This window comes from Rhinolophus sinicus, linkage group LG13, assembly GCF_036562045.2.
Source record: "Rhinolophus sinicus isolate RSC01 linkage group LG13, ASM3656204v1, whole genome shotgun sequence".
NCBI lineage: Eukaryota > Metazoa > Chordata > Mammalia > Chiroptera > Rhinolophidae > Rhinolophus > Rhinolophus sinicus.
In genome coordinates this window covers 8,356,683-8,643,532 of record NC_133762.1, presented here as the reverse complement: position 1 = coordinate 8,643,532, position 286,850 = coordinate 8,356,683, and the positions used below count along the sequence as shown (strand labels likewise).

The 286,850-nt window shown below is 47.0% G+C and overlaps 2 protein-coding genes and 1 long non-coding RNA gene across 12 annotated transcripts in view; 2 read left to right on the top strand and 1 right to left on the bottom strand.

The window, feature by feature from the left end:
* Positions 1 to 65,000, top strand: part of CHD2 (chromodomain helicase DNA binding protein 2) — a 94,796-nt gene extending 29,796 nt beyond the window's left edge. For 5 of the 10 annotated variants that reach the window (XM_074317485.1, XM_019726690.2, XM_074317489.1 and 2 more), the window contains 33 exons: positions 808 to 948; positions 2,238 to 2,371; positions 3,303 to 3,528; positions 4,271 to 4,371; positions 5,386 to 5,430; positions 5,601 to 5,779; positions 7,474 to 7,598; positions 10,624 to 10,840; positions 12,762 to 12,851; positions 13,721 to 13,911; positions 19,040 to 19,228; positions 21,190 to 21,352; positions 21,692 to 21,844; positions 24,055 to 24,126; positions 26,999 to 27,148; positions 27,854 to 28,002; positions 29,000 to 29,096; positions 29,551 to 29,643; positions 32,435 to 32,605; positions 33,488 to 33,663; positions 34,868 to 34,909; positions 35,563 to 35,702; positions 39,935 to 40,073; positions 40,271 to 40,421; positions 41,547 to 41,669; positions 42,932 to 43,060; positions 43,949 to 44,089; positions 45,742 to 45,876; positions 48,843 to 49,021; positions 50,997 to 51,096; positions 53,106 to 53,319; positions 57,666 to 57,915; positions 61,647 to 65,000. In XM_074317485.1, coding sequence (XP_074173586.1) covers positions 808 to 948; positions 2,238 to 2,371; positions 3,303 to 3,528; positions 4,271 to 4,371; positions 5,386 to 5,430; positions 5,601 to 5,779; positions 7,474 to 7,598; positions 10,624 to 10,840; positions 12,762 to 12,851; positions 13,721 to 13,911; positions 19,040 to 19,228; positions 21,190 to 21,352; positions 21,692 to 21,844; positions 24,055 to 24,126; positions 26,999 to 27,148; positions 27,854 to 28,002; positions 29,000 to 29,096; positions 29,551 to 29,643; positions 32,435 to 32,605; positions 33,488 to 33,663; positions 34,868 to 34,909; positions 35,563 to 35,702; positions 39,935 to 40,073; positions 40,271 to 40,421; positions 41,547 to 41,669; positions 42,932 to 43,060; positions 43,949 to 44,089; positions 45,742 to 45,876; positions 48,843 to 49,021; positions 50,997 to 51,096; positions 53,106 to 53,319; positions 57,666 to 57,915; positions 61,647 to 61,980 — 4,939 coding nt within the window. In that variant the 3' untranslated portion in view covers positions 61,981 to 65,000. The remainder of the gene's footprint in view (positions 1 to 807; positions 949 to 2,237; positions 2,372 to 3,302; positions 3,529 to 4,270; positions 4,372 to 5,385; positions 5,431 to 5,600; positions 5,780 to 7,473; positions 7,599 to 10,623; positions 10,841 to 12,761; positions 12,852 to 13,720; positions 13,912 to 19,039; positions 19,229 to 21,189; positions 21,353 to 21,691; positions 21,845 to 24,054; positions 24,127 to 26,998; positions 27,149 to 27,853; positions 28,003 to 28,999; positions 29,097 to 29,550; positions 29,644 to 32,434; positions 32,606 to 33,487; positions 33,664 to 34,867; positions 34,910 to 35,562; positions 35,703 to 39,934; positions 40,074 to 40,270; positions 40,422 to 41,546; positions 41,670 to 42,931; positions 43,061 to 43,948; positions 44,090 to 45,741; positions 45,877 to 48,842; positions 49,022 to 50,996; positions 51,097 to 53,105; positions 53,320 to 57,665; positions 57,916 to 61,646) is intronic. The other 5 variants (XM_074317487.1, XM_074317486.1, XM_074317484.1 and 2 more) reach the window with 3 other exon arrangements.
* Positions 65,001 to 70,285: 5,285 nt separating this feature from the next.
* On the bottom strand, positions 70,286 to 99,590 carry RGMA (repulsive guidance molecule BMP co-receptor a). Its single transcript, XM_019726688.2, has 4 exons — positions 99,279 to 99,590; positions 89,580 to 89,695; positions 78,376 to 78,890; positions 70,286 to 72,579 (listed from the first exon to the last, which is right to left on the bottom strand). The coding sequence occupies exons 1-4, from the start codon at positions 99,290 to 99,292 to the stop codon at positions 71,884 to 71,886; spliced, it is 1,341 nt and encodes a 446-aa protein (XP_019582247.2). The 5' UTR covers positions 99,293 to 99,590; the 3' UTR covers positions 70,286 to 71,883.
* A 27,889-nt stretch (positions 99,591 to 127,479) lies between these two features.
* On the top strand, positions 127,480 to 285,625 carry LOC141568302 (uncharacterized). The gene is made up of 4 exons (XR_012491427.1): positions 127,480 to 127,634; positions 129,618 to 129,757; positions 165,813 to 165,911; positions 285,266 to 285,625. It is a non-coding gene; the product is annotated as an uncharacterized LOC141568302 (long non-coding RNA).
* The last annotated feature ends 1,225 nt before the right edge of the window (positions 285,626 to 286,850 follow it).

Sequence of the window (286,850 nt, the reverse complement as noted above, 5' to 3'; positions counted from 1 at the left end):
TGGAGTGTTTGGGGATTTCCCTGTGAGAGCTAGTTTGTGGCGCTCCGTCCTGCTGGTGCGTGGCAGTCACCAGAAAGGACCTGTCCTCAGGGTGTCCCATGGGTCTGTGGCAGGGCAGTGTCGCTCAGGTATAGTCTATGCACATATAAGAAAAATGTATGTGTAGTTATTTCTTGTCCTTTCTCCCTTTGTACAGGTGGTAACATTCCATGCATCTTGTTACGCATTTTTCTTTCATTATCTTGGAAATCTTTCTACATCAGTACACACAAAACTCCCTTTTTTAAAATAGTTCTGTGGTAATCTGTTTACTGAACTAGTTCCCAATCGATGAACGAGTAAGAGTTTTTCTGATCTTTTGTTACTGCAAATAATACAGGGAATATCTTAATTATGCCTGTACTGGTACATATCTGTAAGATCAATTCCCAGAAGTAAAGCTGTTATATTTGTAAGTTGGGTAGTTATTTCCAGCTTCCCCGCCCAGGAGATGCCAGCAGCAGCATTACTGCGTGCGTAGTTTTGAACAGTTGAGAGCCGTTGCCCCAGAACCCACTGTGCCTCCTATAAATGCCTGAGGATTATCAGCATTAGAACCACTTTCATGTTGGAAATGCAGATTTCTAGTGCATTAGAATCTCGGGGAATGGGACCCAGGAATGTACATTTCTAACAGCTCCCCACCCCACCACCCTGGTTAATTCTACGTGTGTATGTATCCCTACTCCGGGAAATACAATTACATAGATTTGAAGTAGACACCGAATGATAGAGTAAAAACTGCCATTTTTTGTCTTCTCATTTTAGAACAGTGCCCAAACCTCGTGTTAAAAAGCAGCCTAAAACTCAGCGTGGAAAGAAGAAAAAGCCAGAGTCTTCCGATGATGATGATGATGACGATGAAACTCCCAAAAGGCAGACTCGTCGCAGAGCCGCCAAGAATGTTAGGTGGGGCATGAGGTTGTTCTTATAACCTCCTAGGAGATTTTTGTGAGTGTGAGGGTGATCGTGTAGTTGGGTAGGACTTGGTTCCTAGTCCAGGGTCATGCATCGGATAGGCAAAATAATGACACGTATCCTGAGGTGGCATTTGAAAATCTGATCCATGTTCTTGCAAAAAGAACATTGGCAGCCAATGGGACTGTGGGAAGAGTAGCAATAGTTCATTTCAAGCCTTCATTCCTATTAAGAGAACTGCTTCAAGTTCACGTCGTGTCCTGTCGAGGTAGCTTCGTGACGTTTTCCTCATGAACATCCTTTTTGAGGAACGATGTTTGGGTTGTCGTCTTGCTTCTTAATTGCTCTTTGAATCAGCCAAATTCTTAAGAAGTTCAGACATGAAATTCTTATGTACTGATGTTTGGGTATAATAATTTCATCAAGCTTACTAATAACATGAGCTTTAATAGAAAATGAAATAAAGGAGTAGGTACATATAAACATTAATATTTTACTTTATATGCATCAAAGGGCATTTAATTTTCTCTTAAGAGCATGCGCAGGTTTCTTTTGCTCTACTTAGAGATGGTGAAGCCGAATACTGGAGATAATAATAACAATCCCAGTGTATCCGGTTAATAATTCCAAAGCTGGAACTAGGCTGTAAGAAGCTAACGTAGAGCTTAGCACTTTTGCCTCCTACAACTGTACTGCATCCAGGAGTGTGTGTTTCTCTTGTTGTGACTCCCAAACCATTTGTTGTCACTCTATGGTGGAAGGTGACATTTGAATATTTTATTACCAGGAAGAATGTTGAGGTTCTCAACAGTTTGAAACTACTTAAATTTCATATTCTTGTTATTGGGAGACAAAATACAGGGTTGAAACATGTAAATCTTAGAAATAATTGCTTTGGTTATGCCTTATAGTAGCACTTTTTTCTATTTGTTATGCATTTTTTTGGTACCATATGTAGTTTCCTCATTTGCATAGTAAGGATGTCACTAAAAAATGGAAACACAGGGATGTTCTGGTAGCTTTCTGTATCTTGCTTGCACAAATCACTATAAATATAGCTTCAAATATGAGTTAGCTTTCCTACAGTTTTCTGTGAACATGTATTAATACATTGAGTAGCAAAAAATGAACTTGGAGCCCACCTTATATATATGACTGATCTGTAAAACAGCCTGTTGGAGCCCCAAAGGTGTGGTTCCTTACTCTGATGATGCTGTGTATTGCAGTGTTCCATTCTGGAAAGATAGTTTCTTGTTTATTCAGCGCTGTTTCTCCTGCAGTTACAAAGAAGATGATGACTTTGAGACGGACTCCGATGACCTCATCGAAATGACTGGGGAAGGGGTTGATGAGCAGCAGGATAACAGTGAGACTATTGAGAAGGTCTTAGATTCCAGGCTGGGCAAGAAAGGAGGTACGGGTCTCGGGGAAGCCAGTTTTTCTACCTGCACGGGAAGGCCCAAATTTTATGTATTTTAACTTGGAAATGATGAATTGCAGTCTGTGCCCGTATTTGTTGTGAAATGTGGAAGCTTTTCTGACCCAGTCTTCATGTTTCAGAGCTGAGACTGAGAATATAGAGATGTGTTGAATATGTCTTTGAGATTTTAAACTGAAGCTGGTAACGCTGTGTACGTATCTTTTCTAAAAAGCAGTGATAGGGCAGAGATTCTTGATCATTACATTAAGCAAATATACCTTTAGTTGTTCCTGAATCTCCTTGTGAGAAATATGAAACTGGTTCAATTCATATTTGGATGACAGTGAAGATTTTTTTTTTTCCTTAACAATAGCCCACACCCTTCTGACCAACTAAGATTTTTTTTTTTAATATTGAAATTGAGATACCTCATAACTCAGTTTCTTTATAAAGTAATCTTTCCATATAGGAGATATCAAAATAATACCTAATTCCTTTTTTTTTTTCATCTGGCCTTACTTGAAGTTAAGAGAGTTAACAGAGAACTTTGGGTGGATAGGTCATTGGTGGGGAGATTATTATCTTCTTACTTTATTCTTAATCTGCTTGTAGAGACGGTTTTGTTTTCTGTGTTAGGGATTCAAAGGACATTAGTTCCATTTTTATTGTATTTGGACACAAGGATATCTTTTGATTTCACCAACAAATTTTGGAACACATTTTACAGTGTTTGCGTTTTGAAAATATTTGAAATTACTGATTTGATTTATCCTGTATTGTTGTGAATTTCTGCTTTTTCAAGCCAAAGGATTTTGATGCTTTAACCAAAAAGAGACTCTTTAGACAATTGCATACTTGAGAAACTTTTCAATATCTGGTTTCATGTACTTTTTAAAGTCCATTAAAGACTGAATCGTTTTTGCAGCCACTGGAGCTTCTACTACTGTATACGCGATTGAAGCGAATGGAGACCCCAGTGGTGACTTTGACCCTGAAAAGGATGAAGGTGAAGTCCAGTACCTCATCAAGTGGAAGGGTTGGTCTTACATCCATAGCACGTGGGAGAGTGAAGAATCCTTGCAGCAACAGAAAGTGAAGGGCCTAAAAAAACTCGAGAACTTCAAGAAGAAAGAGGATGAGATCAAGCAATGGTACATTTTCCATTGTGGATTGAAAAACTATGTTTGCAGCCTGAGGGAAGGGAAGGTTCAACCCTGCGCACACAGCTGTGGGTCAGCGTAATGTAATCAGGTTATTTTGTGTGAGAATAGGGACAGAGGGGTTCTACTTCCTGTTTTATGACTGTGCAAAATATGCTGCTTCACTAAATCACATTTTTCCTTTCGAGTCAAAAATAAAAATATGTAGCCCTAGGATAGGGGTAGGTTGTAAAGCATAGAAATTGAAAATTCCCGGTGGTATAGTAATATCTAACTTCAAGTTGCTGTTGTCCTTTTATAGAGCTATGATGCTAAGAATAACTAGTTCTCAAAAAACGCCACGCTTAATCACTCCTAAAGCATGTATGTATGTATACGTATATATATGTATGTGTGTATATATATAAAGGCATGTTCTCTTGTAAGTCTGGACAGTTTTATTGTCCGGGTCTGTTTAGAAACATGAAGTTATCACACAAAATAGTTAGGTTTCTTTATAAATAAGCCACATCAGAGAGGAGAGCGACTGGTGTTTCTTATGAGTGAGGTTTTTAGTATTTTCTAAAAGTGTTTGTTTTTTGTAAATTCTCTGGTCTAATTACTAATAAAGGATTACTAAAAGGACAGGTAGAAGTAAAGATAAGATTCCTTTCCTATCTCTGACTTTGCTTTGATAGATGTGTATAGATCTCCCAAATGTAATGAGTATGCACTTTTTCTGTCTTCTGTACAGGTTAGGGAAAGTTACTCCTGAAGATGTGGAATATTTCAACTGCCAACAAGAGCTAGCCTCAGAGTTGAACAAACAGTATCAGATAGTAGAAAGAGTGATAGGTAAGTACATGGAAACTTATTTTAGCAGTGTTTGAGCTCCAGGAATAATGGCTTTTGCTTTTGGGAGTTATGCAAATTAAACAATGCATCTTACAGGTTCACTTTCTGAGAATAGATAGATGCCTAGATTTACTTTAAAGGAAAAGGTAACAAGATCTGGTAAAATTTGGATGTGGGGAAATGAGAAAAAGAGGTGTTAAGGATGATGCCAAGATTTTTGACCTGAGCAAATAGGAGAATAGAGGTACCATTTACAAAAGTGGAAAGATGCAGGGAAGAGTTGATTTGCAGAGTGGAACACGAGCTCAGTTTGATACACTTTGTAGTCATGTAAATGGAGACTGTTGAGAAGCATGTAGCACATGTGAGGCTGGAACCTAGAACTTTTAGTCTGGGCTGGAGATTTACATTTGGGAATTTATCAGTATGTAGATTTAATAAATCATCGGAAATAGTATGCATGGTAAGAACAGGAAGTCTGAGAGCATTCCAGCTTCTGGAAGTCAGAAAGAAACCAGTGAAGGAGACTGAGAGAGGAGAGTCGGTGAGATAGGAGAGGAGGGGAGGGGAGGGGATGGGAGGGGGGGGGGAGAGAGAGAGAGAGAGAGAGAGAGAGAGAGAGAGAGCAGGCGATTGATTTACATGGCTCAGGAAGGAGAAGGTACTGCTGGTCAAATACAGGGAGGACTGGACTTGAGACTTGACCCTTGAAAGCTGGCAGTAGGTATGGTGCTGCTGGTGCAGTGTATTCATGCAGTGGTGGGGGAGCAGGCCTGAGTGGGGTGGCTTCAGGAGAGAAGGAGGAGGGCAGTGAGTAAAAACAACTCTCCAGGGGAGTTTTGTAACTGGGGAACAGAGAAATGGGGAAATAGCTGGGCAGGGCTGTGAGAACCAGACCTGTTCTTCTTTTTAAGATGTAAAATAGAGTTTATTTGTATATTTTTATGTATAGGACCTAAAATGTCACTCTTGACTTGAGGATAGTGGTAACTTTTCTATCTTCCATTTGTTTAGCTATGAAGACAAGCAAATCTACATTGGGCCAAACAGATTTTCCAGGTAAGCAAGAGACCGTGTTTACAAATGCTTAGCATTTAAGAGCAGTTCGTGTTTTGCAGAGTATTTACAGTTTTGACACATGGTATTTCATTAGGTAGAGGTAAAACCGAATGTCGCCTCTATCCTTTAATTGACTATTGTTGATGTGAGCATTTTTATGTCTGAAATAGCACATAGTCGGAAGCCGGCACCTTCGAATGAACCTGAATATTTATGCAAATGGATGGGACTGCCCTACTCAGAGTGCAGCTGGGAAGACGAAGCCTTGATTGGAAAGAAATTCCAGAGCTGCATCGACAGCTTCCAGAGTCGGAACAACTCAAAAACCATCCCGACTAGAGAGTGCAAGGTATGGTGATGGCTGGCTTTGGTTTTTAATTTTTTGTGTAAATGCAAAGGGCTGGTCACACAGAGATGGGAAAATATTACAAAAGGAAATGGTAATTTCCATCTTGGAAGAGAAAGAAGATGATTTAATCTTGACACCAAAGACGAATAAATAAGAGGAGAGGATGAGTTGTATAATGGCTTTGCTGACTTCTTTACTCTTATGATTTATAAAATGAGATACAGCTAGTTGGGGATATTGTTGAGAATACTTGAAAGAATTTAAATACTTTAAAGAAAAGGGACAGCCAAGGGGAGTGTCTCTGGATTAGAAACCAAATATATTGGCTTTGTTATTTGCCAGATTGTACAGATACTTTTCTTTCATTGTACGTGTAAAGTGGTGTCCTTGGGTCCCCACTAATAAAAGTGTATGTAAGACATGGGCTCTGTGTCTGAGAAGTTGACATTTGAGTTCCTGGCACCAAACCCCTCTGAAAAGCAGTTTGTAATTGAGGGTCAGTGAGTGTGATTAGGACTCTGGTCAGAGAAGTACAGACAGGGGTAGAAGTTACTGAGCTCCAGTAATCGTGGTAGGTTTTAAAGATGAACTTGTACTTGAGCTGCCCGGTCCTTGGAGAATGGATCGATGCTGGACAGACAGACAGCAGGGTCCAGGTTGTTGCCCTCCCATGAACTATATCAAAAGAAAGACATGTCTGTAGTGCAGCACGACGACTTACAGACTCAGGGTTGGGAGAGATGGCGGTGAGTGCATTCGGGCCACAGTGTGTGTCTGGAATACCTTGAAGAATATTTTGACTTTCTTCTATGGGTGTTGCTACGCCGACCCTGCTGAGTGAAGCAGCAGGATGGAAACAGTGTTTTATGTGGAAAGCTTCCTCTAAGGCCGGTATGCAAGAGACTCCAGAGCAAGCAGTTCTTAGCGCCAGAGGCTCCAGCTGGGAAGATGTCACAAGTGCATGAGGGAGGAATAGTGTGAGGACCAGGGAAGTATCAGTGGGGACTCCTGTGGCCAAGTGAATTTGGGAAGCATTCCGGAATGGATTTCTCCCGTAAATTCACAATATCCGCAAGCATGTTAACTTTGAAAAAGTCACGAGTCATGGAATTTATGTATCTTTTTAATCCATTGTTTCACAAACTGATTTGGCCACAAAATCCACATTCTGTGCAAACCTTAGAGACTTGACCTTACTCTAGCCCCCTGTTCTTCGCACCTTTGGAGGTGAAAACTGCGTCCTTTCCTGCAGAAAATCACACTCACACAGTTGGGGTTTCAAGGTAGGTGGGCTGCATTTCAGACTTTACAAATGTCATTATGGTGAAGTTCTGCATGTTGGGTATACGGATTTTCCCAGAGGTATTGTTTCGTACTGTTGTTCAGAGTAAGGTAACACCCACCTGGAAATAGGCGACTCACTGCCATAGAGTGGAGATGATGTGAAATAAGTGCCATTTAATGATGTTCACAGACTTAGGAGAAGAGCAAGTTTATAGTCTGGGATACAGTCTGGTTTTGGGAATATGGACCACGATGAAGGGAGTTGTGGGGTGCTTGGGTTGGTGATTCAGATGTGAAATTTGGATTTTTATGCTTTGATGCCAAACATATAAATTGTGGCTAGCATTTTAACATAGAAACAGGAAGAAAGTTTTCTTCAGACCCAGGCTTTGTTAATTTTTGTTTTTCAGGCCCTGAAACAGAGACCACGATTTGTGGCTTTAAAGAAACAGCCGGCATATTTAGGAGGGGAGAATCTAGAACTCCGCGATTATCAGCTAGAAGGTCTCAACTGGCTTGCTCATTCCTGGTGCAAGTAAGTAGAAAATACGTTTGGAATTCTCTTTACTGTTTATGGTTTCTTTATTGTTAGATGCAAAGAATTCTTCCTACTGTGTATTACAGAAAAAAAAAAAAAAATTATGTGATTGGGAGAAGTCCCATCATAGAGTTTTTATGTATGTGTAATACCATTTTAATCTGAAGTCTAGAGTAGTCGGCCCTCTGTATCCATGGGTTCTGTATCCACGGATTCAACCACTTGTGGATCGAAAATAGTTGGGGGAGAAAAGTTACGGTGTTGCTGGCATGTACTATGGTTGCATCTGTACTAAACATGTACAGCCTTTTTTTCCTTGTCAGTATTCCCTGGACAATACAGTATAACAACTATTTACATAGCATTTATGTTGTGTTAGGTGTTACATGTAATCTAGAGAAGATTTAAAGTACACGGGAGGATGTGTGTAGGTTACACGCACATACTACCCGTTTCATATAAGGGGCTTGAGCAACGTTAGATTTTGGTACCCACAGGGGCCCTGGACCTGCTGATCCCCCACGGATGCCAAGGGACAGCTATACTTTGTTATTTAGTTATTTGGGGGGAATTTGTCATAGTCGGAGAACGTGTCAGAATATGTTGTTCAGCAGTTTAAATGTCTAGTGTGTGCTCAAATCTTTGGTGCGGAAGGACTTATTCTCAGAAGAAAAGAAAATGTCTTTTTCTCATTCATTTTCTTCCTAGGCCAGGGAAAGCCTTAACTTAATTCTTACAGTGATGCTGAAGGATAGTGTGATTCTGAGCCCCCACCTGCCTCCCTCCCCCCCACACACACACCTGAGATTGCGCTCCCATTTAGAGGAAGGTCTAAACAGTTGAACCCGAGAAATTATCCTTACTGTTTTTAACAAAGCCACCTGTATTTTAGGAGAAAGAAGAGATGAGACATTGATAACGCTTGAGGTTTAAAGATACTCTGAGACAGTACTCAGAAATTTTATTCACCAAATTCAATTGCAAATTCAAGTACTCCTTAATTACTGGGTATTAGGGCCCCATCTAGGCCTTGAGGATGTAACAGTGAATGAAGACACACATGATTTCCATGTCCTCACGGAGCATACAGTGTGAGAAGTACCTTTAATGCTTACCTGTTTGCTAATTCTCCCACGTGCAAACTCTTAATTCTTCAGTGTTTAGAGTAAAGCAGAAATTCTTATTTCAGTGGTAGATGACAGCCTGAAGCTAAAAGCACGTGAACTGTTTTTGTCTAGTTATATAGGGATATGTATACAATGACTATTTCCCAATTGAACCGCCTACTACTCTTGGTCCTGTAAATCTGATGCAATATTTAAAGTTCCATTGTGCAAATTAGAGAGCCTGAGATCTACTTTATATGACTGAGAATGTGGGCCTGCTAGAACTATTCTAAATTGCTTGAAAACTCTGTTTGTTTCAGAGAACAGTGAGCCCTAATCTTCCTAAAGGACATTGAAAAGCTCAGTGGGACCTTACGAAGTTTTACAGTCAGGGCTCTTAGTAGCACAGATGTCATGTCCTTTGTCCAGAGTCCCACCATGTTTCACGTCGAGTCCTTGCCCAGCATGTTTTACTTTAAACTGACCAATTCAGAATCAGCTGAGGACCCACGCAGCTCTGAGAGCCTGGTCACAGGAACCGTTCACATTTATTTAAGCAGTGTGCTGTTTAGGTCTAGTTTCAGAAAGAGGAGCAAATTCACTCAAATCGACTTTATTGTGTGTATATATATATGGACAGTGGCAGTTTGTTTGGGAGAGGAAATGTTGGATAAAGTTCCCCCCTGTTTCCTCCCCATTGATGAAGAAAGGTGAGCGGGACATGAGAGAAATTACTCAGAGGAAAACGCTGTATCTGAACAGTACGTACAATTAGGGGTGCCTGAGATTTATAGGGATACAGCCTCCTTTTTCTCTCTTCCCTGAGTATGTTCTGCTTTGTTCTCTTCTGCACCTTTTCTCTAAAACTAGCCATTCTGTGGAACACAGAATGTATTTAAAAAAATTAATTTCTTCTTGGCGAATTAAATGTCTTGTTTTTCTAATCAGTTAAGCTGCTTTTAACTTGTACGAGTATATTATTGCCAGTTCTGTCTGGTTCACTGATTAATAAGCATGTGTTTAATGTGTAAACCTCCAGTGGCCTGATTTTCAAGAATCTTTTAATGTTTGCAACATGGATTCTTCCCTTTCTGCCACACGGGCTATTTTCTATTTCCTGAAAACACTTTCCAACTATGGCCACCATTTCTTAAAAAATGTTTTTCTTGTCTGCATAAGACCTTTCCCTGTTAGTATCCTGCTAAAATCCAGCCCATCTGCTAAAGCATTGTTTCTCGAAATGTGGTCCAAGGAGGAATACACCTGCATCAAAATATCCAGAAGGGCTTGTTAAAAATGCCCATTTCTGAGCCCTTTCCCAGCTGCTCTGATTCAGTGGTCTACGATGGGATCCAGAAGCCTGCAGCCTCCCCCTGCTGCAGCCTGGAGTCCATTTCAGCAGCAGCATGCAGGCCTAGGGAGCCGAGTACGTAGCCTTGAACACCCCAGGGGCATGCAGTGGAGTGGGTGGGTAGTTGGAGCAAAGGCGCGGGACTGTCAGGCTCTAGGCGCCGGTCACCAGCAGTGGGAGTAGCCAGTCTGCCCCTGCTTTTTCGATATTGATACAACCCAAGGTCATGTGCGTGTGTACACCAGTGTAACAAAACCCGCCTTCTCTGCTCAGAGGGATAGAGGTACAAGACCAAAATGCAAGGTCAGAAACAGTTGGATCAGGCTCTTGCAGTAATCCAAATTTTGATGATGCTCAGATCACTTGTTATTCTGCTGTGTGTAGCTTTTACTTCTTTCTTACGTAGGAGACTTAATTTAACATGTGAGGAAATACAGTTGAGGCTCACCACCGATGTCCTGCTTGGTGACGGGGCGTCCGTGTCACTGCTCTTTGTGTGCATACTTTTGTGTGTGTGTGAACTAATGTTTTGGTTTTGTTGTTTTTCTTTTTTTTCTTTCTGCAGAAGTAACAGTGTAATCCTTGCTGATGAAATGGGCCTAGGAAAGACCATCCAGACCATATCGTTCCTCTCCTACCTGTTCCACCAACACCAGCTGTATGGCCCCTTTCTTATAGTCGTCCCTTTATCCACCCTCACCTCATGGCAGAGGGAGTTTGAAATCTGGGCACCAGAGATTAACGTAGTGGTTTACATAGGTGACCTGATGAGCAGAAATACGGTGTGTAAACAAAAAGAACTGGGATAGAATCTGTGTTATAAATGTATTTTGGAAATTGACCTAAAATCATTAGAGTTTTGTTAGTTAAAATTATGATTGTGACACTGCTGTACCCTTAATGTTGGGAGATTTATGTATCACAAAAATGCAACTCAGGTATTTTTTAGAACGTGCTTATTATTTAAAGAAAAGCAATAGCAGTGCATGAATGGAAATCTGTCTTCGGATTGCAGCATTAAGTGTTTCTACTCTCTGTCCTCTGTTTCTCCAAGACCACTTTCAAAAGGATTATAAGATGGAATTAATGCCTTACAGAATGTTAATACTATTTCTGCTATTTCAGCAGAGAGGTATTACTGAAAACAATCGAGTTTGTTTCCCAACCTTTTAATATGGTGACTTTGCAAAACTTAGAAGAAAGGAATAAGGGAAAGGGCCATGAACCATTCCAGGGCTGCAGAAATGAAAATTATTTGTTATCAGACTTAACTTGAGAGTCAGGAACTTAGAACACAGGGACTTAAGTTTATCTTTGTTTAGCAACTCATTTCTGGATAATAATTAAGTTTTAAAAAAACACCAGTTATAAGCCAGACCCTGTGCTGAGTGCTTTATGTATATTAACTGTCTTCAAAGTCGATGGTATTCTTTCTAACCCACTGATGAAGACACTCAGAGTTTTAACATTTGTCCCTAGGCCAGCGATACTAGAATGTGGGGCGGTTGGGACACAGCTGTCTCTGGTCTCAGACTTTTGCTCTTTCGCCCCTGTATGTTAGCATAAACTCTTTCTGGGTGACTGCTTACAATAAGAGCAGGCCCTCAGGAATCCTTAAATCTCTGAGAACTACTTTATAATTATATTAACATGCTAATTCAAGTTTGTTTTTAGTAAATATTTTTCTTGTCTACTCAACCTAAACACGGGTAGATGTCATTGCCCTAAATTTGAGTTTCTAAGCATATAGTAGTTCTTAGCTTTGTTAATCCATTGTTTTAACCATTAAAAAAGAAAATAAAAACTTCCTAGATTATGCAGAATGGCTTTAAGCAATGCATTCAGTGGTGAAGACAAAGAGGGTGAATCTGAAAAATTGTGGAGTCAGAGAAGCTTTCTTTGTGGTTTCCAATGCTCCCTTTCTTTGTTCTCTCTTCCCACTTGGTGGTGGTTACCTGCATGTACGCCTGGTCCTGTTCTCCGGTTCCTATGACGACAAACTACAGGAGCTTGATCATGGGCCATTGTGCTGGCTGGGTGCCCACTTACACCTCAGTATGAATGTGTTGGTTTTGTGTTCTTCACACTGACATTTTCACTCATGTTAAATTATATCTTCATTCTACAAGCCTCCCTTTCCTTTTTCTTGGGGGCCACATCTTTCTGCTGTATGATTAATGAAATTTCTGACCAAGCTAGAGGTTGGAATTTGTTTTACCTGTTAAGAAAAGTATTGCCCTATCTAAAGAATAATTAAATTATAGTTCCTTAAGAAAAATCTCATTCTGGGAGATCCCTAGATAAGTTTGATTCACCAGAGTTAAATTGCTGGTGAAATGCATTTTTTTGGGGTCAAATGCATCTCGTTTGAGGTGGAGAGGACGACTACATATTTGAATACTGGCACTGAAGTTTTTGCTGCTCAGTGATAAGATCTTTTAATTCTAACACTTACTGCTCGATATTGTGGTTGCTCTGGAAATTGACCTAAAGCCATTAGAGTTTTGTTAGTTAAAATTATGATTGTGACACTGCTGTACCCCTAATGTTGGGTAAATTTAGAATGTCTAAGATATTCATTAAATTCTAATCGATTTATTTTTTATTTGGCATGTTTCTTGTGTTGCATCTGTCACAAGACTTGCTGGTGATATAGAAAAGTAAAAGTAGAAATTGTATCTTAATTACTGTTTTCTCTTACAGATACGGGAATATGAATGGATTCATTCTCAGACCAAAAGGCTGAAGTTCAATGCACTCATAACAACATACGAGATCCTATTAAAAGATAAGGTGTGTAATTGGTAGCTAAAAGGCTAAATTTGGTAGTGTGACTTGTCCAAATGGTGGGGTCTGTACTTCCTACTTGCCATGTTATTTTTCTTTATTTCTTTAAAACAAGCAAATGAGCAATCAAAAAGATCCACAAAGAACATCAAAGTTATAGGTTACAAAAACAGAACCTTACAGTTGCAGGAGACCTTAGGTAGCTTACACCAGTTGAATTAAACAGGATGAGAGGGTACTGAGGCGAGCATCTTCCCTGAGATTGTAGTCAGTCATTGGAAACGAGGCTCGAGCCCCATTGCAGGCGTTTCCCATCATACCGTCGTTAACGGCATTTCTCCAGAGCAGATGATGTGGATGATCTCTGAGAAAACGAGAAAAATGATGCTTTTTAAATGACCTCCTTTCGAAAGTTACTGAGAAATATATGTGGCGGTGATCCCATTGGTGATCATAAGAGTGAACATGTTCAATTTGGTGGCTCTTGGTGTTTCTGTGCTTCAGGGTTGGGGTGGAGAACAGACAGAGAAGAACCTTCATTAAGGAGAGACTGCAGAATTATGTGTTTTTTGTTTTTGTGTCGTTTTTGCCCAGCATGCCAATTTTTGTGTCCTTACTTTGGGGCACGCAGTAATACCTGCATAAGAGGACCCCCCCCCAATACCTTTTAGATAAGGACATGCTCTTTTGAGTAGACCCCAATCTGGCAACCAACAGAATAAACAGAAGAGTCCTAATATACTTTAAGTCAGTGAAGAATCAATGTTTCTGTGTATACCTTTGTGATGGTATTTGTACAGAGATAATTAACACTTGACGGTACTTTTGGGTTCCCTTCTGACCTGGTGGCTCGTTGTGTTTTGTTTTTACTTTAGACTGTGCTGGGCAGTATTAACTGGGCCTTTCTGGGAGTGGATGAAGCCCATCGGTTGAAGAATGATGACTCTTTATTATATAAAACTCTGATTGATTTCAAGTCCAACCATAGGCTCCTGATTACGGGGACCCCTCTTCAGAATTCCCTCAAAGAGCTCTGGTCCTTGCTGCACTTTATTATGCCGGAGAAGTAAGCTCCTTCCTGTGTATTTCAAAACATGCTAGAATTTCTGAAATGCCAATGCTTTTTAACTTTTTTTTTAATAGACCTTAGAGCAAAGGGATGGTATGATTGGCGGAAAGCAAAGCTTTAACTGAGGCAGGAAGAAAAGTAGTAAAATGCTCCATAATAAAGAAGAGAAGGCACAGAAATCAGCTTGTTAAAGAGGAAAGCATATTGTCTACCAAACATTTGAATCAGTTACTGCTTTGGGGAAATAATTAGTAAGTAGGAAACATCAGACCTTCTCACTGTTGTTCTAAGATAGTCAGTATAATTGAAATGAAGTGTACAAGGTACACAATCTGACAAGTATTAAAATGATCTTAAACCCAAACCTTTGCTATCAGAAGCATCAGCTTTTAGGTCTTATCCAAATCTTTAACTCATTCAAGAATTTGTGGAATGTCTTTATTGAAAAGATTTTTATGGGAGAGATGATATGCACATTTCATAAAACTTAAAATTACCCAGTGGTGTTTGATGATACTTGAAATGAAATCTAAATCCGTTAACCCTAATGTGGAAGACCGTCCTTGGTCTGGCCCCTTCACAATCCTCTGACTTATCTTGTGCCCCTTTCTCCATCCCTCGTGAGGCTTCAGCCACCCTGGCCATCATTTTGTTCCTTTTGCATGCGGTGATACTCCTTTTGTCTGGAGTATTTTTTCCCCTCTGTATCTTCACATGGCCAGTCACTTCTTAATACTTTTGCCTCAGTTTATATGACCACCTCCTTTGAGAGGTCTTCTCAAACCACTTATCATCCCTACCCTTTTTATTTCCTATATGGCACCACTTTTCCCCCAATTTATTTCCTCATTCATCTCGTCATTTAATTATGTGTTCAAATGTGGCAGGGGTCTTCTTTATTTATCGCTGGTCCACATTGCCTGACCTGACATGCAGTAAACAAGTCAATTAAGAGCTGTCAAATTGACAGGTAAATGCCCCACAATTATTTTTTAAATTCAGAAAATATTTGAGTGCCTATTATGTGCTATAAACCGATCAAGGCATTTTGGATAGCTTATGATGAACAAAGAAATGGTCCCTCCCCCCATGTGTTGTCAAAGTTTTTTTCTTTTAAACAATCTATTGAGATATAATTTACATACCGTAAAATACACCATTGTAAGTATACAATATTTTCCTCACTCAAAATGTTTCCTTTTACCTGTTTGTAGTTAATGTCTGCTTCTACCTCTAGCTTTATGCAATCACTAAACAGCTTTCATCACTAGAGATTTACCTTTTCTAGAAATTCCATGTAAATGGAATCCTAATAGTCTTCCGTTTTTGGCTTCTTTCACTTAGCATAATATATTTGAGCTTCACCTGTGTCATAGTTTATCAGGAGCTATTCTCTTATTATGGAGTAATATTCCATTGGATGCCTATCCAGTCACCGGTTAGTGGACATTGGATTGTTTTTGTTTTTTTTGTTTGGGGCTACTGCGTCTTTGCGTGGACATACATTTTATTTATCTTGGTTACATGTTTAGGAGTGGATTTGCTGCGTTGTTTGGAAAGTATATAGTTACCTTGTTAAGAAAATACCAGGCTGTTTTCCAAAGAGACTGTACCATTTTACATTCATACCAGAAATGTTTGAATTTGCTAATTTTTCTATATCATATAGATGTGTTGTCAATCTTTTGGATTCTAGCCATTTTGGTAGGTGTGTAGTAGTGTCTCATTGTGGTTTTGACTTGGATTTCTATAATGTTGAACATCTTTTTATATATAAATTAGCTTTTTGTATATCTTTGGTAAAATGTCTGTTCAAATCTTTTGCCCATTTTAAAATTGAATTATTTTTCGATCCCCACATGGGCCACTGTGAGCTGCACCCTCCTTTAAAAATAAGTAAAATAAAATAAAATAAAATTGGATTGTTTATCTTACAAGTTGAAGAGGTTTTTAATTTTTTTAAGTATTCTAGGTTCAAATGCTTTATTAGTATATGATTTGCAAATATTTCGCCCCCATCCAAAGCAGATACCTTTTCATTTTCTTAATGTTGTCTTTTGAAGAGAAGGTTTTTTTAATTTGATGAAGTATAATTTATCATTTTTTTAATGGGTTATGCTTTAGTGTCTTATAAAATAATACATATTTGCCTAACGTAAGGTCACAAAAACTTTTTTCTTTATTTTCTTCTGGAAGTTTTAGTCCTTACATGTCGCTCTGTGTTCCATTTTGACTTTTTGTTTATAGTGTGAAGTGTGTGGGCCTAAGTTCATCTTGGGTGGGAGAGGGCAGAGGGATTTTGTAAGTCGTCTCCCCCAGTGTCATTTGTTGAATAGCATATCCGTTTTTTATTCCGTTGTCTTGGTACCTTGGTTGAAAATCAGTTTAGACCATAAATGTAAGGGTCTATTTCCGGATTCTCAGTTGTCTGCCATTGATACATGTTTCTGTCCTTATGCTAGTGCCCCACTTCATTACTGCAGCTTTATAGTACTATTTAAAACGGGGAAGTATACATTCCAATTTTGTCCTTTTTCAAAATTCTTTTGGCTATTCTGCATCCTATGTATTTCCATATACGTTTTAGGATCAGCTTATTCTGAAAACAAAACAAAAAAATCTGGAATTTTGATAGACATTGTAGTGAATTTACATATCAATTTAGGGAGAATTAATAATACTGAGCTTTCTAAGCCATAATCATGAAAAGTTTTTTCCTGTTATTTAGATCTTCTGTAATTTTTCTCAGTGTTAAGTAGTTTTTGTGTAAAGTCTTACATTTCCTTCTGTTAAATTTATTCTTTATTTTAATTTTGAGTGAAGTTGTTTTTTAATCTAAATTTTAGATTATACTAGAGTAATTCAGTTTTTTGTGTTGATCTTGTATCCTGTGTACTTGGAGAAAGTATTTCCACTGTTTTTTTTTTTTTTTTTTTTTTTTTTTTGGTGTGTGTGTGTTTTTTTTCTCTCAGTATTTTGTAGATACATCTGCTCCAAGTAAAGGCAGTTAAACGTCTTTTCTTCAGTTTGGATGCCTTTTATTTCTTGCCTTATACTGGCCAGCACCTCCATGGGAAATAGAATTGGTAGGAGTGTAGAATGTTAACTATACAATTTTCGTAGGCAACTATGTATCAGGCTGAGGAAATTTTCTTCTATTTCTAGTTTTTAAGAGTTTTTATAATGAATGAGTGTTGGATTTTGTTACATGCTATTTTTCTGTGTCTGTTGAGACAGATGACCATGTGGTTTTTGTTCTTTATCCTCCCAGTGAGATATATTACATTAGTTATGTTTTAGATGTTATGCCAACCTTTCATTCCTGGGATAAATCTGACTTGGTTGTGATGTTTAATCCTTTTTTATGTGTTGCTGGATTCCGTTTGCTTAGTATTTTGTTAAAGATTTTTACGTCTGTGTTCTTGAGAGGATATTAGTTTCTGTTGGGGGTGGGTGTGTGTGTGTGTGGGGGGGAGAGAGAGAGAGACAGACAGACAGACAGAGAGACAGAGAGACAGAGAGTGAGAGAGAGCAATCTCAAGATCTGCCTGGCTTTGATATTGGGATCATAGAATGAGTTGGAAAGTGTTCCCCTGTCCTCTATTTTCCGAAAGAATTTAAGATTGGTGTCATATTTTCTTTGAAGATTTGATAGGGTTCACCAGTATTGCCATGTGGGCCCTAACTTTCCTTTGTGGGAAATTTTTTAATGACTAATTCAGTTTCTAGTTATGGTTCTATTCAGGTTTTTCTGTTTCTTCTTGACTCAGTTTTGTTAATTTGTGTCTTTCTAAGAATCTGTCCATTTTATATAATTTGTCTAATTTGTTGGCATAACGTTGCAGTGTTTCCTCATATTCCTTTTAATTTTTGAAGGGTCAATAGTGATCTAAGTAATTTTTTGATTATGGAAATTCGTGTCTTGTCGCTCTCTTGGTCACGGTGGGTCAGGGTTTAGCAATTTGAGGATGTCACTAAGGCTGATGTTTACCCCCTGAGCAGTACCTGATGAAGTGCTTCGCCATGGATGAGTTCAAAAATGGCAGCAGACTCTATTGATGCCATTCTGCCTGGTGGCAGTGCTGGCATTTGCTGTCTCCTGACTTGCTATCTTATCAGAGAGCATGTACTTCGAGTCACTCGAGTTTGTTATTCTGGGACTTGAATGGCCTTAGCAGAGCGGAGCTACCTGGTGTCAGAGAGCAGATCATGCCCACAAGGCAGGGACTGAGCTTCCATTTCTGGCCTCAGTTAATGACATGCTCTCACCTACTGAGCTTCAGTCTGCGCACAAAACTAGGCTAGTTCTTCCAAGTGCTTCATGGGCGTTTTGGTAGTACGACAATGCACATTTTTCTAATCCTCATGAACTAAATTGCCTTCATTTTTGAAAGAAACTTGATCATAATGTCCTATTCTGTCTGCATTTCTGCCACAAATCCTTTAGTGAACCAAAGATGGCTGAGTTAAGATTTAAACATGATAAACTTTCATCTGTAGAGTTCATGACAGGTTTTTATAGTCTTTAATAAAATGGGTGTCCCCAAGTTCTTTTAGTATTAAATTTGTATCACTTTCATTGCTCTTCTTCTCTGGGGGCTATGTAATCTTGTTTGTTGTCATTATAATCCATTAACTTTTTAATCTGTGAACAGTGAAGATTATTGATGGGAATTATCTAATTTTTACCTTTGAGCTCTAATACTGCCACTAATTTTTCTTATAGCTCTGATTTTTATTTTCCCAAGAAATTGCAGCTTATTATAAGATAGCTTATGATTAATTTTTCTGCATAATACTTCATCATAACTTACTGTGTTTATGTATGTACAAATGCATTATATACTGAAATATTTTGTGAACGCTAGATCCAGTCTCAGAATTGGAAGCCTGCTGTTATCCATTGTAACTGGTGGAATTAATTCAATTGGTTTTCCCTTTCCTTTTGTTTTCCCCTGTCTAATAATCAGGAGTTAGTGACTGTTTAAATTTATCTTACTGGGAAGATTCTTTTTTTTTTACAGATTTTTTCCCCCCATTTAGTTTCTTTTGAAATAAATTTTTTGTTGGAAAAATACTTTAATCTTCTGTGTGACTAAGTAACACTGTACTGTTTCTTCTCTAGGTTTGAGTTCTGGGAAGATTTCGAAGAAGACCATGGGAAAGGGAGAGAGAATGGCTACCAGAGTCTTCATAAGGTGCTAGAGCCTTTCCTTCTACGGAGAGTCAAAAAGGACGTGGAGAAATCCCTTCCTGCCAAAGTGGAGCAGATTCTCAGGGTAGAGATGTCGGCCCTTCAGAAACAGTATTACAAGTAAGTTATTGGCTGGGTTAGGCCTGAATGGGATTAAGACCAGTACCATGAAGCCATGAGATAGATAACTGACAAATAAAAGGCTTTTTTCAGTGAAGCCTCAACCCAGGTTTAAGTGGCAGTTTAGTAAATCTATGGTTAGAGGAAGATTTTTTATTCGTTTTTATTTGAGTGAGAAAGTGCATGATACTTTTCATCATGTAAGGGTCTGAAGTACGGGAATTTTTCAGAGTATACGAATTCTTAGTGCTACACCCCCCCCCCCCCCCCCAATAAGTAGACAGCTTTCACGTATTCATATATTTCATCTCTGCCAGTAATACATTTTTTAAGGATCTGCGATGTACTGGTAGATACTGGGGATATGTAGACAAATAGAACGTGTTCCTGCCAGCACCTTGTGGTTTAGTCGGGAAGACAGACTAGAGACAAATAATTAAAACAGTGTGTTGCTGAATGACTGAGGCCCTTCTGGGGGCCGTGAAAGTTCAGAAGGAAAAGCACTCACCTCTGTACTGAAGGGAAAAGACGCTCCTTTCTGGCCTTCCAGGTGGCACAGGCCGGGTATTACTGGTTTAGGTTATTATACAGAGGGTGCCAAAAATTGTACACACATTTTAAGAAAGGAACACTGTGTTAAAGTTGTAATACTCAATATATACCGATAACAAAAGATGAATCAAGTCACGTGTGACTTCTGCAATCATAAGAGGTACTCAGAGTGGTTACCATCAGCGTCCAGACATTTCTGATGACCGCAAACTACTGCTTGAACAACACTGACCAAAGTGTTAACATATCTTAAAATGTGTATACATATTTTTGGCACCCCCAGTATACTGAAGGCAAATGATAGGTTTGGGACAGCGGGTGGTGTATAACGTGCTTGTCACAGGCTTTAGTTTCGATGATTTAAATTTAGATCTGGAATAATGGAAACTAAATGTATTGCCATAAAAATTACAGTCTTTTATTAAAGTCAGAGGTCTGGTGATCTTATTCCTTGCTCATTCTTAATTAATATGCAACAAAATAAAAAGATTGCAGTCTTAAAAAATTACTATCTGACCCTTTTGCCAAGAACTACCTTGATCTTTAAAAATCTTTTTATTATGGGAACTCCCAAATACATACAAAAATAGAATAGTGATGTAGTCATGTACCATAATCTAACTTCAACAGTTGTCAAATCAGTTCATCCAAATCTTTTGTATCCCCATTCCCACCCCCATATCATTTGGCAGGGGGAGGAGGGAGGGTGAGAGAGATCTGTGAAGTGTGTGAAACTTATAGTTATGAAATACATAAGTCCTGGGGATGTAATGTACAGTAGCATGATGACTGTAGTTAATAAAATCATATTGCGTATTTGAAAATTACTAAGAGTAGATTTTAAAAGCCCTCATCACAAGGAAAAAAAAAAAAGTAACTGTATGGTGAGGGCTGTTAACCAGACTTTCTGTGGCGATCATTTCACAATATACACAAATACTGAATACTTACATTGTACACCTGAAACTAATATAATGTCATGTGTCAGTTATACTTCAGTTAAAAAAGTTAAGAATGATATCAATTCTGTTAACATATCCAAAAAAATAATTCCTTAACATTTTTATGAGTGTTTCTCGGTTGTTACAGACACATCCTTTGCTTGTTTGCATAGGGATCCAAGTAAGCTCCCTATATTGCAATGGCTGGGTATGTCTCTCCCGTGTCCTTTTTAATTTCCTGAGTGGAGAAAGTGAGTGTGTGTTGTGTAGATTTCCCTCACAGCCTGGAGTTCACGGATTCCAGCTCTGTGGCATCAGACTCTTTGACCAAGACCGCTTTGTTCCTGTGCGTTCCCAGAGGGGTGTAGCGGGCCGATTAAACTCAGAGCTAGTGTGAGCACTTCATAGAAGACCCCCAACTCGCTGTCTCTTTGAATCGGGTAATACCATCGTCACCTTCATTTGCAGGTGGATTCTGACCAGGAATTACAAGGCTCTTGCCAAAGGAACGAGGGGCAGCACATCCGGCTTCCTTAATATTGTGATGGAACTGAAAAAATGCTGCAACCACTGCTATCTGATTAAAGCCCCTGAGGAGAACGAGAGGGAAAATGGGCAGGAGATTCTTCTGGTGCGTGCTTGCCTCATTTGTAATCATCACAGACACTTTAGCTTCTGTAGATGCTTTTCATCGAAATCCTCCTTTTTCTCCTTGGTGACTCTTCAAGGAGTACCAAAAAGAGGCTTTAAAATCAGGTGAGAGGAAAGTCACTCAGCTAGGAAGGCTCTGGCAAGTGGAGTGTCACCAGTAACAGGAAAAGAGCATTTCAGGAATTGCTTGTCAGCCAGATTTTGTAGACGGCTTCAAAACTCTTCAAGACGTTTTAAGAAAATAGGAATTCGCCGAGATTAAGGGCAAACTGAAGTTTGCTTGTGAACATGATGATCTGAATTTCTTTTCCGTCTTTAGTCCCTGATCAGGAGCAGTGGGAAGCTGATTCTTTTAGATAAGCTGTTGACAAGACTTCGCGAAAGGGGGAACAGAGTCCTTATCTTCTCTCAGATGGTGAGAATGTTGGATATCCTGGCCGAGTACTTGACTATTAAACACTATCCTTTCCAGGTAAGGATGCTCAATTATTGGGGTCTTTCCCTCCCCCTAGGTTGCCTGCTTTGCTTGCTAAATTATCCTAACATGCAAAACAAGAGTTTTCTTGCTTGAAACAAATCAATATTAAGGTTCCAGCAAGGTCTTAATTTTCACTTCCACGCCTTTAGGCTATCTTGTAATGAAAATGTCATGGGAAGATATTCTTTTTTGGGGGGGGGTGGATGGGTGGGGATTAGAGAAAGGAAAATCAGGCAAGAGAAAAGTATGTTTGATGGTGTCTTACATCTCCAAGTCCATGGTAGAAGTAGAGAGGAAGGAAGTGCAAACCTGATTCCAGAAGTTGACATCCTCGAAAGAACGAAAAAAAAAAAAAGTCTGCAGTGTTTCCATTCACCCCAAAAGAAGCTGACCCTGACTGAGGTTGGGAATGCAGCAAAACTTGTATTTGAAAGCTACTGGTCCCTGAAGCGAGTGGTGACAGCCCCCTTCTCCTCTGAGGCATTGTTTGCAAATTTTTGTCATTCAAATCATTGCCTATGAGATAAGGAAAAAAACAGGGGAAAAAGAGGTTCTTCAGCATAATATTTTTCTGGGTGTTAGACTGTGGGAAACTTATCTCTGATCTATTTATAAACACGTATGCAATTTACCTTGACTTTTGGCATAGTATTTTTATAGTGCTTTGATTTTTGAGATTTATTTAAAATTTTTTTCTTCTTTAACTTTGAATGGATGGACTCTTCTACCAGCAGATACAATTAGTTGGTATCGAAGAAACTTGGAGTCAATGATTCTCTTCTAAGAAGGCCAACAAGCTTTACAATTCACTAACAGATGGTCTTCAAAATATCCTGAAGGGCATTGTTATATCCATAATACTTTGTGTAGTCTTTCAGCAGCTGCCTTAGAATATAGCTTGCTACTGTGGTTATTATAAAAAAATAGCACAGGACAAAAAGACAGTTATCTCAGTGCATATGATCCCTGTGAGCTTTCAAGTCTAGCTAATCATTTGATATCAAGTCAAATAAGAATGCATTCCTTTTCTTTCTGGGGAATAAGTAGGCTGGAATCCATTCAGGTTTATCATGCGTGATGTCTTCTATTAATTGGAGTATTAAATGTCGGCGCTTGGGTTTTCTGATTTCAAATATAGGCTATGAACCTGCCTTTTAAACTTATCTTCGGGTTAAGGCTCTGAGTAGATTTGGTAGTCAGAGAGAAGAGAGGGGTGCGCACGTGTGATTCTGCTTGTGTTCAGGTGGCTCGGGGTGTGGTGGGCAGAGCTGTGAGTTGGGGAGATGGAAGTCCTTCTGTAGACAGTCCCCATCCTGTCATCGATCACTGGCCAGCTGAAATCATCTCTTGGGTCAGATTTGCCTTCTGTAAGATGAGGTATTTTGTTCATCTTAAGTGGTGATTATGAGAAGAAATACGAAAATGATTTTAAAGAGTGAGAAATGCTTTATATGTACAGCATATGGGTAATTAATCTTAGCTATTTATTTTACATATATAATTTCACTAAGGTGACTTTTTCGTTTGACCTAGAACGGACATGCACTCTAATAAAAGAGTTGTACGTATTAGTAAATACCAGAGGCTCCCTTGAAGACACATTTTGGTCGCTTGAATACTTCAGTCCAATTTTAGAGTGCAGTTTTTAGAAAAGCTGGGATGGAATATATGATCAACTTAATTTGAACCTTTTCATTGTCATGGCAAAATGTTTTCCAAACAAAATGATGAAAGCAATGTTTTATTTTGTGTGGCACTTAATCACCGGCCCAACGTTCAGCCCCATTAGCTAAGAAGCGTAATTTTTCTGCAGGAGCTAATTATTAGGTGACCAGGGGGAGTATTTCCTTATTTCTTCAGTCCCCACAGATGTGGAAGCAAACAAAGCCTCTAAGCACCGCTTGGCTTGCCTTCTTTCTCCTTCCAGGCCCCAGCAACCATGCTGATCCTTGCCTAAACCCAGGCAGCCCTTTGAAGCAGAAGCTCCTGACCTTGAGTTTGTAACTGGAGAGCTTGGGGCAGGCAGACTGTGCCGCTTAAGTACAGCCCCCTGGCAGCTTGTTGCCGATGCATTCTGGTTATTTTTACCCAGTGGGTGTCAGACTGGTAAAGGTTGCAAGTCTGGTGTTCTATTCTGAGTGTAGCTGATCTTCCTGCCCTATGATTTATTTTTGATCTTTCTACCTTGTGGTTTATTTTTACAGCGTCTGGATGGTTCCATCAAGGGAGAAATCCGAAAACAGGCGCTGGACCACTTCAATGCAGATGGGTCTGAGGTACACCACGCATGACTTTTTTACTGGGGCAGTTTGGGCTCTGTATCAAGGGCAAAGCCTTCGAGCTTAATGTATTCTGTTTCAGAAATAATTCACAGGGCAGTTCTCCTGTGTTGAGAAGGGAATGCAAAAGCGCGAATGTAAAAGATGTCTCTTAAGTTTCTTGTCCCTCCGAAAAAGCACATGCATGTTTGTTTATCTCCTTTGGTGTGGATTCATGACAGAGTCGTTCTGGTAGCAACTGCGTGTTTTCTGGTGACTCCTAGATGCCAAGTTTCTAAGCCATGGAGAGCAGCAAGGGAGGGGGAGGGCTGGCCAGTAGGATTGATTTTGACATGTATGTTACATCCAAAGGTTCTGACCTGTAATTTTGGGGTGACGTTGAGTCTTGAAATGTATGTTGGCCATGTTGCAAATTTGTTGGACCCCGCTATGATGTGGCTTAATGTTCTTGCTTTGGCTAACGGCAGCATTTCTAAGTGTCCAGCTTGAATGTGGCATGATAGAGTACTTCATTTTTAAGACACACAGTGGACAGCTACTCTGGGCAAGTTAGGAGCCAGGGTACGTTTGTGCATATCCAACTATTAAGGTCCATAGGATTTGGGAGAAGTGGGGAGAAGGGGTTTGCAGTAGGGAATGCTGTAGCAGTGTGTAGAGGGAAGGGAAGCAGCTGAGAGATCCAGACATCAGCGTAGAAGAGTTCTGGAGAGACCGTTAGAACTTCTGAGGTCTGGGCCACTGTTTCATACAGAAAGAAAGGATTGGACTTTCTGCTTTCTGAAGAGCTTTACACCCTCTTAATGTCTGTCTGAATGGTGTGCCTTCTGCCTCCAGAATTGCACACGGTGCTGCTTACATTCTAGTGTTCTGGCTGCTTCTTGAGCCGAAAATTTTTGTTCTCCTTGAGGAACTTTGGGTTCTAAGCAGAAACAAGGCTCTGAATAGTTAAGAAGAGGAAGTGAATTACTACAAACGTTGATAATCATCTAATTCCCATTCCTCCTTTCTCTCCTCCCTGTTTCCTCAACTGTAAAATCTTGATAATTCTAATACCTACTCATCACACTGCTGTGAGGGTTAAATGAGGGAATCAGCATACAGCTCTGAGCATATTGCCTGCCACCTAGTAAGCTCTCGATAATGTTAGCTATTTTTCTTACTTACTGTTTGTTGAAATTGGTTTTGGGTTCTCTACTCTTGGTTTAAAAAAATAGTATTAAGTCAAATGTTTCAGATTGCCCTTTCTCAGAAAACAGCTGAAGTTGCTTTTTAACAGTTCTCAATTGATCCCCCTGCCTTGTGGCTATGTATACAATATAAGCTCTCTACCATTTTCTGCAAATCTGAGTCTTTTAAAATTAGTTTTAAAAATTAAATGCTTTGCCTGCATGGGCCATTGTAAGCTGCACCCTCCTCAAAAAAAAAAACAAAAAAATAAAAGTTTGAAAAATTAGATACTTTCTTATTGAAGGAAAATATTACATGCACATTTCAGAAAATTTAGGAGATGGTGAATAATACCAAAAAAAATTTTTTTTTGTACAGAACACCCATCCCAGACACAACTTGCTACTCACTCATATCATTTGGATGTTTTTCAATTCATACTGGATGAAACTGTTTATTTCTTATAATGTTTACCTTATTGGGACCATGCTGTACATGGTTCTGTTGTCACCTTTCATTCAAAATTACACTTTGAGCCTTTTATCATGTCATTAAATATTTTTTAAAAATTTAATTTCTAATATTTTATTATGCCCGTACCATTGTTTATTTAACCATTTTGTAGGTAAGAGGATATGAGCATCTGTTAAAAGATTTTTTGATACATTTTGCTAAATTACATTCCCTAATTTACATTCATACTGTTTCAAGTATGAATATTTCCTTTTTACCTCACCCTGAGCAGCACTGAGTTTCATAATTTTTAACCTTTGTCAACATGATAATAGACACAAGTAAACATCTTATGATAATTTGTATTATCTTTGATAAGAGTGATATTGTAAATGGCTAAAATGACCATTCAGACCCCAGGTTAACGTAACTCAGGGCTACCAGTTTTTGAGTGTCACTTCTGTGCCATAAAGGGGTCAGCCCTTGACATACATGATCAAACCCCCTGAAAATAGGAATCTGGCTTCTTTCCTCCTGTGGCTCGGCTATAGCTTCTTGCCTGCCTCCTGCGCATATTTTTCTGAGCACTCAGGTGCAGGCAGGTGTATTGTGCCTGCCTGTCTCTGTGGTCGTTGCTGTGGAAACTGGAATGTGTCAGTGCCTGGGTCTTTCCTACATGTGGCTCCTCAGCTCTCCCTGCTCTGGTTGTCTCTGTGCCTGTTCTGCGCTGACCGAGGCCCCTTTGCTTGCCTCTCAGCAGTTCCCTCATGGGGTTGTGAGTGCACTGTTTGTTTTTCCTCACTAGCCTATCCAAAGGATGGACAGTTACATAAAATACAGTTACCTTGTTTATCCTGACTTCCTTACATGGCCTAACCCACCTTCCCCAGAAAATCAGTATCTAGGCAGCTTGTTGGGACGATCCCTCTGATAAATACGTTTGTCTGGTTTTTGTTAATGCTTGTTAGTAGTCGTTTTAGCCAGGCGAGGACACTAATTCTCTTGCTTTTGTTGCCTTATCAGAGCCTACTTGACTGCTTAGTTCGTTGCACTGACTCTTCCCTCTTAATCAAATGAAAATTCCCTCTGCCATCAAGCCCCTGACATTCTTTTAGCCTCCATAAAGTTTGTCCATCATATCTCACTTTTCTTCACACCTGCAGGGGTTTCCAGGTGTAAGGGCTTATTGGACTGTGAGACTGTTTCTGAGAAGGCCACTGCATAAAGTAGTATATTGCATTGTGTACAGGACTTCTGTTTCCTGCTCTCGACAAGGGCTGGTGGCCTGGGAATCAATTTGGCTTCAGCGGACACAGTTGTCATCTTTGACTCTGACTGGAACCCCCAGAACGACTTGCAGGCACAAGCCCGAGCCCACAGAATCGGCCAGAAGAAGCAGGTCAGTGGGGACAGGCCTCTGGATATGGCTCGGGGGATGGGGTGGGGGTGGGGAGAGAGGGGTCATTCAGGCCTTTCAGGAGGTTTGCACAGTGCTCTCCTTCCTGTTTTGCTTTCATTTCCCCAAGATGTCTGTGTAACTAGTACAGAGACGCTGTCTTTGGGGCTAAGAGGAGCCTATTACGGAGCTCGTCTCTTTCACTGTTTGAAAAGTACATCATGTGCAGATACAGGATGAATAATAGACTCAGGACTGGAATTTCCCCTCTTATTTTAATATGGAAAAGTTAAGTATTCGAACATTGTTCAAGACGGTCTGTTTTTATTATACACGACCAACCAGTCTTAGCTCTGAGGTATGTTGGAAAAGTACACACTTGTTTCCTTCGTCTATGAACCTCCACGTCTGCTCAAGTATTGGGTGACTCACTAGTGTCTTACTCGGCCACAGATTCAGTTTTGGTGAAATAGATGATTCTTTAGCAAGAATTTTATTGGTGGAATGAGGCTACAATAACAATTCTGTCATTCAAAATTTTATTTAAGAATGTGATCTGCTGCAGATAGTGAAAATATTGCATGTACTTAAGCTGTCTGCTTGGGTGGACAGCGCGTAGTCACTTAATGGTAGTAGAGGAACAGATCTTTTTTTATGTCCCTTGGTTTTAGACATCAGGCATAAGCGTAACATTTCCTTTTCCTACAGGTAAATATTTATCGCTTGGTTACAAAGGGGACCGTGGAGGAAGAGATCATAGAAAGGGCCAAAAAGAAGATGGTATTGGACCATCTGGTGATTCAGCGTATGGATACCACTGGCCGGACGGTCCTTGAAAACAACTCTGGAAGGTCCAAGTAAGTGCCAGAAGGGTAGGGGAGGTAGCAGAGTCCAACTGACTTTACATTAAATTCGGTAGAATTCATTCTAATTGGATTTTGTACAACAGACATTAGTCATTTAGTTACCTGGAAAAGGCCAAGCCAACACTGCAAGCAAGATGGCATATGCCTTTTATTTTGTTTTCCCTATTTTTTTTTTCTTTCATGCCCTTCTCTTACCTTTTGCTTTTGGCTCTACATGTGACATATAACACAGCAGCAGCAGCAGTGGCAGCTCTGTGCTCTGCATTAAGCTTTCATCCTGGCAGAGTGTTGCCTTGAACTTTTCAGCGGTGAGAAAATTGAATTGGCAGCTAGCTGTTTTCTTACAATCGGTAAAAATGCTTGTGTGGAGATTATTATTTTTTCCATTGAAGCAGAAGGCTGTATAGAAGGAGAGTAGTTAGATTTCAATTGGCTTTATTTGGAAGCACAGTTAATTTTATTACAGAGTTTACATTTTGACCAAATTGCTGAGTGTCTTCTGTGGCAGTCCTGTAGCTTGTGTTACAGGTGAAATCCAAGGAGTCTTCCTAAATAGCATCTTTCCAGATAATTTTCTGTTGAAGAGGCACTTAAGTGGGAGGAGCTTGGTTCTTTTAACTGTGGACCCGAGGTGAGGAGGTTGAAAGTTCTTGGAGAATGGTAACTGTCTGAGCTAAAGAACTCTAGAGAACTATCTTCTTTCCTGTTGCTGATTACATTTCTTGCTTAACCATGTAATAGATGAGCCAACAGGAAAATAATTGATTTCCTAGTCTTCTGCGAGGTGAGGTTTACCACCACAAACTCAGTCTGTAGATTTTAAAAATGAAATAATTTGAGTGATTATATTTTCTTGTAGCAAAATTTGTATTTTCACCAGTAATTTGATCCCTTTACAAAGGATCGATATGTAGTTAGAGATGCAGCAGAACCACATAGAGGTTACTTGACATTCCTAACACATTACGACTACATTTTGCTTTTACAGTTCAAATCCTTTTAATAAAGAAGAGCTGACAGCTATTTTGAAATTTGGGGCAGAGGATCTCTTCAAAGAACTTGAAGGGGAGGAGTCAGAGCCTCAGGTAATTAACAATGAAGAAAACAATTTTTCTTGACGAGTATCTGTGAAAGTCTAAATTTTTCCGGAAGCAGATTCTGAGTCTGTGTTAGAGGCTTTTATAAAGAAACAGGAATTACTTGAACATAGGTTTTGTTTTTGTTTGTTTTTTTCTCAAGAGATCAAAGCTTTTACTACATTGAGTAGGAAAGAATGAGAAAAGCATTTGAGGATTCTGTCCTTGGTCTTTTTTATTCCAGTTTTATTTCTTGTAATTTCTAAATTTTCTCCCTATCATTTGTATAAACAATAGTTTGAAACGTTAGATACATGTAAAAGATACAAAGCTAAGACTGTAAGAGAAAATAAAAAATGGAATGTCAGAAAAAACAGTCGGTTTATTTACATCAAAAATTTTCAGGAAGTGCTGTGGCCACTGTTGCCTTTTTACCACGTCTGTGGTGATGTTCTTCTTTCAGGAAATGGATATTGATGAAATTTTGCGCTTGGCGGAAACCAGAGAGAACGAAGTGTCAACAAGTGCGACAGACGAGCTTCTGTCACAATTTAAGGTATGGAAAACCTTGGAGGAGAAAGTCCTTTGGAGGTTGATTACTGGGTGGTCAGTGGTATGTGATACGACAGAAAATTAAATGAGATTAGGAATAAATGCGGAAGCTAGGCACCAGATGAGTAGGAGGTGACAGCATTGAGTATAGACATTAAAAAGCTAGTGATGAGTAGAGTGAAGATAATGTATGTGATAAAAGGGTCAAGCAAAGCAAGGGTGTTTTTTAAAGATGTGACCATGTTTCTAGGTTGAACTTCTGAGAATTTGATAATAGGGAGATATTGAAGTTTCTAAGGAACGAAGGAAAATATGGTGGCACATTTCCCCAGAGGAGACTGGAAAGGGTGTCATCAAATCACAGATGGAGAACTTGGCCTTTGGAAGAAAAAGGAAAGAAAGTACACTTTAGGGAGTAGGAGGGGAGAGAAGATGTGGGAGTTGCAGTCGGTGACCTTAATTACCTCCCAAAGGAAGGGAAGTGTTTGCTGAGAAGTGGGAAGGATTGGGGAGGGCTCGGGGTGGGGCTGGGAGTTGTAGGGAGTAACTTGATAGGGGGTAGAGCTGAATTTAGAAGACAGGCTTCACGCTGGAGCCAGTCAGCAGGTCGTATGACCTACCCAGCAATCCTTGAGGTCAGAAATTGGATCCGTTGGTGATCCCAACGTGGGAGATGGGCTCGGTAGGCACAGGAGAGTCCAAGTGGCAAAAGTATCCCAGGATCAAGTGAGGACGTGGTTGAAAGGATTGACCACGGGTTGGCTCCATGCAGGTTAGAGAAGCAGGGGAGACCCGGAGGTTACAGTGATGGTGAAATGTGAGAGACCCATTAGGAGTGAGGGAGATGTGGGCGAAGTGTTTGGAAGGAAACACTAGCCTGTGATGAGGACCAGGGTTGGCCACAGGTAGACGATGTCTCGGTGGAAAACCAAGGAAGGAGCTGAGTGACCCAGAGAGCTCTTGGGTCAGTTAATGTGTCTGAAGATGAAGGTGAGCATTAGTGTTTCAACTGGATTCCACTTCTGTGACTGCTGCTCTCCTCTTAACCAGAAGTGCTCTTCGTGGCCATGTCTTGGTCAGAATATTAGATGAGAGTTTAGGTGTAAAAGTTTCTGCATGCTACAGACTGATGGATCAGAAGTCACAGTATTGGTGACTCCGGCCTTTGTAAAGCCCTCGTGGCCATTTATGTTTCAGCACCTGGTCAAGTGATTTGAATAAAGTAGGATCTGCTTACCGTAGGGGCTCTTTTCCTGGAGCTCTTCACTGAATTGACTTCATTTTTTCCAATAATCCTTTTTTTTTTTTTTAATGACCCTATTTTAAGATGTTGAAAACACGGCAAACATTTTTTGAGATAATGTAAGATTTGCATTTTTTAAATAATAACCAACACTTATATAACTCTTAGTACGCTTCAAACACTGTTTATAATGCTTTATATACATTAACTCTTAAAGTCATTACCACAGTAGATGTTATCTTCATTTACAGATGAGGAAACTGAGGCACAGAGAGGCAGAGTAGGTGTCCTAGGGTCACACATACATGGAATCGTGATTACCTCCTACGCAGGTGGTCTGGCCTGCAGTCTGGCCCTTAACCACTATGCCATCCTTGGAAAAGTTACATTTCTAACTGCGTGAACTACTGACGTGTATGCAATATTGATATTTATATCAATATCATTATCATCTGTCTTTCTTCTTAAGATTGAGACCTGCAAGTAATTACTAACAGTATTAATTTAAGAGATTGGTCAAATGATTCATTTCATAATACAGAAATGTTACATTTTCGGTCTCAGGAATTACATCTCTTGTTTTGTCGTGGAATTTTTAAAACTCTGATTATGAGGGTCACAATATCCATGGAAGTTAGAGTTAATTTTGGCCAAAAGACATAAAGTTCTGACTTCACTGTCAGCTCCAAGTGATTTTGAGGAATGGAACCTCCAAAAGCCCTTCTGTTCTTCATGATACTCGTCAAGTCTAGGTGGGTAGGAAGAGAAAGAATGTGGAGCCGGGCCTGGGGCCTGCCCAGCGCTGCTCAGAGGCTGGCCGGAGCCGGCCCGTGTTTCTGTGCAGCCACAGTCTGAGTCTGAAATGCATCCACACAGATGGTTTTCTTTCTGGGACACACACTGTTTCAGTACCGATAGATATCGGGTACTAAATGTTTGATATACAGTAAATGGAAGATTTGCCCCGGTTTGTTTGCTGTTTTTTGCATTTTATGTTCTCATTTTCATTCCTAAGACTGCAGTGCATTTTGAGCAATGAAATTCTTACGTACCTTTCGCTTCTATACTTCTGATGAAAAGAAATAAAGAAACGTTGGGTAGATGATAGCTAGTGCTTTGCGTTAGGCAGTTTCACATGAGCTCTATTTAGTAGCCATTTATATTTTATAGAACTACAAGTTCATAATGATTAGTATTAGGTATTCAGCATTTTGTAATCTAAGTAAATCTAAAATTTCTAATTAGTATCATTTATTAGAAAATGTGTGATTTAGTAACAAGTCTTTCATTAAAACTGAAAAGAATTTATATCTTTCTTTATATCTGTTTCCCTACTTTCAGTACGATTTCTGATGAACTTGAGGGTTTGGCAAGTTGATTTAGGGGGATACAGGAGAGATTTGTAGGAAATTGATTCTTTGATGATGTGACATCATAGGAGTCCTCGTATAATTCATAGCACCCTACTTAGGTGAAAAACCCTGTGTGGGCTCCTGTGTCACTAGACCGTGTTTGGGAAATAGGGAAATGTCAGTTGCCTATTTGTTTTCAGGTTGCCAACTTCGCAACAATGGAAGATGAAGAGGAGCTGGAAGAGCGTCCTCATAAGGACTGGGATGAGATCATTCCGGAGGAGCAAAGGAAGAGAGTAGAGGAGGAAGAGCGGCAGAAGGAGCTGGAAGAAATTTACATGTTGCCTCGAATTCGGAGTTCCACGAAAAAGGTGACCGAGTGAGACGAGACAACGCGTGTCCTTCGGACTTACTCCTTGAAGGCCGCAGAAGTGCTGGTTGTGCAAGGAAGAGGCCCTGACCTGGAGGGTTTGTGGGGAGCCTAGCAGGGGAACATGGGAAAATGCTCGAGGGCTCAGGAGGCATTTCATGCGTTGGCTCTTTGGGAGATGGCCAAACAGGACTTGAGTTGGACAGAAGGTTGCGTTTAGTCATTGACATTAGAACCAGCAGTCCTAACGATTTGTTCCTAATCGGGAAACCTCTTCTGGCCTCGAAGTGTTTGTTCATAGCACTCGGTGTACATACTTGGAAGCGATTATAGAAGTGTACGTCACAGCTTGCAAAGCGCCAGCACAGGCGCTGTCAAATTTGATTTTTGCAACGACATTGACGTAGGTAGTTACTACCCAGTTTGTTGACGATAACAGACTTGGGTTTGTACAAGATCGTGGAAAATCATTGGTAGCTAATAGGAGCTATTATTGACTGAGTACTCACTATGTGCCAGGCATGCGTTAGTGGACTTACACTTACTGACTCGTGTAATCCTTAGGAAAACCCTAATTATAGGTGCTATTCTTCTCATTTTACAAATGGAAAACACAGGCAAATCACTTGCCTAAGGAAGTCAACGTGAACCTACAATCCAAATACTTTTATTCCTATTTACTTACTACATTGCGATATGTCTTTGGAAGTGTGACTGTCCCAAGCAGACGTCCTTTCATTGCGTGACCGCTGCTTCCTCCTCCACAAATTGACTTGTCTGATGTGTCAGGAAGTTCTGAGTACCAAAGAATTAGGGTGCACTGGTCTTTGTCCTCAGACTTCTTGCGCCCGGCACTTGCTACAATGTGACTTTGCCTTTTCAGGCTCAGACAAATGACAGTGACTCTGACGCCGAGTCGAAGAGGCAGGCCCAGAGATCCTCTGCTTCTGAGAGCGAGACGGATGACTCTGACGATGAGAAGAAGCCCAAGCGTCGAGGGCGCCCCCGGAGCGTGCGGAAGGACCTCGTAGAGGGATTCACGGACGCGGAGATCCGCAGGTGGGTGCAGGCTCCGCTCTCCCTCGGGCTTGCTCAGAAGGGCACGCCATTGGCCTTGGGCTGATTGGACCCCTGACACTTCGACAGGGAGGACAGAGGCCAGTACCCACCAGAAAGGCACGAGAGACCGAGTCATACGTCATCCCAGAGATGCTTCTCTGCCTCCGTATTAGTTTGAAGTAAATTGCAAATGGCATATTATTTTAGGCATAGAATAGTTCAGTCTATAACTGGGAGAAATGCAGCATTGAAGAATAATCCTCAGGTTCCCTTTCACACATAACACTGCTCCCTGATCCTTTTACCCACGCTGTTCTTTTCATATCGTTTCTTAGCTCTTGTCACATTCAGCCCCATTTTCTTCAGTCATCATGCCCTCTCGTTCCATTTTCCCCCCATAGTATCTCTCCTTACACTCTGACCTGATCAGATTATTTTAGTGATTTGGCCATGGCTTGTCACAGTGAGGCCCTGGATGTATTGTGACATCTTGCTTTTTATTGACAGTGCTAGTGGTTAGCTGTAGGGAGCGGCGCCCGTGACACGCGGCTTGGCATACAGCGTGGTTTGCCCAGAGACTTGTAGAAGGGTAGGTTGGATTTTGGTTGGAGATAAAGTTGGGCAGGAATCAGCAGAGTTTCAAAAACAGTTTTCCCTGAGAAACTTTAAATCACATATTTCTTGTACTTTGCCTCGTTCCCCAAAAATATTTGAGGCAGTCTTAAAAATCATATAGTTGTGTTACTGACTAGAAAATAATGAAAAGTATCGCAGTATGGAATTGAAACTAACAGTAGTGCACTGAATAGACCAGTTAACTATCTTCGGGTTTTATCACAAGACTTGTGATTGAATCATCTATTTAAAAACTTGTACCTTCTAAAAAAGATAATGTTAGAGTTAAGTCACTGTTCTCAATTACGCCCCTAAGTGGTTTCATGATCAGTCACTGAGAATAAAGTTGATCTTTAGTTTGAATAGATGTTCAGCACTCATTATTTTGAATTGGCCATTTTCAAAGGCTTTTAACATTCATTCATTTAGTGTCTATTGTAAGGATTGGGCCTAGTCTATTTTTGACAGTTCACATGAGCCATATCTTTTCACAGGATATATTTACAATAATATAGCGAACGTCTATTTTTCATTTTTTTTATTTTTTTACGTCTATTTTTTTAATGTGTTTTTTCGATCATCTTCCTAGGTTCATCAAAGCATATAAGAAGTTTGGCCTCCCTCTTGAACGGTAAGTTGGTAATCATTCCTTGTCTGCCTTTCTCACTGTTAGGCTGCAATTTCTTCCTTTGGTACTATTTCCGCTTACGGTCTGGCACCTTTTGGTGGCCTGATGTTTATTAGACATTAATGTATTCACACACTCCATGTGACTTAGACATCCACAAAACATATACTAGAAGTAACTGTACTTTGCCTCTAAGAGAACACTGCCATGAATGAAAGCAGGCTGGAAAAGAAGGAAGTGGGTCCCAGGGAAGCAGACAAGTTTAAAACGGTCTTCTGGCACTTCCCTGCTACCACTAGCAGAGAGCTCACATAGTTAACAAGGGAAGCCGAGCCCTTTCCCTTCTGTCTTGTGACGTTATGGACTATTCCAAGGCACAGTTCTTTATGATGGACAATGAGATGTTGAACCCTCAGTCACTGGGCGGGGTTCTTGTCAGAATAATCGACTAAGGAATGTAGAGAAAAGGGTCTTTGCAGGAGTAAGCTTCTGTGAGACCAGGTGGTATCTCATGTGACCTTAGTAGAAACAGGGTCTGGAAGTGTCCCCACATTCCTTTATAGGAGCAAATTTATCAGAGACCAAGTGGTATTGCACGTGACATTAGGAAAGTGGGGACAGGGCCTTGAAGTGTCCCCGTCCTTGTCTGTCCTCAGGCTGGAGTGCATAGCACGCGATGCTGAGCTGGTTGATAAGTCTGTCGCAGATCTGAAGCGCCTGGGGGAGCTGATTCACAACAGCTGTGTGTCAGCCATGCAGGAGTATGAAGAACAGCTCAAAGAAAATGCCAGCGAGGGTAAGTCACCAAGGCGACCTCAGGGATTCTCCCAAACACGGCACTTGGGGACTGGAGTTTCTGCTGCGAAAGGGCTTTTCTTAGAAGAGCAGACTGTAGCCCACGCTGCCCTGCTCCTCTCAGGTGGGGCTTCTGACCTGCCTGTATGTGAGCTCAGGATTGTAAGATCCCAAAGATTGACTTGCAAATGAAGTGAATTTGCAGAAAGTGCAGAGTGATGAACAAGATGAATGCGCCCCCCACCCCTTTTTTTAAAATGTTGCTATAGAAAGTTTAAATTGGTTTGAATGATGTAAAGACCTGAATGGGCAAAGCTAAGCGGACGCATCTGGCTGTACATGAGGACAGAATAGACCACAAGCACCAGTAATTATCTTGGATTTACTGTCCATATTGTTGTGTTGTGACGAACTTAAAAGAGTTTAGAGAATTAATTGGAATGAAATAATTGTAAACATTTCCATTACAGTGAGATTTCCATGGCACTAGAATATGTTATAATTGGATTTGATCTATAGTATTTTCTGTTACACACCAGAAAATGCTTCTGCCTGTCCTCTAAAAGCAGGTGTGGGAGGCTAGTGAGGAGAGAGCTTGACATCCTTATGGTTATAGGACACCCTCGTAGCTGAATGTCAAAGACCAGGAGGGTACTGTCATTCTGGCTCACTGCGCTGTGGGCTTTCTGTGCCATTTCCCCCATTCTTTTGTCGCCCTTCACTCCACTAGAAGCAGCTCACAGTTTTACCTGCAATCTCAGTTCTTTCATTTCTTAGCTGTAAGACCTGAGAGAAGGTAGCCTCTCCATGGTCTCATTTGGAAAATGGAGTAATAGTGCGGACCTCCAAGGTTTGGATGATTACGTGAATAATTCCATACATGTAACGTGCTTAGCAGACTGCCTGACTTGCAGGGTTAGCTGTTACCATTAGGTAAAAAAGGATTTGTGCTTTGGGATTGTCTTTTGAAGGATGTTACTGAAGTAATAGAATTTAAAAATATCTTAAATATGGGGGGAAATTTTTTTTTAGATATATTTTCTTTTTTTTTTTGTAAAAAAAATAAATAACTTGAATGTTTTGGACAATGATCCAAGTGTGTGCTTTTATAGCACCCGGAATACATCCAGAAGTAAAACCTTAAATTTACACAGTGTTTTTCTTTTTTCATTGTGATTGTTTTATGTAAGTATTATATCCACTTGGCTCATTCCCTATTTCTTGTCTCTTTCTAGAAATTTAAAAATATTTATGTACCACAAATGAGTAGTAATGTTTTTTCTTTCCCCTTTTAACAAACAGTTAGTGCAGTGAGCACACTGTTTGTTCTGCCTTGCTCTGTCCATCTCACAGCGTACTTTGCAGAGATTTCCTTATAAAAATCTGCTCCCTCCTGTACCTCTTTTTCTGTGTAGATTCACAGTCAGGATCTGGCTGATCGTTTCCTCCTGGCATTGCTTATTTAGCTTGTCTCCCTATACCTGTATTTCCTGTAGACTGGTATTTAGCATATTCTGAGTCCAGACTGACAGTTCCAACTCAGGCGTAAGATTATTGCTATCTCTTTTTCTTAAGTTGGAAATTTTTGTTCCTAAAAATGTTAACATAATTATGCTTTTGTCTTATCCTACATTATCCTTGTTTCTAAATACCAGTGCCAATCTACTGTTACCAGTAAGACTTCTCAATGCAAATTTTGATTTCTTTGCAGTGCTCTTTGTGCTTAGAAGATAGCCCACTAGCAATGTGCAGTCAAAATACTGTGTTTCAAAATTATTTGAAGTTTTTTTTTTTTTCTGTGTGGTTATGCCACCAACTTAATATACAGTTTAGCCTCTTTCATTTATTTTCAATTTTTAGGGATTACTTTTCTCATTTTGATTTAACTTTGGGGTTTTTTTTGTTTGTTTGTTTTTAATTATATAAAACATTGGCCTGCTCCAAAGTCAAAACTATAAAAGAAGGGCCATTGGGAAATTTTGCTTTCATCTCAGTTCCCCAGTCCTGTTTTATTCCTCCCCTCTAGGTAACCATTTCTATATTGGGTTTATCTTTTCCCATTGTTTCTATTTAAAAATTTAAGTGTGTGTGTGTGTGTGTGTGTGTGTGTGTATGTGTGTTATACAGAAGATAACGTGTACTGTTCTGTACCTACTTATTTTCACACATGGAGAGCACTCCATATTGTTATGTAGAAATCATCCCTTCTTCCTTTTACAATTGCACAATATTCCACCGTATAAATAGATGTGAATTCATACTTTATTGTCCCTGGTAGTGAACATTTGGGTTGTTTTCAGGCTTTTGCCATTCTAAATAAAGCCACAATGAATAAGTAGACTAATGAATGTGCTATATCATATCTCTGCCAGCGAATCTTTGGGAACGATTTCTAGAAGTGGGATAGCTATTGCCAAATTCTCCTCCATAAGTTTGACATTTACACTGCCACCAGCAGTGCATAATGGTACTGTTTTACAAGCCTCACAAACGAAATGTACTGTCAAACACTTGGGTTTTTGCAACCTGGTAGGTGAGAAATGGTATCTCATCTTTCTCTGAATGGGCAAGGTTGTGCATCTCTTCTAAGGGCCATTTGTGAACTGTCCATATATAATGCCTGTTTTCTATTGAGCTGTTGGTTTTAATTTTGAGGATCTCTTTTTTGAGTTGCCAGTTTTCTCTAGTTTGTGATTTGCCTTCTTACTTTGCTTATGTGGTATTTTATGCAGAAAAGTTAAAAATATTTGTCCTATAGTCAAATTTATCAATTTACCCTATCGTATTTAGATTTTGAGTCAGTTAAAAACATTTTCTTTACTCCCAGGACATAAAGTAATTCACTGTGATTCTCCCCGCGCCCACCCCCCACCCCCCAATGTGATTTCATTTACTTTTATATCTCTGATCTACTTAGAGGTTTTCCTGATGTATCCAGTTTTCTTTTTTCTATATGGCTATTATATGTCTTAACATCATTCATTAAAAATAGTTCATCTTTTCTCCACTGCCTGATTTTCTTTTTGTTTTAAGAACTTCATAATATGTTACCGATACACAATATTAGTGTGCTGTTAATGAGCATTTAGCTTTCCAATCTTTTGCTTTCCAGCGCTGTGGTAAATAATTCTGTATGTATGCCATTTTGCACTATCCTGTCTCACCAGAAAACAGAAAGTGTCTGTTTTCTCTTTAATTTTATCAGCATAATATTTTCAAGTTTTTTATTTTTTCCAGCCTGAGAGGTTAAAAATGGCACGTGCATATATTTAATTTTCATTTCTCATGAGTGAGGTTGAGTATTTTTTGTATGTTTAGGAAACACTTGGATTTTCTTTTCTGCAAGTTGCGTCTTTATTCTTTGCCCATTTTTCTATTGCAGTCCAGGAAACTGAGACCCAGAGAGATTAACAACTAGCAGGAGAGAGGAGAAGGGAGAAGAGGGTGTAGTTTTGGCAGATTTGGGAATAAATCCCAGATTTCTGATTTTCAGAGCAGGGCCTTTCCCACTTTACCACATTCTATTCCAGCTGTCTTCAGTGTTGTTGGAATAGCATTTACAAGTGAAATTCTGGTGGATTACATAAAAATCCCTAAATAATTGTGTGTAATATGAATGCCATTTCATCGACTTGCATGTTTAAAAAACGTGAAATCTTTTCTCAGACTCTGAGCCGAATCCTCTTACAGACAAGTTTATTCTCTCACGGATTTCAGCTTGGACTCTGACTAGAGTTGGCTGGGTTTCATTTTTACTTCTGGGATTTTAATTTGAAACTAGGGCTAGGATAACCTTTCCATGACATCTTTTGTTCATCATTTCAAATGTGTTAGGTATGAACTTGACCTCATACTTATTTAATAGAGAAGATCATCTTTAAAACGCTTTCTTTTAAAAACTGCTAATGGGATAGTTAAAAAAACACAAGAAAAAACTTCACTAATACTATGCCTTTAGCATCTTCTTTTGTTAATTTTATTAAAACAAACAGGAAATAATAGAATTTAAAACACTAACTGATTAAAAATCTCTAAATTGAAAAAAAAACAATTATTAAGAGGTTATTTTACAAACAATAATTGAGAAAATTTTTTGGCCTTATAGGTTATGTCTTTGAATTAAAATAAGGATGTATTTTGAAGGGAGTAAGCATCCAGGGTTTGCTGATATCTGTTATCTGTGGAACTTCACAAATCCTTCTTTAACTAATGTGAAATTGGTATTTTTTTTAGGGAAAGGCCCAGGGAAAAAGAGAGGCCCAACAATCAAGATATCTGGGGTTCAGGTTAATGTGAAATCCATTATACAGCATGAAGAAGAGTTTGAGATGCTGCATAAATCTATTCCTGTGGACCCTGAAGAAAAAAAAAAGTGAGTGCGCCATGTGCCGGTACCTGGGTGGTTGTGCCACAGGAAAATAGACTGGCAGTTAGTTCCGTGTAGTTCCGTGGTGTTTTCATTGTCTTTGCTGCCACACACCGTCATACTTTGTCCATGGTCATTTGTGTTCCTTTCCATGTCAGAAAGGCCCCTCCTCCAATGTCTTCCTGTGTTTGACATCCTTTCAGGTACTGCCTGACGTGTCGTGTCAAAGCTGCACATTTCGACGTAGAGTGGGGAGTGGAGGATGATTCTCGCCTCCTGCTGGGAATTTATGAACACGGTTATGGGAACTGGGAGTTAATTAAAACGGATCCAGAGCTTAAGTTAACTGACAAAGTAAGTAACTCTGTGATGCTGGACACTCCTAAATTTGTTCATCTTTTTATATTGATTGCTTATTTTTAACTATTTTACGGGTGGGGTGGGCATCAAATTGGAAATTAGTACAATAGTAAATTCCTGGGATTTCATATCCTTGGAAATGTTACAGCATCTTTAGGGGACTGTGGCACTGTTGCATAGATGAAAAGAATAGCCAGGTAAAATTTCGGGGAAATTGTAGGAGAAATCTTGAAGTTCTGATTTTTGCTAGAGGTCAGTTTCATTGCAACAAATACCAGGGTACAATTCTTAATAATAAAAGCATTTCTTGGCCTGAGTTGTTGGCCCTTTGTTTAAAACTATTTGAAGCAACCGTATTTCAGCTCTGCATACAGAGAAGCAATGAGCCACACCTTGGTGTTTTTTGTAATGGAATTAAACCTTGGCTGTACTTCTCCCACCAAATGTAGCCTCCCACCCTCTCCGTGTGGCAAATCGGGCTACCAGGTAGTAAGGCCGTGCTCAGAAGTGTAAGCAGGGAAAGCTGACTGGCTCCAGTTTTAGTGGCTGTGCTCCTGGCAAGGCTTTTCCTGGCACGTCAAACAATGCTCATGCCATGTGCAGTGTTGTGAGAGGGTGACAGCACCCTGCAGTAAGCACTGAGGCCGAATCCAGTGTGGCCTGAGAGGCCCATCTGTGGCGGCAGGATGGACGCTGTCCTGACATGGCTCAGTGCTCTCCAGCAATGCTCTAAGAAGCATTTTCAATCTAAAACGAAGCTTTAACCTAGCTCCAGGGATTCCCTGCTCCTGGAAGGAGGAAATCCACGACGGCTGGGATGGTCTAGCAGATGAAGCCAACAAGCCCCTCCTACCTGAGTTGTTCTACCCTGTTAACAGCACAGGTAGGAGCCAGTGGGAGAGCTGGACTTCTCCATCCCATTTTGTAAAACGAGAACGGCTCATGAGGGATTTTCAGTGACTGGGAGCCATGGACATGAGATAGGATCTGAGGCTGTGTCTATATTTTGGGTGGCTGGGGAGGGAAAGGACTGCTCAGTTCTTTGTCGTCTCTGTTTATCCTGATCCACTAACCGGGACGTGGGTGGTGGCGGGTGCTTCTCTTCCTTTCCTGTTGAAGATTCTGCCTGTGGAGACAGATAAAAAGCCTCAGGGGAAGCAGCTGCAGACCCGAGCAGACTACTTGCTGAAGCTGCTCAGGAAGAGTCTGGAGAAGAAGGGGGCCGTGTCGGGCGGGGAAGAGGTGAGTGGGGCTGGCAGCTGGGCATCCTTCATGGGTCTGAGACTCCGAGCCTGCACACTTAGGAAAGAGAAGAGATGCCTTCTCGGGGCGTTGCTCAGAATAGTACCTTCTCGTAGTCAGGTGGTGATGGCTGGTTGGTAACAATAGAAACATTCATTTAACTACTGACCTAAACATGTGGGCAACTTTCTTACAAACCCGTTCTCTTCAAATATTGCCTCAAAATAGTCACATCTCTCCCAGTGCCACTGGTCCAGACATATTGTTGCTGTTTCTTTATGCTGCTTCCTACGTTTTGGAAGATACTCATAGTTCTGGTAACAGTATGACTGCCACCAGGTTTGCCTGTTGCTACAGCTGACTCTGGGCTACTTGTAATCAGGGGTCCAGGGAACAAACAGGAATTGGAATCCACAGCTAATTCAGAAGTGGGGCTTCAGTCATGACTGCCTTACTTCCTCGGTGAAAAATACCAACCTGGTTGCTAATGAACTCACCTGAGCTTTACCTCCTTTAATTTCCCCAACTTTTCATTTCACTTCATACCTGGAAAGCTGGGAATCACAGTTAGCAGATACGATAAGTTCCATGTGGTGCCAGCAGTCTGTGTGTGTTTCCTTAAGTGCTCTTGGCACTATGCCATTTGTATGAATTTCCCTGTATTACAAACCAAAGAAATTTTAGAAACAAAAATCTCACTAACCCCATACCTCGTCCTCGTGCACAGAATAGGATCGTAAGTTGTGTCATTCTCCAGATAATATGTTAAGTATAGACTGTAAATTAGGCTCTGGAGAGACAGACGAGACCAGGTTTATCCTTGGCGTTAGATTACTGTCGTATCTGATTAATAGGTCGACACCTTTTCCTTATTTTTAGATATAGTATGCTTCTTGGTTATTTTTTTGGTTTTGTTTTACTGTTTCTATTGTCGTCTTTTATATATTATCTTTATTTATATCTTCGTACATAAGATGTTTTTCCTTCTTTTGAGTTACATCTTTCGAATGAATTCCAAACACTGGAATCACTCGTTTCAAGCATATGGATGTTTTTATGTGGTGTAGGTTATGTCTGAGGCCTGCAGTCACGTGTCCTCACCCCCTACCCGCCCTGTAGAATTGGTTGCACTTCTTTGCCTTTCCTCTGAATTTTCTTGTTTGAATTACGTGGCTGCTACTGTTTCAGATCACTGTGCTGTTAGGCCTTGCTTTTGAGGGACTTGATGTGTAGTGTTGTCATCATTTTCTCTCCCATTCGAGGCCAAATTAAAAAAGCGGAAGCCTCGAGTAAAGAAGGAAAACAAAGCGCCCAGGCTGAAAGATGAGCATGGGATTGACTTCTCATCTCCCAGACACTCGGACAATCCGTCAGAGGAGGGAGAAGTGAAGGTAGGAGGCTCGATTTCAGTTGAGGGTTATGTTTTCAGCTATATTAATTGTGTCGATTTGTATGAAACCGTTCAGAATGTGTTTGGTTTACCTGCAGAGTAGATCAAATGAAATAGAATGCGCATGTCTTTGCTTAGCCTGTGAGAGAAAATGTAGTTGTTCCTTTAAGTCGGCAATTGCAAATTCACAAGGAAATGAAGGGAACTGCGAGTTGAAGGATAGATGGCAGTTGACACTCAGCCTCCTCGTGGGGAGCGATAGGAAGTAGTGGGGACTGGGGTTAAACAGGGAGCTCATGTTTGTTGTTGAGCCAAATAAAACTTCACCTGTGGATCAGCTTTGGCCCAAGGAATGCCAGTTTGCAACCTCTGGTGTAAGCAAAGGGGAAAGTAAACTGGTACCCTTCAGTGTGTTGTTTCAGTGAGTGTCAGCTTAATGGATTTTGTTTTGTTACTGTTCGAGTGTAACTGTGCTTTGAGATTAGTTCCAAGAAAATTAGCAGTGGGTATAGGAACTAGCATGGACTCGGGTCATGTGTACCTGAATTCATAGTCATATGCTAGCAACCTCACCAGTTAGCTGACAGATACATAATCTCTTTGGTCCTCAGTTTTTCCAGTCTGTGAAATGGGAGCAATAATGCCTGTGTTGAAGGGTTGTTATGAGAATTAGAGAAGATATAAGTGAAGAACATCTGCCTCTACAAGCTTAACTGGTTATTGCCAGAGAGGTTAGACTTGTGTAAGTGCTTTAAGGCTACATGCTTGAAAACAAGCTTCTAGGTGTAGACGAAGTGATGAACCACTGGGGCAGTGCTTCTTTCTCCAGAAAGTTAATGAATAAATATGAAGTTTGTGGCCATAGCTCATAGCCCTGTTTGTCTTCTAGGATGATGGCTTAGAAAAAAGTCCAATGAAAAAGAAACAGAAGAAGAAAGAGAACAAGGAGAACAAGGAGAAACAAATGAGTTCTAGGAAAGAAAAAGATGGGGACAAGGAAAGGAAGAAGTCAAAAGATAAGAAAGAGAAGGTATCGGTGTCATTCTACTTACTGAATTCAGAAACAGAATGGGGCTGGAGGGCCCTGAAGTAATCCTCTCTTTTTATGGGTGCGTCCAAGAAGGAAGGGTGGGGCTGTCAGGGTGAGGCCTGCACCTCTCCCTGCAGAGAGAAGGGAACAAGCAAGTTCGGGGTATTCTTGCACTCTTTTACCTATTTCAGGGGGGATGTTTGAATGAGAGAAGGCAGGTGAGAGACTCACCTGCATTTACAGGTAACTACCTAAAACACATTCTCAGGTTCATGGTACAAGAGCACAATCCACAGATGGATTCGAATATTCGAAAGATTTAGGCTTCAAACCAAATACTATCAAAAGTTGAGCTTGTGGAATAGAAATGGGTGAAAAACCCCGTTATTATATATAATCTTCACTTTCGGAATTTGATGAGTTCATTCCAAACCAGAGAATTCTGGTGCAGTGTTACATGTAGGCTTGCTGACTTGTGATGAAATCATGTGGCAATTAAGCTTTAATCGTGGTGAAAACATACAAAGATAACTGCCACCATTTCACCATCCAGTCATAACTCGGGTAGATTTTTTGCTGACTACCTTTGGAACTTTTGTCTTATGTAAAAACAAATATAAAAACCAGACCAGATTGCTTGCATAGCCTCTCTCCCCACTTAGCACCACATCACAACTTTGCAAATGAAGAAATAACGTGTTACAATTCTGATAGATGAGGAAGATTCTGTTTGGAAGCAGTTTATGTCATTCCTATTGAAATTGCTTTCAAATTCCTAATGTGATAAACCATCCTATGACAGATACTCTGCATTTCTGCTTCCACAGAAACGTACTTTTCTTAAAGTGAAACATTTTTTAAAATAAAAGTACGAAGAACGATTCCACAGACATCCATGTATTCACTACCCAGATACAGCTTTTGTTAATATTTTTCGATGTTTACTTCAAGTGGCTTATTTTGGCTACTGTATTTTGAGTTTCCTGCACACGTGACTGATGCTGTTGAAACTCCTTTTCTCCTGCACAGCACTGCTCTGTAATTGGTTTGAAATGCTCCTATCTGTGTGTTTATACTTCTGCTACACATTCTACAATCATAAACAAAGTGTAGTGTTTTATGTTTTGGAATGTTCATACGTGAAGTCATTTTTTTACAAAAAATCTCTCTATATTTATATCTCCATCCTTCTACAGCCTTTCCTGGAGAAATGAGATTTGTCCATGGGGATTCATGTAGATTTCAATCATTTACAGTATTTTCGTTAGCCCAAATTCCTAGATCAAAGTGTATTAATTTGTAAGCGCTTAATAAAAGGTGCTGCATGACACTGTACACGATCTCTGCCAGTTGACGCTCTTGATGATTTCTTTGTGCATTTCCTGGATGGAGGGGGTAGAAGCCAAAGTACTAACAGTGAAGAAGCTGAACTTATCATTGAGTGCGTTTAGAGACAGTTGTGGGCATGATGGGTGAGGAAGCTTTAATCACATAGTTTTTGGCTTCCTTATGTCCCAGAGGATTTTAGTTTACTGTTTATGTAAAGTGAGGCCTTCTTACTCACCCTCTGTAGTGATGTGACGTAGATAAGTCCAGATAGCAAGGCAGGACTGCACAAATGACAATGACTCCCTGTAACTCTTTTTTAAAAGCCTAAAGGTGGCGATGCCAAATCTTCAAGTAAATCAAAGCGATCTCAGGGTCCTGTCCATATTACAGCAGGAAGTGAACCTGTCCCCATTGGCGAGGACGAGGAGGATGATCTGGACCAGGAGACGTTCAGCATAGTAAGTCCTGAAGCGGAGGGACGCCAGCCGGCGTCTGCAGCCCCGGGGCGGGCTGCCTGCAGCTCTGCCCCCCGTAGTTCCAGCCACACAACCCCATTTGGTCTGAGCCTCAGCACATTGCTTTGGACACACATGCTTCTGATACCTAAGATCTTGTGCTCTGGAGCAGGCTGGAAGGAAGCGACGTTCTTACTCTACTTCTAGTGAGAAGGAATCTGAGGGAGTGGATTTCATGTCTTGTGCTCCCAGCCAGAAAGACGGCAGGGGCCCTTTTGGCGTTTGGGAGACGGAAGTGTTCCCTGAGCTAACGTGTATTGAATACTTTCTGTGTGCAGCCCCTGGAGTTACCATGTTGTGTAGCAGACTGTTTCTGTCATCGTAGAGGTTACGTCTGCGTAGGGGAGCTAGTCAGGTAACTGCACAAATCGTGTTTGTGCTGCTGCATCAGTGCCATGGAGGAGACAGGCCAGATACTACACAGATCCTGTGAAAGGGGACGTGACCCAATCGGGATATCAGGGAGGCGTGTTTAAAGAAGTGATGTTTGAACTGGCTTCTGAAGGAAGAGGGAAAGGTAACAGGAAAAGGGGCGGGAAGAACACGGGGGGCAGGGACTAGCAGCATGCATGAAGGTTGTGTAGCAAAACCAAATATGGTGCACAGAGGAGGTCTCAGAGGCCACTGTGGCTGGAGTGGTGAGAGCAGGGGGCAGCGTGACCCGAGACGAGACTGGGGTCTCGGCTCAAGTTGCCAGAATAGTGGTGAACGTGGCATATCCTGCGTGCTTCCTTGTGGTGGTGGCTGAAGCTAAGATACGGCCCAGGATGTGGTCTGTCTCCCCAAGTGAGACAGGAAAGGTGATTGGGGGATGTGCAAGGACCAGGCTTTAGAAACAGGCACGGGTGCTCTCAGGGCCCTGATTGCTTTCCTGGAGCTGCAGGTGTGTATTGCATCTGTCGCGCCAACATTTCCCTTCCCCACCTCTCTTGTGGTCCCTTTCTCTCCCCAAATTTCCATACATCAGTTCACTTGAACAGTTAATTGATTCTCAGAGAAAGTGGTCTTCCATACCTCAAAATACTCCTGCAGTCCATTCATATTTATTGGGCACGTGTGTTTTTAATGAATTGCCTGTTTATACCCTTTGCCTATTTTGGGTGATTTGTCTTATCTTACCTGATGTTCATCTGTCAGTCATTACAAGTATCTTCCAGTTGGTGCTACATCTTTTTTATTTTATGTCCTTTTTTTAGATTGAAGTAGAACACTGAAAAATAAACATTGTAAGTGTAATGGCTACGGGCATTACCAAAAAGAGATGGAAGTTGATAGGATTTTCATTGTTCTGAAGTTCATTATGTCAGGTACTTAGTGGCTGACCACCCTGTGTCTTACAGGCCTGAGAAATTTTCTCAAATTATTTTGTGATAATTTCCTCTTAAGTTCTTAGTTTTATCTTCACAGAACTCCTTGTTTTTGGATATTAGACTCTGGGAAAGGTCCCTAATGTTGCCGTTTTTTTTTTTTTTCGTTTTCCACTTCTGCTTTTTAGACTGCTTTCTAGGGGAGCCCCTCAACTTGATCTCCCATTATTTCTTTTGAGGCTTTCATTTCTCTTGTCATGTTTTATTTCCAAGATCCTTTACCACGGCCCCCCTGCCTCACTTTTTCCCCCATAGTTCTCTGAATGTTTACATATTTCTCTCTATTTTCCATCATTCACGTTAGATATTACCAGATGGCTTGGTAATCCTCAGTTGTCTCTTTCATTTATAGTCTATTGTTTATGCCAGACACTTCCTTAAATGGCTCGGTAGTCTTGGTTGTCTGTCATACTTAAGTGTGGGGGACTGCTGAGCCTCTGATTGGAAGCTCTGCGCATGTGGGTGGGGCTTGATGGACGCTGAGAGTGTTTACTGGGTGATCTGGCTGTGCTGCTGCATTGGGAAACTTCCAGGGAATCACCAGCATCTTTTGGTTCTTCCTCTTGGGTGGTCAGATTTTATGGAGAAAAATCCCCCAACCTCCTGACTGGAGGGTGAAGGCCTGGCTTTCTTCATTCTGGAATCAGAGAAGCAGAAGACAGGGTGGTGGCTCATCTACTATGCAGATGTGCATATAGTCCTGTTTTCCGGGCGTTGACCTTGCCTCTCAGCCATGCTTGTGTAGCCCAGGTCAGAGACCTTTCTTTTATCCTCTCCAGAGAATAAACTTCCGTCTTTTGCTGGGCCGTGTTGGAGATCTGGGTGTCAGCTATGAATCTGAGTATCTGTTTACTCTTCAGCAGTGTTTAAAAAACCAATCACTAGCTCTCATCCCTATGTCCAGAGACACTTAGCTAGCCTTTGGGGGAATTTTGTGATATAAGTCCGGTGGATCTCAGCATTCTCCACTGCTGGCTTTAGTGTTCTCAGGTCTGATAAGTCATTTCCTTTGCTAGCAATATTTTTGTTGCTGTTGTTTTCGCTCTCATTTTTTCTGTGTTTGTGGGCTTATGTCTTTTTAAGGCAACCCCTTTCCTGTGCTTCAGCAGGAGTGGGAGAGGGGAGAAAGATTCTTGTGTTCAGTTCCCAGTCTTTATCTGGAAGCCCCTGTCTTGGTTTCTTACAAGCTGAAAGGACTTGTAAATATTTGATCTTGCGATTTTAGCTGGTTTGAGTGAGAGGTTTTGAGGCTAGGTCTGTAATTGTGCTTCTCATTTGATCTTCATAACAGCCTCGGTAGATTGTCAGGCCCCTCTTGAAGATGAGAAAACATAGCATCATTTTCAAAGGCCATGTAATCTGTACGAGGCCATTGCTGTGGCATTATGCTTGTCCCACTGGCTTTACCCATGTCTCCTGGAGCGATGACAGGGCATGAGGGTGGGCGGTATGTTCCCGAGGGGTTCAGGGCACAGCAAGCTGAGGAGGAGAGACGTCTTTCCCACAGATGTCTTATGTCTCTTCTGTCTTGGCCTGTTCCAGTGTAAGGAGAGGATGAGGCCCGTGAAAAAGGCACTGAAACAGCTGGACAAACCCGATAAGGGGCTCAACGTGCAAGAACAGCTGGAGCACACCCGGAACTGCCTGCTGAAAATCGGAGACCGCATAGCCGAGTGCCTTAAAGCTTACTCAGACCAGGAGCACGTCAAACTGTGGAGGAGGTAAGCGCCTCGGCCTCCAGTGGCCCGACTTGATTGGCAGAGTGTGTGTGTGTGTGGGAGGGCGGGGTGGGGCGGGGTTCTGTTTTTGTCGTATAAAAGGTGACATGTATAAAAGGTGACACGTATAAAAGGTGACACGGCCACCCAAATTGTTTCCCCCACAGAAGCCATCTTTTGGCAGCATACCTGCAGGCTCCCATTTTACTTTCCTGAAATAGGCCATTCCACCGACACCAGTCTTTTGAGTACACTGGATGATGTCATTATTTTTTAAAAGAGAGACAGTGATTCTGGATACGCTGACCTGTTCTGAGAAAAAAGTCAGTCTTTAAACCTGGAAGGGATAGAAGTCATGTAGTTTCACTATACCCATCTCCAGGTGATATGCAGATGTAATGCAGTAACTGATTGGGTAGTTCTCTGCTAACACAGAAGGGAAACAGGTTAAAACCATCCCAACTATGAGTTCTCTGTGCCCTGTAATAATTGAGTGAATAGCAGTGATTTGGATGAATGCAGTTAATCCAGAGCTTCAGTTTGTCAGCTGTTGCGACTTGCATCCACTCAGTTGATATTTTATCACTTGATAAATATCAATCACTTGATATTTTAAGAAAACATGAATTTCTCTGAGACAGTTACAGCGTTAATCTCTTTCCATGATCCACGGTTATTTGAACCACATGGACTCTATGGTTCATGTAAATTATCTTTGTGTAACATGCCCAATATCAGTGAATTGGCTTTAGAGTGAAAAATGGTCTAAGGAAACTTTCTGTCACGATGTTCTCCATAGCACACTTCACACCCATAAAACAAAATTTAGAAAAACATAATGTTTTAACATGTCACTCATCCCCTTGGCACTGTTACCTACTCCCTCCCGTCCCTGGCCATGTGGCTTTCCTTTTCCTGGGCTTACGCCTCGTTGGCAGATGACACAGCTCACCCTAGTACGTAGGACCCCAGCTCCGCTTCCTGCTGTGCTCAGGGGCAGGTCTGGGTTTCAGTGCACTGGCGCCGTGACCCACCTTGGTGGAGGTGGTTCACAGGAGGTCCTTACCCACTCCCGAGAAACCGTCCGCAGTTGCAATACAGTAGGAGTTTCTAGAAGGAGGAAGTGTGTGTGGAAGAGTAGTCAGGAGGGTGTGCTGAGAGGCAGGCGGGCAGGTGCCCCTGAGCTGGGCGTACAAGAGCGGAGTGGACGTAAATGCAGGCTGTTCCCAGGCGTCAGCAAAGGCTTGGAAGCGGGACTGGTTGGTTTTTAAGGTTTAAAGGCAGTTTGTTAAGATGACTGGAGCCCTGATGGAAAACAAAGAGAAGGCCTGAGGAAGGCAAGTCAGTGGCTTTCCACACACTGAGTTGGGGGGCCAGTGCAGTGTCCTGTAGGTGGCTTGACACGGTGACACTGCTCTCTAGAAAGCGTGCGATGCCTTTTCCAGCTCACTGAGAGTGATGCCCCTTCCATCAGTCCTTCCCCTATTGACAGTGATGCTATGGTAGGGTGAGTGCGCTGTGATTGGCGGGGACGAGTCCCTCCGAATTTTAAGGAAGAAACAATGGGCATTGGTGGTGACTACTGGGAGGAAAGAAGCAGCAGCAACACAGAGGTTCCGGACTGTATGTGGGTCCCCACCTGGGAGGTGGTGGCGATGGTGGACTGCACTGTAGAGTCCAGGAGATGTGGGCGGTGAAGGAAGACTTTAGAACTGGAGTCCTGGGAGCCGGTGAGATGAGAGGTGTTTTTTGCTGAGACAGAGCCCTGGGCTTGAGACCCCTCTATCAAACGATTGATCGTAGCATCGAAAGTTGTGTTATTGATGCAAAGACCTGAAAGAACATTTCTGTGACTCAGTTTCTACACCTGGAGAGTTTTCCACAGCCAAATTCAATCGCTTGCCATCAACCAGGAGAGAATTAAAGGTCTTTTTAAAATTCTGTCATTTACCAGAACTGTTTTTTTTTCTTATTTTAGGAACCTATGGATTTTTGTCTCCAAGTTTACAGAATTTGATGCTCGAAAATTACATAAGTTATACAAGATGGCTCATAAGAAAAGATCTCAAGAAGAGGAGGTAAAAATACAAATTTAATTCTAATTTGTACACACAGAACTAAAAAAACAAACAAAACGGTTCCATAGAAAAGTTCCTTATTAATGTTTTTTTCCCTGGGGTGGTGCTTCTAGACTCATCCGTGGGTGGTACTGGAAGGATCCCTGGGTGTCTTACTTTGCAGGTGGAAGTACAGGTCTGCGGGGGTGCAGGAGCCCCCCACGCCCATCCTGTCTTGTCCAGTGTGTTCCTTCTGTGTGTGAGCTGTGCGGTTTCTCAGCATGCTCCATTAGCAGCTCAGCAATAAGACCCGATGGGAAAAACAGCCAATGCATCGGGACCAAACACTGTAGAAATTCTGACAAGGGGCTGTTAGCCTGTGTTCTTCTGGAAGCACTTACGCACCAGGCCTCTTTTTCTTCCATAGACATGTGTCTCAGTAGAGCACATAAATGTGACTCCTTCCTGTGGGCAGAAAATACTTTCTTCTGCTCTTTTCTGGGCCATGTGAACTTGGTGTCCTTCTAGTGTTTGTACGTGGGGTTCTAACTGCTCACAGGAAGGAGCACACTTGAGAAGGTGCCCGGAAATGGCCTCCCCTTCTGTGGTGTCCCTTGCTGTGGGGGGTGGGCGTGGCAGGGACTGTGGTTCTTGTGCAGCCTGTCCATTTGCAGATCTGCTGACTTGCCACGTGGGTCCTACCTAAAGTAGCCACTTAGGGCCTGTCTGGTGGCGTTGGACACCTCCCCTGCTAACATGTCAGCTCCCTGGAGGCAGAGGTTTTATGGCTCGGTCTCTGCGTTCTTCTCATCCCCCCGGGCAGGTGCTCACAGGTACTTGGTGCATGACGTAAGCTATGCCCAGCTCTGCGCTGACCTGTGGGGCTTCCCCTCTAGTAGCTTATGATTAAATTTACATGGAAGAATGGGCTGTATGAGAGAGCCATGATACACAGGAATAACACACCGCTGTTGCTGAATTGCTAGTGTAATTTTCAGCATTCTAAGAAGTCGTTGAAAGAATAGTCAGAAAATGCGCCGGGAGGAAATGGAGTAGTTGGGAAAGAGTAAAAGGTAGGATAAGCCTTTGAAGCTGAGCGCGTGATGTAAAAACCTTCATTACTATAGGTATCAGGAGTTAGTGTGAGTGGAACGACACAAGCAGTGACCCCACTAGTGGGAGTGTACATGTCACAGCCTTTCTGGAGGACAGTTCAGTAAGTTTCATCAAAGAGTAAAACATAATTCTCCTTCTGAGAGTTTAAGGAGATAATTAGGGATTTGAACATGTTTAATAGTGGAAATTAGTTGAACACCCAACTGTAAGAAATTGATTAAATAAATCATGATATCTTCCTATTGGTGTATTATTCGACCAGAAATATAAGATTGTGGAACTAAGTATTCACATGAGGTTTTCACAATATGTTAAGTGAAAAAAGAATACCAAGTAATATTTTTGTTTAAAAAATGTATCTGTAAAAACACATGAAATGGCTTTGAAAGACATGGGCCAAATTATGAACAGTAATCCCTTGTTGGTGAGATTTTTAGGTCACTTTCCGTTTCTAATTTTTTCTTCCTTCCTTTGCTGATGTTTTTATACTGAATATTTTGCTTGTGTGGTAAAGAAGTCGTGTTACTCATTTAGATGCTCGGCTTGATGACTGACATAGGAACTGGTTCCCCCGGGACTAGTCAGGGGCGGTGCGTGCTCGTTACCCTAAGGAAGTTGGTGGCCCTGGTTTTCCACGGCCCATGGGGAATCCCGTGCGATGGCACCTTCCAGTCCGCACACGTGCTCGGACAGGTACCTGTCAGTGGCCTAGTAGGTCAGAGCGGCAGACGGAGCTCTGTGGGGCTGCTGATGGTGTAGGACTCAGAGGAACGGGGGACCTTTGTTTTGGAAAGAAGGTCGTAAGCAGTAGGTCAGAGACCAAGAGGGAACTGGTGGGAGGTGACGATCCTCACACTGTTTTTGGGAATTGGGCCTGGGATCGTCAGAGTCTCAGGTTTCCTCTTCCTCTGCAGGAGCAGAAGAAGAAGGATGATGTGATTGGTGGTAAGAAGCCATTCCGACCGGAGGCCTCGGGCTCAAGCCGGGATTCCCTGATGTCTCAGCCCCACACCCCACACAGCCTTCACCCTCAGAAGTCTCATCTGCCTGCCTCCCATGGCCCACAGATGCATGGACACCCAAGAGATAACTATAATCACCCCAACAAGAGACACTTCAGCAATGCAGGTAGGTCATGAAGTGGAGTTGTTACAAGAGGTGACCTAGGAAAAGTCTCCCCCCTTCAGCCCCCAAAGATGGGACCTGTGTGCTTTATTCTTTGCCATCCCTTTATTGTCCTCTTTTTTCTCTCAAGTGAGATAAAGCATGACATAAAGATCCAAAAGGATGTTCTTTCAACTTTCAGAAGGACATAGTCCCCAGAAACAAACAAAAGGCAAGTGACAGACTGAGGGAAACAGTGTACGTGATATATGACAGTTAAATGGTTAAAACTGTTGATATTGAAAGAGCCCCTGTAAATTGATAAAAGGATAACCAAATAGAAAAATGAGCAAAGGTTAGGAATAAGGAATTCATATAGAAGAGGAAATTCAAACAGTTGATACAAGATGACCAGCACTGCTACTAAGGAAGTGTAAATTAAAGCAACAGTAAGCTGGCTAATTTCTTTTTATCCGTTCAGATCAGCAAAAATTAAAATGTGAACTACGCACATATTGCTGAGTGTGAATTGCTGCAATCTTCCCAGAAAATAATCTGAAATATCTAAATACATGGTAGGATCTGTTTCTGGGAGTCTGTCCTGTAGAACTAAAAACATACATGTTTGAGGACGCGATTCCAGCCTTATAGTGGCCAAAAGCTGGAAATAACTTGAGTCTGTAAATAAGAGAATGGTTAGATGAATAAGATGACACTTGGACTCTGGATTATTATCGGTTAAAAAGGATGGATTGGCTTTATAGATTAAAAAAAAAATTGGAGGAAAAAAAGTAGCAACAACAAAATCCGTGTTTAAATTTATTGAGGTGAGAGTTCACATAACTTAACCATTTTAAACGACCAATTGAGTGGCATTTAGTGCATTCACGATGTCCAACCACCACTTTTATCTGGTTGCACAACATTTCTCTTACCCCAAATGGAAATCCCGTACCTGTGAAGCAGTTCCTCCCATGTCCCCCTGCCGTCAGCCCCTGCACCCAGCAGCTGTGCTCTGCCGCCTGGATTTACGTATTCTAGACACATCATATGAATGGAATCATACAATATGTGCCTGACTTCTTTCCCTTAGCATAATATTTTCAAGGTTCCTCCATGCTGTGACATGTGTCAGTACTTCCTTCATTCCTCTTTGTGGCTGAATAACATTCCATTGTATGGACAGACTCTAATTTGTTTATCCATTTATCAGTTGATGGATATTTGGGTTGTTTCTGCTTTTTGGCTGGTGTGACTAATACTGCTGTGAAAATTTGTGTGCAAGTATTTGAGCGCCTAGTTTCAATCCTTTTAGGTGTATACTTAGGGGTGGGATTGCTGGGTCATAGGGTGAGTCTGTGTTTCACTTTGTGAGGAACCACCAAACTGGTTTGCATCGTATATGTTTGAATAATATACTTGTATAAGCACAGAGAAAGGTGTCAAAATATAGCAAAATATAGCATGACAGCAAATAGTTTAGGGTGGTAGGACTGGAGGGGAGATGGGAGGAAGTTAATAATTTCTCCACCTGCTGCTTCACTGATCACAATGAATATGAGTTACTTTTAAAGATAAAAGTGATAAGAAAGGGGGAAAAAGCTTCTAGAATGAAGCCTAAAAATTACATAGTATTTATAGAAGCACAGTATAAGATTTTATAGAGTCAAATATTCCCTAATAATCTGAATGAAGTATGTACTCCTTTCTAAACTTCAGTTCTAGAATTTCCATTTGGTCCCCCAGAGAGGATGCAGCTTTTTGTCCCCTGGGCACGAGTGGGAGGTGCTCATCTTAATCTAGTCTGCCTCTGCTCAACGGAGGGCCTGTGGCATTGTCCGCCCCTCCCCTGGGCAGCTCTTCCCCGGGAAACTCGGTTTTCTCGGCACCGTGATTCTGCCCCAAACTGCTCTGCTTTGTCAGAGGATTTCAGCTTGGCTTTTGCAAAGTCTCTGCTCTCTGCAGATCAGGAAATGTCCTGTGGGGAGACAGGCGTGCGTCTGAAGTCCCTCTGGCCTACCATGACCACCCGGGGCTCTGCTGGGGTCTGTCTGTCCAGCAGTGGTCCTCAGCCTCTTGTCCGTGCTCAGAATCCCAGAGCTGCCCAGTGGCTGCAGAAGTCGGCCGTTCCCTCTCCGAGCTTTGCTGTTTTCTGGAATCTTACTCCTTGTCCTGGTTGCTCTGACTGCTCTCTGATGTCTCCAGACAGGTTCCGTTTTGTTTATCTGGCCTTTTTCCTTCTTGGCAGAGTGGGATTTCTGCTGCAAGCTACTCTGAACTCCTTAGAAGCACATGTTCCACGTCTCCTATTCTTAAAAGTCTAAATAGTTCAAAATTGTTGATCGTCGTTTTATCGAGGGGAAGAATAATGGCTGTACACGTTGGTTGGGACCTGTTTCCATGTCCTTAGATCTGGTCATATTCGTTGTACTGACTTTTTCCTGGGATTAGACTGGTTTTGTGTTCATGTGATGTCACTGATTTTCTGTTCGGGTCGTTTGAAAGAACTCTTCTTATTAAGCTAACTGTAGTCTTTTATTTAAATCCTGGATTCCTCGCCCATCTCCTTAATAGCTCGGTACTTCTAACCAGTGACCTACCTCATGGAGGGTCCAAGAAGAAAGAGAAGCACTGTTTGCTTTCTCTGGAAATAAATGACTTGGCTTGAGTTTCAAGCATCTGGGCTGTGCCACAGACATTGCCACCCTGTTTGAAATCTTACTTTCCATTTGGTTTGAAGCCACCTTCAAGTGACCCTTTCACATTGTGAAGGTGTCTCTTTTTGTTGCTGTTTGTGAATTCTTAGGTTGAAGAGTCGAAAGTTTTTTTTACTTCTTGGTCCTTTGGCCTGATCCACCCTGTGTCGGCAATGAATTGAGGCCACTGGCTGACTACGTTATGAGTTTATTGGTATAAATTTCTGAGCTGCATAGTTTCCTTGATAGTGCTTTTCTTTGGGTCTGTAGAAAAATGCTAGAAGGCCAGCGAAACGAGGAGAGAAACATTTATTTGGTGGCACATCCGTGATCTGGACATAATTGTGGATAGGAGGTCAGGTTTCCCACGAGGACACATAGTTCCTTCTGGTTAATTTAAGCCTCTGCTGCTTTCCTCAGGCTGCGTGGGACAAAGTCCTGCACACCAGGTGGCTTAAAACTGTAGAAACGTGTATCCTCTCACCGTTCTGCAGGCCAAAAGTCTGAAATCCAGGTGTGGGCCGGGTTGCTTCCTTAGGAGGATCTGAGGGAGAATCTGTTTCAGTTTCTGGTAGCTGCTGCTGGCAAGGCAAGCCTCTGCTTCCTGTCTCGTGGCTGTTTCACGCCACTCTGTCTCTTCTCTACGTGGCTCTCCTCCGCGGTCTGTGTCGGACCTCCCTCCGCCTTTCTTTCAGAAGGGTATCTGTCACTGGCGTTAGGGCCTGACCTAAATTCGGGAGGATCTCCTCTCGAAATCCTTAGTAACATCTGCAAAGACTCTTTCCAAGTACAGTCACAACCCCAGATCCCGGGTGGACGTACATTTTAGGGACCAATTCAACCTGCGATCATGGGTTGGACTTAACTTGTTTGCATTCCTGGACGCTTGTGTTTCCACTCTTGGATTTATGTATTTTCACTACCTTTTTTGGTTCAGGTAAGTGTGATTCTTCTTGGCAGGGGAAAATGGAGGCTACAGAAGCTAAAACAAATTTCACTTGGGCCCTATCCTTGAGAGTTAGGGTGCTGGCCCAAATGCAGAGTTACCATGTCTCCCTGAAAATAAGACGGGGTCTTATATTAAGTTTTGTTCTAAAAGGTACATTAGGGTTTATGTTCAGGGGATGTCCTCCTGAAAAATCATGCTAGGGCTTATTTTCTGCTTAGGTCTTATTTTCGGGGAAACACGGTAGAGGAGTCACTTTACAGGAGGAGGCCCTTTGTTTTTGGTGCGGGCAGGGGCAGAATAGCAGCATTGGGAAGTGTGTGAGGAACGACTTTCGGAGACCGGGCGTAGCACATGGTACCAGTAGGTAAGTTAACTGTAAACGGAGGCGATTACCTTGCAGCCGGAAGGTTCAGCGGTGCTGGTCTCCGAATTAATGTTTGGTGTGTTTGAGTGAAACCTCATTTTAATGGTCTGCCCCCGACTGGAAAGTCAGCAGGGGAAAGTGACAGCAGAAGCTCTCACGGTTTCACAAGGAGACAGGCGGTGCATTTTCCTTCTCTGTAACGTGTGGGGAGAAGAACGCGAGGCCTCATCACTGGTGTCACCCAGCAGCAGAGGGGCCAAGAGGAGGCCTGAGGGCCTGTTTATAACGCGCGCCAGCCTTTGCGTGTAGCCCTGAGTGGCGGTGACCTGCAGCCATGAGAGCGCTCCTCCTTTTCCCGCAGATCGAGGGGACTGGCAGAGGGAGAGGAAGTTCAGCTACGGCGGCGGCGGCGGCGGCAACGCGCCGTGGGGCAGTGACAGGCACCACCAGTGCGAGCAGCACTGGTACAAGGAGCACCACTACGGGGACCGGCGACACGCGGGCAGCCACCGCTCCGGGAGCTACCGGCCCAACAGCCTGCCCCGAAAGAGGCCCTACGACCAGTACAGCAGCGACCGGGACCACCGGGGACACAGAGATTATTACGACAGGTGTGGCCTCGGCCAGGCGCTGTGACCTTCGGGGAGGCGAGCGGGGGGAGACGAGCGGCGTACCAGACGCACTGAACGCCTCGCATGTGCCCGGGCACAGCCCCAAGTCTGACCCAGCGTCTGTGCCACGGGGTGTCTGTGGGGCGTTGGGGAGGGATCGTGATGGAGGCAGCTGCCGCGGTGCTGATGGCTGGCTCCAGGCAGGGATGTTGCAGTTTTTCCTGAGGGCTGAGGCAGAGGGGAGGCTGCTGATTCTTGATTTGGGCTCTGAAGAGTCAGCTGGGCAGAGAAGAAGGGGGGATAGGCATTGCAGGCCCAAGCCCAGACTGGGCCCCCAGGAAGGGACGCCCGGAAGGATAGCCGATCGGATAGTTGGAAGGCCTTGGGTGCTGGTTACCGGTTTTAAGGTTTCTTCTCTGGGTCATAGGGAGCCCTTGGCAGTTCGCTTCTGCCTTCCTCTGAAGAAATCTAGAGACGAGGTAGCCATAAAACATCAGTGCCAGCAACCGGAAGTATTAAGCTCTGTGTGCTGGGCTCTCAGCCACACCAGGTAGCAGGGATGCTGAGATGGGTACCAGCCTGTGGGCCTTGCCAGGATCCTGAGATGGGTACCAGCCTGTGGGCATTGCCTGCCAGGAGCCACAATTTAAGGGCCAAAGACTTTGGAAGCTGTACCCTGTCTGCAGCTCTATCATATTACGTGAGCCCAGTTTTAGGTTGTGAGAGCCGGCAAGGACAGAAGGAGGTGTTGTTACCTGTCCTTCCTCATTTCAGGGCCTGGCTTTGTTTCAACCTCATAGCAGCTTTGGGGTTCCCTGGGGGTAATGGCGTGTTGTTTGGGCTGCCTCTTGAATTGAAAATAGGGAAATTTCATATAAATGCCTCAGTGCTCTGCCTTCGTTTTGGAAGGCCCGGTAACAGCAGGCAGCATTAGCACAGCAGCTGTGGCCGAGGAGCAGCTGTCTCTACAAGGATCTGTGCGCCTCGCCTCCCACCCTTCTGAACCGGCTTATCTGCCCGCAGCGGGCATCTGCCCTGCGTTCCTTCGTGTAGCTCTGTACGCCCACTTAGCTTCCATTTCCTTCCGCCCGGAGGCCTTCAGCGAGGGTCAGCAGCAACGAGTTCCTTCCGTGTTTGCGTGCCGTCATTTATGAAGGTGCTTTCGCCGGGCGTACACTTCTAGGTTCACACTTTCAGGACTTGTGAAAGATGCTCCCCTTTGTCTCTGTGCCTTGTTTCCTGAGGAGAACTCTGTCATCTGGATTTTCGTTCCTGTTTAGGAACTGTCTGTTCAGCCCTGTTTCAGCATGTCGGTGATAACATGCCTTCCTGTTTTCCTCGTGTTTCTTGTGCTTGGGAATTGTTGAGCTCCTTGGACCTGTGGGTTCATTGCTTCTGTCAAATTTGGAATTTTTTTTACCATTCTTCAAACATTGTTTTCTGTCCCCCATGCTCGCGTCTCCTTTAGGGATTCCAGTTACACCTGCTTGAATTCGGCTCACAGCTCACGGATGCTCAATTTATTTTTTTTAGTTAATGTTTTCTTCCTGTTTCATTTAGATAGTTTGTATTGCTAGGTGTTCAGGTTCACTAATATTTTCTTTCTCAGTGTCTAACCTGCCTTGAGGCCCATCCAGTATATTTTGTGTTGCATACATTATACAGTTTAAAAGTAGTTCTTATGTCTTTGTCTGCTAATTGTATCATGTGAGTGAGTTTCAGTTGATTAATTTATTTCCTTACCAGGGTCTTCTTTTCCCGGGTCTTTCCCTCCATGCCCAGAAGTTATTCATCGGGTACCTGTTGAGTACTGGCTGTTCTCTATTCCTATGAATGCCCTGGAGCTTTGTTACGAGAGTTGATCCAGTTACTTGGCAGGTTTGGTTCTTTAGGTCTTGCTGTCAGGATTGCTGAGGTGGGAGAGGGCCTTGCTCAGGCAGGGGCCCATTATCCCGCTCCCCTCCCCCGGCCAGGGTCCTCACTGTCCTCTGCCTGTACACACCCCTCAGACCTAGAGGTTCCGGTCTGGCTGGTGAGGCTGGTATCGCCTGGCCTGGGGTACTTTCCTCATATAGATGCGAGAATCATGTTCAGTGAATACTCGGGGAAACCTCTGCAGACGTCTGACTTCCTATGTGCAGAATTCTCTTCTGCACTCCAGCTGCCTTGGTCCTATTTCCGCCCCAAACCCTCAACTCAGGAAGTCTGCTGGGCTTCTCCTGGTCTCCCCTTCCCTGAGTTGAGGCCTAGAAATCACCGTAAGGCAGTGAGCGGGCCAGTTAGAAGGCTCGTCTCATAAATCTCCCATCTCTCAGGCGTAGATGCTCTTTGTTGCCTGACATCTGATGTACTGTCTTGAAAACCATCGCTGCGTACATTTTGTCTCTTGCTCGTTGTTTCAGGAGGGGGCTAAATCTTGACTGGAACCCATCCACCTATCTTTCTCTCTATTTACCGAGGTGAAATTCACATAGCGTAAGTTAACTTTTAAGGTGAACAGTGGGTGACATGAGTACATTCACCGTGTTGTACAACCTGTCCAGTGCCCGAACACTTTCCTCACCGCAGGGAAAACGCGGTGACCATTAAGCAATCACTCTGCACTCTGCCGTCTCCCAGCTCCTGCCACTCACCAATCTGTGTTCTTTTTCTGTGCATTTACTTCTTCTGGGGATTTTGCGTAAAGGGAATCATACAAGATGTGGCCTTTTGTGACTGGCTTCTTTGAACATTTAGCATAATAATGTTTTAGAGGCTGATGGATCGTAGGGCATGCCAGTACTTCATTTCTTTTTATGGCTGAATACCATTCCACGGTGGGTATGTGCCACGCTTCGTTTATCCATTCATCCGTTGCTGGACACTTGAGTTGTTGCCCCCATTTGGCTGTTGTGAATAATGCTGCTGGGCACCTAGGAGCAAATTGTTAGTCACACGGTGGTTCTGTGTTGAACTTTTTGGGAACCACCTAACTTTTCCCCACAGAGGCTGAACCATTTCACATTCCTTCCAGCAATGTGTGAGAGCGGCAATTTCCCCATGTCTTGGCCAGCACTAATTTTTGGGGGTTTTTTGAACATGTGGGTGTGAAGAGGTATCTCGTTGTGGTTTTGATTTGCATTTCCCGGTTTGCTTAGGGGCCCATGTGCTTATCTTCTTTGGAGAGATGTTTTTGAATGGGGTTGTTTGTCCTTTTGTTGTGGACTGGTACCCATTGCTTTTACTAGGCTAACAAGCGGTTTAGCCTGGTCCTCCGTAAAAATTGTCATATTCTTTAATTGAGTCAATCTTTAAAATAATTAACCCTTCACTTCCCTTTGAATATGTAGGTCATCTGTGGCTATTGCTGTTGCTAACAACTTACGGCATGCTTTCTGTGGCTCTTTTTCTCCTGGGCTGGGTCAGGGAATGTGAAAGTGTTTGCAGATGGTGCCAGTTTTCCCGGAGGCAGTATGAGTGTACAAAGCCATCAGTGATTCAAGTGGGTGCTTGTTTCTTTGCAGACTTGATGAGGCTTATGTCATTTCATAGGATGTGTTTTGCCAATAAGTATAAAATAGCCCTTTGTTATTCCCTTTATTTTGTTCTCTTGATTCCTCGTAATGGAAGCGTGTGCCCCGCATCCTTCGGAAAGGCCCTTGAATGTGGGAGCCTGGGGAGGAGGAGGGCTTATGAGGGCGGGAGGGGGCCTGGCTTTGGTCTCCCAGCTCATCCTCGCGTCTCTGTTTCAGGCACCATCATGAGTCCAAGCGGAGGAGATCTGATGAATTTAGGCCTCAGAATTACCACCAGCAGGATTTCCGGCGGATGTCTGATCACCGCCCCCCCATGGGTTACCACGGCCAGGGACCCTCAGACCATTACCGCTCCTTCCACACAGACAAACTGGGGGAGTATAAACAGCCCCTGCCCCCACTGCACCCTGCGGTCTCAGACCCTCGCTCGCCCCCTTCGCAGAAATCGCCTCATGATTCCAAGTCACCTCTGGATCATAGGTCTCCTTTGGAGAGATCCCTAGAACAGAAAAACAACCCAGATTATAACTGGAATGTTCGGAAAACATAAAGGACAGCTCGGAACCAAGGGGAGAGCAACGGTCATTAAGCACCTGGATATTTTTGGTCTGATCCAATAGGAGCCGGTTACCTAGACCAGTAAGTGGAGTTTCTGGACACGCTGCTGCCGTCAGCTCACTGGCCGAGGGGGCCCTTGAGGGAGTGGGGGGCGTCCGTTCAGTCCGGCTTTGATGTGGTCGCGACTCTGGCACCCACCCCACTGCAGCCTGGCTTCGGCCTCCCGCTCGGACGGGTGCTCGGAGGCACAGGTGACTTGTGTGCTAGCTCCACGGGCTGTGCTTCCCCGGGGCAGGAAGAAGGGCTCCCAGAGTCATGCGTGTTTCCTCGCCAGGGCCGGTGCCCGCAGGACCTGGGCGCGGTGGTCAGGGGAGGGATGCATGCATGACGGCTGCGGGACCCCTGGATAGCACGTGGTTTGGTTCACTGTGACGCGACGCTGCTGCTGACGGGGAGGGGGCGTGGGGACGAGCATCACGGGACTTGAAGGGGAGCAGGCCCACCCCTCAAATACGTTCTTGGGAGAAATGATACATTTGGGCCTCATTATGTGACACCTGTGGTGCAAGGCTTTCGGCGGACACTTCCCAATGGCCCCTTCCTTACCAGACACTAATTTTTCCCACACTGACTGTACATTTCAAAGGCTTGGTCTCCTGAGGGGGCCTCCTTTGCCCCGGTGCCAGGGGACGTCGGCCGTGCAGCTGGCTTTCGGGTACTGTGACTGAGGCAGCATCGTGGGCACCGTAGGTCTGACTTGCTTGGTGGGGGGGCAGGATGGGGGCAGAGTGGATGAGAAACTGGACTCCCTGGTGGGTTTCTGATGCCTGTGGTGAGAAGGAAAACTCCAGGGCCTGAGGAGGGGTGCTGGCCACCGACGTGGGGGTGCTCTGCAGGTGGTGAACAGGTTCCCCCAGGTGGGGTTCGGTAGTGCCAGCACGCCAGGGGGCTTTCAGTGTTGTACCGGGTCAGCATTTGCGGCCGCGTTTTAGTCCCTTTTGCACAGTTTGAAGCAGCAGATGACAGGAAGCTGCCTGTGGTGAACAGGTTTCCACTGTTAGTTGGAGATCGTTCGAACTGAACTTGGTTTCTTTTAGAATGAGATGCAGTATAAACCCAAGTAGAATTTTTCTCCCCAGTAGGAAGCACCCAAGGACGGGGTAGGGTGTCGGCCGCACAGAGTCACTAGAGTTGAGCTGAGTCAGGACAGGGCAGGTCGCTTGTGTCACAGACGCGGGCTCCTTTCTTTTTACTGATACGGGTGCCCTTCCGTTTCATTCGTTTTAAACAGAGCGAACGGCCTTTCCAGGTGGAGACTGAATAGCGGGCTTGCACCTGCCGTGCCGTGTGCCTGGGGTAGCTGTCTAGGTGGACGCAGCGTTAGCCCCCGGAGTGGACCCGTGGGGACGGCCTGGAGTCATTAGCACTTACTGGCTGGTCCCCTGGCAGCATCACTGATGCCTTTACTAAGAAATGCCCCAGTGGTGTCACCTGGGAAGCGGCTGTGGCTTTGGTGGCCAAGCTCCCTGCTGCAGCAGTCCCCCGGGGCTGGCAGTGAAGAGTTCCAGTCCTCGCAGCCCGTGCTGGCAGCCTCATGGGCCCACCCCCTCCTCACTGACCCCCTTGTGGTCCTTGGGGTTCTTCACCCTAGGCTGGTACCACGTGTAAAGCCCAGGGGACCTGCCGTGACCGCTCAGTGCGAGGAGGTGGGAAATCACGGCTCTGCTTTGGTCACAAGGGCAGCTCCTTGCTGACAGTACTGACAGCCACCCCGGCTTTGGGTTGCGCAGGACGGAGGAGGGTGAGGTTGGCTCGCGGGGTCCTCAAGTGATGGAGGGGGGTGGGCAGGGATGGGAAGCCAGGCCTGGTTGTGTCCTCCGGGGGCTCCGCGTTCCCCATCACTTCGAGGATTCCAAGTGGAGTAATCAGAGGCCCTGTGTTTCAGAAACCGTCAAGGCTTTTGTTGTTGACAGGAGATATGAGTGACTCCCAAAGAGGTCTCATCATGAGGGAAAAGGAACTTCCTTTTGTTTGCATTGGGGACCTGACGAGTGCCATATGACGTAGCAAAAGGCGGTATCAAGCAGATCAGTGTTACAGTGACTATACAATTGCAGTATCCCCATCAGAGCGTCTGTGTGAGGTGCTGACGCCTGACGCTTATTGGAAGAGGGTTGGGAGAAAGGAGGCGTTTCCTCCCTGACCTAAGTCAGTATGAACACTGGATGCTTCTATTAAAAGCCCAGGTTTGCACAGGTAGAAATTCTCTCGCTTGTGGATGGGAGAAGCTGCCCCAGGAATGTGTGAGGATGGTCTTCCATGGAGCCTAACTCTGAAAGATGCAATAATTGGGTAGAAATAGCAGGATTCAGGAAGACGGGAGGTAGCCTCACCTGAGACCTGCACATAAGCGAGGATTAACACGGTTTGCTGCCGCCCTGGAAAAGCCCGCGGCGAAGCCCAGGCCACCCACCGTCACGGCCTTGCATAGACGGCCAAGAGCAACAGCCAGGCTCTCCGCAGAGCCCGACCTGATGGCCCCTGGGCTCCCTGTCCTCGGAGTCATTCCCCAAGCCCTTCATGGGAAACCAGAACACCTCACGTCGTGCTGCAGACGTTCTAGCTCCCTGTCTGCAAGCTGCGTCAGAGTGTGCGGTGCAAACGCAATTCAGTTACGAATCCACACAGGGACACTGAAATCCTACAGACCAAAATGCACTCGTCAGCAGGGGCGGTGGCCCAGGGCCCAGCCCCAGGGGTCTTCTGGCTTGTCTGGGGGCTGCCGTGTCAGGCGAGGAGAGCCAGGCCAAGGGTCCAGGCTGCTTTAGTCCATCCGCGTCCCTCTTGTTTGGGGACAGATGGTTTTTCTTTATTGTAAAATTGTGGACTTTTAAAACCTGTTGACTAAACAGTAATTAATTTATATTTGTGAAAAACGCCACTGTCCTAGTGATTTCTGATGTAAATAATGTTGTTTATATCGTATGTATTAAATTTTCCTACATTGTAAAACTGCTGTACTTTTGATTCTTGTATATTAAAAAGTGTTACTGAGGATTTTTAGAATAGGGCGAACGCGTTGCCTTGTATTGGCGTGACCTGTGGCTGCACGCTTCTCGTCTCCCTTCCCTTCCTTGCCGCGTCCTTCAGATTGTGTGACAGCCTGAGAAACGGAGCCTTTTAAAGGGGCCTTTTTGCCCCCTACCCAGCACCAGTTGTTGGGTCCAGCACCTCCTACAACACGTTTCTAAGATTTTCCCTGAGCAGCCATTGCTGAGGTGGACAGTCCCCTGGCCGAGCAGCCCCAGTCCTTAGCCCACGACCCCGAACTTGATGAAATGACCTTGAGGAGCTGCCGCCTGCCCTTGAGCAGGGCTGTCCTTAACTTCCCGTGTTGCCGGGAGGGTCCTGGGAGCCCCGGAAGGTGCCGGTCCACCCTGGGGTCCTGCGGCCCCCTGTGTCCATAGGAAATGAAAACACCGCGTCCATCAGCCTGCAGCCTTGAAGGTAATTTAACAGTTGGGTTATATATTCTCGAAGGGGGAAAAAGCATTTTATAATGGAAACACTGACACTGTTAAGTCTAGAGTTTGGCACAGGCAGGCCCACAGCTCCTGCCAGGCCCAGCCCAGACGGAGGAAGGGCGGCAGGCACAGCCTGTGGGCGGAGATCCCGTCTGAATAGGCGCTGGAGAAGTCGGCCAGACCCAAGGGGTTTAACTGATACTTCAGTGACTTTGAAACCAAACTCCAATTGTCGTGACGCTTGGATTCTCCTTACCCAGTAAACCCCCGTGTCCAGGAGACCTGGCCGGTGCGGTGAGAGCCCTGGGGTGTTGACTGCATGTGGTTCCTAAGTCACAGACTCAGAAGAGTTGAGGTGCCCGACGAACTCAACTCGCAATCGTGTTGCAATTCACAGCTCAGCTGGAACAACTCTGGGAAACTTTTAAGAGCAAGTGTTGCAATAATCAGCTTACTATGATTTACAATAGCAACGAGGCTTCTCAACTGACCGCTGCCAAAACGCCTGCCTTTTACTGGAAGCAGCAGGCCCAGGCTCCCTTCCTCCTCCTTGGCGGGGTCTCACATGTCTGGCATCAAGGCAAGTCCTCAATTAGCGCCAACAGAAAGGTCACTTATTGAAACACGAGGCCCTGCAGTTTTGCCAGAACAGTCGGCCCCGGAGCCCAACCTGTGGCTCTTAAAGGTGCAGGCCCAGGTTTGCCAGAGGCTTGGTCCTGATCCCATCCTGTACAAACCTGGGCCCTGGGGGTGCCTGCCCCAATGGTGCCAGGGGACCCTGCCCTAGGGTGGATGTCGGGATTTCCCGCACAGGTGTATGGCGTGGGACCTGGCTTTGTGTGGGCACACGGGCAAGTCGGTGACCTACAGACGTCTCAGCTCAAAGACAGAATAATATCTACTTCGCAGGGCCAGTTGTCCCGTGGAGGGTTCACACATGCCATCTTCTTTTATTTCGTGACCTAAGAGGACATTGTCGTTACAAAGCTCAGTCCACATGGACCACATGCGCTGTGGGGGTCTAAAGGGGCTGGGCAGGGCGGTCTGTGTTGTCCCCATTTGGTCCTCACCTGTGTGGGGGTGGGCAGGTGGCCTTGGCATTTGCAAATGAAGGAATCATCTAGGGTTAATGTGGCTTTTCGGTGAGAGCTCTCACAGAGAAGAGGAAAAGGTCTGTAAACCCTTAGGGAGAGCTATTAGGTGCAAAATTGCAGTTTAAAAGGTTAAAACTGATTGCAAAAACTGCAGTTACTTTTGCACCAGCCTAATATAATGTTTCTCAGTCCTTGGGGTCGAGGAGGGGAGGTTGGGGAGACCAGGACGTGGGGGTGGGCCTGCTTAGCATTGGGCCTAGTGGCCTTCACCCCAGAGCTGGAGAGGCCATCGGAGCTGCCCCTCAAGCCCAGCTTCCCGGAGGCAACCAGGAAGAAAGCTTGCTCTAGGGGGTATCAAACCCTAGGAGGGTGGCCTGGCCTGGTTCCATCTGAACTGGGAGACGAGAGACAGGCTCCTTCAGGGAGCTCCCAGCTTGCTCCTTTGGGGAGCTCCCAGCCCGTAGGGGTAGGTCCAGCTGGGACTAGACAGTGAAGCGGGAGAGGTTTTCTCTTGACCGAGAGCTTGAGCTTCTGCTGTGGGCGGGGTCCTGTTCTAGGAGCTGGGACACCGCCGGGATGAGGCCCCTGCCCTCTGCACTGAGCGCTGCAGAGATGGATCCACGACCAGCTACAAGGACAAAATGTCAGGTGAGGAAGGTCAGGGAGGACAGAGCCAGGAGATCAGGAGAGGGATGAAGGGACAGGCGGGTGGCAGACCTGGGTGTGAACCTGCTGGCATGTCAACCTCCCGTTACAGGTAACGAGAGCCCCTCGCCAGGCTGTCGTGGGGTGAGGTCACTGAGATGACACGATGGGCTCGGCACCTGTCGTTCGTATCGGGACATCTGAGGCCGTTGGAGACCGTGCTTGCCACCCCAGGTGGGGCCTGCACTGTGTGTGGGGCCACAGCAGCAACCCTTCCCGGACTCAGCTCTGAGTGAATGTGGTTCTAGAACTGTCCAGCAGAGGGCAGCAGAGCCCCACAAATGGCCTGCCCGGCGCCCAGGCTTCACCTGACCCCAGGGACGGCTCAGCCCTCATTCCCTTGCCCCGCGGGCCGCTCCCCTTGGCTGTAGAGCCAGTGATGGTTTGTCCCTGCAGGGAGTGTGACAGGACGGGGAAGACGAGAGGGGCAGAGGCTGCAGGGAGAGGCCGGCCTCCCTTCCCTCCACAAGCAAGAGGCTTAGGGTGCAATACTGACCACTATGTCCCCGAGTCCTGCCAACGGGCAGGCTGTGTGCCCCGCCCCCAGGCTGCTGGGCAGGGCTGCTGTCCCCTTCACCCTCCTCCCAGCACGCCACTGCTTGCTGAATCTCATTTGTCATCGTCAAGATTCAATTCAAGCTTGGTTTGTGCTTTCTGCTGCAAGTTTTTTCTTCAACTCTTGGCTGCTGTCATGCCAGGCCCTGGCACACACTCTTCTCTGTGTAGAATGCCCTCCCCAGACCTTAGCACAGCTAGTTCCCCCAGATTCACGCAGGTGAGCTAGTCAAGTCCCCCCTGACGCCACTGACACGAAAGCTTTTCCCAGCCTCCCCCAGTTCAGGGAGGTCTCGCCGAACCTTCGCTTCCCTTCCTCACCATGGGACATTCAATGACGTAACAGTTTATTGACTTATCTCCCCAAAGAGAAGCGGCAGTCTGTGGGTCTCTGCTGCGCCCCCCCCCCCCCAGGTGATCAGGAAAGAGTAATCGATGGACTAGAGGCACATGTACTGTCGCAGGGGGAGGGGATGCCATTTGGGGGCCTCCCTGCCCGGGGCCCATGTGCCAGGCAGTTTATGAGCGTGAGCTCACTGGATTTTAGAATGACCTTGGGAGGTAGGTACTCATAATTCCCTTTTACAAATAAGGAATCTAAGGCAGAAACTCCAAGGCAGACCACACAGCTAGCGACGGGCAGGGCCGGCCTGGACGCCAAATCGGCCTGCAGCCCAAGCCCACCCCGGGCTGCAGGCTGCTCCCTGGCAGCGCCCCCCCCGCCCCATCCCAGGGTTTGCCCCATTTCAGTAGGAATGGCCCTCATTCGTGTGGTGAACAGCCCTCTCTCCTTATAACTCCTTGTTGGACAACCAAGATCCCCACCAAGTACCCTGCACACGTCGGCGAGTGGGGACGGTGTGAGCAGATACGCTGGCACCCGCGTCCCCTCCCACCCAGCCCGAGGTGCGAGGCGAAGCCGCTTCTCGGGAACCATTTAGCTGAAGACGGGGTTCCATATGCACACGGAATGCAAATCCCCACGTTCACGAGGGCATCTAGTAGCAAGGTACTTGGAGAAGAATTCCAGCTTAAATGCAGGGTCCTGAACAAGCTCCAAACCAAGACTTATTTCTGGCAAGTAATGGAGCATTTTCATCTGCTGGTGAACGAGGGTGTTTTTTGTTTTTTTTAAATCCTGAGTGCCCTGGCTTCCTGATAATCTGTGCTGCACTGGCCGGTGCCCATGGCTCTTGCACTTCAGCGGCGCCTCCCCTGTGAGTTATTTCATCCCAGTTACTACTGAGGGGGGAGCGACCTCGCGGTGCTGACAGTTTAGGCAAGTGGGTGAGACACGTGGGTGTGTCCCAGCCTTGTTTTGTCCCTTGTAGGCTGCCTCCTTCCTCCCAAAGCTCAGACTCCCAAGTTCTCTCTGGAAACTGAGGTTAAGAGCTGGGTTCTAGAAAGTTCTCCCTATTTTTGGCCTTCCTTTTTAGATTGGGACTGAGACACAAGGGTTCCTCCCCTTGCCTGCCTCTCGGTTCACTTCCTTCCCAAGCTTTCAGGTTCTGTGTGGCCCTCTCCACTCTCCTCCTGCCCACCATCTCACTCAACCCCTCTTGCTTTGGGATAATAACACCAACACACGACAGTCATGGTGGGCCAGGCCCTGTCCCAAGTCCTGAACAGGAATTAACTCGCTGAATCTTTAAACAACCCTATGTGATCGGCACTCCCCATTTTACAGAGCTGGGAATGGAGGCTCAGAGAGGTTAAGTCACTTCCCATGGTCACACAGCTAGGAGTCGAGATGCCGGGATATGGCCGCGCTTAATTGCTGCTATTCTGCCTCACAGAATTTAGTGCTAAGAGCAGGAACTTTGGGGCAAAACAGACCTAGGTGTGCATCTTGGCCCTGCCTTTGCTAAGGAATCCTAGGCAAGTCAGTTCATCTCGACTCTCCATTTCTTCATCTGTAAAATGGGCATGAATCTCTTCTTGGCCCATTGGGTAGTTTTAAAGGATGAAAAGCAGTGAGAGCCAGCAGTGAGCCTGGCCCCCAGCAAGCCTTGGTCCTTACACGGATGTGGACGGCGCCCCCTCTATGGCCACGGCAGTCCCAGGTCAGGCTCCAGACCGACCCCTGAGGTGGTCATCCTGGATCTCAGGGCAGCACGCCCATCTTTGCCCCCAAGGGCATCTCACGTCCTCCGCACTATTCCAGGGAGCCTGGACACCTCAACCCCCAAGGCAGCTCATCGCTGGCAGAAAAAGGAATTTTAGAGAAGCAGCGGCAGTGGATGCTAACATTGCTACATCCTCTACACACACGTACAACATGTAACACACACAGACACACATGCTAGCTGCCCGCCTCCCCCCCACACAGTCGGGACACCCACCACCACAGTCAACTCTCCACCCCCAAAAGGAACCAACCAGTCTGTTCAGAAAACAAACTCCAACACACAGTCCAAAGGAAAATAACAAAACAAAGAAAACCCAAACTTTACTTGCATTTAGCCATTAATAAATAATTTACAGTATGTACACGCGGTGACACTCCACACAGGTCGCAGACACAAGGACGCAGTGAGGGGGGGTCCCCACTTCCAAGCAGAACGCGATCAAACACAACCAAAATAAAGTGCTTCACTTTTTACTTCCAACATAGGGACCATCTAATCTCCAGCAGGAGCCTCGTCCCGCCCGCCTGCCCGCCCAGGTTTGGCAGAGAGAGGGGACCTCTTGGAGGGGGAGGCAGGGACATGTCCGCAGCCTCCTGGGCCAGTGTATGAGAGGTCCCGGGGAACAGCAGAGGGGCTGCCAGGGTTGCGGGCGGGAAGGGGGGGCAGGGCCGGGGAGGGCTGCGGGGCTGCTGGGAGGGTCGTCCTCTGGCCTGGCAGCACCTCGGGGCGCGGAGCCGGCCGGCGCTGCTCCCTGGGCTTCTCTGAGCAGCAGCAGAGGCGGGAGTGGTTCCGGGCTCCTTGATGGGCAGCCTGGGCTCCCGGCCGCAAGTCCCTCCTGGCTGCATGGCCACGGGGACTCGGGGAGACCCTCCCAGGGCTGCTCAGGGCTGTGAGGCCTCCTAAAGCCTGCTCCTCTCCCCAGAATGCAGAGCTAGGTGGACAGGCTCTGGGGGCCGGGGCGAGAGCAGAGGATAGGGCAGGCCAGCTGGCCCCATCCACGGGTGTCCGGCCTGCGCCCTGCGGTCCGAGCCCCCCCCCTGGGGGCACTTGCCATCCATCTACTAGAGAGGAAGGAACACAAATCAAGGGGTACTTCTCTGTTTAGACATTTAGAAACTCGACTCCCTAAGCACAGTGGGGAATAGGGGGTGGTGGGGGAAGGGGCCAGAGAAGGGTATCTGAGCCCACGAGTGGCGTCGCTCAGGGCACGTGCCAACACGCATTGTTCCCCCGCTGGGGGCTCTAGAGGCAGAGGCCTGGCACCCGGGTCTGAGCCCGTACCCACAACCGGGGGTCTCACAGGGAGACCCCAAAAGGGTACAACCTTTTGGCCAAAGGTTTATTACATCAACTTGCTAAAGGTCCCAAGCAGCGCCCTGGGGGTGTCCCAAGGCCCAAAGGGAAAGGAGGCCCTGCCGGCCGAGTGTGTGCGAGTGTGCGCGTGTACGAGTGTGTGCGTGTGGCAGGCGCGTGCAGCAGTCGGCCGGGCCTGTTCAGTGCATTGCATGGGGTGGGTGGGGGGCGCGACGCAGACCTTTCCCAGTGTCTCTGGCGGGTGGGGGCTCCAGCCCAAGGGGCTCGGTTTTGCACATTCACACTGTGGGGCGAGCGGACGGGAGCCGCCCTCCCCATCGCACAGCTCTACTGTCACAGACATCACAGCACCACAACCTGTCCTGGGCCCTGGAGAGGGCGACGGGCCACCCACACCCCCAGCCCTTGCCAGCAGGCAGCCCAAGGCAGCTCTGAGGTAACCGTCCCACAGCTCACCGGCCTGCAGCTGCCTCCGCTTCCAACCCCCACGGACAGCGAGGGCCACCGGGAAGCCACCGGCCCCTCCTGCAGCCGCCGGCCGGCTGGGCACAGGCAGCACACCTCGCGCGCCATCCTACGCAGCCAGGGCGTCCAGGAAGCCGGGCAGCAGGCCGAGGAACAGAAGGCTGCCCGGGAGGAGCCGGGGGGCCGGGGACAGCCCCGCCGTGGCCGCCCGGCCGGGGGACTCCCGCGTCCTCTCGTACAAGTGCAGTTTGTCCTTGTTGGAGTGGAGCATCTTGACGTCCTCCAAGGCGTAGTAGGCGGCCAGCGTGAAGTTCACGTCCCCCGTGGTGAGCAGGTCGAAGACGCAGGCCTGGTAGTACAGGTCCTCCACAGGCAGCCGCTCCTTGCACTTGGCCACGGCCGTCTCGTACGGGAAGGTGTCAGGGGCCGCGGGCGCGGGGCTGGCGGCCTGGTGGCCGCGGAAGGCCTGGAAGTCGATCTGCTGGCTGAGGGGGCAGCCCCGCAGGCAGAGGTACAGGCCCTGGCCGTCCCGATCCTCCACGGCGTTCACCACCTCCTCGGGCATGCGCACCGCGAAAGTCAGGTAGCGGCCCACCTGCCGCACCACAATGGTGGTGCCTATGTACTTGGCCTGGATCTCCACGTGCTGGCCCGACACCTTCTCCGTGATCCGCAGGCTGTTGGCCCCGTGCTTGTCCCCGCCGTTCTTGGAGCCGTCGGCGAAGGCGGCCGGGAGCTCGTCCATCTCGGCCTGGTACACCTTCTGCTCCACGCACTCCTGGAAGTTTTTGAAGATGATGGTGAGCTGCAGGGAAGAGAGTGGAGGGGGGTCAGCGATGCCTGCGGACGCAGTGGGAGGAGGCCCGTCCCCGCGCTCAAGATGCCCTCAGGGAGCCCCAGACGGTCCCATCCCCACGTCGGTCACAGTCCGGTGCCACCTGCATGATTCTGCTAATATTTCTCTTTAAAACAACTTGTTTTGGTTTTTATCCCCCTTAAAATATAGACTTAGAACGTGAAGTTTAGATGACGACCCTACGTAGAAGACCAGCTCACGGGCCACGTATCGTGGTGAGCCATAAAAAGGCAAACACAGCTAATTAAAAATAAAAGATCACTATGCGTTACAATGGGCTGAAGAAAGCCCCCAAGATACCGACCCAATCCCCCCTCTCCTGTGGCAAGTCGCTTTGCAGAGGGGCTCAGGTTAAGGATCCCGAGATGGAGACGTCATCCTGGGTTATCTGAGGGGCCCTAAGTGCAGCCACAAGTGCCCGCGTCAGTTGGAGGCAGAGGGAGATTGGACCACAGAAAGAAGGCCGTGTTTCCACGTAGGCAGAGAGTCAGGGATGTGGCCACAAGCCGAGGGGTGCTGGCAGTCACCAGAGGGGAGGCAGTGAATGGATTTTCCCCTGCAGCCTCCAGAGGACCAGCCCTGCCCACACCCTGTCAGGCTCATTTCACAATTCTCGCCTCCAGAACGACAGGAGAATAAACAGACGTCTGTTTGAACCGCTTAGTTTGTGGTATTCGTTACAGAAGCAACAGGAAACTCCTATGGTCCACAAATCTCACGCCGCCCTTAGACCTCCCGCCATATTCCTGAAAAAGGACTGCAAGCCACTGGCTGAACGTAATAGCAGGTAGAAGAGAAGACGGATGCTCAAAGGAAGAATGAGGGGCAAATCCACCCAGGCAGGCAGAGGCCAGCAGAGGCCACTTAGGCTGCCCTAAGGGACCACCCAGCAGGGCCTGGGAGGGGAGCAGGAGGCAGAGAGAGGGGAAGAAGATACCGGCTGGTGAAAGGAAGATGAGGGCTCCAGGCTGACTGCAAAACCCTGGCCTGGGCGGGAGCAGGGAGGCCCGTTTCCACTGGAGCCTGCAGCCAGGAGGCAGGGCTGGCATGAGTCCCCGAGGAGACGCAGACAACCGATCAACTGTGTCAGTCACTGTACTGAGACCCTGGGACACGGAAGCACTTGCTGGATCAGTGAGCCAGGCACTGCATTCACACTGCAGGGGAGGGTGACATTACCTCTGATTTACAGACAAGGAAACTCAGGCTCAGAGAAGGCAAGTGACTTGTCCAAGATCACACAGCAAGCAAGAGGCAGAGCTGGGATCAGTGTCTTGGTTTCCAGCCCCAAACCCACAGGACCTGGGAGGAGGATGGAAAACAAATAGCAGGGGAGTGACACTCACTCCCCCGTCCCATCATCCTGGAAGAGATGTCTGAATGCTCTTTCCTCTGCAATCCTAACCGTGAGGATTGTATAGGCTGGAGACAAGGGCGAAACTGGGAGAGAAACCACCTCCCCTTCCCCTGTTCCTGCTCCCAGGTGTCAGCTCGTGCCTCTAAGGCCACTGGCCCCCTGGACCAAGGGCACCTGGCGCTCTGCTGTCCGCACGGGACGCGAGGACAAGCTGATGCTCTGTGACACGGGGCCTCAGCCCCTCCCTCCCGCTTTGAGCCTTCCGCATCGGATCAGTGAATTGCAGGAAACTGCCCCGGCTCGACCATCCCTGGCCTATAAAAATAACAGCCCCAAAATGGTGACTTCACGTGGTTCCTCGGCCTGCTGCTTCCTCTTCTCCATCCAAGGCTCCTGCCCTGATGTGGAGGCCGCCGGCAGGGGGCCAGGAGGTGGGGCAGCCAGGGTGGTCTGGGCAGTGGGTGGTCCTGTCATGGAGGAGGGGGCACGGGATGAGGGACTCTGGTGTCCCTGCCTGGTGTGCAGGGCCACACAGACACTCTGGGGGGTGGGGGGCTGCTTTCCAAGTGCCATTCGTCTCCCTGGAACAGGAAAGGCTGGTTTTGCTCTAACCGCCATGGCTCGTGGAGACAGTCTCCTGGAAGGCTGACAGGCGGCCTGAGTCTTCTTGGCACCAGTGCCAGGGACTCAACCACAAGTAACAGCACGAAGGGGGCTGTCGAAAGCGGGGCGGCTGGCTGCCAACAGGGCCACGGGCGCGGCTGCCGCTCCTCTCTGCTGCTCCCCTTCCCTTCCCCGAGGGGCCTCGGCTCCACCATGCTGAGGACAGGGCCGAGCCCGGCTCCATCAGCTGTGTATGGAACTACCTGCCAGGCCTGGCAGGAGGGGCCGTGTCCACATGGAATGAGATGGTCCAAGACCAAAGCTCACACTTTGGGCGCGGGGGGCACAGACTGAGATGAATTATGCAGCACGAGGGTGGTACGTGCGAGAGGTCAAGGGCATGGGAGGGAGAGGCCTAAGTGCCTCTGCTCCCTGAGCCTCAGTTTCCTCACCTGTAAAACGGGGTACAACAAGCATGGCTGGAAGGAGGGAGACAAAGCAGAGGGCTGGCCGCAGGGGTAGGTGCTAAACCTTCAGCCTGGGCTGGACACCACTAGCGTTCGGTCGCAGACGAGAACAGAGGGATGGGCCGGGCTGCACGAAGCTGATATGGTGGGCAATGAGCAAAGGCCCCCGGGCGTGAGGGAAGTGGGCTCAAGTGAGCGGAAGTCTGGCAGAGGGCTCCTGGGGGCTCACAAAAGCCCCAGGCCTGCATCCCCTTGGAGATCAAGGCTGCCTGGCTGCTCTGGCTGCCCTGGAGGTCCCAGGCTGTGCCCCCTGCCATCCTGGGGGCAGACTCAGTGTAGGCGCTTGCAAGAGGCCTTCCCCAATGCCCTGGGCACCACTGGGCCCCCCCAGGCCCTCGGCATCCTGCTACCCCAGCACCCAGCACCCCTCTGCCAGCCTTCATTCTCCATTGTTAGCCTGGAAGCTGTGGGAGCTGAGCACAAAAGAGGTGTTGGGTAAATGTTTGCTGAATCAATGACTGAACCCCCACATGCCCTTGAGGAACGGAGGCTGACAGGGAACAGGCAGGTGCAGGCCCGGGGCCCCGGAAACCAGCCACAGGGTCCCAGAAGGCTCCAGTCTGCCCCGCCACCTGGGACTGACCCTGTCACTGCTGGGCTGCCCGGATGATGGGGACACAGCAGAAGGCCGCTGAGTTCTCAGCCTGCTGCGAAGATGAGGGTGGCCCTAGATGACAGGAAAGGGGCTGGGTGGGTCAAGCTCTGCTGCAGAGCCCCATATGCTTCCAAAAATGGGGATAGGAAGGGAGGTGAGCACCTTACATCCTTGCTGGGGCAGGCTTCCAGCCACGGTGCCCAGCAGTGAGCCTGGAACAAAGCAGGCTTTGGAAAAACGGAACCAAGCAAAGGAATGGAACACAGGAATGAATGAATGAATGAATGAATGAATGAATGAATGAATGAATGAATGAATGGATCTGTCTGGTTTTTACACAGCATTGCTGGGCTCAAGGCCCCCGTACGTGTCAGCAGAGAGCAGAGGGTGGAACCTGGGCTTCTGAGCCCAGGCACATGGGCCTGGCCTGCAGGATGCAGCTGCCCTGGCACTAACCACAAGCCCTCCCTTGGTTCTATTATCACGGTTGGTGCCCTCACCACTCTGGGTCAGGAGGTGCAGGATGGCACAGGGAGGCGGGGTCCCCTCCGGAAGTGTGTTTGCTGTTGGATTAAGCAGTTGTAGCCTCAGGCTCCCCGAATTCATTTATCTTGGCTCTAAGCCGGGAGGAGGGGAGGTGAAGGGGCTGTGAGAAGGCAGCTGGGTCCCTGACATGGGCTCCCCTCAGATGGGGGCAGGGCAGAGCGTGTACTGGCCACAACTGTGCTGCCCACTGGGCTTCACGGCCCGGTGCCAAGGGCCTGTGAGGACATCCACACGTAAAGACCCGCTTGTTTCCTCCCCATCACTTGGTCCCAGAAACAGACCCCCTTCGGGCATGCAAGGGCCACTGGCGCAGAGGGAAGTGGCAGGAATTTTCCTGGCTGCCAGGTCACTTCACTGTCCTCCTCTGGGGCGTGGAGGGATGGGAAGGAACAAAAACGCCCTTGTGGGTCAGCCTGGCACCCTTGCAACATGCTGTTCCTAGGAAAACAGACCCACTGCCAACCTGGAAACCCCAGGGGCTCTGGTGGGCTGGGCCCTGAGGAGGCAGAGGTGTCCCCATCGCCTGGACTCAGAGGCCACCAGTGTCCCTCTGGCTTAGTAGGAACGTGAGGTCACAGAAGTGAGTAGGGGAGGAGAGCCTGGGATGTCCACTGCCTGTGCCATGGGCCACATGGTGGCTGCCTCTGGCTGTGGCCCTGGGAGCAGGACTGAGCCACTATGCAGATGCTGAAGCCTCCCTGTGTCAGACGATGACCAGTTCTCAGCAGCCTCTGTGGCCTCACGTGGCAGCGAGAACGTGCTGGGGTCCAGGATTGCCCGGCCCAGGTCCATCACGAGCTGGGCTGACTGCACTTTGAGGGGGTGGCGGGGGGCACTTTGCCTCTTGGAGCCTCAGGTTCTGGGTGTGTCAGCCAAGCTGCCTCAGGCGGGCAGGACCGGCCAAGGGAGGAGGGAGAGGCTGCATGGGTGGCCCTCAGGGCCTTCCGTGAGCTGCGTCCCTCCTCACTTGTTCCAGCTGCACCCCTTGCCAGACACCACGGCCCTCTCTGCGTTGATGCTGGGGCCTTTCAGTGTCACTGAGGGGCAAAGACAGTAGGCAGGACTGTGCCCAAAGCGCAGGCCACCCCCAGCGCCATCGGGCAGCGCTGTGCTCTGACCCCTCTATGCACCAAAATACCGGGGGCTTTAAAAAAAGAACACATATGACCCCATGCAGAGATGGAGCGTCACACCAGCCTGGAGGGGGCGCCTGTCTGCTCAGTTCCTCAACTGCAGCGGCACTGGGGACCCCTGGGCTGGACTGTCACCTCGAGGAGGCTGCCAGGCCCAGGCGCCCAGGTAGTTTGCTCCCACTGGACCGGAAGCTCCTAGACGGCAACCATGGAAACGTACCTGTACACAGGCTCCTTCTGTGGGGTCTTAACACATTTTTTGCGGGAAATGAGTAAACTCGTCATATCGCTTTTTATACCAAAGTGCGGGAGACGAGAATAACACATATTTTGCACCTCTTTTTAAACTAAAACACTGAAAGTTTCATAGAAAAATATCAAATAGATCGAAAGATATGAATATTTTACGGAAAGTCTAATTTTGGCGAGAAAATGTCAAAAAAGCCCCGCGTTACGATGCGATTTGGCGGGAAAATGCCCGCTTACAAAGTGTTTAACACCAAAATATAGTTTGGGGGCAAGAAAAGGATATTCCAAAAGCCTGAAACCGAATGCCACATGCTGTGTTTCTTTTTGGATTCTAACCCCCGTCAGGAAACCATTTTACACGCGCACGCACTGTGTGAAAATGTGCATGACACACACGCTTGTGCACACAAACGAACACTAGGTTTCCTGAAACACCTTCCCTTACCTGGCACGCACAGGGCCTTCACCAACTGCCCTTTCTGTCCGCCTTTCATCACGTAGGTGATGCCATGTGGCCTACCCTGCGCAGCCCGCCCCTCCCCCCACAATGTAGCGATCACTCTGGTCACTATTTAGAATCTCCAGAATATTCCTTTCCAAAGAAGGAGCTCACTTAGTGTAAGGGGGTGCAGGAGGCATCTGGGTCCGGCCGGTGCAGAGCCTGGGCCGGTGGACCCTCGGGGCAGGGCCGCCCCCCCCAACCCCCGCCCCCGCCCCGCGCAGTCTCGCGCTTACCTTGCTGGTGGCTGTGGCAGCCGAGCCCGGCAGCACCGGCGTGTTGGTGACTTGCACGTTCAGATAATTATTGTCGATGAGGGGCCAGGCGCCCTGCACCTTGCAGGTCTGGAATCGGTCTGTGAAAGTCCTGAGGTGCGGGTCCCCGAAGAGGCCGCAGTGCGTGTAGTTGGGGGCGGCCGAGTGCTTGTGGAAGCTCTTCTCGTAGTGGCAGATCTCGGGGCTGTCGGAGCGCTCCTGGCTGTCCCCGGGCGGCGGGAGCGTGCGCAGGCGCGGCTGCGACGTGGGGCCATCCCTGGAGCAGTTGTGCTGGCTCATGAGGTCCTCTATGCCATGGACGGCCGAGTGGTAGGCCAGGTCGCCCCGGCAGGTGCGGGCCGTGCGGCGCGTGCACAGGGCGTAGGTGCGCAGGGCCGCGCAGAACTCGGGGGCGTCGTCCGAGGCCGGGGCGTGGCCGCCCGCCGTGGCGCTCCAGAACTCAGAGTTGCACTTGAGGATCTTGCACGGGGACGTGGCTGGGGAGAAGGGAAGGGACACGTTGTCAGGGTGGGCGCACGCGTAAGGACAACCCATCTGAGAAGGCACGACCCATACTGCACGTTTGCACACAGATGGTGAAGCCCGCCCCTCCCGGCAGGTGGTGCTCAAGGCGGGCTCCGCCCTTCCGGGCCTTCCAGATTCTTCTGTGCAGCCTATAAGGACCCCACGTGGCCAGGCACGCTGCACTGCCGGGGCTGCCACAGCTCCCAGCCTGTGGGCAGGAATGGTCAGTGTTTCTGGGCAGACCGGTTGGGAGCCGACAATCGACCTTTGGGCCTTTGACATCTGCTAATGCTTTCACAGCCATCCCCAAGAGTTTGGCAAAAGCAACAGAAATTTGGCAGATTGTAAAGCCTCACAATTCAAGTGAGTCCCAAACTTTGCCACTGGGTGACCATGTGCACATTTCTTAAATTCTCTGTGCCTCATTATACTCATCTGGAAAATGGGTAATACTATCTGCTGAGAGTGTTGAAGGACTCAGTGGGGCACCGGCCTGGAGCTAAAGCTCCAAGAACGTCACTCGGCATGATTACTGTGCTAGCCCTGGAGTCACCCTGTCTGCGTAGCTCCATCCCTCTCTACCCTGGTCAGGAGAGCAAGCTGGAAAGCAAATGGAAATAATAACTTTGGATTTCCCCAAAGGTGTGTGTGTGTGTGTGTGTGTGTGTGTGTGTGTTGTAGTCACTCACAAGCTTTGCAACGTTAGTGATAGTTACAAATGGCCAGGCCTGACAACCATGGCTTTCACACACCTGATTTCCAGGGTGCCCCCTGCTGCTCAGAACCCTGGGGCCTTGCACGTCTTCGGAGTTTAAGAGGAGGCCCAAGCACCATGCTAGATGGACAAGCTATAGATCAGGTGGCGGAATGGCTCGCAAGAGCCACTGAGCGTGACGAGCTGGGACTGCAATTGATGGCTCCTGTTTCCCTGCTACCTCTCCAGGCGGTGACGCAGTGCTCCAGGGCCTGTCCGCATCGAGTGGACATGCACGGTGCTGTCATTTCCCGGGGGTCTTGGGGAAGGCATGGAGGAGGCCAGGGCTGGACAGTCCCCCTGGGTGGTGAGATGAGGGGCCCCGCCCCCCACGGAGTCACCCTGCACCCTGTGTCCACTCCACTAAATCACAGGCTGCAGGCCTCCCCAGGTCAGGCACCAAAATGGAACCTGGCCTGGCATCAAAGGGAAAAGCTCTCGGCTGTAGCATCACCTGCCAAAGAGACCCCAGAGGGGTGATTTTTATGTTCAGTATCTTTAATGAAAAAGCCCAAGACCTGAATTCCAGGCAGTAAACCTTGGCCTTTCCTTATGTGAGTGTCCAAGAAGCGAGGAAAGGAAAGTCTGAGAGTTGGAAACAGATCTTGCAACTTGTGCAAGCAGGAAGAGAAAACCAGCTTTACAGAGCGAGCCACCCTGGTGATTTCAGTGACAGAAGGCAGCCAGCTGCCTGGTTCCTGCAGAGGGCACAGTGGCTCCTTGGGCCCTCTGGCTGCCTCACAACACATCCGAGACAGCCAGTATGCAGAGAGCCAGGGGAATAAAGAACCCGATTGGAAGTAAGAATTCTCCTGAGCTTCCATTTCCATCTCAGCCACTGTGTCCTTGGGCCGGGATGGCTGTCGAGGCCTCTGCCAACTCGTACACCCGGGGCTCCACCCCAGATGCCCTGGAAAATGCAAAGGTACCAAGCAGAACCTTATGCTCCTGAGAAGCATGTTGTTTTGACCCACGCCCCTCGAGACAGGACTTTCAGGATTAGCTACGGGGGGACAAACAGAGGAGCAACCAGAGGCTGCAAAGACAGTGGCCCATTGGGGCAAAGGATGGCGTGCAGACAACGTCTACAACGCAGGTAGGCTCCCAGACTTCCTGGGGGTGAAGTGGGCTCTTGGTACTCAAGTTGGGACCCCGGGCAACCATCAGACCCATCTACTCCCGACTCTGGGCAATGGACTCTCTCAGGAGCCCAAACTTTGTGACCCCCCTCCATTGCTGGCTCCTCACGGTGCACCGTGGAGTTTTAGAACCTGGGGCCGAGGGACCAGAGCTCCCCGGTGTCCATCTCCAGCCAGCCTCCACAGCAGGAAACGTCCCTGGAGCATCCCTGCCTGGTGGACATCCAGCCTCTACTGCCACTGGAACTCTGCGGGCAGCGCTGGCCCCTTCTTCTCCAGAAAGCTCCAGCTGTGGACCCACATCTGCCTCCCAGGGACACTTACAGGGCCTCGATCCTTCTCTAGAGCCACACAGAAAAGGCTCCAACAGAACCACCCTGTAAAGACCGGAAGGCCCCTTGCCTTCCCTGGGGCGCCTCCTGCGGCCTCACCCTCTGGCGGCTCGGTGGGCCTGGCTGAACTGTCCATGTCATCCCTGACGCTCCAGCTCGATGTCACCTCCTGTCTGTGAGTCCCCCAAGAGCAGGGACACCTCATCTTTGTCCTGGAATCCTCGGCTCCCGCACTCCTCACTCAAAGCATCGTGCCCCGGCACCGCACACACATATAACATTTCATCTTGGGGGGAGGTGGGCTCCAGACTGCCTCCCTCGTGGACTGAGACAGCAGAGATTTCTCCCAGCCACACAGCTTGTCTGGCTTAATTACTGCCCTTTAAATAGCAATCCAGCGCCTCTCGGAAACAGACGGAGGCAGGGAGCTTGGAGCAGCAGCTGTACCAACCAAGGCAGGATGAAAATATTTGCGCCATTAGCTGCTTTCAGGGACCTCCTTTGAACTGTTAATCAAGCCCAATCCTTCCGAATAATAGCCTGATTATTACCACCTTGTTTGCATAACAAAGAAGCCCAATAAAACTTATTTCGCTGTGCGCCCAGGGGGTGCGAGGGATGGGCCCTGAGAAAGGAGTTTTAGGAATGCGGTGAGCCGCTCCACAGCCCAAACCCAGGAATAAAGACAATGCAATTTGCCACCAAGAAAAGCCCAATAGACCAATAAATTACCCGCGTGCAAAGGGATTAGATCAGGTTTCACTTGCCGAGTAGGAGGGGTGGGGTGAGCCAGGAAACCGAAAAACCTGCCTTCTCTTAAAGGGGTAAGGCTCACGCTGACTACACGCCCCAGGGTCACATGGGTGGTGTGTCTGACTCTGGCTTGCAGGGTAACCGTCTGAATTCGTGACCTGCTGGAAGTTATGGATGCTATTACGTGCTAGGCTCCATGCTTGGTTCTGTTCCTGGAACGAGCCCCCGTGAGCTCCTGTGCTCAGGGCGAGAGATGGAAACTGCCCAAATGTAGAGCAAATGCGTTTCATCTGGACACTAAAACACAAGAGATGCAAGGATGGCAGCGTGAGAGGATATCAGGGAAGCAACATTTCAACCTGGTCCTGAAAGGCAGTGGGATTTGACAGGTAATACCAGGAAAAGGTCCCAGAAACGCAAGGGGCTTCCAGCATGGCGGAGCTTGGCCGGAGGCAAAGTGCTCGTTGGTGAGCGTGCAGCCAGGAGTTTGGGGCCAGACACGAGAACCCTAGGTGCCAGCTGTGCCCATTACAAAGCAAATGTGGCTCAGCTTCAACCCACTTGCCTCTGCCCAGTGGGACTGGGGCTCTGCAAACCCCCTTTCTCTCGTCACCCGGCTCCCTGTTCGATCCCACCAGCAGGGGGCACTAGACGGAGAGGGAAAGGCTGTTGGTCAAGACTGGTTTCCTTTCTGTCCCCGGCTGTTTCATCATCACCCAGCGGTGGCTTTTCTCCTCCCCAGCAGCTGCTGGTGCCACTGCCCACGACAGAGCCCAGGCAGGCAGGGACCCCGCCTTTGCGCCCTGGGCCTCCAGGCTCGTTGTCCCCCAGCCCCCCAGCCCCCCAGCCCTGCGTGCCTCAGGGGTTCCCTCGTGGCCTTTTACCGTCCTGTTAAAGTCCCTCTGTGGAACTCCCCCGTGTGGCTTTTCTTCTCCTGCCTGGGCCCTCCTACGTCAGTCTAAGGCCTCAGACTGAGCCCTGCATCATTTTCACTAAGACCGTGGCACAATCAGAACACTATTTGAGGACGCGGTGTCACTTAAGAGGCGACGGCTTCCACTGGGCGAGAAGCACTGACGCTGAGGCTCCCCTCTGAGCAACAAGGCCCGGGCCCAGCCCTGAAAGACGTGGGAAAGGAGCGCCAGCCGGGAGGGCCACCCTGCCTCGCCTGGCGGGAGAAGACCGGCAGCAGCAGGAGCAACCAGCCCCGTGTCACCCGCTCCAGTCCCTTAGTCCTGAATCTAGGAGGGGACAGCACACGGATCGAGGGCCAGTGTTTGGTCACCTCTGGCCTGGGCAGTACTCGAGTCCCCTTGCTTGAGAGATGCCTGAGGCTGCCTAGCTGCATCACGTGAGTAGGAACTTCAGTCCATCCTCCTGCTGTAAACATCCAGATGTTTGGCACCAGATACCGAAAGGAGCACACCCAGGTGACAGGCTGGATGTTTCCCCAGGTAGAGCCGACACTCCCTTCCTGAACCTACAAGCACCCAGAATTGGTCCCCTTTCCGTAACGCCACTCCTCCCCCGTCCAGCCTGAGAACGTCCCAGGGAGCTGACTTCGCCCAGGACTCCACTGTCTCCCACCCCTGAACCACTGGGACGTTTCTGGGGCTTCCTCCAGGAACTGGTCTATAGGAGAAAGAGTGAGCAAGAGGAAGTGTCTCGGGGAATCTCAAGTGACCTATGAAGGGGAAGGAAGCAGGTGGTTGGGGGCTGGGGTTTACCTCCCGAAGTGTGGGCAGAGGTGGCTGCATGCCATTCCCCCGGCTGAGGCAGGAGGCACGTCCCCCTTGTCACATCCAGCCAGGGCTGCTCTGCCCCAGCCTCCACGCATGCCAAGTTGTTGCAAGAAGCCACAAAGAGTGCCAAGGGGGAGGGCACACCTCAGCTTACAAACTGGACGCCCTCTCCCAGCCTCCCCCCCCCCCCAGCCATATGGAGCCTGATGAGCAAACAGAACGTTCAAGGCCACGGCCAGGCCTGCCCGTCAGGTGGCTGAGGACTTCTCTGGGTAGGAGGGACCCATGGTGGGCAAGGGCTGGGCGCAGGATTCCATTTCAATACCATCCTGACTTAGGGCAGAGAATTAAGCTCCCCTGGGTCCCGCAAGGAGGGTGGTTATGGGCAAAGAAAGAAATTTCTTTTCAGATCTAAATGAAGCTTGCAGGTAGGCAATCTGCTCTTTCTGTGTTGAGGCCTAAACCCTTTTCCTGAGTCTGGGGCTGGCTCCAGAGGTGCTAGTTTTCCATCCTGGCCTCGCCTTCAGCATCCTGGGGCTCATCTGGCCCACTGCAGGTCTGCGTTCATTTGAAGTGGCTTTTTCTCCCTCACCGCTCTCCACCCGCAGGCAGGCAGGCCTTCCTCCTCCACCTTCCTCCCACAGTGGGAGGCCGGTTGGGCACGCGCCCGGAGTGCACACACTCGTGTGAGCCTGTGATCATGGGACATTCCGTAACAGGCGGGGCAATAATGGGCCCCTTTCTGCAGGGACTCGGGCGCAGAGGGATGACTGTAACAGGCGTCTCGGTATTCTGACTGCTCGGGGAAATGGCGCATGAAATGAATAAATAAGCAAAACCCCAAAGACATACTCTGACTTGGGAAAATTTGCACAGTGACAGCCCTGCCAACTGGTTCTCCTGATGTAGGGCTGGGTGACATCTTCTTCTGTGAAACGCTCAGCCAGGAATAGATAAGGAGCAGAGAGGGCCTTAGCGAGAGGCAAGAAGCCTAGATCCATGGAAAATGTGGTCACTCTTCATTCTGCTATCTAATCCTATCTCCAAAGTTTATTTCTCCTCCACCCACCTGAAAGCCTTATATGCTCATAGAACAAGGTCTACTATGCTAAATAGCAAATTTAATGAGCGTTCACACAAAATCAGGTATATGGAAAAAGGCAGGGGTCTGGGTTCTTTCTCCTCCGGGCTCTGGCTGCTAACTAGCTGTGTAAGATCAGGCAACCTCTCTGACCCTCTGTTTCTTCATCTGTAAGGTGGGAACAATGATTCTCATCGGGAAAGTGGGACAGTCTGATGAGGTGACGTATTTAAAGCATTTAGCACAGTGCCTGGTATATTGTGGCCACCCAATCAGTGGAAGAGCTTTACCAATTATTGTTCTCCTTCAGATGAGCATACTTTGGAGAAAACAATATAAAGGCACTATGTCTCAAAGGACGATCGTGAATGTTCATTAGTGACGGTTGTCTGTGGGAAGGTGGAATTTGGGTTCTTTTCATTTTCTTATTATTTTCAGCATTTAGGTTTACAAATGAGTATTGTTTTTAGAACCAGAAAACATTATTTTGGAGAAAAGGTTGCAATTCATTTGGTGATTTGGTGGGTCGGGGGTGCAGGAAGGCAGGTCCGAGGGCTGGGAAGCTGCTTGTAGCAAGGTGACGATGGCAAGAGGCAGGAAAGGACGGAGGGAGGCTCAGGCCCAGGTAACGGAACTGAATGGGGAGACACAGCCAGGCCTTCACGGTTCCAGGTAGTGGGGTCCCTAAACAGACACAGACACCAAGATGCTTAAGTGACTAACCATCCTCGTGTGCCCAGGGCTGAGGGGGCTTGCAAGGACCGGGGACTTGCAGTTCCAAAACTAGAAAAGTCCTGTGTAAACTCAGATGAGTTGGTCACCTTAGAAGAATAGGGCCTTCAATTTCAGGTGGGTAGGAGTTAGCCATTTAGCATGAAAACAGCATGGCACCTAACTATTCAACCAAAACATAAAGTCGGGGTTCTTCGCCCAGTTTTGTTGGGGGCCTTGCACATTTCACTGAAGCGAGGACTTTCCGCAGGAACCACATGTCCCCAACATGTGACCTGGCGCTACCCCACCTTTCTTTCCCATCTCATGGAGCGTCCTTATCTGAGCCTATGGGTCCTGTCTCCCCAGTTCTCCTCTGAGCTTTGGGGTGACGGACGGCTAGCAATTTCTTCAACCTTGCAGAGAGGTTTTCCAGGAGACCAGATATCCTCTCCTTACTGCCCTATTCACCGTCAGGGGCTAAGAGGCAGACTCTCTGTAGGATTTTACATCCCGTCCTCTCTGGGAGGCAAGGCTCTGCCCTGCAGACCCCGTGCTGTGGCATCCACCAACTTGCTAGCTGGCCCTGCTGCCATCTGGCTCTTGCAACTGGCCATCATTGCATTCTCTCCCTTTGGGACACAGGAGGATAATAATGTGGGCAGGTTGACTTGCTGGCACCTTTCTGAAGAGCAGCTAGCTCTGAGAGAAACATTTCATCTCTATAATGGCATAGACACCCTTGTACACTTACAGAGGTCCTTGGTCTCCCCGAGCTTTAGTTTCTCCACTGAGGACTAACATGTCTAAAATGGCTGCAGTTTAAAAGTAGAGGGAAAGAAATGAAGCAAAAAGAAAGGCCTCAGGGCAATAACTCTCGAAACAGTTGTCCTCGGGCTTGGGAGGACACCAGGACCCCCTGGAACACTTGTCAAAGTACAGACTGCAGTGCCCCCCCGCCCCCCCAGTATCTGCTTCAGCAGGTCTGGGGTGGGCCCACAACTTGTGTTTCTAACAAGTTCCCAGGGGACGCAGATGGGGTTGGGCCAGGGACCACACTTTCAGAACCGCCGTGTGGAGTACAGCATCCATATGTAGTTATAGGAAACGGGCCAACATGTCGACAACATATGCCTCAGACGGGTTTGGCTTAGAAATGTTTTATGAAGTCCCCATGGTCTCAAAGTTGAAAAAGTATCTATTCATTATGTTGTGAAGAGGATGCTACGTGTGGAAGACCGTTCTAAAAAGCCTTTTCCGCCCTGGTCCCCTCTGTCTCCAAGCTGGACATGGCCACTCTGTCCATCCAGTAGCGGAACGGATGCCCTCACAGCTCACAGGACACTGCAGAGCCCCTTCCCTTGACCTGAAGGCAGATGCAGGCCTTGCTCAGATGAGGGCCCCAAATGTCACTGTCACCGAGTCAAGAATACAGTAGGTGTGCCGTACACGTTGAGTGGGTACATGTAAACACTCTCAAAACACACAAACCTTCTCAGTCTAGCAGAAGTTAAGGCATCTTTCTCCACATAACCATGTCCAATTTAATTTGCACTCCTCTGGGTTTACTCCTGGCAGCCATTCAAGTTGACTCGCAATGAACAAACCCCTGCTTTCAGGCGGCTACTCGAGCCTTGGTCCACCTGTCTTCAGAGGAGAGGCCACGGCCACAGGCTCCCTGACTGTTCCAACGCCACGCACTTGCCAGAGCCTTCTGCGTTCTCTGACACCCACCCTCCGGCCCCCCAACCCTGCAGATTCTCTAACTTCACTCCCAGGCAGCCCATCTGCCAAAGCCAAACGCAACGCTGGGGACACGATTCATTGCATCTCTTCCTTAAGACACTGTCTTTGGACACGGGTTTCATGAGCACACAAGTTTTGGGAGCCCCCAGTGTATTGAGTTTGGGGCTATTGAAAGCTCGGTTTTCAGTAAGGTGGGCAATTTTGACTAACTGCAGCTGTCAAGGCCTCAAATTAGAAGAAACCTTAGCCAGTTGGCATGACAGTGGGGCAGCTATCTGTTCTATCTGCCAGGTTTTAGTTACTAGCCTTGAAGCCAAAAAGAAATGGGCTTCTTGGAAACAAAAGTGATGGAATTTGGGTTGTGAATTACATAACCAACCAGCTTTCCTCAGACTATAGGGGATATTTTAAAGCAAAGTTTCAAAGATGGAGAAATGAAATAAAACACCAACAAAAACAGCAGCAGCAGCCCTCCCAGCTGCCTCTGGCCTCCGAGGACCTCTGTCAGCTCTTCCTTTCCTCCGTCTCTAGCCCAAGAAGTTAACAAGTGCTGCCGCTTTAAGAGCGGGAAGGTGTTGTTTTAAGGGCCTCTAAGCCCCCCTTCTCAATTTCAGCTTGGAGCTGAGATCACATCCCCCACGGCAGCCAGGGGACAAAAGCCATTTATCAACCCATCTGATAAAACTTCCAATGGGCTGGATCTTTATCTAGGCCAAACCGAGATGCACACACATTGCAAACTCCTGCTTCTCCAAAAGGGGGAATTTCTTTGCAAAGAAGAGGATCCTTTTTGGTTTTTATTATTTTAGTTCTTGGGTGGGAACCACATCAGCCTTCAGCAGGACACTTCTGTAGGTGGGGAAACTGCCCCTTTTTTAAAAAAAGGGGGTCGGGGGAGTAGATAGTACACTCTGCTGCTTGAACCACTATGGCGGTTTTAATATTCTGGGGAGAGGGCAAAAGGGGTCCAAGGGCTTTGCGGGGCACTGACAACCCCCATCTTGTCCTTGGCGGGGAGCCTCCCAGAGGAATTCAGGGCTAGAAACAGGTTGCGGCTCTCCAGGGCGCCCTTGGGGGCGCAGCTGCTGAGTGAACTGGGCGCCTTGCACCCAGTGGGCGCCTGGGGTCCCGGAACAGGGCTGGGGCGAGGAGGTAAACTGATCCCCGGCCCCTATCCCGCTGCCTACATGGTCTGCCAGCCGGGAGCCCCAACTTGCAACCTGGACGGCCCAGTTCTGCCAGTTTCTGAAACCCAGTTGGCTGAGGAGCAAAACAAAACAACCCAATCCCAGCCTTACTCAAGTCCTTTCTTGCAAAGCTCGGTGGTGCGCGGGGGTTGCGTATCCGCGTTGGGATGCGGAGCGAAGCAAACTCTCGTTTTTTTTTGCAAGAAGACACCTCCCAGCCCCGTAACACAATGGCAACGGCCCAGAGAGCCCGCCTTGCAATGGGTACCCTTTGGCCCATGACACTAGATTTATTTGTATTTTTAGCAAGAGAATAATGGGCATTAAGGGTTTAACTGGTGTTGCCCGGCTGTGAGTAGCATATGGCAAAAATGAAATAAAGTTTTATGAAACATTATAAGGAAAACAGAGCGGGGATTTAAGTTTCGTGCCTTCCCCCTCCCCCCGAAAGGGAAAAAAAAAAGTCAAGAAACTGGAGCGTTTGGGAAGGAACAAATGCTTCTCTGTGGAGTTGGTCTCCCTTCCCCCAACAAAAACAAGAGGTCCAGGCTCGGAGGAATTTGAAAGCAGCAATCTGCCAAAAACATTGTGAAAAACTATGGGGGATTCATTGGAAACAGATGGGCTTTTTCAGCTTTAATTCTGAAATTCTCTCCCTTTCTGACACAATAAAAACAAACAGGGGGCGACGCGGGATGTTATCAAACAGGAATACGGGCTGGTTTGAGCCGAGTCCGTGGGCTCCCCGCGTGGAGCCGGGACGGGGTCCCGCAGGAGGGGCGTGGGTGACTGGGCTGGGACCTCAGCGGCGCCCCCAGCTTCACCCCTGGGCACCCGGCAGGTTTGCAAAATGGTGGGTGAGCGCCGGGGAAAGTGCCCCCTGCTCCGAGTCCATGCCTCCCCTGCACCCCCCTACCCTCCGGGGCCCCTGAGCGGCGCGTCCCGGGTCCCCCCTTTCTCAGAAGGAGGGAGGCGCCCCCGGCCCCTGCGACCTCCCGTCCCGCTCCTTTTCAATGCAGCCGGAGCATGGTCCCCCCTGGGTCCCCACGGGCATCCATCGCGCCTTCGGCGGGGCGCGGGAGAAACAAAGACCCGTGGAAATGGGAGGCGGGATCCCCAGGGGAGGTCACCGGCGAACTTCAGCTCTGACTCGCGCCCAGACGTGGCAAGGAAGCCCGAGAAGCCAGTTGTCCCCGCGCCCCGGGCGGTGCCTTACCTGCGGGGAAGCTGCAGAGAAGGAAGGCAAGGGTCGGCCAGAATCCCAGGGCTGATCGTCCTGCCCCTCTCCCCATACCCATCCATCCAGCTCGGCCTGTTACCACTAGCCTCTCCCTGGAAGAAGAGTTTAGAAGAAAAGAAGCATAAAATCAATCACGCTGCGGAGAAAAGGCAGCCTCGCTCCGCCGGCGGGAGCAGCGAGCCGGGCGGCTCGGTCCCCCTCGGCCGCCAGCGGCCGGCGCGCCCCCTCCCCGCGCGCCCCGCCCTCACCATCCATCACCCGGTCCCGTCCAATGTCCGCGCGGCCCTGCCACCCCTGCTGCCGCGCCGCCCGCCCCCTCGCGCTCGGGTTTCAGCACCGCCCGCGCGGGGGCGGGGGTGCTGGGGGAGCTGGGCGGGGACCCAGGCGGCTCGATTGCGGCGCGGGCCGCGGGGACCTCGGAAACCCCGGGACGCAGGGCGCGCCGCGGCTCCCCACGCAGAAAGGGCCGAGCACCCCGGGCCGGCCATCCCTGCAGAGCGCAAGGGCGGCAGCGCGCCTCCTAGTCTTCCCCGTGAATATTCAATCCAAGTAGAGACTGTGCTTGGAAACAAACCCCAGGTCCCCATTGCAACTAGATTGCCGTCCCGAATCCGCCACCGACACCCCCGTGGCTCATTTCTCTCATTCAGATGTGTCCCCCTGCAGGAGGCAGAAAATCCGCTTCCCAGTTGTCCAGGGTCGCGGGGATGGCCCGCTGGACCTCAGCCACTTGCGCACCTCGTGGCCCACCCGCCCTGGCCCCGGGCCACCCACCCCGCCTGGGTTCGGCTGCCTCCTGCATCCCCTCCAAGCACCGCGCCGCTTCCGAGGACTCGCCCTGGCTGCGCTCCCGAGCTGGGGGCCTGCGAGCCTGTGGGCTGCTGCAGGGGGACGGCTGCCACCCCGGAGGAGGTGTGGTACAGCGCTCCCCGCGGTGCGCAGGGCCCTGGCCCCAAGGCCGCTCTTGGGAGGGCGTCAGAGTGGTCACTTTCCTTCCTTCAGTTGGTCGCTTATTTTTTTTCCAGGATGAAAATGTCACCTCCTCAAAGTTCACTAGGCCCTAGGTCTCTTCTGCTGCTGCTCTTGGGATATTTAAGAGACTGGCAGCTTCCCCCCAGAAACATCTTCTGGATGGAACACAAATAGGCCAGAGGGAGTGATTTTAGCCAATCCAATTCCTCCCTTGGCCCACTCACCTCAGGTCCAAGCCTACTCATCTGGTTCTCTGGAGGAAAAAAAATTCTGAGTTTTATCCAATTTCGGTGTTTCTCTTAAGCCCTGTCGCAGCGCTGACTTGCTGAAGGCCACACAGGCTGCCGGCACCCTGCCTGCCAGGAGGGGAGGCCCGCTCTGGAGGAGCAAGCTTTGGACAAGGCGAGAAAGGCCTACGTCTGTGAAGACACACCCGCAAGCAGGAATACGCCTGAACCTGGCTTCTACAAAATAGGTAAGAAAAGGGACCAGGGCCTCAGCCAAGCTGTGCCATGTGGCAACAGGAAGCTGTTGTTCCCTTAGGACAAAAGGCCAGGATGGCAACTGCTCACCTGCCTTCACAATTGGGGTGCCAATGCCACCATATTTCCGTCCAATATGTAGGTCTTAGTCCAACAGGCTCTAATGATCACTCCTCTAAACCCACGTTCGTTTGGAGTCCTGGATTGCCAAATGCTATGGTTTGTCCAGTGAAAGCCCACCAGCTGAAAATCCAGGTCTTGATTCTCTCAAGCTTGGCCCAACGGTTTATTCTGCAGACCCCCAGGACAGCCCTGGCAAACCGAGGCAGGCACACAGCCAGCCTGCACAGAGACCCATGAGGTCCCCTAATTAACACCACTTGCTGGGGTCTGCCTTTCACAAGTGAGTCTAAAGCCTCCCACTCACGAGAGAGAAGGGACCTGTTAGCATTCCCACCAGTGCAGTCACCACCACCACGGCTGGCAGCCTCTCCAGGTCCGGGAACACAGCAAAGAGGCTGTGCATCTTCAGAAGACACGAAAGCAGCCTCTTCCAGCGCTGCCCTGGCCCAAGCGTGGACACCTGACAGCAAGACTTCCGGCCTCTACAACTCAGTGTCTTCCTCTGGAAGGGGCAGGCCGATAATACAATTTGGGAGGGGCACGGGGCCACCAGAGCCCCCACCGGTGGCACCCCCCTAGTGCCACCACTTGGGGAGGAGATCCAGTTCTTATGGCAGAAGCAAATAATCTGGGAAAGAGATGCCAAGGGCTTTTTTTCTCACGAGGAGAAATGTGGGAGGCTGAATTCGGACATCATCAACGTGGACATCTGGACTTCACACAGTTTAGACTAGCTGGAGAAATCCAGGCCCGAACAGAGCAGAAAGGGGTTGTGTTGACCTGGAGGAATCAGACTCTACTGGCTAAACCAACCAGCTTGTTGACAGCTCCCGACTCTTTGCAAGAATAAAACATTCTTGACTTGTTGGGTTTTGGAACTCGGCATTTCATTCGCCATAGAAACTCATGGAACTCAAAGCGTAGCTGACTTCAGACAAACAAGTCCACTTATGGTTCTCCCCTAGGTGGGAGCCTGCACCTCGGGTTGAGACCTTCTCTTGCATTTTTCTGAACACTTGGTCTGGCCCAGCCTTTAGCAAACAAACATTGTGAAAAGACCCCCCCAAACCCCGGTGTTGTGACTGTAAACAGACTGGACAGAGTCCATTTTCTTGCAATTTGGATTATGTTCTCCTAAATGCATTAACTGAGGCTTGCGTCTGCAAAAGCTTAATATGCATTTTCTTGCTACCGCCCCAGCTTGCCCTGCAGTTAATCACCATTTGTTTGCCATCTCTGCAGAGCCCCCATTTGATCTGCAGGCCTGGAACCATCTGAGAATTCTCTCCTCCAGATGAAATATGAACATTTAAACTAAGTCTGGGAGCACCAGCGATCCCTGGGGGATCCCCACTGTTTAGAATTCTTCATCCAGAAAAGTACCTGTTTATCCTATTTTTGTGTGTCCTGTCTCTAAAAACAATTCCAATCTGTGGCGATTTCCCCCACACTCTGGAACAACTTACTATCGTAAACGACCCTGGGGGTGGAACTTTGTCAGGAGGAATTTTGGAAGTCTAAACATAATTCATCCTTGGGTTTCTCCCTCATCTACAGGCCTGTTTCTACCTCCTCAAAGAATGCTAACAGATTGGTCCAGTTACATTGTTTCTTTTCAGAAAAGTGTATTGTGCTTTGGGACTTTAAAAGGTGCTTGGTAATACTATTTTTCAGTATGTATTCCACCAAAGTGGCTATTAAAAGTGACCCTTCCTAGATGGGCTTCCTTTGTGGGCCCCGGGGGCTGAGTGTGTACACCCCTGGATGCAAGCCTGGATGGAAGAACATTTTGGCCACGAGGCTTCACTCTCATCTTTAATTATCACTGCTCCCTTCCTTCCAGATGGTCCCAGTATAGATAGATATAAGCACATATAAAATCAATCAATTAATCAATCAAGCTAGATAGCTATTATTTTACCAAAAACTCTGAGCAACCTCCTGCCTGCTCCCTCCCCAGTGGGTATTTCCTACTTTATTTTCTGTCTCAGTTAAATAGTCCTATGAACCCTCCATCATGGCCGGAGCTCAGCAGTCAGAGAAAAACCGAGGTGACCAGCCATAGGGGATATACAGATGTATGCGCAGACAGAGTTAAATATAAAACAGTCCACATGAAGGGTCCCAAGGCCTCCAAACAGCTACACCCTCTCTGGGACTTCAATTCCCGTCTGAAGATGCTTATTCTATTGCTTCTCTTTTGGAACTTAGACAACTCACACTTACCCCAACTTACATTGTAGAAGACAAGTAACGGGCCGGGTCACCTGGGTGGCTTGGTGGCAGGTCTGGGTGACTCCGGGCTGTCATGCCACCTCTGCTGAGCTCACCAGCTCCTTCCCAGGTACAGAAATGTGCCTGCCTCATTGGAACCCTCCTCCATCCTCAATGAACCCTACTCCATCCATGTGCTCACCCTCTTGCTCTAAACAGAAGCAAGGACTCCCTTTGCGTTCCTCCCTTTGGGATGCAGCCCTCTTGGAAACCTGCTAACCGTTTCTGGGGTCACATTTCCCTGGTATTTGGATGGAAGCCCCCTTCGTCTTTTTGTACTTCTCTTTGACCTCTGAGTTTCTCAGGAAACTCCTGGAGCAGCCACATTTTCTCTTTTGATACTTCTCCCATTTCCCTCTACTGGGATTGTCGGCTAGTGGAGAACTGGGGTTTCATATATAAAAGTCCCCCCTTTACTTTCCTCTTGAGCCTCTTGTCCGAGGTTCCAGAGCACAGCTACCATCTGATCTACAAGCTTGCAAATCCCTTTGCTGACAAAGCCACGTAGGAAAGCAATAGCATTTGGAATTGCTTAGCTGTCTTTTGAGATTGAGATGTTCTAGACATCGCAGTGGGGATGGAGACACATGTAGGATGTGGGGTGGCTCTACCTGTAGCTCCGTGGTCCCTGGGTGGACCCTCAGCTCCTCACTCTGCAGAATCACTGCCTGACTGCCTTGGGGCGTGGGGGGGCTCCCAGCTCCACAGCCCCATGACCCTAGGGACTCAGTGACACAGGGCTGGCTCTGTAACTACCTGGACCTGCCCTCACCTGACTCCGAGGAGCCTCAGCAGCGACACTTCTGGATTCACCAAGTGAACATGTTGCTGAACAAGTGGGAGATGGAATTTGAAGAGTGGCATTTTTGTGTTTTAGTGTCAGCGTGAAATTCTTCAGTAATAACCCCCAGCAATACTATTGTATACCTGAAACCACACCTTAAAGAAACATTTAGTAACCTCTTGTTCTAAAGCAGCATTTGGGTGCCCATACCGAGACGCACCAGGTTTCTATCATGGGGAACAGACACCCCAGCGTTTACCTCTCCCCATTCCAGTAAGTTCTTGGGAGAAGAACCAGCTTGGAACCATTGATGCACCAAATGGCAAGTGTCTGAACTGACAGTGAATCTGTCTCTCTCTCTCTCTCTGGACCAGCAGAAGGCTGGAGTATTTGGATTAATGAACGTTTTGGTGCCAAGCACAAATACCATAGACATTTAGCAATAGAAACAGATAACTAAGTTATTCATCAGTTTCAAACTTGTTTAGAATGGCTTATGCAAAGCTAAAGTAAAGACGATCCCCAGTTGATGGGAAGTGAGGCAGAGTGCCAATCCAGAAAGAAGAACAAATGTGTCCAGTTTGTCTGACTTTCCCCCATAACACCAGGGTTTTTTATGTTTTCAAGTTGTTGGAGGTTGAGGGGATTTCTTCACGTTTCGGCAATGCAGCATGCTGGCTAAGAACATGCCATCTGAACACAGACCCTGGACCTGTACAAATGGGGACATACGTGAGCTCCCGCAGAGGGGTCACCGTGTGGATTAAATGCATTAATACAATGCATTAGAACAGATGTTTGGCATAGAGTCAGTGTTGATACATAGTTGCCAATATTAGTTTTATGTCATGGATCAGGACCATTGTTTGTTTGTTTGGATTATAAGAGAGTGTCTACTGTGCTCCTGATGATCTGTAGAATTTCCAAACTTCTCTCCTGGTGGATTCTAAGTGGGTTATCAGTTATACTCAAGTTCTATTGAGCTCCCATTGTACGAAAAATTTCCCGTGTAACTGCAGAGTCGTCTCAACAATGGGAGAGGCACAGCCATCTCCATTTCATAAATGAGGAGACTACGGCTCAGGGAGAGTCAGTGACTTGTCCAAGGTCACCAAAAATATAAATGGCAGAGAGAGGCTCAAACCCAGGCCTCGGCAGGCTCGTTTCAGTGTTTTTTCCACCAAACCACAGCTGCTTCTCATCTTCACCCAGAACTTATTTTTGTTGTTAGTCAAATACTATGCCCGGGATGTATAATGATGGATCACACATTAGACATGGGAATATGGTTAGAGATAGATTGCGCCCCAGACACAAACAGAAACATACACGTTTTAAGAAAAGTTTCCCTGAACAATCTCCCCCGACCCCTGAAAATTGAAATAGTTCTAGAATTCTTTTTCTTCCTTTTGGATGTTAAATGGTATCTTTAGGTCAAGTTTTCATATAGTATTTACCTGGACTCAGCCTCTGAATGACAGTAAGTATTGTGCAACAGTTGATTGATTAGGGAAACCTATCTAGAGTATCAATTCATTGCAGTTTAGACCACAAGCCATTCAAAGCACATTTCAAATTCAAAGCTAGATGGTCTTCTTCCTCGAGAGGTTTGCCCTGCCCTCCCTGACTGTTGGCCCAGGCTCAGAGGGGAAGTATGTCCCCTATCAGGCCAAAAGTCAATAGACTGCCAATAGCACCCACATACTCACGAACAAATCAGACACTTGGAGTTTGGGAATCTCCTTTCCCAAAATGGTCTCAATAGAGGAAAAACAAGACAAATGCAATGTAGAAACCCTCGTAGCATAGAAGAGGCTGGCATCTGGCTTTTCCTTACCAAATGATCTTGAGATACCCAAAGATACAAAACCAGGTGTGTTGCAAGATAGTAAGGGAATCATTTTGAAATCAGTATATTGAAATCTAAATGTCAAGCAATTGTAGCTGCACTGACTGATGTAAAACGATATCAATTAAATTCCCATGACTTCCTTGTTTGGGGGCAAAATGACCTGCTGAGCTTAGTAGTGAGGGGTTATGAGCAGGTCTGTACCTGGGGGTGGGGGGTGAGGGGTGGGGGCTACCACCAGGAACCACATAAGGTCTACAGGTGAGCCTGAACTTGTATGCACACTTGGGTGAGGCAGTCCTTAATTTTTTCCTCCTTCATAGCTCTGTAGTGAAGGGAAGGGAGGCTGACATTGAGCTGGTGTTTGGTCAAAATAAGAAAGAGAGGTGCCTGTCGTTTGAATAGGGCTGGCTACCAGACAGGTGGGAAAGCCCGGGCCTCCCTTCTTCAGGTTGAACTTATGTTAAGTTTGTTGAATGAATGTCATCTGGAAAGCAAAGCCATCTCCTAAAGAACCACAGGAACACTGCAGACACTTATAAGTTACTCCCTTTGGGATGAAAAGTCAAGTTCAAGGACAACGATCTTTAAGGAGTAGTACCTTTTCGTTTCACAGAAGTAACAGATTCCTAGGAGCCTGCACTGGTTTCTGATAATCCCTGTTTCTTTATGCTCAGTTTCATTCGGGACTATCCCTTGTCTTTCCCTGGATGACAGACTTCTCAAAATATTGGTGATCATGCCTCTTAAGTGGTGACCAAATTTTGGGACCATACATGGTAAAAGCTAGTCTCGAGTTTAATTCATTTGGTAACCAGTCTGTCGGGGAAAAAGTGCACTTTAAACCTGCAGAATCTGGGCTATGCCCCTTCACCTCTCTTCTGAGAAATGGGGATACCTGTTCCTGCATGCTTCCTGGAAGCAGCCCGCGTTACTGGGAACGTGACTCGAAAAACTCCCTGTCCCTATGTGACCTATTCATTTTATTTTGCCTCTGTTTATCTAAGAATTCCTGTGTTTGGTCCCACATGGGGCGGTTGAAGAGCTGAGTGAAGGGTCATATTGTATGGGATCTCCTCACGCCTCCGTTCTGTTACTACACACACTAGGGAGGCAGTGAGTCGTGCTTTGGAGAGGCTCGGAAGGAGAGAAAGCAGACAGAGGTTTCTCACCAAAGGTTACAGAAACTCCTTGAAAAAGATGCCAGGTTACTGCGAAGCCCCTTTTGTCACAACTCTGGCTATTAAATAAACACTTGCAAATGGAGAGACAGTTTGAGACAGCATGAGAGGTGGGCAGACAAACCACCCACCATTCCATATGTCTATTCAGGAAGTAAGCACCTGTCTATCACCTGAGAAGGAAACACAGGAGCAGGGCTAGTGAAAAAAGGAGGCTGGGACCTCAGCCGCCACCACCCACCACTACCACCACCACCCATCACTGCAACTCAGATGATTTCACTGGGGCCCGTCTCCCCACAAGCAGAACATGGCACAAATCTACAAGGAACCGTCCCCTTCAGAGCATGGAGAACCCAGCTCATTGCTAATACCATCAGGCCTGGAAGGTGGCAGCAAAATGCAGCCCCAGAGAAGGTAGTGCTGCCTGGATGTGTGGGTGCCCCACCCAGAGCGGTGCCCTGCTGTGTTTGCCATCCAGCAGAGTCTGCCCCAGTTGTTAATTGGAGATCACATCCCTTATAAAGGGCTTGCCTGTCGTGGGCTGTGGTAGTGGCACAGCAGGAAACCTCTTCTTTGTATGTGTAAAGATGCCATTTTTGGGTACATTCCTATATAGCTTGGCAGGAGACCCTTTCCCAGTTCCCCTTCAGTTGCCCTTCAGAGCACAGCCAATCTCTTTTCTAGGCATTTGCCGGAAAAACCACTTAAGACTCGCCTGAAAAATCACTAGTCTATGATGCACGGGAGAAGAAGAAGGTCCATGCATAGGTTTTTCAGGTTTCTGCCACAGATGCCTGAAGAATTGGCATCCTTTTAACAGCGGGTAACATTTTTTTGTTATATTTCTACTGGAGGATCCTAAAGCCAGATGGAGAAAGTGATGGATCTCCTTAAGCTGACAACCTGGCACTCAGCACGACCTGCAAGTCTGTCCCTTGAGCTCAGCGTGCTGAGCTCCAGGCGTCGGGCGATCGGGCTCAGCGGGCTGTAGACGCACTGGAAATTACTCTTCCCGGGAGGTTGCCGCCGGGCGCAGAAGTACCTACCTACTTAGAGAACACCCAACTTTGCAGCCTAAGAAAAAAAAACAAAAAACCGCGCAGCTCACCATTTCCGCTAGATGGCGCGATTTCCCCTAATCCGTCCTCAAGACACCCGATTTATAAAATAAATACAAGTCCAACGCCTTCTGAAACCACACTACATAATAGCTTGCAGGCTCCCATTAAAATCTCAGTTTGGGGGGATTGAGTCTATCTCTGAGCAAATCCAAAGCAATTACATTCACAGGATGCAGTCAAGAATTGCATCCGAGCGCCCCCACCTCGGTGTTCCCCCTAAATACACCTGTCCCGCTGCCCCAGCTGGTTCCCTGGGATGAGCCACGGCAGGAGCCAGGCGCGGAGTGGTCGCTGGGCCGGGTCCGCCCGGCCCACCCTTCCACGTAGGGACGCCAGAGGCACTGGGGAAGCCTACCCCTTAGCACTCAAGCCGAGTCCCGCACGTTACCGCACAGTGGCAGTCCCAGGCAAAGGGCCGCTGGGACCCGAGCCCACACGGTGCTCAGCGCCGATGCCCAGGTGGGCAAGGGCTCGTCCCGCAGCTCTGCAGCTGGCCTAGGCAGCCCGGCGCGGGGCCGGAGGAGGGGGCCCGGCGTAGGGCCAATGGGGGTTCACGGCGGGACAGCCGGTGGCCGGCTCAGTCCCAGGTTCCCAGGAGGAGGTGGCTGTGCGGGAGAAAGGGAGCTCCCAGCCCGCACACAGCGGAGGAGACGTTCAGCGGGGCTGTCCAACCACGCGCGCTGCTGGCTGCCCGGGGAGAGCCTTTTAGGAAAAAAAGAGCAAATACCAAACCACAAAAACTTTACAGCTGCCAAGAGCTGAGGCGATCGAGGCGCGGCGAAGCTCCAAATGGGAGCAAGATGGGAGCAAGAAGAGCCGCGGGATGGGGAGGACCCAGGCAGCGCGGTGGCCCCGGCAAGTGTCGCAGCTCCCAGCCCGCGCTTACCTTGGCGGCTGCATGAGCCCCTGCGGCCCGCGGGGGGTGGCGTGGCGGGGCTGCGGGCGAAGAGGGGGTGCCGGGGCGCTGCTCGTCGCCCCCCGGGCAAGGCGGGAGGGGCGCAGTAGGCGATGGTCCCCTCCGCCCCGGCCGGTTCAGCAGCGGCCCGGGGCGCGCCGCCTGCTCCCGGGCTGCATCCTGCGAGCGCCCGGAGGAGCCCGCAGGGGAGCGAACAGCTAGTGCGTCCCCAGCCCAGCGGCTCCGGCGGAGCAGCCCGCGCTGGAGAGACAACTGCAGAGTCGGGTGGCTCGGGCCACCCCCTCTGTCGCCCGGCCCCCACCCGCTGCCGCCGAGCGCGGCGTTGCGAGGTTCGTTTGCGCGCAGCGAGGAGGGGGCGGGCCAGGAGCCCCGGGCGCGGGCGGGGGGCGAGCGCGGGCGGGGGAGGAGGTGGGGGTGCGGGTTCGGGTTGCCCCGCCCCGCGGCGGCCGCACCCTCCCGCATCAGCGCCGGATGGGTGGCTGGGGTTGAGTGCGCACAGGAAAAGTCAAGACTTCGCTAAACGCAAGGGTTCGGGGGGCGTAGGCCACTGCGGCGCCCCCCAAGGTACCCCCAACTTTCCTACTCTCCTTCTGGGATGCCGTGGAGAGCACGTTTTCCACCCTCAGTTCCGTGATGGTCCGAGGGAGAGGTTTCCGCGGGAGGTAGTCACAGCCGGCAGACACATAGCTGCTGTCTGCCGAGAAGCACCTTTGTTCTACCGAGATGTTATTTTTGTTGAAGTATCTTATTTAAAAACATTAATACATATGCATGAGATGTGTAATCCACGAACACGTCCTTTTACCCGACGCAGGCGTCGCTAGAGGGAAAAGGAGACCACATCGCGCCCCTTCCCGGTGCCGCCGCTCGGGAGAGGTAACGGCGGGTCCGTGTACGCGCCGCTGCGGTCCCTGCCGTCCTGGCTCTGTGCTGTTTCACGCACACGTACAGGTTACAAGTGGATTCTCACGGGCTTTTCAAAAGAAGGTTTCACCATGCAGCGCATGCTCACACTGGCGAGAACACGGCCGCTTCAGCAGCGGCAAATCCCCAGAGGCTTTCGGAGTCCAGGGAAAGACCCGGGCAGTGAAACAGCGGCGAGCCACCCAAACGCCATGTGCAAATGTGAAACCCCACCTGGGCCCCGAAGTCCGCCTGCACACGCAGCTCACGCCCAAGGGGACATCACTGGGGGAGAGACATGCGCCGGTGCATTTCAGACAAGGTGATGACCTCCGGGTTCGTAACAGAAAACAAGCCGTCTGGGATTTTCATATGACTGGGAACTCTTTGCATTTGCAAAATGAAAAGGCATCATCCGCATGAAAGCACCATGGCTACTGGTGCTGGTGGTCTTGAGGAATGTGGTTTTCACAACCGTCTGCGTCTTATTGGCCAACTGTAATGAAACAATCTATAAGGGCGATGTAAATAAAATCCATGGAATTTAGCAGGAAGGGACTGGGTATGGGGAAGGCTGGTTTCTATAATTAGCTCTGAGCTTGGGCACGACATTGGGCAAATTAAGGCACTGCTGGGTCTCAGTTTCCCCATCTGTAGATAGAGGAGGTGTACTATTAGGGGGGTGCAAAATAAATTGCGGTTTAAAAGGTAAACAACGAAAAAATTGCAAAAACTGCGATTCCTTTTGCAGCAATCTAAGAGATATTATGTGTGTGCGTGTACGTGTGTGTGTGTGTGTGTGTGTGTGTGTGTACAGTTCTAGCCCTAGTATTTGGTGAATAACCGAGTTCTTCCTTTATTCACCTTTCAGCTCAGCTCCAACAGCTCCTCCTTAGGGAATGGCTCTTCTCACACCTCAGGCTCTTCCTTCCTAACGTTGATCTCACTTTGCAAGTGTGCACTGTTAGGGTGACCCTTCCACAAGGGTGGGCCTCTCCCGCCAGACTGGCAGCAGCCAGGAGGGCAGGAACCAGGACTGCCTCGGGTCCTCATTGTATCCCCAGCACTTAGTACCGTGCCTGCTGGCATGCAATAGGCACACCACAAGAACTTCAGAATATCACACAAGCCGCTTGGCATTTTCAAAAGACCTGTAAGTGGAAACATCTTGTTTTAAAATGGAGCCTTTGGAAAGGACCCAGCAGGGTTTCCCCGTCTTGGGGGACAAACAGTCCCCTGTCCAGATGAGGACAGCCAATATTCTGAGCTCAGCCATAGGCTGCCCAGGCGTCTAGCAGCTATTTACCTTGACGAGCATAAGCTCCAGTGGAGAAGAGAGCGAATATTAATGCTACTTATTAAGTACTTGATTAAGTCAGAACCATGCATAGGACGTTGCAATACACAGATGAGCACTCAGAGTTAAATGAGACCGCGGGGTGTGTTTAGGGTACAAATGAACAAATGTATGTGCTTGCAACCAACAATCTAGAAATATTACTAATACAAAGCTCCAGGGAACGCTTGCCTTTCTTTACTGCAATGGGCCTGAATTCCTTAAAAATATGAACAGGAAATAGGCTAACCTGGGTTCAAGAGTTAAAAAAAAAAAAAGTAAGGTCATTCAGAAACAAGGGGCTGGGTGAGGGTGTGAACGTCTAAGGCAGCAGAAGATTGGCATCTATTAATTCCTGTCTTGTCCAGGGTGCAGTGTGGCCAAGGGAGAGGTTAAAATCTGGCCTCACACAGAGGAAAACAGGAGAGCTGCGGTTTCCACCCCTTCTTGGCCACCCTTTCCTCTTCTCTTTCTGTGAGGGATCGTTCTCCATGCCCCTTAGTTGATGGGGAGAGCCTTTGCCTACAGAGACGGGTGCTGTGGGTGGCGCCTGGTGAGGCTCGAGCAGGTGGCAGGAGGCGCCCAGCTCAGGGAAAGGTGGCACTGCCAGGGTGTAGAGCAATGTGTGTCTCTGACAGTGAGGGGTGGTGCCTGTGGGACGAGAGTGCCTTCTCGGAAAGTGGACTCCTGGTGAAACCAACTCAGGATTTCTTCCCAGCTGACAAAACAATGTGAATTGGCAAGTCTCTTTACTCAGGGCTGGCATCGGGGGCTGTCTTTGAATTGGGTGCCATCCCATTACATTCTTCTGGGTAAATTCAGGTTCAAAAGTAAAAGGGCAGCGTAAGGGAGAAGCAGGTCAGGAGCTTTCCTAGGAGTCTGTTCAAGAAGGAGGGGACAACTGTCCCACCCTTGGCTTCAGTGGGACCCGGGGAGGGAAGGGGGACTGGGGACTTGTTTGCACAGATGGGGAGAAGCTGTGCAGGCTGGATGCCCTCAGAGGCAGCTCTGCCCGCTCTAATCAACCCGCCTTCGGTCACACACTTACTCTGTGTGACGGGCATGATGCTTGAACCTGTGGCAGGCATGTACTTGGGGGGACACAACCTCTGCCCTTAAGTGCCCTGGCAGTGCAGTGGGAGGAAGAAAATAAGAGCAGATAGGCCTCCGTGACTGGGATGTGGGCTTAGCACCTCTGTTTTCCCATCTCATCAGCCCCCCCACCCCATATCATCCTAGTGAAACAGGGCGCTTATGTAAATGCAGATGTAAAGCCCGTCTTTCAGCCTCCTCTTCCAATCAGACTGCTGCTCACAAACCCCGATAGACATTTTGGAATTGACACTTGAAGACAGAGGGGAACAAGAGACCGAAGGAAAATGCAAATACAGTGTCATGGGATTTAAAAGTCGGGCAGGCTTATTGCTAGTTGGAAGGACTAGGAAAGTCTGTATTGGAGAGGTGTCACCGGACATGCTCTCTTGCCGGATGGGTTTGCTTTTAGTGTGAATGACAGGGAAGGAGGGAGCGTACTCCAAGCAGGGGAATTACATGACTAAAGCGTGAGGATGGTGAAAGGTGGGCATGTGCAGTAAGGAGCAGTTAAGCCGTTGGAATGTGTGTACTGGAGAAGAGGTAAGTGAGGAAGGAGGGAGGTGAGGGCCAAAATGGGGAGGACCTTGGTTGCAGAATGGGCAATAGGGAGCCACTGAAGGTTATTGAGCAGAGGAGTAAGGCAAGCGAAGCTGCACTTTACATAGGTCAATGGAAGATGGTTTGGAGAGACAGGAGGTGGAAGACCAGCTAGAAGATTCTACTAATCCTGGCATGACGTTATCAAGAACATGACCCAAGGTGCCTAGAGTGTACTGGGAACTATGGGGCTGATGGGCGACGCACATGCTTTGCAGAAGGAGGAAATGGAGGGTCAGAGGTGGTAAGTGCTCATTGCAGAGACTGGGAAATCACGAGGAGACGCTTGGGAGGGGCGGAGGTGGATGGTGATTGGACCACCACTGTGGTGTCAGCATGGGAGGGGGCCCCCAAACCATACTGAGAAAATCCCTTGATTTTCCATGTTTGAGAGTAGGTAACCTGTGTTAAACCTAAAAACCCCCTGCCTGTGCCCATCTTGAATCTTTTTCCCACAGGCTAGTATGAAGGATTTTGTTGTTGTTAAATAAGCAAACTATCAGCCTAAGGAATAGAGAGCAAATAACATATTTCTATGTTGTCGTTTCATGAATTTGGACCACAGAACAAGGTGACAGGAAAGCAAACTTTTCCACGAGGCATTGCTGGCTGGTTTGGCCGCAAAACAGTTGGAGGATGTGGGCAGCTACAGTCACGGGAGAACAGCGGGGAGGTGGTCCGCAAGCCTGCCCACCCCGCCCACCACAGCACCCACAAAAGCCTGTCTATGACAACTTAAAAACCTTGGGGCCAGCTGGCACCCTGCGTTCCCTCATGGTGACTTGGCAAGCTGGACAGGCTTGCTGACTTTTTTGTCTGGAGGCAAGGTCAGTTTGGGTTGTTTTGCTATCATTTACTGAGCATCAACCCTGCCAGAACATTCTATATCTGTTATGAACGTTTCCTCAGCCTCCGTAACACCCTATGAGGTGGGTGTGAATATTCCCATTTTAGCAGGAACTGAGGTTCAAAGGAGTTAAGTGAGCAGATGAACAGGTGGTAGAGTCAGGGTTCAAATCCACATTCATCTGGGTCCCAAACCAGGGCATTTGCCGTGAAGCATGTGGCCTTTTTCCCTCAACCCTCCTCTCCTCATCTTTCCTGCTGGGTTTAAGACAGATACACGTACACCTGCCACTGAGGGGAGCAAACTTGGGTCCCACTTTCTGCAGCGGAGTATGAATGGCATGCTGTCACCTCCAGCCAAGAGGACCCAGTGTCCACAGTTCTGCTGGTGGGTGGTTTTCCAGGTGGGCTTGGGAGGGCTTTGTGAGTCTGTGAACCCTGGGGAAGCTCAGACAGACACTGGGATCCTTTAAGTACTCAGATGAGCTTCCCAGGAAGTGACTGGGTCACACCTGTTTCTAAAGACCTTAGAAGACCTTGGTCTTCAAATTTGGACCCTTTGGGAAGGAACTTATTGGCTAATATACATACATTCTCATCAATTAACTAGGGTCCCCCCTCTCCACCCACCTTGGTTCCTAACTAACTCACCAACATCTCTGAAAACTAAAATGACTCATTAACATATGAAGGCCAGATCCCATGATCCCTAGAAGCTGGTCTTTGGAATACACTCAATTCAATAGAAAAACAGAAGCAAACAACTATTCCTTTTCTAGGGTGGGTTACTTTGCGTGTATGGCCTGGTTGCAAGGAGTGACCAGGGCACGTGGCTTAGTAGGGTAAAACCTTCAGTCCATTTCTCTCTCTGGTCCTCATTTTCTTTTATATAAAACAGTGGTTTCCAACTTGAGATCCTTTTATAGTTCTAAAATTCTACAATTTCATGAAGATAAAATAATACATAATTTTATTACTCAGTAGAGTGAAAATTCAGTGAAACTCAATAACTCCAGTTCTCTTGACAATTTTTGGACTTTTGCTCTTGACTCTGATTCTTCAAATATTTTCTGTAAGCAAGCAGGATATAAATAGTAACAACATCCCAACTCTAGACTTTGGGATTACAAATTCATAGGAATCTTATTAACAGTTGTCAATCTGTAACATCCTTATTTTTCTCTCCTTTGGTAGTGCTCATGGTAACTTATATTGTCATAAATGTCTGGATTTGGGAGTTATGTGCTAGTAATGGCTAATTTCTTTTTTCTTATTTTAAGTTTCAGGTGAACAAAACAATGTAATAGACGTTTCCACCCCTGGTGGATAGCTAATGTTATGTGTGAACTTGACTAGGTTATGGAACCCAGTTTGACCACACTCTTCTCGATGTAGCTGTGAAGGTATTTTTTTTTTTTTTTTTAGCTATGATTAACATTTACAATCAGTTGACTTTAAGTAAAGCAGATTATGTTCCTAAAGTGGGTGGGCCTCATCCAATCAGTAGAAGGCCTAAAAACAAAGACTAAGGTTTTCGAAGAAGACGGAATTCTGCCTCAATACTGAAACTCAGAAACCCTGCCTGAGTTTCCAGCCTGCTGTCTGCTCAACAATTTTTAAAAACTTTTTTTTACCAGCGCCCACAATCATGTGAGCCAATTTCTTAAAATAGATCTCTCTTTATATGTATACTGGTTGTTTCTCTGGAGAACCCTAATTCAGCATTCAGACAGGGCCATTCAAGACACATGAGAAGTAAGCATTCACTCATTCACCCCTTCATGTAATCAGTAATAATTTATTGAGATAAACAAATATCTAGCACTGTGGAGGGCACTGGACATGATTTATAAAATATCACAGGACATGTGATGTACTCAGACTGTGGTTCCCTGGAAATGCCCCGTAGAATCTTATGAAGCAATGAGGTAGTAAGTATTACAGGAGCTCAGAGATATACCATAGGTTTGGTTAGATAAAGGCCCCTTTCTGGGAACTCCAGAGTGTTAAACTCTAATGGCTAAAGTGAGATGTTTAGATAATGTGCCCCCAAATGAGAACCTTTTTTTTTCTCCTGGAGACTCGATGGCACCAATTTTCAGGTTCTGTGATTTTAAATCTGTGAAATGCTTTGATAGGGCAAAGTGACCTTGGGGCTGCTTTGGAGGTGGAAGGAGTGGGAAGGAGGAGTGAGAAAGTAGTGAGAAGAGGAAAGAACACTGGGCCAGTTCAGGAAGGTCTGGTTTTCAACCTGGGCTCTGACATTAGCTGAGTGACCCTGGGCAAATCACGCAACATCCCGAATTCTCATTTTCATATGTGTAGAGTGGGAAGGATCATTCCTTGAAGGGTTGGTGAGGACTCAATAATCTCACTCATATAAAAAAAACCAAGAACAGGTCTCAAATTAGGCGGTGGGAGGGCAGCAAATGGCAGTTACCATTTTCAGGTCTTCTTTGCATCTTTGCACTAAAGACAGCAAGAAGCGGACCTAGTACTATGTTAAAAACAAATACAAGCCATACTCACCATATCCACGTCATGGGGGACCCCTTTCGAGAAATGAAGAAACAGCTGCCTCCGACAGATGCTGTATCTTGAAGAGCCCATTCCTGCAGCAGAACTCTGTGTGGTTTGCTCTCCTTTTACTCCTATCTCTTGGAGTTAATGTTACCCCGTGTCACCCAGGAGAGCTGCCACAGGCTGAGGGGAGTCAGAGAACTACAGTCCACGAGCCACACAGCATGGTCTTTGGTGTCAGAGAAATGAGCTTGAATCCTGGTGTACGAGCCATGTCTTGTTCTCAGGTTGCCTATTGTAAACAGGAAAACCAGACCGGCATTGTTCAGACTGTTGGAGCTGACGTTTACAAAATGGAAGCTGTTTTTACTTTCATCATCAGGGATTACAAAGGGACCCATCTGATTACACAGGAACGAAAAAGAAGGCTTGCTGGGATTAGCACAATTTGTTCAGGGATCTAGTAGGTGGGTGCAAAAGTAATTGTAGTTTAAAAAGTTAAAAATAATTGCAAAAACTGCAATTACTTTTGCACCGACCTAATAGTTCCTTGTTTCCCAAACCTGGTCTGTCTTTAGAATCAGCTGGGCGTCCTGTTAAGAGTATAGGTTCCCAGGACTCACTCCAGAGCTAGTGAAAGAAAATCGTCTAAGGGGAGATTTGGGGATATGTAGGTACAGTTTGAGCAGATATTTGCACCCACGTTCATAGCAGCATTATTCACAGTAGCTAAAAGGTGGAAGCAACCCAAGCATTCATGGATGGATGAATAGATAAGCAAAATGTGGTGTATACATACAATGGAGTATTATTCAGCCTTGAAAAGGAGATTCTGACACATGCTACAACATAGTTGGACCCTGAGGACATTATGCTACGTGAAATAAGCCAGCCATGAAAAGACATAATATATGATTGCACTTATATGAGGTACCTACACTAGTCCAATTTATCGACACAGCAAGTAGAATGGTGGTTGCCAGGGGCTGGAGGAGAGGAGAATGGGGTATCAGTGTCCAGTGGGTACAGAGTTTCAGTTTAGGACAATGGCAATGTTCTAGAGAAGGATGGTGGTGACGGTTGCACTTAATGTGCAAATGCATTGAATGCCACTGAGCTGTACTCTTTAACATGATTCAAATGCAAAATTGTATGTTATGTGTTTTGTACCACACACACACACACACACACACACACACACACACAAACACACAAACACACACCTGCACTGGCTTTTCTAGCACAGTCTGAGAACTTAAAATGGAAATGACTTCGTCATTCCAAATGCTTATTTTCTATTCTTTTCCCCGTGGCGTATCCTGCAGGCTTTCCCTGGCCATCACCATGGCAAGGCATCCAACGTGCCCTGAAGGACAAAGTAGCAGGGCTGGGAAGCAGAAGGGTTTGGCTGGAAGAGCTGGTGGAGGGGTTTCCTCCCAAACCGTAACACCTTCCTCTCCTGCCTTCCTGTCCTTTGCACGAGTGTCACCTTGGAGTATAAGGACAGTCGTGCTTGGGGGAGGTGAACACCAACGACACCACACTTCCCCATCAGTAGCTACATGACCCCGTCTCATCTCCATCACAGAGCTGCCACCTCTGACATCCGGCAACCAGACAACCAGCCTGGGGGCATCTCATTCTCAGCTCCCTGGAGAGTTAGGGGAAATGACAGCCTGCGGCCTTCCTCCTGGGAGACAAAGTAGGGTGGCCTGGGAGTTCAAAGGTCAAGAAGAAAAAGAAGGGCCGATTCCCAGGGTCCTGGCGCTCACCCAGCCGCCACGTGGGGTCAAAGCCATGTTTTCCTACAGGCTTCTCACTTCTCCCACCTAGAAATGTTGCCCTTGAATCAAGATAGTGGTTAAACACCTCTCAATAATTCATCAGTCTTTGGAATTGGTGATCTCTGCCTGTTCGTGCTTTTCAGGTCGCTTTTGCGTTTTTTTTTTTTTTTTTTTTTAATTCAAAAGTGGTGTGAATAGTGTATGAGCACCTACGGGTCCCATATACCCACGTTCGGGGGTTCGGGGTGTAGGGTGTGTGTGTGGGGCGCCCTCCTTCCCTTTTCAAGAAATAAATCAATGTGGGGGAAGTCAGAGCCTGTCACCTCAGGCTGCCTCTCTCCTGCTCATTTGGGAACAGAAACGAGGGACAAATCTATGCATAGAGGTTTGGCCAGCATTGCGCTCCAGAGCTTTTTATTCTGTCCAACAACTCTGACGGGCGCTGGGTCCCAACAGACTTTAAACAGAGCCATCACACGTTCTGTGACAAAGAGCACCGAGGGAGAGAAATGAGGAAATGGAACAGGGAATGCTGGCTTTCAAAAGAGGGGAAGCAGGAGACAGAGCTGCTGGAAGAGAAGGCCTTGGAGCATTTGGGGTCCTTCTGACGGACGGAGCTGGCCCTGGAGAAATGGGACGCAAAGGGGGACAGGGACGAGGGACGGGGAGGCCGGAGAGTCACTTTTACTCGGTAGGTGGTGGGTTTCAGAATCTGAAAAACGTCTGCCATCTGCGTGTATTATTTTTCTACTAAAAAAAATCCTTACCAGCACAGCGGGTCCCCCTTATCCTGGGGGATACGATCCAAGACCCCCAGGGGATGCCTGAAACCCCGGGTAGCCCTGAACCCTATACAATGTGTTTTTCTTTACATAACGTACCGTGTCCCTTCAAGGGAGCGCGTTTGGCTTCTCTCCGGCGTATCCGAATGGCCAGCACCCCTACTCTTGCATTTTGAGGTAAATTATGAGGTAACATGGGGGTCACTTGAACACAGACGCTGCGATAAGGCCACACGACGATCTGATGAGCGCCGCGGCGACGGCTACCACGTGACTAAACTGGCGGGAACGGTATGTAGCGCGGGGAAACGTAGCGCAGGCGCATTCCATAGAGGGAGCGCCACGTCCCAGGCGCGAGGGAGCGGGTCGCGCGAGATTTCATCACACGCCTCAAAGTGGCGCGCGGGTTAGAACCTGAGGAGTTGCTTGGTTCTGGAAATTTTTAATGTGATCGTTTCCGACCGCCGTGGCCGGCAGGTAAGTGACCCTGTGGAGAAGCGGGCACTGTATTCACATTCGGGTCGTTCTGTGCGGTGCTGTGCGGCCGGCCGTCGTCTGTCCGGCGCGTTGTAGGGAGTTTTCCAGCATCCGGGGCTTCTCTCCTCACGCCGGGGGAACGGCGTCTCCTCAGCCGGCACCGGTTTTGATGTTTTCTGTGTCTCCCGCACACCTGCCAGCAGCATTTGTGGGAGGCCTAGTGCCAGATAAAAATGTGGGGCCCCTTGTACAGAAATTATTGAGACTGTCAAGACGGTGACAGCAGAGGATTAAATCAAGTGTGAGGCTGAGGTGGTCTGGTCCACCGACCCGGGTTTCCAGACACTGCCAAGCGCGAGAGACAGCGGTTTAGTCTAATATATCGGGGTTCCCCAAAAATGTGTACACATGACTTGTATTCATCTTTTGTTATCGGTCTATGCTGAGTATTGCAATTTTAATACAGTTTTTCCCTTTCTGAAAATGTGTGTACATCTTTTTGGCACCCTCTGTATTTAGGTCTGCCAGCAGGTACACACGCTCAGAGTCATAAAGAGTGCCCCCCCTCCATTTTTTTTTTTGAAAGAATAAAATACGTGAAGTCTTAAGAAATGCTCCATGAAGCCTCACCACCTGTTTTTGTCAGTAAAGCTTTATTGGAACCCAGCTGTGCTCATTTGTTTGCCTGTTGTGTGTGGCTGCTCTCGCTCCGACCGCCGCAGAGTTGAGAAGGTGCAACAGAGACTGCATGGCCAGGAAAGCCTAAAATATTTATTGTTATTTGGCATATTACAGAAAAGTGTGCTGACCCTGTTGTAGATAAGACTGAGTTTTCAACCTTGTGGTGGTGGTGATGGTGAAACGGATGCAATGAACTAGAAACCCTTGAATGTGTGTGTAATGCTCTAGCCTCTGTTATCCACATCTGCTAGAGCAGTTAGGGTTTTTGTTGGGAAGCAATGGAGAACTACTCTGGCTTATTTAACTAGAGGAGACTATATGGGAAGCATAATCGGGGAACCCAGAATCAATGGGTGCCTTAATTCATGCAGCAAGTAGTGTGTGGAGTACACAAGAAGTAATGCATTGGTTTCTTTTGGGGTTCACCTTCCAAACTCAGTTCGTACTCAGCGTGCACGTGAGAGAAAATGATCAGGATGGAAGCTATCTGAGTGTTAAAAAGAATTGCAGACTAAACAAAGGTAGGGTCTATGTTAATTTTTAGTTTATCCAAATATGTTCCTTTTCCTTGCTAATATTCTTTTGCATTTGTTCCCTTTTTTCTCCCCGTTAAAAAAAATATTACATTTCTTGGGAGAAGTGTTTGGCGAAAGCAGTTGAAAGGAAGGAGGTCTGATGGAAACTCAAGTAGTTTTGCATGAGTAATAATAATTATTATGATGATAGGTTTCCTGCCTAAGCCTTCTGGGTGGGTAGTATTTGCAAATTAAACATGCTATAAAATATTCAGCCCCTTGCCACATTTCGCTGGATTTGCATAATCCCCCCCTGCACGGGCTCTCGGGCGAGCTATTCCCTAATTAATTATTAAATTCCCATCTGTACAGTATGCACAGGATAATGAAATTCCAGCAAGCCCCTGAAAAGCTGAGCACCGCCTTCTGAGAGGGTTCCTGGCTTTCCTGGGCTTAGCTCTTTCTTCCAGCCAACGGTCCCTTCCCGTGTGTCTCCCCCAAGGACCCATTGTAGATTTGGCTGATGACCTAAGCCACTCTGACCTTCCATAACCCAGTATTCCATGGTTCTGGTTTCAGCCCCATACCACTCACGGCTGGGCCACTGAGGAATCGCCATATGGCTTTATAAGGACATTCTCAAACCCATCCTAGGCTTGCTTTATGGACAGCCCCTAAGGTTCCTTGTTATTCCCCTATTACTTCATTTTTGGGTGCTTGTTTTTCCCCCATATGGCAATAGATCAGTTTTTCTCCAGTTGTACAGCAAAGAGTTTGAAAGCCATGACACCCTCTGTGCAGCTCTGTGGAACACAGACCCAGAGCACACGTAGAATGGTGGTAGGCAGAGTCACTGTTGTACCCGGCTGATGGCCAGGCACATGGATGGGGTGAAGGGAGCCGAGGACTCAGGTGTAATTGAGACCCCCAAAGTAGGTTCCCTCACCTGCAAACTGAAGTTTCTGAGCTATTTCATTGTATGTCTGGGAAGAGTTTTTGTATTTCAAAACCACTGCTCACTAGGCAGTGTTGTGTTTAAACACACAGAAGGGAATTATTCTAAAAATGTCTGATACTTGAGATTTCTTGGGGTCATGTCAGTACATCTTAAAGTTTTCTATGCACACAACACAAATCACCTGGTGATTTTGTTCACGTGCAGCTTCTGATTCAGGGAGCCTGGGGTGGAGCCTGAGATCCCACATTCCGGGGAAACTCCCAGATGGTGCTGGTCCATGGACCACACATTGAGTAGCAAGAGGTTGGGAGACAAGAGCTAACTTGTAAATAGAAGAGAAGTCAGACTAACCAATGAAGGGGAAGATCCAACATCCTAAGCTCATGGGTACCTTTTTTTTTCCTTTCTTTTTTCTAACTTTTTAATTAAAGGCACGATTAGTAGGGATTAGAACAAAGCCAGCATTAAACTTTTTTTTGTATGCTTATTATAATCGTTTTTTTTTCATTTCAGCTAAGCCTCTGTTAAAATTGAGAAGTGGATCTAGAATTGCTCCTTGAGTCTGAGCCTGTTGTTGACCTGATGTAATCATGAATCTGCTTTTTACCAGCTGGCTGGAACTTTTAGGAAGTTTTATAATCTCTTGGACCTCTTTCTCCATCTGTACAAGGGGGATTAGAATAGCACCCCTGGGGGCTATACAGCTGGTATCCCTGGGTGTGGACCTCAGAATTTCGCTGACTTGGGTTCGAATCATAGCTTTGCTACTTGAGTGTTTTGTTTCTTCTTCGGGCCTTGTTCTCCCATCTATAGTATAGGCTCAAACAAGGACCTGTCCTAGAGGGTTTTGTGAGGACTCAATGGAGCCTGGTGCAGGGCATGTGCTCAGATCTGATAGGATAGCAGAAGTATTAGGTTGGTGCAAAAGTAATTGCGATTTTTTCAATTATTTTTAACCTTTAAAACTGCAATTACTTTTGCACCCACCTAATGTATCAGCCTGTAGAAACACAGCCTTTCAGCTGTTCAAAGATGAAAATGCCTGCAAAGAGGCTGGGTGGAGAGGGTGAAGGATTTGGGAGGCCTTCATTCTTCCATTTCACATTTATCAAATGGCCACTATCCTGCAAATACCATGTGAGGTTCTGTGGGGGCAGGGATCCTATAAGAAAGTAGTTGAAAGTCTAAGGGAAGCAAAATAAATGCCAAATCAGACACAAATTAAGAAAAAAAATAGTTTCCTTCTGGGAGGCTGACTGATCTGAATGGCCCCATTGGTTGCTCAAAATCACTAGGTTATTCTATGAGTTGTGAGGAGAAGGGAATTATGGAGGAGCAAGAAGTGACGTTGAAGTGGCAGCCTGGTTGCTGATGGCCACCATATCTGTGGGTGGGCAGGGGCCGTGGAGCTCAGTTTGATTCATTTGCACAGGTTGAGCCCATGTCCCGGAAGTGGGCCTGCACCAGAGGTTGCAAACTGGTTATGTTCAGCTTGCGGATGTATTTGTTTGGCCTGCAGTATTTTTTTTTTTTTAAACTTTGGATTAGCTGCCAACATTAAAAATAGTAGAAATTTTATATTAAAGCCCAGATTTCCAACTACAAAAATAAAGTTAGAAATTCTTGGCCTTTGTTTCCATTGGCTTTGAATAAAGGATTGGCAGTTTGGGAAGACACACCTTCTCAGGTAGGTCAGAATCTCCACTCAAGTCCCCCCACTATGAATGGCTTCAGCCATGCATAGTCCCTACAGGCATGTTAATTTGTGACCATGTTGTATTTTTGGCACCTCTGCCCACAATTTATCATCCAACTTTCTACTTGAGGTCAGAAAAGCTATGTTCTAGATTTTTGCACTTCCAACATCTTCATTTCCTTAAAGCCCTGTTGCCTGTAGCCCCTGAACAGAGAAAGGGTCAACAGACTTGGAATCAGAAGATCTCCCCAGATAGGGGGTAGGTCTAGGTGTTGACACAGTCTTTCCAGGTCTCAGCTCCTTTATTTAAAAATTGACAACTCATCACGATGAAATGGCTAGTAAGTGAAGGGTCTTTTTGAACTCTAAAGGGTGGTAGAGATATAGAGAACCACAGGAGGGGAGGGTGGGAATGTTATGCTTCCAGACTGGTAAGGGAGATAGAATTGATGTAGATGATTATATAACTTCATATATTCTATGGAGATGTTCGTATGGGCAAATGCTTGATTCAGCCTCCAAGTGGGAGGCAATCAGACAGGCTTCATGGAGGAGGTGACCAGGTGAGTTTTGAAGGAATATTTGGCTTTGACAGCATCACCAGATAATCTAATGCTTCTAATAACTAAAATGCACAGGCTTCCTGAGACGGTATGTTTGGAAGTCACTTTAAAGCCGTAGATTGTCCACTGGCTGTGGGGGAAAGGGCTCTGTCCAGGCTACTGGACACCTCTCAGGTGTTCTGATGGAAACTAAGCCGCTGAAGCTGGCTTGGGAAGTTCACACTGATACCCTGATGTTTTCCCCACCAAACCTCTTTTGTTGGTGGTGAGAAAGGAAAACGAGCATTTGGGAAAGAGGACCTTTATGAGAAACTTCGGGCAATTGGTTAGTGTGAGAATCAAGACAGAGTTAAAAACAGGCCCTTTCAATCTGGAACCATCACTGTGCATTGATGACTGGAGAAAATAATGTAATCTGATTGTTCCATTGGGTCATTTCTGGGAATTTGCAGACATTTTTCCAAAACTGGAAGTCCATGTGCATTGGGAGGGTATCTCAGTGCTTGGTCCTCCATCCTTTTTTGGCGCCCCTTCCCTGGCCCCCTGCTCTGTCCACAGCAGATACTACTTCCCCCTGAAACTCGACTTAATTAGATGTGACCCAGTTTTTTCCACATTGAATTGAGTTAGGGTGGAAGATGCATTTGGCTGCTCCAGAAAACTCCAGCCTGCTTCTCCTCACTGCATTGCATTTGGCAAATGTCTTCTGCAGAAAGAATGCTGAGAATTTCCCTTTTCATCATGTCAGATCATCTGGCTTGGGCTGGCCCTTCCCCAGGAGCCCAGTGGACACAGCTGGAGCAGGGTGCGGCCCAATCGAATTGCTGAGCTGGGAACCATGGCTTGGAGGCCAGAGCGGTGCAGGGCTGACCAAGGCCAGTGTGTCCCACGGGGTGGGGGAAGGCGCCCAGCCCGACACACAAGTGGAAAGAGATGGGGCACAGGGAGGCTTGTGTTTCCAATCTAAGCTTTAATCCTCAGATTGGGACCTGTGAACTCCCCCCGCAGCACAATGCTACTTGACTAGCTCTCCAACATACAGGAGTCATTTCTGCAGGAGTGGCCTGAAGTTCATACAACGTTTGGAGTCCTCTTTAGGAAAACAAAATTATACATACGGAACGAGTACACAGCCTTAGTAGGGGCTCTTGCAAGCAACTGGTCTTGCTGCTTAAACTACATTAATTGTTACAGTGAATCCACTGTTTCAGAGTCTGTTCTAACAGGGACAAAAATGCTGACATACAGGCTGAAGAGACCTTTTAGACTGGATTTTGGTTGTTAATTTATGAACCTGACGTTGCTTGGCTATCGGATAGTCAGGGGAGCGTTGACAGGTGGGAGAGGGTGGGATGAGCTGTATAGGGCTTGGTGCCTGTAGGGACAGCCACGGGGAAAGTCAGGGGGACCCATCCAAAGTCAGCAGACAAGGTCAACCAAAAGACCAAGTGCAGAGCGGCAGGATGTTATTCAGAGAGCTCTGAATTTTGTTTGCTACATTTTGCACACTCGTTTCAAATTGAGAGCTATCATTTCAAAGCCTCACAGATCTGGATTTAAACACAGGCTGAATAGCCTCTTTTTGCCCCAGTGGCTCAAGCATTTCTTTAGTTGAAGATACTTCTAGAAGCAAACAGGTTCCCACCTTGCTTCTGTCCCTTCCCAGCTTTGAGTCTCTCATTTCTTCTTCTGTAAGACTCATGTCATACATGTGTTTAGAAAGTTCTGATGATCAAAATAATTGATGCAGGAAAAGTCCTATTACTATCGCTGAGAACTAATTCTTCAGAAATGAGATTAAAGCTATGCCAATTAGTAAGTGTACTCGTATATCACTTAACATGCTTGGTCTAATAATAGACATAGACAGAACCCCATAAACAGAGACAAAACATACTTCTCAGGCCCACATGGGACATTTCCATGAAGTGATCACATTCTAGGTCTCAGTGTTTCAGGTCCTAAAGATATACGAGTGTCACACAGACCACATTCCTGGAACTGCCTTTCTACTCATGGGATAAGCCCAGCAAGTTTGCTGGGCTCACTTATTGGTCTATACTCTCAATATTCACAGTGCCTGAAAACTTAATGTCAAATGAAAACATTAAGCTGCGGCATCTAAATAGAATATGATACAAATTATGTAAAATTTAAAGTTATTTTTTTTTATGGATACATACTTAGATTAACAAAAGCATAAAGACATGGAAGGAAAGATTTACCCAAGTACAGGTGAGTGTTTCAGAAGTTACTTACATTATATTAGCAATGTGTTTGAAGGGTAAAAAGGTCTGAAATAAATGTGGCACATCTATATATGCTAAAGCTAGCCTGTGTTTACCTAGAGGATTGTCCTATCCCTCACTTCATATTCCTTTTGGTGTGAGATTATTAGAATTTTTTTTACAAAAGCGCTCTGTGTTGGGACATAATTGGTGTTCAGCGAATGTGTTGTCCAGACAAGGTTTGAAGAGAGCGTTCAATGAGCTGACGTGAGTGAAAGTCCCTTGGCAGGTGTGGAGAACAGGCTTGCATCCGCCTTCCCTGACTTAGTGGTCTGGTCACGCCTCTCACCTGTAGGGTTTATCCCACAGGGCCAGGCTGACTTCCAGGGTTGTACAGCCGCGCAATCTCATCCCACTGCTCTGCTCCCCAACAATCTGGGAAGCTTTGTGGACACTGGAACCATCAGAGAGGCAGCACAGAGCTTGGAGGCTGGAGAAACTGGGCATTAGTCCACAGCTATCCTTCTGTCCCTCCAGCCAACAGGACAACGGGACACCCTACTGCCCAGCCCTGCATAGCACCCTTGCCTGGTGGCTTGGGGAGAGATGGACGCCCCTAGCTGTCCCATTCCTCCGTTTTCTTTCTATATTACTCGTTAATAGCCATCCTGATCTCCCCTTAGGTGGTGGGCTTTCTTACCTTTTCAGGATAGTTAACAAACCTATTATACAATACAAACATGGCTTGGTTTCCATGGTGATTTGCATGTTCTGTCTCATGATGCTTCCTAAAGCGCCTATCTTAATCTTCATCAGCCCTCCCATGGCTAGTGTCTGCTATACCTCATTACAGGGAAAGTTTCCTTAAGAAAATACTCAATTTCCTCATGCTCCTTTCACTGGGACAAAAATCCCAATGGATAGCACGGTGACTATAGTTAACAAAAGTGTATTGCACACTGGAAATTTGCTAAGAGAGTGGATCTTAAATGTTCTCAACACGCACACACACGTACCTGTGTGAGGTGATGGATGTGTTAACTGACGTTATGGTAGTAATCATTTCACAATAATATATCAGATCACTATGTTGTACACTTAAAATTTGTACAATTTTGCTCTTCAATTATATCTCCATGAAACTAGGAAAAAAATATAAAATTTGCATTTTGGACACAAAGGCTTCTTGGGTTCAAGGGCATCCATTTACTTTTAGTGCAGCCTGTCATTGAGAGTAACTTCTTCCTAATCACGGCTTTCATTGTCATCAGCAGGTATCAAAACACTTAGCGTCCATGCCATTAAGAAGCCTCAAGACGCTTGGGATGCGGGTCTGTGTGGCCACCGCACAGATGTGTGACGAAACCTTGAAGACTACGTTTGGAGGCCTGGAAGAAATGCATGACAGGTTTCAGTACCCTCAAATGGAGAGTTGGCAGATGTGCAAGCACGGGCAAACGTCAGGTGGGTAGGACCCTGTCATTTTGAGTCAGACCCGGTGGGAGACATGGCAGTGGGGGGGGGCAACCTGTCAATGAATGTAGATTTACACCATCCTGTGCATTATTTCCCTGGCTGCACCTATTACGATTGTGGTAATTTGAGACAATTTGTTATGGGGTAACTTGACTGATTGCAATCAATAAGCAAGAAGTCTAGAATCCAGTCTCACCTATGTGAGGGCCCCCCTGGTCTTCCCAGGGAGGAGCAACTCCTCTCCCTTAACCCTTTCTGCCCCTGCGACATCTCAGGAGTGGTCTTCCGAAATGCCTGTTGACAAGTTGTCAGTGTGATCTCATCCAGCCCTGCAATGCTTTTGGCAGGTTCCCTTCACTGTTGCCGCTCAAAGTGTGGTCCACAGAATGGCTGCTTCGGTTTCATCAGCATCATCTGGCCCTTGTTAGAAATATGAATTCTTAGCCGCACCCCAGACCTGCTGAATCAGAAACGCTGGGACGGGGCCCAGGGAGCTATCGTGTTTCCCCGAAAATAAGACCTAGCCGGACAATCAGCTTTAATGTGTCTTTTGGAGCAAAAATTATAATAAGACCGGGTCTTATTTTACTATAATATAAGACTGGATCTTATGTAATTATAATATATAATATAATACCCTGTCTTATAGTAAAATAAGACTGGGTCTTATATTAATTTTTGCTCCAAAAGACGCATTAGAGCTGATGGTCCGGCTAGGTCTTATATTCGGGGAAACACGGTATGTTCTGACAAGACCTCTTCTTGATACTGTGCACACCAAGGTCTGAGAACCACTGGACTCGGACAAGACCACGTATTAAGATCATAATTGAGACTGTAAGCAGAGTCCAGTTTTCATATCTGTCACACTTGCTTTATTGTGGTCTGTGAGAATTATGAATTGCAAAGTATGCGTCTTCTCGACCCCCATGCCTAGGTCCTAACCCCCCACCCCCGCCGTGTGTCCTTCTAGCATCTTCTCCACCTTAGCATGCTGGATGCCTCTGGCTTTGCTCCACTGCTCCTCTAGGCATAGCTCTCACTTCACACCCTACGGGGAGAGTTCTGTTTTTGCCCACATTGCAACTGCCAGAAGCGACAGAAGTGACATTTAGTGTATAATGAGTATTTCATTTCATCCCATCTCCCAAACAACCAGGAGGGCATTCCCTCTAATCCCCACACGACTCTAGGAAGAGAATGAGTTCAGCAAGTCATTTTTGAGAACGACATTTCTTGATTAGTTTGCTCTCTTGTGACACAGTAGTGGCTCTTATGTTAGTAATTGGGTTAGCCGTCAGCATTTCATCTATCAGCATTTAGGACTAATCACTATTTATAACCATCTCCCCATAATACAACAAGACCAAGATCAAATATACATACATATATATATATATATATATATATATATATATATGCACCTATATATATATATATGTGTGTGTATCAGCTTTTGTGAGATATAATTCATATACTGTACAATTTACCCATTTAAAGTATACAATTCTATGATTTTTATTGTATTGTTAAAGTTGTACAACCATCACCACGATGAATTTTAAAACATTGTCATCACCCCCCCAAGCAAATCCTTGACCCTTTAGTCGTCACCCCCCGAATTCCTCCTTCCCCCACAGACCTAGGTGACTATGAATCCACTTTATGTCTCTATGGATTCCTCTATTCTAGACATTTCAATGATTTCCTGTAAATGGACTTTAGAATGTAAGGTCTGTGCCGGCTTCTTTCACGTCATATAGTGCACATTCATTCATGCTGTTGCCTGAATCCGTACTGCGTTCCTTCTCTTGGCCAAATCTCCCCTCCACCCTCATCATCCCCTGTCACTTCCTAAGTTGGATTTTCGTTCCAGACTCTGTGCATGTTTGTTTTAGTTGTTAAAAACCATCAATAGTTATTTATAGTGAGTTTAGCAGCAGCATCTTCTCCCCTTCCCTCCCCCCTCCCCTTCTTCTTCTTCTTCTTCCACTTCTCCCCCCACCTCATCTCTCATGGTGGGAACCAGACTCTTATCAGTATAAGATAATGATTGTCGAGCAGTTTGAATGTTATTGCCAGGCTCTGAGCTGAAGGAGCAAGGACTTATCAGTTGATTTTCTTAAACCCTCCTTCTTTAGATGCCACGATGGCTTTGCCTACAACAGTAATCAGTGGCTCCCAGCTGCCTCCATCACAGAGATTTTCCTGTCTTCCCAAAGAGAGAAGAGTTTGCCCATCATTGGAACCAGGTAGGTGTGCCGTTCTCCTACCTGGGATTGAGAAGGCGACAGCGCCTTCTCAATGGACCAATACGTGTGGAGACGCCCGCCATGCACTTTATGGGTATTCTTCACCCAGGGCTGGCTTCTCCGATATTATCGGAGTGTCTGCTGAGGCAGGGAGCGTTCCAGTACCTGGGACCCCTGCCCCAGCCCCAGCGCTGCACCCGTCCAACAGTGTACGCACAGGAATGATTGGCCTCCAAAGTGAGGCACGGAAGGGAACACAGCTACATCATGGAGTCGCGTTCTTTTGTTTCACAGCCAGGGACTCTGAGGCTTACACAGAGGCAGGGACTTCTCTGAGGCCACCGGGAGTATTGGCAGGACCAGGGTGAGGGTCAGACTCTATCAGTGGGTGGTTTGCCTGCCTTCCAATGCATAGGAAATTTGGAATGTTTTACAGAGGGTGAATCCTCCCCTTTAAAAACCTTTTCCTATTTTTACTCTGAAACAAGCCTGTTTCCTTAATGAAAACTCTGGGGCTATTTCATTGCCCCATTCCATTCTGGGCCATAAGCTACCATTTTATTTCTGCTCTGTAGTCTCTATGGTTCTTTCCGGTTCCGGTTCAGACTCCTCACCCCCACCCTTAAGCTGCACACTCGTGTGTCCAACTGTCTCTTTGACAGTTACACCGATGTCTCAAACTTAAAATGTCCAACATAAGATGGATTATCCTTTTCCCAGAAGTGGTTCGTCCCTGCACGGATCCTTTTCCATCTTATCAATGGCACTGCCGTCCCCCTGGCTGCTCAAGGGAGGAGCAACCCCATGCTTTTCTTTCTCTCATCTCTGATGTTGCATCCCCTGGTTGACCCTACAGGCACGCCTGAAATCCATTCCCAAAATGCCATCTCTGGAGCCACCTCTATCTAACTCTTCCTCAGTGGCTGGATCCACTACAATAACTCTTCACTGATCTTCCTGCTTCTAAGGGCTGTCCTCCAATGATCCATCCTTTCCCTACGCCAGATGGCTTGTTCAAAGTATAAACCAGAGGATGTCACTTTTTAGCACAAAACCCTTGAGAGTTCTGGTTGTCCCTAGAATGAAATCCAGGCTCCTCTTGACTTTGAGGCACTTCCCAGGCTTCTCCACTGTCTGCCATTGCTCAGGGGACTCTCCTTTCCTGTCCACCACTGTGCCCGCAGAGCTTGGCACATAGTAGGAGCTTGGTAACTGGTTCTGCCCCTGCCTCACTCAGCCTCTCTGCTGCTCTGTCTGACTACTTAGCTCCAGACCTTTTGCTGACCTTGAGATCTCCATGCTTTGAGCAAAGGCTGACAGCGGTGTGGTGATTTTTGTGACTAGTGCGCTCATTTGAAAATATCAGTTTAAGGAATGTGTGTTATGATCCCTTATGATGAAATATCGCTTGGTAGTTGGGAATGTGTTGAGAAGGATATTCTTCCCCGTCATCCCTTTTCTCATTGTCAGCTGGTAGCTAAGCTGCCTTCTGGGGTTGGAGGGCCATGTCTTGGTATTTTCTCCAGAGGTCAGGCTGAGGATCTTGAACGTGTCATCCTATAGATTATTTCCGGGTGAAAGAACCCTCTCTGAATGAAGACAGGTTTTCAGAGGCAGGAGCTGCTCACATTTCTGCCTTTGAGAAGAGCAAGCACTAAACCATAAAATGTTCCTGCCGAAAGAGACAGAAGGAAAAAGGCCTGTGAGAGCAGATTCCCTACACTCGTAAATACCAAGCAGTGTTTGTTCCTAGGTGACCGGAGAAAATGCATGGGGGACAGGAAGAGTTTTCTAGGAGCTTGCTGGGGGTGGGGAATGGGCTTGTACCACTTTCTCTTCCCCCTTAAGAGCAGGGCCCCCCTGCTGCAAGCTTTTGGGGCATTTTCCTTTAGCTCAGCCATCTGAACCACCCCCTGGCTTCTTGTCCACAGGGGTCTGGGTACCAAGACCGGCTGCATTCTGAGGTCAGTGTGAGGGCCATCCCAGGACAAAAAAGGAAGCATTGTTGAGGAGGCAGAAACTTTCCTTGTGATCCTCAGAAGGGCTCTTCTGAATGCTTCTTAGATGCTGGGGCTTCACCTGGGGGTCAGTGATGGAGCCCACATCACACAGTGCAGGACTGCAAGGCACAGGAAGAATGCACCGTGAGAGGAGGATTCGCATCACAGGCACAGACGACTGAAGGATGAACACTGAGGTCGGGAAAGGAGTCAGGGAGGGCGACCCTGAACAGGGCAGCCCAGAGGAGAGGTGGCCCAAATGAGGCTGGAGGCTTGGAACATCTTGGGGAGCTGTCGGCAGCTCTATCTGGCTGGAGCAGCGGCTCTGGAAGCAGAGTTTACCCAGAAGATCAGCACTGAGCAGATCAGAGTTGGGTTTGCATTGTAGACCCCTGCGGCTAGGATTGGAGAAGAAATGAGGGATCGCTGATAAGGATGTTGTCATTCTAGCCCAGCCAAGGCTGCTGTGGGGCCGGAGAGGCCTGGGTGGCAGAGAGAGACGGAGCACGCAGTGTCAGCAGGCTGCGGTGGTGGCCGCTGGTTATTGGGAGGGCTTGAGAATAGCATCATGCATAGGGGCGCTCCGGTAGACGGGGACCGGAAGGAGATGAGGTTCGATGAGCCGATTTGAGGGGAAGACACTGAGTTCAATTTGGTACAGATTGAGTTCGAGGTGTCTGCAGGTCATCTGAGGAGCTCCAGTTTGGAGTTCCATTGTCCCCTCAGACATAGGTTCAGACCTGGGGAACCGCAGCGGCAGAGCAGTGGCTGAGATTGCCCGGGGACAAGACAGGTAAATGGACACTGAGCCTGAGGAGTCAACAGTATTCGCATTTAAACTTTCTCACCTCCAGTGTCCTGACAGTGAGAGAGGCAGCTGAATCCCTTGTAACCAGGTGAGGACCGGTTTCGCTGTCAGGGTCAGCCCCGGACCTGTACGAAAACCTTGCTGTGACGCATCAGGCGTCTGTCAGCTGGCTCCAGTTTCTTGGCTGAGGGAAGGACGTTCGAATTCAGTGTGTTTAGTGTCAAAGTGGGTGTTCGGGAGGTGAATAAACATCTGACCGAGGAGATCATGGGGGCTACATCTTGGCCAGTGGGACCCAGGTCGTTTGAAACAAAGACTCTGCTCCCTATGACACATAAGCGAGTTCTTTCTTTCTCAAGGTCACCACTGTCCTTGTTCTGTCTGGAGTGGAGAGAAGGCAAGTTGTTAAACACTCAGAAGGAGGCATTGATGAGCTATTGATATCTGAAACCCAAGAAGCCAGCAGCATGTCAACAATCAATAGCTTTTCTCACCAGTTTAAGTGTCCCCCTCAGTTCTGCCTCAGACGCTTTCACTCAGTAATGACAGCTGTACCTACACACAGGGCTGTGCACCGGGCACTGAAAAGAAACGCACTGAAAAGAAATGCGTTTAAAGAATGTTGCTATTTGCTTTTGAGTGGAGCGTTTCATTTTCTTTTCGGTCATTGCAGGCAGATAATTATTGAGTTCAGGGCTAGAAGAGGTAGCCTTGTTGATTGCAAGGGGAGCGTGGTCAGAGGAAGGTCTCAGCTTTGTGACAATGGCTCCTGGAGGCTGAAAGGGTACAGGAAGTCCCCAAAGGCAGTGGCCCAGGAGGAAGGCAAGGTATTGGGGACACTGAGCGCTAAAGCTGCCTGGGCAAGGATGGGCAGTAGTCCAACACTTATTCTAAGGGGTGTTCATCTGCTAAGAGGATTGTATTCTATTTCAACTCAAACTGGTTTAAGTAAAGGAAAGTCATGTTATTGGTTCATGAGAAGCCCAGGGGTCAGCCAGCATCTGTCATGATCAGATGCCGGTGCTTGGATGTACCTGGATATGTCTCTCTCCATCCCTTTCCTCTTTCCTTTGCATGCTTCATTGTTGGACAGGTTTTTCTCCCACCGTGGCCACCAGCAGTGGTGGCTTCTTTCATCCAGCTTAGCAATATCAGTTGAAAGAAAGCTCTGCATAAAGTCCCAGAACTGAATCTCATTTGTGTCGGCAGGACCACTTGTCTACCTGTGGGTGAGTCACCGTAGCTACAGGTATGGATGCTTCCAGTGTGGGTCAGGTGTCTACTTGTTGAGATGGGAAGAGATGAAGTCAGCTGCATCCAAACGATATGCAGTGGGAATTGGAATGGGGGTGTGTGTTTCTCCAAGGAATACCAGGTTTCTGGATGAGTCGAATCGGTAAAAGCAAAATAATGGGAATCTTGCATTGTGATGGGGAAGGGCTTGGCAGCGGGCTGACAGCTGCTTTATAATTCTGGGTGATCTTTCTGTTCCCAGTGGGGCCCCAGTGTCATGAGAAGAGCCTGTTGGGGCCAGTGGGGCCTCTAAAGCCCAACTGTGTTACTGGGGTTCAGTTAGGACACTGGTTTTAGGGGTCTGGGACAGCAAAGAGGATGCCTGAACATTTCCAGTAGGTGGGAGGAGGCCAAGGCCCGAGCCTAGACTTGGGAGGATTTTAGACGTTACGCCGCAGTCTTGGAGGCTGGCGGACATGTGTCAGGGCCGGTGTGGCCGCCCAGCACGTGGAGTCCGGGCAACTCAACCCCACTTCAACCAGAGCCACACCTTGTATCTCTATTCTGCATAGTCCACGTGCTCTCCTCCTAGCTTTAGTGTGTGTTACATACCTATTAATTTTTTTGCCTACAGTGTATGTCAAACTCTTACAATTTTGGTACATTTTTAATAGTAAAAAAGTAATTGCAAGTAATTTTTATGGACTTAAATTTAATTTTGGATCCCAGCAAAAGCCAAAGCTAAGCGCTCTCAAAGCAAGTGTGGCTTCTCACCCCCCCACCTCCTACCATGGCCCTTGGTGTCACCAGCCCCATGGCCACCAGGTTAGAAGCTTGGGCGTTATTGATCATTGACCCTTCCCATCCTTCCCCTCCTTGCCTGGCCTGTCACTGAGGCGAGTTGCATCTCCTGACACGGTCCTCCCCTGTCAGTCCCTCTCCTCCATCTTTTCAGTTACTTCTGCATGGTAGCCTGGTGGTGGTGGCGCGGGGGGGGGGAGTGAACTGTGGGAGGTGGGTAAGGCATCACCCTCCCCATTTACAGATGAAGAAACTGGGGCTCAGAGGGGTTCACTAACCCTCTGCTTTTGAAGGTGCCTTTGAATTTTGAGGATTGGTGGTCATCTGGGCTTCCCCCAGTCTCTGGGGTCCAACAAGGCCAGTTCCCAGGGCTGAGGGGTTGCAGAATGCCCCAAAGGTCAGCTGCTTAGAAGCAGAGCTTGTGTGCAGAATTTAATGAGCAAATTCTCCAGAGCCAGCTGGAGACAGAACCTTTCAGGAGATTTGGAAGGTTCGTGAAGGCAGGTTTTATTTCTCCGGGCAGCTCTAGGTGTGTTTTCACCCAGTGGGCCCCAGAGGGGAGACTAGAGCAAACATTTTTTTTTTGGTCCTGATTGCTTGTGAAATTGAGAATATTTTTAGCAGGTTTGAAAGCTTTGGAGACAAATCCTATTACTCAGTGCCCTGCTCAGAGCAGCCACTCAATAAACCTTTGTTGAAGGTTGCTGAATGTTACTTATTGGCACAAATGCTCCTTCGGTGAATGTGCACATTAGGGGATTTGATGAAGATATCAGCCAGCCTGACCGTAAAAAGGAATCTTTATGATGCCATAAAAAGGAACATGGACAATAGCTAGAATGTCATCCGTGAGCGTAATAAATATTCCCTTAAGTTCCTTGGCCCATCAAGAAACCACATCACATGCACTTTCAAAACCAGTGGTCTGTTTCAACTTTATGTAAAATGCCAGCTTTTTATGGGAACCGATTGGGTTTGCAATTAACCGAAGGGCGCCATAGCCACGTGCACCTTGATTGATTTGTGAGGCACAGAGTGTGCGTTAGAGAGTTAGGAAAGGTAGCGCGAGTGACAGGGTTTTAAGCACTGCCAAACGCAGTCACTTTGGCTTCAGAGCACTATTTACTTTATGGATTTTAAGAAAGGGAACACATCTCCGATGGTGTGGTTGCTTTATTCAGTCAGTCGGCCAGCGTTTGCTGAGAGCCCGCTGTGTGCCAGATATGGCGCTAGGGACACAGAGTTGAGAAGCCAGAGTTCCTACCCCCAGGAGCTCACAGCCTAGGTAGACGCAGGCAATGACGAGAAAGCATCAGCAGGCCTCTGAGAGAGGCATGCTCAGGTCACCAGGAGAGGACAGGGCGGGGAGAGAAAAATGTGAGTTGGGTCAGGAAAATTGAGGGGTTCTTGATGCAGAGAGCAGGATGAGGGGCCTCTGGGCCCAAGCCAACGCATGGACTTGTTGGAGGACTGGGAATGTGGGGGCCGGAGGAATGGTGAGGGGAGCTGAGGCTGGGCGGGTCCCAGGGGCTAGAGCATTGTTTCCGCTTGGTACCCAAACTACTGCTTCACAGGGACATCTAGTTGTAACTATAATTCAGAGACTCTGGTGGTTTTGGTGGTTCGATTCTTTGTAACGCTGTGCAAGATACTTTTATTGCTTAAGGGTAGACTGTGCTTCAGAAAACATAGAGAATCAATGTTAGCCAGTATGTTAAAATGTTGCAGCAAAGTCAGGCTCTGTTGCTAATCAAACCCTGCTTGGAGGTGAGATGTTCTTCACGTACTTGAGCTTGCACAAGTACACAATATTATTTATGGATGAGACTGGCTCTGGGCTAGTCCCAACCAGCTGCATTTGGCATTAAGCAGCCAGCTGTAGGTCAGCCCTGCAGCTGGACGGGCTACGGAAGCCACTCTTTAGAAGGTGGTAATGCAGCTTCGGGTAGAGGGCAGACCACTGATCCATGCTGGGCTGCACCAGTGCCGAGACAGGTTGTCCTTACATGGAAATCTGTCTTTCTGAAGGCTGGAAATCAGTGACCCTTGTTCTGCCACCTGCAAGATCACAGAGTAAGCCTATCTTTCGTTATGTATTGTCATTATTTATAGCTTATGTTTTTATGGAGTTGATGGTGATAAAGGACGACACCTTTTTAGATATGTGATGGTAAATGCCCTCTAAAAATCCTCTCGTCAGGAAATGGCACAGCCTCCTTCAAAGACTCCTTCGATAGCAAGCTTTTCCTTTCCGTAAAATCCACAGTGTCAACATGCAGGTTTTTTGGTTTATAAAAGTAATATCTTCTTGCTGTAGAAAATTAGGAAAATGCAGACAATTAAGAGAAGAAACAGATAACCAGTTTGCTGGGCACTTTTTCCAGCCACACTCCCTCTGGACTGCCTCCACTGCTGGACCTATGATGGCATGCACTCGGCCCACTTGAATGCTTCAATCTCAAATTCTATTTAAATCCTGCCTTATTGCCTTCCTTCACTCAGCCCCAAACCAGGACTGCTGGCTCTTATTCCTGTTTGCTGTCCTGTCATTTCAAGTGCATTGGGACAGGGAACAGGGAAGGAAAGTGACCTTCTTTTACTCACCAGGCTGCGTGCCTCCTTTTCTGACTGGCTGTCCGTGGGGCACACAGAGGAATTATTTGGGGGAAAGCTGTAGCATTCCCTGTGGCACTGTTCCCAGATGTAGGAGACAGGTTCTTTTTACTCGCTCGGTCAACTTTCCTACAAACTTAGGTCTGTCCTGTTGCTGGGAAGGTAAGATGGGGTCACCCAGTTCCTTGCTCAGTGGGCTGCCCTCTTGGGTGGGGCCTCAGTCTCCTTCACAGATGTCATTCAACCCACAGGAAATGGCATGCATCTTTGCTGTGGCACATGGCAGGAGTGTGTGCAATCTTCTGTGCCTGTCATTATCTTTTGTTGTACTGTTCAATTCAGTGTGCTAGTATTTAATTAGGATTTAATTAGCATCTTTGTATTTTTCTTTATTATTAAAATCATCCATTTTCCTGCCTGTGTCCTTTTTTCAGTTTTGGTCCTAAGGCGCTGCTAGATTTATAAAATAAATTGGATTGTAGTTCATCTTTTTTGTACTTTGGAAGAGTTTACATAAAGGGAAAAGTATTTGTTCCATGAACAATTTAAATAAATGCTCTGACAACAGCCTGACCCCAAAGCCTCTGTGGGAGAGGCAGTTCTTTGAAACTGGTTTGCTTTCCTCCATGCTTGTTGGTCATTGCAATTTTTTTGTTTACTTCTCTTGGGGACAAATTTACTAATGTGTGTTTTCCTAGAAAAGGACCCATTTCATTGAGACTTTCCAATAATACTAACCTAAAGTTGTACCACCATAATCTTTTACAGTTAAAAGAATGTATAAAAATAAAAACCCTTCCATATCTGTTGTTATGTGTCACCCTGGCTAGGCTACAGTCCCCAGTAATTCAAACACCAAGCTAGGAGTTGCTGGGAAGGTCTTCTGGAGAAGTGAGTGAAGTCTGTAATCAGGTCACTTTACACGAGGCAGGTGGTCCTAGATCACATGGCTGGGCCTGGTTCCACCAGTCGAAAGGCTTGAAGACCAGAGCTGAGGCTTCTCTGAAGTCGAAGAAATCCCATGTGTGGACGGCAGCTTCAGCCTGAGAGGTCCACCCTGACCTTCCTGCTGGCCTGGCCTGTGGATTTCAGACTTACCTACTGTGTTTCCCCGAAAATAAGACCTAACTGGAAATAAGCCCTAGCATGATTTTTTAGGATGACATCCCCTGAACATAAGCCCTAATGCATCTTTTGGAGCAAAAATTAATATAAGACTTGGTATTATATTATATTATATTATATTATATTATATTATACCTGGTCTTATATTAATTTTTGCTCCAAAATACACATTAGAGCTGATTGTCCAGATAGGTCTTATTTTTGGGGAAACACGGTAGTGAAACTCCCCCCCCATGTCCTCCCTGGGAGGTGTGAGTATTGGAAAAGACACCTTTCTGAAAGGAATTCTGGAGGGAAGGTGCACCCAGACTGTACTGTAGCAGGAGCACGGCACTGCAGCACAGCTGCTGGCCACATGTGGATGCCACCCCCAGGGGAGGGGACAGGAGGCATCACCTGCGACAGAGAGAAAGGCAGCTGTACTGATGGGCTCCCCTGGAGAGCACAGCACACAGGGACCAGGCTGTGCCTTTCTTGGAGCAGAGAACAAGCCAAACACCCTTGGCAGGAACCCAGGTGGAGACAGCCTCACAGAGCCATGGGACAAGGCTTTGGCAGTGGGAACAGTGTGGCTTTTGGTGGCAGGCTTCCTATAGAGATAGTGACTCAGAAGGATGTCACCTGCTGGGTTGATGGGCCCAGTGCAGGGAGGTTAAATGCACTGTACATCAGTCAGAGGATGACTGTCCTAAGGAAGTAAATGGGAAAAGAAATCTGAAGCTTTTAGCTTATCATGGGCTCAATCTGAACCAGTTGTGTGAAAAAACCAAAAACAAAACCAAAAAACTTGTAGGAAACGAAGAGTATTATTTCCCCTTCTGCAGTGTCTAATTTCTCCAAGTCAAATTGCCTGAGTTGTTTTATAAAGGAACAGTTGACTCAGATGTCCCAAGCTGAAGATTCTTGTAAGGAGGGAATAGATGACATCATGAATCAACCCAGAAATCTGAAATTGTTCATGGATATGATAGGGGTGTGTTGGGGGTCGGAACTTCTTTAAATCGTGTGTGTCTTCCTTAGGGAGCCTTTCCTTCGTTCTACAAGCGTTGACAATCCGGGCAGCGTGTGAGGCACTGGGGCTGTGACGCTGACGAAGAGGAGCCTGACAGCTAACTGCCCGCGCAGAGACCGACGGGGCCACGGAATCACAGCCCAGTGAGGTGAGAGGTCTGAGGGCTGAAGCACATGATCTGGGGCAGAGGCTGGCCAGGCTGGGCTGAGAAGGTAGGAAATGGTGGGCACGTGTCACACACTAGAAGCTGTAGGAGGTGCTCGGAATTCAATAGCATGCAGGACAGAGATGGAGCTTAGGACCCAGGTGGGGAGATGGATGCTAATCAGTCACCCCGACAAATAGAAACTGCGCCTCCGGCCATGAGGTCATGCTTCCTGTTTAGCATGTGCCACTGAGCCAAGGTCCCGGTGTCCTGTGCAATTTCCATTCTGGGGGGGCTTACAGGTGCCCCCGGCCACTCCCCTGGATCGGACATTATCTGAGGAAGTGACATTCCCCAAGTAATGTCACTGGGTTAGAGTAAGCCCACAGGTTCTCTTTGACAGTCAGTTCCCTGTGACTAACAGGTTTAGCTGGTGAAGGTGGCGTGAGCCCTTCTGTTTGGCGGTAGAAGTACACCTCCCATAGTTCCCTTCTTTGGCCCTCCAAAGAGCTTTCTCGGCCCATTGTTTCTAAATCCTTATTAGCATTTGCTTCTTGATCCCCCACTGTCCCCAACTGTCCTATTTGTAACGTTCAACAACTGGTAGATGTGTAGTGCTGGTCTTTGGGGAGACGTCCACAGACCGACACCTGTGAGTTGTCTGGGGACACGGCTGGGTTGACGCAGGCACTCAGGCCAGTCTTTTCTCTCAGAATGGACAGTGAATACTTGGCCGGGCTCTGTGATGGACAATAGTCCTGTGTTTGTAACGCAGGGAGGAGGTGAAGGCACATTCTACTGAGGCTGGAACTGGCTAAAGCCAGCTTGTTGACTTATACAAATCAGTCAATAACTTTCGAGCAAAATTGAGAAATCATGGTCCAGTTATAAGTTGCCTTAGCTAAAGTAGCTTTAAACACACACACACACACACACACACACACACGCACGCACGCACGCACACACACACACACACACACAGACTCACACAGTGAGAGAGACAGAGAGAGATTGATTGATTTGGGACAAAATTTAAATAAGCGTTTTGTGGAGAAATTGTTTTGGGGGTAGAAGAGGCAACTGAGTTGGGCCATTCAATGGGTTTGGTGAGAAATGTGCCTGAGGCTGTTAGTGAAGGTGGAGACTGATTGGTGGGTGCACTGGGCTGGCTTCAGGTTTCAATCATCCATGCTCGGCCCACCCTGATAAGTGTGAATAATTCCAACTTGACCTCCAATTTGTTCCCAGTCCTTCAAAAATCTGCGCTTCCCAGAGGCTTTACCCAATCAGTGTCTAGGCCTGAGATCCACCCCATTTGAGACATTGCCTCTAAAAACCCGATTTTCCTCATTGGAAAAGCTGCAGGTGAAGAAGTCCTCCCTTTTAATGAGTTCATTCACTGTTCTATCAGTTCAGCTAGGACCGCGATTCTCTTTGGGCCCTGAAGGAACAGATCCTGCTGTAGCATCACCTCCTAACTTTTCCTGGCCTTTTTTTCTCTTCCTGGGACTTCGGCCCATTCTATTTTTTCACTTCCTGGAGGCTCAGATTGAAAAATGTGTTTCTGATACTTAGTATCTTGGCCTGTGATGAGTATGTAGGGAGGCCCTTCTCCTCTAAATTTGTCTCAGGCTTTAGCATGTCAAAGCAAGTTGTAGTCAAGGTCAGCACAGCCCCAAACCTCCAGTCTGGGGGAGTGGGGCGGAGAGTGTTGACTCATTTGCACGATGAGCTCATGTACTACAGAGCAGCCCGCTCCATGGCTGGGCCTCCGCAAAGTGCCTGGAGGTCAAAACGTTGTATCCAAAAGCCATGTCTAAACATATCTATGGTAACTGGAAGGGGAGAAGTGGTACATTTTCCTTAACAATCTTGTAGAGTCCAAGACAAGCGTTTATTACTCTTCTTAGTGCTGGTTTTTCCTAGACTGGTGAAGCCCTCAACCTGCAGAGAGTCACAATTAGTTGTGCACCCATTTCTCTCTTCTGCAGGCTCATTTTGGCCCCAGAGGGCAGGGTCTGTGCTTTAGGTCAGTTCTCAGTCTCCAGGCTGGTGAGTGAGGCATAGTCGGCATTGATATGTGGTTGTTGAATGACTGAGTGAGTGTATAATGGTTAATTTTATTAACTCAACTAGGCTGAGCGATGCCCAGATAGCTGGGAAATCATTCGTTCTGGGTGTGTCTGTGTGGGTGTTTCCAGAAGAAACTAGCATTAGAATTGGCAGACTGAGTAAAGAAAATCACCCTCACCAGTACAGGTAGGTGTCGTCCAATTGTGGAGGGTCTGAGTAGAACAAAAAGGTGGAGAAAGGGGGAATTTGCTCTTTCTTTTTGGACTGGGCCATCTATCTTCTCTTGCCTGTAGACACTGGCACTCCTGGTTCTCCATCCTTCAAACTTGGACCGGGCGTTATGCCATCGGTTTCCAGAGTCTTGGGCCTTTGAACTGGACGGAATGACACCATGGACGTTCCTGGTTCTCCAGCTTTCAGGCAGCAGATTATGGGACTTCTCAGCCTCTGTAAAGGTGTGAGCCAAGTCCTATAATATCCATCTATGTATCTATGCATCCACCTATGTATCTATGTATCCATCCATCCATCCATCCATCCATCCATCCATCTTTCTCTTTTTTAAAAATAGCTGCTTTATTGAGATATAATTCACATAAACTTACTGTAAAATGATCTTTTTATACCATAACATTTTCCCTTTTAAAGTGTGCAATCCAGTGATTTTTAGTATATTTACAGTCTTACTTGATTTTTTTTTTTTTAAAGGAACAGTTAGGTTCCATTTAATTCTGGGAACAGATGGACTCAGTTTAAGGAAGAGTTTTTCTTTTTTATTGTGGTAAAATATACATACCACTTACCATTTTTAAATGTACCTAAGGAAGATTTTAAAAGTTTTGTTACATATCGTATCCCAAAGTGTGCAGGCAGGGTGGGGAAACACATGAGGTGAGAAAGACAGCACGAAAGCACTGGTTCCCAAAACGTCCGAGCTGAAGACCGGGTTTCACAATTCCAGTCCTTGGCAGACAGGTAGGTGGTCCAAGTGTACGTGATTTGTCAGGCATAGCCCTGGCTGCCTGCGTCTACACGAGTTTGACGGTGCCCAAAGTGACCTATAATCTGGTCAACCAGCCAAGTCCATGGATCTCACGCTTGGATATCATGGCAATTCCAGTTGCTACACAAGTCGCTAAATGCTGGTTCTCAATTTGTGGACCAGTAAGAACAGGTCTCAGACCGGCCCTGGTCCATGAATCACACTTGAAGCAATACTGCACTAGAGGAAACTTCTAGAGAGTCAGTACCCTTCGTGTTCCCTTCCCAGTTCTCTTTGTTACACACAGATTCTTTTCTCCTAGAGGAGTCCCAAGTGTCTGAGTCACCTCCTGGGCTCAGCTGTGGCCTCTGAGTTTCCCAGCAAAGCCACTCTGCCATCTAATCCTGCTGACAGGCAGTTTAGAGCTAGAGCTGGCATGCAGCCACGAGCCTGTTGCTTGTCTGCAGGGCCAAGCCCTCCTGCACAGCCACACGTGGTCTCAGCTCCAGTTTCCTGGTCTCAGTGGAGATTCATGGATTCTCAGACACTCAGCAATCTGGGGACCAGGGGAAGAAGCAGAGTTAGGAGCTTCTGGGCTCTCAAGCAACAGTAAAGGCGAGGGCCGTGGCTCAATGAGGACAGTTACTGAATACAAAACCGTAATAATAGCCGAGTACTGGAAAACCTTTATTGAGATGTAGCAGTCAAACCACATGGTTGTTAAACAACCATAACTATGTCTTAAATGATCAGTTCAGCTGGTCTCTATTTAACATAATAGCTGCCTATTAAACCTAAATTAAGTACAGAGTTAAATGTCTCTAGGACACAAAAACCCCAAAATGACTGCCAAACCCAGAATGAAATCTCTAGCTGGAATGATCTAGCCGTGTGTCCGCTTGGTCTGGATATGCTCTGGTCTGGATAAAGCGGGGGTTCCATCTCACTGCCCAGCTGTCTGTGTTTGAAGAAGAATATTTCCCAGGGGCGAGGTGGGGTGGAGGACCTGTATAGCAATATAGTTTGGTCCTGATTATGTCTCACACAGTTTTTAGTTTCATAGACATTCTCGAGTATGTCAGCAATACAGAAATGCCTCCAGGAAGAGCTGGGAGGTCTCTATGGCCTCAAATAGGCCAGAATGATAGTTAGTTCTTCACCTCTTCACTCCCACTCACCTGCCATACACAGGCCCTTATCCCATGGTCGGACCACAGTAAGAACCTTCCAGGCCCCCAACTTCCTTCCAAGCCATCCACTACCCTGCCACTATTCATGTATTCATTCATTCATTCATTCATTCATTCTAGAAATACTGTGCATCTACTATGCTAAACATTCAGGTAACCATACAGTAGCAACAAACACAGATCCCTGGGGCTGATGTTTTGGTGAGAGAAGCAGCCATTGATCAGAGTGCTCTTTCTAAGAAGCAATTAGATCCTTGACTCTTTGGATCCTCTCTCCCCTGATTGCTCAGCTTCCAGGAATAAAAGACCATCTTTCTCTATCTTCTCATTTCCTGCATCTGCCTCCTTCCTCCCTGGAGGCCAGCCAGGTATGCCCCCTTAGATGAGTTTCTCAGGGCTCCTTTTGGACCACCTGCTTAGAAATTACCTGGGATGACAGCTAAAAATGCACATTCCTGGGCCCTTCCCACATCTACTGGAAGAGACTGGCAAAGTTAAGTATCCGTCAAGTTCAGGACAAGCAATGGATTTGATCTCTTTCTATATATAAGGATAGTTTCATTAGGATGGCAGGAAACTATTCTTGGGGGATGGCTTGGTTGTCTTCTGTGGGGTGGGGTTGGAGCTCTTCTCTTCCTCCCTCCCAGAAAACGTCCTACGTGTGTAGGCATTGTTGTTTCATGTAGACGACCAGATTGCAAAGGATAGGAACAAGAAATTACCAGTGTCAGCGATATAATCAGCTTTGCTTCCCACATTTTAATAGTGACTTTATTGACTCTAAATAATAGACTGGACACGTTTTCTCTGTTCATCCATTTACTCATTTGTCTGGGAAGATCTATGTTGGGGAGTAAGTTTTGCTTTATTGAGAAGACAGTGTGATCCATAATGAGAAATTTTCCGTCTTCACGCTTGTGCTGAGGACTGCAAGAGGGTAAGACTCCCGCTGATGGGGAATGGCCCTTGTCCCCTGTACTTCCTCAAGTCTGAATTACTCACTGGGAGTGGGGGCATGGCCCCCAACTCAATTGTGTGAGAAGAAGAAATATAGAATGGTGGATCATGTCAGCATATCTCATAGCTTGATGTTTACACAGGCAGAGGGGGAATCACACAATTTCAGCTAATTGTCCTAATCCCTGACCTGAGAGTTAGAAGAGTCTGAATTGCATCTTGGCTTTTCCTTGTACAGATCACCTTTACTCTCTGAGCCTCAGTTTCCCCACCTTTATAATGATGGGGATGGGGCTTAGGTCACAGGTGCTTCTAGGGAACATTTTGAAACTGTGTAGGGACATTTTGACAGTCACTGCAGTAGGGCAAGGTTATCCTGGCATTTTATTGGTACAGACGAGGGGGTGACAGCATCCAAGAGCACAAGGGTCTGGACTCCTGTCCCTCCAACGTTCTCTTCAAGAACACTTGTTTGTAATCACTTGGGCTTCGAATCCAATGCTGTTTTCCATACAAAAATCAAACCATTGTTTTATGGTTTTAATACTCACTGAACTTTCTAGAAAGGCAAGTACCATGTAAATGGAAGAAAGCATGTACTTTGTTTTGTTGGGAGCTTTACCGAGAAAAACTTAGCACTCTGAAGAATTGCGTCCCTGATGACAATTCATTCTTAGTGTTTGAGTGCCAGTGCAGCACTCTAATTCTGCGCTTAAGGCATTCAGTTTTGGTTGGTGATTCTATGTCTCTTGTTCATGTACTTATTTAGCCCTCACTTAAAAATATCATTGAGGAAGAATAAACTTGGATAATATGTCAAAACTAGATATAAGCAGACCGGCCCGGTGACTCAGGCAGTTAGAGCTCCATGCTCCTAACTCCAAAGGCTGTTGGTTTGATTCCCACATGGGCCAGTGGGCTCTCAACCACAAGGTTGCCAGTTCAATTCCTTGAGTCCCGCAAGGGATGGTGGGCTGTGCCCCCTGCAACTAAGATTGAACACGGCACCTTGAGCTGAGCTGCCTCCCAGATGGCTCAGTTGGTTGGAGCGCATCCTCTCAACCACAAGGTTGCCGGTTCGACTCCCGCAAGGGATGGTGGGCTGTGCCCCCTGCAACTAGCAATGGCAACTGGACCTGGAGCTGAGCTGCGCCCTCCACAACTAAGACTGAAAGGACAACAACTTGAAGCTGAACGGCACCCTCCACAACTAATATTGAAAGGACGACAACTTGACTTGGAAAAAAGGCCTGGAAGTACACACTGTTCCCCAATAAAGTCCCTTCCCCAATAAAATCTTAACAAACAAACAAACAAACAAAAAAACTAGATATAAGCATCTCATTTGTTCATTAGGTCTTTTAAGTATATTTGTGCCCGAGTATTTGCATATTGCAATTTATCTTATTATAAATTACTTAGCTTCTCATTTATAATATAGGACATTATGCTTATCTTTAAAAAATGATGTCTTTTGGTAGGTTATACATCTATAATTTCATTTAAGAATAGCAAAGGGGATCTTGCAAAATATTTGCTGTAAAAGTGGGATGTTGGGTCTAATAGGATCAGGCACCTTTGGACTGGATACTTTTCCGTTCTGATATTTGAGGAAAATGAAGGGACATCAAAGAACACAGAAAGGCCAGCCAGAACTCCTCACAAAGGGAGCGAGCAGCACACTAACGGAAGAGATTGCGTATGCCCTTCAGTAATGGCAAACCCCCTCCCACCCGCCCCATTCAAACTAATGCCAATTATACAGCTCTCCGTATCTTCATCTCCGCTGGGAGCTGAGTCCACCCTCATAATCTTCCCTGGCAACTGTTGCTAGGAAGATGCTGCTGCTCGAGCTGACCTTCCAAAGACTTGAGATCACGGCTGGTTGTTTCCCAGCTGGTGAGGATATCAAATTTGCCCAGCCAGAGTGACAGAAAAACATGCAAACAGAGCACAGCTAGCAACAACACACATAGGACAGTGATCTATTTGATTATTGGCTTCCATTCCTGGAGGCTAGAGAGGCAAAAAGGATCATTACAAATCTGTCCATTGCACTTTCTTGTTGTAACGGTGATGGAGGCACCACGAGAGAACCTGCAAATTTGACCCCTTTCGTTAAGTCTGTCGGCAGAGTCCATGGCTTACAGGCAGGTGGGACCCACATTTCACTGCTTCAACGTTGGCTGCTCCATTCTTGTGATGCAGCTTGAATAGTGATAATGATAGTTAGCATTCGTTGATTCTTGCTTTGTTCCTGGCTTTGTCCTAAGTGCTTTGGTGAATTACTTCGTTTAATCCCCACAGCAACCGTGTGATGGAGATATCACAAGGTCCCCTATTGTACTAATGAAGACACTGAGCAATGAGAGATTAAATCGCTCATCTAGTCCCACTTAGCCAGTGGGCAGCAGCCCTGTACTTGTACCTGCGTCGTGCTCTATGCTTTATTCACTGATTTTGGTCTGACATATACAGATGACAGTGCATGCAGTGAGATTCATTCATTCCTCCCACATGTGACCCAAGCCTGTGTTTGCTGCCATGCTCACTGGGAACTTGGATGATGATGTCTACACCTTTCCCCAGGGATCTGAGAGTCCCATTCTGTACAGAATTGGCTTTCACTTCAGACTCTTCTCTTCAGTGCTTCTGGCTTCCCCAGAATCTTTTTGAACTTGTTGGGTCTCTGAGGAGTGGGGCTGGGGCGAGTACCTGGTGCCCTCCACACTGTGGCAGGATGTTCGGCCACACAGATGCTCATGAAACACTGGTCGATTGCTTTACATTCCACGTTCAACCAGGGCTCCCATCCCAGGATGCAGACCTGGGATCAGGGGGGAACAAAAGCCACGCCGATGAAAGTTGGAAGCGAGTATTTGCCTGGTGCTAGGTAGGGTCAGACATTGCATCTCATTTAATCTGCAGGACGATGTAGGGTAGGCTGTGCGGGCTTGCAGTATGCGACTGAGGAAGAAGGTCACTGTTCGAAAGGGAAGGCGTGGCAGACACACCTTTGTGGTACCTGCTTGGTACCTCTGCTTGGGCTCAGCTGGGCATTCACCCCAGGCTGCTAAATCTGCCATGAATTTCCACTTCTCTTCCTGACTTCCATTTGCTTCTGTTCAAGAGGATTTCGGTCTCAAAGACAGATGACTCCATTCCCTGTTTTCTTGGAAAGCTCCCCAGGAATAGACTGCCAAGCCCAGGGAGATACACATACATGCGAGTTACCTGGAGAAGTGTTAGCTGCCCCCCTAACCTCAATGCACAGAGGTTTCAGTTAATAACACTCATTGCAGACCACAATCCAATGCGATGTGCCAGTCTGCTACAGCCTCCTTTCAAGGGCGTTGCTCACTGACTCATTACATCTTAGGTCTGCAGGAAGGGGCTTGAAAACAGAATGAGATAGGCTCAGGGATATCATATTGGATCAGGGGAGAGCCACAGCCCTGCCCTGAAGGGTGAAAGTTGGATTGTTCTGCAATGATGTTCACATGATTCAGAAGATTTATAATAAAGGCTTATCTTTGTAGACCTCTTCACTGTTTCAAAACCAATGTCTTCCCCTAGGGAAGGCCAGTTTCATACTTATCCCCAGTTTGCAGATGTAGAAACTGAGGCTTGGAAAGACTGAACTATTCAAGGACCACGGTCTGAACCCAGGCCTCTGGTTCTGGATCTGATGTTTCTTCCCCTTAGATCACACTTTTTGACATCTCCACAGACAACGTGTTGTCTGTAAAACTTGATGAGACAGCATCCCTCTGTCTCTGAAGGACCTTCAGCTCATTTAAGGGCAAAAGGAGCTCTGGGTCAGTATTGTCTTTTAAAATTTGCCCCTCAATTCCAGGTGCTTTTTTTCTAAATCGAATTTGGTTTGGCAGTGATTAGGCTCACCTTGGTTTTTAGAACTTGTTCTCTGAATGTTGAGGAATTTCCTGATGGTAACATTGGGGCAAGGCAGGAGGAAGTTCTTGGTTTGTATCGAGGAGAAAAATCTGTATTTTTGTTGCTCACTTTGGATTTCTCTAGAGCGAGACCTCAAGTACAACAGGCACCGAGAAATCAGGTCTTCAGAGCAGAAAGGGAGATGGAGAGAAAAGTGGAGGGAGCTGGTAAGGAAGCCACCCTCTGCTTGGAAAGCTAAGCACTGAGGGGGCAGGAAACAGAAAGGACAGGAATGAGAGAAAGGCGAGAGAATGCACGTGTCAATTCACGGGGGCCCTACCAGGCCCTAGCCCAGAGGCTGGCTGAATATTTACCAAGATGAGGCAACTCGTTCTCAGTTACTGTGGGAATTAGGCTGAAAGGAGTGGAATGCTGAGTGGTGATCCTAGAAGTCCCTTAGGGAGAAGTGTGTCTGAAAGGCAGGGACCCTTTGTCACTCACACGCCTGGTTTTCCTAACGTGCATGTAGCTTGTAGAAAATAAAGGAACGAATTGGCAGATTCCACTACCCGCCACCGCCACCGCCACCATCTGAACCACCTCTTCTGCTTTCTCCTTCACCACCAGCACCATGGTTGCTACTGTCACCAGCATCTCCACCACCACTGCCGTCACCACCTCTCTCACCTCCACTACCATCCCCATCAGTGCCTCCTCGGCATGTGCCAGACACCACAGCGAAGGTTTCACTTGGGTTTCATCCTTCCAGCACTCTTTCTCAGTAGGAGTGCTTAGGCCTCTGTTCCAGTGGAGGGAACTGAGGCTCGGAGAAATGAAGTACTTCGCTCAAAATCACACAGTGGAAGTCTGTAGAGGCAGGATTTGAACTCTGGCCTGCATGTTCTCCTGGTAGACCAGGCACGGGTGTTTGGAAAGCTACACCTTGGGCACGAGGCACACGCTGGGGCTGGTTTTATTACAAGTGGGTCTGAGAATTTCCTTGTGGCTGTGACCAGACCCGACAATCTGTGCTTCCTTCCTTTCTCTGACCGCTTTCGCGGAGTCTGGATCATATGGCTTTTCAGGTCAGACAGAAATGTTTTATGGCCCCTCTTTTCTGAGCTTTGGATGTTACTGTTTGCACACAGTTCTGGAAGCAGATGGAGTCTGATAGAAATCCCAGATGATAACTGAGACTCAAAAGCTCTGAAAACACCCATGGAGCATAAATACCTCCAAGTTTATGAGAGAGAGAGAGAGAGAGAAATAGACAGAGGGATAGAGAGACACAAACAGAGGCAGAGAGATAGAGGAAGAAAGAGGGAGAAACAGAGATACACACAGAGAGACAAACAGAGACAGAGATAAAGAAAGGTAAAGAGACAGAAAGGACCAGATGACAGCCATTCACTATTCATACTTTGGGTCGAGTTGTGCCAGAACCATCTCTGGGCCTTTGGGTCACCTGAGCCAATGCATTCTCAAAAGTGTCTGTTCCTTGCAGCTGAAAGAGTATGATGGAAATATGTAAAGCATGTAGCCGAGCATCTGGCATCTAGTAAGTGCTCAAAGGGTAACTATTCTTTTTGGGAACAAGAGATATCCCTCCCCTAGTCACCGCTTCTTAAAATGCCTCACTGTCATTTTCAAATTGATGTATCTATATTTCTTGTTTTAAAAAGGATCTTACTGTTCAGTATGAAATATAACAAGGTGGTTTTGTTAAGGAACAGAAAGCCAGGACGTAGAGGTTGATGTGGAATGACGCAGGGCCTCTTTTCCTGGGCAGTGGGAGTGCCAGGTCACACATGAGCATGAGTGATGGGGAGCGGGGGGTGTCCCTGGTGCCTTTTCTTGTGGTGGTTCGAGCTCTAACCAGGACAGGCGGCTGGCATTAAGGAGTGCCCACCGGGCACTTGACCTTTCCCTCGGCTCTGCCATCTCATCCTAACAAGAACCAAATTGGGAGGCTGTGTTGTCCCCCCTCCTTCCTGTAGTGTCCCCCTCTTTCCAGAGGAGGAAGGGTGGGGACAGCTAAGGAATGATGGCATAGGATTTGAACCCAGGACTTTTCTGGGCTCAACACCACTTGACGTTTCCGTACCGTCTTGTTTCCCTCAGCAGGGTAGGAGCCCCAGACAGGAGAGGTAATTTTTCCGAAGTAAAAATAGCGAAAAAGGAACGCACAGCCACGAGGAAAGCCAGGCCGCGTTCCTCTCTGCCCGCTCGGACAGGGCACGGCAGGCATCTGCCTTTGACTGGAACGGACCACGGCCCGGCAGAGACAGCACACATACCTGTGGTCCGGGCCTGCTTCACACCCCGAGAAATGCCATTTACAGATGGGGAAGATGGAGCAAATGTGAGAAGCCAGGAAGGAGAAAAGTCAACAGACGCATGGCCGGCATCCTGGGAGGTAGGGTCACAGCCCGGGGAGAGAAAATAGGCCTCAGCCACGGGTCAGGGCAGAAACACAGAGGCCCCAAGGCCTGGTTTGCTGGAAGGAAGCACGCTGGGCTGGGCGGGCGGGGCGGAGAGGTTTGCCCTGTGTGCTGTGGCTTTAGAGGAAGCCCGGCGGCCGGAGGCAGGGCTTCTGTGTTGGAAGAAAACAGGAGCGTGTACCTTTCAGAGGGGCCGGGTCCCCAGAGTGTCAGGCACCGTGCTTCCTGCCCAGGCCTCCCACCAGTGCAAACACGGCCTCGGCGGGGAAAACACTGACCAGAATGACCCAAGGAAGAGATGCACGGGGTCCTGGCCATCACAGGGCTGCCTCGGGCCATGTGTCTCCTCTCTGCCTTTCCTAGTTAAAACCATGTTGTTGACCTGCTGCTGCTCTGAGCTGCTTGTCTGGATGCGGACGTGCCTTCCAGTGGCTTCTCCCACAGTCTTGGGACGGGCTAGTTGTTTACCACACAGCCCTGTTGTCCAGGGGCAGGTCTTCCGTGCCTCCACAGATCCCCTGTTGTCCGTGAAAACCCTCATTTGGGATTCGTCAGCGATTTTAGACAAGGGCTCAGGGGCCAGGCTTAGAACCTCTGTTTTTCACTTGTCACTCACTTGGCCCGCCACTCCATTCACTCACCCCGTAGATGGATGGTAGGCCTTGCAGCTGTGTGCTGAATATTGGGCAGGCCCAGCTCCTCGTTTCCCGTGGCGTTTGTCCTACTTCAGTCTGCAGAGGGCTGCCTGCCTCCTGTCTCGGTGCTCTGGCTGGGCTCAGTGGGGGGGAAAGAGGAGCAGAGAGCCTGTCCCATGGCCTGGCCCATGCATCTCAGGCCCCAATGCTGAGCTGCTGAATGTGTGCTCAGCAGGGAAGCGTGGTTTGCTGTGGGCCCTCATGAGAGAGATGGAGGAGAAGGCCGTGAACCTGGGCCTTCTCAGGCAGGGCTGGGGTCGCTGGCATCACTAACTCCTGGGCTTTTCATCCTGCTTCACTCTGACTGACTCTGTGACAAAAGTTGCGTGATGCCCACTAATCGTCAGTGTCTAGTGGAAGGAGCGTAGCTTATTCTGGTAAGACTTCTTGCCAGAAGCTGCAGAAGACTGATACCCATGAAACAGGCCCTTAATTCCATTCCTGCACCCCCAGCAGGCAGCACTAATCAACGTGCTGATCTGATGGTCTCTCTCTGTCTCTCTGTCTCAGGAAAGCCAATACCTGCTGAAATTAGTGCAAGGATTAAGCCAATTTATTATGTTGCCTTAGTCTTTTTGGGCTGCTACAACAAAATACCACCGACCAGCAGCTGATAAACAACAGAAATTTATTTTTTGTAGTGCTGGGAGCTGGGAAGTCCAAATCAAGGCATGGTTGTGTCTTGGCGAAAACCCTCCTGCAGGTCACAGCTGGTGCCATCTCACTGTTTCCCCACGTGGTGGAAGGGCTTAGGGAGTTCTGGGGTCTCTTTTATAAGAACACTAATCCCTTCTGATCTCATCACCTCCCAAAGGCCCCACCTTTAACGCCATCACGTTGGGGGTTAAGATGCCAACATGAGAGTCTTACGTGGGACATAAACATTCAGGCCATAGTAGGGCTTTTATGCTGACCCAAGCTCAAGGTCCCAGGACCTCATTTTTCAACAAGTGGTACTTGAGCCAAGTTAATCAGAATCATTAGGACCCCAGCAGCTTGTTTAGAATGTAGATTTCCGGGATCCACCCCAGGGCCATGGAATCAGAAAGTTTGGGGTAAAGGCCTCAGAATTTTCATTTCAAAGAAGTTGCTCAGGTGACTCTTCTACAGAGATTGCTATTGGTAAGCCCTGTTCTAGGGACCAGAACTCACACTGCGTGTTTTTGTTTGTTTGTTGTTTTTTTTGGCTGCAAGTTAGAGGGAGGGTGCTGAGTGCTGTTAGAAAGTCTTCATACCCCAATAAATTAAAAAAAAAAAAAAAAAAGAATACAAAAAGTCTTCATGAGGCTGTCTGTGCAGGGCTAATTCTGGCAGGGACAGTTGTTTTCAGGTAAAAGGTCTCGTTCTTGCTGTTCCTCCCTGTCTAATAAATTGTTGGCTCCTGGTGGGCATAAGGGGAAAGATCAGGTGGGAGTTAAAAGCATAGGCTCTGGCTGCCTTCTGCCCAGGTTCAGAGTTCAACTCTGCCACTCACTAGCGGTGAAACCTTGGGCAGCTTCCTTACTTCCTTTTGCCTCAGTCTCCTCATCTGCAAAATGGGGATGTTTATAGTCCCCACCTCATAGTCCATTATGAGAATTAGGTGGGTTACTATATATTAAGCCCTGAAAACAGTACCCAGCCTGACCCAATAACTCAATAAGTGTTAGCTCTCTCTCTCTCTCTCTCTCTCTCTCTCTCTCTCTCTCTCTCATTTTTTCAGAAGGAAAGGCCTTTATAGGTTATCTTGTCCATTCTTTGACTTTTAGAAAGCACAGCATCTTGTAAAAGCAAAACATGCCTCAGTTAATAGCTTTCACTGTCAGTGTGTTCTTACTTATTTCTGGCCCAAATGACTGCTGAAAAAATTTCTTAGGAGAAATGGACAGCAGTGGACACTAGATATGGTATGAACTTCCTCTGCCTCAGTGGCTCGTAACCAGAGGCGATTTTGCCCCCAGCCCCAGGGACATTGGCAATGCTTAGAGATATTTTTGGGTTGTCACAGCTGGTAAGGGTTGGGGATCCTACCAGCTTCTAGTGGCTACTGCCCAGGGACATCTTACATCTTCCAGGGCACACGGCAGCCCCCCAACAAAGAATTATCTGGTTCCACAAGTCAGAAGTGCAGCAGTTGAGAGACTGGCATCTCAACAGGAGGCAGTCTTTAAAGTGGGAAAGATGTGGACTTTTTAGAGTCCACGAGACAGGGCTTTGCCTCTGAGACTTCATGTGTTTGCTGTGTGGCCTGGAACCAGTTCCCAACCCCCCGCAGACACTGCATTACCCATATGAAAGCCTAGAGATTAATAAAACCTACTTTGAAGGGTAACTGTAAGTTATTTGAGCTAATACACATAAAATGCCAAACACAGTGCCCAACACATGGTAAAAACTCAAGAAATATTAATTCCTCATTCCTGCCTTCAATGGAAAACGATTTTTCATTCTCTCTTCAGCCTCTTCCATCAGCGTGAAGATTCCTGGTGTGCTTAACCAGCCATTGTTGGTCTCATTTTTCAATTCTTTAATCATTTTTGTGGTGCTCTGCTGAATTCTGTCCAATTTTCTCAAGTCCTTCTGTTGTGGAACTAGACTCAGGCTCCCCAGGGTCAAGGATTGGGAGAATTATTGCAAAATTCCTACACCGACACACCCTTTCTACCCACGTGTGTGCCTTCTGACTGGCAGCCTTATCTTGCTGACACATCGTAATCTGCTCAGCCCCTTGGGTCTTTCATCTACCTCTTTATAGATATGCATTCCTTCTAGTTACACAAGTTCTTTGTCTCCCAGGTGTTTATGATGAAGAATTATCAATGAATATTGATAAGGAGATAGAAATAATAATAGAGAGTTCAGGAGGGCAATATAAACAGGCACAAGAAAGGTATAGTTAAAAAAGAAAATACCTAGGGAGGCATTTGGTAGGAGAGAAAATAGCTAAATGCAGAGAGGATTGTATAATTTGTTGAAGGGTAACTTCGGGTGTTACTAACCAGCCTTCCTCGTGCATTGGAGAAGTGATGTAATGGGGACGCAAGCTTGGTCACATGGCTTGACAGGACTGCCGGTCCAGCCCTTTGGAGTCACAGCCAGTCCTTGGGAATCCCCAGTGTGGAGCCCTGAGGCCTAGCTCCCTGGCAAGAAGCAACAGAAGAGGCAGACCTGAGAACCTGGGCTCTAGAATCAGACCTTATTTTGATCCTGGCTTCACCCCTTATTACTGCATTGAACGACCATAAGCAAATTATCTCCCTTTTCAAGACTCTGATTTTGCAAGGGTGAAATTTGCCAAATTAGCAGTACTCGTGATACCTCCTCCTAGGAGTGTGTGGCAAAGCCAGGCACATAAAACACTGCAGGCAGGGCTCGATCCCATAAATGCTCAATAAATGTTACTGATAAAGAAGATGATGATGGTGATGACGGCGTGATTGCCTTCTCAGAAATGTCTGCTCAGGTTGTCTTGTCTGGTTCTATACACACACACACAGGACTGCATGGCCACGCAGAGCTAAAATGCATGTATTTGTGCATATACACAGCCATGTGATGTACATGCACACGGGTGTTATTTTAGCTTTTCATGCACATGCAGTCACATCCCGGAGCTGGCTTACGTGCATCTCCTCCCACCTCTGGACTCAGTCATGTTAGTAACTTGGCTATGGTGGGGATATTTTGTAGTGTGGAAATTGGTGAAAAAACCACATCAAGGTGTTTTTCCTCCTCAGAGAGCCAAATTACAGGCTGTGTATACGTACCTTGCATCTCCAATTAGACTCTGAGTTTCTTTAGGGTTCAGAGTGCGCTGTTTTCACTCTTTGATCCACACATGGGTCCTCTGTTTCTGTGTAGTAGGCTTCAAAGGACAGTATGAGTCCACAGGACGAGGGGTGAGTAGGTGAAAGCCACGGAGAGGAGATAGCAGAACCGGACTTAACAAAAGGGCACGAGAAAGTTGTTTCAGGAAAACTGGTGAGTGAGTAGCTAGGAAGGGGCTGAAGGATCAAGAGAGGGAGTGATTGGATGGATGAATGGCTTGGTGATAGGAAAGAAGAGATCTAAAAATAAAAAACCCAGAGTGAAAATGTCATTTAGGACACGAGTGGATTCCACATGATTTCAGACCACTGCTCGTAATGTATTTTTTCAGTTCCATTCTTTTAGATGAGTGGCATTTGTTTAAAATGTTGAGAGAATTAAGCAATATTTTCTAAGAGCAACAAACAAACAAACAAACCCCACTGGAATCAGTTTAATGTCCAGGAATAGCAGGTTGGTAAAGTAAATAGGATTCGTTCTTTTTATAGAATACTTTGAAGTCATAAAAAATGATGGAAATTTCCAATAAAGTGCAGTCAGAGCAATGATAAAGTGCATGGAAAACTAGGATGGTATTACTCACAATATTAAGGGGCAAAAGCAGGTTGAAAATAGTATTTGTAATCACATTTTTGTAGAAGTACATATGCATAAGGAAAAGTCTGGAAGAGCATACATTACACCACTAAAGGCAGTTACTTCTGGCAGGGTGACTTTTTCCTCCCCTTTTTGCTTTTTGGCATTTTCTGTTTTTTTTTCTATTCATAACACTTCTTTAATTAACAAATGAAAACATTTAAAATGTGTTTTCCATCTCTCTAAGTATATATTATGTATTTATATGTTATATATAAATTTGTCTTTATTGACTTTTTTTAAAAATTAAAGTTTATTGGGTTCTCCTTTCATCACCGTGTATTTGATCCCCTTTACTCTCATTTCCCCCCTTACTCTCTGGTAACCACTAAACTATAGTCTGTGTCTTTAAGTTTTTGTTTCTTTGTTTGTCTCCTTCCTTTGTTGTTTTCAGTTTTATATCCCACATACCAGTGAAATCACATGGTTCTCGACTTTTTCTGTCTGACTGATTTCGCTTAGCAGAATAATCTCCAGATCCATCCATGTTGTCGCAAATGGCATTGTTTCATCTTACGGTGGAGTAGTGTTCCATTGTGTGTCTTTCCTAACTTGTAAGGTCCTGCTTCCTTAAGATGATTAGCAAACTGGTTAGGAAGAGATTGCGGGCTCTTAAAAGAGTTTCTCTGACTTGCAAGTTTATCTATTAATATATAAAAAGTCTTATCTTGCTTTAACAAAGCACAGTTATCATTCTTGAACACTTAGCCAATGGCTTTGATTGAGAAAAAGTCAACTTCACACGAAATTGGGACCATCCTGGAGAATTACAGCGTCTGCATCAGCACGGGGGAGCCGGCATGTTGCATTGTTGAATGGTGACTCCTCAGAGCAGCTGGAAAAACTGGAAGGTTCCAGTAGAATAACAAGACAATTCCAAACATACCAGCCTCCCAGAAATGCAGCGCTGGCACTCTCATGCCGCCAGATCCCAGGACAGCTCTGCTGGGTTCAGTGTCTAATGAATGTCAGGTGTTCGGATGTGGCAAGTCTGACTCACAGATGGACGATGCATTTCTGCCCTCAGGGAACTAGTTTTGCGGGAGGTGGACCAGTGACCAGAGATTTCCGATGAAGTGCGGTCAGAGCCGTGAATGACCAGGCACAGTAGATAGAGCCTAATTGGTTCCTCAGTTCATTTTCTAGGAGAACAATGGAAGAACCGGGAAGTTTCTTCATATTCCATTTTCCTGAGAGGCAGAATGGTGTAGTAGCAAAGAGCCTGGACTCTGGAGCTAGAGGGAAGGTGTTTAAATTCCAGCTCTGTGTGCAACTTGGGTAGGTTACTGAACTGCTCTGTACCTCAGTTTACCAATCTGTGAAATGGACATACTGTGAGTTTCTGACTCATAGGGTTATTGTGAGGATTACATGAGATAATACACACGAGGCACTTGGAGGTGTGCCTGATGCCCAGGAGGTGCTGTGACGATGTTTGGTGTATTGTTAGTCTTCAGCTTCTTCTCACTTGGCTCTCCTCCCCTTCTCTCCACCATTCTCTCTTTTCCTCCCCCTCCTTCTACGCCTCTCTGCCCCTCTCATCCTTCCCACAATGTAGATTCCATACTCCATGGATTGATTCCTGCCTTCTGAAAGAAAACTGAATCCAGGAGAAAACCTTGTGCTTTGATATTGGCGCTGACAGGGGCAGGTCGCCCTTTCCCACCGCTTACTAAGTGAGCTTATGAAGCACGTTACCTGTTTGCTAAGCAAATACTTATTTATTTTCCTCGGTGACCTTCTCTATGCTAGGCACGGGACTGAGTGTCTTACGACATTATTTCATTTTGTTGCATTATCTTCGCCGTCTCAGAAAGGTTATAGGTGAGCCAGGCAAGGTCCACCGGGTATTAGGTCCTGCTGTTTGCAGTCAGGGTAAGAGCTGGTGTCACACAGGTGACCTTGCATTGCCACGTGGATCAAGCCAAAGGTTTCTCTCCCAAAGTCCCTCTGGTGGACCAGGTGTGAGCATCTTGTCTTCCAGAGCTAGCCAGTGTTGATTTGCTACAGCTCTTAAGAATTCACCAGCCCAAACACAAAGGGAAGACTATTCTCCTGCATCAGAAGAGGGATCTTCATGCCAATCTATCTACCCTAGGAACAGTCTTGCCAATGGAAACTCCACGTTGGCTGTAAGATTATTAACCAAATAAGGAAGAATATTATGTGTGCCAGGTAGGTGGTGGGTGGAATTGGGCAAGTATTTTTTGTATCTCTCTAATCAGTTGCCTCATTTATAAAATGGGGAAAATGATGGTTCCAAACTCAGGTGTGCTATGAGAATTAAAATACATACTGCACATAGATCACTTAGCCCAGTGCCTCGCTCTGAAAGAGATCAACATTTTTGTTATTTACTTTGTTGAACTTAACAGGCTATTTTTATCTGAATGCTCATGCCTTTCTTCCATTGAACGCTTTTTCTTTTTTTCTGATTTTTCCCTCTTTCCCCATTTTCTCTCTTTTCTCCTCTCAGTGAATAGAAGTTGGACTTCTTGGATAGATTCTTTAAATGTCCTCACCTTCCTCTCCTATTTAAAAATCTTCTTGGGTCCGGCCTGGTGGCTCAGGCGGTTAGAGCTCCATGCTTCTAACTCCGAAGGCTGCCGGTTTGATTCCCACATGGGCCAGTGGGCTCTCAACCACAAGGTTGGCGGGAGCTGCTCCTGAGCTCCCGGATGGCTCAGTTGGTTGGAACGCGTCCTCCCAACCACAGGTTGCCGGTTTGACTTCTGCAAGGGATGGTGGGCTGCGCCCCCTGCAACTAGTGACGGCAACTGGACCTGGAGCTGAGCTGCGCCCTCCACAGCTAAGACTGAAAGGACAACAACTTGACTTGGAAAAAAGGCCTGGAAGTACACACTGTTCCCCAATAAAGTCCTGTTCCCCTTCCCCAATAAAAAAATCTTTAAAAAAAAATAAATCTTTTTTTTTAATGGACTGGAAGGTTTTATTTTGACCCTTATCCTTCACATGATTGCTTTTCCTTAAGCAACTAGGGATCTCACTTGCTTTCTGTATTCCAGAAATTTCTTACTGTATCTGGTCTATGGATGGTGTGCCTTCCTGTTTTCCAGAGATTTTATAAATTTACTCTCAACACAGTAACAACAGAAACCCCAAAACTATTCTTTATCATCATAAGAGATGTGGCCAAGAGTGGAAATAGTTAATATCTTAAATCATCACATTTTCTTCCTTGCCAAAGATAGTTTTAAGATGAGTTTTGTTTTCTTGTAGATTCCAGAATTCATGTTCTCCATAGAAATTTTGGAAGGTTAAAAGAAACGCAAGTAAGAAAATAAACATTGCCATTAACTCCACCACCATTCCGGACATAATGTTAACATTTTCTTGTTTATGCTCCCAGTTTTTTATGCATGTGAACAATGGAATCTTACTACACATTTGTTCTTATGACGAGTTTGTTATATATATTGTGGACATCTCTAAATGTTACGTTAGTCAATGTGTATACCAACATTTATTGAATCAACCTCCTCATTGCTGAACATTTGTTTTTTTAAGTGCAGAAATGCACATTCTTATAGATAAATATTTGCACACGTCTGTAGTTCCTTTCTTAGAATACGGGAGTGAAAGGTCTTGTAGAGACCACCCAGCTCCGCCAATCCCAAAAGGATGTGCAGAGAAAGTCATATGAAGTTCTGATCCCACTATCCCATGGCTGTGATTGAATGTAAAAATTCCTTAGCGTCGGTGGTGGATATGAAGAAGGAACATGACTTCAGTCCAGTGCACTGCTTTCCAAAGCTGGCCCGTCATTCACGTCATTATCTGGGGTGCTTATTTAAATCCACAGGTTCTAGTGCCCACCCCCTAGAAATTTTGATTTCCTCGGTCTAGTGCTGGGCCCAGGAACCTATATTTTTAACAAGCTCCAAGGTGATCCTAATGACGAACTGAGTTTAGGAAACAGGATCTAGCAGCTGAAGAACCAGGGGGATAAGAGAATGGGGGGGGGGCAGATGCCAGGGGTCCCAGGTGTTTCCTGGGGCGGGGGGGGGTTAGTGATGATGAGAACAAGAGAAGGATATTTGCAAAGTAAGACTGAGCACTTTGGAGATTTCTTTAAACATGAAGAGCAAACGTACAAACTCTTAAGGGGCGTTTAAGATACGGAGCATGTGAGACTTGGGCTCTGTCTTTGTCTCTCTGGTCCCCAGCATTTGTGTAAATGGAAGGGGTTGTACTCGTCAAGGATTTTTCCAATGGGGAGCCGAAAGCCACACTTGTGGAGGTGGGCGGGGGGGGGAGGGTGGCTGAGTAGGTAGAAATTCAGGCTTTATATTGGGGTCCCATTTAATATTTTATTTGGGAAAATGTTTGCTGCTGCCAAACGGTTTGAAAATCTCCAGACTGGATGACCTTTCTAAAATGCCATAAAGTTTTGTGAACTAGGCCAGCGGGGAAGAGGGCCATTCCAGAACATGGGGTGAATGGATTAGAAGAGTAATCCAGAATGAACCTTTTATACCTCATTGTAATGTGAGGCCGACCCTTTGGGTTGCGGCGGTAGCTCCCAGTTTCCATCTCAGAATCAGTGTATTGGCTGAGTCAACTCAGAGTGACCTCCAAGGAAAATTCTGGCTGCCTTCCCATCAGATTCTTATATTAAATTTGCTGGGGGTGGGGCGGTGGGGGGGGGGAAGTCCCTCACTTCACAGGACCCTGAAGTTCAGAGAAATTATGGAGGTTCCTCTGCTAATACTCTGGTCGTGTCTTGCTGTTTTAAAGTTTTTCAACAATAGAGTATGTTTGACCTTCTTTCAGCCTCCTTTCAAGCTGGAAATTTAAGGTGTTCTGCTGAATGCTGAGCAAACAAAGCCTCAGTGAACTTGCTGCTTTGATCTCTGAGAATTCATAGGAGCAAGAGGGGAGGAGATGAGCCAGGGGCCCTGAAGGAATTAACTGTGAAAACCTGGCCAGGCTTTGTTGGATAGGGAAGCTGGGGTGGGGTGTCGGGTGTCTGGGGAACAGATGTGAACCTGACTTGATCTTCTGCAGCTGCAGACAGAGGTTTGCCAGAGGTGAACTCAAGTTCTTGCAGAGGCCAGAAGCCCTCTCGGTCTAGCCCACCAGTGTTCTCCACCGGAGCTGGAGTTAGCGCAGGGTTTTCGCAATTTGATTTCATTGACTACGTAATAGGTTGGATGAAGAAAGCGTTTCTTTTGAGAAGCCAGGGATTTGATGGGTTTTATCTCTGTGTTGTTATATTCACTTCTGAACATCCCAGGGTAGTGATGGAGGGACAAAACTAGCCTTTTTCAGGAACCTTTTACTGTTTCGTGGTCTCAGATAACATGATGGGCAGGGAAAGGTGGGATGGGGTCAGAAAGTGAGCTGTTTCCTTTAGTGTGTTATGTCCCTGAACTTGTGCTGGGGAATATCAGTCCCAAGAGATGCTCCAGAGGGTTCATGATCAAATAGGTTTGGGAAATTCTGCATGTTGTGTTTTCCCCGGGAGACTCCGAACACATATTCGAATCCTAAAGGCTCTGAAATGTCCTGTGGTCAACAATACTCGGACTTTCTTGAGCCAAAACCTTCTCAAACTGAATGAACCAGGAAATCATAATTTGTTTTTGGTGGAGAAGGAACACCCACTAATAAATGAATCACACTTCAGGAAGGCTGGTCTATGGGTTGGGGAAATAGAGGGTTCCACTTGGTGCTTACAGAGTGCGGTTCCCGAAGCTTTTCCTTTTATCCTTAATGGCAGGAGTTTTCTTTTTTCTTTTCTTTTCTTTTCTTTTCTTTTCTTTTCTTTTCTTTTCTTTTCCTCGCTCTCGCTCTCGCTCTCGTGCTCGCCCTCCCTCCCTCCCTCCCTCCCTCCCTCCCTCCCTCCTTCCTTCCTTCCTTCCTTCAACTTTTATTCATTTTAAGGGTGTTTTTCCAGGACCCATCAGCTCTAAGACAAGTGGTTGTTTCAATCTAGTTGTGGAGGGCGCAGCTCACAGTGGTCCATCTGGGGATTGAACTGGCAACCTTGTTAAGGGCACTACGCTCTAACCAGCTGAGCTAACTGGCTGTTCCCAGGAGTTCTTTCTTAGGAACCCACTTGTTTTCTAGACAGAGTAGCTCTGCTTTTGATTTCTTTTGGGGAAAAAAATCTATAAGCTGAAACAAGGTTGAGTCAAATTTCTATACACAGGAAAACATTTTAGGACTTAGAATAAGGCTGTTTCTAACCCCCAGCTCCATATTTTCTCCCTGTGGAAGGAGCCAGAAGTGGCCAGGATGTGGTATCCTCTCGGTCCCAGTGAATGCTTTAGGAATGGGTAGTTGACCCATAAACCAATCAGGTCCAAATAGAGTTTATCTCAGGACTTTTGGTTGAGCAATTTCTAAACGAGTATTGTTTTTTTCCACTGCACTTGGACCTGTGAGGATGTGAGCCTAAGGCTTCCAAGTTGAACTAAGAACCCAGAGCTGACACCATAAAGCATGCTGGGAGCCTCTAGGACCTCAATTCCCACCATCTGTTCCGAAAGCAATGCCTGAAAGCTGCATTTGACTGATCGCAGCTTGTCTGGAAATCTCTGAGAAGGCCCTTTGAGTTCGAACAACTGGACGTTTTCTTAATGATGGGTCCAGAAGGCTTAATCCAGACCTGGGTTCCCCGTGGATGCTCCATGAGGACCTGCTGATGGATGTGTTATGACACCTCATCACATTCAATTTTACGTTCTGAAACGGCTTTGTTAGAGATGTCCAGAATCCCGTTCTTTGGCTTGATTTGTATTGGTGGCCGGGAATCAGACAATGACGCTGTTTGGTCCCCAGCAGCCTAGAAAGGGAGCTCCCGAAGCATTTCACACAGGCTACACTCTAAGCGAGCCCTAGGCAAACAGCAGTGAGAAGGCCCACCCCCACGTTCCCCACGTTTCTCCAGGGCCCCGTCACCACCAGGCTCTTGGCCAAGGTGTGCATTTTCAGAGGTGTAGAGGAGAGCCGCTGGCTGAGTTTTCTGACACTCTTAATTGCTTGAGTGGGCAGAGTTGTGGTCTGCTCAGAGATGTAAGAGCCACATGCAACTGTCTGGTGCATTTCTGTAATAATTTCTCCTACGTTTTTGGCAGTATAGTCCTTTGATCACCTGTTCATGTGACAATGATTTTGCAGTATTATTTTCTAAAGAGGAAATGGCAAATCTACTATAATTCAGTCTTTCTTCTTGCATGATTCCATCGTTGCTAGTTTAGAAAAATTTACTTCACTATTCCTGATTGGAACTGTCTTCATTTTTAACCTATGCATTCAATGCTATACGTTTCCTCTAAGTACTGTTTTTGTGCCCCACTCCCGCCCCCACGAGTTTTGATAAGCTGTCTTTGTATTTTCATTTCATGGCTGTTTTTCATAGGTCCTCTTTTTCTTTTGTTTTTCCGCCATTCTGTTATGTTTTGTGAAGGTTATGCGGCTTGAGACTGTTGTGATTCTTGGGTCTAAAGCTTAATGGCTTTAAACAAATCTGGAAAATTCCAACCCATTTATTTTCTCGTGAAATATTACCTTTCCCACATTTTCTCTGACATTTCTTTCTGGTATTCTGATGTAAATATTTGTTAAACTTTGTATTCTCTCTGTCACCTCTCTTAATGTTAGGTTCACGTTTTTTTCAAAGATGTTTCTCAGTGTTGCATTTTGGTTCATTTATTTGTATCTTTCCATTCACTAATTTTCCATTTGGCTGTGTCTCACTTTTTGTTGAGTTTTTAATGTCAATTTCCATGGTTTTTCATTTCTAGAAGTTCTGTTTGGCTTTTTTTTTTTTTTTTCAATTATGCTTACTAATTTTAAAAGTTTTTCATTTCTTGTTCATATTTCAAGTTTTCTTTTATTTCTTAAAACTTATATTCTGCGTCTGATAATTCCAATGTCTAAAATATTAGTGAGTGTGGTTCAGCTATTATTGTGTCTCCTGATAGTCCCATGTTTAATTTCTGTGTGTTTTTCTAAAGTAATAAACTATATGCTTAGTTTCTATGTGCCTTTTGTTATGTTTGGCTATAAGTTGCTCATTTTCCTTGGAACATACACATGTAATTTAAAATTTTCTAGTAGCAATGTTAAAAAAGTAAAAAGAAACAAGTGAAGTTAATTTTGATAATATTTATTTAACCCAATATATCAAATACATTATTATTTTAACATGTAGTCAATATAAAAATTATTAATGAGATATTTACATTATTTTTTGTATGAAGTCTGTGAAATCCAGTATGCCTTTATACTTCTAGCACTTTTCAATTCAGACATTAACTTGACCAGAAACGCTTCACAAAATTTATGGTTGAGAAAGTAGATTCATATACTCAAGCCGTTTTAAACCTATGTAAACATTTTCTAATAATTAAATTGAGTATCAGTCTTTACATCCATTTAGTAAAAGAAAATATAAAATTTAGTTCCTCACAAGCACTGGCTCTATTTTAAGTGCTTCCATGCTATGTATGGCTAGTAGTTTCTGTATCAGATAATGTATCCTTCGAATGGTTAAAATTGGCTTTTGACATGCTAGTTTAGACATGCTTTCTAGGGCCTTGTCTTTGGCAAATACTGAGGTTTAGTTGTACAGATTAGAGCTGGGGATCTGTTAAAAATTCCATGTCTGGGTCCTCTTGGATGAATGGAAATGAATTTCTGCAGGTGGGATCTAGGCATGGCTATTTCTTTTTAGCCTTCCAGATGATTCTAATAAAAGCCCCCAACTGGATGGTCTGGAAGATGGATTTGGGGCTCACTCATTGCAATATGATGCTTCCTATTGGCTGAGAAACCTATGGAAACACAGACAGGGATAAATTAGAATCCAAGGTGCCCGGGACTTTTTTTTTTATAAACTCCTCTCTCAGAACTACAAACTTTTTAAATGTAGATTTTGTTAGTCTTCTTAACAAGTGTAAGTGTGGGATATTTATCAGTGAGTTTTCGGTTGCTTTATTACTTTAGAAATACAAAATCTTTAGCCTTTTAGTCAGCATTACGTTGGTGTGTTCTTATGGCTCCTTCCAAAAGCATGCTGTTGCCATTTGATTAAAAAAAAAGTTTCGAGAAGCTTTTGGTACTTCTTTTTTTCCCCCTAGAGCCTTTTTTGGGGGGCGGGCGGTTCTGTGTTAATGCATTTACCTATACTGTTCATAAACTGTATGAGCCTGTGGAGACCTTGCGTGCCACAATTAGAGTGCAGCTGCGTCTTGCCAACCTCTGTTGACATAATAGCTATCGCTCGACCTTGACTCACCACAGTTGCTCAGCCTAATTGGTCTTAGCAACAGGTCTGACCTAACTTCAGTAATATCCTGTGGCTAAGCAAGTGTGGGTGCATTTCATGATCTCTTCTTCCCGTGTCTGAATTTGCCAACTGGTTGTTTGTATACATGCCTGTCCTAAATTTCAGAGTTGGACAGTTGTCTTACTTTATTAACTTACTCTTCTTATTTCCAGAAACCTAACAATACTTCTTCATTGCACTGAAGCAAGAAAGGTTTAAGGTGCAGCTGCCTGGCTCCAGGCACTATGTTAAGTTTGGTTGGCAATTAGGTTTCAACGTTCATGTGTCAAACAAATAAGCAAGAAAGCAAACAAACAAACAACCATAGAAGCAAACCAACACTTTTCTGTATCTATGGCCCTTTAATTATTCATTATAAGTTAAAAAGTTTGTAAACATCGTGTCGTAAGTATAATAATGGTAAAAGCTGCTTATAGAATTCTTCCAATATGGTGGGTGTGGTTGTAAGACGTTTTGTACATTATTTGCTTGAGCCCCGCACTATCTCTGTGGGGTGGGTCTTTTACAGGTGCGGCAACTGGGTGTTATAGATGAGGGATTTGGATTGCTCTAGCTAGCCTGACGACAGTCTAATGTGCGGAATGGTCTGGAATTGGCCTTGGATTTCCATCCCTTCTCTGTGGCAACAGTGGGTTGTTTGGTGTTGTTTTTCCCACTTGTTCACAAGCTGCTCCCTTCCCATGTCTCCAGGGCAAATCTTGGTTGTTGGACCTCTCAGGAAAAACTCATGGTGATGATTTGACTTTGGGTCTTCCTGTGGAATTGATACCTCATGTTCAGTGGAGTACAGTGGTTCGGTTTAATGAGGCTCGTTCCCATTTGCATAGAGACAACCGTCTTCTTCTTCTGACCAGGAAGACAGAGGCAGATGTCAGCCCCATTCCTGCTGACTGGCCTAGTGTCAGAATGCGCCACTCCCTGTGGGTACACGCATAAGCTCTACCTTAGAGACAATCTGTCTTTCCCCTGCACACTGGGCCTCCAGCCTGGTGCAAGACTCAGGGGCGTTAGGACGACACAGACTGGGGCTCAATTCTAGCTCCTTGGAGACTCCAGGTGACACAGCTGCTGTGGACGCGTGTTCGTTTCTGTCCCCGTGCATTTCTATTTCTGAGGTTCTTGGAAAGGACAGAAGATGCCGGGTGGGTGGATCTCAGGCTGCCATCTTGAGCTGGAAGCCTGTACTTCCCCATCCAATTCATATTCCCTTCGTTAAGGTAGGTTTTTTTCTTTTTTTTCTTTATAGTCTCTGTTTTATCATTTCTTTGTCACCACTTCAAGTTCTATAGGGAAAGGACTGGACACAAATTAATAAATAAGTAGCAGAGACAAACACAAAAATGGTGACAATGCTTCTGTAATCTGAAAAGCTGCCTGCCACATCAGTGCTCCTTTTCTGGCAGGGGAAGGGAGGGAGGCAGGAAGAGAGGGAGAAATTCTTTGCTAATGCTGATGACGGCAGTTGTAAGTCACCATCTCCGAGCAAGCCTTCTCACCTGATAAAACAGAAAACAAGGTGGAGCAATGGAGGTGGCAGATGGCATCCCATTTGGATGGCCTCCTGTCCTGCAGCCTTTCTGTCATGTCCTGGTGTGTGGACAGTCTTTGGTGACAGTGGTTTCAGTTGGTTCACCCTGCAGTATTTTGGGTTATATTTTGTCTAGAGGATACCGACTTAACAAGCCCAGAGCAATCTGTGGTCGTTCTCTGCAAATCAACCCACATGAATTCGTCATCATCTCCTGCCCTCATTGGGGACCCTGAACACATTGGGGGCCCAGTTTGAGGCAGCCCCCATCAGGGAGGGGCTGGGGCTGCCAGGAGCGGGTCTGTTTTCTTTGAGTCCAGCTGCGCTGTGCACCATAGGGCTGCCCTCTTTGTAGTGTACATTTTTCCCTGAGTGTTGCCACCTCTTCAGACGAGCTTTCGCCTGCTCTGACCCCTTGCTTCTCAGAACTGTTTATAAAGTAATTGCCTCAGAGGTGGGCCCTGGGCAATGGCTTGGCAGAAGAGGACAGAGGCGAGGCTAGACGGCTCTAAAAAGAAGAGAGAGGTACAGTGCACAGGTCCAAAAGCGAGCTCTCTGAAGTGTTGGCTGAGGGAAGGGAAAGAATGCAGACTTTTCTCATAACCCCCAGATGTGTCAGCAGTCATAAAACATGACCGTTTCTGGGTGCCTTTTAGGGTTTATTTCTCAAGAAGCAGGAGAATAAAAATAAAAAGTAATTTAATCTTAAATGGTTTGTGTGTGTGTCTACTGACCTCTTTCTTATGGCAGCCTATAGGGCCAAAACATGAAAAGCACTGATTAATTAATTCAGGACATTTAGGTGACTTGTAGATATTAGAATAGCTGGAAATGGCCACAAAGTGGATGTTTATTATTCAGCATATCTGTTCTCTTAGCATCTTCAAGTGCCTTCTGTGGAGGGATATAAGATAAGGCCAATGGGGTAGAACTGTGGCGAGCCATTGGGGACTCGGGTACTTGTTATCACATCACTGCTTCCTGTACTTTCTTTCATTTTTTCAGTCCTTTGGTTTTATTCAAATACCCAAACTGTGTTTCTGGTTTCATTCTGCTGTCTGTTCCTTCCCCATCCCTTGTTTTCTGTTCTCTTAGTTCCATCTGAGAAGACATGTAAAATCAGACTCAAACATCTTGGAGAGAGTTTGTTAATACTTGGCAAGTCGTGGCTCCCTGTGTCTAAGACAAAAGAAGAGGAGGCTTTAAAATGTCATAAAATGTACGGGAAGGTTTCCTGGATGTCAAGGAGCTGTTTCCTCACACCCTGTGAATGAGTTAAGTGTAGAAGAATCAGAAATAGGCAGATTAAATTTCACTTAAAACCCACACATGTTGGGAAAATATGCCGGGAGCCAAAGCTGATTTGGATTCAAAAAAGAATTCGGTGTGTTGGGTGAAGACGGAAAAGTCCAGAGGCGAGAGGGTGCATCTGCTCATTCTTGACCTCTCTTGGAGTTGCATGGCCCTCCTGGGATGACCAAAGCCAAGCCCTGGAATTACCTGGACACACAGCCCACGAGGACGTAGAGACATCAGGGCTGCCCTGTTCTCCCAAATCCTGTGCAAAGGAGAAGGAGCCTGTGTCTGGCGTCATTCTGGTCATATTGGCAGACCTAGCTCTAGGGCAGATGGAGGCTTCCAAGCGTCCAGCCTGGTGCCATTAAAGAGTCCCATTGTTGTTGTTCTAGGATCTCAGAGAATTCCTCTTGTGGCCCCACCATCTTCACAGAACCCATGCCGGGAGCCTGGCCATGGGCCTCCATGCCTCCCCCGTGTCCTCCCGTCCCATCCCAGGAGCTACAGTTCCATGGATTATACTCACCAAAGGTCCCAGGAATCCCAGTCACCATCACCCTCATTGCCACGCGCCCAGCTCAGGCCACCATCCTCTCTGACCAGATTGCTGGTCTCCACCACCATCCTCGCTTGACTCCAGCACATTTTCCACGTGGTGTGAGCTTTGTAGAGCTCATGCCACCTCCTAGCTTCACCGACTCCGACCGCCTTCAGGGGTTGCTGAGATGCTTGCAAGTTCATAACTTGATGTGTGATCTGGCCCCTGCCCGCCTTTATAGCTCGGGACAATCTGCTCCCTCCACCCCCCACCCAGTATGCTCCAGTCATTTTGAACTACTTTCAGCCACTCACTAGCTGGGGGATCTTGGGAAAGTCAATTAACCTGTGCCTCAGTTTCCTCATTTATAAACTGGGGCTAACAGCACCTGCATGGGTTGTTGAGCATACATTTATAGAGGCGCCATGCTGTGATCTGAGCCCCGCACGGACTGTGCCGTCTTCTCTTGCTTCTTTGTACGCAGAGATTTTGTGCCTTGAATTTCCTCTCACTTTCTCTGGCTCTCTCCTGTTCACTTTTGAGGTCGCAGCTAAACTGTCATTTCTATCATCGCTAATGAGCACCCCGAAAGGCCCATCCCCAACTGGGCTAGAGTCCCCTGCCGCGTGATTTTATAGGGTACTGATCACTACTTGTGGAGAGTAGGTGACAGTCCGTGCTGGGTCATAATTATCTACATCCAGTCTGTCCCTGCCCCAGACTAAAAGCTCTTTGAGGGCAGGGACTGTTTCTCAGGGACTTGAGACCCCTTGGTAAATAAATATTGCTGATAGAAGGAAAGAGCAAAATGAGATGGTTGTAGACCCTGGGAGGTCACAGTTCTTTCTTTGTAAAAATGCACAAAGGTTATTCTTCCTTGATGAGCCAAAGAAAAGACACATCTTCCAACTTGGCATTTGGCAAAAGCAATGTCAACATCTGAAGATGTCCCTGGTTCTGGAACGCAGAATGACCTTACACTTTCAGATGCCTTTGCAAGGCTGCCGGTCCCACTAGGTTTGCCTTTCAGCTCTTGCCGCTGACCCCACGCCCTGCCCATTTCCTGCCTCAGTTGGTACTCCTCCAACACACTCCAACTTCTGCTAGACTGCCATGGCTCCCTGCTCCCCACTTAGCCCAGTTTCTCCTGGGCTCTTCATGGAGCTTGAAAATTGTGCTCTGCACTTAGGGTCCATGTGGTTGTGACTAGACGCAGGGTGGTGTCCCGGGGAGGCGGCCACTGCTGCCGCCCCGGGCCAGCTGTGGCAGCATTTGACATGGCTGAAGGATTCCGTCATTCCAGTTGGCCATGGCTCATTAAAATGTGTGGGCTTGCTGGGGACGGATATTTCCAAATGTGTGCTGCTTATAGGGCCATGGCAACAGATTGTGGTGTTTGATTTTGTCCGTGGTCGCTCACATGTTGGAGAGGAGAGGGGGGCGTAAGGCAGAGAGGTGCTTTCCAAAAGTTTGTGTCTGGAACCTCCTGGGAACATATCATCTGTTACCTTTCCTCATCTTGTAGGAATTAAAAGAAAAAGAACCCATTTTGTCATTCTTTGCGTGTTACAAAAAATTGAATTTCAGAATTTCAAAACATATTTTTCCTATCTGGTACGCGATGCATGCTGTTTAATTTACGTTAAATTAATTATGTAAGAAAAGCATGATTTGTCAACAAGTACATTCACAAATTACATACTTGGTTGGGAAACACAATTTTAAGATGCAGATGGAAATTTAATTATGTATTAGCATTGAAAGTAGGCAAGACTGCTTTTGTGACCTCATGTTTGGAATTCCTGCATTTTTACTTAAAAAAATCAGCTGGGTAATTGGTGTGAATTTTGAGTTTTATTGGTAAGTGTTGACATAAAAGAGGAAAATAGGCCACTTGCCATTATTTCTGCCTAGTATCCCATTGCAGGAGTGGATAGCTTCATTCCCAGTAAAGGAAGAAGCACATTGGATTTAATTCTCATTATAGTTTTCTCATTATAACATCAGCTCCTGAAATGTTGAAGCTAGCTGGAAGAGCTATTAAGACGTTTGAGTAGATAAATGAAATGTAGACGTTGGGCTCAGAAAAATGTAGGAGTGAATTGGCAGAATTATCATTTTTTTAAAAAAACTTTTATTTATTTTAAGTGTGTTTTTCCAGGACCCATCAGCTCCAAGTCAAGTAGTTATTTCAATCTAGTTGTGGAGGGCGCAGCTCACAGTGGCCCATGTGGGGATCGAACTGGCAACCTTGTTGTTAAGATCCCGGTGCTCTAACCGACTGAGCTAACCAGCTGCCTCAGAATGACCATTTTCAAGCTCCTTGTGTGGAAGGCAGCTTCCAGATGGTTCCTTCCCTTTAAGTGTAGGCTGCATCTAGTGACTTCTAATGAAGAAAGAGACGAGATGACCCTTCAAAGATTCGTTTGTAAAAGACTGTGGCTTCTCTGTAGCTCTCGCTCTCTCTTCCACTTTTTGCACTAGCTCACTCTTGATGAAGCTACTGCCATGTTATGACAAAGCCTTCCCACTCACCCTCTAGGGCAGCCCCCGCCAACAGCTGGTCAGGAACCTGAGAATATCCCAGGAAGCACTGAAGCCTATCAATCACCACAGAGTGAGTTTAAAAGTGGATTCCTTCCCAGGGGGAACTTACAATGACTGCAGCCCTAGTCGGTAGCTTGCTCGCGGCCTGTGAGACGTCTTGGGGCCCAGCACTCAGCTAAGCTGTTCCCAGATTCCTGACTCACAGAACTAATGGGAGCTAATAAGTGCTTTTGTTTTAATGCACCAAGGTTTGGGGTAATTTGTTGTGCTACAATAGATGATGAATACACCTTGTTACTTCCTTGTTGAATTTCAGTGCCCCTGTTCCTTTGGCTTCCTGGTTTTAACCAGTAGGTATACATGAAGGGGTATCTAGGTATAAATGGCATCATATCAGAAATACAACTTTATTCAGAGCCAGCCTGGCAGCCTGCCGGGGCAGCTAGGCAGCAAATCTCCTGAGGTTCTGGATGGTGAATGTGCTCGTCTGCTCTTTCCATCACTCCAAAATACACAGAGAGGCTCTCACACAGCTTTGTTTGTTTGAAAGGAAAAAAAACATGTTTATTTGCTTGGTTGATTTTTAAAAAGATGCTGTTGCCACCTTTCATGATGTGAATCCAGGTGATGACTGAGGGGAAGAAAAACATCCAGCTGCAGCCAGGAAGAGCGAGAATGTGGAGATCCTATGGGAGGTTTTGCTGGAGCACGACTGGGAGAGCAGATAGCCTCTCTGCTCACATTGGGTTGGCCAGAATCAGTCACATGGTCATAGCAACTGCAAGGGAAGCTGGGAAATACAGTCTAGCTCTGTGCTCAGAAGGTGGATGAGACAGATTTCGACAACACATAGTGGTATCTGCCAAAGTGATTAATTCTTCATTCCATTATATGAACTTTAATTGAGCACCTCTGACATGCAGACCCCATACTAAGTGTTACATATACAAAGGAGGTAGAAGAGTATGATTTTTTTGTCCTCAAAGATGTCAGTACAGCTGGAGGAGTCTGTTGATGAAAGGTGGTTTGGAAGTAAAGTCTTAGCCAGTTTCTACCTTCCCCATGCGAAAAACAGTAGCAGCTACAGAGTGTTCTGTTCATGGGCTGAATAGTACAAGTTAATCGTGGGGAGGTTTTCTCCCCAAAGCCAGGGGGCCACAAAACCACTCATCTCAAGACTCTCTTTGTTAGAAATTATGTACACGACAAAAACTCTCCTTCCCCTGCAGGAATGTTTGTGACTGCGAAATTCCATGTGGCATGTGTGGGCACCAATTCGGTCAGTCTTCTGAAACTCCAGCACCCTCTCCGTGCAGGCATAATGTTCCCCAAGGAGGTTTTCTATGTTTTTGCCAAGAACTGGGACATCAGAGTGTAAACTGCAACAAGCTCTTTGGAAAAATAATTTGGGACGATAGACTAAAGTTGAAAATATGCATAAACCTGTGACCCAGCAGTGTTCTCCTGGCTGCATGCCTTGGGAATCTTTTGATCATCTACACCAGCTTGAGAATGTTCATTGCAGTGCTGTTTGCAACAGAAATCAAACAAACAAACAAACAAACAAACAACTGTCAGCAGCATGAATATCCATCAGTGGAAGAATAAATGCAGGTATAGCCACACAACGGTAGCTAACATGAATAAATTATAGTCTCATGCATCTCACATGGATAAATATCAAAAATAGAAGGTTAAGTGTAAAACAGAAGTCACCTAGGAGTATATAAGGATGTTTTCATTTATATAAAGTTCAAAAGCATACCAAACTAAACAATATGTTGCTTGGGAATCTGTGGGTAGAGCTAGTGATTCGTGCCAGTGCTGCCTCATGCCTTTGGGGCAGTGAAGTGGCACGGACAGATTGGGCTTCCGTTCCTCTGTCTCTATGCCTGTTTCTGATGTTTTACCTTCAGAAATAGGAACTGCCTTGCTCCGCCTGGCCCTGCAATATAGTAGAGTCCCAGACAAAGATGAAAAGAGGGAGGGAGAGAGAGAAAGAGAGACAGATGTGTGTGTGAAGGGTGATTTGGTTTGAGAACAGAAGAAAGGTCCATGTTTTCCGGCCCTGCCTACATGTTAAAAACATGCATATGTGGATTGAATGTTTATTGAGCAATTATTGTGTTCCTCTTACTGTGCAAAGCAGTTCCACACACTTCATCTCATTTCATCCTCGCAGCAGCCCAGCAAGTGCATGTAGTTGTTCCCATTTTACAGATTGGAAAGGCAAAGCTCAGGGAAGTTAAGAGTTTTATCCAAGGTCGTCATGGTGGGGATAGGAACTTTGGGGTTCAGCCTCAACATGTGTGGGTGCAGAAATCCAGGGAATATGCTTGCAAAAATCTAGTGGGAAATAACTGAATTGAAACCATTGCCACTTGGAATGCTGCCCTCTCCGCCTGGCGACCCCTCCGCCCCTTGCTCATTAGAATTTAATTTTTTGCTCCAGAGTGTATCAGTTGGAGGGCAAATAAAGCAACAGCAGTGCCCTCCCTGCACTGGCTCTAGAGGCCCACCTCTGAGCAGGTGCTTGCAGATGTGGGTGAGACTGCACATCTGGCAAGTGTTAGTTGTTGGGTAGGACATGCTATGTCACACAGCCCTAATGCACGTTGGGTCTGCTGCATTTTAATAAGCCATCCGGGGAAGCAAGATTCCTAGCATTTTGTTGGCAGGGCCTGGAAGAAGCAGACAAATTTCTATCATCATGATGAATTAGGTTATTTTTGTCTTATACAAAGTTACTCCCAGTTGAAAGGCTGGACAAGCTAGGTCTTGATTAAATAAATGAAAGTTGTGTCTGACTAGTACATACATTCTCTCGTGGAGCAGCCGAAGAATCTGTGTGCTTTTATTAGCTCGGTCCCCATAATGGTTCACCTCCGATGGAGGAGGTTTTCTGCCTTGCAGGGGTGTCACTAGCTACACGGTTGAACCATTTCCTTGAAGGAATACTCTGGTTAGGGATTGAGTTTTGGTAATGGGCGTTCGCTGCTTTGGTGACTGGTATTTTCATGCCTGCAGTTTTGCGCTTATGATTTCATTAGTCCTGCCTCTAACTCATCCCCATGCATTTCCTGTGACTGGTTCTGGCTCCGAGGTGAAGCAGCCACAGGAAAGACACACACAAAAAAATAGCCAGGATTCTCTCCTGCTTTTTCATTTTTCTGGACAGAAAGGAGTTTTTCTCTTCGTTTCAGGTGACTTCGTGGCTGCAGCCACCATCATGAGGCACAGAGAAAGAAAAGAAAAACAGTGGGTTTTCTCACTTTCTCTTTCCATAGGGCCTCCTTCTCTGGCCCTCTGGCCATAAGAAGATGGCTCCTCTTGGGTCCTTTCCCTCCGTATCTATTGAGAAATTCTGGGATCTGGTCTTTCTTGGATCGAAGCTGGGAGATAGGGGAGAAAAGAACCAACCAATGGACCGAGGGTCATATCTACCTCCCTTTCAGTGTTGATCGTCCCTCCATCTGCCTGCTGTTATTTCCTTTCTGACTTCTCTGATGATTGCTTATGCACCCCACCCAGGGCTTTTAGTTGTAACCCTGAGTGAGGTAGCGTGGAGTGTGTTTGCCCCATCTTAACCGGCTCTAGAAATCTGCTTCATAGTTTCCCTGGGAAGGAATTCTATACTTGATTTTTGTATAAGCACGTGCAGTGGAAGACTGCAAGATTGGCACACATTTTCCGGATAAAGACTGAAGTCTTGGAGGATATTGGCCATCCGAGGGGCTTAGTCCCTTCTGCTGAGAAAGAGGACACGATGGAGAGAGGATGTCCTCATTGGCACAGATTACGGGGTTAATGAAGTGGTGGTGTGTGACTGACTGACTGACCGACCCTGCAGGAGGCTGCGGTCTCTCCTTCCTCATCAGGACTTTTCTTTAGGGATTCTCTGCTTCTTTCTATCCCCCGATGACTGGTCCTGTCAGAAATTTTACAAATCCCGCAAAACAACAGTACATCCTCTGGGCTACGTAGAACAGTGCCCCTGTCCCAGCACCGTCATCTGAGAGACAGGCCTCCGTGGGAACTCCATCTGCCTGACCTCCTTGCCCAGGATGTCGCGAAGAGGGTCTCGTGCTAAAATCATGCATTCACATTATGTTTGCAGATGCCATTTCTTAGGCAATGTGTCATTTGGTTTTACAGATGCTTCTTGGTGAAGAACAGGGAAGAGATGGAAGATGCTAAGAGCTGAGAGGTGGGAGCAGGAACGATGGTCTGCTCGGCTGTGGCCCTTGGCGACTGGTAAGATGATGCTGGGACCTCATAAGGGAGGAGGGAGAGGGATGGAGAGAGCAGAGAACACGGGATGATGAGGCCTGCACATGCTCCAGAGAGGCTTACTCGGTGGGTACCAAGTGAGAAACAAAACAGGGAAGTGTCTTGCATTGTCCATTGGCTTCTGAGTATGTTGGTGACTGGCCACCAGTGTACTAGCCCATAACCAGCCCTGTGTACCTTGAAGCAGAATAAGTTTTCTCAGGAAGCATAAATGTTCCTAGTTCTCATTCTAATCTTGGAAGTTTTTTAATCTAATCTCATTGGAAGTTTATTTATTTATTTATTTATTTTTAAAAAGATTTTTTATTGGGGAAGGGGAACAGGACTTTATTGGGGAACAGTGTGTACTTCCAGGACTTTTTTCCAAGTCAAGTTGTTGTCCTTTCAGTCTTAATTGTGGAGGGCGCAGCTCAGCTCCAGGTCCAGTTGCCGTTGTTAGTTGCAGGGGGCGCAGCCCACCATCCCTTGTGGGAATCAAACCGGCAACCCTGTGGTTGAGAGCCCGTGCTCCAACCAACTGAGCCATCCATGAGCTCAGTGGCAGCTCAGCTCAAGGTGCCGTGTTCAATCTTAGTGGCAGAGGGCGGAGCCCATCATCCCTCACGGGACTCGAGGAGTTGAACTGGCAACCTTGTGGTTGAGAGCCCACTGGCCCATGTGGGAATCGAACCGGCAGCCTTCGGAGTTAGGAGCATGGAGCTCCAACCGCCTGAGCCACCGGGTCAGCCCCTCATGGGAAGTTTTTGAGGGGATGGGGGGAGGTGAAGAGATATTTGAATCTATGCTCAGGTTACTCTCATCTTCTCAATACACAGGAAACTTTCAGTCTTTTTTGTTGTTGTTTTTTAATGCCTAGTAGTCTAGGGTCCAAAAGACCATGCCATTTCCACAGGCTGGGTACTGCTCCTGTAAACGTGTCCTACAAGGTGATAACAGAAATGTGAAACTCTGTTGCAGTAGCCATTTTTGCGAGCTGGCTATTTTTTCTCATTGGGGCTGCAGTTTGAAATGGGATCATCTTAGGTGTTGGACCTTGGGCTACCTTTAATATTTTGAGTCATTTGTGGAATCTCCTAATGTCCGATGCAGCATTTGTCCTAAGTTTTGTCTCTTGCTTGCCCCAAGTGGGTTTACTGTTATTGCTTACAAGCTGCGCCATTGCTCTTATCTTTGGATGTGAAATAATACCTCTCCCATCACCCTCCACTCGCTGTGTCCTCCTGCTCTTCTCTGCCTTCACACCATTAGTATTACTTACACGTGTATCATGTAGAAAGCCACACGCAGGCGAGGAGATGGTGCTCTGAAGGCAAGAGAAAGAAAAGCCTCTCCTTTCTTGCATTTAATGCTTCTTATTGTGGAAACATTTGTGCTGAAAGCTGCCAGGAAACAAAGATGGCGGGGGAGAGGGCGGGGTTTGGGGAGGAGCCAAATCCCCCAAACAAGGTAGGAAGATGGTCAGTGCGGGGATTAGGAAAGGAGTACAAAATTCCTGGGGTTGGGTGGCGGGGAGATGAACCTAGATGTGGTTGGCTGGGATAAACCTCAGGGAAGCAGGAGTGGGACGGGGGGAATTTTCCACAGTTAACTATAGTCCCTCTTTGAGGCATGAGCTGGGGATTAGCTGGGCTGGTGCCTAGGACTCTTGGCAAGAAAAAAGGAAAGACCAACGATAGAACTTAAGTGGGAGGTTTGCAGTCTTGGGCTAACATTAGACTAACTTGGGGAAATTAAAAAAAAACAAACGAAAAACAAACAAACAATTCCTGGGATCTACCCTAGACCAGTGCTTCTCAAACTCTACTGTGCATTAGAATTATCTGGGAATCTCAGTGAAATATAGATTCTGATTAATTAGGTCTGAAATTCTGTGTGTCTGACAAGCTCTCCAGTGCTGCTATACTTGTGGCTCGAGGACCACACTTTGAGTAGCAAGGGTCTAGAACAATTAAATCACAGTCTCTTGGAGGTAGGTCCCAGCCATGGATTAAAAAAAAAAAATCCTCAGATTTATAGGGTTGATATTCTCTTGCCTTAGAACCTAATAAATGATGGGAGTGAAGGAACTTGGGGTCCACCACAATGAAAGTGGGTTCCACTGCGAGGATGTGACAGATGGTCTGAGAGGGATCACCCCAGCCCCCCACTGTGTGGAATTAGAAGGATCTCCAAGATTGCTTGGGGGAGTCACAGATAAGTCATCACAGCAGGTGGCATTGACCCTTCTGTGACGGGGAAGAGGCTCACTGAGTGGGTTCAGCATCCTCTCAGCTAAGTCCATGCCAAGAACTTCTGAAGCCTGTAAGTTTATTCGTGCTGAGAGACCAAGTCACAAAGCTCCCCTCACTCTGGGGCCTCCTCCTGCTTCTCTCTTAGAGGTGACCCCCAAGGGATTTTGTTTGGACTTCACAGACTTCACTTTAATCCTCAAAATGGAGCAGTCAGGTCTGGGTCAATTGTGTGGAATGTTTTCTACCTGATGGAAAAAGAAACCATATCTAGAACTGTCAACCTAGAACTCAGACTCAAACAAAGCAACATTAAAATAAAAACATTTATGGGGAGAAGGAAGTAAACACAATACAGAAAACTAAACCGTCCTGGCCGGCTGGGGGTCAGTTTGTAGGCCATCAAATGTCCACCTAACTTCTTTGATGCGTCATCTGTTTCTGGGCTAGTATTTGCTTTATAAACTTATCATTTTATTCTTGCAGCAAATGAAGCAATTGGCTTGACTGTTATTCCTTTGATTTGTGGCATGGGCCTAATGCTGCTCCTCCAGAAGCCAGAATTTACCCACCTTACCCACTTTTCCCACCATGTCCTCGGGCCCTGTAACTCACTCTGACTTTGATCACTCCGTCATTCTGTGACTTTGGCTAATAGGCCATTATTCTAGAAATTACCATTATATTTTATTAATAAGAGCCAGGAGAATTGCTAGCAGTGACATGCTAGAAGATTTGCAAGTGGGGGCCCCCTATGTCTTGTAACATGTGACTGCACTGGCTGGCCCCTGTGATTGATGAAGAGAGCGTGGGCTCCCTCCCTGCATCCCTCCCTTACAGCCAGGTGAGCGTCATCCAGACCCTGGCTCTAGGTACCACTGGCTAATCCTGGCTGAGGGTCGCCCTGAAAAGAGGTGCGCAGGGAGGGAGTGTGACATGTAGGTCTTAACATGAGTGGGGGGACCACTCACACCTGCAGGTGGGGTCATGGTCAGAACTCCAGGTGTGGGCCAGGGAAAGAGACGGCTGTGCATGTGTTCACAATATTTTTCATTCCCCCTCCCCAATAATCAAAGAAATATCTGCTTATTCCAATAGACATATTTGGGAAGTACTGAAAAGTGGAGAGTTAAAGAACTGTACCATTTAGAGGCAACCACAAAGCTCACATTTCCATCTCTCATTCTTGTGATATATTATGCATATATTTAGCTCATTCTATCTACATAATTCTGTACTCTTTTGCTTCCTATGGCATGGCACTTACCGAAGTCATTACAGAAAACTCTTAAATATCATTTTAGGCCGCTGCATGAATGGACTATCGTAGAGTTAAATCATGGCTCACTTAGCCCTCTGCATACGTACCACTTATCAGGAGGGACCCATTCCCCATGGACTCCCCTAAAGCATTGTGCTCAGGGAAATTCCATCAGACCCCTGGGTCATACTTCAGCTCCACCCTTTGCCAGATCAGTGGCCAAATCCCCCATGTAGTCATGGGGTAAAATGGGACCCATAATAATTAGCAACGTGTAATTGCTGCATCATTGAAATTTGATCGTTGCTGTAAAGCATCCAGCACATAGCAAGTGCTGTTTAAATCTGTTGTACCAGAATTTCAAATGTCTTTGTACTTGGTATTCCCTCTATCTGGAACACTTTTCCCCTAGAAATCTATACGTAAACCTGCTTTTTTTTTTTTTTAAATTTAATTAGGAAAGCTTCTCAGAACACCCAATAAAAAGAGGTAATACCCCTCATTGTCTTAACCCACCTTTATTCTTTGTATAACCTGTATCACCGCCTGGCACATTGTCTGTAGATTCATTTAGTTACGACCCGTCTCCCCACTTCAGAGTGGAAGCTCCCTGACAGCAGGGATTTTGAGTGCTTTGCCTACTGCTGTGTCCCCGGCACCTAGAATCACACCTGGCGCATCGTAGATGCTCAGTGTACACATTAATAAATGGGTAGGTAGCTTGGATACCTGGGGTGAAAATGCAAAGTCTGGGCCACACACTAGCCTCTTCTCTGGGAATATGACTCCGGAATCTGTTTTTTAAGGATCTTCACTGGAGCTTTTTATGCCCTTTGAAATCTGAGACCCACTTTCTTGAACTGTAGTTCTTTCCCCCATTTTTCCTTAACAGCACTCATATACTCTGACTTCATTTTTCTGTTCTGTCCAAACCTACTTGACTCTAAGTGAAGTAATAATAATTGAAAAAACAATGGTAATATTAGTCATGACAACATATTGGACACTTTGTTGTATTCCCTACTCAGCTAATTTGCTCAAAGATCATCATAAGAAAGTCATTTTTTGGGTGGTGAACAGGACTCCTGTGGATTGCTTTGACGGCACAAAGAGAAAATGAAGCAATACTATGTGTGGTTCATGCAAAGCTCTCCTCTTTCCTCCCCTTTGCTCTCATATCCTGATCCTCCCTCCCTTCTTCCTCACACTTGACCACCGCACTTCTTCCGGAGTCTTTTCCTTTCTTCAGTGGTCAGGACTGCCAAGACCCGGGCCCCTGCGTGTGGACCCAGGCTGGGCTTGAATGGAAGGCATGGAGTTGGACAGACCTGGGTTTTCTTTCCCTTCCCATCCTTCACGATTGCCTTTGCCTGTGTCTGTGAAATGGGTACATGGAAAGAATGTCCTCGGAGGTTGTTCTGAGCCTTTAGTAAGATAAAGCAACTAACAAGTTTAACGTCATGTTTGCTCATCTGAAATGTGCAACGTAAGAGAGTGAGTCCTGTTTTCAAAAAGTGGTGACACTCATTCCTCTCCTTCCATCTTCTGAAACAATCCATCGTGGAGGCTATGTTGGTTCTCTGACTCCATTCTTTGTTCAGCAAACACGTATTGGGGTCTTCTTTGGGACAAGCATGGTGCTAGGTGCCAGGGGTGCAAAGATGATACAATATCTCGGTCCTTGCTGTGGGACATACTAGCAATTTTACTATAATGCATAATAAATTTATATTTCTATGGTGATAGGTTTTGGATGGAGGGTTAAATCTTACCATTTTGGGTTAATTGGGGGTCAATCTGAATGATAGCATCCTTCAGAATAATCAGTCTCGTTACTTGACTCATTATAGGAAACTCGATAAATGCAGATTTGAATTAAATTGAACTTAATCTTCCTTAAATACATGCCATAGTTGAAACTAGGTTAACAAGTGTTATCTAATAAAGAGATCCTTGGTGAGAACCAGTTAAGAATGACTATAATTAGTGATTGTTTATCATTGTCAATTTAAATCCGTGGGTATTCCTAAAGTACTTAGAGGTGCTTAAAATGTGTTTGCTCTCTTAAGAGGCTTTAAAAATTTTTCTCTACAATCTTGTTGACACAGTTAATTAACAGTTAGACCAATAGACACAAATGCTTTCTTCCCAAGTTGTGTTGGGGTAGACCTCAGTCATAGCACAATTATTTCCAAAATTCCTGCGTGTGAAATGCAGATGAGTAAGTACTGTACACGGTCTTAGCTCTGATGAATAATGAGCTAAAAAACACTTACTGCAGGCTTCTCCCCCAGCTCTGCCCAGTGATTTTTGTTCAAAATGTTTCAGAACTCTCCATTTTTCCTACAGAAGTGCTTTTGCCTGTAATATCTTGATATGGCAGTCTTAATGCTGAAATGAGCCATTAACTAAGGAGCTATGATTTTTTTTTCCCCCCCGGCCAATGTTTCTGACCAGGAAGTTAGAATCAGCATCAGATCTGTGGATTGCGACTTCAAAATATAAACAAACTGCCCAGGCTGAAAATACTAATTATTTGGGTGGAACCAGCTGTAAATGATGCAAAATCTGTACCTTTTGTTTCACACCCAAATGTATGTTAAAGAGATGCATAGGTTTGTTCATGATGGTTTGTTGAAATACACTGAAGGGAAGAAGAGAGAGTGGAGACATGGGGATTTTAAATGGCCTGTGGGATGTCTGAAAGTGTGGCTCTGGGAATCTTCTGGAAATCTCCAGGGCTGCTGGGGCGGGGGTGGGGGGAGGGGTGGGAGCTGCAGCCTGCCCATTTCTCTCCAGGCAGAATTTCATGCTTGTCTCTTTTCTGGACACAAGTCAGGTGTGCTGGGCTTGGAATGGGCATGCTAGACCCCTCTGCCACTTGGCTGTCAATATTTGGGGCCTTTGCCAGCCCCTTGGGGAGGTTCTGAGCTTTGCCACAGCTGGACTCGCTCTGTCAGCAGGGTGGTGGGGAGGAAGGGGGGCCTTCTTAAGCCTGGGATGAACACCAGATTCTAACGCTATGAATATAAGTCTTGTATAAAGCTTAGAAAAAAAAAAAAAAGGAAAGAAAAAAGATAGTTATTAGATTAAAGGTGGATTTGAATTGAACTTGACTTTTCCCTGTTACTCAATGCACCCAATGGCTGGAAGGGACTAGAAGGGGAGCCTGGGCAGTGGTCCTCAAGCGTGGTCCCCAGCCATGCAGCAAGTAGCATCCTCTGGTAACCTGACAGAAATGCAAATGCTGGGGCCCCTCCCCAGACCTCCTTCGTGAGACACGCAGGCACTGGGGCCCAGTGGACCTGTGTTTAGCAAGTTGCTCAGGTGACGACGATGTAGTGGGAGTTTGCAAGCCTCTGGGTGAGAAGAGAACTAACATTGGCTTTGCCTGTTCCTTTGTTACAAACACGGAGCGCTGGCCCTTCGATTTAGAGTCTCCCATGCTTGTCTGCAAGGTGGACCTGGGGACACAATACACGTGAAACAGAAGGTACTTGAGCGTCGAGAGGTTAATGACTTGGGGGGGGGGGAATGGACATTGAGTTTGGAATAGGGCCACCCGACCTACTTTGGGGTCTTTGCAAAGCTTCCCCAAGCCAGTGATGTTTGAAATGCCAGCTGGAGGACAAGAAGGTGTAGGGGGAAGAGAAAGCCTGATGGTGGGCTGAGTGGTCCAGGCAGGAGGGAGACCGCGTACAAAGGCCCAAGAGGGGATGGGCCTGGTGAAGGAAACAATAGTTCCCAAATTAGTTTGCACCTGGAATCACCTCAAAAAATACTGATGCCTGGGCCACAGCTGTAGAGATTATGGTTTGGTTACATTTGAAAACAATTCCAGGAGGTTCTAACTTGGGACAAGTTTGAGAACCCCTGAACTAGAAGAGGGCAGGAGTGCAGGGAGCCCAGAAGGGGGAGAGGCCAGAAGAGGTGTGCGGCCAGCAGGTGGGGGGGCAGGTGTGCGGGGTGCCCTGGCAGGGCTGCACCCAGCAGGGAGACCCCAGAAGATCTGACTTGGAGAAGGTCACGTTGGGGCTAGAAAATGAATTGGGGGAAAGGAGTTGTCAGCCGGAGGAGGAAGCAATAGACATATAATCGATCGTTTTCAGCACAGAGGACGAGGGAGATGGGGAGTTCGTGATGGTCCTTGATTTCTGGTTTGCAGATGTGCAACGACTGGCAGAGGACCAGGTTTGGGGGAAATCATGAGTTTGGCTCTGGGTGTATTGAGTTCAGTGCAAGTGGCAGAAAGGTGCAATGAATAGTGGGGTTGTGTGACGTGTGTAGGCGAAGCTGCGGGCCTCGGGCTGGGATGGCGGCTCCAACGTGCCTTTAAAACTTGAAACTCTTTATGCTTTTCCGCTCTGCCACCTTCGTGCTTGTGTTTGTGGCTTTGCGGTCACAGGTGGTCACTGCACCCCCAGCTTCCCATCCACACTGTAGGCAGGAAGAAGCAGGAAGCGGAACATGTGTGTGTGTCTGTGTGTAGGAAACGGGGGCCTGTATCAGGAAAGAGCAAGTTTTCCCCTAGACCTTCCACTTGTGTCTTTTTGCACAACTGTGTACACAGCCCGCTCTACTAGAAAGGCAATCTGGGGAGCACACTGCACCCCAGACAAAATGAAAGGTTCTGTTCATATGGGATAAAGGGGAATGGATAGTGGGTGAGCACACCGTGTGTGTACCTCGCATGCTTTGTCCAGCCGAGAAGCGACGTTGGCTGGGTAGCTAAGTGTATGTGCCTCTGTAGCTCAGGGACCAGTGAGGGATGAAGCATTTCAAGGTTATGATTGTAGGAACAGCAGTAGGATCTTTGCTGTCAAGTTAGACCTTCCAATTCCTGAGGTTCTGCCTCCTCGGCCCGCCTCCCCCCTGCCTGGAATCTGTCTGTCTTCTTGGTAAGGAATACAACTCTGGCAACACCTCTTCGCTATGTCCGTCTGCCCCCAGTTCTTTGCTGGGGACCTGGCTAGTTCTCCGTTGCCCACACTATCTAGGGGGCAAGCCAGTTTTATGACAAATGCCTCCCCAGGCCTGGGCCCCGGGTGGCTGACGGCTGGTGTGGGTGAGGGCATTGCTACTTTGTGGCAGATCTGACCCTGTTGCGGTGGGCCCCCTGGGGTGCCAGCTACTTGTTCAGCCACTGGGGTCCCCTTGGTTTGCCACGCCTCCTGATGGGGCCTTGTCTGCAGGTTTTTAATCAGCAGCCCTTCCCATCATTGGGAATGACATGAAATTGGGCTGGCTGATTGCCAAGGAGATGCTGGCCCTTCCAGAGCAGGGAGGAGAGGGCTACTCTTTCTTCAAGTTGTCAATCTCGTCTTTTTCTGAGAGCACAGAACCAACTTTAAAAACGAGAACAAAACACAAACAGAAACAACTAACAGGCTGAGCTGACCAACGATGCCCAGAAGAGGACAGAGAGAAGGAGCCAGTCTCATAAATAGTGCTTTTGTCCACTGAGGGCTTTTAGCACTTTAGATGTGAACAAATAAAGAGTTTGCTGTCTAAGCACCAAACTAAATGGGCCTTGAAAATTATAGAGGAATTTCCCTGGCTGTCATTATGCTGTCCCCAGAATCAGTGGGCTTAAGGCCCTGAAGAATTTCAAGCTGATGTGTCAGACACATCCTGGGCTTGGGACGACGCAGAGGGCGCCAGCAGTTGATTAGGACCCTGTCCTTGCGAGCAGCAGGGCGCCACCTTTGGGGCCAGTTCTGTGGAGCCTGAAGTCAGTGCACATGCACAGCCAGTCCCCCTATTCCACACGATGATCCCTCTGTCTGCAGGTTTAGGCCTTTGCCCTCGTTCCTACTTTGTCCCTTGTTGGAGACAGCGCTCACAAGTAGCCTGGGTTTTGTTTGTCCCTTATTTGAGGGCTGGAACCTGCTCCCCGTCCCTGTCTGATGGCTGTGTTGCATCTCAAGTCAGAAGAGCTTCCCAGACTAAAGTCAGCGCTATCTCCTGATGCCCGGGCCCGAGGATGGATCCATACGGCATCTCTCAGGCCGTGTTCTCATCCTGGCTGCACAGGAGACTCAGTCGGGGGAAATTGAAAAACAAAAACAAACACAAGGTTTTGATGCCCCTTAGACCATGTAAAATAAACTCTGGAAATGGGAGCTGGGCTGCTGCATATTCTGAAAGTCAACAACAATATGCTGCCGTGTTTGAGAGCCGTCACCTTAGATTAATGGTAAATAGCGTATTTACTTAAGGGCCAGTCAGATAAAATAAAAGTATTTATGGGAAGACTTTAAAAAAAATGTTGAAAACTAGACATTTTTGGTTCCATTGGGATCATTTATTCAGCAGTCATTGCCTAGCATGTGCTCGGCCACGCTCTACAGATACAGAGGTAAACAACCGATGGAATGATAGCTTTTAATCTGGTAGTGGAGACGTAGGTAAGCAAAACGACTCTAATACGTAATTAAAAACTATGCTAAGCGGCAAGGATGAAAGATGTCAGGTGCTAAGGGAGCAGTTCCACTCCCATTGGGCTGGGCAGTGGTGGAATGGGCTGAGGGGTCATTGTTAGGGAACGATTTCCCCAGGACAGACATTTGCATGGGAGTCAGAGAGAAGGGTGGGTGTTCCCAGGTGGAGAAAGGATGGTGTGTTCCAGGCAGAAAGAACAGTGTTTGCAAACCCCTGAGGAGTCTGGGGAAAGGTCCTGTGATGGGAGTCAGGAAGCCGAAGGGGCTCACGGCTGGGGATGAGGTCTCTGAAGAAGCCAGGGCCACGTTCGCTAGGCCTGTTGGACTCTGCCCGGAAGCAGAAGGATTTCAGGAGAGGGATGTGATCGGATGTGCTGCCCGGAAAGTTCACTCTGGCCCGAGTAGGGAGGGCGGATGTGCGGGGGCAGGAGGAGATGTGGAGGTGGTGGTGGGGGGGTTGCTTGGAGGCAGCTGGAATCGTTCAGGCAAGAGAGGACCGTGTCCCTACTTCAGGGTGGGAGAAGGAGCGTGAGAGCTTTGTAGGGTGAAATGGACTCAAGATTCCAAAGTGGACCAGGGAGTAGGAGTGGGGTCAGCCTGGGTGCTCAGCCCTGGACTGGGTGGGAGCTGGTGTCACCCACAGAGACAGGGAACCCTGGGCAGGGGGCAGCAGGGCTGAGGGGTGTGTGTGTGTGTATTCACCAGGAGCCCCGTCCGTGGCCACGGTAATAGAAGAGAGTTGTTTCTTTGATGAGTCATGAAATATTAGTCACTGAGCATATTAGGGAGGAATGAGAAGGTGACAGCTTCCTCGTATTGTATCTCTTGCTTCTGTGTGACCTGCGTTATCCCAAGTGTCTCACAGACCCTGGAGGAAAGTCGTATTATGATCACAGTTTTCAGAGGGACACTGCAACTCAGAGAGGTGAAGGGGCTCGTCCAAGACCCTGCCCACGGGCTGGGCCAGAATCTGTCAGCTCAGTCCCCTCCTTCTCTAGTATGTGCTGAGTGCCAAGTGTGTGAGCACCGTATGTCCAGGTGCCAGAGGGCAGCGTAGGGCCAGTGTGATGCCCTCCCTCTCCCCACACCTGTAAGTTCTCTTCTCGCTCTGGGTGGGACAGCAGGCCCATCAGAGCTGCAACCCTTGGAGCAACCCCAATACTTCCACCAAGGAGTGTGTGTGTGTGTGGGGGGGCGAGGTGTCTGGTGGCTGCTGACCTGGTAGGTCACAATGGCTCCTGCCCCCAGAGATTCCAGTCCTGGCCAATGGGGCCCAGAACTGCCCACTCCCCTTCTAAGGAGACTCCTCCTGTCCTCTCTGGAGGGCCCTGCCTGGAAGCATTGGCCTTTCTCCCTGCTGCGTGTGAACTGAAAGGCAGGGAATAGATGCATGTGGAACCTGGGAAGCCTTGAGCTCAAGGTCCCAGTGTCCTCAGCTGACAGACAGCTGGCTCCTGGGTTTAATGTACATAGTCTTGGACCTGGTCCTTCTCTAGTCTAATCCATTGCTCTTTGCTGTCAGTCCAAAACCCCCAGCCAAGGAAGCCTGAGCACACACAGTCCAGTAGTGAGTAATCGTCACTGGTGCTTAGCTCGATTGTCTCAACGGGTTGTCTGAGTGTGGAAAAGACACCATCATTGCGTCTTACAGTGCGAGGCTAACAGACTAAACCTGGCTCCCTGGTGGCCCCTCAGCCAGCCCCCTCCGAGGGACCAAAAGTCTCCGGGCTCTGGGGTTGCCTGTAGCCATGGCGGCGATGGTGTCAGGTCCCTGAGGGAACCTCTGAACACCCCTTCCTCCTTGATTTATGGCATGCCTCCTGGCAAATGCTTTCTCTCTCCATCTTTAGTTGGTGGGCGTGAAGCATTCACTCACTTTCTCCCCCCCATTAGTCCCCAATCTCAGTATTACTCTTAGGGGTTTGTATAGGGGCCTCTCAGTACCTGTTTTCTAGGTTTCCCACGTTAGTCGTTTTTTCAGGCACTTTATCTCCGACATAGGTATAAATACCACAAGTTTGGATGATTATAACATCTGACCTTACAAGAATGTCTCGGCTAGGCCCAGGCAGAGGTTGCAGTTAGAATGGAAGTAAGAGAAATGATGGATTCTGAAATGGAGAAATGGAGGCACAGGAAGGGGAAGTGAGTGAACCAAGACCCCACAGAGTCCATTTCAGACCCCATGGTCCATTCTCTCCCTGGTGCACCCAGGGCCTGCCGTTTGTCATAACAACTCACCTCTTCACGGCAGCCTATACAGTTGACCTTGAACACCTTGGGTTTGAACTGTGTAGGTCAGTCGCAAAAAATCTGCACATAAGTGGACCCATGCAGTTCAAACCCGTGTTATTCAAGGGTCAAATGTAGGGATGCCCTCACCACTGTCCTTTGTAATAACTGGGTGACCCTGGCCCAGCTCTGAGAGGCTGGCGGCTTGGTCTTGGACGGACAGGTACGAGTGGATGCTGTTGAGCATTTGTGGGGCCAGGCTCCCTTCTGTGTGTGGGGCGCGCCTGAATTCAGGTCATGCAGTGATGAGTTAGCCACCTCCTGACTACCTGTGGGGAAGGCATCTGTCTAGTCCCCGTGTCTCAGATGTTGTTCGCTTCTCTGGGCTGCTGCTCGGAGTCAGGCCACCTGTTTCCAGAACCCTGCCTGTGGTGGAGGGGAATTTCAGGTCCCAGGATAGCCCAAGGACAGGAAAATCCGCCTGAGACTCACTTGCTGTTCCAATGACATGACAGCAAATGTAGGCGCAGGATGCTCTGTGCAAAAGGATCATTTCTGCGAGACGGGGGCTCGTTAGCTGATAGAGGAAACCACCTTTCCTGCACAGTTCTGCCCAGAGGAGGTGTGGCCTTCGAATCCTGCCCTACCCAGTAATTTAGAAGAACAGCAGTACTGATGACAACCAAATCCACTTGGATCCGCAGGAGAGTCCTAGGAGGCAAACTGTAATTATCTGTATTAGACTCTGAGAGGGAGCTGGGTTTTACAACCTGATGTTCTCTGCCACAGCACGGGGTGTTGCTAACGTCTCTTTTTGCTCCGGGTGTGGCTCTGCAGCGAAGTGCTTCCTGGCAAATTTCCAGGTGATTCCTAAAGCTGCACTCTTTGCCAAAACCTCAGGGAGTTCATTGTCTCAGAGTGGTGACATTTGAGAGGGCTTCTTCTAGAATCTTCTGAGAGTTCGTTCCCATGTTTGTGGAGGAAATGTTTTAGGCTTTCTCTTAAGTTACATTCCCATTAAGAAGCAAATAGTTCTTGTATATTCTTATACCTTAAATTAATCATCCATTCAACTTTCCCATGAGGTTTTTTTTTTTCTTCTAACATGGTGGCAAATGTCTACAAAGTAATTTTTAAAATATGGTATTTCTCTCCCTTTACAAGAGGTGTTGCTACCTTGGGACCAGAGGAGACCCACATGCAACCCTGAGGGCAGCTGGGCAGCTTCAGCACTGAAGCGCCTCCCTCCTGCTCATCCTCGGTGAAATGACAAATCCCAGCCGAATACAGGGTTGAGTCTGGGCTCTGTGATAAGGCAGGTTTGTGTTTACATCTAGGCTTCCCTGTGCTGCTTGCATAGCCTTACGCCAGTTACCAAACCCACAGAAGGTGTGAATTGCCCCAACACTGTGCTCAGACACGTCAGCCTGGCTTCTAGAGCCTGCACTAGGCCATGTCCCTAAAAGTGACCCCAGCCCCCATGCCGAGCTTTTGCTCAAGAAAGTGCAGTGCTGCCAAATTGCAAAATGTACGTTGTATCAACCCACTCTGCCAAACCACTGGAATTACATTTCCAGTAATTCTCTGCTCACTCCCCTTCTATAATTTCCCATTTCCCCACGGCTCACCCAGTCCCGTTTTCGCTTCCCATAGCCCTGTTAGTGATCCCTGTGTGTTCTCCCTTTAAAAACCAAAGTTACCTTTGTCTTAGCTGGAGCTGAGTTCAGGTTTGTACTGGAGTCTTTCTCCTCCATGGCAGTAGTCTGAATAAAATACCGTGTGCTGCCTTTGACATGTAGCCAGCACCGTTTTTCTTTGACAAAGTCTCAGTTTCCCAACCTGTCTAACGGAGACGAGACTGTTTCTTCTGCTGCTGTGGACCTCTCTGTGATTATGACTGTCCTGACAGGGAAGTGTCACGGGCCGTTAGGGTGTCCCCTGAAGTGGAGACCACGTTTGCCAAATGTGTACATATCAGTGGTTGTACTGAGGAGGAAGAAACCCGAGCAACTTCAAAGCAAAATCAACCGTTGAAAGGGTCTTCACATTTACCTGCTAAGAAGAGGGAGAGGTCCGTGTAGGCAAGGCAGACGCGTACAAGGGGGATGGAGGGAACTGGGAAGAAAGTGAGAGGAATGTGACTACATCAAAGCTAAGCATCTCTGTCTGGTCAAGGTACCAGATGACAGAATGGGAGAAGATATATCTGGGCTACGCAAGAAAACCCTCAAATCAACAGGAGAAAGAGTAACTCCTGATAAAATGGGAAAAGGATACAAACAGGCAATTTTTAGACGAAGCATCCTGTACCACACCCCTAAAGAAATAAACACACCAAGACGTGCTTCATATCAGTAGGAATCAGTTAGCTGGGAATGAAACAACAACAAGATGTTCCTGTATGTTTCTATCTAATAGAAAGTGGGAGAATGCCAAGTGTGGTGGAGCTGCAAGGAGCCAAACAGCATGTGCATACCTGGGGCGCCGGCCTGTCCCTGGCGGCCTGAGGACATGCTCAGTGCAGTGTTGATTGTAGTAGGGGTCATGCATCCAGCTTAAGGACCAGGCTGGCCGAGCACCAGGTGGATGCACGTTGGAAGTCCAGTGCCCCAGTAAGAGGAAACGGGTCAGATCTATGCACTGCACAGCTGGAGGCTAAGAGTATTGTGAGAACTCCAGGGAGCAGAAGGAAACCGCAAACAACGCCACTAACGAAAATTAAAAGTACGCAAGGGCCAATGTATGCAGCTCTTAAGAAATAGGTACGAAAGGCTACCCATGAACCAGAATAAAATAATTGCTTTATAGGCAAGGAGGAGAGGTGAATGGGAATGGAGCTAAAAGGGAATAAATACATAACTAATGAGAGTGGAAACTTGCATGGGGCGAGGGGATCCCGGTTCATGATTCCAGCACACCTGAGGTTAAAATAAACACGCCCACAAGGCCATTATTTGGAGGAAAAGGATTATCTTTTGTTTGGTACGTGCTTTATTGAGGCCTGGTAGGATGCCCCATGTGCTTAAATAGGACAGAATTTTAATGATAACCCCTTGTAATGTTTATACGTGTTTTCAGAGCTCCTTCCTATAGGTGGACCCATCTGAGTGCTATGACGACTGTGTAAATATAGACGGGCAGTGGAGGTATTTTTAGACAATGAGGAGACTGAGGCTCAGATGGGTAAAGTGACTTGCGTGGAGTCACACATCTGGGAAGTGACATGTTGTGAGTCAGAACTGGGAATTAGGATCCTTGACCAAGGTCTCAGGTCCCCAGGGAGCAGCACTGCACCAAATGGGAAAATCTTTGCTTCTTGGAGGAAAGAACGTAAAATGTCACTTGGCTGGGATTTTTTTTTCACATGTACTTTTCTATTTTCATCGCTTGCTTTTCATTCAGATATTTTGCTTTTGTTGTTGTTTAGAGAGGAATGTTCTTATTCACATAGACATCCAAAATCAATAGTCATTTGCTCACCCACATGGTGTAGTGGACTTAACCACTAGAAGGTATCTTTGATTTAGAAATATCTTTGATTTTTGAAAAAAGAGAAAATAATATTTACGCTCCAGGAACCCTTCTTTATCCTACCATCCAGAGATTACCACGGTTAAAAATTTGCCTTAATTCTCCTAGATCTTTTTTTTCTCCCTCCAAGAAACTGAAAGTTTTCTTTTTCTTCTTCTTTTTTTTTCCCCTGCAGGCAGAAAAGGAAGTCAAATCTATAACTGGGTTAGAGTCTTTGTGATGGTAATTCTGAGAAGCTGGGTCCGGTTTAGCCAAGTTGGAGGGTTTGCCTCCTGAGGCTGGGGATTCAGAAATAGTTGACTTTGCCTCCACAAAGCAACTTTACATTTTTAGACACAGCTGGGCTGTATGCGCCGGAAGTCGAATTCCCTGGAGGGTACAGATCTCAATATTTTAGACACATGTGAAGTCGGAACAGTTGGGGGGCTGCGAGTTTGCCTGAAAGAGAATTCCAGTCTCCTGACTTGTTATAAATTTAGCTCGGCTTCTAAGAACCATTCCCATCAAAGAAAGATTTCTGGTTGCCGTAGAATTGGGTTCCCTGTGGGATTTTCCGTGTGTAACTAGGCACAGTCGTTTCTAGGCACCGGGAGAACAGATTTGTTTAAGATCTCCCTTAGTTTGATGATTTGATGATTGGTGACTTATGTGGTATTATGAACATCTGTTGATTTTTTATTTTGCCTGCCAACCATCCACATCCTGTTTTTTTTTTCTTTCTTTTTTTTCTTCTGGTATCTATACCCAATTTTCTTCTGGTTTACCACCTATAGTGGGTTCAGGAGTGTTCCCCTCCTCCCTCCCCAAATTCGTGTTCACTTGGAAACTCAGAATGTGACTTTATTTGGAAATAAGGTCTTTGCAGATGTAATTAGTTAAGATGAGGTCCTACTGGGTTAGAGTGGCCCTCAGTCTAAGGGTGGGTGTCATTATAAAAAGGCCAGATGAAGATACAGAGGAGCAAATAGAAGAAAATGGAGGCAGACAATGGAGTGATGCAGTCCCAAGTGAAAGAGCACCAGTGCCCCCAGAAGCCGGGAGAGAGGAATGGAGCAGACTCCCTCACAGCTTCCAGAAGCCGTGAGACCTTTGGCCTTCAGAACTGCCAGACAATGCATTTCTGTTGTTCCAGCCACCTGGTTTGTGGTACTTGGTATGACAGCCCTGGGAAATGAATCCATCACTCTTCCCCTCTGTCAAAGTGACCGGGTGGCCGGGCTCCATCCCTGCCTCCAGGATGGTGTGTCACTCAGCGCTAAGCGGGTCACGGCGGTTCACTCAGGAACGGACACATCACCGCATCTAGGCCAGTAACATTCAGCCCTGAGGCTCTTTCTGGATTGTTCCGGAAAGAGACTCTCTTTTTCTGTGATGTCTGTCACCCTGGAGCTGCCGGAGAACATTTTTGTCACGACACGCAGAGAGCCTGACTACAAGTGCTGAGGACAGCAGAACAAGGGGCCAGAGAGACAAGGTCCTGACAATATTACTTGAGTACCTAGATCCAGCTATGCCTGCACCCCACAGCACTGTTCAGTTAAGGGAGCCATAATACCCTTTCAAGCCAGTTTAAGTTGGGGTTCTTGTCATTTGTCACCAAAGGATCCTGACTAATAAGTGTGATGTAGAGAGAAGCATTCATGGTCATTGAATGATATTCCCCAGAAGCCTGTAGTGGAACCCTGTTGGTTTGTAGTTGCATTTTCTCTAGGAAGGTAGGAAACTGGGAAACGAACATAGGAAAAAAAGAAAGTGACATGGGAAAAAGGAAACTACCATTTATTGAGAGCCTTGTACATGCTAAGCCCTGTGCTAAGCGCGTTAAAAGCTTTATCTTTTATAAACTTCCTAACAACAAAACCTTCCTTTAAGTCTTGCAGCCCATAAGTGACAAAGGCATTTCTGAGACTCAGCGAGCCATTCAGGTCTGTTTGATTCTAAAACCCCTGCTGTTGCCGGGTCTCTGGGCAGTAAAAGTGTCGCTGGGCCCTACTCCCTCCTTAAACGTCCTTGTGGGGTCTTTCTCTTTCTTTGCAGGAGGCACAGCCTGCAGTGCAGCTGCAGCTCCTCACGTCACTCCCTCAGGGGCTCAGCGTCCTGCAGACCTTCGGACTCATGCTCGTTATCATCACTCCCTCTGGCAGAGGAGGAAACTGGCTCAGGGAGTGGGATACCTTTCTTAGTACCGTGCACTCAGGAGTGGTGGGGCAACATCCAAACCGGGGTGTGCTGAGTCCTCCTGATTCCAAGTGTGGTCTGTGGCCCAGCAGCCTCTGCATCAACTGGGGGCTTGTTCGAAGTGCAGTATCTCAGCACCACCCAGAACCGCTGACCCTGACTTTGCATTAGAATGAGACTCGCTGGCCCCACCCTATAGCATGATGATTCAGAGCCTGGAACACGCTGCTGCAGGCAGGGCCCCTCCCAGGCTGTGTGTCCACGGGGCCAGGTGCCCCCATACCAGCTGGCCTGCGTTATGGAAGAGAAAAAATTCTGGTCCTTGTGCCTGGGCAGAGGCGTGGCGAGACCTCAGCCCTTCTCCTTGGGGCTGGGATAGTTGGCGTTTCCGCTGTTGGGCTGAGCACCCTTTTATCCAGTGTGGCCGGGTTCACCCAGCCTGTGTCCTTGCCACCTGGGCCCAGCTGGAGGGCCAGCTGCTTTCTCACCAGCGATTATGCCAGAGAGCTTCCCACAGCAGCTCTGAGGATCCCTTGCTCAGCTGCTCTGGGAACAAAGGGCCTGCAGAAGATCCACAGTACTTTTTGGAGGGAGGAATAAAAGTGAGGGCCGCATCTGTCACAGGAAACGTGGGAACAGTCCTGTGCCAGAAGTGCTGGGGGAAACACTTGGTCCCTGGCTGGCTTTGAGACTCCGTGGCTGAAGGGCTTTTCATGACCCTTGTTGGGTCAGTTGTTGCCGTTTCTGGGAATCTGCCGGGCCGGGGTCTCTGCCTTTGATACCATAACATGCCCAAGGCCACCTGAGGGGGCAGAGGTGTTATTGTTGACTCGGAACAGACTGGGCAACTCAGGTTATGATACAGAAATGACTGTCACGCAGTCCCGGGTTCCCACCAAGGGCATCGGACCCCAGATTCCTGCTTCTAGTCAAGCATGGTCTCTGATGTCACAGAGCAGTTGAGCAGCTGAACAGAAGGGTCCCGTTCCCTGGGTGGTGACATTTTTGTGGATGATGGGGAGGGTCCAACAATTTTATGTAAGAAATCTGTGATCCGTTTCTAACAAGTTCCCCTGGGGGTCTGCTGCTGGTCTGGGGACCACTTTGAGAAGTGAGAGGTCAGGAGTCAGGGGTCTGGGTAGAGTACATACCAAATGTGGCCCTGGAAAACTCACTTACTTCTTGGAGGCTTTGTTTCCTCGCTTGTGAGCGTTCTTCTTGGTGGAGAGAACCACTATGCAAAGACTCAGAGGCACGAAACTGCATGGCTGTTGTGTCAGATTTAGGTTCACTGTCTAAAAGAAAAACCAGATAAGTGATTTAAATGAAAGCTTACCTCTCTCTCATAAAGAAGTCCAAAAGCAGGCAATTCAGGGCTGGTGTGGATATGACTTCTTGCACTCTGCTTTGGCCATCCTTGGCATGTGCCTTCTGTCTGCAAGGTCACAAGATGGCTGCTGGAGCTCCAGCCAGGATGCCTGTGTTCCAAGCGAAGAGAAGGGGGAGGGGAAAGGTTCAAAAGGTTATTCCTTCCATCTGAATCAGCGCCCTAGAAAGAGACTTAGGCTCTGCCTGGATTCAAGGGAGGTAGTAAAATACAGTCTTTTAGCTGAGCACATTACAGCCCTGAATGAATCCCAAGGTCTGTTATTAAGGAAGAAAGGGAGAATGGGTACTGGGTAGGCTGCCATGGTATGCTTGGAGGAACGTCAAGTCCTTCGTTCTTGGTATTGCCAGAGCCTAAGGTGCCAGAGGGCATGTGGTGGGAGAGACAAGGTACTGACTTGCCAGGCAGTTCAGGGCAAGGAAGGGTACTGGAAACTCCTCCTTCCTGAAGTGGGAAGAGAAAGTTCAGGGAAGTGCTGGCGCTTGGATGGAGCCTGGCAGAACCCATGGCGCTGGAGTGTCCTAGCGCCCTCCCTCCCTCCATTCTCTTCTCCCGCTGCCTCCTTTCCTCCTTCCTTCCCTCTGATCTCTCCCCCATTCTCCCGTCTTCCTTCTCATTCTGCCCCTCTCTTGCAGGGTCTGCAGTCTTTGAAACACAAGTATCTGTCTTTGTTGCAAGGGAGAACGGTGAAAGGAGAAGCCATAAGTAAAAAGGCTTTTGCAAAATGTGTTCTAACCCCAGTGGATTCTGCTTCTAAAAGGGTTGGCCAGTGGGCCGACTTTGGGGTATGCTGGCTACGCGGTTGCTTCGTGGGCATTCACGATGAGCATTGGCAGGTCGAGGCTCCAAGGAGGCTTGCAGTGAGGAAACCCATTTATCAGCCCTTTCCCCAAATATATTTGACTCCTGGACCCTTGTTTGCTACCTAGCACCTACTACCATCCCAGGTTGCACCGCTTTAGGGCAACACTGAGCTAAGATGGCCTTAGAGTCTTCCAGAATAAGGAGAGCAACTTTGAGGAGCTCTGCTGGGGAGGGTGCGTGAGCCCTGCTTGTGGCTTCCCTCGCTTCAGACTAAACCGGGGGCCCTCAGTGTTCTCAGCAGCAGGGGGCAGGGTTTGAGACCCACACGTGTGACGGCTGCATGGAATTGGTGCTGATATCAGTGGTGAGTCATGAGGGCCCACGTTTGAGACTTGCCTATTAGACATGAGTCATGGCCATATGGAAACCTTATCCACATCTACCTTCCTTTGGTCCCTAATCCTTTGTAATGCCCCTGGTTTCATGATGTAACTCCAGGAGAATTAGGCTCGGACAGCAAAATGATGTAATTAATTTAACTCAGCTTCAATTAATGTCTTCGGCTAGCATGACATCTGACCGTGTCAGTTTCACAGGGTGACGGTGGCAGGTGGTTGGGCATGTCCAAGCGTGTGTGTGCCGTTTGTGGAGGCGATTTGCTAGATGGGTTTCATTCCTGGTTTTATTCCAGGCCTTGGTGTTGAACAGTAGAGCTTCCTTGAAAACACACTTTTTCCACATTTCCTGGCCCACCTAGTAACTCAGGACCAGGTCGGTGATTTTAGGCACCCAGGCCAGGCTGTTTTCTGGTCTTTTGAATCCCACAACTGTCCTTTCTGCCTATCGCTACTCTCTTCAAAAAGAAATCTCGTTCTATAAATTCCAAACTAATAAACTGTTTTGATGGGCACTTAGTTACTGGTCACTAGGTCACTTAGTTACTGGTCACTAGGTCACTTTTCAGGGGCCATGTTAACCTATTAATAGGGTTTGGTGGTGGCAACGCTTTGGCCTGAAAGAATGACATAAATAGTAGGGATTTTGCGTGTGTCATGGGGCAATGACAACAGAGTAGCCTCAAACGTGTTGGTAAAAATAAGCTATTCCTATGACTTCTGGGGCCATCGTCCATACATTTTCTTCTCAAATGTATAATTAAAAAAGCTTCTGGAATAGGTGAGCATCTCCTTAGCCGGGACATACCTAAGCCAGCGTCACGGCTCTCTCTGCCGAGCTGCTTCCCTTTCCTCACCCCCTGCCATTTCCTTTTGGGGTTTCAGCCATCCTGCCTCGGGTGGCTCCTGGCCCAGTCTTCAGTCCGAGAGCCTGACAGCTGGGGCAGGGCTGCTGGGGGCCAGAGCATAGGAGTTGCATGGGCCCTGATTGTCCCCGGCTGCCTTTGGGGAGTAGGAGTGGCTAAAGCATCATGGACTTTGAACCATGAGTCAAAGTTAGGGGCCCCAGGGAACAGCCTGGCCTTGTCTCCTGGCTGGCGGAGAACACTTTCCAGGTTGTTTCAGAGCGCTCAGCTGGCCATTCTGACCTATTTTTCCCCAGACATTGCTGCTTCATATTCCCACCCTTCGTATTAGTCACCGGAGCTTTTTATTCATTCTTTCGTAACTCACACAATCCATTTCTGAGCCCCCTACCGAGATACGGGAATCCCTGACCTACATGGGGCCAGGTTGGGCCAGGCCCAGGAGTGTCTGACACACATTGCCTGGTTTTCTCCTCATTTCAATAGTCGGAGGAGGAGTCATTACCATCTCCAGATTAAAAGTGAGACTTTGGAGGCTTCAAGAAGGTAAATACCTCACCCGAGTTCTCCTGGTTAATAAGCTGTGGGATGGGGACTGACTCAGTGAACCATTTATGGATGCTCTGTTCCAGCCCAGGCACAGAATAAGCTTCAGAGACAGCGACCTGAATAAGACCAGGCACAGGAGAGAGGTCAGTAGGACACACAACCGAATCAAGGATTATGGGAAGCGCCGCTAGCACAGCGGTGTGGGGACCACAGGTGTGGCTTGGGCCACAGTGCTGGCTCATCTCAGCCGGACTCGCGTTTAAGGAAGACTCTTAGAGGACGGACACTTAGAGGGCGAACAGTCTGGAGGGTGAGCAGGAGTGAGGAAGGCAAAGCAGAGGACATGGAACCACAAGCGTAAAGCAAGAAGAAAGGCAGGAAGAGACAGCACATTCGGGAAGGCATGGTGCCCAGGGCAGAGGAAAGCCCGAAGGATCTTTGTGCGCTGACTGGATGGATGCCAGCCGGGCTTCTGACCCAACTCTAGCTCCAAAGGCCGCACCCTCAGAAAGGCACACGCAGATTTGGGATTTGGGGACGTCCCTCTGGCCAGAGGAAGAGGCTGAGTGAGAGAAGCCAGGGAGGTGGTACCATCCAGCAGAGTTCTTTCTTGCTGGGCAAAAAGACCATTAGGCTCAAGAGTCCTGTTCACTAGAGTTTTAAGGTTGGAAAAGAATTCAGAGAACTGCTATGTATGGAAAAGCTAGGGAGAAAATTCTGGGTCACCAGAAGTGATTTTGCTATCTTGAATGGTGCTTCAGAATTTTTGTTAAGAAGGACACACAGCTTCTGTAGGATGACACACTTAGAAATAGTGATAACTTCCCCAACTTTTAAACATATCAGTCATTGTCATGTATCTAGTGTTATCTTGTGCCAGATGCTGGGTATGTCATTTCATCCCTCCTTGCAACTGCCATGGATGCGATCTACATACACGATCGCCCTTCTATGTACACAGAAACTGAGGCCCAGAAGGAAAGTCACTTGCTCAAGGTCATGCAATTAGTCAGAGTGTTGCTGCCGACCCTTCAACCTGGCTGTCAGGCAAAGCTCTTTCAGAGACTGGCCTGGCCACTCCTCCCTGGATTCCCATAGCTTTGGGGAACATAATTGAAGAACTTCTGATACACTCCATCACCTGCTTCTTCAAAGTGCAGATGCTAAAGTCATAATCTCCGTCTACATTTAAAACATAGGTTATTACAAATCTTCCATGCAGAAGAATTCTAAATGCTTTAGGTGAATACTTCACTCTTAACAAGGTCAGCCTGTTTTCCACTCCTTAGTGTATGTAGGGACTGCTTTCCAAAGAGCACAGTGTAGAAAGAGATGAAAACAGAATAACTACACAGGGGAGACAGCTGAAATGCGCTCTCTCAGCCAGGTGACCAAGCTCAACCTCCACAGTGGTAAGTCAGGTTGCCAGGCTGTGCCCTGGATCCGATGTGATGAGAATGGCGCATCCCCTCTGTGCTCTTCCTCTCAAAGTACCTCATCCCCATCCAATGATGAGAAACATGTAGACCAATCCCAACTGAGGGACATTTCACAAAATACCTCATCAGGACCTCTCAGGCCTGGTAGGGTCATCTAAAACCAAGGAAGTCTGGGAAACCATCTCAGAACCCAGAGGAGCCTGAGGAGACAGGACAACCAAATGCAACGTGCTATCCTGGATGGACTCCTGGAACAGGAAACAGGACATTAGGTCGAAATGAATAAAATCTGAATAAAGTTATGAACTGGAGTTAAAAATAATGCATTGATATTGGTTCATTAATTGCAACAAATGGACCCTATAATGTAAGATATTAGTAGGGGAAGCTGGGTTCTCTGCTAGTGTTGCCAATTAAAAAAAAAATCTAAAACCATCCTAAAACTAAAAGTACTTTTTATTTTTTTATTTTTAAAAAGTTCTATTCCATCCCATGGAATTTTTGATTCAGTCTAGTCCTTTCTGGTCAGTCATACGTGGAAGCTAAAGGGATTTAATATCCTGTGACGAGGGTCTAGACTTTAATTTATATAATCCACATGTCTCACTTCACTGGCTTGGGGTACAGAACAAGGTCACATCTTTGTACACACATGTTAATGGGCTCCGTTCTCCTTTGGCCAGCTGGAGAATATTGTTCTCCTATGCCCTTGGCCTTGGTGGCCTGGGTGACCTGGGTGGGGGGCACTCTCCCCATGGCACCTGTGCATCTTTGCTTCAGCCCTGGGCTCCTTCTGTGATCCATCTCTTCAGGACACAAAAACCTGGCCATGTCCCCCGAGGTGTCCTCAGGGCTCCTGGTGGCTCGTTCAGGAAATCTCTCCAGACTCAGTGGCTTGCAATCGCTGAGGACTTCTGAATGAAAACCTTGTCCTTGCCTCTCAGTTTCAAGCTTTCCCATTTCCTGCTCCAGCCTGAGTGAGAGTCCTGCGTCTTCTTCCCCCAGGGAAACACTTCACTTGATTTCCCTGCTATTTTTGTTCTGTCGTGGGTGGAGAAAGCCACTGCTGCTGGCTGACTGTGTGTGACTTAGGGGGACGGCTGGGGCTCAGTCTCTTAACAGACCCAGGAGAAAGCAGTGAGATGGGGGTGCTCCTGAAAGAGAAAGGACTTGGGTTCTGGGCCTGGTTCACCCACCTTTGTGAGTTTAAGTGTCTATTTAATCTTCCTGGACCTCAGTTTTCTCATCTGTGAACTGGGGAGAGGAGAGGGTGAACTGGAAAAGACGCCTGATTGTTAACTGTGTTTTCTGTTTCATCCAGTGGTGTTCCCAGAGGCCTCTAAGGCAGTACAGTTGACCCTTGAACAATGTGTGTGTGTGGGGGTGGGGGTGGGGGGTTGGGGGCTCTCACTCTCATGAAGTAGAAGAAGCTATATATAACATTTGACTCCCCGAAACGTAACTACTAATAGCCTTCTGTTGACCAGAAGCTTTCCTGATAACACAGTTGATTAACACCTTACCTTGTATGTTATATGTATTATATATTGCATTCTTATGAGAAAGTCAGCTAGAGAAAAGAAAATGTTATTAAGAAAATTATAAGCGAGTGAAAAAACATCAAAAAAAAGAAAGAAAAAACATCGACAATATTTATTGAAAATAAATCCACTTATAAATGGACCCATGCAATTCAAAACCACGTTGTTCAAGGGTCAGCTGTATTGCCAGCCCGAGTGGGTGCCAACTCAGCCTCAGGAATGGGGTGGAGAGAGGACAGCTTGGCTGTGACCCCACCTTCACCCCAAGCCCCATTGCTAGGGACCCTTGCTATTGTCCCAGGTTAGCTTCAGGAGAATACCATCCCCTAAATCTCTGAGAGCCTTTCCAAGGAATAAGCAATTCCCTCCCCGGCCAGAGAACACATTCACTAGGTAGGGTTAGATTTTTACTTTTTTGTTTGCAAAACCCAAGTCCCTTTACTTTTCCCCTCCAAAGCGATGAAAAGGAATGTGGCTGCTGGGACAAGTCAAAGGGAAGATGAAAGCAGCTTTCCTGAGGTTCAATTCTTCCAGAAACAATCTTCCTCATCCCTCCTCCCCCCACCCCTCCCCAGCTTTCAAAGCACCCAAGTGTATATTGTTTTTAAATGTCAAAGAGAAAAAGAAAAAAGAGAGCAGAGTGTGTGTGTGAGTGAGAGAAAACCCTTTGGCTCCTGACTGTCACGTTCTGGTGAAGGGAAAAGAGGAGAAAGAAGAGTGGCAGAATTAAAGAGATGCAGATTTTTTTGTGTTTCCCTGTCCCTATTCAGGGCTCCCCTGCTGCCTCCTTTGCCCCCTCCTCTCCCTCCTCCAGTGGCATTGAAATGTCACATGCAGCCGTTTGCAGCTGAAAGGGGGGTGGGGGTCCCCCGGGTGGGAATGAACTGCCCTTCTAACCTGCAGGTCCAAGCTGTGCCTTTCTTGTCCTTGTATTTGCTTTTTCTCATCCTTTCTCGAGCTTTCAGCAGATGTTGTTTAGGATGGAAGAGTCTGGGGGTGGGTGGGAGTGAAGTGCTTTCCACCTGGGACTTGGGAAGGAGATTCTCTAAGACGCCCTTAGTCAGCTCCTTTCCCTCGAGTTCCTCCAGCCTCTAGTTGGCACGTAAAGACCCCGATCCCTGGGCTTTTCGTTGTCGTCTGCCCTGGAAGAGAAAGGCTGGGAGGGGCGCTCCGTGTACCCAGCGTGCCGGGCTCCTCTTGGCCTTTTCTCCTCTGCCCCAGGGCTTTTGTCCAAGGACGGGGGAGGTCAACTGCGGAACACTTATGTGCTTTATGGAAACGTATAAACTGAGGTGGAACCGTTGTACGATACTGGGAGTGGGTGATGGTGTGGGAAAGGGGTGTTTCCCTGACTTGCTGGGGGAGGGGAGTGGGTCTAGCTGCTCCAGGCGGTGGTTTGGCGATGTGGATCAACAGCCTTAGAGAAAGTGCAAAGAATCCATTCAGCCAATGCCACTTTTAGGGATTCCTAAGAAAATAATTAGGCAAGTGAGCAAAGAGTTATGCCCAAGGAGGTTTGGCCCAGGAATGTTTATAATACAGTATGATTGGAACATCCCAATTTTTTCCTCAGTAGAGAATTAAAACCCTCCAAAACATCAGCATACTGTCTAGTGGAATTGCATAGTGTCATTAAAAGTGATCCAGTAAATTGGTTTACTGATGTAGAAATAGATTCACAAAAATCTAACAGAAATAGAAGGTGATAAAATACTCGAATAGTTCTTTATTTTTTACACTGTATTATATATGTGTGTGTGTGTGCGTGTGCGTGTGCGTGTGTGTGTATACACACACACATATATGTGGTCTGGCAGTATATATACATATATACACACCTATATAATATAAATTCTGGAAGGATAGGCATCCAGAGGTTTATGTAGTAGAATTATGAATTATATTTATCATCTTTATAATTTCTGGTAGTTTCTGAGTTTTTTATATTCACAAGTATTCGTTTTATAGTCAGAAAAAAAGATCAACAAAGTTATTTTTTAAAAAGGAGTGTCAACTAGCATTTGCCCCTTAGGTACTGTCATTGTAGTTTTTCTTTATGCTGTACCAATAAGAATCTCCTAGTAATTAAAATCTTCACATTATAGCACAAAACAAGAAACTCCCTGTTTTTCGCACATCAGAAGCCAAGCAACTAGTAACAAATAGGTTCGAAAGCACACAGTGAAGTTTTATCATTTTTCCCCCCGGATCACATCTTGTTGAAACTTGATGGTTCTTTTAGTGAAGAATGATTGTCATCCCCTGTGCTCCAAGCAGGGTTGCTCCCGCTTACCCAACCTCCCCCAGCCTGCAGTTGGCCTTTCTGCTGACTGGTTTTGCATAACTACCTCCAACCTCCACATCAGGACACATCAGTCAACCCGTTTAAAAGGATACTGTTCTGGACAACCCAGGACAAGTGGACATCCCTATAAAACACACACTCCTCGAATAGTGAGCGATTTCTGTAGGCCTCCCATCTTCCCCTCGCCAATATCACCTCCCAAATACGTTCAAGTTATTATTTGAATTTGATGGGATTCTGCCCTTAGGATCAAATCCGAGTCCCTTTCCTTACACATCCCATGGTAAGTAAGGTCTTGGCTTTGGATACACCATGTTACGAAGGTCAAAGTCCTGACGCTGCTTTTCCCAACATAAGCCGGTATCCCTGGCAACCGTGCTGCAGACTTGACGGCCATTTCCAGTTTGTGCTCAAGTGGGAGTGGCTGGGGGAAATGAAGGGAAGACATTTCCCGTTTGCACTGGGGAAATCAGCGGCCATATTGGAAAATTGGAGGCATGGCTTGAATGAGTGGGGTCGGCTCCCGGAGCTTGTGTTCATGCCCCTTTTGTCAAAGAAGAACCAGAGCTGGACAGTAGTGAACATGGTAAAAGCAGGTTCTATTTAGGAACTATTGCAATAGGGGGAAAGAGACTTCCGTGTAGAATGGGGCTCAGCTCTGATTACAACATGGGCAAATGGGATTTACCGGCAGTGAGCCGTATGGGGCGTCCGTGGATGTAAAACTAAGAGGAAACATCCGGGATGAGGGGGGCTTCTTGCTAAACCGACCTCACGGGATTCTTGCTGAAGGCAGGCCGAGGTGACCAGACATCACCTAAGGAACGGTAGGGCGATATGCAATTTGATCAGATATTTGAGTGAGGAGATATTGAGGGTGGAGGATTCTGGCTAAACCAATTTAGCAGGATTCTTGCTTAAACCGGACAATGCAAAGGCACATAGATACGAAGTCTCAAGTTGAGGTCCAGTTGGGAAGAAGTCTCAGAGGAGTCTGACTAGAGGTTGGCCCAAGAGAGACTCTTTGTCAACTTTTCTGGCCTGGCAGTCTAAAGTCTGACCTCTCGCAGATGGCATTGGGACAGAGGGAGAAACTGGGGGAAAGGCGGCCTTTCTTCATGCTTATTCCACAGCTGGGGTGCATGTGTCTGAGGATTGCCATGCAATTCAGATGGCTTCAGCTGCTCTTGGCGTGCAGCCCTGCCCAGGTGCTGGTGCAGAGAACAGTGTGTGTACATGTGGTTATCTCTTGGCCATCTTCTCCTTGCTGGGGAGATGGCCCCCAAGGCATGCAGAACGGAAAGATTAACCCAAGATACCCTCTTAATCTCTTGCAAGGATGCCTGTGGCTACAACCCACTCAGGGCTCAGGATGACCCAAGATCAACCAGCCTCCAGAGTTTCTTCCTTGTACCAGCCCCAGTGTTCATGGGGTAACACAGAACAGCTGCAGCCTCCCTGGCGAAGAGCGGCTTTGGTGGGGAGGCAGGGAGAGGCAGCTGGGTAGGAAACAGCAAGGTACTTCCATGGATGAGTGTTAGCATGGCCCAGGCTAAGTACCAGCTAGGAGGCTTGGGTTCCATGTCTGGCTAGAGAACAAGTCTGTGTTTTTCAACATAAATAAGGGACACCTTTTCCAGGACTGAGATGTCTTCTTTTTTTCTTTTTAATTTAATTTTTATTTATTTTAAAGATACAGCTTTAAAAAAAATTAGTTTCAGGTGTACAAACCAATGTGATAGTTAGACATTTATCATTTATATCCCTCACACAGTGATAAACCTCCTCGCCCCATCTACTACGTCTCTGACATCGCACACAGCCATTACAATTCCACTGTCTCTATTCCTAATGTTGTATTCCACTTCTTGTAACTGTGTGTGTGTGTGTGTGTGTGTGTGTGTATATGTATATACGTATATATATAAAATTGTAGTTGACATTGATTATAGTTCAGCTTCAGCTGTACAGTGCAGTGATCAGACATCTACATCATTGAGATGTCATCTTGAAATTTGTCTTTAGTTGTAGGGCTTTCAATTGTCTTCTCTGATTCTTTATGGTTCTTTGGTCTTTACAATATCACATATTGAGGAAAAGTATAGGTTTTTTTCTTTTATTAACCCAGCTCTAGTGATTACAAACATGTAGTCTTAGATCCTCAAATGTCACTGGTCTGAAATTTTGTTCATTTTTAGTACGGGGACTGTAATACCTTCCTCATGGGTCCTGGAGCGCCAGTGGCTGCTTATAAATGACATGGTTCTGGGTTACCCTTCTAGCTCTAGGTCCTTTTTCTCAGCATTCCAAGCCACATGGGTGTCCAGCTTTTCCCTGCCTCAGCAGGCTTCTTCACACCTTGTTGCCTTGCACTGTTTTCCCGCCTGCAGGACCACTGCCCCACTTGTTTGCCTCTCAGACTCCGGTCTTCCTTCACTGTCCTTTCTGTGACACCCTTTCTGTCTCTGGGCACCCCTGCTGGAGCTCATCAGACCCGCTGCACTTTGGAAAGCTTTCTTGAAAATTGTCCTTCTCCCCCACTAAACTGAGCTTCTTGAGGATGTGGACTCTTCGTTGCTGAACAAATGGACAGATTAAGTACTGTATGAATGTCGCTGCTGTTTTTCCAATTTTTCTGCGTTTCTCTGAGTAGTCCCCATTTGAAAGAGTCCTTAATCCCAGAGGACTTAAGGGGCTCGATCACCGTCTTATAAAATAATTCTACCAGGAGGAGCGGCTCTGGCTCCCTGTCTCCTACCTGTAAGGAAGCCCCTGGAGCTCCAGTGTTTGCTCAGGTGTGGAACGTTTGTGTTCTTTTGGGGGGAGGGCACCATGGAATAGTAACTTCATCATGTGAACTAGAAATAATTTCCTCGTAGAATAGATGATGCGTGTAAGCAATATGAGATTGCAACCAAGGGCATGTGTCTATGTGTGTCCGTAAGAACCAAACTAAAGTCCAAAATCCAAGCCTTCAAACCAATCATAATTGCATCCCTCCACATGTTTAATTAGTGTTCAGTTCCTGCTTATTTATTTGTTCATTTGTTCTGTGAGTGCTCATGAATAAAAAAGCAATGATAGGTGATAAATGTTTAAGAGAAAAATGGTTGGAGAACAATTTAAAATTGAGAACATTCTATCCATTCACCATTACTCGCTTCTGACAGCTTAATAGTCTTGCTCAGTAATGCTAATTGTGTACGTAGGACGTGCCAGACACAGCACTAAGTGTTGTGTGTGGATTATTTCATTTATCCTCACTCCCACCCTATGAAGTGGCCATTTTTATTGTTTTCATCATACTGATGAGGAAACAGAGGCTTAGTGTTAAAGAATCAACGTTTTTAAAAAGTAAAATCACGACTCGCCTATAAATATCAAATGAACACGTACCCAAGATTTTATTTAACTAATTAATTAATGAGTGAACCAGTAAGGTGTTATAAGCAGTTCAAAGGAGAATTCAAAGACTAGGGCATATACCGCAGTTAGGAACGCTGAGACAGATGTGAACTGGCCAGTATCCTCAGGCCAATATGCAGTGGCCTTTCTCCAGCACACGTCTGCATGTGTGTGGAAAGGCGTGACTGGCATTGCTCTAACTTTTCTACAACACACAGGACGGTAAAATAACTTTCAGTCAAAGCAAGGTGGAGGTAGCCCAGAGGATCTTAGCATCCAGAACACCCAGCCATTTTTCTTGTTCATTTCCAAGTCTTTCCCAGGGTTTCATGCCTTTAGAAAAGGTAAGGGATTCGTTTAAGGTCCCATAGCCAGGATGCAAATCCCAGCAATCCAGAGCCAGTATCCCTAACAGCTCAGTCTCTAGAAAAGTCTGAGAACCACCAACTGAAAAAGAGATCAGCCCTTTATTGCAGTTGCTGTTCTGCCAGTATTTATTTATCTAGGTATGCATTTTTTTGGGTCCATGTAAAAGCAGTGCACTGCGTGTGGTTTTTTGTTTTCTTGCAAACGAAAGGAACTCACGTTTATTGAGTTCTGAATAGGTACCAGGTATTGTGTCAAAGGTTTGGAGCCCAAGATCTCATTGTATCTTAACAGCGACCACGAAAGGGAGGTGTTAGTAATCCCCATTTTACAGAAGAGCTTTTGGGTTTAGAGAGATCCTCACAGTCGCGAGGCGAGTGTGGTAAAGCTGTGATTCACACCCACATCCCTCCCCTCCAAGGCTCACGCTCTCTGGCTCATGAGTCAGTCACCATTCTAACAGAAAGAATTTGCATCATCCCCACCTTTTAAATGCTGGGTCATTCTCTGCAATCCCTCTCTCACCCTGTGCTCACTGGACCCAAATTTGTTTGCATGAGGCAGCCCCAAAGTGACACATGGTCTGGTCCCAGCTCTTGACTCACACCAATCCTCAGATATTGAAAAGGACCTTGGTTTTGGAACGGCAGTGTGCTTTTCCAGAGTAATGCTCTCAGGGTATGAAGAGAATTCTTTAAATGCCACAGGCCACTGAATTGACTGCACCTTGTTGGCTCTAAGTTATCTCCCCCAAGAAATCACACGGTGTTTTCGGGCACTCATGGTGCCATGGTGATACCCCGGGACTGACGTTTACAAATCTTCAGGTTTCCCAAGCGTGGTGCCTGGATGCCAGTATCAAATGCAATTTTGTCAACAGCACTTGAGACGTAATCAGAAACTTAAGGGGGTGAGAGGGCGGAAAACTGTATATTCCCAAGATCTCTCCTAGGGGATTTTGGGGACCCCACAAGTGTACATGCTTGGGTTCTGAATTCAGACAGGCTTGAATGTGCAGGCTGGCCACACTTGGTGATATTGGGCAAGTTAATTCAGCTCTTGAAGACCTGCTTTCCTCATTTGAAAACTGGAGATAATTATAGCTATGAGGAGTGAATGAGATAATCCATGGGAAGCAGTTGGCACAGGGCCTGGCACCGGCTGTGTTCCCAGTAAGTGTCAGCTATTCATGTATTTCATTGATTCTAAGATTCTTCTTTTTTTTTTTCCTTTTTTTTTGGTGTGTGTCTTAACATCTCTTAAATCAGTTTGCTTGTTAAAATTGATGACATGTCATGGTCTCAATGATGGCATTCTCCCCTCCCCCTTTTGGGTGATCTGTAAAACAATGGTGCATCTTATAATAGGTGGTACCTTAGACTTGATGAAATGGGTTGCATGTGAGGGTTCCTGGGGGTGGGGGGTGGGGCGGAGAGGAAGGCAGTGCTATTGATCAAAAGGTCTCCTCTCAGATTGATCTAAGCTGTGTCCACCTTCCCCATGTACACACATGAGTAAGCGAAAGGAAAGCTGAATAAATAAGGTGGGAGGCTTTGCCCCTCCATGGAGGGGTCTCCATCATTTCGGGTGCATGACTTCAAGCCAGGGCAGCTTGAACTGGGTGGGGCAAGTGGGGTATGGGCATTCCCTCCCTCGTTCTGTTCTTCCAATCTCCAAACTCGCCTCATTGGATCTCTCCAGGTCCACTTGGCTCCAACAGCTTTCATTTTAACCCCCCGGTTGGGTTCCCTTTTCACACAGGGATTTTGAGACCTAAACCCAGGATTCCGAAGGAGCCAACAATATCGCTAATATTGCTCAATCCCAAATAGCAAATCAGGAGGAAATCACCCCTCTCCTCCCAGTGACCCCCACTTTGGTCGGGGCCCCTGTCGCTCAGCTGTGTGATCACAATGGGATTTGGCAGCAAGCTAATGGTGGGGGAAGGCTGGCTTCTTGTTGTTGTTTTGAAGGTGATCTTATATGAAGGAATCAGCTTAATGAGTGGTTTGCTTCCTTTGAAAAAGCACCATCTGGGTTTAGATTTCATATTTACTATTTTAAACCCTTTCAATTAGACCCCTGGGGTTTCCCAGGCCTGCCTGGGGGAGCCTTTCTCCAAGCTTCCCTTCCTTTCTTTTCCAACCCTGGGACAAATGTTTGTTTTTCTCACATATTCATCACAGCCCACGGCCTTCAGAAAGTACTGAGGAGCTTGGCATTGACATGGGAACCTGGTGTCTGCTTGGGGAGTGTTTAGCTGAGAACAGCGCTTGGCAGCCTTACTTCCTGCCCCACGCAGGCATTCACCATGGAAAGCTGAGGGTGTGTGTGTGGGGGGGCTTGGCACATTTGCCGAGCCTACTGGAAGCCCTCAATTTTGAGAGGGAAAGGGACTTTCTCATGGGTTTCCCGCTTCAGAGTATCAATCAGCTTCAGAGAAACACTAGTGAGACAAGAAATGGTCTCCTAGCAGGAGGAGTGATGACAAAAGCGCTCGCCCCCTCCCCATCATTTTGTGTCTTTTGTTCCTGCTACAGCCTTGGTCAGGATTTTGGGGCTGCCTGAAGTGGATCTGCCTGTTGATCCTAGAAGTCAGGGAGGAGACAGGAAGGAAAAATCTGCCTGGAGGAGCAGAGACAACCCCCGGCTGTGGCCCCTCTCTGTCTCTCTGTTGCATGATGTTTGGCTTTCTGCAAATCGCTGAGCTTCTGGTTCTTGACGTGTCAACAGGGACTGGTCAGACCAATCTCGTGGGGTTGTGAAATCTAAGTGGGGTGTCGCGATCTGCTGGGCATTTGGGGCTCCTTAAATATTACTCCCTGCCTGCACTTCCCCCTTCCCTTGGAGGGTCGAATCCATATCCAATGTCATTCCAATAAGATATTTGAAATAGTAATTGAAGCAGGGGACAGAGGGAAGAAAACGAGGAAGAAAATAATCTCATCCTCCCCATTTACCTGCCCCGCCCCCCCCAACTTGTTTAAGCTTTGCTTGCGTTATTGGGTTACTGCACTTTCTTATCTGAAGCCAGTCTCTGATGGAAGCCCCACCCTGCCGGTCTGTTGTTTTGGTCAGTTGAACTGTGGTGTGTGGGCTTCAAGGACCCTCCTCAAAGTGAAGAGTGTTATCTGGCTTCCTGACAGCTGTGAGAAATCCCGATGGACAATCGCACAAAGTCTAAGCAGGCAGCTGGGAGGATGGTACAATGTGAAGATGCCTCTAGTGGGACGAGGCCCCAGTGAGTCCATTCTGAGGGGCACTGCTGGTTTCAGAGAGATTTCATTCTTGTGTGGCAAAGGAGTGTTTCTTTACTACGGAATTGAGAAAATAGGCTGTAGTGAAGGGCCGTCACTCCAGCACAGAAAATGGTCTGTATAAAAATGACCCATCGGCCAGGTGGAATACCCGGGATTTACGCTCATGAGAGTGATTGAATTTATAGCAATAGCTGTGCACTGTGCGTGGCTCGGTGGAAGCCAGCAGCTCCTGGGGCAGACATGCCAAGGGTTTCTAATGGGCAAATGAAGTTGGGTAGGAAGCCCCCAGGATAAAAAAAAAATCACATGAATCTCATTCATCATTTGATTAACAGGTAGGTTCCTAGACTGATTTTGAGATTTCATCAGTGTGCAAATTAATTAAGCTGTTAAAAGGTGATGCAGAAGTGTGTGCAGGTATCTTTGACCTTATTTGACAAGGAGCATACTGCTCTGGGTCTAATTGTCAGGAGAATTATTTTCTCCCCCGCAAATTCCTGGCAGAAAATTGAGCACAGTGCATTGGTGTGCTTTTAATTATCCACAGGATCTGAGGATGGGGCTACACGGGATATGTTTGTATGAAATAGCCAGGTTTGTATATATGTAAAAATACCTATTAATTTTTCCCAGATGGATTCATTTATTTTAACCATGGTGGCTGGATATAGATTTGGGCCTTCGGGGGCTCCAATGAAAGATATTTACCTTTGTGATAATGTAGGTTTCATCTTTATTTGTCTGACTGACATGAAAAAAAAAATTCCAGCGTTTCTCAAACTGTGCTTTCCGCTTGCAAGCCAGGTTTTGTGGGCATTGTTGTAATAATCGGCATTACAAGACATTGCAAAATATAGGCTAAGGTCCAAAACAGCAACAGAAGAAAATTAATCTGTTCTGTGGCAATGAAAACCATTTGGGCTAAATACAGAGGGTGCCAAGAAAAAATGTATGTACAGTTTAAGAAAGGAAAAAACGTTTAAAATTGTTATACTCAATAGATACCAATAACAAAAAATGAATACTAGTCATGTGTATACATTTTTTGGCACCCCCAGTATTCAAGTGGTGTGTTATAGTGACAGTAAAAAAATGTAGGTAGCAAATGAACAATAAAATGAAACAATAAAAAATTGTTAAAGTTTCAAAAAAGTGGAAGAAGGAGAAATAAAGTTAAACTTTTTAGGCATACGGAAGAGCTTTGAAGACGTGAAAGAAGGAGAAAAATCATGAACACAATTGTTCATAGATGGAATGCTCAATTAGAAGCTAATTATCTAAAAATCAAAACCAAATTATAAAGCTACCACCAAGATGAAAAAAAATACTTGCTATAAAATGAATAAGACCACAATAAATGAGAAGAAGAAACCCAACTCACCTTTAAATATAAAAATGGTCAAATTATATTAACAAATAATTTAATAGTAGAGAAAATCAAAATGTTTAATAAACATAAGAAAAAATGTCCCCTGAAATCAAAGAAATACATATTACAACTACATGGAAATATTTTACATTCAAAAAATAGTTACAGACATACAAATGTTCACAATATAATGTTCTGTGAGAATGAAAAGATGAACACACTAGATTCTCAATTTTATGAGACTAAATGAGTTGTAAAATGGATAGAAGGGATGCATCAGATATGATAACAATGATTATTTCTAGGTAGGCAGATTAGTGGTTATTTTGAATGTCTTCTTTAATGGTGTTCTATGGACTTTGTACATAGTTAGTATTACTTTCCTGAAGCAAGTATGAATAGAGAATTTGAATATATGCAAATGTATCTACTTCACTGCCTTTCATACTTGTAGGAAGGATTCCTCCTGAGTTCTACACAGGCCTTAAGAATGGACTAGCATCCTCCTCCTAGAAATCTGTACCAGTGGAGAACAAAGAAGGGTTGCCAAGCATTTACCCCTGGTCTAAAGTTTGGTACTTTCCAGCAGGGCTTCCCACAGCCCTAGTGGCTCAGTGGGGTTTTCCTGGGGGAGTCTGGATGTGGAGGGAGCCCCAGATGGTTCTGGGGGACCCTGGGAGCCCCAGCTTCTCTCTCCCTCCTGCTTCTCACTTCCTCATCTCTCCCCTTCTCCCTCTTTCCCATATCACCATTACTAGGCTTCAGTTACTTCTCCCTTAAAAGTTAAGGATCTTTGAAAATCTTTATAAAAAATGAGTTTTTAAAGACGGATCTAGAGCTCAAACCCCTACCGGGTTTCTCCTTGGCGAGAATGGAAAGTATCCCCACGGTGAGGACGTCTGCCCTGTGGTCAGTCACGTCTTCTGAAAGCGGACTTACTTCTTCCCATTCTGTTAGCCTACAGCTCGATGGGTAGAGAGTTCTTTCTTATAGGAAATATACGATAATATACATCTGAGTATTTTAAATGGGAAATTTTATAATGGGTCACAGATCAGCTCCAAACATCTGACTTATCTCCTGGGGCTGTTGTGAGGATTATACCATATTTCCCCGAAAATAAGACCTACCCCGAAAATAAGCCCCAGTTAAGATCGTCAGCCAGACGGACACATTTAGTATGTTATGATGATGTTCCAGAAGAAGATGACATGACTGTATTTGAATAAATGTAGATTGTTGTACATGGAAAAATAAGACATCCCCTGAAAATATGCCCTAATGTGTCTTTTGGAGCAAAAATTAATATAACACCCGGTCTTATTTTCAGGGAAATACGGTATAAGATCTGGTCTTGTTTTCAGGGAACCACGGTAGTAAGTGTAGAGCGCTGAGCATGGAGGCCAGTGCTGGAGAAGTTCAGGAAGGGTTGGCCAGCACGGGCTCTCCTGGTTGCTTAGACTTCTGATGGAGAGTGAGGCAAAATGCTGGCTCCAGTCACCTGTGAGGAGGATCATGGGTTCTTTGAGACTGAGTCAGTTCTCTCTGTCACGAAGGGTCTGTGACGTGGGAGGCCCAAGGTGGTCCCTTCTCTTGTGACACACTTCCCTGTGGCCTCCGTCCTGGGCCTTGGGGCTGTAAACGTTTCTTCTCTTCCTGAGCAAAAGAATCACAACTCCAGGGGCCAGTGTAGGAAAGCTGAGTAGAAATGGTAATGACGGTTACCCAGAGCCTTGGTGTTTTTTGCTATTACCTGAAACCCACGGACAAAGGAGTCCTGCCCGTGCGGGTGGAGTGAGAGGAGGTGAGCATTGCCACGCTTGTCTATGTCTGCCATCTTGCAGGTTTAGGAATTCGACTTAGAAAGCCCTGCTGTGACATTCAGTTGGAAAGTCAAGAAGAGCAGGAACCGGGCGGGCCGGGCAGCCAGGTTCCCATGGACTTTTGAACAGGGGCAGGTCAACAATGCTGGCAGCCACCTGGGCCGCCTGGTGGAACACGCTCATTGTGCAAGCCCGTGTGGGAGGTGCTGTGCTGTGAGAAGCAGCAGCTGCATGGGGCACGCACGGTACGCTCTTCCCTGCCAGCTCTGAGTCATCGCTTCAAACCATCCCAGGCTACCGAGGGGTCCGACAGGCACAGACCATGGCACAGACCCATCTAAGCTCTCACCACCAGCTGCGACCTATGAACTGGAAAGGAGGGAGAGTCTGTGGGAGGGCCCAGCTGGTGCCCGGCCAGGAGGTCACTTGTCAGCGAGAGCGTTAGAAGACATGTCACTTTTCTAGGAACACATGTGGCCAACACTGAGTGGAATCGCACTTGATTTTTAAGATGAAGATGGCAAGCCCAAGCCGAGACTTCAAAGCAAAACAAAGAATCGTCTGTGGAGCTCTGGTTGCTCTCCCCGCACCCCTCTCCCCCCATTCTGTGTGTTGTGTCTACCCTGCTTCCGAGGCTTGGTTTAAGGAGAGAGAACTCCACACCTGATGGCTGGATAAGGCCCGAAGCTGCCATCAAATGCATCTGTTGGTCTCTGGACAGCCCTGCTCTCGGTGTCCCAGCCAAACCTGTAGAGAGGCCTTGCTTGGCAGTGATATCGAACAGCTCAGGACCTGTCAGAACCACACTTAAGCTGAAGGCTCCTGAGCATGTTCTGGGTGCCAGGAACCAGGGTGAACCTGTACATGACTGACAGATGGGGAGCTTGTGAGACACAGGCTTTGGTGTCAGGTGGCCTGGGTTCGAATCCTGGCTCCGCTACCTACCATCATTGGGTGATGGTGGCCATGTCATCGGACCTCGCTATGCTGCTGCTTTCTGTGGTGTGTGTGTAACAGGAGTACCTACCCATAGAGTTGTCGTGAGGCTTAAATAAGATAAACATGTGAAATGCTCAGAGACGTGACCACGCTTTCATAAACACTAGCTGTTCTAATGCCTCATTCCAGTGACAATGTCAGGGGGGCACCAGTGCTGTGACTCTCAGTGGCTGGCGAAGCTCAGGCGTAGGTGGGTATCTGACCTTCAGCCAGGTATCTTTAGTGAAGCCCCCATGCTCTGTGGTTAACTGGATTGAACTGATTTAAATTTTGTCAATCTTTCCATTATGATGTTTAAGCACAGTGTTTCTTTTTTTTTCTTTTTTTTTGCGGTGTTTCTTACTACAATTTAAGAACTTTGTGTCGCTTACCTTGCCCTTCGTGGATTGAAAGAAGAAGCCTGTTTAGAATTACTTACCCCATATTTTATTCTCTCAGAGAGTTTCATAAAGTTTGACCTCAGCATTTCCTATCTCTGGTATAGAGGGCTTGAATTCGCTGCCACCACCAGTCTTGGAAACGGCCACCCTTCTCCACTCACAGCTCCCTTACCTACCTCCCTGCCATTCATCGCTCTCAGAGGAAAAATACCTGCCAGCAGCAATGTGCTTGCTTGGGACATAGGGTATCCATTCCCATGAAAATGCAGCAGGGAGCGGTTCCACAGGCAAAGGAGAGTTGATTTGGCTGGCTGCCTGATTTTCATCTGGTTCGACCTGATTTCCCCAGGCCTGGGGATGAGGGCTGCTCCTTGTTTATTTTATTGTGGTTTTGGTCTTCTCTCCAGGCCTTTCCCCTCCAATTGCAAGGCTCTTGGTTGTGTTTCTGTGTACCTGAGTGCTCTGTGTCAGACCCCAGCCAGGCACACGGTGGGGCTGATGGAGATCAGACGACGTAGGCACCTCACTATGTGGCCTCAAGTTCTCAGACACGTGAGCCTTGTCACCTCCAGCGGCTGCTTGGGGAGTGCCTTTCATTGTAACACATGGGAGTATGTCTGGATCTCCAGGGACGACTCCAGAGTTACTCTATCTGGAAGCAAACATGATGGCTGTTTTTCCTCCACGCATATGATCTCGCAAGTGTTCCCAGTTGAAACTTATTTATAGATTCTCCCTTCTGCAGCTGGAAAATTAATATTTGTTTTTGGCTGCAATCACAGAGATGCTAGCCACCCCAGAATTAATGAAATCTGCCTGTTCAGCATAGACCGATCTCGTCAGCACTCAGGGAGGAGAGGACCCTGAGAAGTCCAGGACAACAGTGGGTGAGCAAGGAGATGGAAAACAGCAAAGGCCACTGGCCTCAGAGTCCTGGCTTCTAGGTCTGGGCCAGTTGGCCTGTCCCCTCACTGTGTGGGGTCTTGGACGAACAGGATCCTTTCCAGCTGTAAAAGGAAAGGGGCTTGCCAGCTGTCAAAAGTCATGATTCTAGCATTTAGGAAGAGCCACACTTCCTAGGTTATTCTGGAAGCACGGGCCATGGCTTTTCAGCCAGACCTGGGTTGTAAAACAGCTTAGTCTCTGTCTGATTTCGTGGCTCTGGGCTCTTGATTTTTCATCTTTCAAGATGGGATAATGATGCTTCCTTTGCAGAATCGTCAGCGGAACAATGCTCATGTACAAAGAGAACCTTGCACAGCTTCAGCACGTGGCAGGTACCCAGTGCATCGAGGTCCCTTCCTCCAGCGATGGGGTCCTGGCAACTCATTTGTATCTGCAAATGCCCAGCAGCTCAGAGGCAGAGTGGCCACTAGTGACAGAGACAAAGGCACGTTCAGAAAGATAAAGGAAAGATTGTTCTCAGCACCCTCCCATGGGGCTCCTTAATCAGAGTTGGTCACTTTCTCCCACGTGTGCTGTTGTTGAGTAATTGGTGTCCCAGGTGGAGCCAAGACCAGGGCACAGTGAGCGCCTTTGTTTTAATCTTGTAAATTTCAACACCGGTTGGAAGGAACAAAACCCCAATTCATTTGAGAGATACTCCACATCTGATTCTGTGCACCGAGCCAAGGGAGAGACTGGCTGGCAGTCCCCGGACTGGGTGGTGAGCTGAGCAGGTCAGGCCGCAGAAGGAAGGGCTTGAGAATGCGAAGACACGTGGAAAGGCAGAATTTTGCCATTGTCAGTGCCCTGGTAATGTGCTCTGTCCAGGGAAATGCCCAGGAAGCTCGTTCTAGAATAGGCCTAAATAAAGCATCTGTTTCCTTGGACAAAGCACACCCCTTCTCAACCTCACTTGCTCTGTGTGAGTGTGTGTTTAATGAGAAGGTCTCACTAGTTCTCTTCAAGGTCCCTTCTGGTTCCGGAACTCTCAGATTTCATAAAAACATATCAGATTTTCAGGGCAAGTTTTTCCTTGCCCACTTTCTTTCTCTTTGCTCTCTTCGCTTGAATCCTGTGAACATTTCCCCCCCTCTGACCCTACTTCCTCTCTGATACTCTGTTTCAAGGCTGGAGGGATTATCGTGTCCTAAAGCATCCCAGGAAAAAAACAGTTGGAATATCCAGGATAACAAAACAAGCCGGCAAGAGGTGAAGGGGTGTGTAATTGCTGTTCTTTGTGTTGACTCTTAAAGCGGCGTGTTTTAACTATATCATGATGGCAGGGATTTTTCTGTGTTTTTTTTTTTTTTTTTGAGAGGCCGATGTAATACCCTCATGTTTTCCTTTTTTTCTAGGAAAATATAAGAGGAATTCATTTTCTTTGGGATTAACGAAATCTTTCTTCTTTTATCTTGGCAACATGAGGTCTTAGCAGATCTCTGATCTCATGCTGAATAAAAAATATAGCATTACAATAGAGTGGGGAGGCTGAGGGCTTGAACCCAATTTGGATTACAGGGCAGAGCAGTAGACATTCTGTAACTAACGGGGGTGATGGTGGTGGTGGGGTCTTTGTAGTGCTGAGGGACAGCTCCCCGGGACTGGACGGAGCCCCACAGCCCCGACTATTGTTCCATCCTAATCAGAGGCCAGTCAGCAGGAGGAGCAGCCGGCTTGTATCAGGCTGTCAGCTGGGTGGATGGGAGACACCACCCTGCAAAAGGAGGACTGGTGCTGAGCCGGGAAAGTTAAGAGAGTTGGGATAATGGTTAAAGCATTTAACCTCCTCCAAGCCTCAGGGTCTCTGTCTGTAAACTCAAGTCAATCATTTCTACCCCAAGACCTCAGCAGCCTAGAGGTACGGAAGGAAGGGATCCTGGTGGCTACCAGCGTCAAAACCCCTCCCTGCCGGGGGGCTGGGGTTTTCACTGTGCCTCTGAGGGTAGGGAAACTGACCCATCACGAGAAAGAGAAGGGAGGTCTAGTGGGGGACATAGTAACTGTTATCTCTTTGAGATCCAGTATTTCTTAGATACCAGGAGCTCGCTGTGTCAGAATTATTTGAGATAATACTTGAAGATTATTTGGGATGCTGGTTAAAAAATATGCCCATGACAGATAATAAGGCATTACATAGAGATGATAATTTCTGCCTTGAGGAGACATTGTGAAAATCAAAAGGGCGGGGGTCCCAGTACAATGGTGATGCTGATGCCACCTCTTTCCTTAGTGTCCTTTGAAAGTGGCTCTACTTTCTTCATTTCCTGTGAAGTCTGAAAACCTGAAAGAAATCTTAGTGTATTGCTTTGCTTACTCCCGACAATCCCAAACTAACATAGCCCCCAACCAGGAGCCACTTGCTACTCTCCCAGCTCTATTTCTCCCTTCTCTTCTATCGCCCTATTGGGCAAAACCAATTCTGACTGCTGCCCTCCAATAACAGCAAACATTTTCTTTTTTCACTCCTCTGTGTCTCTGTTTCCTCCTCTATGTAGCAGCGCTGAAATGATGAGTAAATGCAATGCTCCATCGAAAGGGCTCAGGACAGCGTCTGGGTCACTGCTGGTGGAGAGATACACGTATATGTTCTCTAAATGGACGCAGATAGGCAAGGCTGTGCAAATCTATTTCATTCCAAAATCCTGGGGAAAGAATTTGACAACCCAGTTCATTTTATCCATGTGTATCTTGTGTTTTCTTCCATGCTCAGTGCCCTGTGTGAATGTTTGTGTTGGCTGGACGTTAAATGTGGATGCTCGAATGGTTTCCACCATGAGAATAATGGCTTCTGTTCACCCTTCAAGACTGAACGAAAGTTTTACTTCTCCCCCAGCAGCTCCAGCTCCGGCTGTGACTGTGTATGTGAAAGCTTTTGTGAATGTGGGTGTGTGTGCATGTGGAGGGAGTGGGTGGCGGAGTGGGCAAAGACACTTCCACTGTGCCTCCTATGCACCCCAAGGTGGCCTGGGTTAGCTCACCTAATACCCTTAACAGTGCCCCGGGGAAGACAGGATAATCTGTGTTTTGCCAGATGGAGAAATCAGATTCAGGGAGACTAAGGACGCCGCCCAAGGTCAAGCTGGTGGTGGTATTGCTGAGCCGTGAGCCGAGGTCACCATACCATGCCACACAGCTCAGCAAGATTGCTGGACACTGGGGTTGTTTCAGGGTAAGGGATCTGGGAGACAGTGTCCGCGGAGGGAGCTGAGCATATTCCCTGTGCAAAGTCCTGGAGAAGGAAGCAGGGAAGGAAGCGTTTAGGGGTCTCTGGGTGTTGGGGGTGTGCAAAGCTGAAACCGTAGGCAACTACCCATGTGTGAGCACTCCCGGGAAAATTAAGAGCGTTGGGAAGAAAGTTCCAGGGGAGAAGTTGCCTTCCCGCAGTGCAGATGGGAACATTTTGGTGGATGAAAATTTCCATGACTGCTTAGGCCTTTCTACCTGGCATTAGCTGCTGAGCAGAAGGTCACCTTTACAGAAAGCAGGCTGGGGTTACTCCCCTTCCCTGGGTTTCTATAGTAAGACTCAGGATGGAAGGTTCACAGCCTGGAGCAAGGACACGGGCCAAGTAAGTGATAAAAGGCACCGATTGTAAAGGGCAAAGAAAACCCTTCACCCTTTTACTTCTAAAATCCCAGTATCCATGACAACTGGACCGAGGGAGGAAAATGGCTGCCCCCTCCCCACCTCATTGTCTAACTTTCAGTTGCTGCAGCAACTGAATGAATATACTAGGTCGGCCAGATCCGCCTGGCGCTTTCTTCTTTCTCAGGGCCTTCCTTGCAGGCCCTTGTCAGTGCCAGCACCGCTTTGTTTTCCCTTGGAGAAGCCTGTGAGAACCGGGATGAGCATGGGTCCGGCTCTTGGTACTGCTGAAATCCTCTGAGATGGGAGAAGGCGCTGGAACAAAGGGGCAGGGGAACAAAAAGCTCTGAAATGCTTCGCCTCTGCCTCTTAAGGGTCTTTATCATCTTCAACTTCGGGATTTGAGAGTGTCTGACTTTGCCTTTCCCAGGGCTGGTTTGGCATGGATACAGAGAGAGTGGGTCTAGGAAACTGGCTGGATAGGAAACTCAGCAGAGAGAGCTTCTCGGGGACAAAGCTGCATTAATTACGTGGTGGTCTTTCTCTTCTTTCCTTTTTCCTTCCTTTCCTTTTTTCCTTCTTCCTTCTCTCTTTTCCCCTCCATCCCTCTCATATGCTTCTGGTTAATACTTTCCCACTTGAAGAAATTCTGTACCACTAGGGTGCAGCTTCTAAATATTTGAACAGTCAGTTCCTTTCTATAATTTGTCCTCAGGAGATAATCAGAATTTGTACAAAGGATCCTCTGTGATTCATTGCCATGTGGCTATCACCCATTTTACAGATGGGGAAACTGAGTCACGTCGAGCCACAAAGGAACCCAGGCAGTCTAGCTCCGTGCACTAAAAGACTGTATTCTTTGCTTTTCAGCAGCTGGGAGGCTGGCAGGTCCTGAGTGGCCCCCCAAGAATGGAGGGGGGACCCGAACTGCTAGTCCATAGAATGTGTTGCTTAGAACCTGCATACAGTAGCTTCTTCATAAATGTTGAACCTAAATCACATATAATCACATGAGCTGTTAGCTCTGTCTCTGCAGCTCACCAAAATTTTTAATTCTTTGATTTGCTTCAACTGGGTAAACCGTAGAAAACCGGTTTTCCTGAAAAAAGATTACCCAGTTCATGGAAAACTGTAACTAGACATGTGAGAAGCAATCTTGGTAGCGTTTGATACAGTATCCTGAGACGGTCGCTTAGAGGCTGGGGCCGTGCAACCATTGCTTGTCTTTAGAGCTTGTCGAAGGGGTACCCCCACCTCCCTTGCCTAACCCCTCTTATCCTGACCACCTCTAGCTCCCCTGGTGAAGCATGAATATTTTCACAGTAAAGTGTAGGTCTAACTGTGACACTCTCACTGCCCACAAAGCACACAGGATTCCAGTGAGCCCAGCATCTTGCCAGCCTCGGCCACAGATATGCCTACAGTCACCCGGGCGTTCAGGATGGGGCTGCTGGGGAGGTCACAGTCATCTGCTCTTTCAGTGTCACCCCCTCTCCACCCTCTAGGCTGCGGTCCAGCTGCAGTCTGGGTAGCCTGAACTTGGATAGAGCCATCTGTCCCCTTGCTTTGGGTCAAGTTTCCTCTCACCTTCCTGACATTCCTTGGGTGCTTAGCTGGAGGGTGTGAGTGTGTGCAGGGGCTGGGACGGCTCTGTCTCCCGGGGCCTCAGGGAGAGAGGTGAGCTGCCTCGGAGAACTCACCACCTTCCCAACCGTGAGCCAACCACTTCCCACTCCTGCATTGTAAGTACTTGCTGAAGATGACCATCCTCTTGTCACGGTTGCCAGAAATGCCTTCTTCACAAAGTTGGCTTGTCTGACAGGTAGGCTTAGACGCTGGACCCGGCAGATGTGCTGGGCGGTGTTGGAGCTGCAGCCTGGACACCCAGGGGCTGGAGTCCTACCTGCCCCCCCAGCTCTCACTCTTGTCAGGCAGTCACGCAGGGATGGACAACAGAAGGGGGGCAGCATCGTGTCCTGTTGGTCAGTGCTCCCCAGGGTCTGACCCGTGCTGCTCCTCCCCTGATTCACCGTGCTCAGTGGCTCCCCACCGCCTGTAGGACAAGGGTTAGGCTCCCACCTGTGGCCCCCAAGCCCCTCTGTCCCGGGGCTCGCTTCCCTTCCTCTAGCACCCGCATTCCCGCCATGCTGCGTGGTGCGCTATCCCTGACATGATCTAGGCGGTCCCTGGGCTGCTCACCCAGGCTTCGTCTACTGAAATGTCCTCTGCTTTCTTCGTCCGGTTCCCACATTTACACCTTCAGGGCTGCGCTCAGCTCTCCCTCCATCTGACCTTGCAGGCTGGATGTCCTTCCAGCTGTCACGGGTTTCCTGGAGGATGTGAGTCCATAAAAAGTAGCGTGAAGACATCAGACAGACCAGGGTTCAAATCCTGGCTCCTGTGTCACCGATCAGGTCATCTTCACTAATTGCGTCTACAACAGCCCTATTTCCAAGTAAGACCACGTTCTGCAACGCTGGAGATCAGAACTTCAACATAGGACTTTGGGGGTCAGGGGCATAATTCAACCTACAACAGTAGGTATAAAAATTCTTTTGTGAACAGTGTCACTGGTAAGGATTTGAACTTCAGGAACTTTTGTTTCTCCATTTTAAGTATCAAGCACATTTTGATACTTAAAATGTGAAATCCATACACTAGTTTCTAAACTTTGGGCAAAATCATAACTTAGGCAAAGGAACGTGAGGGATGTGGACAAAACTTGGAAATCAGGTGTCTCTAGCCGACTAGAGATCCATATGCCCGAGGGGTAAGGTTGGGAAATGCAGGTGAACCCTACGTAAATAATTGGTCTCGGTTCGTCTTTCACGCGCCGCCGTCTGCTTTCACTGCCTTAATTCACTGCTGATGTTTTTGCCAAACTTGGTGTCTTGAGATTTCACAAGTGGTTGTTCTCAGGATGACTGAGAAGCATAGAGATGATTGGAAATATGCATATACAGGCTTGGGACAAATTGGACAAGACTTAGTCCCTTTCCTCCTTCCCTCCCTCCTTTTCTTCCTTCTTTCTCTTTATTTTCTTTCTTTCTAGACTCAACGGTTAGTGCTGCCTTTGCTTGTTCGTTCTTTTGTGTTTTTGTTTGTGGCAAGAGGTCTAGGTAATTAGCTGCTGTAATTGGAAACACCTTCAGGTTAGAACGGTGTTTTTCTTTCATCACTGGAGGAAGCATTGTCTGCATTCCCTTCAAAATGCCTGCAGTTGGCTGGTGGGGGTTGGAGGGGGGGCACAGGATGCACACACTGCTCCGCAGAGGGGGCTCCGTTAGCCGTGCACCTTGCCTCCTGCCCTCAGAATTCTCTCTTGCCGCTGAAAAGCGTGGAGGTGGCTCTCACAGTTAATAACTCCCAGATCTCCCGCAGGCCCCTCTGGGCACATTTCCACACTGGAATCTGGACAGTGTTACCTCGGACAATTCAGGCCCTGCCAGAAAGCTATCATCCCCCCAAAGGTTGTCTGTCTGCTCTTTTTCCCCTTTTGGGGCCAAAGGGACTTTCAGGAATTTTTAAAAAAATAGAGTTTATGTTCCAAATGGGAATGAATACCTGTGTCTCTTATCAAAACAAAAGTTAAAAAAAAACCCCACAACTCCTCAAAACAGAAAAACCCTATGAATTGTCCTCATCTGTCACCGCACCCCCCACCCCACTTCCCCCCCCAACACACATACACCAGACATAAAATAAAACCTGAGTGAGGATCTCCGACTGGAAATTGTTACTGCCTCATCTTATTCATTGGAGCAGCATGGAGGAAAAGGGAAGCTCTTTGTCGTCTATTGTTACCAGAAGCTGAGCTTCTGGGAAAAGACAAAAAAGGTCTTAAGGTGTGATTTGCTATTCTGCTTTTTCTGTCTTGACTCCTCCTTTTCCTCCTGCATCTTCAATCTGAGGGCTTCAGATTTTGGACTGACTAAGGGGGCCCGCCTTCAGGGGACCCAGAGGAGTCTGGGAGTGCTTTTCCTGGGTTGGGTTTGTCTCTAGTGGCCGGACTCCGCCACCCCTGAAACCAGTAAGACTATTTCCAGTGCTGCCCCCTCCCAGGCCCAGTCGTCAGCCCACTGTGGACTGAGAAGTCCATTTTCATGTGTGGGTTTATTCAAGTTTCCCCAGAAGTACTCTGAACACCCCAAAGAGGTAAACATCTACCCCCCCAACTTAGGCCACCCCCACCTCCAGATCTGAGGATGGGATAGATAGTCTTTGACGTGGTTCAAGTAAGGTATGGGATTTATTCAGAATCCTTTGAAAAAAATTCTCATGAGTTTGGCATTCTATTCTGTAATATACCTATTTTGGTTTTAGGGGTAAAAATGACATTTTTTTCCCATCAGATTTTTTTAATTAAAATTGATACACCTATGCATGAGTCTCCCAAGACCTGGAACTAGGCAGGTGTGTGGAGCTGACCAAGAGCAGCTGACAGAATAAAATGAAACATTTAAATTATCCTCACATCATAGAAGGGGCTCAAGAACCCTTTGGCCGATTACAGATGCCTCAGACACTTCTGTCCTGATGTCCAGTTTTCAGAGGACAGTGTTTATGAGGCTCCTGCTGTCCCCCACTCCTGTAGAGCCTCTTTCCTCAGACATGGGGGATGGTTCTGTGCCCACCTGGCTTCACAGTACAGGACTCAGCCTACCTGGGTTTGCTTTGCCCTTCTCACTTCACTCTGGAAGTCTTGGAACAGAGATCTCGAAACGGAAGAACCCTCAGCTAACGGTACTGAACATCCCAGCCCGATGCAGCATCCACCTGATGTTGGCTCGTCAAGGAAACCTAAACATCTGGGATGATGTAAAGCCCCAAGCAGCAAATGGGCGCTGGTTGTGGACTTGGAAAGAGTAACTTGCCCATGTATGCGCTCCCTAAATCTCTTCCAATCCAGAAAACAGGAATGAAAATACAGCCAGCATTGCCTCTTCTCTTCCCTTTGAGGTTTCCTTCTGTGCAGTCTGTAGAGTGGGAGAAGGGTCATCATGAACTCATGGATGCCTGGTTGACTTACAGGGGCCACCAAGAAACCAGAGGGGAAAGGTACCTTGCTAGGAAATCTCTAGCCAGCGAGCAAACGCAATGCAATCTCTCTTTTCTACTTCAGACCTTCCTTTAGAGGAAGACACTCTGGGTTTGCAGAAACTACTTCCCAAACTCAGTTCCTCCCTCTTGCTTCCTCTTTAATTCCTGCTTTTTCATGGAGACGTATTCCTCTTGCTGACCGAGTTATACTCTTTAAATTCTACTCCCTCAGCCCCCTTTATTTGTACCCAAAATATCACCTGCAAAAGATTTCCAAACACCCATGTCTACCTCCAGTGCCCTTTAGATAAAATGTTCTAAAGACATTTAACCTAAAATTCCCCTCATTTATATAGTAAGCATTTCCCCCCATAATCAGGACTGCTCACTGATGGGTATAATCCAGAGCTCTAGGAAAAGTGCTAAAATAATACCAAGAGCATCTGCCTCATCATTGCACAGACCTGAGTTCAAATTTGAGCTCTGTCACCACAGAGCTATGAGACTAAAGCTCACTGAGCCTCAGTTGCCACACCAGAAAGCTGAGGGCAACAATAGCCCCCTCACAGCAGTGTCAAAAGGATCAGGTAAGGATGATGAATGCCATTTCTAGCATGACACCTGTCATGCCAGGTATCCAGTCCACCCATCCAGTCCAAATTCACAGCCCCTTCAACAGTCTCGTCCTCTCTGAGGAGTGGCTGCGTGGGCAGAGATGTTACTTGGTTTCATCTGTGAGTGGAAATGATGTTGGTGGCTCTTGGGCTGAAGTGGTTGAGCCGTGTGTGCAGGAAGATGACCCCAAGGCAAGCCTGGGAGGTCCACGTAGTCACTGGCTGAGCCTCTCTGCCTAGGTCCCCGGGGCAGACCTGCGCCCTGCACACCAGCCAGGAGCCAATGCGTTGAAGTGTTACCTGAGTGAGGCCCACCTTTGTATCGGTAAGCTGCTGCAAGTGGGCTTTTCTTGTTACAGCAGCGAGCATTACTCTAGCAAAAAAAAAAAAAAAAAAAGTACCTTTCCTCGAGTTTCTTTTAGGAAGCAAGGGTACAGTGCTAACTGAAGTGGAGTTGATAGAATAGCTGGAAAAAGGGGTAGCGCACCTCTTCACTTCCCCCAAAGGGGATTTTCCAGTTGGTTAGTTAATAAGAGCTATGTCGATGGCCGGATTCATTTTGAATATGAGCCTGGGGGGAGAGGTGATGGAAAAGGGCTCAACTGGGGTTGAGATGAGGCTTGAGTGTGTGTGTGGGGGTGGGGGAAGTGAGGTCTCGATTCTTCTGATTTGCTCTGTAGCCCATTCAGCAAACTTTCCATTTTATGAGAGTCTGCGGAGACAAGGAGGAGATGATTTCGGATAAAGAGAAAAGGGAACTAAAGAAGATTGTCTTTAAAGTGAGGGAACAGAGACCCTGAATGAATGACTTTTTGAGATATGTCACCATGATGTGTGATCACTCTGACTAAGCAAGGGCCATTTGTCTGTCTTTTCAAAAAATCGTAGGTCCTCTCCTGCAAAGACAAAGATGAGAAGCACATTCCCCACCCGCTTCATAACATAAACCTCAAGTCACATCCCTTATTTGTAGGGATGTGTTTTCTGGGCATGAAGGTAATTGGATATTGATTTGGTTAAAAATGGAGAACGTCTCTGCTTAAACACTGCCGTTCATCCTCACTCCGCTTCTGCACATAGTTTCTATGTCATTTGCTGAAAATCAGTTGAACTGAAAATACTATGGATGGCTTGTTGAATTTCATCTAAAGCATAAAAAGTAACAAGAAAAATTGTTTGGTCCTATAACGAAGCAGATAGATATTTGGATATTCAGTTTGGGGAGAAATGAAGCTAATTGTTTAAACATCACTTGATGAGAATGCTCTGTTTTGCCAGTGCAGTAGTGGGAAAACACATCTTCATTTGATAATGAAAAATACTGAGAATTCTGTGTTTCCTCGGAAATAAGACCGGGTCTTATATTAAGTTGTGCTCCAAAAGACGCATTAGGGCTTATGTTCACGGGATGTCCTCCTGAAAAATCATGCTAGGGCTTATCTTCCGGTTAGGTCTTATTTTCGGGGAAACACGGTAACACTTTCACAGTAACTGCATGAGACGACACGTTTCTTGTGGGCAGCCATTACTCCTTCTAACCATTAAGTTCCAACACCGTGTCTATTTCAGAGAATAATAATGGATGTGTTATAAAATAGAAGTACATTTCCTGTTAGGTAGTTCATTTGTTAGTAAAATAGTACTTTGTCTGCTGATCACAGAAATAAATTCTCGAAATCTTGACTCATCCTGGGGGAGAGAGGGATTTGTACAGTCTGTGCTGTAGATTGTAGGATATTCAGCTGCATCCCTGGCCTGTGGGATTGACTGCTTGGGCCAGACGTCGCACTGGAGAAGAAATTTACCCTTAAGGTCAGTGGCTCTGACAGAGAGTTTTTGGACAGGCAATACCCGTATCACCTGGGAAGGGCTTAGAAATATAAATTTTCAGGTCCAGCCCAGACCTGCTGTATCACAATTGAGTTTCTGATTGCCCCAGTAATCTGTGTTTCAACTTTCTGAGAACAACTAGTTAAGGTAATAGCTGAGTGACTTCATGTTTTCATGGCAAGGGAGGCTGGTTAGGCCTGGCTGGGCATGGGCAACTGTGCTCCCTTTGGGCTCGGTGGGCACGGATGTGTTTTCCTTCCTTCCATTTATTTATTTATTTATTTAGTTAGTTAGTTGGTTAGTTAGTTTTTGTTCTTTTTGGCAGAGAGTGCCCAGAGGGTCCAAGTATTCGAGTACATTTGGAAACAACCTGCGTTTGACCTGTTTCCCCATTTAGACAAAGCAGGAAGATGAATGTAACTTCTGAGGCACCGGGGGGATGTTGTGTCTGTCAGAGGAAGAAGATCTAAATGGACAGACCCATTTAGATCCATGCATAGTTCTCATTTGAATGGATGCGCTTGTAAAACGTAAAAGGCTCTTCTGTGGATAGGTTTGAGTGCATTAGATAGACCAGGTTGAGGCGATTTGATGGAATAAGACCCATTCTGGCCTTGGGCACAGTGGAAAAGCAGGGAAAGCTTCCTTTGGGGGCTTGTTTCTGATTTTTGGTTCTCTCTGTCCCCTGACCGCTGGTAGGATTCCTGTGAGCTTTTCACCCCCTATCCCCCCTATCCCCCCAACACTAGTGCCTTGTGTCATCTCTTCCAGAGCTGCATCAAAACTGGTTCTTTTCTGTGCTAGTCAGTTAGGCGCTTTCCAAGTGACACTGGATGAATCAGACAAAGCAAATCCCCCAGTTTGGTTATAAATTGAGCAGGTTATCCCGAAGGCCTGCTCAACTCAATGGCAGGTATTTCCGGCACGCCGTGGGAGATGTGTGGATGATATGCTTCCCACGGGAGTTATTTTATATAACTCACATTCTAGAGAGTGCCAACTGGTCAGCTTCCTTCTGTAAATAGTTCTCTTGGATGTCTAGGATTTGAGTGTGCGTGTGTGTGTGTGTGTGTGTGTGTGTAGTGGGGGTTCCTAAATGGAGGGGAGGCCGCCTTTGTATCTAAGGAGACTTTGCCTTTAGGTGTGATGTTTGGGGGCAGTTCTCAGGTTAAAAGGGGGCTCAGGTGAAGCTACTCCCCATCATTTCTTTTCCTTTTGTCTCCAGTGCATTCTGTTTGATTTTAATCATCACTCCTTTTGAATTCATTCTGCTCTATTTAAAAGAAAATGCCCACAACGTGGCCTTGCTCACAGCTCTTTGGTCTCACTCTGCACGGTTTTCCTCCCGGCGGAACATGGGGGCTGAGGGTGAGAGTGTGTAAGTGTAAAGGCTTACCTAGCGCTTGGGCCAGAAGCATCAAGGGGTGAGGGGCAATCGCCCTGCCTTTCTCCTAACTCCTGAATAAACTTTTTAAAAGATTCTTTGTGTGTTGTGTGAATCCCTTTGCCCCTTTCCCCTCAGCATAGAGAGAGCAGAAGGGCAACAAATGATGGAACCACTTCGTAGGTTAGGTTGTAATTTCTCTCTGTGAAGGCTGCCCTGAAATTCAAAGAAGCCTTATTATTTCATCCAATTTAAAACTCTGCCCAGTGCTGAATGGGCAAGCACCTAATTTCACCTTTGGAGGCAAATGGGAAGCTTTTTGTGCTGAAAGAAAGAGGAGAAAAGAGGATTCTGGAGGATAATTGAATGGAAATCCCTTTAAGGTGCCAGAAAACTGCTCCCATCCAGAAGGGATGAAACAACCTCAAAATATATTTGTTAAAAGTGTGGGGGGCTTGAAAGCCTTAATTATTTCTTTGGAAAGTTCTGTCTTTGAAAGACTTAAACAAAAGCTTAAAGAAGGTAGAAGCTGGGAGAAATTGCCCGTGGCTTTAGAAAAGGTGGAGTCGCAAGGAAAGCAATTACTGGTGAACAATAGTATATTAACGGGGATTATTCTTTCAGATGGGGGCCCCTGCATTGGGTTTGGGATGAGATCTAGTGAAAGATGGCCTCGAAGTGTGAAGGAGAGGGGAGGCGTCAGCCTGGCTGTGCCAGCTGGAAGGGAACTGGGCTTGCTGATTAAGGAGGCAAAGAAATAGTCTTGGTATTGTAAGGAGCATTCTTTCTCTTGCAGCAGAATGGCGAGCGGTTGCAATGAATGCTCACTGGATTTAGACAGATGTGTATTCTTATCTGCAATCCCTCCTTATAGCCTTCTGACCCTAGGGACATCCGCTATCCTCATTGTCCTCATTTGTCAAGTGGGGCAAATGTGATTTATCACAGATGGTGAAAATGAAATTAGATAGTGCTGAGTCTGGTACATAGTAGGTACCCCAGAACCAGGTCACTGTCTGGTTCGCTTGTCTCCCCTGTGCTTGGTTTGGCCACTGGGCAGGCTCTTTGCAGCCCTGTGGGGTTTTGCTCTTGACCATACAGAGAGTCATGAATGAAGTGCTGCCTTCTCAGTATGCTGGCCTGTTCCCACAGATTTACAGGGTCCTGGAAGGAGTTGGTATTCCTGCCCCCTCTTCCGTGTTCACTGAGTGGCAGGGCAGTATCTTTTTCCAGGGAAGGAGATGCACTGGCTGAAACTATCCCTACGGGGCCTATAGATTGTTGCATGTCAGGCAGAACTCCCCCATGGGTGTTTCAGTTTGTGTATTAGCGTTTTTAAAATACTGACAGTTAGTTGTGAACATTTGTCTTTCTTTGAGGAACTCTGACTCCTCAGAGCCTCTGGCTGGCAACAGGCCCTTTATTTTTATTTTTTGAAGTTCTTCTGTCCTATGATCTGAGTAGAGGAAAGCATGAAGATGTGAGGGCATCTGTGTGTCCCAGCTGGGGCCCCGCCATGGGGGGGGGCACGTCCCCGCATACACACGGCATCACCACGATATTCAGAGGGATGGTTGACATGCTTGTTGGGCTTGGTCTTGAACCCATTTATTGTATGTGAGGGCACAGTGGTTGCTCCTTATGTACAAACACTGATGACCCAGTCCCTTCTCTTCCAGGGACATTCCCAACCAGGTGAGGGGTGAGGCTGATAGAGGAGACAGAGCAGCAAAGGAGCAGGGCGGGAGAGGAGGCAGGACGGGGCATGTGTGAGCTGGTTGCCAGGGAGGCAGAAGAAAGACTTCTGTGCTGACATTGTTTTTCAACAACTGCAGTTACTAAGACAGAAACCGCAACTGATGACAGCAAATTATTGAGCGACTGAGAGTCAGAAATGCGTGTAATAAGCGAAGAAAAGCAGCGCGAGTCAGAGAGAGAGAGAATGTGGGTGGGGAGACGGTGGTGCCACTGAAGTGTCCACCCCCCGTCACGTTAGACCGAAGCACTTGTTCTTTTCTTTGCGTTTCTCTTCCACTTCTGGGGAATACACACACACACACACACACACACACACACACACACACACCGGGGAGGCCAAAAAATGTCTGCAAGTGACCACTGTGGTCAACGTTGCTCAAGCAATCGTTCGCCGTCATCAGAAGTGTCTGGACGCTGATGGGAACCACTTTTAGCACCTCTTGTAATTGCAGAAGTCACACGTGACTTGTATTCATCTTTTGTTGTTGGTATACATTGAGTATTACAACTTTAATACAGTTTTCCTTTCTTAAATTGTGTACACATTTTTTCAGGCACCCTCTGTGTGTGTATACACACTTTACACAACTACAACAAAAAAGCCCATGGCTTCTATTTCAAACTTTACACAGATGATCTCTTGCAGTTTTGATCATTCTATTACATGTCCTCACAGTTGTACAATTCTTGATTTTCTCCCCTCCATGTGAGTTAGGGGATAGGAATACTGGCTCTCTCACTCCTTCTCATGCTGGGCTCATAGTTGCTGGGGGTAGAGGGACAGAATCGCTCATCAGGGACAAGCTACTCAGCTTCCTAGTTGATGGGTTGTTCAACCTATGACTTGTCTATGATGGGATGCCCAACACCTCTGTGCCTTTCCTTCTCTGTTTCCCTTAGCAATCCTCTCTCTCTCTCTCTCTCTCTCTCTCTCTCTCTCTCTCGTTCTCCCAGCAATGGCTGCTGGTGCTAACTGACCAGGGCAGGAAACGCTCCTTTGGCAGAGAGAAGCACAGACCAGATAGGACTTTCCTCTGGGCCCTGGAGAGCCCGGGGTGTGAAGAGGAGCAGAGAGACCCATGTGTTGAACCATCAAATGCTAAGAGCACTCCATCTGTAGTACAAGCCTGAGAATACCCGCCGTGACAGTGTATATAACATTTCTGGCTTACGCTCCTTAATACCAGTCTGTAAAAATAACAATCCGACGGGATGAGGTCATGGGGAGACTGTGCAGGGCCATGTGCCATGGGCCGAGCGGGTGCTGACTGATCTTTGGAGGCTTACGTTCTGGCACTTGGTGCTTTGGGAAGGAGAAGCAATCAGAGGAAGGGAGCGGGGCTGAGGGAGATGACTTAGCTTCTCGCAGCATAAGAGAAGCCCATCCATAACAGTGTAACAGGCAAAGGGGCATAAGGATACCATTTATTGGGCATCAACCACGCACCAGAATACGTTTCTTTTGTCTCATTTAACCTTCTGTACAATATGCGTTGGATAATGCCATTTTCCAAAGGACGGAACTGTGTCTTACGCATAGTGAGTATCTGAGACTTGACTGAAGGCTGCAAGGGGTAGAGACAAAATTCAACTGCAGAACTTTATGACCCGAGGCCATGGTCATTGCTGTTAGGTTGCAGGGTAGTCTCTTTAGGAGGAAGTCAGTTTCCTTTTGAGTGAAAATCAACTGGAGTTGAGATGGTGGTTGGAAATGGTTTAGCTGATTTCATGTTATCAAACCGAGTAGTTGTCGTAGGATACTATGGATGATGATTTCTCTCTCCTTTCCAGACTCCACTGATGTGGGGATGGGCCATATGGACAAATGTGGCTATTGTTGGGGCTGGCTGCCCAGCGGCAGGGGCCAGTGTCACCCTCTTAGGAAACATCTCAGCCTCCTCCAGGGGTAGTTCCGACCGATGCAGCTCCGATCGCCCGACGTGTGCAGACCACTCCCTGCACTCATTGTGGGAAAAGAATCACTTGGCTTCGATGCCCTCCTGAACAAAACCCAAAGTCATTTGAAAACTTGATTCAGTTGCAGCTTTATATTGTATTTCAACACAAACATAGCAGCTACTGCACATTGTCTATGTCGGAGACGCTTTAATGTGTGGTGCATTTTAATTTTCATGACAACCCTACCAGGAAAGTGGAATTGGCTCCATTTTCTGGAAGGAGAAAACAGAGGCTCAGAGAGGATAAGATAAGGAAGCTGCTGGAAGCCATGCTATGATTCTGTCGTCGTTTTGAGATTTGCACCATCTGTCTGATTTCAGAACCTCTTCCCCACTGGTATCTGTTCCGTCGTCAGAGGGACCAGGGAAGATCCTGTGTCCGTCAGCACATTGGGTGTGTTTTGGTTAAAACAGGGCCCGAGATCGTGTGGAGAATGTATTTAACGACTCCATATAATCCAGCTGTTGAATGGCGCTCTTACTTAATTTGGAAACAAAAGATCTTTTCTCTCTTCACTGAAAGAGGCTCACGTTTTTAAAAAACAAAATCAAATGTTTCATAACAGCTTTATTGAGATATAATTTACATATCATGCAGTTCTCCCCTTGAAAGCATACAATTCAATGGTTTTTAGTATATTTGCAGAGGTGACAGTACGCCATCCCTACCGTTTAGGAATAGTTGTAGTTCCCTAACAAAACTGAATTTTTAATCAGAGATAAGAAATTAACATTAAAGAAAAAAAGAAGAGGGTCTCTAATGAATCTACTGCCTCATTTTAAGTTTTTTTCATTGTTGCTACAATTTCCTGTCTTTATGTACTAAAGATCCAGAGTAAGATAGTTATAGTCATGCTGTGCACATTGTTTTAGGTCTGGTTTTTAAGGTGACATTTCCCGTGTTGTTTACTTTGCATTTTTAATGGTCCATGATATTCTCTCATGTTGATGTGCAATAATTTTCTAACTTTAGCTGAACTGTTAGGTTTTTCTTTTTCTATCATAAATAATGTTGCAGCAAACATCTTTGCCCATAAAGCTTATTTCCCCTGTTGAATATATCTTGGGATTGCATTCCCAAGAGTGGGATTACCAGGTCAGAGTGTATGAACGTTTTATGTCCCTCTCTCCCTTTTCCCATGTTTATTCCCGAAGAGGTGGCACTATTGTACAAAATTGGAAAAACTATGGTCTGTGCGTACACACACAAATTCACACACACACACACACACACACACACACACACGGTGGGGGGAGGAGAGAGAGAGCACATTATGCATAAAAAGTCATCCTGTGTTACCAAGGTTTTGGATTCATTATGTAAATCAGACAGGCAAAAATCAAACATCATACACTTCTTGAGAGCCAAGAAAGATTGCCCTTTATGGATCCCACCTGTGACTCAAATAACTTTACCATTTCCCTTAGAAAATTATTCCCATGGAAAACGATTCCCTCAACCTCCTGACCTTTTATTGGTTGCTGTCAGCCTGGGGCCGCACTTCGTTTCCAGCTGTTCTTAAAAGCCACTTCTCTAGCATTTAACCCTTTGAAAAGCTCCCAGGGGGTGAGTGGTGGTGGGGGAGGGGAAGGCGAGTTTGGGAGCAGGGAAAGGGAGAACTTGCATGTTTGTACCACCATGCCTTCAGCTCAGAATGAGCCAAGGGGTGGCTGAAACAAAACTAGACTATCCCCAACTTGTTCTGTTGTAAAACATCAAAAAAGTTGTTCTTACACAGTTCTCTAGACTAGAAATCCGAAATCAATGTGTTGGCAGGGCTGTGCTCCCTCAGAAGTGTCTAGGGAAGGATTCTTCCTCGCGTCTTCCACTTTCTGTCCATCCTTGGTATTTCTTGGCTTAGGACAGCATAACCCTAATGCCTGCCTCTAGATTTACGTGGCCATCTTCTCTGGGTGCAGGTCTCTGTCCAGATTTCCCTCTTCTTATAAGGACACCAGTCATTGGATTGGGGTCCACCCTCAACCCAGTATGACCTTAACTTGATGACATAGACAAAGACCCTATTAGCTGAAAACTTTTCCTAAAGTTAATTGTTAACTCAGGTGTAAACTGTTGATGGCATTAAGTGTGACCTCCTCCTGGGTTATTTGCATTTTATAATGCACTCCTAGGAGACCAAAATTCCTTAAAGACCCTAAAAGAATGAAGCCTTAATGGTGGCAGAGAGAGGGAGGGAGGGTTTAAAATTCCTCAAATCTGAAATGTCTGCTGTATTGAAGGATGAGGATTTTATGGATCATCTGTGATGCCCAGGATCTGGGGGTGCTCGTGACCGAATGTGCAAGAGCTCTTAGTTTTTCTTATGTTCCCAATAATTCCTTTTTTCAAAAATAAAATTTATTGGGGTGACAATGGTTAGTAAAGTTACATAGGTTTCAAATGTACATTTCTGTAATACATCATCCATATAGCACACTGGGTGCTCACCACCCAGTCAGGTCTCCTTCCATCACCATATATGTGAAAGAACGCTTTTATTTTTTTATTTAGCTACAATAATTCTGTCATTTGATGGCTATTTGGGGTTCTGAGGGTGGGAAATTACCAGACAGATGGGAGCCTGTAGATTACATGATGCCCCAAGTCTCTTCAGTGTAAGAGGCCACCCCTGTGAGCCAGGTGTGGCCTTTGTTCTCTGGTTTCCCACCTTTCTCCTCATCGAGGACCCCATCTGTGCTCACCACCAGACCATAAGCTCCTCCAGCCTGAGACTTTGGCTGGTTCTCTTCTGGGAGATAACAGGTGCTCAGTAAATTGTGTTGAGGGTTGCTGTTATGATTTCTGTCTTGCACATATGACAGCGGAGACTCAGAGGCGGTCACGCAACTGGAGAGCGGGTTGGTAAAGGCAGCTCCTGGTTTCGTGGAGCTCGCTGAAAGCCCAGCGTTTCCTGTCTGTCCTCCCAGGCCGGCGGTCACAGGACAGACAGGCCGAGCTTGCCCTCTGCTGCTGAGTGCGGGGTCTGAATCAGGGCTTCCCTCCCCCTCCAGCTCTGCTTTGCGGCCCTGCTGTCTCGGCTGGCTGATGAGATTGCTAGAGATGTTGACAGGTGGAACTTTTTTGATCTGTGTAATGAAACATCAGCATTTGGAAAGTGTGCACAACTCTGTGAACTGATATTTCCCGAACGACCAATGAATGACACTAAAACAATCATACATGGTTAAAAGAGCTATGGAAAGTACAAGAAAGCCCAGTGCATTTTGATAGATCAGTGTGCAAATAGCTCATTGATATAATTTTGTATTTCACATTGCAATAACCTTTAAGAAACTACCACTTGTTGAATTTTAGTGTTTTATCCAAGAAGAAAGTCTAAAATTATCAGCAAAGGCTCGTAAATACTCTTCCCTTTCCCAACTACATATCTTCATATACTTTAACCAAAATAATACAACAGCTAGAAGGCAGAAACAGATATCCAGCTGTTCCTTAAGTCACACATTAAAAAGATTGGGAAAAATGAAAAACATTGCTTTTCTCCTTACTAAATTACTTGTTTTGGAAAATAGTTATTTATCATAAAAATGTTATATATGTTTACATATCGTGTTTATTATTGTTCTTTTAAAATGAATGAAGGAATCTTTAAAAATGTTTTCAATTTTATTTTCTAGAATTGCAAATATTGATAGATGTAACAAATGTAAGCAAAAGCCCTTGGAGCTCTAAATTATTTTTAAAAGTGTAAAGGTTACCACTCATCCCCTCTTCCTGCTCAACATTTGTGACCTGCTGACCTGGAATATAAAGGATCCCAAGAGAAAAAAGTGGACAAAGGATGCTAACAGGCAATTTATAGGAAAAGCCAATCGGCATATGAAGAGTTGCTAGAGCTCATTACTAATCGGGTTCATGCAAATAAAAATATGACAGTACTTTATACCTATTGTTGGCAAAATGTAGAAAGCCAAATAATCACAAGAGTTAGTTGGGCTGTGAGGAGAGAGAAACCCTCATTTACTGTTGCTAGGAGTGAGAAAATTACAGCCATTCTAGGAAGCTATGTAGTAGTAGTTGTTGCAGTGAGAAATGCGTAGTCCTTATGACCTAGCAATCCTACTTTTGGGTATAGGAACAAAAGAAGCTGTCACACAAGTCATTTGACATGTGTGCCGATGTTGGTCTCGGCTTTGTGCGGTGGCAGGTGGCTCCAAGCCTTCCAGGCTCCCTCACTGTGTGTGGGTGGGCAACATGTGAGTGCCGTGGGGATATCACAGAGTGCTATGGGCATGAGAAAGAAGCAGAAACAACACTCAGCACAGTGTCATTTATGTAAACTAAAAACACTGTCCTACGAAGCAACTCCTGTTTTGCAAGAACACGAATGAATGGAAGGATCTCCACTGGATTAGTTTCCGAGGGTTGCGAGGTGATTTCACAAACTGGGTTGCTTAAGACAACCTAATTGGATTCTCGCATAACTCTGGAGGCCAGAAATGTGAAATCAAATGTGGAATCTCTGAGGAAGAATCTATTTTATGACTGTCTCCTAGTGTCTGCTGGTTGCTGGCAATCCTTGGTGTCCCCTGGCTCATAGGTACATCGCTCCAATCTCTGCCTCCATCCCCTTCTCTGTGTGTCTATGTGTCTCTCTCTCTGTCCAAATGTCTCTCCTTGTAAGGACACCAGTCATACTGGATTCAGCGCCTCCATCAAACATACGAGAATAGTTGGCTACACCGGCAAAGGGAGTGGGAATGTGAAATGAAGATTAACGGGCATCAACAAGCAAGCAAACAATAAGCAAACAAGAGAAAGGCCGTGACGGAGCCTATGGTTGTGCACACACTCAATCCCACAAAAATAAACTTCCCTGAACCAGTCTTGGCTCAAATTCAGGAAGACAACAGCAGCAATAACAAAACGCCAGTCAAAAATAAACATGATGTCCCTTGAGATTTCTTAACCACAGTCTGGCCTTCGCATGGTTTTAAACAAGAATGCATGCCATCCTAAAGTTCCAAAAGACCCCAAGATGAGAATTAACTGAATTTCAAGTAGTAATGATTTGGCCGTGCCTCCTGCCATTTGGCTTAAGGAAACGCAAGTCCTCTACAGAGAAAAAAAACAACACTTTACTCAGGCCTCTTCCACAGATTAAGTTTCTCAAGAATCAAGAGAGAGAAAATAGTCAACTTTTATACAAGTAAAGGGGAAAATGGAATAAGACAAATTATAATCAAGGTTAAAGAAGACAAACGAGGACAAAATAACAGGAACAAAAACTTGTGGAAAGCACAGAAAATAAAATGAATTTAAATATATCAGTATTATCTCTCTCTCTCTCTCTCTCTCTCTAATATATATATATATACGCATATATAACACATATATACATATATATGTTATATATGTGCATATATATAATATATATACACATATATATATAATATATATGTATGTATATTAATCTAAACTTGTCAGCTGAGAAATTGTCAGAATGGATTACAAATAAATGAAACTCAGTTACGTGTTGTTTTACTTGAAACATGAGGGCTCTGAAAGTTTGAAAACATATGGATAGAGACAAATTTATTAGTCCACAAGTGCTCATTTGTGAGTTATATTAATACCAGGCAAAATATGCTATAAAAAAAAAAGGTTTTACCAGGCTAAACCCAGAATGTAAGACAGATTCAAATTGGAAATTGACTAATGCTACTATTCATTATGTTGCACAAAGTAGAGGAGAAAAAGCATAGGGTCATTGCAATAGATGTAGAAGTTATTCCAGCCACAAAATTTGGCATTCATTCATTCTTAGCAAATTAGAAGAACTTCTAAAATCTGATAAAGGCAATTCCCAAAATAACGTACAGCAAATCTCCTACTTCATGATAAACTATTAGAAACACTTTAAAATAAGCAGTGTGACGGAGATGCCTGCTCTAGCTACACCTTCTAAACTTTGCACTACAATCCTCGACAAAGCAACACATTAAGTGAAAATGAAGCATAGTGAATGTCATTGTTTAGACATGACTATCTATACAGCAAACCCAAAAGATCTACAGCTAAATTATTAAAGTCATTAGCAGTTTATGTGGCTATAAAATGAATACAGAAAATAAAATTGCATTGCTATGCCGCCTTTAGAATATGTGATTTTAAAAGGTATTATTTAAAATGACAAACAAATAAGCTGCCTAGGAGATAAACCTAAAAACAGATATCCAAGACCTATGCAGGCAAAATATATTTTATATAAAATACAAAATAATCTATATATATCTATATGTTCATCTTCATGTATGTCTTTAATAAGCCCTAAATAAAAGACATATCATGTTTCTGGTATGTCATTTTTAAAGCTCAATGTGGGATACACTAACTCCTTTATTATATTCAAATATTACAAACTGGTTCTAAAGTTTCTGTGGATGACTGAGGAGCCATGCCCAACCACACCATTCCTAAAGAACAACAACCCGAGAGGATATTTACCTGATGCAAAGATTCGCGGGGGAACTAGAGTAATTAATATATCGAGGGTCCTCCTGAATGGCTCCTTTGGCTAGCTCTTCCCTGCAAACAAACCCCCTGAGCCTTTCTGGCCACCTGGGGACATGAAGCTTGCTCTGACGCTGTGTCACCAGCATGGAGCCCGTAGGCTTCCCGTGGTGGAGCACATGCCAGTCCCTGGGGCCCCAGAATTCTCTGACAGACAGGGAGGGATTTGAATTTGGGTTCTAAGGAACCCAGCTGTAGAACCTGTGTTATTTAACTTCCCTAAGCCTCAGTTTCCCAGTTTGTAAAGTAAGAATGATAGAGCCTGCATGCAGGGACGTGGGGACATGTGGAAGCCGTGAGAAGTCCCCAGCAGATGGCTGAGGTTGCTTTTTGCATCACCTTCCCTTCCCTTTGCTAAGCCTTGAATAGAGCAAAGGTGTGTGTGTGTGTGTGTGTGTGTGTGTGTGTGTACACGTTTGTGTCTGTGAGTCTCTGTGTTTCTCTTCTATACCTTCCATATGGCACATAAATACTATCAGATAATAATCATGGTAACAGAGGGGTTAGTGCCCAATTTAAAGTTACCAGCAAGTAAGTTGCTGTTCTCGTTATTGTTTTAGACCGTACTTGCCCAAGCTCACATGGTGATACGGAATCCTTGACGCCTCCACCTTCCTCCTTCCTGTTTGTTGGCAGCCGTTTCCCTTGGCTGCAGCCTAGAAGCTGAGTCCCAGATGGACCCAGAACCTCAGTCAGGACCTGCGGCTGGTGCTCGGACCCCTCTGTGGACTGGGCTGTCCTCGGGCCACAAGGTGTTCAAGCTGAAAAAGACGCTTGAGGGTCTCTCCCAGCCTGCTCTTTTTACAAACCAGAAAACCCTTGCCTGCAGAGAGAAATGCAAGGGTGTATGTTTGGCGTAGGCGTCAGAGCTGAAATTTGAATGCTGGGAATCCTGACCTGGATCCACTGCTTTTTCTCTCTCTTGTTTGGGTGCTGAGGAGGAGGAGCCTGCTTCCTGCCTGGTTCCACCATTGATAGCTGAGCGAACCCCGGGGTCTCTTTTCCTTGGCCGTAAATGGGAGTCCTTGAGTGTGGCCCGATTCCTGGGCTCAGGTGGTATTAGGTTGGTGCAAAAGTAACTGTGGTTTAAAAGGTTAAACATAATTGCACAAAACGGCCATTACTTTTGCACCAACCTGATATTATTATCAGGATTGAGTATATGGCTGGAGGCAGTGCTGAGCCTTTTCTATGGGTAAAAGGCCACTTAGAAGACACTATTAACAGTATTATTATTATTTAATTACCCTGATCTATCTGTAATCAACGCTCTTAGAATGGTTCTATAAAAATAAAAAGGCAAGAGAAATGATCCAAAATTTGAACTGCAACCCTTCCCATCATTTCCTGGTCAGCTTCAGGAATACCAAGCTTTCTATTTGAGAGCTCATATAAGGTATGAAATACCTGGGCAGTGGGAGGAATCTGCTGCTTAAATTGGAACCTTGCAAATCAATTTTCAGGAACTAGAGCATGCGTTTTCTCCTACGCGAAATGCACACACACACACACACACACACACACACACACTCTTCAAAATGACACGTGTCTGCTCACCGCACATCAAACCAGGAACGAGAACCTGCATGGTGATTCTGCATCTTGGTGAAAAAGGAAAAAAAAAACAGTCTCATCTGAAAAGATATGTGAGTCTATATTTTCAAGACTTAGGGACTTAAGGAGTTTAAGAAAGTAATACATATTCCACTCCATTTCAGTTCTTCACTGGATCATGCAGAGTGAAAATCCCAAATTCCTCTGGTGACACTTTATTGCGATCTGAGCAGGTCTAGAGCCTGGAGAAGAGCTTCAGACGGCGGGAGGAGGCGAGGCTGGCCCCATGGGGTCATCTCCAGACACCCATGCTGGCTTCTTCTTCCTGCCTCCATGGGGTGATGTTTCATAATACAAGAGTAGAAAGGGAGCTTAGCCGTTCCTTGCATGGTGATTGGCTGCACAGTGGGATTTCCGGGGATGCTTTTAAAAACCATAGCTGCATGGGCCCTACCCCTAGAAATTCTGATTCGGTTGATATGGGCTGGAGCTCAGCACTTGTAATATTTAAAAGACCCAGCTAATATTAATGTGCAGCCATAGTTGGAACCCTGGGTTCTCACAGAGGAATAGCGTGAGGATTAAATGAGAAAAAGCCCCGCCTGCGCAGTGCCTGGAATCTGGATGCTCACACGTGGTGGCTGTTCTTCCTCGCCTCCTCTGGTGTCCCGTCTATCTCTCCTCTCCCCCGTACCAACTGTGTCCATCCCATTATTCCCAGTTCCTTGCCCTCTCTGGGTCCCTGATGAGCTGATGTCAGCAAAAACCTTTGCGCATCCCATCTAAGAGCCAGTTCTCATGTGTCTGCACCCGTGCAGGGTGGGTTTTGTAACTTCTTCGGAGGCGGGTGGTTGGGTGGGAAGCATGGAATCTATGATTTCAGGCGGGGTGTAGAGAGCTTGTGCATTGCCCACGAAGAGTGCCATCTTGGAGCGGTCCCTGTCATTGCCATTTGCGCGTCCAGGTAAGTGCAGCCTGTCCTAGGCTGGAAATGGGTGACCAGATGAGGTAGAAAAGTTGCGTGCTCTTGTGGTCTGGGGACTCATGTGGCAGTGAAGAAGGGAGGGCGGTTCCAGCCTTGCTGTCAGCATCTGGGCTGTTGTCCCAACACCCTGCATGGGAGCGATTGGTGGGCAGCTCCAAGAGCCCTGTTTGGGGAGGCAGGGCAGTGGTGGCCAGCAGAGCTAGGCACACCTCGCCACCCTTCTCTTGCTACCTATGGCCCTCAGGCCCAGTAACTATTGCATGTTTGGGTACATGGGGCAAGGAGGCCTGCACTGGCGTTCTCCTCCTTCCAGCCTGTGGCCTGGGCTCTATCTCTGAGACGGCCACAAGAGAAGGCCACCTCAGCCAGAGTTTGAGACAGTCTTGTTTCGTCCTGGCTGACCGTAGCAAGCAGAGGTGTGCAAAGTAAAGGTAGCTTCGTCTTGGGCTGATTAAAATGCTGGGGCAAATCGAATGTGGGTTATTTTAGGATTGTAATGAGAAATCAGTGTCTAAGTTGCGTAGCTGCAGAGGCCCAGAGAAACCTTAACCAGCCCTTTCAAACAGCTGAAGAAAATCCCTAAGTGGCCAGCTGACCTTGGCCTGACCCTCAAATACCCTTCTCTTCAGGTACTAGGTTAGGGACCCTTCTTGGAATTGCTAATTTCTCTCCTTTGTTATAATTCTCATGTTAAACATATTTGGTGATTTGCTTGCCTTTGTAGTGAAGTGGCTTTGGCTCTGCCCTTTATTTTCCTTTGAAATTGTGGAGGATTTGAAAGACCAAATAACCTTGGAGGTCTCTTTGAAATGAGCTTAACTTTTTATTTAAGGTAAGCTTTAGTTGACCATAAAAATGAAAAGTTCTTAACCAGAGAGGGATATTGGAAAGACATACATCACTGAGTTTATTTCCTTATTACTGTTTGTATTGGAATTAAACTCTTCTAAATGAAGACACTAGGTGTAGGAGAAAAATTATGGGCCACTTCTGAGATTGACACCCCTAATGTAGTACATTTAGACATAGCGTGCACTTTTCGTCAATACTCTGCCAATCGAAGTCTTCTGGCCTCCGGGGTGAAATTGCCCTGGCTGGGAGAGTAATTTGATCTTGGAGTGACTTTCATCAATGTGCTTTTGTTATAGGCAAATAGTTCCCATTTTTCAGCAGGTCTGTTTGCTGTGTAAATTTCTTTTCTCTGCCAATATGCTGAGCTGGCAGCATTAATTGCCACAGGTGGGGCAGGGCTGTTGGCTTTCCTGGGTTACTTCTCAGTGTTGGGAGCTGAAAGGATAGAATTTCATGAGCCATTCCAGCCAGCTGCTGAGCACCTGGGGCAATGTTTGCAGTGACTTGGGGTGACCACCCTCTAAGACCAAGTACGCCCCCCGCCCCCACGTTGCTGAGGAAGGTTCAGTTGTCTGAGGTTTACTTTGGATGCATTTTTAATCATAGTTGTTGGCACAGACAGGAGGGCTAGGCCAGGAATAAAATATCTGAGAGCCACAAATGTTCCAGCTTGGGGGAACTTTCTGGAATGATTTCTCCTGGAGACTTGGCTGGGGGCGGTGAAGGAGATTATCAGGGTCTCTTCCTAAATCAGTAGCATAGGAGACAGAATATTAAGATTCTGTGCCCTATATTTCAAGTCATAGAACCTCACTGAATAAAAACTGCTAATGCAAAAATACCTTTTTGCATTGTTTTAATGCATTGTTCATCCACTCTTCTTTTAGCTCTCGGCAAGCAAAGACAAATTCCCTTTGAGTGTGTCCCTAAATTTATGTTGTAAGGAGACAAATGAAAACTAAAGCTAAAGTTCCACAGAAGGAACAGGGAACAAAAATGCTAGTGCCCCCACCCTGCCCCTACATAGCACACCTACACCTGAGAGACCAGCCTGACCCCACTGGGCTCTGTTTGGTCAGCTCTGTCTTTTTCTGATAATGTTATTGGTGACAGAGAAGTGACCCCCTCTCCTCAATCTGGAATATTTTCCCCTTCTGGTTACCTTTCTTCAAATTTTGTCTGTCTTCAAGGCTCAGCCCAAATGCTGCATTTAGTAAGCCCAAGTCTCTTTGTTTTTGTTCTTTAAGTTTAAATCAACTGTCTTATGTATTCAAAAAGCTAATGGAACCCAGGAGAATGATGTCACACTAAAGAGAGAATATCAATAAAGAAATAGAAATCATAAAAAGGAACCAAGTAGAAATTCTGCAGTTTTAGAGTACGGTAACTAAAATGAGAATTCAGGACAGTTTCAATGGCAGATTTGGGGAAGTAGAAGAAAGAATAGGTAAACTTGAAGATATATCAATAAAATTATCCAGTGTGAGGAGGAGAAAGGAAAAAGAATAAAGAAAAATGTAAGGAGCTTAAGAGATCTGTGGGACACTATCAGACATAATGACACGTGTACTGTGGGAGTTCCATACGGAGAGGAGATAAAGAAGCCAAAAGAATGAAGAAATAACAGCCCCAACTTCTCAGATTTAAAGACAGATATAGAATTACACATTCAAGAAGCTTAATGGAATCCAAGTAGGATAAAGTGAAAGAATCCATGGGCACACAATATACAAAGGTGTTTGTTTCGCTAACAACACAGTGGGGGGGTGTCATAAAACCGTGTAGGAGCAGAGCTTTTGTATGTTATTGAAGCTAAGCTGGTACCGATTCAAACCAGATTGTTATTAATTTAGGAAATTGTGATCCCCAGGGTAACCAATAAGAAACTAAAAAATGTACAGAAAAATAAATGAGGGAATCAAAATTTATTTAACACAAAAGAAGGCAGTAATGGAGGAATTGAGGGACAAAAATGATATGACATATAAAATACAAGTAGCAAAGTGGCAGAAGTAAGTCTTATCAGCACTTACTCTAAATGTAAATCAAATTAAACTCTCCAATTAAAATTCAGAAAATGGAAGAATGGATTAAATGCTATGTGTAAAAAATTCACTGTAGATGTTAAGACAGATAGGGTAAACTGAAAGGGTGAAAGGCATTTCATGCAATTAATAACCAAAAGAGAGTTGGGATGTCTATACTAATATTAGATAAAATAGACTAAGTAAAAAACTATTACAACAGATAAAGAAGAATATTACGTATTGTTGAAAGGGTCAATACATCAAGGAGCTATGACAATTATAAACATACATGAACCCCAAAACAAAGTCCTACAACATATGAGGTGAAAATATACAGAACTGATGAGACAAATAGCCCTCTAATAATAGTTGAAAGCTTCAATACCTCACTTTCAATAATGGATAGAACATCTGGATGGAAGATCAATAAGGAAATAGAAGAATTGAATAATACTATAATCAACTAGACCTAATAGACATACATAGAACACTCCACCCAACAACAACAGAATATACACTCTTCTTAAGTGCACATGGAACGTCCTCCAGGATAGACCATATGTTAGGCCACAAAACAAGTCTCGATAAATTTTAAAAATTTGAAATCATGCACAATGGAATGAAATTAGAAATCAGTAACAGAAGAAAAGTGGAAAATTAAAACACTGTGGAAGTTAGGCAACATACACTTAAACAACCAATGAGTCAAAGAAGAAACCACAAATGAAATTACAAAATACTTTGAGATGAATAGAATGAAAACATAAGAAATTTTATATTAAAAATATGGTTTTTTCCCCCCAAAAGACTCTAAAATGTAGCCAGGACTAGAAAATCGACTGGCAAGTCTCATCGGGAATAGGAGAGACAACGCAAATATACCAAACTGGGAGTGAAAAAGGGAATGCTGGTCGGATAGAAAAAGGCTTGGAAAATAATTATAAAAATCACGTGCAATTATGTATGGTGTTGAGAGAAATACACATCTGACCCAAACGATCTCAAGGAAGTCAATAAATGAAAGACAGATATCTTCGGCAGAAATTTAAAAATTTTCAAGGTATCTGAAAAAAAATCTAAAACTAGGTTTATGAATGAATTCTTGCAAATTGAAAAATACCCCACATTTTTCTGTTAACTATTCTTGGCTTTAAAAAAAATCAGACAAAAATAGAAGAAAAATTAACACTATAGAAGAACATTGCTTATAATAAGAGATACACATCTTCAATAGAATACCAACATTTCAATATTTTTAAATGACTAAAAAGGATTTCTACTAGGAAATGCACAATGATTTAATGCCCGTACCAACGGAGCACACCATAACAAAAAACTGATTATTTCCATAGATGCCAAAAATTAATGAAATTGAGCAGCCACATCTAATACATTTTAGAGAATTAGTAACAAATACTTACATGATACAGAGTTTTTCCATGAAACATCCTGCATCCAAACTTCACAGTGCGGCATTACGTGTATTCCCATTAAATTCAGTAGCATAAGAAAAGTATTTGAGAGAGAATGGCTATGAAGAAGTCACTCCAGACTCCTTTTACTTTACCCGGAGAATGAAGGGGGCGAAGGGGGAGAAAAACAATTCTAATCTAAAAGAAGAATTCCAAGACAGGTGAAATGGGACTTTCTAGGAAAATGGGAAATCTTTTCATCTCTTTCCTCCCCCTTTACTCCCCTCACTAAAGCTGGAGCCCCTGGTACGATAGCCCAACTGTATGTCTTTGAATTTCCCGTTTGTACTTGACTTCAGACCTGTGCAAACATCTGTAGGGCTTGGAGCAAGAGTACAGAAGAAGGCTCACGTATTATTCGACAAAATATCAGTTACAAACCAAAGCGATAAGTGATTTATGCTGTGTCCTACTTTAACAAATACATCTGCATGATGACCTGGAAGGTTAGGTTCAAATTTAGAGTTCTCAGACTCTGTGTACATGTCAGGAACACGGCGGCACATGGAGAAACGGCCACTGGCCTGACTGCCCCTTGCCGTCTCCCCTTAATCTGTGTCTTAGGCTGCAAGGAGCCTGCCTGCCTACATGCAGATGGCGCAGCCCACAAACCCCAGCGTTATCCATCCCACCCTTTCTTGTCCCATGGACACTCCGTGGGCTTGGGCGCGTTCACACTGGTGACGTGGTCTATTCTTAGGACAACAGAACTGGGAGAAGAGGCTCATGTTGTCCATGGCTTGGGGCTCTTTGGACAGGGAACCTGGGTTCCCAGATACCCGGAGTATGGTGCGGATGTGGAGTGTGTGTGGGGCCCATAGACTCTTTGCTACGTGCTTTAGCCATCCATGCCCTCCCACAGGACCATGGGTTTGTGTTCTGACTGCCCCCTTATGATGTTAGCAAGGCATCCAAACTCTAAGATTCGGCTTCCTCCCAGGACGAGTAATACCTGCCTTACTTTTCAGACTTACGGTGATGATGGGTTCACGCTTTTTGGTGACAACACTTGTGAAATGTTCCAGCTACATGCAGTCTCATGAGACTGTTATCCTTTAATTCGTGCTTCCCTGGCTGCTGGAGAAAGGAGTGGTCTGTGGCAGGGTTTGCTCATGCCCCATGTTCCCTCAAAAGGCAAGAAAGACACTTTTCATACTTTCCCACGCTCTTCTAGAGACCTGTTTCTGAATGACTTTTGAAAAACCTCCCCAAAAAGTATCTTTCAGTGTCTTTCTGTCTGAGGGAATGAGTGCCATACATTGGTTTCCCATTGATTCTGCATTAGGCTTCTCATCATGTTGCTGGGTTGTTCCCTGGTTAAGATCTCTTCTGAACCCCAGAGGGAACTGTGGTGAGCTCAGGATTTTGTGCAGTCATCCAAAAAGATTAGTGGAAAATAAATGAAGTTACACTCCAGATGAATTATACACATTTACTAATGGCTACCTAAAGCAAAATACAGGAAATGGTGTCGGTACAGCATGGGTGGAGTACAACTGACAGCCCTTCCTCAGGAGGTTGATGATGAAGCCACATGTGCCCAAGGGGACATCTCCCTCCTGATCTGGTTCCTTGGGTCATTTTGTTCAGCGCCTTTTAAATGTGGTACAATTACGTACAGCAAAATACACAGTTTGATGGGTTTTGTCAAATGTGTTCAACTCCTATGTAACTAACCACGATATAGAATTTTTCTGTCACCCTCGACCAGGTTTCTCAACCTCTGCACTAGTGACACATGGGGCTGAAAGCTGAATCATTCTTTATCATGGGGGGCTGTCCTGTGCATCATAGGTGTCAGAGATGTGACAATCAGAATGTCTCCAGATGTTGCTAAATGTTTCTTGGGGGACAAAATCATCCCGTTAGAGCCAGTGCCATACAATGTTCCTTTCTGGCTCTTTTCAGCCCATCTCCCTCCCTCCTAGAAGTACTTTCTATCTTTATAGATTAGTTTTGCCTGTGCTCAAGCTTTCCATAAATGAAAGCACACAGTAGGTGCCGTTTTGCATTTAGCATCTTTTGCTCAGCATAAAGTCTGTGAGATTCGTGTTTGTCATCGTGACGTATCATTTCCATGATATCAACCATAGATTGTTCTCCGTTCTCCTTTGGTTGGACATTTGGGTGGTTTCCAGTGTTGGGCTATATGAACATTCTTGGAGAAGTCTTTGTGGAAACGTATGTTTTCATTTCTCTTGGGTAGATACCCAAGTCATACGGCAGGTCAATGTTTCACTTTGTGAGAAGCTGCCAACCAGTTTTCCAAAATGGTTCTATCATTTTACACTCCCACCAGCAGTGCATGAGGGTTGCAGTTGCTTCACATTTTTCCCGACACTTGGTGTCATCTGTCTTTTTATTGTTAGTGATTCTAGTGCAGGGGTGTCCAAACTTTTTTCAACGTTTTTCACCCAGGGCCATATGTGGTAAAATACACAAACAGCCGGGCCACTCACTTGAGGTGAAGTACGTATTGCCTCACCTGGTTTATTTAAGTAAACTAAATATATTTTTGGAATTTGCTGCGGGCCAATAAACAATGGATTGCGGGCAGCAGTTGGCCCGCGGGCCGCAGTTTGGACACCCCTGTTCTAGTGGGTGTGTAAGTGTCATCATTGTGGCTGTAATTTGCATTTCTGTAATGTTGACTAATGATAGTGTCTTAATGTGTTCACTTCAAATGCACATGTCTGACAGAGGATTTGCATTGAGAATAAACAACTCTTAGAAATCAAACAAAGCCAATGAAAATGGGCAAAAAATTGGAATAGATAATTCACCAAAGATGATGTGAACATCATAGCTTTGCATCTTTTCCTGACTTAGGCTGTCACTTCTGCCTTGGACATTGCTCGCTGTTTAACACTAGTGCTAACATGTGCCAAGCACCTTTCTAAGCACTTGACCATGTTCGCTCATTCATTCCTTAATATCAACTTGTCTAATTCTCAAAGCAACCGTATAAGATATCACTAACCCCATTTTACAGAGGAGGAAACTGAGACATCGTGAGGTTAGGTGACTTGCTAAAAAAAAAAGCATGCCTGGTCGAGGGAGGGTCCAGATTCCAGCCCAGGCATCCTGGCTCCAAGCACCAACGTGGCTGCTCTCACGACAGGGCGATTGTTAGTTATAAGGGGTTGCAGTCTCTCTGCTGCAATTTTTCGAAATAAATTTTCAAAATTGTGTAAGTACAGGGAGGGGCATTGGGTTCAGATACCCAGTGTGCAGAATCTACCTTTTTATTTTCATAGCTATTTCTGATAACAGCTGATTGCTGTTATGCAAATTTTCATAGTGGTGGTACCTCGGGAGTTGGGACTTGGATGTCCCCAGTGCGTAAGTAGATGTTTTTCAAGTCCCTTCTAAATGTGGCACAGAGGAAGGCTGTATAGTCTTCATTTTTTCTGGGGGGTGGGAGGGAAGGAAAAAAAGGAGACCCTATGGTCTGAGGGCTGCCTGGAAAAGATTTGTCCACTGATTCAAAACATTTCCCTCCGAGGCATTTCCCAGTATCCTTATAAGTAAATACCTTTCCCACCTCCTGCAGTGTCAGCAGTAGTGATTGAGGTGAAAGGCTACCTTTGTGCAACAAATTCTTGCTCACCTGGGCTTTCTGCCTTACTCTTCCATTCCCATTGCATAGTGATGTGAGGGCCATTTATGTGAAACTACTGGCAGCACTTTCTTAATATTAACAGAAAAAGATTTTATGAGTAAAACTTTTCTCCATATTCTTACTCTTTTGAATTGGTCTCATTTTAATATGGCAGTATTTAAGTTTGCATGAAAGACTGTGTGTGTATGTGTATACACATACGTACATACATATATGTATATACTTATTGTTTGTGTATAATTACAAACTAGCATTCATGCAAGTGCAGGGAACTATACTCATTTAATGAATCCAACAAACATTTACTGAGTACTTGCTAGGTGCCAGGCAATGAGGGGACAAACAAATGCAATATAACTTAGCTCCTGCCATCAAGATGGTGGAGACATGTGATCAGATGTGTTGAATGTCAATGACCGTCTAGTTTCAAAAGCCCCTTCCTGATGAGGGAGGTAGCAGGGAGAGTGGCTGTGGCTGGAGAAAGCCTTCATGACACAGATCTCCACCTGGCCTGTTGTGTGACAGCAGAGGAACCAGACGTTGAGGGACGGGTTGGATTTAGAATAATGACAAACGAGCAGGTATGAGGCAGCCCCACCATCTGGAAGGTGACACTTTTCTCTCTCCCCAAGTAGAGGGTTCACTGTGTAAAATACTCCATTCTCCTCATGCCTCAAAACTACATGTAGCATCACTTCTCATGGAGGTCACCTTTTGGAGCCGTAGAGGGACGCATCCAGAGCTTCACGTAAGACTTACCAAAGGGTTACAAACTAGCTGCTGCAAGAGCAGAGTGCCTGAGATGATACAGTTCGGCTGAGAGAGCTGGGAAGTACTTCCGCACTGCAGTGTCACTTGGGCTTGGATTTTTAGGGGGCCCTGGTTTGTGTCAAGTGGAAGAGGAGGAGCATTCCCGGTAGAGGGCACACCCTGGCGATGACAGGATACAGAGTCGTGCGGAGTGGGGAGGCAGGGAGCGCTGAAAGATGAAGTTGGCCTAGTTGCCTGGGGCCATGTTGTCAGGGAGACCTGTGAAGTCTTGTCTTCTGGGGAAAAGGATTTGGAGCCAATCTCGCAAGCCTTGGGGAAACATTGACTATGAGACGTAGGGAGGTACGATGGCAGCCAGGTTGGGGACAGACACCGGAAGTTTAGAAGAAGGGGCTCAGACTCACGCCAGGTTGGGAGTAAGAAATTACTCTGGGAAGATGTTTAAGTCGTGATTAAACGTCGGCCAGGGTTGTGTGGTGTGAAGGGTACGGGCTCGGGCTGACTTCCTTGGGTTTGAACCCTGGCTCTGCTGTTTCCCATTTTTCCTCTATTCTTGTGCGAGTTACCCGGCCTGTCTGTGTCTTGGGTTCATCGTCCATAAAGTGGGGCTCATAGCAGTAACTAGAGCAACAGCTCTCAAACTGGAATATGAACACACACCAGCTTGTTAAATGCAGACTCTGATTTAACTGCCTAGTGATGGAGCCTGAGATGCTGCGTCTCTCATCAGCGCCCGGTGGTGGTGACGCTGCTGGTTCACCAACCACACGTGCAGTAGCGAGGCTTTGACTGGTGGTTTGACGGTCACGTGAGTCAACACACCCAGCAGAGCACCTGGGGTAATAGGAGGTAGCTGTTAGTAGGAGCCACAGAAAGACTGAAAATGCATCTTGATTATCACTTTACGAGTGCTCTATCCACTAGATAGGCCTCTGAAGACAAATGCTTGGTATCCAGGCCCCCTCTCTGGTCAGCTCCCTGCAGAGGGCTAGTGTGGCTCTATTCTAGCGGGAATCCAAGCCACCAGCCACGACAGGCGAGAGAATTCAGCCAGAAGAAAAGGAGCTCCACAGTCGACAAGTACATCACGGCAGCTCTGCCGAGTCCCCTGTGAAGTCAGGGGATGGGATCTCGCCTTTCCTCTCTGAGTAAGACATGGGATTTTCGAGTGAAAAGAGCTCCTGGAAGAGATTGGCCCATGGCTGAGAGTGCTTCAAACTCTAGGGTTTAGGCTCAACAGATTCAAGACCTAGTGGCTTCCCCTTTGGGCTTTGCAGGCATTGTTGCTGAAGCTTCCGTTGGGGTTGGGATTGGGCCACCTGCTGGCTTTCTCTTAGAGAAGGACTTGCCATAGGTGTGAAAGCACGCACTTGAATTCTTCAGAGGAAATTAGAAAAATGGGCACGGAAGACGGGATAACGAACCAGTCAAATAAACGTCACAAGTAGTTTCATTTGGCGGGAAAGAAAAAAACAGCAAGCAACCTCCTGTTTAACCCTTTCCTCCTTCCGCCCCACCCCAGTCTTCTCCATCACCTCATTAGGTCTTCCTTTGGGGGTGGAGAATAAGGTCTCCATGGGGTGCGAAGAGGGGTTCTCCAGTGAAGAGCTCACGCTGGACGACCTCCTCAAGCCATTATGCAGGAGAAGGAAATAAGTTGTATTTTAAAGCAGAAATTCTACACTGTGTAGACACTTGATTTGTGAAAAGCCAGAGCAGCTGAAAAGAAAAGTCACACCAGGAAAAACTACAAACGGCTCTAGAGGTTTATGCTACAGAGAAGTTCCTCTGTGGTATTTCTAATACCAGTAAAGAAGAGGAAGCTAGGGGGTACCTGGGCTTGGCACTTCCCTTATTTTCCGATACCAGATGGGAAAACCGTGGTTGCTGAGCTGTGTTACCCAGACCAAGTAACCAAGCCTTAGCATTAGCACCTGCCAGGGCATGAGATTAAATGAAAGGCTCGCCGTGAATGTTACTGATGTTCGTAAAGTACCTGGCATGTTCTAGGCACTCTAAAATGTTTGTTGAATGAATGAATGAATACATGAATGAGTCGATGAAACTTCACAGGTGGCAGCATTTTGTTTAGATAAAACCCCGTTTATGTTTGATCTCAACCCACTACTACGAACTCCTCAGTCCACGTTGAAGGCTAATTCTAATTTCCACTTTCTCCCAGAAGCCTTTGGTGTCTTCCCTGCCACCCTTGCTAGATTGGGTATGGATTCCACGCCCCCGCTGCATCCATAGGGATAACGGGCACTATTCAGTGTATCTGCCAGCCACCGTGCCAGCTGCTTTGGATACATCACTCCAGTCCTCGAAACAGAACGTGAAAAATTCCTCCTGTTTTCTAGGGGAGGAAACAGGCTACGGGAGTTTGCGCTCCTCATTCAAAGCTAGATGGCACTTGGCGAGTCCTGTGTCCCCAAGTTCCGGTCTGGATGGTTCCAAACATCAAGAGAGGCTTGGAGCTTTGGCATGGAGTACTAGGGACAGCGGGTGTTTGGCTGCTGTCTCCTTTTCCTCCATTGCTCTTGCCCGATCATCCGAGCTGACTGGATATCAAGGCAGAAGGGCCCTGAGGGCCTGGGAGGTTGTCCTGTGGTCTGTCCATGTAGTTGAAGCTTGTTATTTGGGAAAGGCAACTTTTCCATATGAGTCTCCTGGAGAACCCACGCTTCCTCTGTATGCCCTGTGCAACTGGACATAGAGCCGAGGGGGCGCGGGGTTCCAACTTGTCCTTTTGAAGAGACTTCCCACAGTGGGATTTCTCACTCTTGCCATTGCTGAGGAAGATAAGTGGCACGCTGGGAGGAGGCGTCAGCCCACGTGAGGAGTCTGAAGAAGGCTTGAGAGACCTCCTCTCCTTGTCTCCTGGTTAAAGCTTGATGAGAGCGTGGAAAATCTTCCTTCCACTTACAGAAGAGAAAAATAAGAAAACGGGGCTTGCTACGACTCACGGGCTTTCATTTTGTGCTTATAAGCAATCTTTGCTATATCCATCTTCTTCATCGTATGATCATTCCTTAGTTGATTTCCTCCCTCTTCCGTGTATGTAGAAAACGTAAGGACCAGGACTGCCCTTTCAACTACCCTTGCTCTGCCCCTGCGCCTCTCCCTCACCGCTCTGTTCAAGAGCGTGGCTCAGTGTTCAGCCTTTCCTTGTTGAAACTCCCTCCTCCCTTTTCTTCCATGTGGCTTCAGGGTTTACCTCTGGTGTTCTGCTCTGCTAAGCCAACTTCCTTGTCCTCTAAGAGAATGATCGCCTCGGTGCCCTGGCCACCGTGTCTCCTAGGCTTGTCTCACACATCCTGGGGTTGGTGCTCAGCCAGTACGTCGGGTCCCCTAAACACATTCCCCGCGGCTCTCCTGAGTTCCAGCCCTGTATCTCCAGGGGCTTTCCTTTCGCGGAACCCTTTTGGTGGGTGCACCCAACTCAGTGCCCTCAAATCAGCGTGTGGTCTTCACCCCGTAGATCTTCTCTTTTGTCTGTGTCCTTTCGTTTTGTGAGTGGTGCCACCACCATGTCCCCAAGGCCAACGACCTACTTAAAACATGGCACAAATAATCATCATCTTACAGGTCAGCTGTCTGAAAATGTGCGTGCTCTTTGGAGGGAAGAGAGGAAGACAGTTGTCTCTGCCCTCAAGGAGCTCACAGTCTAGCGGGGGTGGCAGACATGCCAGCCCCGTGGGCAGAGCCACACAACATGCGTGGTGGCCATAGCATGGCTGGGTGGGTGGGGGGTGTGGCAGGAAGGGCCAGCATTCGCTCTGTCCAGGCCAGGCCTTTTCGAGGAAGGAGCAGTGCTACACATGGACCGAAGAGTTCGTAGTAGTGGGTTGAGTTCAATTTTGCGGGCGCAGTTTTCCGCCCTGGCCTAGGCTCTGTGGACTTTGAAGTATCCCCTCCCAGGCAGAGGGTTGCGTGATGGGGGAGGCCCGAGCACCGTGACGTGGCTAGGATTTCCCGGTGGGAATTCCTGCCTGTTCTCAGGAATTGTTTTCACATTCCCAAATCCTGAGAAAAGTTGGTCAGGAAATCGGGAAAATCGGTTCCTTGAACCCAGGTGGTTGGTAGTATCGGCCGCCACGTTATGGAAATGATTCATCATGGAGAACAGAAAACAGTTTATATCTAGGGGTTCAGGAATGGGAAAGTGAAAAAATTCCTGAGAATGGGCAGGAATTTGAGTCTGGAAACCCTAAATGTGGCTGACCAAGAAAGGAATGAGTAGGGACTGGAGAGAGAGGAAGAGCCAGTTTCACTTTGGAATATCCCCCTCTTGATGTATATCTTGCCGGCTTCAGGAGGATAGCTTTTCTTTCTTCTTCTTCTGTTCCCCCTCCCCCCCTAAATTATAGAACTACTCTCACGGGTCCAGTTTGCCACTTCTGGCAACCTAATGACACCTTTGAAACAGACATTTCTGTGGGCGTAGCTTTCCCTTCTCAGTTTATTAAATCCAGAAGAAGATGAGTTCTTGCTTAAAAAAAAAAAAAAAAAAAGTTTAGCTTCTTTTCAAAGAGAGGCCTCTGGAGGGCTTGAAGACCAAGCCTTCCATTTTACAGATAAGCACACTGAGGCCCAGTGACAAGCTGTCCTTTACTTGCACGTGGCCAGTGATTGGACAAAGCTGGGACAAAGCTGGGAGCTAGATTACTTCTCCTGGCCGGTTACTGAGCATGTGCTCTGTGTGTGGCCCTGTACCACAGGCTGTGAGTGGAATGGCCGGTGGGATGGGGCTCTCCCACCCGGTCCAGCTAGACGGGGAATTGGGAGAGCACCCAAGTCACCGAAACCTGAGACAGGGAGAAAATCAGCCGCGGGTGATGTGTACCCAGAGGAGGAAATTGAGAAGCTCACATCAGGGGAGCTTCTGGACTATCGATAGACACCATTTATTGACCCTTTACCACCTAGGAAAAGCAAGGGACAGACGTGAGCCTAATGCCATCCCTGTGACATGCGGACCGCTTTTCCGTCACAGAAGAGGAAACTGAGGCACAGAGTGGTGCCGTATAGCTAATTAGTTCAAACTTAAAACCCATCCTTGCCCCCCAGACACTTGGTCCTCTGGGACAGAGGGAGCTCTGACATGGCCTGGCCGCCGACACCTCCCGTTTTCATTCCAGCTCCCTCTTGCTTGAGAAAGTTCTCCCTCATCCTCTCATGTAACCCCTTCCCTTCCTGTCTTCACATGGTTTCTGCCCAGGCGACTGGCTGCTCTGTTTCTCCTTTTGCTTCATTGCCTCTGGATGCTACAATCAAAGGCCACTGAGACTTTCTTTGGGCCAAGACTTCAAGGACTTTTCCCGGTCTCCAGGCTCCTTGATTTCTCAGGGGCTGTTCCTCCTGTTGGTCCCCGCCCCCTTCTCGAGACCATACCCGCAACTGCTGCCGTGCAGGGCTGCACTGCTGGCAGCGTCTGTCCTTCTGCGGCACTCGCAGCTGACGAAGCAGGGCACTGGGCAGTGGGCGCGACCCTTTCACCTCCCCCCACCCCGTAGGTGACAGGTGCTCCTGTTCCCCCATCCCCCCCCACCCCGCAACAGATTGGATGGGGGTGGATATATGACCCCAGGCTGTCAGAAAGCCATTGGGTGCTCAGAACCTCTTCCTGGAGACTTTGAGAACTGCAGGGACGATAGGTAGACATTGCTGGGTGCTGTCATCTGTCTGAGGGCAGACAGCCTTCCGGGGCTGCCAACGTGACGACAGGCAGCTGCGAGTGAACACAAACCCTCCCCACAGAAGGGAGCTGAGGTTCCAGGCCAAAGGAATAGCATGAAAGAAACAGCCAGAGATGCTGAGCCTGCTTTCCTAGCGTCTGTTCTCTGTCCTGTGTTCATCTCCACGCTGCATCCAAGGAAACCCCCTTTCGCAACTGGTAGTCTGGCTGGTTTTCTGTCTTCTTTTTATATCACTTTGCTAATACTCCCAACCCCCCAAGGCACGGTGTACCCATGGGAACCCCACTGTGTGATCCATCCTGGCACCCAGAATTCTCTGGCTGCACTCCCCTTGGGGGTGCATGCAGGGGTGGGTACCCATCCTGGATCCTACCCCGTTTGTAGGTCCTCAGCAGGGCTTTGGACTGGGGGCCGCAGGACCTCCCTACAGGAGAGCTCCTTAGCCAACAGAGACCCATTTTCATCAGAGAAGCATCATTAACCAGTGTTTACTTGGCCCAACCATTGACTTTTGCCGAGAGAAGGTAATGGTGTCAAGGACAGGGCTGCCTTCTTATGTCTCCTTCATTCTAGAAAGACGAGGCACACGTGCCAAGCTCTCGGTACATGTAGCTGTGTCAGAAGGTCTTCCATTGGCATGGTTAGGTGCTTTCCCAAAGTTTGTGTTTGCCTACCATGGGGGGGGGCGCTGGGCCAGGCAGAGAGCCCCCATAGGCCCCATAGCTCTGCAACTAGGCAGTCTATGGGGGCTGTTTTGCATCATTTGGAAATGAAGATGGGGAGGGAGATGGCTTCCAGAAATAGGTACCTTACATTTGTCCCGAGACAACTCCTGTGCTCAGGGTGACACCAAAGGCATCAGCCCGGCTAACAGCCTCATTGTACTGACTGCTGCTTGCCCAGGGAAGGGGGCAGGGAAACCCCTGGAACCCAGGCTGGGGGCGGGCCAGAGAGGAGATGCCGAGCTGGTACCAGCTCAGGACTCTGGTTGTCAGGGGGTTGGACGGAGGAGGAGAGTCGCGGTAGGAAGACCCTGGGAAAGATTGACAAGGTAGCCAGGACAGTGACCTGGGGAAGAGTTGTGGGTGGGACAAATCCCAGGCAAGGATGGATGTCCGCATCCCTGTCCCAGGGAGGGGAGCAGAACACGAAAGCCTCTCGGAGGCTGTAATGGCACAGATCGGTGACAAGAGGAGGATGCTGGGGGGAGGGCCGGGAGCCAGGTGTTTCAACCGCCGAGTTCTGTCTTCAGGATTCTGAAATGTACTCAAATCTGACCACCACCCTCATTTGGATGGATGTGACTGCAAAAGAAACAAAAAAGAAAACAAAAAACAGCAGCAGCAGCAAAAACATAGCTCATAAGGTCAACGATTCCTACCCCAATAGGCACCTGGAAATGCCGGGCAGCCACCACCCGTCATGTGTCACAAGCATCTGTAACTGGCATCTTAAGGTTTTCATCCCAATAGAGCAGGGAAAGCCTTTGCCTTTTTAAGACCCCAGCTTTCCCCCAGTTTCACATGAACTTACTTCGTAAATTCTGCTTTCTTTGTAAGTTTCTACCTGAACAGTTGTGTCCCCATTTTCAACAGGCTTCATAATAACAGTGCTTCAGTGAGCTGGTTCCAACACACCCCACGCACGGCACTCAGGCTTCATTTTGTCCTATTTGTGGGGCGAGGAGACAGCCGTGATGGCACCCTGTTGTGTCCTCTAGGAAAGGCAAAAGGGCGCCAAGTTGCCAGCTATTCAAGTATCTTTTTCACTCTTTCAGTCTTCACTCTTTTCTGAAGACATTTTAATCGGGCAAAACCTTAAGACTTGAGCATGCACCTTTGCAGCAAATGTAGCCCATAGCAAATAGCAAAGAGATTCGTGAAAGGAAGAGCATTTCTAACCCCCCCCTCCCTTGGGGATTGCAACTTCCGTGAGCTAATGAGAAGCCAGGGCTGTGGTTCCTGGCTCGGGTCCGTCAGCCCCTATAAGAAGGGTCCATTTCCTCAGACCGTCCTGCGCTGGCCTGTTCTCAGTGAGACTGTGAACTCCTTGGGGGGTGGGGACTCTTGTCGGACCCACTTCCCACCCGGGTAATGAGTGCTCAGTAAATGCCAGTGGCAGGAAAATGCTTTGAAAAGTCCACACGTGTTGGCTTGAAGTTCCACTTTCTTGCTTCCGAGCACACACATTTTTAAGTAGGAAGTTTGCATGGGAAGAACCGCATGGGTTCCTAACCATGGCACAGCGTGGGGAGGCTCGGATGTCCTGGTGACCTTGAGAATTCCCATGTGGAGTGAGGACCGCCAGGCTGGTCCCCACAGGGATGCGTTTGCACAGTCTGGGTGTTGGGTCGTTGGGGACCCCAGGATCATCAAGACCCCTCGCCCTCTAATTTACATTAGAGGAAAAGGCACCCAGAGTTTCTGTGACTTTTTTTTTTTTTTCTCAGAGACTGGCCACATATAACCTCCAGCACAGCCTGGAGTCTTTTGCATACTATACCCTCCAAACTGTGCAAAGGAAGATCCCGGCTGGAGAGTTCCTTTTTTACTCAGACTCTCTTGTGGACACCTCCGGTTTCATCACCTTGCTTTGTGGAGGAGGAGGAGGAGGGAGAGGAGGAGAGACGTGGGATCTTTGGGCATGTGTCATCTGGCCATTCTTTCCTCTGGCCCGTCTGGGTATAACAACCAGCATGGCAGGTGGTTGGGGGGCAAGCAGCATGAGTTCTCTTCCACAAAGGCCACTCAAGGTGCTTGGTTAGAGAGGACCCAGAATCCGAAGGTTGGACCCCTCCCTCCCTGGGACTCAGTGTGGGAGGCCTAGAATGGAGCTCTTGGTCTGTTCTCAGCCAGCAGTAGCTTCCGGTGCTTGGTTTGGGGCTTCCTTCCCGTTTTCTTGGAAGCACTTCTGCAGGACTCTCCCATTCAAGGGGGCGGGAGGAAGGCTCGAGCTATGGAAGGTTTCGTGGCGAGATGCTGGAGGTGAGACATTTAGTGTCGGATCACGAGGCCCAGGCCTGACGACACTCACCATCACAGTCGAGGTCGTAGGAAAAGGGCCCACCCCCATGATCTTGTTTTCCTTGGAAAGAGCAGGTCATAAAGAGAGGAGTAGGGGTTGGGGTGAAGCCAAAAGAGTATTTTCTTCCAGTCCACTTCATTCATTCATTCTGCCTCTGCCGCCCCCCCCCATGCCCCTCACATGCTGCCACCACTGCCCATCCTATTCCTGCCCCGTCTGCACCTGGCAAACAGCCCGTCCATCATCACCTAGGTCCCAGGGTGCCCTGGACCTGGGGGCCAGCCCAGAGTTGGTGGCCAGAGAGCCAGGATCAGTCAGGAAGAGGGCGGGCCGCAGAGCCCCCCACTTTCCTGAGAGGAGCTGTGATGGTGGCATTAGGCCAATGGTGGGAGCAGAGCGGCTCTGGGGGACCTGGCTGAGTCTTTGTTCACGGGCCTGAGATACTGGAGAACTGAACAGGTCCATTTTGTTCCCGTCATCCATAGGCACTAATGAGCCATGAAATGAGAACCCTGGAGCAAGCACAGGAGAGCCCTTTCTCCCCTCGCCCTCTGCCCTAGCGTTTCTGGATGGCCGGTGGAAACAGTGATATATTCAGTCTTACAGTGATGACTCTGGACACACACGTACCCCACATTAAAGGGCTCATACTTTTCAAAGTACCAAATGGTACTTCATCCAGAGCACATGCTCAGAATTGAAAAAAAACCCAAAACACTTGATTTGCTAAACTAAGGCCAGTTAAGGGTTTTAACTGCTGGTGGTGGACTTAAAATGTGAATACAACCCAGACTTTCAAACCTTAGTGATTTCAGTTTCTCTAGGGTGTGGTGAGCAAGTTGCGTTCTCCCAGAGGCCCTTCCCAGAAATCTCACGACTGGGCAAGGTGCTTAGTCAATGTTGTGGATAATAGCGTGAGGAATTAAAGAGATCTTCTGGAGTGTCTAGGGGATTTATTTCAACTTGAGGTATAGAGAAGAAGATAACATTTAGATGTAGAAAAGACATGATGTGAGAGGCTCTGGTTACGAAAATTCTCCTTGTGCCATGTATTGCAAACACACGAATGGGTTTTGAAAGAAGAGTGGAAAGAAAGGAACGTCAAGGGCAAGGGCCGTCGGGGTTCTAGAAGGAACTGTAGCTCCAGGGCTTTGGCAGGAAATGTCGTGATGCCCTTGGGGATGCTCCCCTCCCCACCGCCGCACGTTTCTTGGGGCGGTGTGGCCCGGGTGGGGTGCAGATGTGTGCCAAGGAAAGTAAGAGCATCCGACTGATGAGCCGGATCGATAGCCTTCCTTTTCGTTTACAGCATCTCATGAAAAAATAAAAGAGAGGGGGGGAGAGGCGAGGAGAGAAGGAGGAAGGGGAGAGAGTCATCCAAAAATGAGTAGAAAAGAATGAGAGAGGAAGGGAACACGCATAGGGAGCCTGCATAGGGAGGCATCTGGGTGGACCTCGGTGGGGGGAGGGACTCTCGGAGGGGGCAGTGAGGGTTTGGGGGATGTACAACCCCAGCCATGAGGGTTTGGGGGACAACCTGCTCTCTGCTGGATCCTCAGGGTCAGGGATGGTCTCTGTTATGAAAAGGGTTTTCTGGGTGGAGAAAAGGGGTTGGGATCTGAAAGATGGGGCCCTTCCTGTTCTCCACCTCGTGCCCACTTCTTCCCTGCCTGTTACCCCCACCAGAGCTGCTCGGCACCCCATGATCTTGTAAGCGTGGGGAAGAGAGAAGAACAGGGTAGGGAAGTCCAGGGAAGACGGCCACAGAGAGGGATGTGGGCGAGCCTGGCCCATGCCCAGCCTGGCCTCCATGACTCTTGCTGGGAGCGGATGCTCCCTACACAGCAGAGCAGCCAGACTCCTTACAGCTGCCCCAGGGGGACGTGGCGGGTGGAGAGGGGCCTCTCGGATCAGTTCAGATTATCTATTCCCTAAAACATGGCTGAAGGACATGCTTCATTTCCTTAAGCATCACAGCTGAGTCCAGCTCATTTTGAAGTGACAGAGAGTGGGGCCAATCCCAGTTTGGGTAGCAGTTGGGACAAAGTATCACCGAGCGCCTCTGTCTCCCTGTGGAACCGCTGAGCCCTTTGAAGCTGTAACACTGTCTTGCTCACACTTTCTAGGAGGGAGAGCCCACCTGTGAAGGCTTGCAGAGCGCTTGGGTTGGGAAGGGCTCTCCCCTGATTGCTTTAGGGGACCTGAGAGTTTAGCTATGAGCAGACACATGAGGTGCAAAGTCTTTTTCTTTGAGATAGTGTAGCTTCTGGTATGTGTAAGCTAGGGGAGCGAGCGGGGTGCTTGGAGGAAGAGCAGAGATGCAACTGGGTGGATTTGGGGGTTAAGGAGGTGAGGTGTCAGAAGCTCAGTGATGTAGCATAACCTTGACCTCTGTGGGGTGGGCACAAGAGCATAGGAGAGCTTACCCTGAGGCGCTTTGGCAGGTGACAGGGTAGGAAGTATTTATGGGGTGCCAGAGCTGACTGGTTAAGGAGAACCCAGGGGCAGGGCCAGAAGGCTCCCTAGCACTTGTGTTCTCATCCACAACTGTCATGTTTGCGTTTCTCAGATTCTCCTTTCCAAACCGTTGGTCATTCCCTCCCTCCTTCTTTAACCCACTTAAACATGGCTTCAGTGAGGGGTGTCATCTGCCTGTTCTACAGTCTGGAGTGGATCTGTTCTCTGATAGGTGTGAATTTCTTGTGAAGTTTTCAAGTTCCATGATGGATAATATGAGTAGTAATTAGTGCCACATACACAAAGAGTATTTGGATGGATTTACAACGTCATCATTTACTTTTGTTCTCTCTCCAATTATTCCCGCTGCTTTTATTTTTTCCTTTTATGCATTTGAAAATTTGCTTTAAGCAAATCACTTTAGTTTGGAGATGAGTCAGTTACCTAGTATTTAATAGCTTTGGTTGCCAATGTAGAGTGGAACTCAGTCAGTATAGTATCCAACTTTTCATAAACATACAGGGATACATTTTTTGGGGTGGTAAATTTATCTTATTTTCTTTTCAAATGTTAGTTGCAAGCATTGTTGGGCCTATGTTATTTACAGAAAGCATGTTGTGAGATGAGCTAGAAGATAAGTTTCCAGTCTTCCTGCTGTCTTTTCCCCTTTTTGTGACTTTTGGCAAACCGTTTAATTTTTAAGTCTTTACTTCTCCATTTGTGAAATGGGACAGTAACCCATCTCTTCCACCTCAATTTACAGATTTGGAGAATCACGCACACTCACTCATACACAACAAAACTGTGGCAAACTCCCTCTGTCCTCGGTGAAACCATGATTTAACCTTTGGTAAGTTTCTCTGCCTGAGATGCCTGACATTTTCTTCTCCACATTTGATGCCAAGGGAAAGAGTGGGGATTTCTTACTAGTGAGGGACTATGGCACAGGACCCCATGGGGCCTCTGAATACACACTTCCCCCTTTTTCTCTATGATCTAAGCTCGTATTTGGCCCCTGCTATGGCCTAGCCATTGCCTGCTTGTGCTTTTGGCTTCAGCATCAAAACCAGAACATGCAACATGAACTCTAAAAAGAAACATTCGCCATGACCTCTGAGAGCATGTACGATTTGGCCCATGTCTGCCTCTCCTGCTAGTACCTGGCCACTGTTGGCATCTTAAATATACCCCGTTTCTTCTCTGCAATGAGACATTGCTTCTGCCGTTCCTTCCACCTCCTACCCATTTCAACTCAGTAATTCTTCCTCATCTGTCAGATTTCAGCTGCTTTGTTCTTAGAGGAGCCCTACAGCTGGATCAGGGCTTCCGATCTCAGTGTCATGTACTGCTCCTTGAAAACCGCCACCACAAAGAAATAGTCACTTGTCATCTCTGTCAGACAGGGGCTGTCCTGCTCTCTCTTATGTTCCTAACGTGCAGCAGGTGCTCAACAGGTATTTGTTGAATGAATAAATGAATTAATTCTGTTTCCTGCCAAGAGGATGCATCTGGACTCCATGTTATCCTGAGTCCCAGGGAACAAACAGCCTTTGCAAAGCACCAGCTCAGTGCAGAGTCCCAGCTCAGTGCAGGCCGACGCCTGCCTATTTCGCAGCAAGCCTGTTCAGTGGTTGGGGATGAGGCTGGGCTTCTTGCATCAGGACAGGCCCCCAGCAGAGCCACAGAGGGGTCAGTTTGTCTTCTGACCCCTGGCCTCTTTGGCCCTCCACCGCTGGGGTGCCCTGGACGCTTAACTTTCCTTTCATATCTTCTCAGACCTCTATGTCCGCACCTTGCTCTCCTCTGTCTCCTGCAGCCTTTCCCAGCCTGTCTACAGGACCTAAAGGGGCCTCCCCTCTCTGAGATCCTCTATGGGGTAATCTATCTCCTGCGTGGACTGTGAATTCTGCCCTGCTCTGAGGCGTGGCTTCAACTGCTGCCTTCAACTGCCACCAGAATGTTCTATCCTTAAAATTCTCAGGGGTTGATGCCCTGTTTCTGCAGCCGGGTGACCCTGAAACCTTGAGCTCAGGGTTCAGGCTTGCCCCTTCTGAGTGAGCTCAGCCTTCAGTGTGCAGCGACCACATAACAATGTATGGTGATTCGGTTTCCTAACCAAATTCTTACTCACGTTATCCAGGCAATTATGGACTCCTGCCCGAGCCCCTTCTGCCATAAGAACTTGTGCCCCCACCCTCACCAAGTGTCTCTGGCTAAGCCAGCTCTCTTCTGGGCAAAGTTGGGGCTCCTTCTTTATTTGTCTTTAATAAAGCTCTGAAGTTTTGTACCGCAGCTAGAGACCCACCCAATCAGAGATGGCTTTGGGCCCCAGGGCTTAATCTGGCTACTCTTGGTGTTTTTACAACTGGGCGTCATTTGTTATTCATGTATTCATTCATTCATTCACCCATTCATGTATTTAATACCTATTGAACGCCTATGTGCCAGCCAATAGCTAGGTACTGGGGATACAAAAAGTGTCAGGCAAACAAAGAGAGAGCTCCCAGTCTAAGGGACCACCTGTGTGAAGGAAGCAGGTTGTGAGGTGCACCTGCCTGGAGGTAGGTGTGTGAGCTAACAGTACAAGCTGAGGCTGGGAAAGGAAACCAAGATACTCCAAGAACTTGCAGACCAGGGTTAGAATTTTAATTTTTATCCTAGAAGCCTTGGGGAACCATGGAAGGATTTTAAGCTGTGATGAGAAATGATCACGTTTTGTGTGGCATCCAGCTGAGGGGAAGGTGGGAGTGGAGGTCACTCAGGAGTCCCACTGGGCAACGCTGATTACTAGGATTGGAGGGGCTTGGGGAGAAGTGGTTGGAAAAGTAACCCAGGTGGAGGAAAATGACAAGCTGTGTCGTGTGAAAGCCAACACTGGAAGAAGGCTCATCAGAGGGAGATGATTGTGAGTTAGATTTGGGGCATGAGTCAGGTGCCATTGAAAGGAGGGGACATTTAGATCGAGAACTCATGGGAGAGGTCCGACCTGTAGATACAAATTGGTGAATTGTCTGCTTATATGTAATTGTTCCCTGGGTAGGGGGGAAGCTTGCCAAGGAAAAAGACTAGAAAAGTGAGGGTGCCTTAGGAAAATGGAGGAAGATTGAAAAGAAGGCTAAGGAGGAATGGCCAGCAAAGTAGGAGGGAGGGCCACCTTGAAAGTATGGTATCTCTGCAGCCTTGAAAGGGTATCTTTGCTTCTCTCCGTAACCATTCACCGTGGGAGATGGTTTCATCACAAACACATCTTCATCCTGAATGTGAGATGTAGGAACAACAGCTCATGTCCTCTGGGAGGTCAGGGTCCACTCAGTCTGGGGCAGGAGGGCCAGGGAAGGCTTTGGCAACCTGTATTAGATTTGGTGGCAGCGAGAGGTACTTCTGAGAGTTGGGGGGTAGGCACAGAGACGCTTGTGGAAGTCCAAGGGTGGGAGGCAGCATTTTCTCTGTCCACAGAGAGCTGTGAGTCAGGGACATTATAAAGAAAGGAAACAAGGAGGCCACGGCACATAAGACTCTGGAGACTAAGAAGGCTATTTGGGGGGGAGTCAGAGGGGAGAGCAAGGCCCGCTCTAACCCCTGGCCTCCAAGAAGTGCCAGTTTCCACGGCCTGTTGTCTGTTGAGATAGGCAGAAGCTTGTTTTGTTTTTTCCCCCCGGCACAGGCATGTTTCCTAAAGAAGTAAGAAGCAGCAGTTAGTCAATATAAAAGGCAAGAGAATAGTCAGAGGGAAGGAGAGGCTAGAATAGGGGAAACCAGTGAGGATCTGGAAGTTCCCGAAGGAAACAGGTCAAGGGTGCCAGGCCACTCTTGCTCCAAATTTATGTAGGTTCTGAGGAAATCTCTAAAGCTCACCCAGCCCCTTTGTCCCTGCCAGGCATTTTAGAGCTGCTCGGAGCAGCTATGGGGTCGAGAGCAAAGGGTGGGGTGGGCAGCGGGGAGACAGGCTGAGAAAGACTGGGAAGGGTCAGTGCAGGCCAGGTGAAGCCGACCTCAGCCGCCTGTCACATGCCCCCACCACTCTCGGGCCAGCTGGCCACAGCTTGGGCCACGCAGGCCCCTCTCAAAGCACCGGGTGTGGCCATGTCGTGTCTGGTCAGTCCAGACAGCCCCCACCTGGAGTCCCACGTGGTGAACGCCCCCCCAGGTGGAGGCAGGGCACACCTGCCCAGGTGCAACCTGGAGGCCATGGCCACAGAAGGAGGGGGGAGGGGTAAAGGGTGAGGAGGCCGGGGCAGGAAGAGGCTGTCAGACCCCCTGTGGGGTGTGGCTTCCTTATGCAAAGGCAAGGTGTACGCTGAGACACAGATTTTTAGGGGGAAAGAGCGGGCTCGGCGTGGGCACCAGAGCGGGCTGCCACGACATTGAAGGGAGGGTGTTGGTGGTTCTCCCAAGGATGAGTGGGGTGGGCACTGCATCTCTCGCCCTCAGTTTCCCTACTTGTAAAACGGGGATGATAGAATAGTCCCTACCTCCTAGGGTTGTTGTGAGGGTTCCATGAGTGTAATGTGGGGCGGGGTGCAGTGGCTGAAGGTCATGTCGAGAAGCAGTGACTGGAGGAATCACGAGTAGCAATGCCAGGAGGTGAGGTCCAAGGGAGGTAGAGTATTCTTGGGACAGGAGATGGCGAAGCTGACTCTTAGACAGCAAGGGGGAGATTCCAGGTTTTTGTAAAGCTGAAAAGCCGGAGAGAATTTTACATACATATCTTACTCAGTGTTCAATAGACACAAACCTTTGTAGGGCCCGTCCTGGGGGAAGGTCATGGTTATCACGGTTAATGTTCCTTAGTCTTTGCTAAGCCTCCGTTTAATTTGTAGAAGCAGAGGCAGAAGTGCTTTTCCTTGGGTTCTCAGAAACGTGACTTCCGTCCAGTAGATTATCCCCAAACGTTTCATGCATTGAAGGAACTCCAAGGATGGAAGGCATCAGGGAAACTACTGCCTGCTGCCGTGCGATCCCTCAGCTGTAACAGGAATACATGCCATCAGCTGCAAACCGTTCCGTGGCTTTGCCACAGACATCGGACAGCACACGCACAGTGAAGCGAGATAGGTGTAAAAAGGAATGACTCCAGGGACAGCCCTCCCCTGGGCAGGAAGTCAGCCTCCCTCGGCTGGACCGTGCGCATCAACCGTGGCTGTGTTTGTTTCCTCCGTTTGGCCTGAAACTCAGGGCCCGAGCCACACTGCTGATTACGTCATAGGGTCACTGGGAACCTTGGTGCCACCCAGCCGGTGCCTGCGGCTTCTGGAGAGTGGTCCCTGTGCGAGTGTAGCAGTATTGGTGATTTTGAGAACCTTTAGGGAGAAGGACACATACGCCGGTTGGTGAAGTTGCCTAGAGCAGGATACAGCAAGGTCACGTACTGATAGATATTTTCTCAGCTACACATTCACCTTGAAAGACTGAAGCAAGCGTTCTAGCCCAGGGGCTCTCAGGCGGCCTTCAGGTGAGAAGGCGACAGAGGGACCCACGGGAAGGGGAACGGGTGGGAGGAGAGAGCAGTTACACAGACCTAGTGTTTGTATCTGTGTGCTCACGGGCGTGCGCGCGCGCGCGTGTGTGTGTGTGTGTGTGTGTGTGTGTGTGTGTATTTGCCCTCCTCCCTAACCCCCAAAATGCACTTAGTCCCAGCATCTGCCTTGTTTTCCTCCCTCATGTTCCTCCTCCTCAACACGGCCTGTGTATCTATTTTCCTCAATCACTTCTGTAGCTGCAATTAGGTCAAATCAGGTGGCCAAGCAGGAAGCTTATTTCCTAGTTGGCAGGTTGTTTGACGCTGTAAGATATCCTCTCAGGCCTCCATTTCTGCTGCTCTGATTAGATGGATGGAAAGCTCGTCCTCATCCTAAGTAGCTCCCTGAGTTTCTTTATGTTTCTGATTTGCCTGTGGAATTACACTGGTAGGGAATCTATTTTCATGTCCCGTCTTCCAGCCACACACCCACCCTGGGCACATGTTTACTGGGAGTTTCAGAAGTCTGGTGGAGGTGGCAAGGGGGGATGGGGTTAGAGGACCACCCTGGTCACTTCAAGGGTGTCAGTTAAGCAGGAAGGAGACAGCCAGCCAGTGTTCAGTTTGGATGAATTCCAACTCTCTGATTGGGTAGCCCCGAGAAGGGCTGGGGGAGGGGGGGCGTCTATTCTCATCTTCTTTAAAGAAAGGGAAGCAGAGTGATTTCATATGCTTGAAAAATAGAGCAGTGTTATTTTGTTTTCACTAAATTAACCTTATAAGTTGGCAGAACTTTCTAAATGCCATTCAGTTTCGCAAGAGATTGCTTCTCAATCGTGTATGTGTGTGTGTGTGTGTGTGTGCACGCGCGTGTGCGCGCAACTTGTTTGGGAATTTGGTCAGAGAATGGAAGAGTATGCCTTTATCATTTGCGACAGAAGGTATGGGGTACCTAATCTAATCATTTTCTTGAACCATAATTTCTTCTGAGAAGAGCCTAGAAGCGGGTAAGGATAAGTGGGACTTTATTGTCTCTTTATAGCTTTGCAGTTGACAGAGAAGGTGGCACCCACAGGGGGCAGTACGACTCCAGTCTGATGTGTCCCTTCGGTGGCGTGGCCTTTCCCAGGAATATAACTCATATTGATGAGTCTAAAAAGTGGCCATCTGTACATTGAGACGGCTATGGTTGCTCTATTTCTATAATGTCTACTTGTCACTGGCTTTTAAATGAAGGGTTTATGTATAAGGGAACTGTTTGTTTAAAAGCTGAATGTTGTATGGTTTGGGATAAGCCAACTAGGCGGCCGGCACTTACCTCAACGTCTAGGTGGATCCTTGCGTTCCCAGGTGTGTGCACGCTGGGAAAACAGCCCCGAGTCTCCTGGGTCCCTGACCACAGGCTACGAAGAAAACCCAGGCTATTTAAAAAAATGTTTTTGCCCTAGGACTGTGTTTATACATGTGTGTTGTGAAAAGGAGACTCTGATGGCACTGGAGGCCAGTCTGTCCCAGGGCCGCAGACAGAGCTGCAGTGCGAGGTGAGCTTTCACGGAAGAGTGTCACGTCTGCCCAGCCGGGACACCCTCGCCTCGCCTGTCAGTCGTAGGGGGGGCAGCCTTGTGCAGCAGCCTTTACTTTCACCCACAGCCTCTTGTCCATTAGGTGATAGGAAAAACACACCACCTTGGGTTTTGCATTGTTTACTGTTTAAGATTCCCAATTAAATTCCATCTGGTGCTGTTTACGGAAGGGGAGAGGCCTCTGAGAAGCACTGTTGGAGCAAACTCTCTGCTGTTCTGTGATTTTCTCACTTTCTCCCAGCCCCAAGGACTCTCTACACACAGAGAAGTGAAAGGAAGTATAGCGACCAGGTATCTCTTTAGAACTTACAGTCGAATCTTCAGATTTGAGTGGAGATAAGTGGATGATATGCTACAGACCTTCCAACCCCAAAAGACTCTTGCAGGAGACTCTAGAACCCACAGCCTCGCTTTTTGATTCCCACTTGTCCTTCTCGTTCAGCTCCGTGCCAGTGCTCATTGGATCTCATGGCCCAATGAAAGAAACAAAAGGAAAATGAAAGTATTTATGATCAGAATGTGGGATCTTAAATTGGGAGGGGACCAGAAAAGTCATGCCACCCAATATCCCAACCAACACCTGGTCGTCTCCACAACATAATTGTATCTTACAAGTGACCCACGTCGGTCTGTAGGTTTAAGGTCAAGAAACCATGCTTTTTTGCCAAGGTCAAGCTTTCCTTCATGGCCGTGGATAAGTGAGGGTAGGATCAGAACTCCCTGGGCCTCCAAAAACCATTCTATTTTAAAATACACATATATGGACTGGAGAAAAGTTAAAAATAAGACTGTGGGTGAATTCTCGAACCCTGAGAGGCAGAGTGTACACTCGCTGTGTTTCCGTCCATCTCGGGGTCTGTGAAACCATGTTCTATGACAGGTGAGGTCGCAGGTCGCTGGAAGCCCAGGCTGCCATTCAGACGGGATGTGGTCACGAGTGCTCGCGGCCTGTCTGGTGATGCAGGAGGAAAGCACCATTGAAAGAAAGGTCATTTGATGATGAAACTGGACATCCGTTGCCACCAGGAGAGGCTCAGAAAATGCCCACGAGTCCCTTTCACGGGAAGCAGGAACTGGAGAGGCAGGGTTACTTGATAGTTGTACAGATAGGAGGGGAAGAGGAAACGATGTGAAAATGGGAGCTGCCGTGGGGGCACAGGAAGGACACAGCGGGGTAGACTGGCGCTGGGGGAAGGAGGCTTCCGAGGGGGACGTTTTCTGCTATTGGGCTGAGCGAGAGCCTGGCGTTGCTCAGAACAGGTCTAGTTACACGTTTAAGTGGTCTGTGCCTCGGTCTGAGCTTCACGCACCCCGCTCTCAAAGGGCTGATGTAATAATCCACGTCTCTCCTCACTTCATAGGAGTGTTGTGAAGAGCAGACAAAGCAGTGTATACTTGTGTCTATGGAAAGCACTTTGTCTAAACCTGGGATCTAACATTCTGTGAGTTAGTCTTTTGAAACTCACAAGCAAGGGTGATTACCTTTCTAGGATAATCTGGGAATACTTTCCGAATCAGTAATGTTATGGAAGTGGGGCACCAGCTGTAGAATATGATGGAACCATCTGCCCATGGCGGTGTTTCTAGGGGAGGATGCGCTTGAGATTGTCATTTGCCACCTTGGGGACGTTTCTGAACCACGTGGGCAGCAGACTCTTGAACGCCCCCCAGTGGTTTTGAAATGGTGCTGGGCTGACCGCTGGACAGGAGCAGGAGGTTTTGTAGTGGCCAGCCTGGGGGAGAGTCCGGGCCTGGTTGTCTCTGTGATTCTTCCCTTTGAGCCATAGTGTCCTCACTCCACCTGTGCTGGACAGAAATGGCTGGACTTGGGGGTGTAAGACGTGGGCTGGGCCTGCAAGCTGTTGACAGTCTATTAGGGGAGAGAGAGACTTCAAAAATGACAGCACGTGACTGAAAGAATAAAAAGCAAACATGGTCGAGGAGCAGGAGAATGGAAAGGGGCAGTTTGACTCTCCCTGGGCTGCTGGAAGCAGGCGGTAATTATGCCGTGGTTTGTGAAATATCAGCAGATGTGAGATGGTCAAGCAAGGGTGGAGTCAAGTCAAGAAGTGTTTGGAGGTAAGACTGACAGCGCTTGGCGACTGCCGACTGCGGTGGTGAGGACAGAGGATTGTCAGGCCATTCCCAGGTTTCCAGCTTGTGATTGTCAGCAGACAGGGCAAGACGGGAACCACCCCCTAGGCCACGTGTGGATTCAATGCAGTGATGTATGGCAGGGCCAAGCACACAGTAGGGTCCCCATAAATGTCAGTCCTCCCTTTCCTTTTGGAGGTGCGTGTTCCAGATTCATTACTGTGTGGAAATACAAGGAGGACACGTGGGTGTATGAAATGACCAACATTTCTGTTGAAATTTGGTTGGATCGTAGCTGAGCTGCCATTGTAGAATAAAGCAGGGTCATCGTAGCAGTGATGGAGCTCTGCTAAGCCATCTTTTTTTTTTTTTTTAAGTGACCACATTGGCTGACTGAAAAGTGGATTAGCATAAAGAGACTAGAGGGGAGTGGGAGGAAGCAAACGTTACACATAGGAGGTTGCAACTTCTTTTGACTTTTGTGTAAAGGTTGCAAGCGAGGCTTTGTTCCCTCCAGTGCAAACTTTTCTGTCCCTCGGGCTCCTGTGCCTCTGGGTTTTCAGGGTTCTGGGGCTCCTTAGGTGCATCTCGGGACCCTGATCCTCTCATAGCCCTGGTCTCCCTCCCCAGTGTCGTCACCATTCTGCTCTGCATTTGCTCAGCCTCCTGCTGCATTCAGATCCCAGTGCTAAGGACCTCCTCTAACACTGCCCAGGTGTCGCTCGCTCGCTCGCCTGCTCGTGGGAGAGATGTCAGTATCACCTCTTACCTCTCCTCCATGGGCATTTCAATCCCAGAATCCCAGGGACTAAGAAAATGGAATTGCCCGCGGGTCCCTCTGGCTCTTGCTCCCAACCTGCCAGAGCCAACAGAGCTGTGTGCCCAGCTGGGAGAGATGTGGGCATTCAGACAAGCAGGCTGGTTCACGTTGGCAGGTGCCGCAGCCTGGGGGCGGGGGGTGGATGCCAGGCCCTTTGGCACTGCCACTGCCTCTTGGGGGGGAGGGGGTCTGGGCGGGAGAGGGAAACTCAATCACAGTACAGGAGCGGGAGGAGGCTTTTAGTCAAAGTGCTGGTCACTGGGGGCCGCTGATAACATCGCCCACCCGGTCTGGTTACATCCCCTACCTCCCTGCAGCCTCATGAGAAGCCAGCAGTGGATACTAGAGAAGGCAGTCCCCAGCGAGCGGGAAGGGGCGGGCCTGGCGGGAGGGAGGAGAAAGGCAGGGGCCCTGTGACTCCAGCAAAAGCATTTTGTAGTTTGGTCTCCAATCATTCCCTACACAGAGATGGAGATCGCTTTCTTCATGGGAAATGGGGAGTTTCTGAGAAAAGAGCAACCTCTTTTAAAAACACCAAGTACTGTGTTTTCCAGGACCGATGAGGCCAATTTGTGTGGCAACTCCCTCAGTGATTGCTGCTATTGGGCTTGCACTTGCTAGGAGATGTGTGTGGGGGACTTCTTTCTCCTTCACCCAGTGGTGTGTTCTAGGGGCATCTTACAGCCAAGCTGTGGACCCCGACAGCACACCAATCTCCGATTCAAACCCTTCTGCCCTTGGCGGCAAAAGAGACGGGGCTGTAGATTCTGGAGGAATCCAAATTAGTTCTTTGTTCATTTCTGGAGCTAAAGCAAACTGCCTCTTACTGGCCACAGTGTGATCTTTCCCCCAGAAAGGATCCCTGTCTTTTTTTAGTGGAGTGTTTTCTCCCGGCCTAGTGAGCATTAAATGCTTTGCATGTGTTATCTCATCGATCACCGTGATAATCCTACCAGATAGGCATTGGTTTTCATTCTCCTATTTTGCAGGTAAGGAAACTGAGGCCTAGGCAGGTGAAGGCACGTGTGTAAGGTGATGGCATAACTTGGTGGGACGTAATGTACGCTTTCTGGCTCCCTGGCCTCTGGACGTGACATCACAGTGTCACCTAGTTAGGATATATGTAGTCTCTGTCACCACTTGTGCAAACTCACGAGGTCCTTTTCTTTATTTCCTTGTCTTACGGCAGAAGCTTGCCATCCTCTAGTGCTGGGGACAGAAATGAGTACGGGACCACATTGTCCTTCAGCGGTGGAAGCTTCCGGCCGGGAGCTGAAACCAGTGCCACCACAGAGGAAAACCCCAGGGTGGCAGGAGTCCTGATGACGGAACGCTGAGTGTCCAGGAAGGTGGGTCAGGGCGGTCTCCAGGATCCTTCCAGGAAAAAGGCACAGCCTGGCCAGAGGCCTGGTAGGGCAGCAGGGGCCTGGGGCCGGGGCCTGGGGTGGGCTTTGGACTCGCACTGGGGCTCAGTGGGGTGTCAGGCAGGGAAATGACTATATCACATTGGCCGGTAGGAAATAGGTTTGCAGCTGACCTCATAGATAGTCCCTGCTCTTTCCAGATGTCTCGGGGAGAAGTTCTTATCTCCCACCTGGATTGGTTTACAACTGATCAGTCTTTTGGTCTCTAAGTTGGCTCTTTCCTCCAAGGACAGAAGGAAGTCCCTTGGTGGCCCCAACGCCTGTGTGGGGGTGGGGGGTGGGGAGACGAGCTTGTGAGGTCCCAGCAGCTGACTCCCATTCAAGGACCCGATGAAGCACAGATGTTTCTGGAGAGTTCTAGAGGAGGTCTCTCTCGCCACACCTAAACTGTGTTTTATTTTCCTTGCGGGGAGCTTTTCTTTTTCTGGTCAGCATGAAAAAAAACCCTCAAAATGTTTCCTATTTTGTATGTGTTTAATCCAATTCAGGCACAGGAAGAAGTTAGGGATGATATCGCAAGGCTGTGCCTGGGCATTTGGCCCCATGGTTCCTATGAGACAAGCCGTGATAGTTATGCCAGGAAATCACACTTGTCCCTGTGTCCCAGTGAGTTTGGGAGGCAGCAAGGCCCTAATTAGAACCGAAAATTATAAGAACAACCGCGTGCCTCCCCCACCTGCACAGCTTGTCAATGCCAACCCCTTCACTCTGTTCTCAGAACACCTGAGTTCTCTTTCCCCACTCCTAGGCCCACATCTCCTGGGGAAGGAACCCTTTCCACCACTCACAGGGCCTGGAGTTCCTGTGTGGCCCATCCACGACAGAATTGCCCAATTGGGCTACATAGAGCTGCAAAGGGTGGAGTCCCTCCTTGCCTGGCAAATAATTTGCTGGACATGTCTGCCCTTGGTGCTTCCATAGCTGGGTGTCCCATCTGAGGTGTGTAGCTCGTGCACTGCCCACTGGGCCCAGCAACGGAGCAGGGTCTGGTCGAAGCTGATCTGAACCCAGCAATTCACCACCCTCCTTGTTCTTGTCTACTTCCCACACATTTAGTATGAGGTTTTGTTGCTCTTGTGTTTTGAACCTTGCTCTCTGTCTTTCCCACCCTTGCCGGTTTGCTCAGTGCACAAACAGTTAAGGGCGTTTGGCTTGGCTGCCTCCCCAGTCCCTGCAGACGACACGGGAAGGATTGAATGAAACTGATAGCACTAACATTACATCTCTCAGATCCCCAAAGAAAGAGTAGCTGGGTGGATAGAAGGAATGACCCCCGAGAAAACAGCTGTCAAGGGCAGCTATTGGTTTATCTTTCATGGAAAGAGAGACGTAATGAATTCTAAATTAAGAGGAACTAGAGGCAGGGCAGTTTATCAGTCTGGCAAGGCTGCTACAGCATGAGCTGGCCCTCTAGAAGCAGTGACTGAAGGCAGTCTCACTTGCCCCGAGTCCTGGGACAGTCTGTCTGGCCCGGCCGTGTTTGAGGAAGGGGGTTTATGTACCTTGCAGGAGAACACCCTTTATAGGCCTGGGAGCGCGTACCCGACGGGAGTGAGGACGCTGCAGTATAGGCTGTCTGTTGAATGGTGGGCCACACACACAGGCGGGGGCCGCATGTAGGCCAGGCCCACCCCGGGGATCAGTTTCTAGGGCCTGGCCCCAGAGGACCACGCAGGCTTTCTCTGGCTCCTTTCACTACCATCCCGCTGCCCAGCCCATGTGTGTTTCTCCATAGACACGCATCCTCGGGGGCTTTATAAGGGAGGTTGTGAACACTTGAGTAGAAAGAGGTTGGATTTTGGAGGACTAACTGACCCTAACTTGAAACTTGGCTTGAAATATGTGGCCCTTGGCAAGTTAAGTTCATCTCTGGGAGACTCCGTGTCTTCATCTTTAAAATGGGGGGACCAAAAGGACACCTGGGTGTATTCGTAAACATTAGCCGTAATATGTAGCCCAGTACATAGCTCAGTGTGTTGGCCCCGTGATGGAAATTGGTATTCTTTGCAAGTAGAACTAGAACTCAATGCATTGAAGAGATGTGGAGGTCGTCACTGAGCCAAGGAGTGGCAGAGAGGGGACACAAGCCCAAGAACTGTGTTTTTTGCCCTCAGATTGCAGCCGCCAACCTTTAGGACACAAAGGCACCAAGCAAATGGACCTGTTGTGATGAGAACAAGGGATCACATCTTAGAATGAGATTCCTGCGTCCCCACCCCTTGCCTGTGCATATCGCCCAGTAGCTTACTTTATTCCAGATCAGAAGCACCAGCTCAGGTTGGTGTGTTTCTTCTGTCAGCTTCCAGGAAGCACACTCGAGTTGGGACCACAGTGATGAGAGAGATAAGATCCCCTCCTCCAGGCAAATTGATTGACAGATAAATGGCACAGTCTGTAGGTGGTGAATGCTAAGAAAGCATTATGTCTTCTGAAAACCCCATCATTAATTGTTTTAAATGATCGAACCACCTTGGTTAATGCAAGTGTTAAAGAAAGTGAGTTTTAAAGTGGATCGAAAGCCATTGTTTTGTCTCGAGCAGCTCTTCAGTTGCTTTAAGGCACTTGGATCTGAAAAGGCATTTAGGAGTGTTGAGGGGAACCAGTGGTTGCCATTGTGTTGCCAGAGGCCCAGTGTGGGGAACTGGTCTGCCTCGATGGTAGTGAGGGAGGACAGTGGTATCTGTATGGTGTGGGCTCAAAGCTTGTGCCTGGGCAGAAGGAAGTTGTGTGCCCTGGCAGACAGAAGGAGGGCTTTGTCGCTACAAACTTGCTTCGGTCATAGAATTTTGACTCCACTGCTTAGAGGGTTTGGGTGGCCTTGGTCTATACGTTAATCTCTTTGAGCGTCAGTGTTCTCATCTGTAAAATGGGAAAGCGCCACCTATGTCTTAGGGTGGCTGACAGAATTAAGTGAGATTGCATCTCGTAAGGGATTGGGCGAGTGTCTGGCTGGAAGCACATGCCGTTAGAGTGAATGACGTTCAGACTCGCTCAGGATGCAGTTGGACATCTTGACATTGCCTGACTTTTCACTTCCTTGTGGGACAATGTGCACAGCACTTTATGGTTGTCACATACTTGGTCCTGCGAAAGGAGGACGTAAGGAATTCTCTGGGACGTAAAGAATTCTCTGGGACATGGTCTTTCAGGTAGAGGAAGGTAGTTGTTTTGAATGCCCTGGGGACCCAAGCCTCCATTGTATCTAGCCTCTAAGGCAGGGGTGTCAAAACTTTTTTCAACGTTTTTTACCAAGGGCCATATGCAGTAAAATACACAAACAGCCGGGCCACTCACTCGAGGTGAAGTACGCATTGCCTCACCTGGTTTATTTAAGTAAACTAAATATATTTTTGGAATTTGCTGCTGGCCAATTAACAATGGATCGCGGGCTGCAGTTGGCCCGCGGGCCGCAGTTTGGACACCCCTGCTCTAAGGCATCTATAAATGGCTCCGCTCTCTCCTCCTCCAGCTGTGCTGCTCTTCGTTCTTCCTGGGACATACTAAGCTTGCTCTTTCCCCGGATCTCTGCACTGATGAGCCTCTCTGCCTGGACCACTCTGCCTCACATCTGCTCATATACTTGACTCTTACCATTAGGCTTCAGCCTGCCACCTCCTGAAGGTGTCCTTCTTGACGATTGCGTTTAAAATAGCTCCCACTTTCATCCAACCCTGCACCCCCATCGTTTTATTGCCTCACTGTGCTTTATTTTCTGTGTCACTCACCTCTTTAGGGGATGCATTGTTTATTTATCCCTTTGACTGCTCCCCCAACTAGATTTTAAGCTCCATGAAAACTGGGATCCGTTTTGTCCATATCTTTGTCTCCAATGCCATTGTTGAAGAAAAGAACGCAGGAAAGGATGAATGCTGTACCTGATGGTGTGTCAGGCCTTGGCCGTTGAATGGCCCCTGCCGTGGCAGCTGGTTGTAGTTTCCATAGGAGAGAAGCCGTCGTGACCATGATTGGTCCACTCTGTGTATGTCGCCACGATACTGTGTTTTCCCGAAAATAAGACCTAGCTGGACAATCAGCTCTAATGCGTCTTTTGGAGCAAAAATTTATATGAGACCTGGTATTCTATTCTATTCTATTCTATTCTATTCTATTCTATTCTATTCTATTCTATTCTATTCTATTCTATTATTATATTATATTATATTTATTATATTATATATTATTTTATTTTATTTTACTATATTATATTATATTAGACTGGTTCTTATATTAATTTTTACTCCAAAAGATGCGTTAGAGCTGATTGTCTGGCTCAGTCTTATTTCCAGGGAAACAAGGTATGTATGACTTCCTGAGTCAAAGGGAGCATTCGCTGATTCCTTGGAGATACACACTTCCTGTTTGAGCCAGCTTCACACACTTTCACCTTTTTTATGTCTTTAATTAAAAACTGAAAAGGTCCTTTGCCCTGAAAGATGAATTGGGCTAAGTGCCCTATTATTAGCACACACCGCCTTCAGAGTGAAATGATTCAAGCTGTGATTAAATGCAATTGGTGCTTTTAAAAAAAAGAAATAGGCAAGGCAGCCTGTGAGTCCAGAGAACATTTTCATCCAGCTATTTCCTTAAGCATATGAGTGCCTGATCCATCACGCTTCTGGCTTCAGGAGACCTGGGATTCCACACTCCTAAGTTCTGAGATTGATTTTAGATAGGATCAAAATGAGCAATCATAATTTGAGGATTTAAAAAAAAATAAAATAAAATTCGACACCGGCAGGTGGAAACGGGCACGAGGTTTGGGCTCGTGCAATCATTTCCCAGCAGCGACCATTGAGTACTAGCTGTAAGTCAACAGAATAACGTTTTCTGGGAAAAAGGCACTGCAATGGGCCGGGGTATCTACAAACTCGGGGAACCTGCCTTGGTTGGGCCTGTCGTGACAGAACCCGCTCTGATTCCTCAGCATGTGGCTTACCCACCAGCATAACTGCTCAAATCACCTGTCATTTGTGGCTCTCTTCATGTTCTTAAATAATATAGCTGCTTCTGCAAAGCCCTTATGTGTCAGGCCCCATATGAAATGCTTTGCATATTTTATTTCATTTAGTTCTTGCAACCACTCTCTGAGAAAGGTAAAGTTATCACCATTTTACGTATGAGGAGGGAAACTGAGGCACAGAGAGGTTAAGTACCTGCTCTGTACTTTGTAAGATTACAAAGCTAATAAATGGCCTTCTTACAAATCCATAGCATGTATCAAAAAAAAAAAAAAAAAAGTGCTGGATAACAGATTATGGTTGCACCAGTATAAACTCCAAAATTGCCAGTAAAACGGTTCAGTGATAACCTTGCTGTTGATGAGTCCGTAGCATCTTTAAAAATGAACAGTATGTGTAATGGCATATGCGTCATTACCTGTGCTTTGAGCAGCTGTTTCTTAAAGGGGCAGTCACCCCCACCCGCCTACCCTCCCTATTCCATTGAAAATTCCCGACTGGTAGATTCTGTTTCCAGGAGAGGCTGAAACAGTCATTACATAGGTCAGGTACTAAATCTGTGTTTGGTCGCTTGGGTTCGGGTACAGGTGGTACCGGTGGCTTCCTCTTGAAGACACTATGAAAGTGGTTGATTGTATTACCTAACTCTTTAAAAAGAATCGGGCGAGAAACTATCATCGTGACTTACCTTTGTAAATACAGTGGCTTCCTTGGGGTGTCATTCACACATCACACAATTCATTTATTTAAACTGTGCAGTTCCCCATAATATGCTTTTGGCCTGCTCACAGAATTGTTTATAGACCATTTGCATCACCCTAGAAAGAAGCCTGGTTCCCAGTATTTGCTGTGTGACTTAATTAGTTTATTCTAAAAAGAAACCACCACGACTCCCTCCTTTTTATGGATGCTTGGGACAGTTTTTCTACATCTTTTCTGTGATCTGACTACAAACATGGGAGAAAGGAACTTGCCCAACCCCCCCCCCCCCAATGTTTTCAGAGGCAGGAATAAACGTCACCCCTCTGAAGTCATGCCAGTGTTCATAGTTTAAAGGGACAATTCCTTTAATTTCATTTTCCTCAGACTGGGGAGATGAGGAATTAAAAAAAAAAATCTGAAGATATATGTTTCAAATATGTGGAGCATATTCTGGCACACATATATTCTGGCACACATCTTGACGAAACCTTGAAGGAAGTCAGGCCACATGCTGAAAAGCAATCGTAGTCAGTCAGCAATAAAGCAAGCATCTCTTTATACTGACTATAATTTAAACTTTTCACAGTCTTTTCCTCTTAAAGAGACAATTCTGGTGAATTCACTTTTAGGTCAATGGAGTCACAGCCTACTGGTGTTAATAGCAAAATAATGAAAAAAAGAAGCCATTTTAGCCACAAACAGAATGGAATGTCAGCTTGTGACCTAGGGCCCCTGGGGATAATTCTCTTCCTCCATAAGCAGAGGACACCAATTTCCTTCCCAGGAGGTCGTGGCAGGAGGTATAGGGTTACCATGGAGTCTAGATTCCAAGAGAAGTTTGAGATGTAATTGCCCTGCTGGTTTTGTTTAAACTGCAAGCTCACTCTTAGACCTAGGCAGTAACGAGGAAATAATAGCTGGAATGGTCCTGGGTTGACCCATGCAGAGAAAGAAGAACTTTTTTCTTTTTTCATTTTATGGGAGAGTGGTTATTCTGACTGCCAGTGCTCCCAGATACATGTGCCATTGGCGGTCCCCTGAGCCAGACAAGGATTCTTAGGTCAGTCCATTGTCCTGAATCATGAGACGTAAATTAAAGCTGAGCATCAGCACTTCTGACTGTCTGTGACTCTGCAGCTCTGTCAGTGGCACTGGGAGCGTCCCCTCGGGCTCTTGGGTGGCCCTTGGGTAGAGGGCTGCTTATTCGTATTCAGGGATTGAATTGGGCTCCTGGTGACATCATTTTTGTTGACTTTGCAGCCAGAAATAATTTGAGTGAAAGGACTGCAGGGGAGCCCAAAGCGGTAGATATTTTCCACACTGTAAGCCACGCTGGACAGACCCCTCTTAGGCCCATACGCATCTTGTAGAAAACTCAGATATTGCCTGCCTGTGATTCTTCCTAGTACAGAGAAAGCAGAAACCTTCCTGCTCCCCTGCACTGATTCTTCACCGGAACTTGAATCCACGTTGAAAGCCTTGAAAGTTTTGATAAAAACACCTTTCTCTGGAAAAATAGCTCTTATCAAAGTAAATGTCTCTGGGCGTTTAGGAGTTTATATACCAATGTGGAATTTTACCATTTCTCTAAAAGGTCAAAAAACTCTCTTTTAAATTAGACTTTGATTCATGGTCTCGGTCCACTCTAAGGTAAACACCTTGAATTTTCTGGAAAGACCCTGTGGAATTCCAAAGTGTTCTTATTATTCCTTCTAGGCAGGAATGCCCCTCACTTACCTAAATGCTCACATTTCTTTGTTTGGTTACTCATGATTTAAAAAATAAATTAAGAAAAAAGCAGCATCTAACATTTCCTTAATAATGGAGACCTTTCAACATAACGAAATCTGCGCTTTCTGTTTTAGGATGTATTGTGACGAGCCCTTCTGGTGAATGAAGGAAAGTTGAGGGATAACATGTGAAAAGTGTTAGACGATAGTATTTTTTCTTCCGTCTGGAACTAACCTTTATACTGTTAAAGAACACATGGTTAAATGTGTTTTCCTGCTGCCCTGTTTTTTTTGGAAACTTGAGAATTTTGAAAGAATAGTCATTTGTAATGTCTTCACATGTCTTCTAAGCAGCCTTTGAGGGCTCAGCAAGAATATTTAGACGTGGGGGTTCAGTCTTGCTTTTTATCTTTTATTTGATATTGTAATAGATGTAAAAGGCACACTTTCCCCCGGTGTGCACTGATGTGTTGGTTGCCAGAGAGATGCAAGTACATGGTTGCTCTTTCCCTGTCCCTTTCCCCATAGAGCTGTGGCCGGCTGCTAAATGGCCAGGCTCCGATGAAGCAGAAGGGCTTCTCAGTAATGGTTGGCTCTGTAGAACTTCCCCAGGAGAAGGTATTCAAAGCCGCCAGTATCTGTGCATAGCACCTAGTTGCTCCCAGGTCAACACTTCTGGTCCTTAAGCCCATCTGCTAAGGGACCATCGTAATACATGCTCTCAGCCCAGGTCCAACAGGCCGGCCAGCTGGCAAGAGTCCAGCTTTATAGCCACGTGCTGTTTTCCTAGCTTTCCTCCCTGTTAGCATCCAGTCTCCCTGCAGGACGGATTAGCACACTGGGTCCGAAAACAGCGACATGGTGAGTGTATTTGACACATTGCACGTTTCTGTGTCCCCGCGGATGGATCTCCAGTGTCCTGATGGAGATGTGGCGGGGAGTGTGCGTCCAGGAGTAGAGCTCAGACCGGCACTCGCACTCACTGCGGATGGGAGTGCTAGTGAGAAGTACAGCGTTGTAAAATTGATCGATGGCCCCACTCAGACTACATACACTCCTATCCTTTGATTGATAATTCTACTCTCAGGTATATACCTAAGAGAAATGAGTGTATATAGGACAGGCACAAGTGCTGGAATTGACGTTATGCATGATCTTTGCGGCTGAAAACAACCCAAATAGCCATCAACAGTAGAATGGACAGAAAAACTGTGGTATGTGCATACAATGGAATCCATCACAAAGATGAAAACAAGCTATCGTTGTACGTACAAACATAGGTGAGTCTCACAGACGTGAAAATGACCCCACTCCCCAAAAAAGGCCAGACACGAAAGAGAAAATTCTGTGTGATTCTATTTATGTGAAGTTCAAGAATAGGCAAACCTGATCCATGGTGATGGGAATTAGAATGATGGTTATTTCTGGGGAGTCGGTAGCCACGGGGATAGGTATGAGGGAGCCTTGCGGGTGTGGGAATGTCCTGTGTCACCATTTCAATTAAAAATAAGAAAGGCTGTGCCCCACTGACATATGTGTGTCAGCCAGTGGGTTGGCATTTCAGCCTGTTTGGGCTGTGCCAGGAAAAGAAGGAATAGGACGATGTCTCAAGAAACAGGAAAACGTCTGCCACATGTGGGATTGTATCTGACAAAATCATTGGGTGGGGGGTGGACTGAGTTCCTGAAGGGCCTTGGCCATTGTCCTGGGCCTTCCGGATGACCTCTCCTCATCCCTGCAGCCCTTGGTGCTCTACCCCAGCCCTGCTGGGCCATCCAGGAATAATGCACCTGGGCACTCGGGCATCTTAGTGGTCTGTGTCCCATCCTGGACTTACTCTCTGCTTCCTTGTGTGTCTGCCTCACTAGAATGGGAGCTCCTGAGGGCAGGATGGCGTTTCATTGCATTTTTTCTCCGAGGCCTGGCTCCTGGGACTGGCTCCGTGAAGAATGATTGGATCTATGGAACTCGTGTGGTTCTGAGCCTCCTGCGCTGTCACATATTTTTGTGGTTAACAGTTGAAAAATGCAAATGGGAAAATATATAAATCGGTCAGCATGAGCATGCCTCCCCATGGACACGGTTCATTTGCTCCCAACTACTTTCCATGCCCTCTCTTCCCCACCCCCCCACTGTGATCAATCTATAAAAATATTTTTAAAGGGTCTTGTGGAGGAAGAATAATACAAAACAAGGAATCTGTAAAATCTTTGATTCCTAGGAAAACGTCTTTTGCTTTCCAAGTCTAAGAGGAAGGCATTGGTTCCATTTCTCCAGGAATTCAGAAAAGCTTTTCTCTTTCGTACTTATGACAGAACTGGATGGGACGTTTAAGAGGACCTCTCGTCCCCACTGAAAGACATGTACGTCCTACTGATCTTTTAAAGTAGCCCAGGCTGGCAGATGTGTCCAGCAGGACGGAGCGGGATGTCCCACAGCTCCTCTTCTAACCTCTCTCCCAGCGGAGGGCGAAGCTTGACTCTGATCTCAGAATTCTGCCTATCATTTGTTGATGTCTTTCTCTGACCGTTGAACTTGGCTTACTCCCTCAGCTTGGCTCTTGCCTCACAGCCCAGATGTGATCTGCTGGCTACTCTCTCTGCGTGCACTCTTCGGGGGGTGAGGGGTGAGCCTGGGTTCCAGGAAGCCAGAGGCAATTCATGCCTCATGGACTGACCTCGGTCAGGAAACCACCACACCTTCCCAACCTATAAGATATTTTTGATTCTGGGACCTAAAGAAGGCTTGCGAACACGGACAACTTTGGTATAAATGAAGGTCTTGAAAAAGAAAGAGGTGACGAGGTAAAAGAAGCTTGGAAGCACTGATTGTTTTTTTAAGTAGGAGATATGCTCTATGGGGAAGATCAGTGAGTCAAAAACCAGCCCAAGCCAGAATAAAGAGAATGAGTAAGGTAATAGTAATCCTTCCCCACCGGATGGCCTGGGATGGGCATTTGTGAGTTGTTCTGTCTCCACTAGTGGGTTTGCTGAGCCTGGGCCCATGTAAGCAAGTTCTTTCTTTCTTTCTTCATGGTCATGGGAGTTTATTCTTCTTTCACAGTCAATTGGAAAATAACAGTTGCAAAGGCATTTTGAAGGATACACACTGTGGTATTGGGCTCCCCGTGTTTGGCCCGAAAATGCATCAAAGGGATCAGGAATCACAAAGAAAGCCATACAGCCCAGCTTTTATTCCTCAACAAACATTTCCTGCGTGCCTGCTCTGTTTCAGGTGCTGGCTGGATGCTGGGGCCGATGCATGGTTGACTAAAAAAACACACAGTCCCTGCCCACATGGCACTTGGACCTATTGTTGTAGAAGCAAGCTTAGACCTGAGCTGCACAGGGGAGAAATCTCAGCTTCTCAGGGGCAGGAAGAGACAGTGTTTTCGTTACGTGAATGGCAGCTGGATGGGGGGAGGAAACAGTAAGGTCAAGAATGGGGAAATTTGGGGAGCTGGCGAGACAACGGCCCCCAACCCAAGTCTTTGAGTCAGCTATCCTCTTCTGAATTCACACTCAACCAGTGTCGGCTCCCCGCAGTGAGAAATTTGCCTGATCTCCTGTCAAACGTGAGTTCAGAAAGAAAGGACGGGCTTTGAATAACAATGTGTTTTTAGTCCTTGATTCTTCCCTGAGCCTGAGAAGGAAATGAGTGAGCCCCCAGACTGAAGGGAAAGCAGTTGCTTTGGAATATTTCTTTTGGACCATAAAGCTCCCTCATTTGTTTCTAGATTGTTCTTGCCTCCCACCTTGAAGAAAATTAATTTTTGAAAGTGTTGCTCCCCTCAGCAGCCATTTGTCTTGACACAAAGACTGGCCCTTAAAGATGTGTCACATATGTACACTTCCGGGCGTGACAATGGAGCCTTGAAGAATCTTGTAGATACTTCAGAGATTCATGAAATCCTGGCTCAGCGTTGCCTTGTGCTGTCAGAGAGGCCAAAGGGGCCAATTCTCAATGGAGAGCCCACCATGCAGGTGGGATATAAGCCATGCAACTACCCCCAGGTTTGTCTGCTCCCAGACAGGGGTTTTTACCCTTCTGGGGATTTTGGAGAGGATCTTCATAAGGCACTGGGAGGCCCTAAATCCCTCAGGAACTTTGGGAAGGCATGAAGCTGGGAGCGGCCGAATCCCCACGACAGTCCCTGGGTCCCTTGGTCCCTCGGGCTTTCGTGCCCAGTCTGTTTCCTTTTCTCTCTCTCTCCCCTCTGCCCTCTGCCCTCTGCCCTCTGCCCTCTCCCTCCTCCTCTCCTGCTGTACATTTGCACTTTCCAGCAACACACCTTGGTTGGTAAGCACCTGCTCGATCTAGCCTGTTAAGCTAAAGAAATTCAGACCTCTGTTAAATTAATTAAACAAGAAGGCATTAGACTGAGGTGGCTTTAATGCATGGTGGCTTACATAAGCAAACTGAAATCTCAGCCTGTAAATACCTCAAGGTTACAAAATCAAAACGCTAAGAATAATCACTAATGGCCAAGTAGGCTCTAAGCTATAGCCAATCAAATAATTTCCTATCTTTGCTTCCAAACCTTCCCAACCACTTCCGTTTTGGTGCTGTCCAACTGGAATCGATTTTTACTCAAAGAAACTCATAAAAAATTTGTTAAAAATGTGCTTTGGTTTATCTTTTAATACGCCTACTGTTAACTTTCCTTCTGGGAATTAGAGACATACAGACTGTCACACCAAATGGGACCTCCAACAGACAAGGAGCTATTTTTCATTATTAGAGCAGCTTTTCATCACCCATTTGATGTAGTAAAATGATTTATAAAAGTGAAGGGAGCCAGAGAACTGTTAAACCTGAGAAAGGAAACCAACTTGATTTTTCGTTCATTTGGTGTGGCAGAAGGTCTGTGCACGTGCCCCGCGCTGGGCACGACAGGGAGATTAATAATCTATTCCAGTCCTGAGACCTTAGTGGGGAAGGAAGAGAAACAAACCACTTAGTGGGGAAGGCAGAGAAACATCCCCGTGGTTATAACCCAGTACAGCACATTATGACAGGGGTTCTCCCATGACGCAGGAGGCGCCTCTGGGAGCAGGAAGGGATTCAGACAGGGGTTGGTGTTGGAGCCCAGTGGGGGTCAGCCAGTGATTGCTGGCCAGTTGAGAAGGGAGTTCCAGGCAGGGAAGTGCAGAGAAAACGTTTGAAGACGTAGAGAGCATGGCATGTCCAACAGAGTGTGGGGTGGGGTGGGTGGTAGGGAGGGGCATGTGGCTGGCAGGTAGGGTATGATGGAGGGAGGGCAGGGAGGGGTGTGGGCACAGATCAAGAGAGCCTTATGTGGAGTTTGGCATTGACCAGGCAGGCAGTGAGCAGCCGTGGTGGGGCAGGGGGACCTCGGGATCAGCTTTGTGTTTTAGAAAGAGCCTGCAGGTAGCATGTTGGAGGTGGATTGGAGCACGGTGAGCCTGGAGGCAGAGGGAGGCAGGAACGAGACTGGGCAAGTGCAGTCGGCTCCTAACTTCCCGGATGTGAGTGATGTGACCTCCCCATCACTATTGTCGGTTACTGTGACATCCTGTAGTCTCACCATGTCACCCTGAGAACAGCTGTTGGAGTGTATTCACTCAAAGCTTGACCAGACCTATTGCTTAATCAGCATACTAGCCAGCTTCCTGGTGGATCTCAGCCACGACACTGACTCTTCCCAGCTTTCCAGCCCAGAGGCAGCAGACTAGTTATCGGGCCGTCTCTGGCACTGCGCACACAGCAACGAACAGAATGGACTAAGTCACTTTCCTGGAGGAGCTGACATTCTCGTAAACAAGACATCCACCTTGGATGCTAGGTCGCAATGATGGTGCTGCCCACAAATCCACACGGGAGTAGAACAGGGCACTGCCAGGGGGAAGCGGGCTTATGGTTTTCAGTGGGCACCAGTACAGCTTAAACAAGGTGACATTTTAGCAAGTTAGATCTCTGAGGACCTTCACATCAAAGGTTCAGTTTTCTAAAGGGAGGCCACCTGTGAGCCCCTAGGCTTTTCAGGGGTTCTGTGGGCCCTGACAGTGCCCAGGGGCACTGCTCTGTCTCTAGAGCAGACAACCAGTCTGACCGTAAAAGACCTGCCTTTGCCGAACGTGCTGGAAAGAGGTTCTAATAAGGACTCTTGGTTTCTCTGCCTAGAACTTCTCTTCACTATTCAAAACAACTCACCACTCCCTCCGCCCCTGTGCCCCCAATTTATTTGCTAAAAAAAAATAGTTCAGCTCAGCTATAGCATCTGTTTTCCACCGAGCCTCTGTTTGTTACTCAGTTTTCCAGCTGGTTTGACTTATCAGGACACGAGCAGGTCACATGACTGGCCCAAGGCCACACAGTGAAAAAAAGGTTCAGCCAAACATAAACCCAAACTTACTATTTTTTTTTTTTTTTTAAGTTGCACAGTTGCTGGGAGCTCTGTAGTTGTGGCAGATGGGACGCTAATGACATTCACTGAGAACGTAGCACCCAGAGCCTGGGTGCAGAACTGTGCATCTGGCTCTAGGGCTGTGTCGGGATCGGTTTCCGTACTGGAGAAGACGAAGCAGGGATGTGCCCTCCCTCCCCCCTATGATTTAAAGGCCATTTTGCCTATGACTTGAAGGACCCCCATCAGAGACCACTCGGCAGCTTTGGGGCTGACATCTTCTTCAAAGACCACAACCCAGGGTCTCAACCTGGCCCAATTAGGTTGTCTTTCCTCTTTCTGTCCCATTCTTCTCCCCCCCCCCCCCCCACCCCACCTCTAGCCATTTCAAGTTTCCAACCAAGCTGCTGTAGTGTGAGGGAATTTCTGGGTATGAATCGCGTGTCGCTGGGGGTGAAATCTTAGGGATGTAATGGGAAAAAGCCAGGTGGACCTGGGCGGAAACCTCAGCCTCTCGATTTGGCTGAGCAACAACCCTGGGAGAACTGGTTAACCTCGCGACCACGGCGCCTTCTTTCCGTAGCTTAGGAAATAAGGGGAACGTTAGGAGAACTGTAGGAGAAAAGGCATGAGAATTGCTGGTTGTCTAGACTGGCCCCGAGCTGAGACTCCAATAAATGTGAGTTCTGTTGTTTTTCCGCACCCGTCTTCCCACGTCTTCATTTTAGGTTTCAAGTTGTCCCTAAGCCAAGGTGTTTGTTCATTGTCCTCATCAGACTCCTGCTCAATTTTCACTCAGGGTGGCGACAGGGGATGGTGCTGGGTTGGGGGGCTCCTGGCACTGAGGAGATTTGCCTTTGGGTGGAAACTCTTCTGCAGAGAGAGCACAGAGCACCGTCAGCTGCTTTCAGAGAAGTCCCCTTGGGAGATGCTTCCTTCTAGACCCCGAGTGCTTCTAAGTAGGACAATAAATTGTGCTGGGGGCTGTGACCACCGTGGCTGCCAAGGGCAGAGCTGCACACAGCAGGCCTTCTCGTTCCTTCAGAAGCACTCTGAGCCCCTGGGGTAAAGTTTCCTGTAAGTGTGGGTGTTAAAATGGTCTGTTTTGGTGTTGTTTTTGATATGTGCAACTCCTTCCAGAGGCTAAGAAATGAAAAGTCTGCCAGAAAATCATCACAGAGGAATAAACAACATCACAACCGCATCCTGAAGCCCAGCAGTCATTCTCCACACTCTCCCCACAGCACCCCTCCTCTGGGCTCCAGCTCCAAACTTGTAGATGTTTCGGCAAAGAGGCGCGCAGCAGAAAAATGTTCCAAAGCTGTCTTGGCCTAGGAGGACCCGCCCATGCTCAGATGGGGACAACTCCAAAGTAAACAGGCTGTGTTATCACTCCTGATTTTCTTGGCGGGAATAGTCTCTCTCCAGCCCCCAAACATACATGAGTATATACATATATTTTTTGCAGATAATAGCCAACCAGTCACAGAGTAAACACATGAGGAGTTTGCAGGTGTTGTGTTCCTTTGTGTTCACCAACCAGGTGTTCTTCTCTGGGACTTGCTTTCGGCCCCCTGGGCGCCCCAAGCTGAGCAGGAATGTCACTCTTTTCTTGCCCTTTTCAATGAAATCAAGTGCAATTCTCATTGGACATTTCCCAACATGGGCTGTAGATTTCACTTGCAAACTATTCATCTATTTGTATCCTTTTTTTTTTTTTCCTTTTTCCCCAATCTGGATTAGGTCAAGAAAAGAAAGACCAGTCAAAATAAACATGTAAATCTTGACCTTTAAAAAAGTAACCGCTACAGCAGAGCTGTAAAAGCAACCCCGGGGAATTTAGGTTGTAAAATCCATGCCTGCGTCCTCATGCTCTCGCCTGGCATGGCATGAAGTGGCAGCCCCCCACGCAGTGCTGCCAACCAAGAGGCAAGAGTGGCAGGTGCCAGTGCCATTTCTATTCCTCCTGGTGTAGACATCCAGCATATGAGGACACTTGGGGATATTTGGACCACACGTTCTCTTTCTCTTCGGCCAACTGTGCAGCGGATCAGTAGGTTCGTCTCGAGAAGGCTGAGTGCGTCTAGCACGTCTGACAGAGTGAGGGAAGCAGTGAAGTGAGTGAACTTGGGCTGAGAAACCGAGACTCCTTCAAAAGCCACTCTGAAGTTCAATCTCATGTGTCAGTAGCCTGGAGAGATTCCTGCTGGGTCTTGTTGAACAAGTCTTGGTCTGAGTGCTGGACCGATTTGCCCACAGCTGGGGGAAGATGCCAGAAAGCCCCCTTTGCTATGAAAGCTTAGAATTCCTGGCGTTTGAAAGGAGCTTCATAGTCTTTCATCCCTCCTTCCCTGGTACGGGGGTGAGGGGGCCGCCTCGGGCCATCGCTCCTCAGTCACTGAGTCTTGGCGTCACGCTGTCTTCCTCAGAGGTGCCCAGTGCAAGGCAACTTGGGCTGCCCAGGCATCCTGCTGTTTCGGATCCTCCAGTCTTGTCCCCAGCTGGTGACAAAAGGACACAGTTCTTAACGTCCTGGAGGTTACAGTGGATTGTGGGAAATGCACACAGCATGGCTGGATGCCTCCAAAATTCAGCGTCACAGGTGCTGTGTGCTCCTCAGAACACGATAGTGATGAGATCTCATGTGCGGTTTTCTTTGATCCAAATTAATACTACCTTGTGCTACTATAAGCAGTTGTGGTTTAGGAAACACTTTGACTTACTTGAGTGAGGACAAATTTATGAGGCAGGTGAAGTGAGGCCCCCTCGAGAGGTGAATTAACTGGGTCTCAGTGAGGTCGTGTGATTTACCTGAAGTAATCTGCCCATCAGCAGCAAAAGCAAACTCAAACCTCCACCTCTTGACGAACTCAATCCAGTGCTTCCCCACACTGTTTACATGTTACAGGTGAGAACACTGAGCTGGAGCCAGCGAGTTTGCTCCCACAAAGTTTGTGACAGAGTCTAAGAAATCACCCACTTTTCTCGTCTCCTCACCGAATGTTCTTTCCAGGTCCCCAGGAAGCTGTGAGGGGGGCAGTAGGTGAAGATGAGGGAGAGCTCATGAGTATAGGGAAAGAAATCCAATCCATAAATCCTATCCCAGAGTCGATTACAAATTTGTAGTGTGTGTATCATCATGAGGCATAAAATAAAACAGTGGCAAAAGAAAATCTCTACTAATCCATTCCAATTATGGAATCTATTGTCCGACTCTCCTTTTATATCATTATAGAATTTGTGTGTGGAATGTCTCTCCCCTGTGAAAGTAGTAATTTTGTATTTAAGACATGACGGGTAATTACATACAGGAGTTGCACTTGGATTTTCCGTCTACTGACAGAAATGATGGAGTCAGTCACAGGTTTTGGATGACATCCATTCCTCCCCGGCCCGCCCCCCCCCCCCCCCCCAGTTTCCAAGTAGTTTTACGGACAAGAAGGGTTGCTCTAGACTGACAGAGAAAATGGTGAGTCTGGAATTAGTTCTGCCACGTGCAGGAGGATTCTCATCTCTTGCTGTCAGTGCGCGTGGAGACGGAGAAGCGTATCTGTGGGAGATGAGGCAACTCTGCGTGAGGAGACCCACGGGGTGGGGAATGTCGGCTGTCGGTGTGTTTGGACCACTCCCAAGTGGGCTTGTTGAATGAAATACCACAGTGCAACTCATTCCTGAAGAGTGGACCCCACCTCCCCAGGACACATCCTATACTTGCACCGTCCGGTCTCCCACCTCTTCTGTCGGTCCCTCAGATGCCTGTGTTCAGCACGATTTATACTCCAAAGACCGTACCACAGTGCCTGGCAGCCCGCGTGGACTGATGTGGAGCTGTTGAGGAAATGCATGGAGGAAAGGCAAGCATGCCTTACATATGGCATTGTACTGATGCCCGGTGGGTCCCCATGGCCTACACATTTCAGTGTCCGCTCAAAATGCAGCCCAACAGAAAGGACTGTTGTGTTCAATTCTCTAAGCAAATGAAATGGCTCTTCACTTGTTGATTAATGTGCACTGGGGCCAAAGTTTTGGGCCCAAATGCTATGAGGCTGGCTTGGTAAAATATGGGGGTTGGTGTCTGAAAGCACCCCTGCTGTGGACTGAGTTGAGTCTACACTCCTTGCGAAGCCGCCACGATCTTGCTCTCGGTGCCGAGCTCTGGGGTGTGCTGTCAGGTCGTCTGTCCAAAGCACAGAGCTCTCAGCGCCTGGCTGGGCTCTCCATGCCCCCTCTGCCCCTTCGCATGTCTTGCTGTCAGTCAAGAATGCGCTTCTTCTCCCTTTTTTCTTTGCCTGCCCAAGTCCTGCTAGGCATACTGGTGACGCAGATCAATTGCCATCTCCCCCCCGCCTTTTGTTTTTCTTCTCAAAAGTTTTAAAATCCCTACCCACCCTTCCCACCTCTTGCTGGTACCTTTCCCAGCACTTTGTTTATGTAATAATTACTGTCCTGGTCACAGTGAACTGGAATTACTAGAAACTCTTGACCGGATCTCTATAAAGGCGTGGGTTGGTTGTATTCAATTCATTTCTGTATTCCCCGAAGGCGTAGGTCTGGATTAAATGCTTCACTCTTGGTTGGATAAGCAACTGACTGACTGACTGAATGAATGAATGAATGAGAGAAAACTAGAAGTAGAATGACTATTATTTATTTTTAATTTATGAAGAAACAAGAAGGTTCAGCTCCAATTTTAGACCAATAGACATTTCTGGCTTCACTACCTGGGGGACAGGCTTCTGGGATACCAGCCACCCAGCTCAGTTCTTGGCAAATATGTCGGTTGACCTTTGGCGTCAGTTATTTATTCATTTAGCTTACATTTAGCGGTCTTTTATTATATGCCTTCCCTTATGCATTTCATCTCCTTGTCCCTGTCAAAAACCTAAGCACTGGGGACGCTAATACCCGTAAGACACTGGAAAAGATGCTACAGGAAAGTTGGGAAGCTTTGCAACATATGGTCCTGAGAAAAGGTTCACTGGTTATTTTTAAACCTGACTTTTCCTTCCTCGGGTTTCTAGCATCCGAGATCATTAAAAATAGATTGCATTTAGACCATTTTAAACACCTATCTTACTCTATTTCCACCATTAATTTTGCTTTTTCTTCCTGTGGTTCTCTGAGGGTGAAGAGAGAAACCTCAAGGTCACCTTCAGTGTCTCACAGTTTCCCTGCTCAGGCCCCCGTTCCGACTAGAAGGCTACTTTCTTCTCACAATCTGCACCTTTTCATGAAAAGATGGTTTGCAGAACGGTGTCTTATACTCAAGCCTTAGGGTTCCAAAATGTGAAACTCTGAGATTAACATAAGCGCTCAAGTGTCATTTGGATGTAAAATGTGGAGAGGATATTTAGCTAAATGGTCTATCCGATGATGAGTTCAAATTCGAGCTTTTTTATGGATATTAGGATTTTACCAACAACTAGACAGCTGAACAAGTGTCTCTTTTGATCCTAATATCCTCTCCCTTTAATAATTCATCTGGCACTGGCCTGAAAAGTATCATGCACCCCAGCGTGGGTGCAGCTCCGAACACATCCCGGCTTCTTATCTCCTTCTTAACGCTTTGATTTGCATCCTCTTAGTGTTTGTACCCAGATCTGTTTTCCCTTTCTAGACTGAACATTTCTTCGAGGCAAGGACTCCCTTATTCATCTTCTTCTCCCCACCCCAAAGCCTAAAATAACGTGTAATAAATGTCTGTTGTATAAACACAGGCTTTCCCGAAAGGATAACAGACCCCCAAAAAGTACCAAAGGCAAGAGCCATCAGAGCTTGTTGACATTTTCACTCTGCTTGAATCTTATCCACACCAGATACTGGAGATCTTCCATGGTTTGCTCCTTCAGCCTTCTTTTTCTCCCGCTCTGTGCACTCTAGGTAGGCTTGTTAAAGGAACGAAAATGTTGACTGGCTGCGTCATTGATCGAATCTCAGGGAGTGAGGAAACAAGCCTCAGAGGGCCTGGTTCTGCTTTCAGGGGCACCAGGCACGAGGCTGCTGGTGCAAAGTCTCTTGTGAAAGACGGGCCTGAGTGCTTGACAAGCTGCAGAGGCATATGCTTTCAGTTTTGCTCTGAAACAGTATCTGAAATCAATAGCCATCGCCCAGAACGCAGTGGAGGGGCTTTGCAGTGCCGCCTCTGACATTGCAAGAGCAGCCCGGCTGTTCCCAAGGGTGGCCCGGCCTCATGCAGGCCCAGTGTGCTTGCTGCTGGGCAAGGGGAGGCTGAGCTGTTCTTTTCAGAAATCCCGGAGCAGTTTTTGATCTGTGCAAACCAGAGAAAAGGAGACCTGATCTATTCTTGGCTTCTGTTTTGATCTAGCAGGGCCTGTTTTAATTCATTGAATTGATTTGCGAGGCTGATTGTCACCGAAGGAGTGATTCATTTTGCTGCTGCAGCGGTTGCAGGGCAAGAGAAATGGAACAAAATTTACCAGTCTTGGGAGATTCCCTGGGGCCGACCCATGCAAGAGGTGCATGTTTGTCCTTTGGGCAAGGGCACCCATGAGCTGGCATTCGTTCCTCGAGAGAGCACGTGCAGTGTCCAGTGAGTGCAGTGCCTGGTGGCGTGTTGATGCTTTCAAATACTAGAGCTCTTCTCTAGTGTTGCCACATCTAGGTTTCTTGTTAGAACTAATACAGGCATGTCCCCATCTTAAGCAGGCTGTTCCTCATGCTCATGTCCACGAATAAAGTAGGGAGGGATTTGGGTACCTCTCATTGAGTCAGTCAGCGTGCAATTTCCTTGTGGAGTACCCCCTTCCTCCTTGATCTCTTTCCTCCTGCAACTCCCAACACCCCCAGTTGTTTATCTCATGTGCACTGAGGCTCATTTCTCTCCCGAATTACGGCAACAGGGCATCCTAATTGGCCTTTCTGTCCCCAACTCTTCGGCCTCCAATTCAGTCCCTCTTCTGCTTCCAGAGTGCTCATTCTAACACAAGACCATCCTCCTTCCTGGTTATACTCTCCAGTGCTTCTCACTACTACCTGTAGTGTATTCACAGAAATACTTGCATTGGATCGTTGCGCCTTTGCCCCAGCCCACATACCAAGGCCCGTCTCTGGCCTCTGCTTTTCCTTAGATTTCTTGTGTAGGAATGTAAGATGGTATGTTCCATCTCAGACATCGCCGCGCTGTGAACGCACTTGTATGGGAAGTTCTCCATCCATCAAATCTCTGCTCAAATGCTTCTGATTTGGCTGCAGAGCAAGCCACAGCATGCCCTCTAGAAACATCAAGGAAGGGAAAATGTACCGCACGACAAATTGCCTCCACTTCTCATCCAAAATAGAGCTTTGATGAGGTTAGGTCAGAGTTGGGTCCACGTTCCTCCAGTGGGGTTTGGAGATGATCTCTTTAGGATAGTTGTCAACAGCAACATTGGCTGAAATATGAATTTGACAGTAGTCTACATTTTTTTCCACATTATTAAAGCATTTGAAAAGATCGCTTTCTATAATGAAATTAGAAACACTTTTATTTGTGTGTGGTGGGTTAGATCAGTGGTTCTCAGCCAGGGGTTTAATGTAACGCCTCCCACCCCAGGGGACACTTGACAATACCTGGAGACATTTTTGGTTGTCACGCTGGGGCTTGCTACTGGCGTCTAACAGGTAGAGGCCAGGGCGGCTGCTAAACATGTTACAGAGCACAGGACGACGCCCCACTTACTCTCCCAACAGAAAGTTACTGGATCCAAAATGTCAGTCATGGTCAGGAACCCTGGGTTGAATTTAATGACCTTGGAATCTCTTCCACATTTCTAGTCTGAAATCACTTAAACATATTTCTCCCTTCCAGCACAAGCAGAGTTAATAAAGTACTGAATTCTGGGGCTTTGTCTCAACGTGGAGGAGACGATCAATGCCTCAGATTTTTTCCTTGCTGTCAACTATCGACTTTCTCTCTGTCTCTGGTATCCAAGCTCTTGTTGTGGGGCTGGGGTGGGGGTGCTTGGAGGACAGTCGGGGAGGGGAAGGAGTGCTTGAGCCATCTCCCTGAAATGCGCCTTTAATTAGATCAGAGAAGAATTATCCAATAAATTCAATTTAACACCAGACCAAAGAAGAGATTGGAGACGGGAATAGATGACGTTGCTGATAAGAATTAGAAATATGACTTGAATGTTTTTGAGGAAATAATTTATTTATGTGATGGATTGATTCCTCTGAAGTCGTTTAAAAATGTGATTGTTACATTCCTAAGACTAAGAATCCCCCATTTACCTGCCAAAAATTCTGGGTGTTTCCCTTGGCAGTTCATCTTCAGTCTTCAGGACACTAAGTGAAATACAGATATTGTGTGGTTATTTTTGGGTCAAATTTCAGTCTGACTTCCCAAACCTTGCCTGCATTCATGCATTCATTAACAGATTATTTTTTAAAATGATGTTTTTTTTATGCCTCATGTATTTCAGCACTCTGTTAGCTTTTGGGCAATGCAAGTGTGAACAGAATATGATTCTTGCACTTGAGAAAGTGATGAAGTCTAGTGGCAGAGATTTTTAAGCAGTTATTTGCAATTAACGGGATCAGTGCTATACAAAGAGAAATGCAAAGCACTCTGGGAATGCACACAAGACACATCCTGTGTAGGGAATTGAGACAAAAATTATGTGCAAGATCAATGAGTTGGGCATTGAAGGATGAATAGGAGTTTTCCAGGAAGAGGCGTGTCAAGAGGCAAGAAGCTCAAAGAGCACAGATGGATATACTGTGACAGGACTATCATGTTACTGGAGAGAGATGGCAGGAGATGAAGTTGATTTTATCCTCCAAAGTGTGGTGAGATCTTCAGGGGAAAGAGCTCTGCCCTATTCTTCTGTATCCCCAGGGCCTGCGACGTAGCATTTTATTAGCTTCAGCAGCGTCATCAGCCTTCACACCGGCAAGGGTTTGGAGACTGTGTGCTCCAGGTCTCCAAGCAGAGAAATCACCTGAGGAGGGATGGAGGCACTGGGAGAGGTTAGATAGGAGCAGAAGTAGAAAGCCAGGTCCTAAGGAAACTCATCTGGTTAGCTTGAGATAACGACCACCGCAGAAAGAAAGAAGGGATTTTAGAGTGATTTGGTAGGTAAATTTCAGAGAACTTGGTAAACAGGAGAAATGGAAAAGTGATGTAAGGTGTGGTTGGAGGTTCATAGCATCCCCAGGTTCATACTCGTCCATAGGACAGCCTCATTTTCAGAATGTCATATTCGAGGAAGCACCGGCAGAGGCCATGGCTAAGCAGTGGTCTGGCGGAGAGAGATTGGTCTGAAGCAGTGCTGGCTCACCTGGTGATTGTCTCCTGTGCTTTGTTTCCAGGGACCTTGGCTACTGGCTGCTGACCCATCTTTCCTGACTCTCGCATCACCTGTGAGCGCCCAGCACGGAGTTGGCCTCACCATCTCTTCGCTTGGCTGGGCCAACTTTAATCGCAGACTCCAATAGTTGCCTGATCTCCCGATGCTGGTGACAACCCACCCACCACTTGCTCTGCTTGCCCTCGCCAAACTCATTGCCCGAGCACATCACACACAGGACGAGGTGAGGGCATCTTTTCATCACTTTGATGATACCGTTGGCATCCCTTTTACATCCCAACTACCAAAGGAAAGTGTATTGTAACACAGTAGCCCTAATGTATGTCCCTCCTTAGCAAAGTTTACGTAAATGTACTAACGTGTCTAATTCTACTCAATTAAATTTTGAAAAACGTTCTTGTCCTTAATGCCAATCTGGGACATTTTGGGGATAGGAAATGAACTTCAGCACGCACAGCAAAAAAACAAAAAAACAAAACAAAACAAAAACCAAACAGGCAATTCTATAAAGACCAAATCCACTGTGAGATTTTGCATTTCTGAGTCTCTCAAGAAACAGAGCACAGCAGCCCTTACGGTCTTCACATTTTTGTGTTTGCCGGTGCCAGTAGATTTTCTCAACATTTATTTTGAAAGGAACACCCTGAGTGATTTCCTTACACGGAAGATGATTCTGATTTTATTTGTTGAACAGCTCCTCCTTAGGTCTGATTTAGTATCACAGGATGCTTTCGAGGCCTGTTACACTGTTTCACATCAGGAGCTCGCATGTAGCATATTGCCAAACACACAACTTTATCTGGGAAAGCACGTGAGCCAGTGAGATCTGGGTTTGACCCCCCTAACCCCCGCCCCAGTCGGCTGTTTCCTTGATGTAAGATACTTACCTTGTCTATGCCTCAGTTTATAACAGTAGCATTGCAGGGTTGCTGTGAGTAGAAAATGAGAGCGTGTATTGAAAGTATCAGCATGTCATACGTCGGTCCTTCAACAGAACTTGGAGGTTCTGGTTCAAGGTCTGGCTCACGTTCAAGGAACAGCAAACCACAGAGTTGCCCTCATCCCCTGTTAATGCATAAAGAATTTAAATTAGTCCGGCAAAATGTGGTCATAAAGATAGATATTTTCCAATTTGAGTGTTTTTTTATACAATGGAAATTGGCTAGACGTGGAACCCAGGGACACAGAGTTAATAATAAATAGTTCAGTCCACGGCCCACAAGGTGGAGTTGAGGCCAGGCTGTGAGGAAAGGGCAACAGAAGAGGGGGCAGGTATTCTAACATATTCTATCTATCGTTAACCAACCTCCACGCAGAGCCAGCTCCTTTTAGCTCTGCTGCTTATCACCACCCTGCGATGGGATAGCTCTGATTCAGGTTGCAGATGACTAACACACGCTCTGAGAAGTTAAGTGACTTTCCACAATCCCATGGCCAGTCAGGAGGAATAGCTGGGTTTTATTTCAAATCTCATGTCTTCCCAATGTTCCATGCTGCTTCCTGGGGACTGGAAGTGAGTCCCTTTGCAGATACTGAAAAACATGTGGGAGTTTTGATATCACTGCTCCCAGAAGGAAGGCTGTTTG

Excerpts from the sequence above, each read along its gene's own strand:
- RGMA (XM_019726688.2), bottom strand. Across the intron at positions 78,891-89,579 it reads TCTCTGCAGCTTCCCCGCAG|CCACGTCCCCGTGCAAGATC; the intron begins GTAAGGCACCGC and ends CCTTCTCCCCAG. Across the intron at positions 72,580-78,375 it reads CTGCCACAGCCACCAGCAAG|CTCACCATCATCTTCAAAAA; the intron begins GTAAGCGCGAGA and ends TCTTCCCTGCAG.